General features: G+C 45.7%; 4 protein-coding genes across 9 annotated transcripts; 1 reads left to right on the top strand and 3 right to left on the bottom strand.

Annotated features, from left to right (window-relative positions):
• Positions 1–19,620: 19,620 nt before the first annotated feature.
• Positions 19,621–39,891, bottom strand: ISG20L2 (interferon stimulated exonuclease gene 20 like 2). 2 transcript variants are annotated; one of them, XM_077258201.1, is made up of 4 exons: positions 39,753–39,891; positions 22,487–23,275; positions 20,909–21,109; positions 19,621–19,817 (listed from the first exon to the last, which is right to left on the bottom strand). In XM_077258201.1, the coding sequence occupies exons 2-4, from the start codon at positions 23,165–23,167 to the stop codon at positions 19,704–19,706; spliced, it is 996 nt and encodes a 331-aa protein (XP_077114316.1). In that variant the 5' UTR covers positions 23,168–23,275; positions 39,753–39,891; the 3' UTR covers positions 19,621–19,703. The 2 variants fall into 2 exon arrangements, with proteins under 2 accessions (XP_077114316.1, XP_077114308.1); XM_077258193.1 differs by lacking the exon at positions 39,753–39,891 and adding an exon at positions 31,420–31,509.
• A 5,793-nt stretch (positions 39,892–45,684) lies between these two features.
• METTL25B (methyltransferase like 25B) lies at positions 45,685–123,821 on the top strand. Of its 4 annotated transcripts, none has more exons than XM_077258140.1 (10): positions 77,452–77,574; positions 77,643–77,728; positions 84,273–84,384; positions 94,067–94,188; positions 94,558–94,771; positions 94,880–94,942; positions 95,567–95,710; positions 110,490–111,148; positions 111,227–111,411; positions 123,243–123,509. In XM_077258140.1, the coding sequence occupies exons 1-10, from the start codon at positions 77,554–77,556 to the stop codon at positions 123,377–123,379; spliced, it is 1,743 nt and encodes a 580-aa protein (XP_077114255.1). In that variant the 5' UTR covers positions 77,452–77,553; the 3' UTR covers positions 123,380–123,509. The 4 variants fall into 4 exon arrangements, with proteins under 4 accessions (XP_077114272.1, XP_077114255.1, XP_077114264.1 ...); XM_077258149.1 differs by adding an exon at positions 123,528–123,821 and having other exon boundaries at positions 77,503–77,728; positions 123,243–123,317; XM_077258157.1 differs by lacking the exons at positions 77,452–77,574; positions 77,643–77,728 and adding an exon at positions 45,685–45,927.
• On the bottom strand, positions 123,401–154,530 carry LOC143769528 (high affinity immunoglobulin gamma Fc receptor I-like). Of its 2 annotated transcripts, XM_077258180.1 has the most exons (10): positions 154,290–154,530; positions 147,058–147,078; positions 146,580–146,837; positions 139,855–140,115; positions 138,372–138,668; positions 137,560–137,601; positions 132,811–132,945; positions 131,923–131,997; positions 129,494–129,579; positions 123,401–124,247 (listed from the first exon to the last, which is right to left on the bottom strand). In XM_077258180.1, exons 1-9 carry the CDS (start codon positions 154,330–154,332, stop codon positions 129,512–129,514), a joined length of 1,200 nt encoding a protein of 399 aa, XP_077114295.1. In that variant the 5' UTR covers positions 154,333–154,530; the 3' UTR covers positions 123,401–124,247; positions 129,494–129,511. The 2 variants fall into 2 exon arrangements, with proteins under 2 accessions (XP_077114295.1, XP_077114286.1); XM_077258171.1 differs by lacking the exon at positions 137,560–137,601 and having other exon boundaries at positions 154,290–154,450.
• A 36,614-nt stretch (positions 154,531–191,144) lies between these two features.
• Positions 191,145–233,254, bottom strand: LOC143807269 (fibrinogen-like protein 1). The gene is made up of 7 exons (XM_077288666.1): positions 233,205–233,254; positions 204,002–204,080; positions 203,662–203,683; positions 203,310–203,401; positions 202,576–202,696; positions 191,655–191,840; positions 191,145–191,547 (listed from the first exon to the last, which is right to left on the bottom strand). Exons 2-7 carry the CDS (start codon positions 204,068–204,070, stop codon positions 191,246–191,248), a joined length of 792 nt encoding a protein of 263 aa, XP_077144781.1. The 5' UTR covers positions 204,071–204,080; positions 233,205–233,254; the 3' UTR covers positions 191,145–191,245.
• Positions 233,255–239,582: the final 6,328 nt, after the last annotated feature.

Below are 239,582 nucleotides of genomic sequence, written 5' to 3'. Positions count from 1 at the left end.
AAGAATGCAAAAAAAAAAAAAAAAGTTTAAAAAAATATAAAGTTCAAATCACCTACCTTTAGCTCCATTCAAAATAGAATAAAAGGAAAAAATCAAACATACACATATTAGGTACTGCCGCGTCTTAGATATTAGAATTATTTGCAGAAATTAAAATATATCCAGCGTGTTGAATAAAATTTAGACGTCTTTTTTGAAGAATTAAAAAGTCGCACCAGTGTACATGGGCAGACAAAAAATATGCCAATCTAGCATATGCGTTTCGGAAATTAATCCTTATTCATTGCATACTATTTTAACATGGATTACTTTTTATGTCATATCCTGTGCAGTCATGTGGTGCAGAACCACCAATCACGTCATCAAGTTCTTACTTATACAAGTGAAACTTTAAAGTTACATATACCGTAATACATGGTACAAATTCATTATAACCAAATTAATCCATTGAAAATTATAATAACATTTAAACGATCCATATATTTTTCGCATAATAGTTAAAGGGAAGGTGCCATCAAAATTTTTTTTTTTCCGATTGAAAAAATGTAAAGAATTAATGTTTACATTTTCTTTAAAAATATTATAATTTGTTTATAATTTAGTAAAATATGAAAAATAATTTTAAAAGGTTTGGCATTTCCACTTTTAAACACTAGGGGGAGCAGCTAATGAAATTTGACAAAAACCTCGTGTACAACTAGCTCACATTACTGCACTGCAGTAATTATGGGCGGAGTCTGCTGACATGGCTGTGAACACAGTGAGAAGCCATTTTGTTGGTGACAGCAAAGTTATACTGACAAGTAGACAGTCACCGAGGATGGCAGGCAGCAAGGATTCTGGGACATATATGGTGGAGGGAGCAGGGGGACAGCAGCACAGAGTATTTCAGGAGAGCAGTGTGCTGGTGTATGGGGGCCCCCTGTTCGGTGCGCGGAGCAGCCAGGGATTGTACATAGAGCACTGTCTTTTATACACATGGATGGACCGACTGCTTGTCTGCTCCACAGAAATCCAGGAAACATTTCTGCAGATTGATGGCCTGTTCTGATCCAGACTTTGCATGCAAAGACCCCATTCCCCTCCTCAGCTCCTGTCCTGGCGATGTGTGAAAGCGAGGCGAAAGGCGCAGTCGGGGTGACGCTGGGTGGGAAATGTAGCCATATAGTAACGATATAAATGAGGCCCCCCTCTTCAGCTGCCTGACCAACCCTCCCCTGACTGCACCTAACTGGAGGTCATGGTGCCCCCTCTATTACCCCAGACCCGTGTGCAGCTGCTCAGCCAGAACCACCCTAGATTGGATCCCCTTTCTGAAGATAATACCGCCATAGTGTTCTCATATAATATTGCCATACAGATCACAGAATAGGATTAGATACACGGCTCCGCACACAGTATCCCACAGGAAAAGATTAGATACACGGCTCAGCACAGTAACACACAGGATAGGATTAGATACACGGCTCAGCACAGTAACACACATGGGAGGAGATACCCTGCTCAGAGTCAGCATCACACAGGATAGGATTAGATTGCCTCTCCCCCTCCCCCACTGATACTTCACTGCTCCACTTCTGAGTCCTTTCTCCCTCCCGTCCTTGGTATCCTATAACCGCAGGGCTCCTGCGATTATACTGGGAAACTGGAGCTCACAGATACACTGTGAGCTCCAGAAAGATGGCGCCGATCTCCTGCCTCTGCTGTGGTGTGGACAGCTCAGGGGGCGTGGCCAGATCACAGCAGGGAGCAGCTCAATGTAAAGTATAGGGTCGGATGCCGACCGCAGATGTCTATGCCCAGGGCTGCCGTATTTGCAGAGTGTAAGTGTCGTGCAGCTACACTTCCACTCCTGTAAAGCAAAATGGCGGCGCCCAGTGGCTGAAAAAATAATTAATAATAAAAAAAGTTAAAGTTAAAAAATGTAAATTTGTATTAAAAATAATTGTTTATATAAACAACTATATGGTGGCCCGATTCTAACGTATCGGGTATTCTAGAATATGCATGTCCACGTAGTATATTGCACAGCCCACATAGTATATTCCCCAGCCACGTAGCATATTGGCCAGTCATGTAGTATATTGCCCAGCCACTTAGTGTATTGCCCAGTGAAGTATTATATTGCCCAGTGACGTAGTATATTGCCCAGTGACGTAGTATATTGCCCAGCGACTTAGTATATTGCCCAGTGACGTATACAGCACAGAGCCACGTAGTATATTGCACAGCGACGTAGTATACAGCACAGAGCCACGTAGTATATTGCCCAGTTACGTAGTATATTGCCCAGTGACGTAGTATATTGCCCAGTGACGTAGTATACAGCACAGAGCCACGTAGTATATTGCACAGCGTCGTAGTATACAGCACAGAGCCACGTAGTATATTGCCCAGCCACGTAGTATATTGGCCAGTCACGTAGTATATTGCCCAGCCACGTATGTCACAGGTTAAAAAATAAACATATACTCACCTTCCAGGGCCCCTTGTTGTCCTGTCGCCTCCTTCTCGCGCAGGCCCTGTGATGACGTAGCGGTCACATGACCGTGTCGCGGTCACATGACCGTGTCGCGATCACATGACCGTGATGTCACGGCAGGTCCTTCTCGCGTAGGCACGCAGGACCTGTGATGATGTCGCGGTCACATGACCGTGACATCATGGCAGGTCCTTCTCGCAGACCATCCTTGCCACCGGAACCTGCCGCTTGCATGGAGCGGTCACCGGAGCGTCGCAAGGAGCGGGAAAGGTCCTTCTCGCGTAGGCACGCAGGACCTGTGATGATGTCGCGGTCACATGACCGTGACATCATGGCAGGTCCTTCTCGCAGACCATCCTTGCCACCGGAACCTGCCGCCTGCATGGAGCGGTCACCGGAGCGTCGCAAGGAGCGGGAGTATATAATGATTTTTAATTTTTTTTATTATTTTTAACATTAGATGTTTTTACTATTGACGCTGCATAAACAGCATCAATAGTAAAAACTTGGTCACAAAGGGTTAATAGTGGCGGTAACGGAGTGAGTTACCCGCGGCATAACGCGGTCCGTTACCGTATGGAGCGGGCGCCGGGCACTGACTGCAGGGGAGTAGGGAGGGACTAATCGGACTGTGGCCGTTGCTGATTGGTCGCGGCAGCCATGACAGGCAGCTGGCGAGACCAATCAGCAACTTGGATTCCATGACAGACAGAGGCCGCGACCAATGAATATCCGTGACAGAAAGAAAGACAGAAGGACAGAAAGGCGGAAGTGACCCTTAGACAATTATATAGTAGATCATTTTTAATACAAAAAATAAAATGTGGCATCTTCCCTTTAATCTTTTACTTCTTTCTCAATTCAATATCTTGGAGTTTAATTCATGCTGTAGGGATGAATAGAAATCTCTTAGCCAAACATCATATCAGGTGGAAGGAGAAAAAAAAAAAGAAAAAATGTATTTAAATAACCTGATATTGGAGGGGGATTCCATCTTAGCAGCAGAATTTGTCAGTTATTTGAATAATAATGACATGAATTTAAGATTTACTTCAGATCTACAATCGAATGTGGTAAAAAGTTGTGACATTTCTTTAAATAACAACCAAGACACAATTATTACGGTTTCTCCTTACAGGTGATTAAAAATATACCTGTAGGAGAAATGATAAATATGAAGGGAAATACATCTATGAAGCAGGATTGCAACACAGAATGAAAGCAAATGAAGGAGAGATTGGAAGACAGACAATATCCTAAATGGATGCACGCACGGGCATCTAACCTTGTAGAAAATATTCTCAGATATGACATTTTGGAAGATAAAAATAATAAAAGTGGAGGTAGGAATAAGGACAATAAATCAAGTGAATGTAATATTAATTTTACTGCAACATACAGTCCCCTATTCCAGCAAATTAAGAAAATTATTGATAAACATTTATCTATTTTATAACAAGAAGAGAAACTGAAACTATTCTATCCAATCAGATTCTCAGGTAGGAGGGCGCCCACTTTGGGGAATATTTTATCCCCTAGCTTATACATTAATGATGCTGAATTAAAATCTGAAAGGTTCCATTCAATAGGGTTCTATAAATGTGGTTATAACATCTGTACCTGCTGCAAACACACTGAGAACACCACGGCATTTACTTCAACGGCAACAGGTAAAACTTATCCAATAAAAATGTTTATTAATTGTAGTAGCACATACTGTATGTTATGTATTTGATTACTTGCAAAATGTGTCAGTTACAACATGTAGGATGAATGACCAACACATTGAAAACCCGCATCAGGTGCAGTGAACAGATTAAGGCCTGTCCCACACGTCCAGATAATTCCGGTACCGGAAACAATCGGTACCGGAATTATCCGTGTCCGTGTGCCCCTACGTTTCTGGTGTACATCAGTGTGGCACACGTACGCCGCCCGTGTGCCCACTGGGTACCACACGCACCGTGCTGGGTACCACACGTACCAGCATCTGGTGCTGAATCCACGATTCATATCTTCCCTGCAGCAGCGTTTGCTGCATAGAAGATATGAATAATAGTGTTTAAAAGAAAGATCTATCTGTCCCCTGCCCTCCCACCCCCTGTGCACCCCCCCGCTGTTCTGAAAATACTCACCCGCCTCCCTCGCAGTGTCCTGTCCTGGCCGCACCTTCTACTGTATGCGGTCACGTGGGGCCACCGATTAGTCATGAATATGCGGCTCCACCTCCCATAGGGGTGGAGCCGCATATTCATTACTGTAAATGAGCGGCCCCACGTGACCGCATACAGTAGAAGGTGCGGCCAGGACAGGACACTGCGAGGGAGGCGGGTGAGTATTTTCAGAACAGCGGGGGGGCGCACAGGGGGTGGGAGGGCGGGGGACAGATAGATCTTTCTTTTAAACACTATTATTCATATCTTCTATGCAGCAAACGCTGCTGCAGGGAAGATATGAATGGCGGCTTCAGCACCATGTAGGGGGGACAGCGCTTACTGGAGCTCTGTCTCCTGCACGGCACAGGGACTGCACACGGAGAACGTACGTGTGCGGTACGTGTTTTACACAGACCCATTGACTTTAATGGGTCCGTGTAATACGTGCGCTCCCACGAACACTGACATGTCTCCGTGTTTGGCACACGGAGACACGGTCCGCAAAAAATCAATGACATCTGCAGAGATGCATTGATTTTAATGTGTCTACGTGTGTCAGTGTCTCCGGTACGTGAGAAAACTGACACCTCACGTACCGGAATCACTGACGTGTGAAACCGGCCTAACTAATACATGCTCAACTGCCTCTAGACATTTCAGTCAAAGACACAATGGAGACACTACATCCTACATTGTCACAGGTATAGGAAAAAAAAAAAAAATCAAGAAACCTTTAAGAAGAGATTTACATACTAGAATCCCGCAAAGTATAAATAAACATGATTTCATAATCATTATTAATATTGCAAACTAAAATTGTGATAATTATTTGTATGAACAATTTCTATGCAATGTTTTTTAAATATTTTTTTTTCTTCCTTCCACCTGATATGATGTTTGGTTAATTGATTTGATCCCTACAGCATGAATTACTCCAAGATATTGAATTGAGAAAAGGATGAACTGTTATCCGAAAAATATATGGATCGTCTAAATACTATTATACTTTTCAATGGATTAATTTGGTTATAATGAATTTGTACCATGTACTAAATGTATCTTCAAAGTTTCACTTGTATAAGTAAGAACTTGATGACGTGATTGGTAGTTCTGTACCACCTGACTGCACAGGATATGATATAAAAAGCTATTCCGTGTTAAAATAGTATGCAATGAATAAGGATTAAATTCCGAAACGCGTATGCTAGATTTGCACATTTTCTCTGCCCATGTACACTGGTGCGACTTTTTAATTCTTCAATAAAGACGTCTGAATATTATTCAACACGCTGGATATATTTCTATTTCTACAAATGGTTTCCTAACTGCAGGTTTCCTTGCATGGAATCCATTGAGAAGGTGAGCTGATATTTTTCTCTCTTTTTAGCATAAAAAGAATCCGATCGGTAAACGGCGTAGCGCAAAAAAGGGCGCAATTTTTTTTTTAACAAACTTCGTATTTTTTCTTCACCACTTAAATAAAAAAAGAACCTAGACATGTTTGGTGTCTATGAACTCATAATGACCTGGATAATCACATTGGCAGGTCAGTTTTAGCATTTAGTGAACATAAATTAAAAAAAAAATAAAAAAGTGATATCTCTGGGAAGAAGGGGAGCGACAAACAAACGAAAAAACCCCCCAAAAAACGAAAAAGGGCTCCGTCGTGAAGGGGTTAATGAGATGACTTTTGGGTTTTCATTGGCTGTAAGCCATAATCATCAACATTAACAGTAATGAACACTTGAAATAGATCACTCTGTTTGTAATTAGGGTTGAGCGAAACGGATCGGACAAATTCAAAAATCGCCGACCTTCGGCAAAGTCGGGTTTCATGAAACCCGATCCGATCCTAGTGTGGGATCGGCCAAGCGGTCGGCGATCTTCGCGCCACAGTCGCGTTTCATATGACGCTTTCACCGCTATTTTTCAGCCAATGAAGGAGGATGCAGAGTGTGGGCAGCGTGATGATATAGGTCTCGGTCCCCACCATCTTAGAGAAGGGCATGACAGTGATTGGCTTGCTTTCTGCGGCGTCACAGGGGGTATAAAGGGGCGTGCACGCCGACCGCCATCTTACTGCTGCTGATCTTAGCATAGGGAGAGGTTGCTGCAGATTCATCAGAATAAGGCCGGCGTCACACTAGGCATAAGACAATACGGTCCGTTTTTTACGGCCGTAATACGCAGAAAAGTCCCCAAAATAGTGATCCGTATGTCATCCGTAGGCAGGGTGTGGCAGCGTATTTTGCGCATGGCATCCTCCGTATGTAATCCGTATGGCATCCCTACTGCGATATTTTCTCGCAGGCTTGCAAAACCGACATCTAATGGATTTATGTGCTCAAATGTTCGTTAAAACATATATACAGTATGTATATACACTCACCGGCCACTTTATTAGGTACACCATGCTAGTAACGGGTTGGACCCCCTTTTGCCTTCAGAACTGCCTCAATTCTTCGAGGCATAGATTCAACAAGGTGCTGGAAGCATTCCTCAGAGATTTTGGTCCATATTGACATGATGGCATCACACAGTTGCCGCAGATTTGTCGGCTGCACATCCCAAAGATGCTCCATACAAGGCAGGATGGATCCATGCTTTCATGTTGTTTACGCCAAATTCTGACCCTACCATCCGAATGTCGCAGCAGAAATCGAGACTCATCAGACCAAGCAACGTTTTTCCAATCTTCTACTGTCCAATTTCGATGAGCTTGTACAAATTGTAGCCTCAGTTTCCTGTTCTTAGCTGAAAGGAGTGGTACCCGGTGTGGTCTTCTGCTGCTGTAGCCCATCTGCCTCAAAGTTCGACGCACTGTGCGTTCAGAGATGCTCTTAGGCCTACCTTGGTTGTAACGGGTGGCGATTTGAGTCACTGTTGCCTTTCTATCAGCTCGAACCAGTCTGCCCATTCTCCTCTGACGTCTGGCATCAACAAGGCATTTCCGCCCACAGAACTGCCGCTCACTGGATTTTTTTTCTTTTTCGGACCATTCTCTGTAAACCCTAGAGATGGTTGTGCGTGAAAATCCCAGTAGATCAGCAGTTTCTGAAATACTCAGACCAGCCCTTCTGGCACCAACAACCATGCCACGTTCAAAGGCACTCAAATCACCTTTCTTCCCCATACTGATGCTCGGTTTGAACTGCAGGAGATTGTCTTGACCATGTCTACATGCCTAAATGCACTGAGTTGCCGCCATGTGATTGGCTGATTAGAAATTAAGTGTTAACAAGAAGTTGGACAGGTGTACCTAATAAAGTGGCCGGTGAGTGTATATATATATATGTCATTGAGACACACATATTATATATATATATATATATATACTAGCTGTACTACCCGGCTTCGCCCGGGTTAATGACTGCTGTTAGCAAAATAGAATGTGTTAACAAAAATTTATTCTGCACACAAAAACCACAAAACAAATAGATAGAAATGTAATTATTAAAAGGCAAAAACTAAGCTAATAGAAGAATTTCACAACATATATTAGCTTTGTTATACTGAGAATGTCTTTGTTGCCTATATTAACCAATCAGAGCTCAGGTTAATTAACTGTAGCAAAATAGAAGCTGAGCTGTGATTGGTTGCTATTGGCAGCCTGATAAATCCCCAGCCAACAGGAAGCCCTCCCCCCTGGCAGTATATATTAGCTCACACATACACATAATAGACAGGCCATGTGACTGACAGCTGCCGTATTTCCTATATGGTACATTTGTTGCTCTTGTAGTTTGTCTGCTTATTAATCAGATTTTTATTTTTGAAGGACAATACCAGACTTGTGTGTGTTTTAGGGTGAGTTTCATGTGTCAAGTTGTGTGTGTTGAGTTGCGTGTGGCGACATGCATGTAGCGACTTTTGTGAGATGAGTTTTGTGTGGTGACATGCGTGTAGCAACATTTTGTGTGTCGAGTTGCATGTGACAGGTTAGTGTAGCAAGTTGTGTGCAGCAAGATTTGTGCATGGCGAGTTTTGCGCGTGGCGAGTTTTATGTGTGGTGCGTTTTGAGTATGTGCAAGTTTTATGTGAGGCAACTTTTGCATGTGGTGCAACTTTTGTACATGTGGCAATTTTTCTGTGTGTGCAAGTTTTGCATGAGGTGAGTTTTCCATGAGGTGAGTTTTGCACGTGTGGCGAGTTTTGCGTGAGCCTAGTTTTGCATATGGCGAGTTTTGCATGTAGCGAGTTTTGCGCGTTGCGAGTTTTGAGTGGTGACTTTTGTGTTTCGACTTTTATGTGGCGAGGTTGGTGTGTGTGTGGTGAAATGTGTGCTGAGGGTGGTATATGTGTTCAAGCACGTGGTAGTGTGTGGCGCATTTTGTGTTTGTGTTCACATCCCAGTGTGTGGTGAGTATCCCATGTCGGGGCCCCACCTTAGCAACTGTACGGTATATACTCTTTGGCACCATCGCTCTCATTCTTTAAGTCCTCATTGTTCACATCTGGCAGCTGTCAATTTTCCTCCAACACTTTTCCCTTCACTTTTTCCCCATTATGTAGATAGGGGCAAAATTGTTTGGTGAATTGGAATGCGCGGGGTTAAAATTTCACCTCACAACATAGCCTATGACGCTCTCGGGGTCCAGACGTGTGACTGTGCAAAATTTTGTGGCTGTAGCTGCGACGGTGCAGATGCCAATCCCGGACATACACACATACATACATACACACATTCAGCTTTATATATTAGATATACCTGTATGTAATCTCCTGTATATAGTATATACCTGTGTGTCATCTCACCTATATATAGTATATATCTGTGTGTCATCTCCTTCTGTATATAGTATATACCTGTATGTCATCTCCTCCTATACATAGCATATACCTGTATGTCATCTCCTCCTGTATATACTATATACCTGTAGGTAATCTGCTCCTGTATATAGTATATACCTGTGTGTCATCTCCTCCTGTATATAGTATATACCTGTATGTCATCTCCTCCTGTATGTAGTATGTACCTGTATGTCATCTCCTCCTCTATATAGTATATACCTGTGTGTCATCTCTCCTGTATATAGTATATATCTGTGTGTCATCTCCTCCTGTATATAGCATATACCTGTGTGTCATCTCCCCTGTAAATAGTATATACCTGTGTGTCATCTCCTCCTGTATATAGTATATAACTGTATGTCATCTCCTCCTGTATTAGCCCTCGTTCACACGTTATTTGGTCAGTATTTTTACCTCAGTATTTGTAAGCTAAAATGGCAGCCTGATAAATCCCCAGCCAACAGTAAGCCCTCCCCCTGGCAGTATATATTAGCTCACACATACACATAATAGACTGGTCATGTGACTGACAGCTGCCGGATTCCTATATGGTACATTTGTTGCTCTTGTAGTTTGTCTGCTTATTAATCAGATTTTTATTTTTGAAGGATAATACCAGACTTGTGTGTGTTTTAGGGCGAGTTTCGTGTGTCAAGTTGTGTGTGTTGAGTTGCGTGTGGCGACATGCATGTAGGGACTTTTGTGAGATGAGTTTTGTGTGGCGACATGTGTGTAGCAACTTTTTGTGTGTCGAGTTGCATGTGACAGGTTAGTGTAGCAAGTTGTGTGCAGCAAGTTTTGCGCATGGCGAGTTTTGCGCGTGGCGAGTTTTATGTGTGGTGCCTTTTGAGTATGTGCAAGTTTTGTGTGAGGCAACTTTTGCATGTGTTGCAACTTTTGTGTATGTGGCAATTTTTCTGCGTGTGGCAATTTTTCTGCGTGTGCAAGTTTTGCGTGTGGCGAGTTTTCCATGAGGTGAGTTTTGCACGTGTGGCGAATTTTGCATGTGGAGATTTTTGCGCGTGGCGAGTTTTGAGCGGCGACTTTTGTGTTTCTACTTTTATGTGGTGAGGTTGGTGTATGTGTGGTGAAATGTGCGCTGAGGGTGGTATATGTGTTCGAGCACGTGGTAGTGTGTGGCGCATTTTGTGTGTGTGTTCATATCCCCGTGGTGGTGTGGTGATTATCCCATGTCGGGGCCCCACCTTAGCAACTGTACAGTATATACTCTTTGGCGCCATCACTCTCATTCTTTAAGTCCCCCTTGTTCACATCTGGCAGCTGTTAATTTGCCTCCAACACTTTTCCTTTCATATTTTCCCCATTATGTAGATAGGGGCAAAAATGTTTGGTGAATTGGAAAGCGCGGGGTTAAAATTTCACCTCACAACATAGCCTATGACGCTCTCGGGGTCCAGACGTGTGACTGTGCAAATTTTTGTGCCTGTAGCTGCGACGCCTCCAACACTTTTCCTTTCACTTTTTCCCCATTATGTAGATAGGGGCAAAATTGTTTGGTGAATTGGAAAGCGCGGGGTTAAAATTTCACCTCACAACATAGCCTATGACGCTCTCGGGGTCCAGACGTGTGACTGTGCAAAATTTTGTGGCTGTAGCTGCGACGGTTCAGATGCCAATCCCGGACATACATACATACATACATACATACACACACACACACATTCAGCTTTATATATTAGATATATATATATATATATATATATATATATATATATATATATATATATATATATATATATATATATATATATATATATATATACACATACTGTATTTATATTTAACTCAGCGCGAAATATGTGAAAAGCCGGTAATTCAATTGCCGGCTTTTCATTTCTCCTTCCCAAACCCGACATGATATGAGACATGGTTTACATACAGTAAACCATCTCATATCCCTTTTTTTTTGCATATTCCACACTACTAGTGTTAGTAGTGTGTATGTGCAAAATTTGGGCGCTGTAGCTTGTAAAATAAAGGGTTAAATGGCAGAAAAAATTGGCGTGGGCTCCCGCGCAATTTTCTCCGCCAGAGTGGTAAAGCCAGTGACTGAGGGCAAATATTAATAGCCTAGAGAGGGTCCATGGTTATTGGCCCCCCCTGGCTACAAACATCTGCCCCCAGCCACCCCAGAAAGGCACATCTGGAAGATGCGCCTATTCTGGCACTTGGCCACTCTCTTCCCACTCCCGTGTAGCGGTGGGATATGGGGTAATGAAGGGTTAATGTCACCTTGCTATTGTAAGGTGACATTAAGCCTGGTTAATAATGGAGAGGCGTCAATTATGACACCTATCCATTATTAATCCAATAGTACGAAATGGTTAATAAAACACACACATTATTTCAAAGTATTTTAATGAAATAAAGACACAGGTTGTTGTAATATTTTATTATACTGGTAATCCACCTGAAGACCCTCGTTCTGTAACAAAGGAAAAATAAAAAAACAACAATATCTCATACCTTCCGTCGCTCAGGTCAAGTCCCACGAAGTAAATCCATCTGAAAGGGTTAAATCATTTTACAGCCAGGAGCTTTGCTAAAGCAGTGCTCGTGCCTGTAAAAACCCTGGGGAAAGAATGGAATGGACCAGTATAATAAAATATTACAACACCCTGTGTCTTTATTTCACTAAAATACTTTGAAATAATGTGTGTGTTTTATTAACCATTTCGTACTATTGGATTAATAATGGATAGGTGTCATAATTGACGCCTCTCCATTATTAATCTGGCTTAATGTCACCTTACAATAGCAAGGTGACATTAACCCTTCATTACCCCATATCCCACCGCTACACGGGAGTGGGAAGAGAGTGGCCAAGTGCCAGAATAGGCGCATCTTCCAGATGTGCCTTTTCTGGGGTGGCTGGGGGCAGATGTTTGTAGCCAGGGGGGGCCAATAACCATGGACCCTCTCTAGGCTATTAATATCTGCCCTCAGTCACTGGCTTTACCACTCTGGCAGAGAAAATTGCGCGGGAGCCCACGACAATTTTTTCCGCCATTTAACCCTTTATTTTACAAGCTACAGCGCCCAAATTTTGCACATACAAACTACTAACATTAGTAGTGTGCAATATGCAAAAAAAAAAAGGGATATGAGATGGTTTACTGTATGTAAACCATGTCTCATATCCTGTCGGGTTTGTGAAGGAGAAAAGAAAAGCCGGCAATTGAATTACCGGCTTTTCTATAGAACACCGGTGCGTATTTCTCGCAAGTCACACTGCTGGTCCGTGTGTAATCCGTATTTTTCTCGCCCCCATAGACTTTCATTGGCAATTTTTTTGCGCAATACGCTGACAAACGCAGCATGCTGCGATTTTCTACGGCCGTAGAAGACCGTATAATACGGATCCGTAAAATACGGCTGATAGGAGCTGGGACATAGAGAATCATTGGGCCGCGTGTTATTCGTACGTATTTTACGGATGTATTTTCTGTGCTCATACGTCCATCCGTAAAACTCGGTAGTGTGACGCCGGCCTAAGGGATATAGTTAGGGAGGTAAGATTAACCCCCAAACCGCTTGTGCTGTAGCGATTTCCACTGTAAACCACCTTTTTTTTGCAGGGACAGTGGAGGCTATATTTTTGTGCATCAGCTCTGTAGCTTATTAGACTGCCTTATAAGGCTCCCTGATAGCTGCATTGCTGTTTGCACGCTGCTGTGCAAACCAACTGCTTTTTTTAAAAGCAAAAATCCTGTTGCTTTCTGCACAGTTATCTTGTTTATTTGTCCACAGTGCACTTTTGTGTGCAGCAGTCCTTTTTATTGCTGCCATACTTGTCCTGAGATCATTGTAGGGAGATTGAAATTGCACTACAGTCCTTGTATTTTTTCATATATCTTCCAGCCACTTACATTGTGTTGTTTTATACACTGGGCCTGAGTTTTGGTTCAGTCTCCCCCCCAAAAAAAGGGAGAATCAAATTCTCACAAAGAGGATATACTTCAGTCCTGTTAGTTTGTCGTATATCAGCCAGCCACTTTCTGCCACTTACATTGTGTTGTTTTATACACTGGGCCTGAGTTTTGGGTCAGTCTCCCCAACAAAAAAGGGAGATTCAAATTCTCAACAAGTTTATATACACCTTCTACCTTGTTTTACAGTACCATATAACGGTTGTTATTTTGGTTAGATTTTCCAAAAATGAGGAAGTCTGGTGGGAGAGCCCGTGGGCGGTCGTTGCCAGCTGGTACTGATGGTGGTGCATCTGGTGGTAGTGGCAAAAGCACAATAGCACCTAAGGCTGGAGGTGTTGAGCCAGCGTCATCGTCAGGCTACACAAAGACTCGAAGGCTCCCTTATCTGGGAGTAGGAAAACAGCTTTTAAAGCCGGAGCAGCAGGAAAAAGTTTTGGGTTTCCTTGCTGACTCAGCCTCTAGCTTTCGCCTCCTCTTCAGAAAGTTCCAAATATAAAAGCAGCGAGTCGTCAGTGGATGCTCCCGGTCAGGAACAAGACGTTTCCTTGTGTCCTTCACCCAAACCAAAAGTGAAGGATGCGTCAGGCGACACTACAGGTTACTCCATGGAGCTCTTTACACATACCGTGCCTGGGTTAGAAAGGGAAATTGTTAACTGCCCATTACAAGATGAATCGGACATGGAGTGCACTGATGCACAGCCACAGCTAGATTATTATGCTGTTCCATTGACTCAGATCACTACATTGCCCTCGCAGTGTACTGAGCCAGAATCTGACCCTGATGTCCCAAACGCTATAGCACCTTACACGGTGACACAGAGGAAGGTGCACATGACATTGAAGAGGAGGTGATAGATGACCCAGTTGGTGACCCAGATTGGCAGCCAATGGGGAAGAGGGTGCCGCTGCCAGTAGCTCAGAAGTGGAGGAGGATGATCCGCAGCAGCCATCTACATCGCAACAGCTGTCATCTGGCAGGCCCGTATCAGGCCAAAAAGTGTGTCAAAAACAAAAACAGTTTTAGGACAGCGTGGCCATCCGGTGAAAGTAGCACAGCATGCAATGCCTGAAAAGGTATTCGATAGTAGGAAGAGTGCAGTGTGGCAATTTTTTTAACCAAGATCCGAATGATCAGTCAAAAGTTATCTGTAAGAAATGCTCAAAGACCTTTAGCAGAGGGAAGAATCTTCAAAATTTAAATACAACATGCATGCGTAGACATTTAACCAGTATGCACTTGCAAGCCTGGACTAACTACCAAACGTCACGTACCGTTGGTGCACCTGCTCAGAATGAAGGTAGTCAGCAACGCTACATTGCTTCCCTCACTGTAAGCCCACCGGTTAGTACACCACCAGCAGCAAATGTGGAGGTATCGTCGCAAGGCCAAAGCAGTCAGGGAATCACAAGGTTATTGGTAGGAAAGACTGTATGTAGGCCAACATCAAGAATACCATCACCAACCCTCTCTCAATCCGCCATGTCCACCACCACCGCTAGTTCCACCACATGCAGCTCTCCAGTCCAGCTCACCCTACAAGAGACTCTCATTAGGAAAAAAAAGTACTCATCCTCTCATCCGCATACACAGGGTTTGAACGCCCACATTGCTATACTAATCTCGTTAGAGATGATGCCCTATCGGTTGGTTGAAAGCGAAGCTTTCAAAGACCTGATGGTCTACGCAGTACCACGCTATGACCTACCCAGTCGGCACTTCTTTGCGAGAAAAGCCATCCCAGCCCTCCACCAGCATGTCAAAGACCGCATTGTCCATGCACTGAGGCAATCAGTCAGTGGAAAGGTGCACCTCACAACAGATGCATGGACCAGGGCCAGGGACGTTACGTGTCAATCATGGCGCACTGGGTTAATGTGGTGGATGCAGGGTCCACAGGGGACAGCCATAGTGGGACAGTTCTGCCTAGCCCATGGTCTAGGAAACAGTTGGCTGTAGGCGTTCGCCACCCCTCCTCCTCCTCCAGAAGTGAAAGCTCGTCCACAGAGCGCAGTCGCACGACCACTCCATCCGCAGCTGCCAGTGTTGCACACGAGGTGTCCCATTATCGAACAGCTAGTGGTAAGCGTTAGCAGGCTGCCTTACAAATGAAGTGTTTGGGCGACAACAGACACACTGCGGAAGTACTGGCTGAGTACTTGCAGCCAGAAACTCTGTCATGGCTGGGCAGTGTACATCTTGAGGCAGGCAAGGTAGTCAGTGATAACGGAAGGAATTTTATGGCTGCCATAGCCCTTTCAGAACTGAAACACATACCTTGCCTGGCTCACACCTTGAACCTGGTGGTGCAGTGCTTCCTGAAAAATTATCCAGGGTTACCAGCCCTGCTCCTGAAGGTGCGAAGACTTTGCTCGCACATCCGCCGGTCGCCTGTACACTCCAGCCATATGCTGAGCCATCAGCGATCGCTGAATCTTCCCCAGCACCGCCTAATAATCGAAGTTGCAACAAGGTGTAACTCCACACTGCACATGGTTCAGAGGCTGTGCGAACAGAGGCGTGCTGTAACTTATTTGTGGGAGGATACACATACACAGGCAGGCACTTGGATGGCAGACATGGAGTTGTCTGGTGTGCGGTGGCCGAAGCTACAAGACCTCTTAAGTCCTTCAGTGTTTTGAGGAATGCACACGGCTGGTAAGTGCAGATGACGCCAAATTAAGCATGAGCATCCCACTAATGTGTCAGCTGATGCAAAGTTTGACGCACATTAAGGAGCAGGCGTCTGCAGCCGAGGAGGAGGGAAGCCTTGATGAAAGTCAGCCATTGTCTGCTCAGGGAACTGTCCTGGACGAGGTGGCGGACGAAGAGGAGGAGGAGGATGATGATGGGGATGAATATTTATGGGAGGATGCTTCTCAGGGGGCAATAGAAACTGGTGGCGTTGCAAGGTCAGGTACTGGGTTTTTGCGGGACACAAGTGATGTTGATTTGCAAGAAAGTCCTCCTCAACCCAGCACAAGCAGTGAATTGACACCTGGAACATTGGCCCACATGGCTGAGTATGCCTTGCGTATCCTAAAAAGGGACCACCGCATTATGAAAATGATGCCCGATGACGATTACTGGTTGGCCTGCCTCCTGGATCCACACTATAAAGGGAAATTACAAAATATCATGCCACATGAGAACGTTGAGCAAATATTGGCTACCAAACAAGCAACTCTTGTAGACCGTTTGGTTCAGGCATTCCCAGCACACAGCGGTGGTGATGATTCTCACACGAGCTGTAGGGGGCAACATGGCAGAGGTGTTAGAGGTGCACAAATCCGAAGTGGCGTTGGACAGAGGGGTTTTCTGACCAGGTTGTGGAGTGATTTCACAATGACCGCTGACACGACAGGTACTGCTGCATCGATTAAAAGTAACAGGAGACAGCATTTCTCCAGTATGGTTACAAACTACTTTTCCTCCCTTATCGATGTTCTCCCTCACAGGTCATTCCCCTTTGATTACTGGGCATCTAAAATAGACACCTTGCCTGAATTGGCAGAATATGCATTACAGGAGCTCGTTTGCCCTGCTGCTAATCTGCTACCAGAAAGAGTCTTCAGTGCTGCTGGTTCAATACTGACCGAAAAAAGGACACGCCTGGCTACCCGAAATGTTGATGATTTAACCATAATTAAAATGAACCAATCATGGATTTCAAATTATTTGGCCCCACCTTCCCCTGCTGACACGTAGCTTGCCTGAAAAATGTCTTGCTTTTGGCCTCCTCTTATTGGAGCAGTCAGTTCCTCCATTTGCAGCTGCTGAATGTTCACCATAGGCCATTTTTATAACTCCCTAAATGGGCTGACTCCCCCCACAGGGCCGTGGTCACCACCTGGCGCAAGCACCCGTGCGAGTGCCGTTTGCCTGGACAGGTGGGTGTGCCCACTCTTGGGCGACGGCACTGGCACAGGGTCCCTCATAGTACAATGAAGTGTCTCTGACGGTGGTGGTGCACAACCAACGTCAGACACACCGTCGTAATATGAGGGGCCCTGTGCCAGTACCGCCGCCCACGAGAGAGTGCTCCCCCCCAGCTCAAACAGTGCTCTACCACTTGCAATACTTACCTCTCCCTGCTTCACCACTGTGTAGTCTGTGCTGTTAAATCCTTCAATGGCACTACCAATACAAATTTGTTGAAATGATATATGATAGTTAAAATATACAGGGGCCCTGGCCTCCATTTAGACCAGTTAATACTTTGCGCCTACTACCACTGTCTGCTACTCAGCAGAGGAGCCCACCCCTGTACCTAGCTATGCCACCTGTTTATTTATGAACAATTTTTTGGCAGACATTTAGCCCATTTTATTATTTGGGCCTACTAACTGTGTCTGCCACTCATTACAGTTGTCCTCCACTGAACAAAGCAATGCTGCCTGTTTAGTCCCGTTACCAATTTTGAACTGCATTTAGCCCAATTTATTATTTGAGCCTATATCTGTTTCCTCCTCATCCTGCCCATTGCCCAGCCGCTGCTAGAGGAGTCTGCTGGTACATTGACAAAGACCACTACATTCCCCTTGCACTCTACACAGCCAGAATCTGACCCTGCTGAAAGTCAGGTTCCCCTTCCCGCATACTATACCACCTTACACGGGGACAAAGGAAGGTGCAGATGAAAGTGCAGGTTCCTTCATCAGGTGGGGGGGGGGGCATACTCGTTGGCGACGTCACTGGCACAGGGCCCCTCATAGTATGCAAAAGTGTCTCTGCCGTTGGGAGGCGCCACCCGCCGTCAAACACACCACCGTACTATGAGGGGCACTGTGCCAGTGCCAATGCCAACGAGTGGGCCCCCCCTGCTTGCTCAGGATCACAGCACTTGCAAAGTTGAAATACTTACCTCTCCCTGCTCCACAGCCGTGACGTATTCCGCGTTTCCTGGGCCCACGAAAATCTTGAGCCAGCCCTACCCCCCCACAACTTTAGCCAAATGACCCCCAATTTTCAATGCCTAACTATTATTATAAAGTAAATTAAGATTGACAAGCTTCAGTAATAAGAATTGATGTTTTTGGCATTAAAATGGGCACTGTAGGTGTTTTCCTGTCCTCCACTCACTGCCGACTTTGATTCCCCATTGACTTGCATTGGGTTTCGTGTTTCAGTTGGCACCCCGACTTTATGCAATAATCGGCCGATTTCACCCGACCCAACTTTTGACAAAGTCGGGTTTCGCGAAACCCGACTCGATAAAAAAAAAAGGAAAAGTCGCTCATCTCTATTTGTAATGACTCTATATATGAGTTTCACTTTTTGTACTGAAGAACTGAAATAAATTAACTTTGATGATATTCTAATTTTGTGAGAAGCACCTGTATCAGTTTCCACATTTTAGGACAGTGGCTTCTCAAGAATAACTTTTCGCTCCATTCACTATAATTCTTCCGATTCTACTGCACTGTCAAATCCTGCATTGTAGACACCTGAAAACACAAATATGTCTTCCTACTGAAAGCTCGGTAACGTCATCATCAAAGCTACGAGAAGTTTCCAGTTGTAACCTAATGTCATTCACTGACAGCAAACAGCCAATAAAATCAGAGAAGGGCGTTTCTATCAACTCATTTTACCTCCCAATCCACTATTTATAGTAAACAAGGCATTCACCGATGACCCTTGCTGTCCCCTCCAGGAGGCGGCCGCCCGTGACCCTCTCTGTCCTTTCCGGGTGGCGGCGGCCCTTCGACCCTCTCCGCTTCCTCCTGGAGGTGGCAGCCCATCAACCCTTGTTACCCCCTCCGAGAGGGGGCTGCACGCGAACCTCTCCATCCCCTCTGGAAGGAGGCCATCCACAAACTTACATTCCATATGGAAACCCCCTTTAAAGGTGCAGCCAAATATCCATAATCACTTATAGGGTTATCCCTATAAATGTGGGTTGATTTACAGTGACACAGGTATGATTGCTGGGGGTCTGGCCGGTGTGACCCCCTACCCATCACAACGAAGGGTTTCTGGGTGAAAGACGCAATAGTGAATGTACATGACTGCCACTAGTCAGTCTATGGGAGCGGTGTTCCCACTTCTACGTTCAGAGTTGCTGGGTCCCTTTTATTCCCTCGTAGTCTATCAGATCTCTGTCATTATTACATGGAGATTTTATTAGGGAGCGGTTTTTCATGCAATTACCCTATAGGAAGAGATGAGATCAGAGCTCAGTAGTTGGTGACTTTTTGTTCGCCCCCTGCATACATATCAGACACAAGACACAGTGTAGGAGGGAGGCGACACTCCTATTTTATTCCCTTGACGTCATATAAAATTTTTTAGCTATGATAAAACCGTGAAGATGAGAGATCATTGTTGTGCTGCGCCTGCCGCCAGCTCCCGCTCGTACTCCGCCTCCACTGCCCGGTACAGTTCCATCGTAGTCTTGGCGTCTTCTACAGAGGAATGGCCGCCTTTTCCCATCTGCAAGACAAAATATAGGGTGAATGTATACATCGTACATTTTTCTTAACATACGCAGCTCTTTATACCTCGTGTGGAGGGTTAGTCTCAAGAGGCGATCTGGGTCTGCTTAACATAGAAAAAAAAGACCTAAAAATTACTATTTATTAGATATGCGTTAAAAGGATGGATAACATTCGATAATAGACATACATACACAGAAAAAACATCTTAAAAATAGATATAGATGGGAGCAGGGAATTGCTACCCACACCCTAAACTGTTGCCTATCCTGTTTCTTACCTACCAGCGGAGTCTGGCACCCTAAGGGGATACGATAGTGGCGCCTCCGCACACTATAGGGTTCTGACTTCATTGATTATACCCCTACCATCATTATCCGTTGCATTCTATATTTTGACTGGTCCCATACAGATTCTCTTTTTTGATTATCTGTCATTCCCTTGGACACATTATTACCAAATCATTAGGGTGTCTATCTAGGGAACGGGTTGTTTTTGTTTATTACTTGCCTAAGTCTGCACACATTTATATGTCCCTCTCTATAATTAGGGTCATCTAGGGCTAATAAGGACAGCCACCGAGGAGCGGGGGCGCCACTATCATATCCCCTTAGGGTGCCAACCTCCGCTGGTAGGTAAGAAACAGGATAGGCAACAGTTTAGGGTGTGGGTAGCAATTCCCTGCTCCCATCTATATCTATTTTTAAGATATTTTTTCTGTGTATGTATGACTGTTATCGGATGTTAACCATCCTTTTAAGGCATACTTAATAAAGTCACTTTTAGGTATTTTTTTCTCTATGTTAAGTAAACTTCATTAGAGACCGTACATTCAAAAACATTTTTCACTAGCGATCTGAGTCTGCTAAGCTTTGGCCATCACGTCTGGCTCTGATCACTGCCGTTTAACCATTTAAATATTGTCATGGCTCCCATTAGCCTCATGCAAAGTGATGAAGGAGGACTAATGGGTTGTTATGACCACATGGCTGCCATTGGGTGCTTCACAGGAAATGTCATGTTAACCGTACACTGGAAAACTGAAACATCAGGACAAAACGGACTCGGAGAGAGGTGTGGGGGCCGTACCTGGATGTCTTTATGAAGAATCTGTTTGGCGAGACGCTTCAGGGATGCAGTTTCCTTCTCTGGGAAGCCAGCTTTACGGTTCAACAGGGGGATCTTCGACGTGTCTCGAGTCATCTCCTTAGGATGGAAGTAGCTCAGGGCCTTGTAGTCATTTTGTATGGCGTGGCCAATTACTATCTTACCGTGGAGAAGTTTCAGGACCTGTGGGATTTAGAAAGAAGTTAAATAAGTGGTGTGCTCCCTCAATGAATGCTGCATGTTGCAACATGTCTATTTATGCTGTGGGCTCCCTCTAAGGCCTCTTTCACACTTGCGTCGTTTGGCATCCGTCGCAATGCATCGTTTTGGAGAAAAAACACATCCTGCAAAGTTGCCCGCAGGATGCGTTTTTTCTCCATAGACTTGTATTACCGACGCATCGCGACGTATGACACATTTTCCATACGTCGTGCACTGGATGCGCCGGTATTTGGCAGGCCGTCGTAGCGAAAAAACTTTCAAGGGAACGTTTTTTCGTACGTCGGGTCCTGCATTTTGAACTGCGCAGGCGCGACCGGAACTGCACCCCCTCCTCCCTGGGACTTCACAATGGGCAGCGGACGCGTTGAAACACTGCGTCCGCTGCCCACGTTGTGCAAAAAAATCACCACTGTCCGTCGGAATGTTGAGCCGACGCTTTGTAACGGCCCCGTACCAACGGAACTGTGAAAGAAGCCTAAGTGGTGCCTGCAAGATGCAACAATGTTTATACTGTGTGCTTCCTCTAGGGATACCTGCAGGTCACTACATCTATAGCGTGGGCTCCCTCTAGTGATACCTGCAGGTCACTACATCTATAGCGTGGGCTCCCTCTAGTGATACCTGCAGGTCAGTACATCTATAGCGTGGGCTCCCTCTAGTGATTCCTGCAGGTCACTACATCTATACTGTGTGCTCCCTCTAGTGATACCTGCAGGTCACTACATCTATAGCGTGGGCTCAATCTAGTAATAACTGCAGACAACTATCTCTATACTGCGAGCTCCCTCTAGAGGTACCTTCAGGTCACTACCTCTATACCGTGTGCTCCCTCTAGTGGTACCTGTAGGGCACAACATGTCTAAAGTATCTTATTCCAAGAGCCATAACTATTACTTTTTCTTGGAGGGAAAAACAATGCCCCAACCCAAAAAAAAGAAAAGATTTTGCCATTTTTATATTCCCCATAAGTATTAAGTATTTTAATAAACTAATAGTTCATACAATTACATTCGAGGCCACACCAAGTATGTGGTAGCTAGGACTGAGCTGCAGTACCAGACATCGCCACACTTGGATGACTGGTGCTGTGCTGAACAGTGGAGTGCTTAGAAATCAGACAGCACCAATCAAGCACTGATGAACCATTACACCATCAATCTCTAAAAGGCGGCCATTCAGACTATGCAGGAATTGGTTAAATAAGTTGATACACGTGGGTTTTGGGGCTTAGAGGGGAGTAGGCAGATAGCTGACATGGCTGGTGGCGGCGTAAAACAAAGACTGGGCATGTTGAAATCCAGCATGCTCCATTCCTCTTTTCCCTGAAAGCAATCTTACCTCTTTTTGTGCTACGCTGAAGGGGGTAGCGTTGGATAAATGTTCCCTCCGGATCCCACTCCATTTGGTCCTGAAGTCAGTGACTGGGCAGACGGGCCTTATGTACTTGTCATACACCACGTCCCCATGGTAATTCACGATGCTGCACCGTGCCAGGGCGCTGTTTCGGCCCCTAAACCCCGTACCCACCATTTCACAGTCAATAGCAAGCAGCTTGTGGCTGGGCACTGACATGGCAGCAGAGAGGCCGCTCTCATACTCGCTAAGCAGCAGGTTGCGCTGCGGTATGAGGGGCTTGGCGGGTTCTTTGACGCCGTTCATTGTGGGGGCATTGCAGTCTTTGGAGGGGGTGGCAGGATGATTAGCGGCACAGTTTATACTGATGCTTAACGTCCCCGGTTGGTGTGGTGCGCCTGCAGTCACAGTCCGGGATGACCCATCCAGTACCCCCTGATGTTTCCCCGGCCCATGACTCTCCGCCTGCCCGTTGTGTCGGCCACACTCCCACGCATTTTTCGGCTGCCCCGGTCTCTTATTCGGCAGCTGTTTTTGCTTGAGGAATCCACGTTTCTCCAGATACTTCCGCTTTTTCAAAAATTCCTTGTGCTTTCGATTTCCTTGGCCGCTCTGTGCCCTCGAGAGGCCGGAGGACATGTCTATGTTTATGAATGGGTCGGCCATGATGGCTCCTTCACCGGCGCGAGCTGAGAACTAAATAATATGTATCGTCCCTGCTTCATCCGATGGTAAATGGCATCCCAGAGTTGGCTGGCGAGAAAGCGACATCACCTACAACACACAGACGCATGGTTACACAGTGCTCTTACTGTAAAGAATCCTTTCCATTCCTCTGTGAGGAAAACTGGGTGATAGAGGACACAAATTTGTAATAATAAAAAAAAATTATACAACCCCTGGCAAAAATTACCGTACCTAATCACCAACCTTGGAGGATGTTCATTCAGTTGTTTATTTTATTTTATATAAAAAAAAAAAAAAAAAAAAAAAAAAAGCAGATCACAGACATGGCACAAAACTACAGTAATTTCAAATGGCAACTTTCTGGCTATAAGAAACACTAAAAGAAATCCAAGAACAAAAAATGTTGTAGTCAGTATTTGTTCCTTTTTTAGAACAAGCAGAGGGGAAAAATTATGGAATCATGAAAAACAAACAAAAAAACACTCCAACACATCACTAGTATTTTGTTGCACCACCTCTGGCTTTTATTACAGCTTGCAGTCTCTGAGGCAAGGACTTAATGAGTGTCCACTAGTCTTCATCAATCTGGCTCCAACTTTCTCTGATTGCTGTTGCCAGATCAGCTTTGCAGGTTGGAGCCTTGTCAAGGACCACTTTCTTCAACTTCCACCAAAGACTTTCAATCAGATTGAGATCCGGACTATTTGCAGGCCATGACATTGACCATATGTGTCTTTTTTCAAGGAATGTTTTCACAGTTTTTGCTCTATGGCAGGATGCATTATCATCATGAAAAATTATTTCATCATCACCAAACATCAGATAAGAAAAGTGTCCAAAATATCAACATAAACTTGTGCATTTATTGAAGATGTAATGACAGCCATCTCCCCCAGTGCCTTTACCTGACATGCAGCCCCATATCATCAATGAATGTGGGAATTTGCAAGTTCTCTTTAGGTAGTCATCTTTATAAATCTCATTGGAACAGCACCAAACAAAAGTTCCAGCATCATCACCTTGCCAAATGCAGATTCGCGATTAATCGCTGAATATGACTTTCATCCAGTCATCCACAGTCCATGATTGCTTTGCCTTAGCCCATTGTAACCTTGTTGTTTTCTGTTTAGCTGTTATTGATGGATTTCTTTTAGCTTTTCTGTATGTAAATCCCATTTCCTTAAGGCGATTTCGTACTTTTTGATCACAGACATCGACTCCAGTTCCCACCCATTCGTTCATTTGTTTTGTTGTGCATTTCCAGTTTTGGAGACATATGGTTTTAAGTTTCTGGTCTTGACGCTTTGATGTCTTACTTGGTCTACCAGTATGTTTGCCTTTAACAACCTTCCCATGTTGTTTGTATTTGGTCCAGATTTTAGACATAGCTGACTATGAACAACCAACATCTTTTGCAACATTGCATGTTGATTTTGGGTATGTGCACACATTGCAGATTTGCCTGCGGATTTTTCCACATCTCTTGGCAGAAAAAGAAGGTGCGTTTTTTATGCACATTTGAAAGCTTAATAAAGATCTATTATTGAACAAAAAAAAAAAAAAAAAAGATTTGTGATGTAATTTCTTGTGCAACCTCCTCTTTTACATTTGTCCAACCCACACTCAATTACACACAGATAGATAATAGATAGATATAAATATAGATAGATGATAGACAGAAGGAATGAGATGGATAGATAGATCGATCTATACATAGATATTATCTATCTATAGATCTATCTACCGATCTCATTCCTTCTATCTGGCTCATATCTATCTCATTCCTTCTATATATCCATCTCATTCCTTCTATCTATCTCATTCCATCTATCCATCTAATTCCTTCTATCTATCGATAGATAGAAGGAATGAGATAGATATATCTATGGATAGATTTACCTATGTATCTATAGATATATCTATCCACATATCTAACTATCCATATATCTATCTACATCTATCCATAGATATATAACAGCAAGGCCGATGTTTATTAATGAATAATATTTTTAATTAAAAAAAAAAAAAAAGGGGGGGGGAAACTGCGTGGGCCCCCGCGCAATTTTTTGCGCCAGAGGGGGAAAGCCGACGGCCTTATATTTGTAGCCTGGGAATGGGGTAATACCCATGGCCCCTTTCCAGGCCAAGAATATCAGCCCGCAGCTGCCTGAATAGCCTTTACTGGCTATTTTAGGCCCCCTGAAAACATGACGTGGGGTCCCCCTATATTTTATAGCCAGAAAGGCTAAGCAGACAGCTGCAGGCTGATATTCATAGCCGAGAGAGGGGCCATGGATATTTGCCCACCCCCCGTTAAAAAAACCAGCACCCAGCCGCCCCAGAAATGGGGGTAATAAGGGGTTAATGTCACCTTTGTATTGTAAGGTGACATTAAGCCCGGTTAGTAATGGAGAGGCATCAATAAGACACCTATCCATTACTAATCCTATAGTAGTGAAAGAGTTAAAAACACACACACACACAAACACGAGTAAAGTATTTTAATATTCTTACTTTCACCATGCTTACAACAGCGGCAAATTCCTGCAACGCCCTCGATCGCCTGCAAAAAATAAAAAATAATAAACCAACCGTATACTCCCTGATTCGCAGTAATCCAATTAACAAAGTGTTCCACGACGATCTCCCCTATAGAACAGTGACATCGGGTGATGTCACCGGTCTATAGGGCCTCCAGTGACACACTGACAGGAGACAATGGCTCCTGCAGTGCATCACTGAAGAGGTTACCTTAGTTCATTGCTCTCACTTGAACTATACTCACAGCGGCTCAAAGATACAGTGCGGAAGGATACCTTCCGTCATTGTATCGCCGGAGCCCCTGGAGAGCGGTCGCAGCAGCTGATGTGGTAGCGCTCCACGGGAGATCGTCGTGGGACACTCGTATTAACTGGATTACTGCGGATCAGGGAGCATACGATTGGTTCATTATTTTAATATTTTACAGGTGATTGACGGCTTCGGCATCAAGGTGATTGGCGAGTATGTACTGCATGTTGTATGTACTGCATGTTGTATGTACTGCATGTTGTATGTACTGCATGTTGTATGTACTGCATCACGGTGGCGCGGTGGTTAGCACTGCGGCCTTGCAGCGCTGGAGTCCTGGGTTCAAATCCCACCAAGGACAACATCTGCAAAGAGTTTTAATGTTCTCCCCGTGTTTGCATGGTTTTCCTCCGGGTACTCCTGTTTCCTCCCACATTCCAAAGACATAATGATAGGTAATTTAAATTGTGAGCCCCATCGGGGACAGCGATGATAATGTGTAAAGCGCTGCGGAATATGTTAGCGCTATATAAAAATAAAGATTATTATGTACTGCATGTTGTGCCTGTACTGTATATGTGTGAATGTGGGCTTTTTTTTTTTTTTTTTACATTCAACACAATAGCTGGATGATGGAACTACTACTGTCCCATAATTGGCTAATGTGTCAATCACTGTAGCAGGCATAGCCGAATGGGACTTCGTAGTCCCATCGGACAATGTCTGCACACGCACCGCAGACCCCCGGACAACACCCACACGCAGCCCGACGGACAGCCCGCAGACCCTCGGACACCCATGGATAGTCCACAGACCCTCAGACAGCCCCGGCAGACCCCCGGACACACATAGCTCCACCCACACACTTCCCTCCTCCCGATCTGCAGCATTTCATCCGCAGCTAAACCGCAGATCTTTTTTACATCTGCGGTTTTGCTGCGGATGTGCCTGACTCACTGCAAGTCAATGAGTGCAGAAACGCTGCAGATCCGTACAAAGAATAGACATGCGGTAAAAACACAGCTGCGTTTCCGCACCTTTTTTTTTCCAGCAGCATGTGCACGGCGGATTTGGTTTTCCATAGGTTTACATGCTACTGTAAAACGCATGGAAAACTGCTGATCTGCAGCGTCAAAAACGCTGCGGATCCGCGGGAAAATCCGCAACGTGTGCACATAGCCTTAAGGTACCTTCACACTGAACGATATCGCTAGCGATCCGTGACGTTGCAGCGTCCTGGCTAGCGATATCGTTGTGTGTGACAGGCATCAGCGATCAGGATCCTGCTGTGATATCGCTGGTCGTTGCTGAAAGTTCAGAACTTTATTTGGTCGTCAGATCGCCGTGTTTGACAGCAAAAGCAACGATGCCAGCGATGTTTTACACTGGTAACCAGGGTAAATATCGGGTTACTAAGCGCAGGGCCGCGCTTAGTAACCCGATGTTTACCCTGGTTACCAGTGTAAAATGTAAAAAAAACCAAACACTACATACTCACCTTCGCATCCCCTGCCGTCCGCTTCCCGCACTGACTGAGCGCCGGCCGTAAAGTGAAAGCACAGCACAGCGGTGAAGTCACCGCTCTGCTGTTAGGGCCGGCGCTCAGTCAGTGCAGGGAAGCGGACGGCAGGGGACGTGAATGTGAGTATGTACTGTTTGTTTTTTTTACATTTTACACTGGTAACCAGGGTAAACATCGGGTTACTAAGCGCGGCCCTGCGCTTAGCAACCCGATGTTTACCCTGGTTACCCGGGGTCCTCGGCATTGTTGGTCGCTGGAGAGCTGTCTGTGTGACAGCTCTCCAGCGACCAAACAGCGACGCTGCAGCGATCGGCATCGTTGTCTGTATCGCTGCAGCGTCGCTTAATGTGAAGGTACCTTTACCTTCTTTTAAGAGTTTGATAATCGTCTCCTTTGTTTCAATTGACATCTTTTGTGTTGGAGTCATGATTCATGTCAGTCCACTTGGTGCAACAGCTCTCCAAGGTGTGATCACTCCTTTTTCCTTTTTAAGGTATGTGTCCACGTTCAGTATTACATCCGGATTAGCTGCAGATTGAACGCTGTGTACAACCGCAGCGTCCAATCCGCAGCGGCCAGATGTTACAGCATAGGGGAGGGGATTTTATGAATTCCCATCTCCACTATGCGTGCAAGCACGCACCTGGCGGCCCTGCATTAATGGACATGTGTCGCGTCTTTTTAGAACGCAGCATGTCTGTTTACCTTGTGGCGACGCTCCGTCACCGCAAGATAAATAACACAGTCCTATGCATACAGAAGGGGGCGGCGCGAGTTTCCGCTCCGTCCACAGCGCCGTCATTATGGACCGTGGACACGCACCCTTAGAGGCAGAGTAACGAGCAGACCTAATTTGATGCAGGTGTTAGTTTTGGGAATTGAAATTTAGAGGGCGATTCCAGAATTCTTTCCCACATAATTGAGCGAGTCCATAATTTTTCCCCTCTGCTTGTTCTAAAAAAGGAACAAATACTGACTACATCATTCTTTCATTTTTTGTTCTTGATTTCTTTTAGTGTTTCTTAAAGCCAGAAAGTTGCCATTTGAAATTACTTTAGTTTTGTGCCATGTCTGTGATCTGCTTTTTTTCCAAAAAAAATAAAACAACTGAATGAACATCCTCCAAGGCTGGTGATTCCATAATTTTTGCCAGGGATTGTAGTTGCCATTTTTTAAAAATGCGACTGTTTTTTAATTTAGAAAAAAGGCAATTCTAACATTTTAATTGCCTTTCTTTACGCCGTCTAACACAGGGGCTAATAAAGTTTACATTTACATAAACTGTACATTTACAGATGCGGCAATACTGAATACGATTACTGTTTTATACATTTTATAAGGTTTTAATATTTTATAGTTCTCAAAATATATATTTTTCTGCCACATGTGGACCTGTCACGAGACGTGCCATTATGTCGAGAAGCTGCGCGGTGAAGGGTTACTATGGCAACAAACACAGGCAATTTCGTTCATCTATCAGCCTTACTTAACGCATTAAACCGTTTTGTAAGGGCTTTTTTTTTTTAATTAAAAAAACACATCTACTATATAATTGTCTAAGGGCACTTCCGTCTTTCTGTCCTTCTGTAACGGTTATTCGTTCGCTGATTGGTCTCGGCAGCTGCCTGTCATGGCTGCCGCGACCAATCAGCGACACGCACAGTCCGGAAAAAAATAGCCGCTCCTTACTCCCCGCACTCACTACCCGGCGCCCGCATACACCCCTCCGCTCACACAGGGTTAATGGCAGCGGTAACGGACCGCGTTAAGCCGCGGGTAACACACTCCGTTGCCGCCGCTATTAACCCTGTGTGACCAAGATTTACTATTGACGCAGCCTATGCAGCGTCAACAGTAAAAGGATCTAATGTTAAAAAAAAAAATAAATCATTATATACTCACCTTCCGCTACCTTTCTCGCTCCTCGCCACCCTCCGGTAACCGCTCTGTGCAAGCCGCAGATTCCGGTACCACTTAGTGCATGGCAGAAGGACCTGCCATGACGTCACGGTAATGTGACCGCGGCGTCAGCACACCCAGGGACCGCAAGCTGCAGCCTGTACCGCGCACAAGCGACAGAACTACAAGTATGGTGAGTATGTTAGAACTACAAGGGGACTTCGGATCGGAAGGTGAGTATGTTTATTTTTTTATTTTTTAACCTCTCACTTACGTGACTGGGCAATATACTACGTCACTGGGCCACGTCACTGGGCAATATACTACGTAACTGGGCAATATACTACGTAACTGGGCAATATACTACGTCGCTGGGCAATATACTACGTCGCTGGGCAATATACTACGTCGCTGGGCAATATACTACGTCGCTGGGCAATATACTACGTCGCTGGGCAATATACTATGTGACTGGGCAATATACTATGTGGCTGGGCAATATACTATGTGGCTGGGCACTATACTATGTGGCTGGGCACTATACTACGTCGCTGGGCAATATACTACGTCACTGGGCAATACACTACGTCACTGGGCAATATACTACATCACTGGGCAATATACTACATCACTGGGCAATATACTACGTCACTGGGCAATATACTACGTCACTGGGCAATATACTACGTCAATGGGCAATATACTACGTCACTGGGCAATATACTACATCACTGGGCAATATACTACATCACTGGGCAATATACTACGTCACTGGGCAATATACTACATCACTGGGCAATATACTACATCACTGGGCAATATACTACGTCACTGGGCAATATACTACGTCACTGGGCAATATACTACATCACTGGGCAATATACTACATCACTGGGCAATATACTACGTCACTGGGCAATATACTACGTCACTGGGCAATATACTACGTCACTGGGCAATATACTACGTCACTGGGCAATATACTACGTCACTGGGCAATATACTACGTCGCTGGGCAATACACTACGTCACTGGGCAATATACTACGTCGCTGGGCAATATACTACGTCGCTGGGCAATATACTACGTCGCTGGGCAATATACTACGTCGCTGGGCAATATACTACGTCGCTGGGCAATATACTACGTCGCTGGGCAATATACTACGTCGCTGGGCAATATACTACGTCGCTGGGCAATATACTACGTCGCTGGGCAATACACTACGTCGCTGGGCAATATACTACATCGCTGGGCAATATACTATGTCACTGGGCAATATACTACGTCAATGGGCAATATACTACGTCACTGGGCAATATACTACATCACTGGGCAATATACTACGTCACTGGGCAATATACTACGTCGCTGGGCAATATACTACGTCGCTGGGCAATATACTACGTCGCTGGGCAATATACTACGTCGCTGGGCAATATACTACGTGGCTGGGCTATATACTACGTCGCTGGGCTATATACTACGTGGCTGGGCAATATACTACGTGGCTGGGCAATATACTACGTGGCTGGGCAATATACTACGTGGCTGGGCTATATACTACGTCGCTGGGCAATATACTACGTGGCTGGCCAATATACTACATGAGCATACATATACTAGAATACCCGATGCGTTAGAATCGGGCCACCATCTAGTCTACTATATAATTGTCTAAGGGCACTTCCGTCTTTCTGTCCTTCTGTAACGGTTATTCGTTCGCTGATTGGTCTCGGCAGCTGCCTGTCATGGCTGCCGCGACCAATCAGCGACACGCACAGTCCGGAAAAAAATAGCCGCTCCTTACTCCCCGCACTCACTACCCGGCGCCCGCATACACCCCTCCGCTCACACAGGGTTAATGGCAGCGGTAACGGACCGCGTTAAGCCGCGGATAACACACTCCGTTACTGCCGCTATTAACCCTGTGTGACCAAGATTTACTATTGACGCAGCCTATACAGTAAAAGGATCTAATGTTAAAAAAAAAAAAAAAAAAAAATCATTATATACTCACCTTCCGCTGCCTTTCTCGCTCCTCGCCACCCTCCGGTAACCGCTCTGTGCAAGCCGCAGATTCCGGTACCACTTAGCGCATGGCAGAAGGACCTGCCATGACGTCACGGTAATGTGACCGCGGCGTCAGCACACCCAGGGACCGCAAGCTGCAGCCTGTACCGCGCACAAGCGACAGAACTACAAGTATGGTGAGTATGTTAGAACTACAAGGGGACTTCGGATCGGAAGGTGAGTATGTTTATTTTTTTATTTTTTAACCTCTCACTTACGTGACTGGGCAATATACTACGTCACTGGGCCACGTCACTGGGCAATATACTACGTAACTGGGCAATATACTACGTCGCTGGGCAATATACTACGTCGCTGGGCAATATACTACGTCGCTGGGCAATATACTACATGACTGGGCAATATACTACGTCGCTGGGCAATATACTACGTCGCTGGGCAATATACTACGTCGCTGGGCAATATACTACGTCGCTGGGCAATATACTACGTCGCTGGGCAATATACTACGTCGCTGGGCAATATACTACGTGGCTGGGCAATATACTACGTGGCTGGGCAATATACTATGTGGCTAGGCACTATACTATGTGGCTAGGCACTATACTATGTGGCTAGGCACTATACTACGTCAATGGGCAATATACTACGTCACTGAGCAATACACTACGTCGCTGGGCAATATACTACGTGGCTGGGCAATATACTACGTGGCTCGGCAATATACTACGTCACTGGGCAATATACTACGTCACTGGGCAATATACTACGTCACTGGGCAATATACTACGTCACTGGGCAATATACTACGTCACTGGGCAATATACTACGTCACTGGGCAATATACTACGTCACTGGGCAATATACTACGTCACTGGGCAATATACTACGTGGCTGGGCAATATACTACGTCACTGGGCAATATACTACATGGCTCGGCAATATACTACGTCGCTGGGCAATATACTACGTCAATGGGCAATATACTACGTCACTGGGCAATATACTACGTCACTGGGCAATATACTACGTCGCTGGGCAATATACTACGTCGCTGGGCAATATACTACGTCGCTGGGCAATATACTACGTCACTGGGCAATATACTACGTCACTGGGCAATATACTACATGGCTGGGCAATATACTACGTCACTGGGCAATATACTACGTCACTGGGCAATATACTACTTGGCTGGGCAATATACTACTTGGCTGGGCAATATACTACGTCACTGGGCAATATACTACGTCACTGGGCAATATACTACGTCACTGGGCAATATACTACGTCACTGGGCAATATACTACGTCACTGGGCAATATACTACGTCACTGGGCAATATACTACGTCACTGGGCAATATACTACGTCACTGGGCAATATACTACGTCACTGGGCAATATACTACGTGGCTGGGCAATATACTACGTCACTGGGCAATATACTACATGGCTCGGCAATATACTACGTCGCTGGGCAATATACTACGTCAATGGGCAATATACTACGTCAATGGGCAATATACTACGTCACTGGGCAATATACTACGTCACTGGGCAATATACTACGTCACTGGGCAATATACTACGTCACTGGGCAATATACTACGTCGCTGGGCAATATACTACATGGCTGGGCAATATACTACGTCACTGGGCAATATACTACATGGCTGGGCAATATACTACGTCACTGGGCAATATACTACGTCACTGGGCAATATACTACTTGGCTGGGCAATATACTACTTGGCTGGGCAATATACTACGTCGCTGGGCAATATACTACGTCACTGGGCAATATACTACGTCACTGGGCAATATACTACGTCACTGGGCAATATACTACGTCACTGGGCAATATACTACGTCACTGGGCAATATACTACGTCACTGGGCAATATACTACGTCACTGGGCAATATACTACGTCACTGGGCAATATACTACGTCACTGGGCAATATACTACATGGCTGGGCAATATACTACATCGCTGGGCAATATACTACGTCGCTGGGCAATATACTACGTCGCTGGGCAATATACTACGTCGCTGGGCAATATACTACGTCACTGGGCAATATACTACGTCACTGGGCAATATACTACGTCACTGGGCAATATACTACATGGCTGGGCAATATACTACGTCACTGGGCAATATACTACGTCACTGGGCAATATACTACTTGGCTGGGCAATATACTACTTGGCTGGGCAATATACTACGTCACTGGGCAATATACTACGTCACTGGGCAATATACTACGTCACTGGGCAATATACTACGTCACTGGGCAATATACTACGTCACTGGGCAATATACTACGTCACTGGGCAATATACTACGTCACTGGGCAATATACTACGTCACTGGGCAATATACTACGTCACTGGGCAATATACTACGTCACTGGGCAATATACTACGTGGCTGGGCAATATACTACGTCACTGGGCAATATACTACATGGCTCGGCAATATACTACGTCGCTGGGCAATATACTACGTCAATGGGCAATATACTACGTCAATGGGCAATATACTACGTCACTGGGCAATATACTACGTCACTGGGCAATATACTACGTCACTGGGCAATATACTACGTCACTGGGCAATATACTACGTCGCTGGGCAATATACTACATGGCTGGGCAATATACTACGTCACTGGGCAATATACTACATGGCTGGGCAATATACTACGTCACTGGGCAATATACTACGTCACTGGGCAATATACTACTTGGCTGGGCAATATACTACTTGGCTGGGCAATATACTACGTCGCTGGGCAATATACTACGTCACTGGGCAATATACTACGTCACTGGGCAATATACTACGTCACTGGGCAATATACTACGTCACTGGGCAATATACTACGTCACTGGGCAATATACTACGTCACTGGGCAATATACTACGTCACTGGGCAATATACTACATGGCTGGGCAATATACTACATCGCTGGGCAATATACTACGTCACTGGGCAATATACTACTTGGCTGGGCAATATACTACTTGGCTGGGCAATATACTACGTCGCTGGGCAATATACTACGTCGCTGGGCAATATACTACGTCGCTGGGCAATATACTACGTCGCTGGGCAATATACTACGTCGCTGGGCAATATACTACGTCGCTGGGCAATATACTACGTCGCTGGGCAATATACTACGTCGCTGGGCAATATACTACGTCGCTGGGCAATATACTACGTCGCTGGGCAATATACTACGTCGCTGGGCAATATACTACGTCGCTGGGCAATATACTACGTCGCTGGGCAATATACTACGTCGCTGGGCAATATACCACTTGGCTGGGCAATATACCACTTGGCTGGGCAATATACCACTTGGCTGGGCAATATACTACGTGGCTGGGCAATATACTACGTGGCTGGGCAATATACTACGTGGCTGGGCAATATACTACGTGGCTGGGCAATATACTACGTCGCTGGGCAATATACTACGTCGCTGGGCAATATACTACATGACTGGGCAATATACTACGTCGCTGGGCAATATACTACGTCGCTGGGCAATATACTACGTCGCTGGGCAATATACTACGTCGCTGGGCAATATACTACGTCGCTGGGCAATATACTACGTCGCTGGGCAATATACTACGTGGCTGGGCAATATACTACGTGGCTGGGCAATATACTACATCGCTGGGCAATATACTACGTCACTGGGCAATATACTACTTGGCTGGGCAATATACTACTTGGCTGGGCAATATACTACGTCGCTGGGCAATATACTACGTCGCTGGGCAATATACTACGTCGCTGGGCAATATACTACGTCGCTGGGCAATATACTACGTCGCTGGGCAATATACTACGTCGCTGGGCAATATACTACGTCGCTGGGCAATATACTACGTCGCTGGGCAATATACTACGTCGCTGGGCAATATACTACGTCGCTGGGCAATATACTACGTCGCTGGGCAATATACCACTTGGCTGGGCAATATACCACTTGGCTGGGCAATATACCACTTGGCTGGGCAATATACCACTTGGCTGGGCAATATACTACGTGGCTGGGCAATATACTACGTGGCTGGGCAATATACCACGTGGCTGGGCAATATACTACGTGGCTGGGCAATATACTACGTCGCTGGGCAATATACTACGTCGCTGGGCAATATACTACATGACTGGGCAATATACTACGTCGCTGGGCAATATACTACGTCGCTGGGCAATATACTACGTCGCTGGGCAATATACTACGTCGCTGGGCAATATACTACGTCGCTGGGCAATATACTACGTGGCTGGGCAATATACTACGTGGCTGGGCAATATACTATGTGGCTGGGCAATATACTATGTGGCTAGGCACTATACTATGTGGCTAGGCACTATACTACGTCAATGGGCAATATACTACGTCACTGAGCAATACACTACGTCGCTGGGCAATATACTACGTGGCTGGGCAATATACTACGTGGCTCGGCAATATACTACGTCACTGGGCAATATACTACGTCACTGGGCAATATACTACGTCACTGGGCAATATACTACGTCACTGGGCAATATACTACGTCACTGGGCAATATACTACGTCACTGGGCAATATACTACGTCACTGGGCAATATACTACGTCACTGGGCAATATACTACGTCACTGGGCAATATACTACGTCACTGGGCAATATACTACGTCACTGGGCAATATACTACGTCACTGGGCAATATACTACGTCACTGGGCAATATACTACGTCGCTGGGCAATATACTACGTGGCTGGGCAATATACTACGTCACTGGGCAATATACTACATGGCTCGGCAATATACTACGTCGCTGGGCAATATACTACGTCAATGGGCAATATACTACGTCAATGGGCAATATACTACGTCACTGGGCAATATACTACGTCACTGGGCAATATACTACGTCGCTGGGCAATATACTACGTCGCTGGGCAATATACTACGTCGCTGGGCAATATACTACGTCGCTGGGCAATATACTACGTCACTGGGCAATATACTACGTCACTGGGCAATATACTACATGGCTGGGCAATATACTACGTCACTGGGCAATATACTACGTCACTGGGCAATATACTACTTGGCTGGGCAATATACTACTTGGCTGGGCAATATACTACGTCACTGGGCAATATACTACGTCACTGGGCAATATACTACGTCACTGGGCAATATACTACGTCACTGGGCAATATACTACGTCACTGGGCAATATACTACGTCACTGGGCAATATACTACGTCACTGGGCAATATACTACGTCACTGGGCAATATACTACGTCACTGGGCAATATACTACGTGGCTGGGCAATATACTACGTCACTGGGCAATATACTACATGGCTCGGCAATATACTACGTCGCTGGGCAATATACTACGTCAATGGGCAATATACTACGTCAATGGGCAATATACTACGTCACTGGGCAATATACTACGTCACTGGGCAATATACTACGTCACTGGGCAATATACTACGTCACTGGGCAATATACTACGTCGCTGGGCAATATACTACATGGCTGGGCAATATACTACGTCACTGGGCAATATACTACATGGCTGGGCAATATACTACGTCACTGGGCAATATACTACGTCACTGGGCAATATACTACTTGGCTGGGCAATATACTACTTGGCTGGGCAATATACTACGTCGCTGGGCAATATACTACGTCACTGGGCAATATACTACGTCACTGGGCAATATACTACGTCACTGGGCAATATACTACGTCACTGGGCAATATACTACGTCACTGGGCAATATACTACGTCACTGGGCAATATACTACATGGCTGGGCAATATACTACATCGCTGGGCAATATACTACGTCACTGGGCAATATACTACTTGGCTGGGCAATATACTACTTGGCTGGGCAATATACTACTTGGCTGGGCAATATACTACGTCGCTGGGCAATATACTACGTCGCTGGGCAATATACTACGTCGCTGGGCAATATACTACGTCGCTGGGCAATATACTACGTCGCTGGGCAATATACTACGTCGCTGGGCAATATACTACGTCGCTGGGCAATATACTACGTCGCTGGGCAATATACTACGTGGCTGGGCAATATACCACTTGGCTGGGCAATATACCACTTGGCTGGGCAATATACCACTTGGCTGGGCAATATACCACTTGGCTGGGCAATATACTACGTGGCTGGGCAATATACTACGTGGCTGGGCAATATACTACGTGGCTGGGCAATATACTACGTCGCTGGGCAATATACTACGTCGCTGGGCAATATACTACGTCGCTGGGCAATATACTACGTGGCTGGGCAATATACTACGTGGCTGGGCAATATACTACGTGGCTGGGCAATATACTACGTGGCTGGGCAATATACTACGTGGCTGGGCAATATACTACGTGGCTGGGCAATATACTACGTGGCTGGGCAATATACTACGTGGCTGGGCAATATACTACGTGGCTGGGCTATATACTACGTCGCTGGGCAATATACTACGTCGCTGGGCAATATACTACGTCGCTGGGCAATATACTGCGTGGCTGGGCAATATACTACGTGGCTGGGCAATATACTACGTGGCTGGGCAATATACTACGTCGCTGGGCAATATACTACGTCGCTGGGCAATATACTACGTCGCTGGGCAATATACTACGTCGCTGGGCAATATACTGCGTGGCTGGGCAATATACTGCGTGGCTGGGCAATATACTGCGTGGCTGGGCAATATACTACGTCGCTGGGCTATATACTACGTGGCTGGGCTATATACTACGTCGCTGGGCAATATACTACGTCGCTGGGCTATATACTACGTGGCTGGGCAATATACTACGTGGCTGGGCAATATACTACGTGGCTGGGCTATATACTACGTGGCTGGGCTATATACTACGTCGCTGGGCAATATACTACGTCGCTGGGCAATATACTACGTCGCTGGGCAATATACTGCGTGGCTGGGCAATATACTGCGTGGCTGGGCAATATACTACGTCGCTGGGCAATATACTACGTCGCTGGGCTATATACTACGTGGCTGGGCTATATACTACGTCGCTGGGCAATATACTACGTCGCTGGGCTATATACTACGTGGCTGGGCAATATACTACGTGGCTGGGCAATATACTACGTCGCTGGGCTATATACTACGTGGCTGGGCTATATACTACGTCGCTGGGCAATATACTACGTCGCTGGGCTATATACTACGTGGCTGGGCAATATACTACGTGGCTGGGCTATATACTACGTGGCTGGGCTATATACTACGTCGCTGGGCAATATACTACGTCGCTGGGCAATATACTACGTCGCTGGGCAATATACTGCGTGGCTGCCCAATATACTACGTCGCTGGGCTATATACTACGTGGCTGGGCAATATACTACGTGGCTGGGCTATATACTACGTGGCTGGGCTATATACTACGTCGCTGGGCAATATACTACGTCGCTGGGCAATATACTACGTCGCTGGGCAATATACTGCGTGGCTGGGCAATATACTGCGTGACTGGGCAATATACTACGTCGCTGGGCAATATACTACGTCGCTGGGCTATATACTACGTGGCTGGGCTATATACTACGTCGCTGGGCAATATACTACGTCGCTGGGCTATATACTACGTGGCTGGGCAATATACTACGTTGCTGTGCAATATACTACGTGGCTGGGCAATATACTACGTCGCTGGGCTATATACTACGTGGCTGGGCTATATACTACGTGGCTGGGCAATATACTACGTCGCTGGGCTATATACTACGTGGCTGGGCAATATACTACGTGGCTGGGCAATATACTACGTGGCTGGGCAATATACTACGTGGCTGGGCAATATACTACGTGAGCATACATTTCCTAGAATACCCGATGCTTTAGAATCGGGCCACCATCTAGTCTACTATATAATTGTCTAAGGGCACTTCCGTCTGTCTGTCCTTCTGTCGCGGTTATTCGTTCGCTGATTGGTCTCGGCAGCTGCCTGTCATGGCTGCCGCGACCAATCAGCGACGCGCACAGTCCGGAAAAAAATGGCCGCTCCTTACTCCCCGCACTCACTACCCGGCGCCCGCATACACCCCTCCGCTCACACAGGGTTAATGGCAGCGGTAACGGACCGCGTTAAGCCGCGGGTAACACACTCCGTTACCGCCGCTATTAACCCTGTGTGACCAAGATTTACTATTGACGCAGCCTATAAAAGGATCGAATGTTAAAATAAAAAAAAAAAAAAAAATCATTATATACTCACCTTCCGCTGCCTTTCTCGCTCCTCGCCACCCTCCGGTAACCGCTCTGTGCAAGCCGCAGATTCCGGTACCACTTAGCGCATGGTAAATGCTAGAGCGTACGGGCTCCTTCCAGGTGTGACGTCATTTCCGGGGGCGTGTCATATCGGGAGGGGGCGTGTTCTGAGGTCACATCATGGGCGTATTCTCTATTTACCAAGGCGGCACGCAGAGGAAAGCAGCGCAGCAGCATGCTAGCTTGTGGACGCCATGGAGGTCAGTGGTTTCAGGGTGAAAAATGCTACTTGCCGATCACTATTGGGGGGAGGCCCTGTGGTGGTCGACCTGCTTGTCTGTGTGGGGGACCCCTGCGGTGGGATTTTTGGGGGTGCTGCTGCTGCCGGCTATTGTGGGGACCCCTGCGGTGGGATTTTGGGGGCTCCGCTGCTGCTGGCTATTGTGGGGGACCCCTGCGGTGGGATTTTGGGGGGCTCCGCTGCTGCCGGCTATTGTGGGGACCCCTGCGGTGGGATTTTGGGGGCTCCGCTGCTGCTGGCTATATTGTAAGGGACTCCTGCGGTGGGATTTTGGGGGGCTCCGCTGGTGCTGGCTATATTGTGGGGGACCCCTGCGGTGGGATTTTGGGGGCTCCGCTGCTGCTGGCTATATTGTGGGGGACCCCTGCGGTGGGATTTTGGGGGGCTCCGCTGCTGCTGGCTATTGTGGGGGACCCCTGCGGTGGGATTTTGGGGGGCTCCGCTGCTGCTGGCTATTGTGGGGGACCCCTGTGGTGGGATTTGGGGGGCACCGCTGCTGCTGGCTATTGTGGGGGACCCCTGTGGTGGGATTTGGGGGGCACCGCTGCTGCTGGCTATTGTGGGGGACCCCTGTGGTGGGATTTTGGGGGCTCCGCTGCTGCTGGCTATTGTGGGGAACCCTGTGGTGGGATTTTGGGGGGCTCTGCTACTGCTGGCTATTGTGGGGGACCCCTGTGGTGGGATTTTGGGGGGCTCTGCTGCTGCTGGCTATTGTGGGGGACCCCTGCGGTGGGATTTGGGGGGGCACCGCTGCTGCTGGCTATTGTGGGGGACCCCTGTGGTGGGATTTTGGGGGCTCCGCTGCTGCTGGCTATTGTGGGGAACCCTGTGGTGGGATTTTGGGGGGCTCTGCTACTGCTGGCTATTGTGGGGGACCCCTGTGGTGGGATTTTGGGGGGCTCTGCTGCTGCTGGCTATTGTGGGGGACCCCTGCGGTGGGATTTGGGGGGGCACCGCTGCTGCTGGCTATTGTGGGGGACCCCTGTGGTGGGATTTTGGGGGTTCCGCTGCTGCTGGCTATATTGTGGGGGACCCCTGCGGTGGGATTTTGGGGGGCTCCGCTGCTGCTGGCTATTGTGGGGGACCCCTGCGGTGGGATTTTGGGGGGCTCTGCTGCTGCCGGCTATTGTGGGGGACCCCTGCGGTGGGATTTTGGGGGGCTCCGCTGCTGCCGGCTATTGTGGGGGACCCCTGCGGTGGGATTTTGGGGGGCTCCGCTGCTGCCGGCTATTGTGGGGGACCCCTGCGGTGGGATTTTGGGGGGCTCTGCTGCTGCCGGCTATTGTGGGGGACCCCTGCGGTGGGATTTTGGGGGGCTCCGCTGCTGCTGGCCATTGTGGGGGACCCCTGCGGTGGGATTTTGGGGGGCTCTGCTGCTGCTGGCTATTGTGGGGGACCCCTGCGGTGGGATTTTGGGGGGCCCCGCTGCTGCCGGCTATTGTGGGGGACCCCTGCGGTGGGATTTTGGGGGGCTCCGCTGCTGCCGGCTATTGTGGGGGTCCCCTGCGGTGGGATTTTGGGGGGCTCCGCTGCTGCTGGCTATTGTGGGGGTCCCCTGCGGTGGGATTTTGGGGGGCTCCGCTGCTGCTGGCTATTGTGGGGGACCCCTGCTGTGGGATTTTGGGGGGCTCCGCTGCTGCTGGCTATTGTGGGGGACCCCTGCTGTGGGATTTTGGGGGGCTCCCCTGCTGCTGGCTATTGTGGGGTACCCCTGCGGTGGGATTTTGGGGGGCTCCCCTGCTGCTGGCTATTGTGGGGTACCCCTGCGGTGGGATTTTGGGGGGCTCCCCTGCTGCTGGCTATTGTGGGGTACCCCTGCGGTGGGATTTTGGGGGGCTCCCATGCTGCTGGCTATTGTGGGGTACCCCTGCGGTGTGATTTTGGGGGGCTGTTGTGGGGGACCCCTGCGGTGGGATTTTGGGGGGCTGTTGTGGGGGACCCCTGCGGTGGGATTTTGGGGGGTGCTGCTGGCTATTGTGGGGGACCCCTGCGGTGGGTTTTTGGGGGGTGCTGCTGGCTATTGTGGGGGACCCCTGTGGTGGGATTTTGGGGGGCTCTGCTGCTGGCTATTGTGGGGGACCCCTGCGGTGGGATTTTGGGGGGCTCCCCTGCTGCTGGCTATTGTGGGGTACCCCTGCGGTGGGATGTTGGGGGGGCTCCGCTGCTGCTGGCTATTGTGGGGGACCGCTGCGGTGGGATTTTGGGGGGCTCCGCTGCTGCTGGCTATTTTGGTGGGCTCTGCTGCTGCTGGCTATTGTGGGGTACCCCAACGGTGGGATTTGGGGGGGCTCCGCTGCTGCTGGCTATTGTGGGGGACCCCTGCGGTGGGATTTTGGGGGGCTCCGCTGCTGCTGGCTATTGTGGGTGACCCCTGCGGTGGGATTTTGGGGGGCTCTGCTGCTGCTGGCTATTGTGGGTGACCCCTGCGGTGGGATTTGGGGGGGCTCCGCTGCTGCTGGCTGTTGTGGGGGACCCCCTGTGGTGGCATTTTTTGGGGGACTGCTGCTGCCGGCTATTGTGGGGGACCCCTGCGGTGGGATTTTGGGGGGCTCCGCTGCTGCCGGCTATTGTGGGGGACCCCTGCGGTGGGATTTTGGGGGGCTCTGCTGCTGCTGGCTATTGTGGGGGACCCCTGCGGTGGGATTTTGGGGGGCTCTGCTGCTGCTGGCTATTGTGGGGGACCCCTGCGGTGGGATTTTGGGGGCTCTGCTGCTGCTGTCTATTGTGGGGGACCCCTGCGGTGGGATTTTGGGGGCTCTGCTGCTGCTGGCTATTGTGGGGTACCCCTGCGGTGGGATTTTGGGGGGCTCCCCTGCTGCTGGCTATTGTGGGGTACCCCTGCGGTGGGATTTTGGGGGGCTCCCCTGTTGCTGGCTATTGTGGGGTACCCCTGCGGCAGGATTTTGGGGGGCTCCGCTGCTGGCTATTGTGGGGTACCCCTGCGGTGGGATTTTGGGGGGCTGTTGTGGGGGACCCCTGCGGTGGGATTTTGGGGGGTGCTGCTGGCTATTGTGGGGGACCCCTGCGGTGGGATTTTGGGGGGTGCTGCTGGCTATTGTGGGGGACCCCTGCGGTGGGATTTTGGGGGGCTCTGCTGGCTATTGTGGGGGACCCCTGCGGTGGGATTTTGGGGGCTCCCCTGCTGCTGGCTATTGTGGGGTACCCCTGCTTGTGGGATGTTGGGGGGCTCCGCTGCTGCTGGCTATTGTGGGGGACCGCTGCGGTGGGATTTTGGGGGGCTCCGCTGCTTCTGGCTATTTTGGTGGGCTCTGCTGCTGCTGGCTATTGTGGGGTACCCCAACGGTGGGATTTGGGGGGGGCTCCGCTGCTGCTGGCTATTGTGGGGGACCCCTGCGGTGGGATTTTGGGGGGCTCCGCTGCTGCTGGCTATTGTGGGTGACCCCTGCGGTGGGATTTTGGGGGGCTCTGCTGCTGCTGGCTATTGTGGGGGACCCCTGTGGTGTGATTTTGGGGACCTGCTGCTGGCTGTTGTGGGGGACCCCTGTGGTGGGATTTTTGGGGGGACTGCTGCAGCTGGCTGTTCCCTGTGGTGGGATTTGGGGGGGCACCTGATGCTGGCTATTGTGGGGGACCGCTGTGGTGGGATTTTGGGGGGGCACCTGCTGCTGGCTTTTGTGGGAGACCCCTGCTGTGGGATTTTGGGGGGCTCCGCTGCTGCTGGCTATTGTGGGAGACCCTTGTGGTGTGATTTGGGGGACTTGCTGCTGGCTGTTGTGGGGGACCCCTGTGGTGGGATTTGGGGGGGCACCTGATACTGGCTATTGTGGGGGACCGCTGTGGTGGGATTTTGAGGGGACCTGCTGCTGCTGGCTATTGTGGGATTTTGTGGGGGGGGGGGGACTGCTGCTGGCTATTTGGGTGACCCCTATGGTGGGACCCCTGTGGTGTGATTTGGGGGTGACCTGCGTGCGGGGGACCCCTTTTAGTGAGGGTGACCTGCTTATGGTTGGGTTTGGGGAGGCGACCTGCTTGTTGCGGGACCCCTTTTAGTGGGGGCGACCTGCTTGTGGAGGGGTGACCTGCTGATGGCTATTGATGGGCCCCTGTGGTGGGGTTTGGGGGTGACCTGCTGGCTATTGGGGGGGGGGGGACCCCTGTGGTGGGGCTTGGAGGTGACGTGCTGCTTACGGGGTGGACCCCTTTTAGTGGGGGCGACCTGCTGCTGGCTATTGGGGAGACCCTGGTGGTGGGGTTTGAGGGCAACATGCTTGTGGTCGGGTTTTTGGAGGGCGTGACCTGCTGTCTATTGGGGGACCCTTGTGTTGGATGTGGGGGGAGACCTGCTGCAAGCTATTGGGGGACCCCTGTGGTGGGATGTGGGGGTGACCTGCTTGTGGTGGGATGTGGGGAGGCGACCTGCATGTGAGGGGTGACCTACTGCAGGCTATTGGGGGGACCCCTGTGGTGAGATTTGAGGGCGACCTGCTTGTGGGGTGCGACCTGCTTGTCGTGGAATGTGGGGAGGCGACTTGCTTGTCGTGGAATGTGGGGAGGCGACCTGCTTGTCGTGGAATGTGGGGAGGCGACCTGCTTGTCGTGGAATGTGGGGAGGCGACCTGCTTGTCGTGGAATGTGGGGAGGCGACCTGCTGCTGGCTATTGGGGGGGATCCTGTGGTGGGATTTGGGGGCGACCTGCTGCTTACGGATGGAACCCTTTTATTGGGGGGTGACCTGCTGCTTACTGGGGGATCCCTTTTATTGGGGGGCGACCTGCTTATGGGTTGGGGGGGGGGCTGAAGAGGGTTTAAGCTGGGTGGGGGGTCGACATCGAAGGGGGTTTATGCTGGGTGGGGGGGTTGGATTTCCGATGGGGGTTGGACGTCCGATGGGGGTTTGTGGGGGTTGGACGTCCGAAGGGGGTGTGTGCTGGGTGGGGGGGGTCCACGTCCGATGGGGGTTTGTGCTGGGTGGGGGGGTCCACGTCTGATGGGGGTTTGTGCTGGGTTGGGGGTCTGCATCTGGGGGTTTGTGCTGGGTGGGGGGTTCCGCGTCCGGTGGGGGTTGAACTTCCGATGGGGGTTTGGACATCCGATGAAGGTTTAAGCTGGGGTGGCGTTCGATTGGGGGGGGGGGTGTCTGATGGGATTTATGGTTGGGGCAGGGGGCGTCATTTGGACTTACGCTTGAGGGGAGGGAATGTCTGGTGGGCTTTGGATTTATCCTGTGGGGTCCGCTGGTTAATGTGAGGTGGAGGTTTCTGACTGGGGGAGCGAGGTTATGCTGTGTGGCCCACTGGTTAATGTGAGGTGGAGGTTTCTGATTGGGGGAGCGAGGTTATGCTGTCTGGCCATCTGGTTGATGTGGGGGGGGGGGGCTAATGCTTCATTGGGGTACACAAAAAAAACATGAGTGTATGCTGCTTATGCTATGCAAAAAAAAAAATTTAGGTATTTCCCTGTAGAGTAGGCTACACCACCAACTGGCACGAAGCTAATCCTTTTTAGCTTAATGTCTGTAGGAGGCAGACATGGGTCTGGTCCACCCAGCCCAGTTTCTGACTTAGGTTTTTTTTTTTTTTTTTATTAACGATTTTCCTTTTTCTTTTTAAATTTTGTTTTTCAGATACGGCTTTTGAGGGCGACAGTGGAATTGTCACTCTAATCTCCCACCTTAAATTGTCACTACCGTATCATCTGTGGTCTACGAGGCAAGGCCCTACCACATCAAGAGTGTTTGTTGTTCCCCAGAGGACAGACCATGCTACGAATCCCCCTACCCTCTCACCCCACCAGAGCCAGATAGAGTAGGGAGGGAAGACAAATCCGTTATGTGCCAGCCGCCGAAAGGTCTGCGTCCAGGTTATTCCATGCCCATCTTCATCATCGGTCTGCGAAGAGTGATGTGTGATCTTCAGGACAGGTATATCCTACCAGGCAGTGAGGGGGCTACTTAAAAAAAAAAAAAAAATGGAAAGGACAGGACAAATATGTCCTAGTTTGCCCCTGAGCAATATGGACATCTCCTGGGGAAACCTTCCTATTCATGCAGCCTCCATGTTTTCCAGAGGCTCCTGTGACCCTGCTCTTAAAATATCCAGGCTTCGGTCTAGGCCTTCTCTGGTGGCCGGTCCACACCGCCAGTGCCCTGAACAATCATGCACGCCAACTTTCTAGTGCGTCCTACTCTGCGCCTATCAGTTTAAGAGTACTTCGCTTCTGCAACAGAGGACTAAAGTCTGCCTCCCAAGAGTTCTGCTGTTCAATTTTGGTTGTTTTGGAAATGTTCTGTCCTAAAAACCGACGGGACAACTCTCCGACCCGCCAGGAAAAGACGAGACCTTCCTTTAGGCCAGCCCCCTCCTGGCATCCATGAACCCACCAGCACTGGTCTGCTAGGCCTGGATCTATCAGACTCTCTTCGACATGATGGGGCGTTCCCACCTTGGATGTTTCTCAGGGTCGGCTGCCGTGTCCTTCACTATTCAAGGCCGGTATTATGATCTCTGGTCTGGGACACCGAAACATCAGACACCGGAGGCAGGCCTGGGGTGGCAGAGCCACATACCAAACCGACAGTCCTGTCCGCAGGCACCAACACCATAGTACAGTTTTACAATGCATAAAATGAAACAAGCAAAGGCAGAAAGTTATTCAATGCAAAAAAATGCAGTTTTATAAAATTAGAAATGTTTCTATATCTAATGTTAAAATGATATTTATCCAGTATTTCTATAAGTAAAAGTCTGAGATTTCTGTGGGAAATGGTCATTTGTTCCTCTTAAACCAGTTCTGAATGTAAATAAAACATTGCTCTGATGAAGTCTCCACATTGTATTTTCGCCTTTCATTTCATGCGTAGGGCAGGCCAAGCCCATGATGTATCTGTGTAACACATGGAAGGTGCTATAATAACAGCCTTAGGCTGGTTTCACACCAGCGTTCGGCAGGGCTGCGGACGGCAGCCTTCTTCCTCCGTTAAGGCTACTTTCACACTAACGTCGCTTGCTGTACGTCTCAATGCGTCGTTTTGGAGAAAAAACGCATCCTGCAAAGTTGCATGCATGATGCGTTTTTTCTCCATAGACTTTCATTAGCGACGCATTGGGACGGATTGCCACACGTTGCATCCGTCGTGCGACGGATGCGTCGTGTTTTGGCGGACCGTCGGCACAAAAAAAGTTCCATGTAACTCTTATTTGTGCGTCGAGTCCGCCATTTTCGACCGCGCATGCGCGGGCAAAACTCTGCCGCGTTCTCCCCGGACCTCACAATGGGCCACGGATGTGTTGTAAAACTGCCTCCGCTGCCCACGTTGTTCTACATAAAACACACTGTCCGTCGGGCCGACGGCCCGTACTGACGGACTAGTGTGAAAGTAGCTTAAGCCCCGCTCACTGCCACAACTCTTCATTCAGTTCCGCCTACGTCTGCATGCGTCCTGCATACCCTATCTTTAATATTGGGTACGCAGGCCAAGCGGATGCCTCTGCATGCGTTGTTTTAATGCTGCGCCGACCGCAATAAAATGCAACATGTTGCGTTCGACGCAGTTCAGCGCATCTTCAAAATGAGGCATGCCTGCGTACCCAATGTTAAAGATAGGGGACGCATGCAGACTTAGGCGGAGCTGAAGGAAGAGGTACAGCAATGGGCGGGGCTGAACGGAGGAAGAAGGCTGCCGAACTCTGGTGTGAAACCTGCATGAGACAGGTAAACCACTTTTGAAACAATGTTCACTTGTACAAGCTCTTAGCCCCTTTGTGGCAGGGCCAATTTCTTAAAATCTGACCAGTGTCACTTTATATAGTAATAATTCTGGAATGCTTCAACATCCCATTGATCTTGAGATTAATTTTTTTTTTTTCGTGACATATTAGACTTTATGATAATGGTAAACTTCGGTTGATATGTTTTGCTTTATTTTGTAAAAAATCAGAAATTTTACAAATTTAAAAAAATATAAATTTTGAATGATTTTCCCTTTAAGGCCGGAGTCACACTAGAAAGGAATATGGACGAGTGCTATGCGAGAAAAAAAATCGCATAGCACTCAGACCAATGTTAATCTCCCATCACTTTTTTTTTTCACGGCCGTATTATATGTGCGAGTGAAATTGCAGTATGCTGTGATTTGCACCGTATATCAGCCGAGACTCGCTAATGAAAGTCTATTTGTGCAAGAAAAACTCGCACCACACGGGCCATCAGTGTGACTTGCGAGAAATACGCAACGGTGTCCTTTGAAAGGCCGACAATTCAGGTGCAGTGTACAGTAAAATCACACTGACAGGTTACAATAGAATAGATATATACACATAGTATAGGTGTATATAAAATCTAAAGAGATACACTACAGACCAAAAGTTTGGACACACCTCATTTAAAGATTTTTCTGTATTTTAATGACTATGAAAATTGTACATTCACACTGAAGGCATCAAAACTATGAATTAACACATGTGGAATTATATACTTAACAAAAAAGTGTGAAACAACTGAAATTATGTCTTATATTCTAGGTTCTTCAAAGTAGCCACCTTTTGCTTTGATGACTGCTTTCGACACTCTTGGCATTCTCTTGATGAGCTGCAAGAGGTAGTCACCGGAAATGGTTTTCACTTCACAGGTGTGCCCTGTCAGGTTTAATAAATGGGATTTCTTGCCTTATAAATGGGGTTGGGATCATCAGTTGTGTTGTGCAGAAGTCTGGTGGATACACAGCTGATAGTCCTACTGAATAGACTGTTAGAATTTGTATTATGGCAAGAAAAAAAGCAGCTAAGTAAATAAAAACGAGTGGCCATCATTACTTTAAGAAATGAAGGTCAGTCGGTCCGAACATTTGGGAAAACTTTGAAAGTGTCCCCAAGTGCAGTGGCAAACACCACCAAGCGCTACAAAGAAACTGGCTCACATGAGGACCGCCCCAGGAAAGGAAGACTAAGAGTCACCTCTGCTTCTGAGGATAAGTTTATCCGAGTCACCAGCCTCAGAAATCGCAGGTTAACAGCAGCTCAGATTAGAGACCAGGTCAATGCCACACAGAGTTCTAGGAGCAGACACATCTCTACAACAACTGTTAGGGCTTGTTTCCATTTGCGAGAAACACATCTGTATCTCGCATGTGGAAACCAAGCTGTGGCGCCGGCACTTTGGAGCGGAGCGTGCAGCTCCATGTGTTCCTATGCGGCCGCACGCTCCGCTCTGGAGTGCCGGCGCCACAGCTTGGTTTCCACATGCGAGATACGGACGTGTTTCTCGCAAATAGAAACAAGCCCTTAAGAGGAGACTTTGTGCAGCAGGCCTTCATGGTAAAATAGCTGCTAGGAAACCACTGCTAAGGACAGGCAACAAGCAGAAGAGACTTGTTTGGGCTAAAGAACACAAGGAATGGACATTAGACCAGTGCAAATCTGTGCTTTGGTCTGATGAGTCCAAATTTGAGATCTTTGGTTCCAACCACCGCGTCTTTGTACACAGAAAAGGTGAACGGATGGACTCTACATGCCTGGTTTCCACCGTGAAGCATGGAGGAGGAGGTGTGATGGTGTGGGGGTGCTTTGCTGGTGACACTGTTGGGGATTTATTCAAAATTGAAGGCATACTGAACCAGCATGGCTACCACAGCATCTTGTAGCGACATGCTATACCATCCGGTTTGCTTTTAGTTGGACCATCATTTATTTTTCAACAGGACAATGACCCCAAACACACCTCCAGGCTGTGTAAGGGCTATTTGACCAAGAAGGAGAGTGATGGGGTGCTACGCCAGATGACCTAGCCTCCACAGTCACCAGACCTGAACCCAATCGAGATGGTTTGGGGTGAGCTGGACCACAGAGTGAAGGCAAAAAGGGCCAACAAGTGCTAAGCATCTCTGGGAACTCCTTCAAGATTGTTGGAAGACCATTCCCGGTGACTACCTCTTGAAGCTCATCAAGAGAATGCCAAGAGTGTGCAAAGCAGTAATCAAAGCAAAAGGTGGCTACTTTGAAAAACCTAGAATACATATTTTCAGTTGTCTTACACTTTTATTAAGTATATAATTCCACATAGTTTTGATGCCTTCAGTGTGAATGTACAATTTTCATAGTCATGAAAATACAGAAAGATCTTTAAATGAGGTGTGTCTAAACATTTGGTCTGTACTGTCTGTGTGTGTGTATATATATATATATATATATATATATATATTTTTGTCGGCTTCTGTCAAATCATTGCAGATGCTGACAGGATAGGAGACAAGGTTTACATACAGTAAACCATTGCAGAACAGTTAGACTTATATAGGTCAGTGACTAATACGGTTAGTAGTGTGTGTGTGTAAAATTTGGGGCCTGTATGTATTTAATAAAAATGTTTTCACTGGAAAAACTGGCGTGGGCTCCCGCACAATTTTCTGTGCCACAGAGGGAAAGCCAGTGACTGAGGACAGATATTATAGCCTAGAGAGGGACCATGGTTATTGCCACCCCAGAAAAGGTGCATCTGTAAGATGCGCCAATTCTGGCACTCAGCCTCTGTCTTCTCACTGCCCTGTAGCGGTGGCATATGGGGTAATAATGGGTTAATGTCACCTTTGTATTGTAAGGTGACATTAGGCCAGCTTAGTAATTGAGAGATGTCTGATAGATGCCTCTCCATTACTAACCTGTGGGCTTGATGTTACTTGACAATAAAAAGGTGAAATCAACCGCACAATTATGAACCCCTCTGCTACAGGGCAAGTAGGAAGAGCGAGGCTAAGTGCCAGAATTGGCACATCTATAAGATGCGCCATTTCTGGGACGGCTGAGAGATGATGGTTTTTAGCCTGTGGGGCTGCCAATATCCATGGCCTCTTCACAGGCTATAAATATCAGCCTACAGCTGTCTGCCTAGCCTTTGCTGGTTGGATTTTATAGAGGGACCCCATGTCAATATTTTATGTCCCCCTGTAAAATAGCCAGTAAAGGCTAATCAAACAGCTGTGAGCTGATATTAATAGCCTGGGAACCTTTATGGTTATTGGCTCCTTTCCAGAATAGTAACATCAGCTGTCAGAGTTCTCATGGCTGGTTATGAAAATTATGCGGGAGCCCATGCAGGTTTTATTTTTATTTTTTGAAAAATAAACATATTGCATTTCACGCAGGTTTCTTAGTTGTTTTTTTTACAGCATATGTAGGTTAATTATGTTAATGCTCCTACATGGGTGTGTGTGTCTTTAGTTATTATTAATGAGGGTATCTCGTGAAGAGTTTGAATAAGGAAAATGCATCAAATTCCTTTATTTTTATTTTTTTTTTAATATATCTTTAGCGCTCACGATTTATAGAAACGCATCAAATCCGCATAAAAAAGTACAGAATTTCCACTGCGTTTTCTGCTAAGAGACACACTAACCATGCAGACATTTCCTCAAGCAAATCTGCAATGTGCGCACATAGCCTTAACCATTTAGGTACTTAAGTCACTTGACAGCAGCATTTAAGGGGTTTAAACAGCCAAAGTCAGTGCCAACACTGATTGTGGCTGATGCAGCATTTTGTCAGCTATATTGTACAGCCAACAGCTGCAGGGTTGCCACCTGTCTGGGGATGCTGTTCTCTTACATCTTAGATTAGTAAAAAGGTGTATTGGTCATTAAGGAGTTAAAAGGAATCTGTGACCAGGTGTTCCCCGTTAAAAAAAAATAAAATAATTGAAATGGTGTGCATGCAGCCTGTAAGTACACATTCACACTGGCCTCTTGTCACGATTCACACCGTGACCGTCACCCCTACATCACGGATTGGGGTGACTTTAGGCCAACAGACGGCTATCACATGTGCAGGGGGGCTTATCCTAGTTATCCCTCCACTGCTACAATGTGATGAAAAACACACACAAGGCTATTGACCTCTTAGTTTACAGCAGGGGATTATTTTATTTATCACACTGCTCTTCAATATACCACGAACTGCACGGATTTATGTATATCCCGCTTTACAGTTCCGCTTGAACTTGCAGCTCTCTGGCGCCCCCCTTACCCTCAGGTCAGGTTAGGTACTGCACCTAGGGTAATTAGTCGCCAGAAAAGCTGCCTGCTTTGTACTGGCTATTGGGCAAGCTGCAGCGAGGCGATATAACTACTCCCACTCAGGCAGGAACAATAATTCAACGCCGCCGTCGCTACAACGACTCCCAAAGGCACAGAACAAAGGTATGCTGCCACCAGCTTCGATTAAACGGGTCCGAAGCTAACCCAAAACAGTAGCGTAATGCCCTTCAGAAGACTTAGGGTACGTTTTAGAACACGAGAATGTATTTAGATATGTTACTCCGTAAAAAATTAAGGCAGTGTTTACAAAAAGGCATATAAAGATGTTACAATATGAGACCATTGAAAATATGTACAAGGTAATTATAAAAATAACAGGGGTTAAATGAGACATTAACACTTACATGTGTTCAGGACATTGAAGGCAACCAGGCTAGTGGGCGGAGTTCCCATATGTCCAAGTTCATCAGGGCTAGCAGTCAGGGCTCCTCAGGTAAAACCAACTGCTGGGGGCCTGCCACAGACTTATAGACTGCAGCCCGTGACATCACCAAAAGGGCTGGCTTTCCCAGTCCGTCCTCTCCCTTCAAACTTACCAAATTTAACTCTAATTCTTATAAGTCTCGTATTTTCGTTCCCAAACATGTCAGAATCATAACACACACAGCATTCTTCTTATTTTACAATTGGCTTTCTAATGATACTAAATTCGGGTGCGTTGTGACGCCCGGTTCCGGAGAAATCTGTACTCTGTCCCTGTTTGAACTAGAGGCCCATGCTTACAGTGTTTGACAGATCCGCCGATGGACGTTAGCAATATGTACTTATTATTTTCCTAGCCTAAATTGTTGGCCCAATATCTTACAATATTGAAACAAAGGACTTCATGGATTTTGGGAAATTCTATACCAGTTCTAGCTGATTCTAGATGGGAGGAGGGATGAGTAAGTTGCCCAGAGCCTGGAATTTACAGCTAGCAATAAAACCTTTTCTACACGTCCACATCTCAGCAAACACAAACACAGAGAGAAGGGGGGGGGGGGGTTTAGCCCGCAGCATGGGTCTGACAGGCAAAGCTACAAAATCATATTACATGTCATACAATATCGTGACACCTCTGAACAGAAAAAAAAAAACAGACTGAAACATGATTGAATACCCTGCAGTAAATAAATAGCATAGTGCATGGAAATAATATAGGGTATTTAGTTAACACTTTTTTTATATAAAAAAAAAAGCCAAAGCCATCCCACCACTTCACGGTGACCATAATTTGGACAGTCCTAAGTCTAAAATTAAAAACACTATTTTGTCATGTGACATGCATATGGATAAGGGATGAGAAGGATTGGGCCCACCTACTGGACACAGCAATGGAAAACCACATCAATATACACTGCTCAAAAAACTAAAGGGAACACTTAAACAACAGAATATAACTCCAAGTACATTAAATGTCTGTGAAATCAAACTGTCCACTTAGGAAGCAACATTGTTTGACAAACAATTTCACATGCTTTTGTGCAAATGGAAAATATAACAGATGGAAATGATTGGCAATTATCAAGACACTCAATAAAGGAGTGGTTCTGCAGGTGGGGACCACAGACCACATCTCGGTACCAATGCTTTTTGGCTGATGTTTTGGTCACTTTTGAATGCTAGTTGTGCTTTCACATTCGTGGTAGCATGAGACGGACTCTACAACCCACACAAGTGGCTCAGGTAGTGCAGCTCATCAAGGATGGCACATCAATGCGAGCTGTGGCAAGAAGGTTTGCTGTGTCTGTCAGCGTAGTGTCCAGATGCTGGAGGCGCTACCAGGAGACAGGCCAGTACACCAGGAGACGTGGAGGGGGCCGTAGGAAGGCAACAACCCAGCAGCAGGACTGCTACCTCAGCCTTTGTGCAAGGAGGAACAGGAAGAGTACTGCCAGAGCCCTGCAAAATGACCTCCAGCAGGCCACAAATGTGCATGTGTCTACACAAACGGTTAGAAACAGACTCCATGAGGATGGTCTGAGTGCCCGACGACCACAGATGGGAGTTGTGCTCACAGCCCAACACCGTGCAGGACGCTTCACATTTGCCACAGAGCACCAGGATTGGCAAATTCACTACCGGCGCCCTGTGCTCTTCACAGATGAAAGCAGGTTCACACTGAGCACATGTGACAGACGTGACAGAGTCTGGAGACACCATGGAGAGAGATCTGCCTGCAACATCCTTCAGCATGACCGGTTTGGCAGTGGGTCAGTAATGGTGTGGGGTGGCATTTCTTTGGAGGGCCGCACAGCCCTCCATGTGCTCGCCAGAGGTAGCCTGACAGCCATTAAGTACCGAGATGAGATCCTCAGACCCCTTGTGAGACCACATGCATTGGGCCCTGGGTTCCTTCTGATGCATGACAACGCCAGACCTCATGTGCCTGGAGTGTGTCAGCAGTTCCTGCAAGATGAAGGCATTGATGCTAAGGACTGGCCTTCCCGTCCACTAGCCCTTAATCCTATGGAGCACATCTTTGACATCATGTCTTGCTCCATCCACCAATGTCACGTTGCACCACAGACTGGCCAGGAGTTGGCGGATGCTTTATTCCAGGTCTGAGAGGACATCCCTCAGGATAACATCCACCGCCTCATTAGGAGAATGCCCAGGCATTGTAGGGAGATCATGCACGCACGCGGAGGCCACACACATTACTGAGCATCATTTCCTTGTCTTGAGACATTTCCGCTGAAGTTGGATCAGCCTATAACTTCATTTTCCACTTAGATTTTGAGCATCATTCCAACTCAAGACCTCCGTGCTATATTAGTTGTGATTTACGTTGTTCTTTAATAGCTTTTATTGTTCTCAACACATTCCACTATGTAATGAATATTTACAACTGGAATATTTCATTCAGTGATATCTAGGATGTGGGATTTTAGTGTTCCCTTTATATTTTTGAGCAGTGTATATTAAGGTTTTTAATATTAGTTAGGACTGTCCCAATTAGGTTCACCATGAAGTGGTGGGATTGCTTTTGCAATTTTTTTTAATCAAAAAAACGTGTTAACTAAGTACCCTATATTTTCTTGCACTATAGCCGTTTACGTACTACAGGTTATTCAATCATCGTTTCTGTCCCCCCCCCCATATAAAGTACAACCACCACATCTATATGCACGTATATACAGCATTCTAGAATGCTGTGTATATATAGTAGGCCAACTGCCTGTATACCCTTATATACAGCATTTTATAAAGCACAACCACTATCTGTATGCCCTTAAGATAGTGGAATATTAGACTTGCCTAGCCCCATCCAATGGGCTTCGCTAGTCTTAATCCGGTGCCTTCTCTTCTATCACCATCCTTCTTTCTTTGAGTCGATGAGGCGTCCTATGTCATCCACACGGTGTCTTCCATCGCGCTCCTTTGCAAGTGCACTTCTTTCTGCCCTTTGCAGTACTTTGCTTTGTGCTCGGCAGAGAAATGTTCCTGCACAGAAGCGTGAGGAGGGAGGTTGTGTGGATGATGTAGAACACATCATCCACGGGAAGGACTGCACCGGATGAAGACCAGCGCCAAACATAACACCGAACCGCCCCGTAGGTGAGTATAAGAAGTTATTTACATTATGCACATTGGCTTAGGGACATACCATATATACTCGAGTAGAAGCCGACCCGAGTATAAGCTGACCCCCCTTATTTTGTCACAAACAACTGGGAAAACTTATTGACTCGAGTATAAGCCTAGGGTGGAAAATGCAGTAGCTACCGGTAAATGTCAAAAATAAAAATAGATACCAATAAAAGTAAAATTAATTGAGACAGCAGTAGGTTAAGTGTTTTTGAATATCCATATTGAATCAGGAGCCCCATATAATGCTCCATACAGTTCATGATGGCCCCATAAGATGCTCCATATTAAAATATGCCCCATATAATGCTGCACAAATGTTAATGGCCCCATGAGATGCTCCATAGAAACTTTTGCCCCGTACAATGCTGCATAAAGGTTGATGGCCCCATAAGATGCTCCATACAGTAGATTATGCCCCATGAGATGCTCCACTGATTATGTCCCATGACATGCTCCACACATTATGCCCCATAAGATGCTCCACACATTATGCCCCATACGATGCTCCACACATTATTCCCCAGCTGTTGCTGCGATTAAAATAAAAAAATCACATACTCACCTCTCTTTGCTCAGGCCCCCAGCACTTGCAATAGTCACCTTCCACATTCCACCGCTGCGCGCTGCTCTGTCTTCCATCCTCTGCACTCACTGTTCAGGCAGAGGGCAGCGTGCACACTATGTCATTGCGCCCTCTGACCTGAACAGCCATAGCCAGAGGACGGAAGACAGAGCGGCGCCCTGCGGTGGAACGGGGAGAGGTGAGTATCGCGCAATGCTCAACTCCCCCCGTCATACTCACCTGCTCCCGGCGCGGTCCCTGGCAGCTTCTCACTGTCAGATGGTCTCCGGGAGCCAGCAGCGTCTTCCTATGTTCAGCGGTCATGTTCCGCTCATTAAAGTAATGAATATGCGTCCATATTCATTACTTTAATGAGAAGAACAACGTAACCGCTGAACACAGGAAGAGCTGCCCAGAGACCATCGGACATGCAGGGACCGCGCCAGGAGCAGGTGAGTATGTGACAGCCGCCACTCCCCCGCCGCCGACAATGACTCGAGCATAAGCAGAGAGGGTCACTTTCTGCCCAAAAAAGTGAGCTGAAAATTTCAGCTTATACTCGAGTATATACGGCACAGCACTCCAGAAGGGTGTGTATAAGGGCATATAGGTGCTGGTGGTACTATATATGGGGAAAACCTGGTGACAGGTTCCCTTTAAGAAACCTATGGAACTAGGTTAAAATTAGCATTTTTTTGGATGGTGAAAAACTTGTACTTTAAATATTGATGGTGGCTGAACTGCAGGTGGTCTGTGTCGCTTCATAAGTTTAAGGCCGGGGTCACACTAGCGTAGAATACGGACGAGCGCTATGTGAGAAAGCATCGCATGGCACTCGGACCAGTGTTAATCTATGGGGCAGATCACATCTGTCATACATTCTGATATTATCAGTAATATATACCTGACAGGGGCCCATGCATTCTGATATCATCACTAATATATACCTCACAGGGGCCCATACATTCTGATATCATCACTAATATATACCTGATAGGAGCCCGTACAGTCTGTATCTACAATAATATATACCTGACAGGAGTCCGTACAGTCTGTATCCACAATAATATATACCTGACAGGAGCCCATACAGTCTGTATCTACAATAATATATACCTGACAGGAGCCTGTACAGTCTGTATCTACAATTATATATACCTGACAGGAGCTCATACAGTCTGTATCTACAATAATATATACCTGACAGGAGCCCATACAGTCTGTATCTACAATAATATATACCTGACAGGAGCCCGTACATTCTGATATCATCAGTAATATATACCTGACAGGGGCCCATACATTCTGATATCATCACTAATATATACCTGACAGGAGCCCGTACAGTCTACAGTATATCTACAGTAATATATACCTAACAGGAGCCCGTACATTCTGTATCTACAATTATGTATACCTGACAGGAGTCCGTACAGTCTATATCCACAATAATATATACCTGACAGGAGCTCATACAGTCTGTATCTACAATAATATATACCTGACAGGAGGCCGTACATTCTGATATCATCTCTAATATATACCTGACAGGGGCCCATACATTCTGATATCATCACTAATATATACCTGACAGGAGCCCGTACAGTCTACAGTATATCTACAGTAATATATACCCGACAGGAGCCCGTACAGTCTGTATCTACAATTATATATACCTGACAGGAGTCCGTACAGTCTGTATCTACAATAATATATACCTGACAGGAGCTCATACAGTCTGTATCTACAATAATATATACCTGACAGGAGTCCATACAGTCTGTATCCACAATAATATATATCTGACAGGAGTCTGTACAGTCTATATCTACAATAATATATACCTGATAGGAGCCCGTACAGTCTGTATCTACAATTATATATACCTGACAGGAGCCCATACAGTCTATATCTACAATAATATATGCCTGACAGGAGCCCGTACAGTCTGTATCTACAATTATATATACCTGACAGGAGTCCGTACAGTCTATATCTACAATTATATATACCTGACAGGAGTCCGTACAGTCTGTATCCACAATAATATATACCTGACAGGAGCCCGTACAGTCTGTATCTACAATAATATATACCTGACAGGAGCCCGTACAGTCTGTATCCACAATAATATATACCTGACAGGAGCTCATACAGTCGGTATCTACAATAATATATACCTGACAGGAGCCCGTACAGTCTGTATCTACAATTATACATACCTGACAGGAGTCCGTACAGTCTGTATCCACAATAATATATACCTGACAGGAGTCTGAACAGTCTATATCTACAATTATATATACCTGACAGGAGCCCGTACAGTCTGTATCTACAATAATATATACCTGACAGGAGCCTGTACAGTCTATATCTACAATAATATATACCTGACAGGAGGCCATATATTCTGCTGTCTTTAATAATATATACCTGACAGGAGCCCGTACAGTCTATATCTACAATAATATATACCTGACAGGAGCCCGTACAGTCTGTATCTACAATTATATATACCTGACAGGAGTCCGTACAGTCTGTATCTACAATAATATATACCTGACAGGAGTCCGTACAGTCTGTATCTACAATTATATATACCTGACAGGGGCCCGTACAGTCTGTATCTACAATTATATATACCTGACAGGAGCCTGTACAGTCTATATGTACAATAATATATACCTGACAGGAGCCCGTACAGTCTGTATCTACAATAATATATACCTGACAGCAGTCCGTACAGTCTGTATCTACAATAATATATACCTGACAGGAATCTGCACAGTGTATCTACAATAATATATGCCTGACAGGAGCCCGTACAGTCTGTATCTACAATAATATATACCTGACAGGAGTCCGTACAGTCTGTATCTACAATAATATATATCTGACAGGAGCCCGTACAGTCTGTATCTACAATTATATATACCTGACAGGAGTCCGTACAGTCTGTATCTACAATTATATATACCTGACAGGAGCCCATACAGTCTATATGTACAATAATATATACCAGACAGGAGCCCGCACAGTCTGTATCCACAATAATATATACCTGACTGGAGCCCATACAGTCTATATCTACAATAATATATGCCTGACAGGAGCCCGTACAGTCTGTATCTACAATAATATATACCTGACAGGAGCCCGTACAGTCTGTATCTACAATTATATATACCTGACAGGAGCCTGTACAGTCTGTATCTACAATAATATATACCTGACAGGAGCCCATAGAGTCTGTATCTACAATAATATATACCTGACAGGAGCCTGTACAGTCTGTATCTACAATAATATACAGTGGGGCAAAAAAGTATTTAGTCATTCAGCAATAGTGCAAGTTCCACCACTTAAAAAGATGAGAGGCGTCTGTAATTTACATCATAGGTAGACCTCAACTATGGGAGACAAACTGAGAAAAAAAAATCCAGAAAATCACATTGTCTCTTTTTTTATCATTTTATTTGCATATTATGGTGGAAAATAAGTATTTGGTCAGAAACAAACAATCAAGATTTCTGGCTCTCACAGACCTGTAACTTCTTCTTTAAGAGTCTCCTCTTTCCTCCACTCATTACCTGTAGTAATGGCACCTATTTAAACTTGTTATCAGTATAAAAAGACACCGGTGCACACCCTCAAACAGTCTGACTCCAAACTCCACTATGGTGAAGACCAAAGAGCTGTCAAAGGACACCAGAAACAAAATTGTAGCCCTGCACCAGGCTGGGAAGACTGAATCTGCAATAGCCAACCAGCTTGGAGTGAAGAAATCAACAGTGGGAGCAATAATTAGAAAATGGAAGACATTCAAGACCACTGATAATCTCCCTCGATCTGGGGCTCCACGCAAAATCCCACCCCGTGGGGTCAGAATGATCACAAGAACGGTGAGCAAAAATCCCAGAACCACGTGGGGGGACCTAGTGAATGAACTGCAGAGAGCTGGGACCAATGTAACAAGGCCTACCATAAGTAACACACTACACCACCATGGACTCAGATCCTGCAGTGCCAGACGTGTCCCACTGCTTAAGCCAGTACATGTCCGGGCCCGTCTGAAGTTTGCTAGAGAGCATTTGGATGATCCAGAGGAGTTTTGGGAGAATGTCCTATGGTCTGATGAAACCAAACTGGAACTGTTTGGTAGAAACACAACTTGTCGTGTTTGGAGGAAAAAGAATACTGAGTTGCATCCATCAAACACCATACCTACTGTAAAGCATGGTGGTGGAAACATCATGCTTTGGGGCTGTTTCTCTGCAAAGGGGCCAGGATGACTGATCCGGGTACATGAAAGAATGAATGGGGCCATGTATCGTGAGATTTTGAGTGCAAACCTCCTTCCATCAGCAAGGGCATTGAAGATGAAACGTGGCTGGGTCTTTCAACATGACAATGATCCAAAGCACACCGCCAGGGCAACGAAGGAGTGGCTTCGTAAGAAGCATTTCAAGGTCCTGGAGTGGCCTAGCCAGTCTCCAGATCTCAACCCTATAGAAAACCTTTTGAGGGAGTTGAAAGTCCGTGTTGCCAAGCGAAAAGCCAAAAACATCACTGCTCTAGAGGAGATCTGCATGGAGGAATGGGCCAACATACCAACAACAGTGTGTGGCAACCTTGTGAAGACTTACAGAAAACGTTTGACCTCTGTCATTGCCAACAAAGGATATATTACAAAGTATTGAGATGAAATTTTGTTTCTGACCAAATACTTATTTTCCACCATAATATGCAAATAAAATGATAAAAAAACAGACAATGTGATTTTCTGGATTTTTTTTTCTCAGTTTGTCTCCCATAGTTGAGGTCTACCTATGATGTAAATTACAGACGCCTCTCATCTTTTTAAGTGGTGGAACTTGCACTATTGCTGAATGACTAAATACTTTTTTGCCCCACTGTATACCTGACAGGAGCCCATACAGTCTGTATCCACAATAATATATACCTGACAGGAGCCTGTACAGTCAGTATCTACAATAATATATACCTGACAGGAGCCTGTACAGTCTGTATCTACAATAATATATACCTGACAGGAGCCTGTACAGTCAGTATCTACAATAATATATACCTGACAGGAGTCCGTACAGTCTGTATCTACAATAATATATACCTGACAGGAGCCCGTACAGTCTATATCTACACTAATATATGGGAGAAAAAAGGAAAGGAAAAAATCCAGAGCGATAACTTTTATGTCTTTGTATAAAATTGCTTTATTAAAGTGCAAGTATCCAGAGACACTGGTGACAACATAGTCACCCAAACAAACAATTAAAAATTAAAAACAAGTGACGGATGGAGACACCTAGAGAGGGCAGCCACTGACCCAAAACAAATAAATGTAAAGTAACGCCATATATATTTACGGGTTAATTATTACCAACAGGGTTTAAAAAGCAAATAGCTCAAGAGCCCATCTACAAAATACCCACAGCCATGAAGGGTTATCACAGCATCATATATCAACTAGTATAGCATAATATAAGTACATAGCGAGGTCTTAATAGGGCAAAAAGATAGTGGAGAAATACATCACCCTGGAAGTCCTGTGTCAAGTAGCTGCCGAGTCCCGGTGTCCGCCCCGACGCGCGTTTCGGAACCCTTCGTCAGGGGGCGCATAATCACCGGTGAATCATGTGCTGTATAAGAAGGCCAGACGCCGGAAATGAACATCGGCCGTAACCCGGAAGTATCTGTGCGTCTCCTAGTGACCGCTAATGCGGCTAAGGGAAATGCCATCTCCAGGTCATGTGTGCCGGCACACGTGGGGCCCCACGTGATCCGCCCACACCAGACACTAGATCGGCACTCACCAGCCGCACAGCAGACAGGCGCATGCGCAACACGGAGTAATATGAAGTGCAAGGATACCCAGGAGGTGGGAGCAAGGGATGTGGAGAGAATGAACAAAGGTAAAACAAAGGAGGGAAGGAACAATAGCGCAGCCATAGATGAATCAAATAGCGATGCAGCTATAAATATCTATCAGAGTATGAACATTAAATATATGCATATATATATAGAACAGTCAAAAGTTATTAAATATAGAGATAACACCGAAATATTATTAATATGCATATAACAGAAATGGGCCACATTAATATTCTCCTCAATGCAAGGCATATGTCCATAATAAAACAAAATGTGACCATACATATATAGAAAGAGATAATAATCCATAAAGTGGCTTCACAGCCTGAATGTCATACAAGAAATGTGCGCTAGATGATAATAGTGGGACAATTTTCAACTTCTCTTCATATATTTTCTCATTTTTCTCCTTTTCTTCCTCTTAAAGTTCTATTTCCTGTATCTTCCACCTCCATGGGTAACCTCCTTCAAACAATGTGCAGCGCAAATGAGTGGACCATCATGGGAACAGACATGAAACTGGCCTAGATACACAAAAACTAAAAGCAAAGGTAAAAAGGTTAAAAACATGTGGGTAAGAGTATGTTGTCAGCAAAAGTACCCAACAGCCTAACGATCACAAAAATGGGGCAAAGCTCAAGCTCTCATTGAGACCGAGGTGGTGGAGCGTCCGCAAGGTCCAGATCCACTTCGTCTCTAGGCGTGCAAGCCTTGTTGTCAACTGGCCACCCCTAATACCAATATCCAAACTGTCAATACCTCTGAATCTAATTAGTTTACCATCACATCCATGATGTTCCCTAAAATGACTGGGGAGAGTGGTTAATTTAGTAATATCCATTTCGGGGTCAGCAGCCGCCTCAATTCCACGTACGTGCTCACGTATGCGAATTTTAAAATTACGTGATGTGAGGCCTATATATATTAGGCCACACGGACATGTGGCATAATATATGACCCAGCGCGTCATACAATTTATCATCTTTTTAATATTAAATATTTGTTCCCCACTAGAGTCAGTAAAGACCTGGGTCCGATCCACGTTGGGGCATGCCACGCAGTGGCCACAGGGTGAGGAACCCAAGCGAGGGGAGATATTATCAAGGAAAGTAGCCCTGGGTATCCCTTCATAATGACTTCTAGTGAGGTGGTCTTTGAGGTTCCTGGCACGCCTAAAAGAGATAAGAGGACGATCCGGTAAAATTTTTGAGATGGTTTTATCCACCTTAAGGATTGGCCAAGATTTAGAAAGGGCTTCACGAATTTTGTGCGCCTGAGAATTAAAGGTGGTTATAAACCGTATTTGTCTATCAGGCTGTCTAGACCGGCTGGAATTCTGGTCATAGATTAGGGATTCACGAGGGGCAGATTTTGCCCTATTATAGGCCTTCTTGACAGCCCGTCTACTATAGCCCCTACCTAAGAATCTCTTCTGAAGATCTTTAGCCTGTTGCTCGAAGTCTGCTTCGGTGGAGCAGATCCTCCGTAACCGGAGGAACTGTCCCACCGGTATCGCTCTAACAACATGCGAAGGGTGACACGATGTCGCATGTAATAAGGAATTCGTGGATGTCGGCTTCCGGAACAGGTCGGTTTGTATAAAACCGAGCTGGTCCTTCTTAAGCGTGACATCCAGGAATTCCACGGATTGACTACTCCAATGATATGTGAGATGGATATTTGATTCGTTGATATTCAACTCGTCCATAAACGTGACCAGATCTTGGGAGGATCCCTGCCAGATCATGAGTATGTCGTCAATGTAGCGGGCCCAAAGGAGGGCCCGGTCCATTGACGACCCCCGATCTGACAGGAAGAGGTCCCTTTCCCACAGCCCAAGGAACAGATTTGCATAGGAGGGCGCAAAGGCCGCCCCCATGGATGTTCCTTGGAGCTGTAGGAAAAAGGACCCCTTAAAAACAAAAAAATTGTGAGTTAAAGCAAATTCAAGTAATTCTAACAGAAATTGTGCAAAATCAGAGGAGGAGCCGGATAGATCGAGGAAAAAACGTACAGCATTCAAGCCGTCGCTGTGTTTGATATTTGTATATAAAGATTCGACATCAGCCGTCACTAGAATAGTATCATTATCCAAATGGACTGAGTCGACTTTCTTGAGGAGATCCCCAGTGTCCCTCAAAAAAGAAGGTAAATTAAAAACCAATGGTTGAAGATGGAAATCTATCCACTGGTTTACTTTCTCAAGAAAGTTCCCATTACCAGAGATAATAGGTCTGCCAGGTGGCACCCTGGCATCCTTATGCACCTTGGGAAGGAGATAGAAAGTAGGGACGGTAGGTTCAGTGACACGAAGTGCCTGGGATAGTTCTTTTGTAATAGTACCTCCAGTGACAGCGACATCCAAGATACCATCCAGTTGTGCACTGAAGGCCGACAAGGGATTGAAGGTAAGTTTTTTATAACATACGTTGTTATGTAGTTGTCTAAAGGCCTCCTTCTCATACATGACCTTGGGCCAAATGACCACATTACCTCCCTTGTCGGCCGGTTTCAGAACAACATCTGGAATGCCTTTAAGGTAGCGCAGTCGCGTCCTCTCGTCCCTACTTAGATTGTCCCTCCCAAGGTGCTGTGGTATCTTTAAAAGGTCCTGGGTTACCACCTGGACAAACATATCAATGGGAGTGCATGTAGAAAAAGGGGGGAACCTTCTTGAGCGTGGTCTAATTGCGGGTGGGATCTTACCTCCCTCCGCGACATTTTCACTGGAGAGCTCCTCAAGAATCCTCAATGTATCTTGCTCCTCCTCTGTGGGAAAAAGTTGGTGGAGGTTATCATCAAAAAAGTGACGTTTAAATAAAACAGAACGAGCAAACAGGTGAAGGTCTTTAATTACTGAGAAGGTGTCCATACCCACCACCGGGGAAAAGGAAAAACCCCTACTCAAAAGGGAAAGGTCAGATGAAGAAAGAACATGATTGCTGAGGTTGATCACCTTGTTATCTCTCCCTGGTAGATCAGGAGAACGGGGAGTCCGTCTTTTATATGGGTGGTAGCCTCGTGCCCTATTACCAGTGGTGCCAGATCTTGTAGTAATCGAATATACAGAGGTATCTGACTGTTCACTCAAAGATGAAATAGAAGTCACTGACCTTTGCCTATAATAGGGCAAAATCTGCCCCTCGTGAATCCCTAATCTATGACCAGAATTCCAGCCGGTCTAGACAGCCTGATAGACAAATACGGTTTATAACCACCTTTAATTCTCAGGCGCACAAAATTCGTGAAGCCCTTTCTAAATCTTGGCCAATCCTTAAGGTGGATAAAACCATCTCAAAAATTTTACCGGATCGTCCTCTTATCTCTTTTAGGCGTGCCAGGAACCTCAAAGACCACCTCACTAGAAGTCATTATGAAGGGATACCCAGGGCTACTTTCCTTGATAATATCTCCCCTCGCTTGGGTTCCTCACCCTGTGGCCACTGCGTGGCATGCCCCAACGTGGATCGGACCCAGGTCTTTACTGACTCTAGTGGGGAACAAATATTTAATATTAAAAAGATGATAAATTGTATGACGCGCTGGGTCATATATTATGCCACATGTCCGTGTGGCCTAATATATATAGGCCTCACATCACGTAATTTTAAAATTCGCATACGTGAGCACGTACGTGGAATTGAGGCGGCTGCTGACCCCGAAATGGATATTACTAAATTAACCACTCTCCCCAGGCATTTTAGGGAACATCATGGATGTGATGGTAAACTAATTAGATTCAGAGGTATTGACAGTTTGGATATTGGTATTAGGGGTGGCCAGTTGACAACAAGGCTTGCACGCCTAGAGACGAAGTGGATCTGGACCTTGCGGACGCTCCACCCCCTCGGTCTCAATGAGAGCTTGAGCTTTGCCCCATTTTTGTGATCGTTAGGCTGTTGGGTACTTTTGCTGACAACATACTCTTACCCACATGTTTTTAACCTTTTTACCTTTGCTTTTAGTTTTTGTGTATCTAGGCCAGTTTCATGTCTGTTCCCATGATGGTCCACTCATTTGCGCTGCACATTGTTTGAAGGAGGTTACCCATGGAGGTGGAAGATACAGGAAATAGAACTTTAAGAGGAAGAAAAGGAGAAAAATGAGAAAATATATGAAGAGAAGTTGAAAATTGTCCCACTATTATCATCTAGCGCACATTTCTTGTATGACATTCAGGCTGTGAAGCCACTTTATGGATTATTATCTCTTTCTATATATGTATGGTCACATTTTGTTTTATTATGGACATATGCCTTGCATTGAGGAGAATATTAATGTGGCCCATTTCTGTTATATGCATATTAATAATATTTCGGTGTTATCTCTATATTTAATAACTTTTGACTGTTCTATATATATATGCATATATTTAATGTTCATACTCTGATAGATATTTATAGCTGCATCGCTATTTGATTCATCTATGGCTGCGCTATTGTTCCTTCCCTCCTTTGTTTTACCTTTGTTCATTCTCTCCACATCCCTTGCTCCCACCTCCTGGGTATCCTTGCACTTCATATTACTCCGTGTTGCGCATGCGCCTGTCTGCTGTGCGGCTGGTGAGTGCCGATCTAGTGTCTGGTGTGGGCGGATCACGTGGGGCCCCACGTGTGCCGGCACACATGACCTGGAGATGGCATTTCCCTTAGCCGCATTAGCGGTCACTAGGAGACGCACAGATACTTCCGGGTTACGGCCGATGTTCATTTCCGGCGTCTGGCCTTCTTATACAGCACATGATTCACCGGTGATTATGCGCCCCCTGACGAAGGGTTCCGAAACGCGCGTCGGGGCGGACACCGGGACTCGGCAGCTACTTGACACAGGACTTCCAGGGTGATGTATTTCTCCACTATCTTTTTGCCCTATTAAGACCTCGCTATGTACTTATATTATGCTATACTAGTTGATATATGATGCTGTGATAACCCTTCATGGCTGTGGGTATTTTGTAGATGGGCTCTTGAGCTATTTGCTTTTTAAACCCTGTTGGTAATAATTAACCCGTAAATATATATGGCGTTACTTTACATTTATTTGTTTTGGGTCAGTGGCTGCCCTCTCTAGGTGTCTCCATCCGTCACTTGTTTTTAATTTTTAATTGTTTGTTTGGGTGACTATGTTGTCACCAGTGTCTCTGGATACTTGCACTTTAATAAAGCAATTTTATACAAAGACATAAAAGTTATCGCTCTGGATTTTTTCCTTTCCTTTTTTCTCCCATGTTGTTTATGATAACTGTCTTGAATCCAATACTAAGGCGGAAAATAGTGCTTTCTGGGAAGTACTACTTATGAGTATACGACAGGAATGATATCTTCCCAGATACGATATTATATGTATATTCTGCCGTTGGCTACCCCTTTCTTTCTACACTAATATATACCTGACAGGAGCCCATACAGTCTGTATCTACAATAATATATACCTGACTGGAGCCCGTACAGTCTATATCTACAATTATATATACCTGACAGGAGTCTGTACAGTCTGTATCTACAATAATATATACCTGACAGGAGCCCGTACAGTCTGCAATCTGCATCTACAATAATATATACCTGACAGGAGCCTGTACAGTCTATATCTACAATAATATATACCTGACAGGAGGCCATATATTCTGCTGTCTTTAATAATTTATACCTGACAGGAGCCCGTACAGTCTGTATCTACAATTATATATACCTGACAGGAGTCCGTACAGTCTGTATCCACAATAATATATACCTGACAGGAGCCCATACAGTCTTTATCTACAATAATATATACCTGACAGGAGCCCGTACAGTCTGTATCTACAATTATATATACCTGACAGGAGTCCGTACAGTCTGTATCCACAATAATATATACCTGACAGGAGCCCATGCAGTCTTTATCTACAATAATATATACCTGACAGGAGCCCGTACAGTCTGTATCTACAATAATATATACCTGACAGGAGCCCGTACAGTCTGTATCTACAATAATATATACCTGACAGGAGCCCGTACAGACTGTATCTACAATAATATATACCTGACAGGAATCTGTACAGTCTGTATCTACAATAATATATACCTGACAGGAGTCCGTACAGTCTGTATCTACAATTATATATACCTGACAGGAGCCCGTACAGTCTGTATCTACAATAATATATACCTGACAGGAGCCCGTACAGTCTATATCTACAATAATATATACCTGACAGGAGCCCGTACAGTCTATATCTACAATAATATATACCTGACAGGAGCCTGTACAGTCTATATCTACAATAATATATACCTGACAGGAGCCTGTACAGTCTATATCTACAATAATATATACCTGACAGGAGGCCATATATTCTGCTGTCTTTAATAATTTATACCTGACAGGAGCCCGTACAGTCTGTATCTACAATTATATATACCTGACAGGAGTCCGTACAGTCTGTATCCACAATAATATATACCTGACAGGAGCCCATACAGTCTTTATCTACAATAATATATACCTGACAGGAGCCCGTACAGTCTGTATCTACAATTATATATACCTGACAGGAGTCCGTACAGTCTGTATCCACAATAATATATACCTGACAGGAGCCCATGCAGTCTTTATCTACAATAATATATACCTGACAGGAGCCCGTACAGTCTGTATCTACAATAATATATACCTGACAGGAGCCCGTACAGTCTGTATCTACAATAATATATACCTGACAGGAGCCCGTACAGTCTGTATCTACAATAATATATACCTGACAGGAATCTGTACAGTCTGTATCTACAATAATATATACCTGACAGGAGTCCGTACAGTCTGTATCTACAATTATATATACCTGACAGGAGCCCGTACAGTCTGTATCTACAATAATATATACCTGACAGGAGCCCGTACAGTCTATATCTACAATAATATATACCTGACAGGAGCCCGTACAGTCTATATCTACAATAATATATACCTGACAGGAGCCTGTACAGTCTGTATCTACAATAATATATACCTGACAGGAATCTGTACAGTCTGTATCTACAATAATATATACCTGACAGGAGTCCGTACAGTCTGTATCTACAATTATATATACCTGACAGGAGCCCGTACAGTCTGTATCTACAATAATATATGCCTGACAGGAGCCCGTACAGTCTGTATCTACAATAATATATACCTGACAGGAGCCCGTACAGTCTGTATCTACAATAATATATGCCTGACAGGAGCCCGTACAGTCTATATCTACAATAATATATACCTGACAGGAGCCCGTACAGTCTATATCTACAATAATATATACCTGACAGGAGCCTGTACAGTCTGTATCTACAATAATATATACCTGACAGGAGCCCGTACAGTCTGTATCTACAATAATATATACCTGACAGGAGCCCGTACAGTCTATATCTACAATAATATATACCTGACAGGAGCCCGTACAGTCTGTATCTACAATAATATATACCTGACAGGAGCCCGTACAGTCTGTATCTACAATAATATATAACTGACAGGAGCCTGTACAGTCTGTATCTACAATAATATATACCTGACAGGAGTCCGTACAGTCTGTATCTACAATAATATATACCTGACAGGAGCCCGTACAGTCTATATCTACACTAATATATACCTGACAGGAGCCCATACAGTCTGTATCTACAATAATATATACCTGACTGGAGCCCGTACAGTCTGTATCTACAATTATATATACCTGACAGGAGTCTGTACAGTCTGTATCTACAATAATATATACCTGACAGGAGCCCGTACAGTCTGCATCTACAATAATATATACCTGACAGGAGCCTGTACCGTCTGTATCTACAATAATATATACCTGACAGGAGCCTGTACAGTCTGTATCTACAATAATATATACCTGACAGGAGCCCGTACAGTCTGTATCTACAATAATATATACCTGACAGGAACCCGTACAGTCTGTATCTACAATAATATATACCTGACAGGAGCCTGTACAGTCTGTATCTACAATAATATATACCTGACAGGAGCCCGTACAGTCTGTATCTACAATAATATATACCTGACAGGAGCCCGTACAGTCTGTATCTACAATAATATATACCTGACAGGAGCCTGTACAGTCTGTATCTACAATAATATATACCTGACAGGAGCCTGTACAGTCTATATCTACAATAATATACACCTGACTGGAGCCTATACATTCTATATCTACAATAATACATACCTGACAGGAGCCTGTACCGTCTGTATCTACAATAATATATACTTGACAGGAGCCCGTACAGTCTAGTGTCTTCACCAGTGAGCTGGCTAGACTGTATGGGCTGCAGTCAGGACCTGGCAGGAGCCCATATATTCTGCTGGCTTTAATAATTTATACCTTGAAGGAGCACATAAATTCTAGTGTCATGTATAGGCAGCAATCAGGGCCAGGCAGCAACCTATAAAGTCTGCTATCTTCAAGAATATATACCTAGAAGGAGCCCATACAGTCTAGCGTCTTCAGTAGTGAGCAGGCTACACTGTATGGGCTGCAGTCAGGACCTGGAAGGAGCCCATACAGTCTAGGCTCAACCCTTAGCGCATGGCAGAAGGACCTGCCATGACGTCACGGTCATGTGACCGCGGCGTCATCACATGCCCTGTGCGCCTGCGCGAACAGGACCTGCCATGACGTCACGGTCATGTGACCGCAGCGTCAGCACACCCAGGGACCGCAAGCTGCAGCCTGTACCGCGCACAAGCGACAGAACTACAAGTATGGTGAGTATGTTAGAACTACAAGGGGGCTTCGGATCGGAAGGTGAGTATGTTGCCTATTTTTTTATTTTTTAACCTCTCACTTACGTGGTTGGGCAATATACTGCGTCACTGGGCCACGTCACTGGGCAATATACTACGTCACTGGGCAATATACTACGTAACTGGGCAATGTACTACGTCGCTGGGCAATATACTACGTGGCTCTGGACAATATACTACGTCGCTGGGCAATATACTACTTGGCTGGGCAATATACTACGTAACTGGGCAATATACTACGTGGCTCTGGACAATATACTACGTCGCTGGGCAATATACTACATGGCTGGGCAATATACTACGTAACTGGGCAATATACTACGTGGCTCTGGACAATATACTACGTCGCTGGGCAATATACTACTTGGCTGGGCAATATACTACGTCACTGGGCAATATACTACGTGGCTCTGGACAATATACTACGTCACTGGGCAATATACTACGTAACTGGGCAATATACTACGTCGCTGGGCAATATACTACTTGGCTGGGCAATATACTACGTCACTGGGCAATATACTACGTGGCTCTGGACAATATACTAAGTTACTGGGCAATATACTACGTAACTGGGCAATATACTACGTCGCTGGGCAATATACTACTTGGCTGGGCAATATACTACGTCACTGGGCAATATACTACGTGGCTCTGAACAATATACTACGTTACTGGGCAATATACTACGTAACTGGGCAATATACTACGTTGCTGGGCAATATACTACGTGGCTCTGAACAATATACTACGTTACTGGGCAATATACTACGTAACTGGGCAATATACTACGTCACTGGGCAATATACTACGTGGCTGGGCAAATATACTATGTTACTCAGCAATATACTACGTGACTGGGCAATATACTACGTCGCTAGGCAATATACTACGTGGCTGGGCAATATACTACGTCGCTGGGCAATATACTATGTGGCTGGGCACTATACTATGTGGCTGGGCACTATACTATGTGGCTGGGCACTATACTATGTGGCTGGGCACTATACTACGTCACTGGGCAATATACTACGTCACTGGGCAATATACTACGTCACTGGGCAATATACCGTACTACGTAACTAGGCAATATACTACGTCTCTGGGCAATATACTACGTGGCTCTGGACAATATACTACGTGGCTGGGCAAATATACTATGTTACTCAGCAATATACTACGTGGCTGGCCAATATACTACGTGGCTGGCCAATATACTACGTGGCTGGCCAATATACTACGTGGCTGGGCAATATACTACGTGGCTGGGCAATATACTACGTGGCTGGGCAATATACTACGTGGCTGGGCAATATACTACGTGGCTGGGCAATATACTACGTGGCTGGGCAATATACTACGTGGCTGGGCAATATACTACGTGGCTGGGCAATATACTACATGAGCATACATATACTAGAATACCTGATGCGTTAGAATCGGGCCACCATCTCGTGCTGCAATATTATTCCTACCATTACCTGTTGAGGTAAAAGCTGTCCTCCATTAATGTACACCATAATGGAAGCTCCTTTAAAGGGAACTTGTCACCCCCAAATTCGAAGTTGAGCTAAGCCCACCGGCATCAGGGGCTTATCTACAGCATTCTGGAATGCTGTAGATAAGCCCCGATGTATCCTGAAAGATGAGAAAAAGACGTTAGATTATACTCACCCAGGGGCGGTCCCGCTGCGGTCCGGTCTAATGGGCGTCGCGGTCCGGTTCGGGTCCTCCCATCTTCATAGGATGATGTCCTCTTCTGGTCTTCACGCTGCGGCTCCGACACAGGCGTGCTTTGTCTGACCTGTTGAGGGCAGAGCACAGTACTGCAGTGCGCAGGTGCTAGGACTCTGACCTTTCCCGGCGCCTGCGCACTGCAGTACTTTGCTCTGCCCTCAGCAGGACAGATAAAGTACGCCTGCACCGGAGCGTGAACACCAGAAGAGGATGTCATCTGATGAAGATGGGAGGCCCCGGAACGGACCGCGACGCCCATCGGACCGGGACCGCCCCTGAGTGAGTATAATTTAACCTCTTTCTCATCTTTCAGGTAACATCGGGGGCTTAACCACAGCGTTACAGAATGCTGTAGATAAGCCCCTGATGGCGGTGTCCTTAGCTCACTTTCGATTTTGGGGGTGACAGGTTCCCTTTAACAACAAAAAATAATCATCACAATAATAACATACAATGCAGCGAGGTGCCCTGATGGGAAAACACTTAAAAACAGCAACAAAAATTATAAAACTGGCACATAAATGGGCACCGAAGGGCGTTAATGAAAGGGTTAAATCACTTTGGGCCACTGATATCACACTGCAGACATATAGAACAGGGCGCCCCATATCAAAACCAGGTCTCTTCAGCCTGGCCCAAGTGGGTTCTGGGCATCAGAACTGGCATCAAAGTGGGCAAGCAGCTGTTTTTCACAGATTTGAATAAGTAACTGACTTTTTAAGGGGATAAATTACTTTGGGCCACTGATCTCACACTTAGAATACACAGATAGTGAAGCCCTGCATCAATCCCAGGTCCCTATAGCCTGGCCCAAATGGGTTTTGGGCATCAAAGTGGGCAAACAGATTTTCACAGATTTGAATATTCTTAGTGTGAGATCAGTGGTCCAAAGTCATTTAACCCCTTGAAAACATCAGTTACTTAATCAAATCTGTGAAAATGGGCTGTTTGCCCACTTTGATGCCAATTCTGGTGCCCAGAGCCCATTTGTGCCAGGCTGGAGAGACCTGGTTTTGATGTGGGGCTCCCTGTTCTATATTTCTGCACTGTGGTATCAGTGGCCCAAAGGCATTTAACCCTTTCATTAACGCCCTTCTGTGCCCACTTTGATACCCATTTTTGTGGCAGTTTTAGGCCATGTTCACACTTTGCGGTGTCCCTCTGCGGGTTCTCCCGCAGCGAAATTGATAAATCTGCAGGGCAAAACCGCTGCGGTTATCCCTGCAGATTTATCGCGGTTTGTTCCGCGGTTTCCGCTGCGGGATTACTCCTATACTATTGATGCTGCATATGCAGCAATCTGCAGCATCAATAGTAATGTTAAAAATAATAAAAAATGGTTTATACTCACCCTCTGATGTCCGGATCTCCTCGGCGCTGCACGCGGCGCTCCGGTTCCAAAGATGCTGTGCCGAGAAGGACCTTCGTGACGTCACGGTCATGTGACCCGGGCGTCTTCACGGTCATGTGACCGCGACGTCACCGCAGGTCCTGCTTGCACAGCAATCAGACCGGACGGCCGCGTGCAGCGCTGAGAGGTGAGTATAACGTGATTTTTTATTTTTATTCTTTTTTTTACCCCAAATATGGTTCCCAGGGCCTGGAGGAGAGTCTCCTCTCCTCCACCCCGGGTACCACCCGCACATTAACCGCTTACTTCCCGCAATGTGGGCACAGCCCCATGCGGGAAGTAAGCGGTTCAATGCATTCCTATGGGTGCAGAATCGCAGCGATTCTGCACAAAGAAGTGACATGCTGCGGGTTGTAAACCGCTGCGTTTCTGCGCGGTTTTTCCCGCTGCATGTGCACAGCGGTTTGCGGTTTCCATAGGGTTTACATGTAAATGGAAACGCTATGGAAACTGCTGCGGACCCGCAGCATCAAAATCGCCGCGGTTCCGCAGTAAAAACCGCAAAGTGTGAACATGGCCTTATAGTTTTTGTAGCTGTTTTTAAGTGTATTCACATCAAGGCTCCTCGCTGCATTGTATGTTATTATTGTGATGCTTTTTATTTGTTGCTAAACCTATAAAAGAAAAAGAAAATAAAAAATTGCCGAATAAGAAACTGACGAACAAGAAACCAACTTCAGCCTCGTGATAAATGTACTAATAATATAAAGTTTTACACAAATATGTGCAATACGGAGCGATATCCCCCATACAATAATCACTTCCGGCTCGCCACCACCGTGGAGGCCACACGTGAGGCCACGGCGTCTCCCACACTAGGAGCCGAATATTACCTCAGAAATTCGGCCGCGCTGCGGGGAGAGGCCGGGGACGCGCAGGCCATTACCCGTTTAGCTGCACGGACTGTTAATGAGTGAACAATACATGGAAGCGGAGCGGGAGCTCACCAGGCACACGGGACGTGAAGGCCTTCCGGGTGTAACGTCACGTCCCACTATCACATGAAGAGCCGGCCTCACATGGAGAGGAGTGTAAGTGCGGGGAGGGAGAGGCGCCATCTGCATAGTGACGAGCAGGCGCCATCTGCTGCCGCCTGGTATTACGCCACGGGTGTATCATATGCACTAATATTCGGTGTATCATATGTGTCTGGCGTATCACACTTGTACCCCTTAATGTATGGCTTTGAAGGTCAAAAATTGCTGTCGAACCACAATAGCGTCTGGTTCAGAGCGCCATTACCACACAACATCTTTTTAGGGGACCCCTTTAATAAATTAAGGCCATAGACATTTACGGGCATCATGGCTGTGCGACTGAAATCGACAACAAAACGAATTACTGCCATATTATCAGGTATCGGGCAATAGTAGCCCCATATTATCCGTTATCGTGGGTTGTTAGCCCCATATTATCAGGTATCGGCTGTTATTAGCCACATATTATCAGTTATCGGGTGCTATTAGCCCATATTATTAAGTATCGTGGGTTATTAGCCCCATATTATCAGGTATTGTGGGTTGTTAGCTCCATGTTATCAGGTATCGGCTGTTATTAGCCCATATTATCAGGTATTGGGTGTTGTTTATTTAGTTTTTCACTTCCGTTTTTGTACCTTATAAAAGCCATAACCTTTTATTTTCCTACTAGATGGTGGCCCGATTCTAACGCATCGGGTATTCTAGTATATGTATGCTCATGTAGTATATTGCCCAGCCACGTAGTATATTGCCCAGCCACGTAGTACATTGCCCAGACACGTAGTATATTGCCCAGACACGTAGTATATTGGCCAGCCACGTAGTATATTGCCCAGCCACGTAGTATATTGCCCAGCCACGTAGTATATTGCCTAGCGACGTAGTATATTGCCCAGTCACGTAGTATATTGCTGAGTAACATAGTATATTTGCCCAGCCATGTAATATATTGCCCAGTGACGTAGTATATTGTCCAGAGCCACGTAGTATATTGCCCAGCGACGTAGTATATTGCCCAGTAACGTAGTATATTGTCCAGCCACGTAGTATATTGCCTAGCGACGTAGTATATTGCCCAGCCACGTAGTATATTGCCCAGCCACGTAGTATACTGCCTAGCGACGTAGTATATTGCCCAGTCACGTAGTATATTGCTGAGTAACATAGTATATTTGCCCAGCCACGTAGTATATTGCCCAGTGACGTAGTATATTGTCCAGAGCCACGTAGTATATTGCCCAGCGACGTAGTATATTGCCCAGCCATGTAGTATATTGCCCAGTTACGTAGTATATTGCCCAGTAACGTAGTATATTGTCCAGAGCCACGTAGTATATTGCCCAGTTACGTAGTATATTGCCCAGTGACGTAGTATATTGCCCAGCGACGTAGTATATTGCCCAGCGACGTAGTATATTGCCCAGCCATGTAGTATATTGCCCAGTGACGTAGTATATTGCCCAGCCACGTAGTATATTGCCCAGCCACGTAGTATATTGCCCAGCCACGTAGTATATTGCCCAGCCAAGTAGTATATTGCCCATTGACGTAGTATATTGCCCAGCCACATAGTATATTGCCCAGCCACATAGTATATTGCCCAGCCACGTAGTATATTGCCCAGCCACGTAGTATATTGCCCAGCCACGTAGTATATTGCCCAGTCACGTAGTATATTGCCCAGCCACGTAGTATATTGCCCAGCCACGTAGTATATTGCCCAGCCAAGTAGTATATTGCCCATTGACGTAGTATATTGCCCAGCCACATAGTATAGTGCCCAGCCACATAGTATAGTGCCCAGCCACATAGTATATTGCCCAGCCACGTAGTATATTGCCCAGCCACGTAGTATATTGCCCAGCCACGTAGTATATTGCCCAGCCACGTAGTATATTGCCCAGCCACGTAGTATATTGCCCAGCCAAGTAGTATATTGCCCAGCCAAGTAGTATATTGCCCAGCCAAGTAGTATATTGCCCAGCCACGTAGTATATTGCCCAGTCACGTAGTATATTGCCCAGTCACGTAGTATATTGCCCAGCCACGTAGTATATTGCCCAGCCACGTAGTATATTGCCCAGCCAAGTAGTATATTGCCCAGCCAAGTAGTATATTGCCCAGTGACGTAGTATATTGCCCAGTTACGTAGTATATTGCCCAGTTACGTAGTATATTGCCCAGCGACGTAGTATATTGCCCAGCCAAGTAGTATATTGCCCAGCGACGTAGTATATTGCCCAGTTACGTAGTATATTGCCCAGTCATGTAGTATATTGCCCAGTTACGTAGTATATTGCCCAGTTACGTAGTATATTGCCCAGTGACGTGGCCCAGTGACGTAGTATATTGCCCAGCCACGTAAGTGAGAGGTTAAAAAATAAAAAAATAAACATACTCACCTTCCGATCCGAAGTCCCCTTGTAGTTCTAACATACTCACCATACTTGTAGTTCTGTCGCTTGTGCGCGGTACAGGCTGCAGCTTGCGGTCCCTGGGTGAGCTGACGCCGCGGTCACATGACCGTGACGTCATGGCAGGTCCTGTTGGCGCAGGCGCACAGGGCCTGTGATGACGCCGCGGTCACATGACCGTGACGTCATGGCAGGTCCTTCTGCCCAAGTGGTACCGGAATCTGCGGCTTGCACAGAGCGGTCACCGGAGGGTGGCGAGGAGCGAGAAAGGCAGCGGAAGGTGAGTATATAATGATTTTTTTTTTTTTTTAACATTAGATCCGTTTACTGTTGACGCTGCATAGGCTGCGTCAATAGTAAATCTTGGTCACACAGGGTTAATAGCGGCGGCAACGGAGTGTGTTACCCGCGGCTTAACGCGGTCCGTTACCGCTGCCATTAACCCTGTGTGAGCGGAGGGGTGTATGCGGGCGCCGGGTAGTGAGTGCGGGGAGTAAGGAGCGGCCATTTTTTTCCGGACTGTGCGCGTCGCTGATTGGTCGCGGCAGCCATGACAGGCAGCTGCCGAGACCAATCAGCGAACGAATAACCGCGACAGAAGGACAGACAGACGGAAGTGCCCTTAGACAATTATATAGTAGATTTTCTGGTCTCCTGTAATGATTACCGCAGTCTGTAGTGAGAATGGCTGCCACCGATGAAGCTCAGCCTATGGCCGGCGTCACACTGGCGAGTTTTACGGACGTAAGAGCGCAGAAACTACGTCCGTAAAACTCGCATTACATACGGCACAATTATTCTCAATGGGGCTGCTCCTATCAGCCGTATATTACGGTTCAGTATTATACGGCTTTCTACGGCCGTACAAAATCGCAGCATGCTGCGTTTGTCAGCGTATTGCGAAAATAATACGCCAATGAAAGTCTATGGGGGCGAGAAAAATACGGATTCCACACGGACCAGCAGTGTGACTTGCGAGAAATACGCAGCGGTGTTAGTGAAAAGTCGGTAATTCAATTGCCGGCTTTTTCCTTCTCCTTCACAAACCCGACAGGATATGAGACGTGGTTTACATACAGTAAACCATCTCATATCCCCATTTTTTTTGCATATTCCACACTACTAATGTTAGTAATGTGTGTATGCAAAATTTGGGCGCTGTAGCTGCTAAAATAAAGGGTTAAATGGCGGAAAAAATTGGCGTGGGCTCCCGCGCAATTTTCTCCGCCAGAGTGGTAAAGCCAGTGACTGAGGGCAGATATTAATAGCCAGGAGAGGGTCCATGGTTATTGGCCCCCCCGTGGCTAAAAACATCTGCCCCCAGCCACCCCAGAAAAGGCACATCTGGAAGATGCGCCTATTCTGGCACTTGGCCACTCTCTTCCCACTCCCTGTAGCGGTGGGATATGGGGTAATGAAGGGTTAATGCCACCTTGCTATTGTAAGGTAACATTAAGCCAGATTAATAATGGAGAGGCGTCAATTATGACACCTATCCATTATTAATCCAATTGTAGGAAAGGGTTAAAAAACACACACACACACACACACATGATTAAAAAGGATTTTAATGAAATAAACACAGCGGTTGTTCTAATAATTTATTGTTCTCTCAATCCATCAGGAACACCCTCGCTTGGAAAAATAATAAACGCACAAGATACATACCTTCTGGTGAACCGTCTCGTCCCACGAGGTAATCCATCTGAAGGGGTTAACTAATATTACAGGCAGGAGCCCTGCAAATGCAGCTGTGCTCGTGCTTGTATTCCCCCGGCGAATGAATGAAATGTAGGTCATTAACCTACATTTCCTTCAGTCGCGGTGATGCGCCCCCTGGTGGATGTCCTCATATGACCTGGAGCGTGGGAAAAAGTTCCCAGGCTGCAGTTCATGAGAACATCCACCAGAGGGCGCCTCACCGCGACTCAATGTAAGTACAGATCCAGCTTTCCTTTCAGCACCCGGGGATTACAGGCACGAGCGAGTGGTTTATCGCAGCTCTGCCTGTAATATTAGTTAACCCCTTCAGATGGATTACTTCGTGGGACGTGATCTGACATCAGAAGGTATGTATATTGTGCGTTAATTATTCTGCCAAGTGAGGGCCTGCAAATGGATTGCGAGAACAATAAATTATTACAACAACCGCTGTGTTTATTTCATTAAAATCCTTTTTAATCATGTGTGTGTGTGTTTTTTAACCCTTTCCTACAATTGGATTAATAATGGATAGGTGTCATAATTGACACCTCTCCATTATTAATCTGGCTTAATGTCACCTTACAATAGCAAGGTGGCATTAACCCTTCATTACCCCATATCCCACCGCTACAGGGAGTGGGAAGAGAGTGGCCAAGTGCCAGAATAGGCGCATCTTCCAGATGTGCCTTTTCTGGGGTGGCTGGGGGCAGATGTTTTTAGCCACGGGGGGGCCAATAACCATGGACCCTCTCCTGGCTATTAATATCTGCCCTCAGTCACTGGCTTTACCATTCTGGCGGAGAAAATTGCGCGGGAGCCCACGCCAATTTTTTCCGCGATTTAACCCTTTATTTTAGCAGCTACAGCGCTGAAATTTTGCACTTACACACTACTAACATTAGTAGTGTGGAATATGCAAAAAAAAGGGGATATGAGATGGTTTACTGTATGTAAACCATGTCTCATATCCTGTCGGGTTTGTGCAGGAGAAATGAAAAGCCGGCAATTGAATTACCGGCTGTTCACAGATATCGCGCTGAATGAAATATAAATACAGAATATATATATATATATGTGTCTCAATGACATATATATATATATATATATATATATATATATATATATATATATATATACTGTATATATGTTTTAATGAACATTTGAGCACATAAATCCATTAGATGTCGGTTTTGCAAGCCTGCGCGAAAATCTCGCAGTACAGATGCCATACGGATTACATACGGAGGATGCCATGCGCAAAATACGCTGACACACCCTGACTACGGATCACTATTTTGGGAACATTTCACCGTATTTCGGCCCTATTACGGACGTATAATACGTGGCGTATTGTCTTACGCCGAGTGTGACGCCGGCCTATCACTGAGCTACTCAGGCGTACCAATATGGCGGCTTCTGCTCCATGGTAACCAATCGAAGCCCTGCCGTCATGTCGTAGGATGGGCATCTGAGCGTCTTTTGTCGGCAGAGTCACTATCACAGGATAGGATTAGATACACGGCTCAGCAGACAGTATCACACAGGATAGGATTAGATACACAGCTCAGCAGACAGTATCACACAGGATAGGATTAGGTACATGGCTCAGCAGACAGTATCACAGGATAGGATTAGACACACGGCTCAGCAGACAGTATCAGACAGGATAGGATTAGATACACGGCTCAGCAGACAGTATCACACAGGATAGGATTAGGTACATGGCTCAGCAGACAGTATCACAGGATAGGATTAGACACACGGCTCAGCAGTTAGTATCACACAGGATAGGATTAGATACACTGCTCAGCAGACAGTATCACACAGGATAGGATTAGATACAAGGCTCAGCAGTTAGTATCACACAGGATAGGATTAGATACACTGCTCAGCATACAGTATCACACAGGATAGGATTAGATACACTGCTCAGCAGACAGTATCACACAGGATAGGATTAGATACATGGTTCAGCAGACAGTATCACACAGGATAGGATTAGATACACGGCTCAGCAGATGGTATCACACAGGATAGGATTAGATACACGGCTCAGCAGACAGTATCACACAGGATAGGATTAGATACAAGGCTCAGCAGACAGTATCACACAGGATAGGATTAGATACATGGCTCAGCAGATGGTATCACACAGGATAGGATTAGATACACGGCTCAGCAGACAGTATCACACAGGATAGGATTAGATACACGGCTCAGCAGATGGTATCACACAGGATAGGATTAGATACACGGCTCAGCAGACAGTATCACACAGGATAGGATTAGATACATGGCTCAGTAGACAGTATCACACAGGGTAGGATTAGACACACGGCTCAGCAGTCAGTATCTCACAGGATAGGATTAGATACATGGCTCAGCAGACTGTATCACACAGGATAGGATTAGATACACGGCTCAGCAGACAGTATCTCACAGGATAGGATTAGATACAAGGCCCAGCAGACAGTATCACACAGGATAGGATTAGATACAAGGCTCAGCAGACAGTATCACACAGGATAGGATTAGATACATGGCTCAGCAGACTGTATCACACAGGATAGGATTAGATACATGGCTCAGCAGACTGTATCACACCGGATAGGATTAGATACACAGCTCAGCAGACTGTATAACCCAGGATAGGATTAGATACATGGCTCAGCAGACAGTATCACAGGATAGTATTAGATACAAGGCTTAGCAGTCAGTATCACAAGGGATAGGATTAGATACATGGCCCAGCAGACAGTATCACACAGGATAGGATTAGATACACGGCTCAGCAGTCAGTATCACACAGGAGAGGATTAGATACATGGCCCAGCAGACAGTATCACACAGGATAGGATTAGATACACGGCTCAGCAGTCAGTATCACACAGGATAGGATTAGATACACGGCTCAGTAGACAGTATCACACAGGATAGGATTAGATACACGGCTCAGTAGACAGTATCACACAGGATAGGATTAGATACACGGCTCAGCAGTCAGTATCACACAGGATAGGATTAGATACACGGCTCAGTAGACAGTATCACACAGGATAGGATTAGATACATGGCTCAGCAGACAGTATCACACAGGATAGGATTAGATACATGGCTCAGCAGACTGTATCACACCGGATAGGATTAGATACACAGCTCAGCAGACTGTATAACCCAGGATAGGATTAGATACATGGCTCAGCAGACAGTATCACAGGATAGTATTAGATACAAGGCTTAGCAGTCAGTATCACAAGGGATAGGATTAGATACATGGCCCAGCAGACAGTATCACACAGGATAGGATTAGATACACGGCTCAGCAGTCAGTATCACACAGGAGAGGATTAGATACATGGCCCAGCAGACAGTATCACACAGGATAGGATTAGATACACGGCTCAGCAGTCAGTATCACACAGGATAGGATTAGATACACGGCTCAGTAGACAGTATCACACAGGATAGGATTAGATACACGGCTCAGTAGACAGTATCACACAGGATAGGATTAGATACACGGCTCAGCAGACAGTATCACACAGGATAGGATTAGATACACGGCTCAGTAGACAGTATCACACAGGATAGGATTAGATACACGGCTCAGCAGTCAGTATCACACAGGATAGGATTAGATACACGGCTCAGCAGACAGTATCACACAGGATAGGATTAGATACACGGCTCAGCAGTCAGTATCACACAGGATAGGATTAGATACACGGCTCAGCAGATGGTATCACACAGGATAGGATTAGATACACGGCTCAGCAGACAGTATCACACAGGATAGGATTAGATACATGGCTCAGTAGACAGTATCACACAGGGTAGGATTAGACACACGGCTCAGCAGTCAGTATCTCACAGGATAGGATTAGATACATGGCTCAGCAGACTGTATCACACAGGATAGGATTAGATACACGGCTCAGCAGACAGTATCTCACAGGATAGGATTAGATACAAGGCCCAGCAGACAGTATCACACAGGATAGGATTAGATACAAAGCTCAGCAGTCAGTATCACACAGGATAGGATTAGATACAAGGCTCAGCAGACAGTATCACACAGGATAGGATTAGATACATGGCTCAGCAGACTGTATCACACAGGATAGGATTAGATACATGGCTCAGCAGACTGTATCACACCGGATAGGATTAGATACACAGCTCAGCAGACTGTATAACCCAGGATAGGATTAGATACATGACTCAGCAGACAGTATCACAGGATAGTATTAGATACAAGGCTTAGCAGTCAGTATCACAAGGGATAGGATTAGATACATGGCCCAGCAGACAGTATCACACAGGATAGGATTAGATACACGGCTCAGCAGACAGTATCACACAGGATAGGATTAGATACACGGCTCAGCAGACTGTATAACCCAGGATAGGATTAGATACATGACTCAGCAGACAGTATCACAGGATAGTATTAGATACAAGGCTTAGCAGTCAGTATCACACAGGATAGGATTAGATACACGGCTCAGTAGACAGTATCACACAGGATAGGATTAGATACACGGCTCAGCAGACAGTATCACACAGGATAGGATTAGATACACGGCTCAGTAGACAGTATCACACAGGATAGGATTAGGCTAGGGTCACATTGCGTTATGTGACCGCGTTTAATGAACTACGTTACACCGCGGCATAACGTGGTGTTAACGTAGTCCGTTAACGCCGCCATAGCCTGTAATGGTGAACGCGTTGCTAGCGCCCGCCCACATTGGGCGTGTGCTAGCGATGTGCCGTCATTTGAGTGACGGACCTCCGACGCTGCTTGCAGCGTCCGCGGCGCGCCCGATTTCCGTTCCTCGCTAGTGCAGATCGGGGATCTGCACTAGCGGGGACGCCGAACGCGGACCCTAGAGAAGCATTGCGTTAGCGCAATCCGCTAGTGCTATGTGCTTAACGGATTGCCCTAACGCAATGTGACCCTAGCCTTAGATACACGGCTCAGCAGACTGTATCACACAGGATAGAATTAGATACACAGCTCAGCAGACAGTATCACACAGGATAGGGTCAGATACATGGTTGAGCTGCAGATGATGGGCATTGTAGTCCTTTCTGATGGTGGTTCTGCTCTTTTCCAGAGTGTTTGACATCGGGGCACATATGGGGTCTCTGGAGCAGAACAAGCTGCTGGCAGTGAACATCTCTCGGGTCCTGTCTGTGTACGGACACATCACAGATTCATACATCATTGTGAGTACCCCGAGAAAGTATAATACCTGGGCAGTATTCCTGAGAGAGGTCCGCTCAACCGCCGATCAGTGACTGGTAGCAGTGTTGGAGCTGGTAGCCGAGTCCCGGGGCAGGGTAACATCTTATAGCTTAGTCTAAAGTGGAGCTGGTCTGAGGCTGATAAGAAATGCATTTGAATAAGTTTTATAGTAATCTTTCTTTAGCACATTGTGATAAATAGTTTACGTCACCATCGTCTTAGATTTGCTTTTTTGTTTTTTAGGCCAAAATCTCACAAATTAACATGGCTAAGATCAAAGTGTTAAATATAAAAAGAGAAAATTAACTAAAAAAATGTACATTTATCATTTTAAATTATTTAAGAAATAAAAACAAAGCATCTAAAAGGATGCGATGATACAGTGTACCAGGAAAAAAAATAAAATGCACAGATATGTTGCAAACAAATTAGGATAAACATTTTTAAGTTTTATGTGTGATTTTGCGAACTGCTGAATAGAAACATATACTGTATTTTTCAGCTTATAGGATGCACCTAAGGTCTTAGAGCAGAAAATCGGAGAGACACATTTCCTAATACCGTAATTAATGCTTCCTCGGCGGTAGAATATTAGGTTACAGGTCTAGTGTTAGTGTTGTGGGAATGCTACTCACCTGGGTACGTTGTGAGGTAACACAGGAACCGTTTCCATTTAAAGGGCCACTGTCACCCCCTCCAGCCGTTATAAACTAAAAGAGCCACCTTGTGAGCTCTGGCTGTCTGACGTCACAGCCAGGCTTGCAGACTGCGCCTGTGCGGCCAGTGCGGCCACCCACCTTGTGAATCCCAGCCCCGCAGTGTGTTATGCATTATGCAAAGTGCAGGGCTGGGATTCACAAGCAGGGCGGCCGCACAGGCTGTGACGTCAGACGGCCAGAGCTCCCTGCGCCTGCACCAGACAGTACTACACAGCGCAGGCGCCGGATTTCATGCGAAAACAGCGCGATGGGGCCGGCGCCCCTGAAGATTTGAGTGACGGCAGTGTGGCGTTTCAAGCAGGGGGGTGAGGACCTGCCTCCCTGGCGAAAGACAGGTATTTTGGAGAAGTTATAAAAAGCTTTATTTTGGGAATACATGCACCAAAAACTAAAAGAGCCACCTTGTTAGAATGCAGCATTACTGCTGCACAAGGTGGCTCTTTTAGTTTATAACGGCTGGAGGGGGTGACAGTGGCCCTTTAACACCTTAATGACAGCCAATACGTATTTTAACTGACCTGAGATATAAGAGAATAGCCTCCCCATACAGGTGACTATACAGCAGCTGTCGGCTGTACACTATAGCTGACAACTTGCTGCATCAGCCACGATCAGTGTTTGCCCCGTCGAAATCTGTTTAACCCCTTAGATGCTGCTGTCAATAGTGACTACATAATATAAATGGTTAACAGAGTGTGGGGGCTTCCTCTTTATCCCAATTGGTGCCCTGAGATCATGATTTTGTGGTCCTGATGTTTGCCATGGCAATTCACGTCCAAATAGCGCCTTTATAGTCTGACGGCTGTAGTAACCTGTTCAGAAGTTAGAGGAATTTAGATGGTAAAAATACACTTTTTCATTTCTGTCATACCACTTTGCATTAATTCCTGAAAAGCACCTGAAGGGTTAATAAACTACCTGACAGCAGTTTTCAATAAGTTAGGGGGTGCTGATTTTAAAATGGTGTAACTTTTGGGGATACCCAATATATGGGACGACTAAAGGCACTTTAAACATGGATAGGTCCCTAAAAAAAATTAATTTTGTAAATTTCCTTGAAAAAATAAAAAATTGCTGCTACATTTTTAAACCTCCTAGAGTGCTAACAAAATAAAATAACATTTTACAAATGGTGCTGATGTAAAGCAGACATGTGGGAAATATTATTTATTAATGTTTTGCTGTGGTATGACTACCTGGATTAAAGGGATAATCATTCAAAGTTTAAAAATTGCTAATTTTTTTTTACATTTTTCTTAAATTTCTGATATTTTTTATAAATAAACAGAAAACATCGACCTAAATTTACCATTATCATAAAGTGCAATGTGTCACGAAAAAACAGTCTAAGGCCGGCCTCACACTAGCGAGTTTTACGGACGTATGAGCGCATAAACTACGTCCGTAAAATTCGCATTACACACGGCCCAATGATTCTCTATGGCCCAGCTCCTATCTGCCGTATAATACGCATCCGTAATATACGGTCTTGTACGGCCGTAGAAAATCTCAGCATGCTGCGTTTGTCACCGTATTGCGCAAAAAAACCGCCAATGAAAGTCTATGGGGGCGAGAAAAATACGGATTCCACACGGACCAGCAGTGTGACTTGCGAGAAATACGCAGCGGTGTTAGTGAAAAGCCGGTAATTCAATTGCCGGCTTTTCATTTCTCCTTCACAAACCCGACAGGATATGAGACATGATTACATACAGTAAACCATCTCATATCCCCCTTTTTTTTGCATATTCCACACTACTAATGTTAGTAGTGTGCATGTGCAAAATTTGGGCGCTGTAGCTGCTAAAATAAAGGGTTAAATGGCGGAAAAAATTGGCGTGGGCTCCCGCGCAATTTTCTCCGCCAGAGTGGTAAAGCCAGTGACTGAGGGCAGATATTAATAGCCAGGAGAGGGTCCGTGGTTATTGGCCCCCCCCTGGCTACAAACATCTGCCCCCAGCCACCCCAGAAAAGGCACATCTGGAAGATGCGCCTATTCTGGCACTTGGCCACTCTCTTCCCACTCCCGTGTAGCGGTGGAGTATGGGGTAATGAAGCGTTAATGTCACCTTGCTATTGTAAGGTGACATTAAGCCAGATTAATAATGGAGAGGTGTCAATTGACACCTATCCATTATTAATCCAATTGACGGAAAGGGTTAAAAAACACACACACACATTATTAAAAACTAGACTGTGGCCCGATTCTAACGCATCGGGTATTCTAGAATATGCATGTCCCCGTAGTATATGGACAATGATGATTCCAGAATTCGCGGCAGACTGTGCCCGTCGCTGATTGGTCGAGGCAACCTTTATGACATCATCGTCGCCATGGCAACCATTATGACATCTACGTCGATACTGTGCCCGTCGCCTGGCGGCCTCGACCAATCAGAGATGCGGGATTTCCATTATGACATCATCGTCGCCATGCTGTGCCCGTCGCTGATTGGTCGAGGCCTGGCGGCCTCGACCAATCAGAGATGCGGGATTTCCAGGACAGACAGACAGACAGACGGAAAAACCCTTAGACAATTATATATCTAGATTATTTTAATGAAATAAACACACAGGTTGTTTAAGTATTTTATTGCTCTCTCAATCCAGCTGAAGACCCTCGCTTGGCAAAATAATAAACCCACAATATACATACCTTCTGCCGAACTGTCAGGTCCCACGAAGTAAATCCATCTGAAGGGGTTAAATCATTTTACAGGCAGGAGCTGCGCTAAAGCACTCGCTCGTGCCTGTAATCCCCGGGTGCTGAAAGGAAAGCTGGGTGATCTGTACTTACATTGAGTTGCGGTGAGGCGCCCTCTGGTGGATGAACTCATGAACTGGAGCCTTGGAAAAGTTCCCACGCTCGAGTTCATATGAGTTCATCCACCAGAGGGCGCCTCACCGCAACTCAATGTAAGTACAGATCACCCAGCTTTCCTTTCAGCACCCGGGGATTACAGGCACGAGCGAGTGCTTTAGCGCAGCTCCTGCCTGTAAAATGATTTGACCCCTTCAGATGGATTTACTTCGTGGGACCTGACAGTTCAGCAGAAGGTATGTATATTGTGGGTTTATTATTTTGCCAAGCAAGGGTCTTCAGCTGGATTGAGAGAGCAATAAAATACTTAAACAACCTGTGTGTTTATTTCATTAAAATAATTTTTAATAATGTGTGTGTGTGTTTTTAACCCTTTCTGACAATTGGATTAATAATGGATAGGTGTCATAATTGACGACTCTCCATTATTAATCTGGCTTAATGTCACCTTACAATAGCAAGGTGACATTAACCCTTTATTACCTCATATCCCACCACTACACGGGAGTGGGAAGAGAGTGGCCAAGTGCCAGGATAGGCGCATCTTCAAGATGTGCCTTTTCTGGGGTGGCTGGGGGCAGATGTTTGTAGCCACGGGGGGGCCAATAACCATGGACCCTCTCCTGGCTATTAATATCTGCCCTCAGTCACTGGCTTTACCACTCTGGCGGAGAAAATTGCGCGGGAGCCCACGCCAATTTTTTCCGCCATTTAACCCTTTATTTTAGCAGCTACAGCGCCCAAATTTTGCACATACACACTACTAACATTAGTAGTGTGGAGTATGCAAAAAAAAGGGGATATGAGATGGTTTACTGTATGTAAACCATGTCTCATATCATGTCGGGTTTGTGCAGGAGAAATGAAAAGCCGGCAATTGAATTACCGGCTGTTCACAGATATCGCGCTGAATGAAATCTAAATACAGAATATATATATATGTGTCTCAATGACATATATATATATATATATATATATATATATATATATATATATATATATATATATATATATATATATATATATATATATACTGTATATATGTTTTCCCGAACATTTGAGCACATAAATCCATTAGATGTCGGTTTTGCAAGCCTGCGCAAAAATATCGCAGTATGGATGCCATACGGATTACATATGGAGGATGCCATGCGCAAAATACGCTGACACACCCTGCCTATGGAGGACATACGGATCACTATTTTGGGGACTTTTCTGTGTATTACGGCCGTAATAAACGGACCATATTTATATACGCTGAGTGTGAGGCCGGCCTAAGGGTATGTGTCCACGTTCAGGAAACGCTGAGTTTTTGACGCAGCGTTGAGCAGCATGCATAAAAAACGCAGCTTCCAGATGTTACAGCATAGTGGAGGGTATTTCATGAAATCCTGTCTCCACTATGCAGTAAAAGACGCATGCGGCACACCCGAGAAAACTCACATGCGGCGCGTCTTTTAAGAACGCAGCATGTCCTTACATTGCAGAAAAACTCAAGGACAACGCAGGTGACCTGCCAGTGACCTCAGGTGCAGATTTGGTCAGGATTTTACCTGCATAAAATCTTGACCAAATCCTGAAGCAATCCTGAACATGGACACATACCCTAAAAATCACTGGGATTTGTTGACGTATTCCAGAGTTATTACAATATAAAGTGACACTGGTCAGATTTCAAAAATTTGGCTCTGTCACTAAGGGGTTAAATGTCCATGCTGGTTTATTGGTGCTTCATAAACCAGCCAGAAGCAAAGGAAAATAAACTGCCTTTCAGTGCAGGCAAAAAAAAGTCAATAGTTCCTACAAAGTCACTTGAGAGACAGTCCTGGCTGAATGGTATCGAGTATATGGGCTCAGTCTGGAGTCATCACACAGGAGGTCTCCTCCCAGTGAACCACACCCAGGGGTGGGGTATGTGTTAGCCAGACTCTCCCATCTCTCAGGCTGCCCGTAAAATCTGGCCCAGATGCACCAAACAAGCCTCTTAGTGCTAGGTGCATTAGAGCAATCAATACCCCAAGTTTACAACACAGATGAAAAAGTGATACATACCTCCCATCAACTGTGTGTCCAACAGCCACCTTACATACCTCCCCTTTCTGCCTAAAGCCGTGGGGCACCTTCTACTACTAGATTGCGGATTCTCGAGAGAGCATCGGCATTACCATGCAGCTTCCTGGCTCTATTTTCCACATGGAAGCTGAAATTCTGCAAGGCTAGAAGCCAGCTGGTAATTGGAGCATTTTTCCCCTTTTTCTCCCCCATCCACCTGAGTGGGGCATGGTTTGATACTAATTTAAATTTTCACTCTAAAAGATAATATTCTAATGTGTCCACCACCTACTTTATGGCCAAGCATTCCTTTTCTTTGATGGAATAATTCTTCTCACATGCCTACAGCTTCCTACTCAGGTAGAGCAGGCGGTGCTCCTGCCCATGTTACTCCTGAAAAAGGACTGCTCCTAAACCGAATTCTGAGGCATCTGTCTGGAGTACAAATTCGTTCTTAAAGTCGGGGTCAACCAGAGACTCTTTCAGTTCTTGAAAGGCTGTCTCCGCCTCTGCAGTCCATTTGGCTATAGGTGATTTCATCCTTTTAAGGAGGTTAGTCAGGGGTGCGGCCATCATAGCCAAGTTTGGGATGAATCTTCTGCAGTATCCCATGATTCCCAGAAAGGTTCTAACTTGCTTCTTTGAGAGTGGTCTCTGCGAGTTTTGGATTGTGTCCACTTTATAGTGAATCATGCCTTCAAGAGAGCATCAAACATCGCCTGGACCTGTCCCAGATGATTTTTCCAATCTGGGCTGAAGATTACGATATTGTCCAGGTATGCTGGAGCGTAATTCTTATGGGGTGAGAGGATCCGGTCCATGGCCCTCGGGAAGGTGACCTGGGCTTCCTGAAGACCAAATGGCATCGGGACATATTGCAAGTATCTGTCGAGCGTAGAAAATGCCGTCTTCTTGGCTTCTTGTGATTTGGAGATTTGCCAATAACCCTTTGTTAAATCCAAGGTAATTTATACGTTTCCGGTAAAGTCTCTCAGTTAGCTCATCGACACGCGGCATCAGATATGCGTCGATCTTGGAGACGTCATTCAGCTTCCTATAATCGATACAGACCTCCATTTGCCATCTGGTTTTGGAACCAGTACAATCAGGCTAGACCACCCACTATTGGATTCATCAATGACTCCGAGATTCAACATACTCCATACTTCCTTAAAGATCAGCTCTTGCTGGGCCTCAGCATTTTGATAGGGCTTCAGGTTCACCCACACACGGGTTTTTGTCAGAACCTTGTGTTCTATGACCTTTGTACATTCAGGCAATTCCGAGAACAGTATATTTAACACTTCGAACCAAATAATGGGTCAAATACCGAAGAGATCCTTATAAAAAATATAACTTTATTTGTTGTTAGTTAAAACATGATAATTGAAATGCAGAGATGTCACAATAGGGGACTCTTAGTGGTGGCACTCAGAGTAATTAGAAATAAAGTCCGTATAATCACTAATAAATTATCATAATTTCAATATGCCATAAGAAGCACCAACAAAAGTGAATAAATCAGGTAATACGTATTTAAATAATGTACTCACAACATCACCACACCATCATTATTACGGTACAACACGTTAAATTATAAAAAAAAGTCCTAAGATCGCAGTTGTATTATATGTACATTCAGGTGCTGCCCCCATATATTACTGTCTATCACTTGTGTGGACAAATCAATAGGAACTGCAACACCTAACAATGTGTGGCATTAGTATTGACACCTGGGAAGGATTTGGAAGAATACATGAAAATAAAGTGCAAAGTGCTTTGTTAAATTTACCTGGTAATAATCAGTCTCTGAAGGCTCCACTGCCCGTGGTCACCTCAGCGTCCCCTCACCCCGACGCACGTTTCACTGCCAGCTTCTTCCTGGGGCGTGTCGTAGTGAGGGGCTGCCGGGATCTTTACCGCCACTCTAGCCTATCTGCAACGCGGTCCCCAGCATGACGTATGCGGCGCATGGCGATGCCGCCCCTCTCGCTTCAATAGTCTTCTTGTCAGCGCTCCTGACACGCAAGCATGGAGCGCAAACCTGTCTGTGCGTGAGCGCCGCAGGAAGAACCCGAGTAGGGGAGTGCTGCACATGCGCACCGTCCGTGCTGCAGGAGAACGTGGAATGACCTGTGATTAGTTTAACACTATGTGTCCGGAGGAAAAACCACGATCTTGGCTGTATATAAGTAATGTCAGATATTATAATGGATACAGTGTATCTGGGGAAATTTGGACCAATGGATACCATGTTGTTTGGGACTAATATGGATGTATTTATTGCAATTGATTAAACCATATATGGGATTAGAATTAGCAAATTAGAGACCTTTAAAATGTAACATTTATTAGTGAATTAAAATATACAGACACAACAACCATAAAAGTCAATATCCCTGAACAAGATTCTTAAACAGTCGGAGCTACTTCCGTGCCACTAACCGTCTCTGCGAGTAGATCAGACTTTTGCTGGTGACGGTGCTGCTGTTGCTGGATCTGTTGCATAAGCAGCTTATTCGTCTCATGTTGCACCTGCTATTGTTTTTGGTGCTGCTGCAGCTGGGCTTGCACCAGGTGTTTAACCAGGTCTTCCATGCTGCCTGATGTTGCTTGCTGGCTTATAGTCTTCTTCACCCAGGACATGCAATACCTCAGTAGCAGTCACATGTTCCCTGGGAATGCTGCCCGCCCTTCTAACTCCAAGTGTGGGAATGCTACTCACTTGTGTGCGTGGTGAGGTAACACAGGAACCGTTTCCATTTTAAAGTCCATGCTGGTTTATTGTTGCTTTATAAACCAGCCAAAAGCAAAGGAAAATTAATGGTCTTTCAGTGCAGGCAAAACAAAGTAAACCGTTCTTAACAAAATCACTTGAGGGACGGTCCTGGTCACGCAGCCTGGAGAGCATCCAGTATACACACACACAGACTACGAGTCAAACAAACTGACTCCATTTTACCCTCTGAACTACCTCCAGGGATGGGGTCTGTATCAGGCAGACCCACCTATCTGTCAGGCCTGCCTGAAAAATTTGGCCCAGATGCACCAAACAAGTCTCCTAGAACTATGTGCACTAGAGTAATAATCCAGGTTTACATTACAGAGGACAACCACCTATCACATCTGTATACATAGCTCCCATCAACAATGTGTCCGGTAGCCACCTTACAATACACATGCAACGCTTTACACCGCATGCATTCTGTATACTCTTTGTAGCACACAGATACACAGTACAAGCGCACAGATACACTGTACATGCACATTCATCCCAGCTATATACACACACAAGTGACTCTGTTACATGCACACACTCACATGGATCTGCTATATAGCTATAGCACTGCTACATACATGGCTATTCTACACACACAGATTTGTTACATATGCACACAGCTCCGCTACGTACACACGTGTGACCCTGGTCATACATACACACAGCTCTGCTAGTTGCACAGCATTGCTACACACACACATGGCTCTGCTATATAAATTACTATGCTACACACTACTACATACATGCACACATGTGACTCTGTTACATGCGTACACATGTTCGCGCAGTTCAACTACACACACACACGTGAATATCCTACATACAAACACAGCTGTGCTACACACGCGTCTCTGCTGCACACCCAAATACGACTTTCCTACATACACACAATTGCCTATGCTACACACACACGTGGCTCTGCTACATCATAAAACGTGCTCTATAAATGACCATAGGCTGAAGTTCCTTCCAGTCATGTGACTGATAACCAGACAGGTGTGTCAGCTGCTCGGGTCGTGTAACCTCCATGCAGGTCCTGGTGTTTTTCTCCTGCTCGATCAGTATAGGGCAGGAGAAGTGAGCCGTGATCATGAAGGACCACATGTCAGAAGGAAGCTGCCTCCAGAATATTCCATACAGAGTTTAGCAAGATTTTTTTTCTTGCTAGAAAGTGCTTTTTATTGTCCAAACAATTATTGTATTTTTGTGTGATTTACACTGGACAAAAAAAAGTACCGCAATAATAAATGTGGTGAGATAGGAGTATACCAAGAATCTTTTTTTTTTTTCAGGAATTTTTCACTGACAACCTGTGGGACACACTGCCTGAGTCTTGGAGGATAGCTTTGTCAGACCTGACTGCTCCGGAGCTGGCCCATCTACTCCTATCAAACAGTAACACAAGGAATGCGAGGTAGATGAATGCAAGTCACCTGGTCAGCAAGCAAACAGACATTGTGCTGATTGTTGTGCCTCATACCCGCCGGACACATACAATTCGCTGTATGGAGCCGTCTCAGGAGCTGAGCCCGCGCCATACACCCACTGCACCTGACAATGATGGAATGGGCGTTAGACCCCAGTGGCATTTATATGTCTTCCAGATGTCATCCATCACTGCTGACGGCCCCAAGCACACCATCACAGGATGCCGATTGTGTGGCATTTCAGCTGGACACATTACAGGAGTCGGTCTATGCCACATCATTCCTCTCTGAGCACTGCACATACATAGGATTATGCTGAGCAGTGCTGAGAGTCAGCTTGTTTGTTTCCTGTCCAGTTACAGGTCAGTATGGCCGCTCAGCCTCTTGGCTTTGAAGGTCACAGCTCAGACCTTGTCCTACCAGCGAACGCCACGTCCTGATGTGGGCAGCGCAGACATGAAGAGACCGGCCGAGTTCCAGTCAAACCACTGCCAGAGCTCCTTACTGCATCCACTCTTTCGGAAACACGTGAAGCCCAAGAAGCAGCATGAAATCCAACGTTTGGGGAAGGTACGAGGCAATTTAGTGGAAGGCCCCTACTCGCATGCACACGCGTCATTTTATAAAGCCTCTCGGGGGCACTGTCTGCTCAGCTTGTCATTTCTTATAATCCCACAGCTTGTAAAGAAGCTGAGTGACGTGACAGGGTGCAATCATGTAGTGGACATCGGCAGTGGCCAGGTAAGGATTTTAGTGATAGCTGACTGACGGACGTACATGATCCCACTAGATGGCTACATCGCATCCCTTTAAAGGGGTTGTTCTCATCTTCATAAATGGGTATTGTTGCATTGTGCTTGTAAAGAAGAGCACATGTTCAAATGCCTGCTTGTTTAAATTTTCATCCATTCTTTAGATATTAAGACTTTTGTTTTGTTTACAGCTCGTTGCCTCGGGGACTGACCACCGCTGCTAGACAGCAGAACATGCGCACGTATTACACAATCTTTTCTATTGAGAAAAGCCTACAAATATTGTTGTGGAGATGGAGTGATCTGTTACCCTCCTATTCCCGGGCAGCTTCAATGCAGTGCTTAGAATTTAGACAGCAGCAGTGGTCAGTCTCCTAGGCAACAAGTTGTAAACAAAAGAAAAGTGTTGATTTCTCAAGAACGGCTGCAAATTTTAATAGGCAATAAAATGCAAAAGTGATTTTTTTTTTATAAGCTCTGTCCAACATTATCTATTTATACAATGCCCTTAACCCCTATAATGTTGCTGTAGGTGTAGCTGACAATATTCATCTATGAAAATGACTGCTGGATGCTTGCTGATCACCTCTCCACCACTACATTGTCTTTCTAGGGTCACCTGTCAAGGGTCTTATCCTTCGGTCATGGGCTTGGCGTGACAGCACTAGAAGCCGACCACAACCTCGTTTCTATGGCCATCAAATTTGACCGAGATCTCATCTACATGCTGAAGAAGGAGCGAGTGAGGCCGACAAAGGTGACTTTATTTCGGCAAAACGATAGATTAATTTAGACAACACTGAAGCATTTATCACCCACCCATAGGATGGATGATAAGACCTAGTCCAGTGAATCGGGGCCAATGGAGGCAGTGGTCCAGAGAGACCAATTGTTCTAAAAAAAAGTATATGCTAAGCAGATTCCTGGAAAATTAATAAGTTTATAGGACAGAACACTTTCTGTAATGACCCTTTTCACATTGTAATTCCTTCATGTGGCCACTATATGTCCTCAGTGTTGCTCTCAATCATTTTAGTCTCCTTCTGTCCCTATTAATCAGGGTGACATCTAGTGGCCGAATCCTGTAGCTTGTCTATAGAACTAAAATCTAAAGGAGCCAAATCAAGGACATCTAGTGGCCACATGTAGGAATTATAAAGTGAAAAACAATAATAATAATATTCTTTATTTATATAGCGCCAACATATTCCGCAACACTTTACAGTTTAACAGTTTCAAACACAACAGTTATAAGTAACATCGTTAACAATACAATATTTAAAGCAAAATAAGACGACCCTGCTCGTGAGGGCTTACAGTCTACAATGAGGTGGGGAGATACAAAGTACAGGTGTGTATTTACAATGATGTATTTACAATGATGGTCCAGCCATCTTCAGGGGGTGGGGGATAGATGGAAGTAGTGAATGGGCTACACACACAAACATAAAATGACTTTGATTAGGGAACGTGATAGGCCGCTCTGAACAAATGTGTTTTGAGGGAGCGCCTAAAACTGCAAGGTGTGGATGGTCCTAATATCTTGGGGTAGAGCATTCCAGAGGATTGGCGCAGCACGGGAGAAGTCTTGGAGTCGGGAGTGGGAGGTACGGATTAGTGCAGAGGTTAGTCGAAAGTCATTTGCAGAGCGCAGTGGTCGGCTAGGCCGATAGACAGAAGTGAGGGAGGAGATGTATGGGGGTGCCGCACTGTGGAGAGCTTTGTGGGTGAGAACAAGAACTTTGAATTGTATCCTGTAATGAATGGGCCGCCAGTGTAATGACTGGCGAAGAGCGGACGCGTTTGACTAATGATTAGCTAGATGGACGACCCTGGCTGCTGCATTACGGATAGACTGGAGAGGGGAAAGTTGAGTGAGGGGAAGGCCAATTAATAGAGCATTGCAGTAGTCCTGGCGGGAGTGGATCAAGGCGACAGTGAGGGTTTTTGTTGTTTCCATGGTGAGAAAAGGGAGGATTCTAGAGATGTTCTTTAGGTGTAAGCGGCATGAGTGGGCAAGAGATTGTATATGGGATGTGAAGGAGAGATCGGAGTCAAACATAACACTCAGAGAGAGCGCGCCTGCTACCGGGGTGTTATTATGGTGCCACCCACGGAGAGGGAAATGTCAGATTTAGGGAGGTTAGTAGAAGGCGGGAGCAGAAGAAGTTCAGTTTTGGAGAGGTTGAGTTTCAGATAGAGAGCGGACATGATGTTGGAGACTGCGGACAGACAGTCAGTGGTGTTCTGTAGTACAGCAGGGGTAAGGTCAGGGGATGACGTGTATAGTTGTGTGTCATCAGCATAAAGATGGTACTGAAAGCCAAATCTGCTGATGGTCTGTCCAATTGGGGCCGTGTAGAGGGAGAAGAGAAGGGGGCCCAGGACTGAGCCCTGAGGTACCCCAACAGTGAGAGGAGGAGGAGATGAAGTGGAGCCGGAGAACAGAACACTGAAGGAGCGTTCAGAAAGGTAGGAGGAGAACCAGGAGAGAGCAGTGTCCTTAATGCCTAGTGACTGGAGCCTAGAGAGTAGGAGAGGGTGGTCAACAGTGTCGAAAGCTGCAGAAAGATCGAGGAGAATGAGCAGAGAGTGGTCACCGTTACATTTTGCTGTCAGAAGGTCATTGGTCACCTTGATGAGTGCAGTTTCTGTCAAATGTAGGGGGCGGAAACCGGACTGTGAAGGGTCTAGGAGGGAATGAGTGGAGAGGTAACGGGTAAGGCAGGAGTAGATCAGGCGCTCCAAGAGTTTAGAGATGAAGGGGAGATTGGAGACCGGTCTGTAATTATTTGTGCAGGATGGATCGAGAGAGGGTTTATTTAATAATGGAGTAATGATAGTGTTTGAAGGAGGAGGGGAAAATGCCAGAGGAGAGGGAGAGATTAAAAATTGTAGTTAGGTGACTTGTGACGACTGGAGAGAGAGACTGGAGGAGATGTGAGAGAATGGGGTCAGTAGTGCATGTAAGTCGGATGAGAAGAAGAGAGGATCTTGGAGACTTCTGTGATGGGATCGAATGTGGAGAGTGAGCCAGGGGAGATGCAGGGAGGGATGGGAGTCACTGAACTTGGTGGCTGGGAGCGGATTTCCTGACAGATATTATCAATTTTCTCTATAAAGTGGGAGGCCAGGTCATCAGCACAAATGTCTGTGATAGGGGCTTGTGCTTTTGGCCTAAGGAGGGAGGGAAAGGTGTCACAGAGTTTCTTGGGATTGTTGGATAGTGAGGAGATCAGGGTGGTGTACTAGGACTGTTTGGCAAGGTGAAGGGCAGAGTTATAGGTTCTTAACATAAATTTGAAGTGTATAAAGTCTTCTGGTGTGCGAGTTTTCCTCCATAAGCGTTCAGCACACCTATAGCATTGCCGGAGAAGCCGAGTTTGCGATGTGAGCCAGGGCTGTTTTACTCTGCTTGGAGGTTCTGAGGGTGAGGGGAGCTACTTGGTCCAGGGTGCTTCTAAGAGTGTAATTGAAGTGATGTACAGCCAGGTCAGGACAAGAAAAAGAGGAGATTGGGGACAATGATAAGTGTAGGGAGTCTGAAAGTGTATGAGTGTTACTGGCTTATAGATTTCTAAATTTGTGGTAGATAGGAATGTGCTGGGGTGGGCGAGGATTTGTAGCGTGAAGGAGAGAATGTTGTGGTCAGAGAGGGGAAGCGGTGAGTTGTCTAGGTAGGAGATTGAACAGACCCGGACAAAGACCAGGTCAAGGGTGTTACCGTCTTTGTGTGTTTCAGAGGTTGAGAGCTGTGAGAGGCCTAGAGAATTAGTTAGGGATAGAAGATGGGATGCAGGTGTGGAAGTGAGGCTGTTAATGGGGATGTTGAAGTCTCCCAGTATCAGGGTTGGTAGTTCTGAGGACATAAAGTGCGGCAGACAGGCAGAGAAATGGTCAAGGAATTGGGTATATGACCGCTACTCTGAGGGAGAGGGGATGGAAGAGCCTGATAGTGTGGACCTCAAAAGAAGGGAATGAGAGTGATGGAGCTGGAGGGATAACCTGTAACGTGCATTGTGGGGACAGGAGTATGCAGACTCCACCACCAGGTCTGAAAAGTAGAAAACAGCAAGGCACTCAATAAAAATGACTTGTGGATGGTGCTCAAGTAGGGTATCCAACCCGTAATCTAAGCAAAAGTAAACTTGGCACTCAAATTGATGAAAAATGAGGAAATTGCATTTATTTTGCATCCAGACAAAAAACAGAAGAAATAACTGAACGTTTTCGGTCTCACATTGGACCTTCATCAGAGTATCTTGCTGGTTCAGAAGGATAGGACAGTGTGCTTCAGATAAGCTGGAAGGATGATAAGAGGAAAAACAGGATTTTTGGTTGCTTACCGTAAAATCTGTTTCTCGGAGCCTTCATTGGGGGACACAGGAACCATGGGTGTATGCTGCTGCCACTAGGAGGCTGACACTATGCAAATAAAAAAGTTAGCTCCTCCTCTGCAGTGTACACCCCACCGACAGGAAGTAGGATATTCAGTTAGTGAGAAAGCAGTAGGAGAAGCAACGTGTAAAGAGAGAGCATAATAATAATAATCTTTATTCATATAGCGCCAACAAACTCTGCAGCGCTCTACAGATTAACAGTTTCAAACACTCAAAGAGTGTTCAAAGAACTCAAAGGTTAGCGGTATAACACAATAAACAGAACTGTTCAACTTGGGAGGGTGCTGTGTCCCCCAATGAAGGCTCCGAGAAACAGATTTTACGATAAGCAACCAAAAATCCTGTTTCTTTATCGCTTCATTGGGGGACACAGGACAACCATGGGTGTGTGCTGCTGCTGCTGCTAGGAGGCTGACACTATGCAAAAAAGGAAAAGGACAATAGCCCCTCCCCGGCAGTATACACCCACCGACAGGCACTGAGCACCTCAGTTTGTGCTTAGTGTCTGTAGGAGGCTGACCTGGATCTCCCAGATCCGCAGCTAATCATTTTTTGCTTTCGCAGGTTTGTTGTGTTTTACTAATTATTTATTTTGTCTTTCAGATTCCACTTCTAGGGAATCAGGGTGTTAATTCACTCTGCCTTCCCATTATTAGCGGCTGAGTGAGCAGTGTGGTGTCACCCACATTGCAACGCTCAGGCCTGCTGGCAGGACATTTCTCCCCTGTGCCTTCATTGGTGCCTCAGGGTGAGTTTGGTGGCCGGTCCTTGCCGAATTTCCTCCTCACCCCTCTCCTCGGACAGGGCTGAGAGGGAGACGGTAGTCACCAGCGGTGACCTCCCCCCCTTTTTTCCCTATGGGGGTTGATGCCGTCTCCTGGAAGAGGGTTTTTCTCTCCAGCGTCCCTGCCTTCCCTTGGGCCCCTGGACGACCCTCATACAGCGCTGAAGATCAAGGTAATGAAGATATATCGGGGGGAAGGGGATTGTTGTTTGTATTACACGCTCGCTCCCTTCCCTCCCCTGGTCCTGTCAGCACTGCCCTGCCGTCTATTCCATGCGTTGTCCATTCAGCGCCGCGGCTCCCCTTTTTTACTTTCACTTTACTTCAGTTCGGGCCGGTCGGCCACGTCTTCTAATCGCCCGCGCTTTCTTGGCGCCCAGTGATATTTTAAACAGCTCACACGCCCCCTTCTGCCGCTGGACCTATCAGGGGTTTCCTCTCTTCCCGGTCATTTGCTGTGCACTTAACCACTCCCCCTCCTTCCCCACGAGGCTTCTATTCCTCCTCCATCTTGGATTCTGCTTCCTATCCGGACGCTACTCCACACGGGGGGCACAGATACCGGCTCAGTTGAAGCTCTTTCCTTCCTGTACGGTAGGCTTTCATCCGTACCCTAGCAACCCTCCCCTGTAGTATATCATACTCCGAAGGCAGCGCTGCAGTAGTTTAGACTTACACAGGCAGAGCTTTCCAACCCTTTTTTTCTTACTATAAGCTCACAGCCTACATATGTCCAACTCTATTGGGGCTTCTGTTTCCAAACCCACCATCATTCATTACGCTTGCTCACGCTGCAAGAAAAAGTGGTCAGCAGGTCAGTCGTCACCCTTCTGCCAATCCTGCAGTCCACCTACCATGTCTGCTCCGCAGGAAGCTTCCGAATCTCGGGATGAGTGCACTCCCCCTCCCCCAGAGTGGGCAGTTGCTATGTCTCAGTCAGTCTCTGACTTGACTAAAGTATCCCAATCTCTGGTCCAGGTGCTTGAACGACTTCCGCATCTAGCTACAGCCACCAGTGCTCCGACCGTCTCTCATGGCGAGTCGCATGCACCTGTTATCGACCCTCAGAAGAACGCTCCGGCCGGCCGTTCTAGAAAGAGGTCCCTGTCTGGCTCCTCTTCCAGCTCTCCGGGTCCCTCAGCAGTTCCCAAGCTGCTCACCTCTTCCCAATTCCCCTCTTCGGAGGAGGACCTTGGGTCAGACATAGATTCCCAGTCTGGGTCTGACTCTGACTCAGACCAGACGCCTGGCATACAGGCTATTGTGGGTAGTCTCATCTTGGCTATCTCCCAAACTCTTAAGCTTAAACAGGACGAGGTTCCTTCACAGGATCCTTCTGTCTCCTTCAAACGGGTCAAGCGTCCTTCTCGCTCCTTTCCCAATCACGAGGAATTTGAGTCTACCCTGTCTAAGCACTGGGAACATCCTGAGAAGCGCTTCCCAGGTAGAAAACACCTGGACTTATTATACCCATTTAGTGCTGACCTCCTTGCCAAATGGGCAGAATCTCCAAAGGTGGACCCGCCGGTTTCCCGTCTTTCATCCAAGATGGTCCTATCCTTACCTGACTGTGCGTCGCTTAAGGACGCTACGGACAGACAGATTGAGACTCTAGCCAAATCAGATTTCAAGGCATCAGGAGCTTCCTTCTGCCCCAGTTTTGCCTCCACCTGGGTGGCTCCTGTTACGATAGATTTCCAACGGGTCACCCCCACCTGGAATGACTTCCAGGGTGGGAGGCAGACTTCTTTCCTTCCGGGACGCCTGGCTCTCTGTAGTCAGCGATGCCTGGGTCAGAGAGGTAGTTACCTCCGGTTACAAGATCGAATTTTCTTCCCTTCCGGAAAATCGTTTCTTCCTCTCTCGGCCACCAAGGCAACCGTCTCAACTGCCCGGGTTCCTTCAGGCCGTCTCTTCCCTGGTCACAGCTGGCATAGTCGTTCCTGTCCCTTTAAACGAGCGTTTTTCGGGGTTCTACTCGAACCTCTTTGTAGTCCCTAAGAAGGACGGTTCCCTTCACCCAATTCTGGATCTCAAGTTTTTGAACCGCCATAATCGACTCCGCCACTTCAGGATGGAGTCCTTGCGGTCTGTGATTGCCGCCATGGAGCCCGGGGAGTTCCTGTGTTCGGTGGACATTCAGGATGCTTACCTTCATGTTCCTATCTGCGTACGGCACCTGAGGTACCTTCGGTTTGCTATCCAGGAAGAGCACTACCAATTCACGGCTCTCCCGTTCGGCCTGGCGTTGGCTCCCAGGGTCTTCACCAAGATCATGGCGGCGGTCATGGCCATTCTTCGTTCCAGGGGGATACTCATCATCCCCTACCTGGACGATCTTTTGATCAGGGGTTCTTCTCATCGAGACTGTGTGCGAAGCCTCCAGATCTCTCTGGACACTCTGACTCGCCTCGGGTGGATCATCAATCGGGACAAGTCCTATCTGATTCCCTGCCAGCCTCTGTCATTCCTGGGCATGGAATTCGACACGAACTTGGCTCGGGTCTTCCTCCAACTGGACAAGTTCTGCGGTCTCCACAAGGCAGCCTGATCTCTCAAACACCCAGCTCCTCGCTCGCTTCAGTTCTGCATGGCAGTCCTGGGAAAGATGGTTGCCTCCATGGAGGCCGTTCCCTTTGCCCAATTCCACACACGTCCCCTCCAACTGTTTCTTCTCTCCACTTGGAACAGATCCACGACCTCACTGGACCGCCCCGTTCGCCTGCCTCGGCAGGTTCGGCAGTCACTGACCTGGTGGACCCTCTCTTCATCGCTCCTCAGAGGGAGGTGGCAGGTCATCACCACAGATGCCAGCCTGCTCGGTTGGGGAGCGGTCTTCCGACATCTCACAGCGCAGGGTCGCTGGACCCACCAGGAGGCTGTTCTTCCTATCAACTTACTGGAGATCAGAGCAATCTTCCTTGCCCTACTCCACTGGCAATCACTCCTGGCCGGTCGTCCCGTCCGCATCCAGTCAGACAACGCCATGGCGGTGGCGTACTTGAACCACCATGGCGGGATGCGTAGCAGTCAGGTAATGGCAGAGGCAGCAAGGATACTTAATTGGGCGGAACGTCACGTTCCGGTCATTTCAGCTGTCCACATTCCGGGCGTCGAAAATTGGACAGCCGACTTCCTCTGCCACCAGGCGAGTGGTCTCTCCATTCCTCAGTATTCGACCAGATTTGTCTTCATTGGGGCACCCCAGACGTCATGGCATCTCGGATGAACCACAAGGTTCCTCAGTTTGTCGCCATATCCCGGGTCCCTCTGGCCATGTGCCACGACGCTCTGATAGTCCCATGGTCGCAGTTTCAGTTTCCTTACCTGTTTCCCCCACTTCCCTTGATCCCAAGGGTAGTAAAAAAGATAAAGTTAGAGGGGATTCCGGTCATACTCATAGCTCCAGACTGGCCAAGGCTCCCCTGGTACGCGGAGCTGGTCAACATACTCGCGGATACCCCTTGGAGACTCCCAGACCGCTCAGATCTTCTCTCACAGGGCCCACTCTTCCACCAGAGTTCTCAGTCCCTGCATTTAACGGCATGGCTGTTAAAGCCGCGGTTCTGAGGGAGTCTGGTTTTTCTCATCAGGTTATACAGACCATGATCAGAGCCAGGAAGCCGGCTTCTTCTCGCATTTACCACAGGTACTGGAAGGCTTTCTTCCGGTGGTGCGAGACACACAACGTCTTTCCAATGACTTTTTCCCTTCCGGACTTTCTGGGCTTCCTGCAGTCGGGTCTCGACTTGGGTTTGTCCCTCAGTACCCTAAAGGGTCAAGTTTCTGCCTTGTCCATTCTTTTCCAAAGGGACTTGGATTCCGTCTCTCAAGTGAAGACTTTTCTGCAGGGAGTTGCTCTACTTGCTCCTCCTTTTCGGCCTCCGCTGGAACCTTGGGACCTCAATTTGGTTCTCAGTGCCCTTCAGACCGTTCCTTTTGAACCACTTCAGGACGTCTCTTTTTCCTTTCTTTCCTGGAAGATGGCCTTCCTCATTGCCATCACTTCAATTAGAAGAGGTTCCGAGCTGGCAGCATTATCCTGCCGCTCCCCCTTCCTGATTCTTCATCAGGACAAGGTTGTTCTAAGACCTGTCCCCGAATTTCTTCCCAAGGTGGTTTCCTTCTCCTGTTCACCCCTCGGAGAAGTCTCTTCACAAGCTTGACGTTGTCAGGGCTGTTCGGATCTATCTTTCTAGAACTGCCCATTTTCGCAAATCCGACTCTCTGTTTCTCATTGCTGAGGGTCGCCGGAAAGGCCTTCAAGCGTCCAAATCCACTATTTCTCGCTGGATTCGTTCTGCTATAACGAAATCCTACCGTGCTCGTGAGACACAGCCCCCTCCTGGGGTACGGGCCCACTCCACCAGAGCTGTTGATGCTTCCTGGGCTGTTCGTTACCAGGCCTCCGCTTTGCAGGTTTGCAAGGCCGCCACCTGGCCGGCTTTACATACATTCACAAGGTTCTACAGGGTTCATACCCAGACCTCTTCAGATGCAGGTTTTGGTAGGAAGGTACTGCAGGCGGCGGTCGCACACTGGCCCTTTTCTCGCTTCCTTTCTACCCACCCTTTTCCGGGACTGCTTTTGAACGTCCCACGGTTATCTGTGTCCCCCAATGAAGCGATAAAGAGGGATTTTTGGTACTCACCGTAAAATCTCTTTCTTGGAGCCTTCATTGGGGGACATAGCACCCTCCCTGGTTATTTGTTCTTTGTACCGTGTTTGGGCCTACAAGTCCTGATTGAGTTGGTACTCGTGTGTTCTCAGTTATGGTTGTTTCTCCTACTGCCTTTTTCACCAACTGAGGTGCTCAGTGCCTGTCGGTGGGTGTATACTGCCGGGGAGGGGCTATTGTCCTTTTCCTTTTTTGCATAGTGTCAGCCTCCTAGCAGCAGCAGCATACACCCATGGTTATCTGTGTCCCCCAATGAAGGCTCCAAAAAAGAGATTTTACGGTGAGTACCAAAAATCCCTCTTTTCTCTATCGCCTCATTGGGGGACACAGGAACCATGGGACGTCCCAAAGCAGTCCCTGGGGCGGGAACAGCAGTCAACTCCAATCAGGGTCAGAGGAACTGACCACCGTCGCCTGCAAGGTCTTCCTACCTAAGCCGGCATACGCCTAAGCTAGGCATGGAAGTTTTGCAAAAATGTGGAGGACCGATCATCGGTCTGTAGAGGTGCAAGGCAGAGGCCCTATATGTGCACCGCCGGGAGGCGCCCACTGCCCGGGTAGAGTGCGCCTTAAACCTGGAAGGAGGAGCTCTGCTCTGACCCGGAAATCTAGACATTGCTGACTGGATTTTGCGGGCATACGCTGATTTGGAGGCTGGAGGGCCTCTCTACGCCGAGCCTGTATACTGAAAGGGGGGAGAGGCGGCCTTAGCTGGATAGATGCACCTTGGCCTGACCCGGTAGCGTGATGAGTGAACACTACGAAGGATGAGTCCAAGCAGGACAAAAGGAAAGGAATCAAGAATGATGGACAGAGCCATGGAGAACCTCGGCAAGGTAAGGGCAGAGCACTGAACCTGTGATTCACAGAATGTACAAAACTGCTGACGCAGACTCTGGAAGTGGTTGAGAGCCTGAAAAGAAGGTATAAAACGAAAAAGGACTCGCCCCTCGCAAAAATGCAGGAATGTCCGATGTCTTGAAGAAAAGGAGGACCTGGATAAAGGCTTTCATAACATAAAGGAAAGCACATGCGGTCCCAGGAGAACAACGAGGTTTAGTTTGAGGAAGAAGAGAACTCATCCCTCCGATGACCTCCTTAATAATTGGTTCAAGTTGGAGCCAAACTGACGGAAAACCTCGGAAGGCAAGCTGGAGAGGGGACTTTCTAGAGGATAAGTCCTGCCACGCCTTAAGCAAAATGGACCTTCGGATTGGCACGACATTGCTGGATGTCCAAGCAGCACCTGCAGCGGCATCCGCGGGGTCGGATTCCATGTACTTCCCTGCAAGAGTAAATTGGTCCGCAAGGACAGCGATTTCCTCTGATCGGACTCCATGAAGGGTGCCCTGATGGAGCAGCTTAGCCCATGCATCTATAAACTTTGCTGCCCAGGTTGAGACAAAGGCAGGGCACAATGTAACGGCGGACACTTCAATGGTTGACTTTGCCATGGACTATTAATCCGCCGTTGGTATCCAAGAGGGATGCTCTCTCTGGGAGAGGAGGACTGTATCGGTGGAAAATCTGGAAACCGGAGGGTCCAGAGACGGAGAAGAGGTCCAGTTCGCAGTAAGGGCAGGAGAGAGGAAATATAGGAAACCGAGACGTTTCCCTCTTTGGAACGGCTGGGTTAAGGATTCCAAAAGAAAACCCAGAAAAGACCATTAAATTGAAATGACAAGAAGGGACTTGAGAGTAGGGTACTGGGGACCTGCTAGAGAGCAAACGCTGAGGACATACTGAAGGGGCCTCGGGTGAAACCCTGGATCTCAACCCAGCAATGTAGACTCTGCTACATCAACAAAACGGCTCAGAAAGGGAGAACCGCTTGAAGAGACCATCTCTTGCCCATCTATGTAGATAGAACGGAGACAACCAGACGACTCCGCGGACTCAGATCCATCAGGAAGCTAAACTTAAGCGTACAGGGATGAAGACGGTTAACAGGGACTATGGAAAATGTTGACAAGATGGGCAATGATAGGCACAATCGGATATGAGCAGTCAAAGGATCTCCTTTGAAAATGGAAAACCTAGAGTATGTCAATTCCATGGAAAGTTGGCCCTAGGAAGGGGTACATAGGCCCCAGAAAAGACTTGTCTGCCAAAGGGAAGATCCTTACCCATGACGACATGAGTGACCCTATCCATCCCGGACCCTCTGGAACAGGGAGAGGATTGTAGTGTGTGGATCTACTTACCTAAGTATAAGACACCACACAAACGAGGATAACAGTGAAAAGGATACGAATCCTGCTGAAGGAAGGAACATATTATCACCAAAACTTCATAATTGGATCCAGGCATAGAGCATAGGCATAGAGCAGCCTTCTACACTGGACGATGCTTGCACAGAGTAGGATCCAATTCTATTCCGAGGTGGAAGAACCTGTTCCTGCCACGGTCGGAAATAAAAGTCCAGAGATGCTCGAGGTTTAATCCAGTGTCTGTAAGAAAAAAAGAGGTAAGTACTAACACATAAATAGGAAGCTCTATATTGAGGTAGTTCAAGGACCTCTAGAATAGTGCGGTGAACATCATGAGTCAAGGTATTATATGGGCTCTGACTCCATAAGAGACAGCCAGAACGTATAATACTGTAATCATATATGATAGGAGTAACGCACTGGATAGTGCAGATAGACCTATAGTTAGTGGTAGGCCCGAATAACCAGACGGAGAGGAAAGGCCCCCAGAGTGCAACACGCAACTAAGGCGTGTCCGACCTAACTGAAAGTGGACTGGCCACTTATGCTGCCACTGAGGTCCACCCTGTGGCACTGAGATCCACCCTGTGGTACGTGGTAGATCTTCTGTATAGCTGTTAATAGACCACAGACGTTATTGACCATGAAACACACGGTAAAAATTGCTCCTCTGACTCACCTGAAAGCGGATTGTAACCGCTGCGGCAGCCAGCCAGAAGTGATGAATACCGGGCACCTCTCTCTGAGTGATGACTAGAGAGCCTAGGCAGATGCTGCAAAGGACCCTTACGAGCGTGATAGAGGGAGTTTCTGACTCACCTGACTCTGGGGCAAAAGATCAGGACCCATGTAGCTATCGGTCTCTGGCACATCTAAACCACTGGAAAGACGGCAGGTATTGAATAAATGTGTCTGGAAGATGACCTCTAAAACCTGGATAGCGGACAGAGTACTGCTGCAATCGTACGGTAGGAATAGGAGAGTGCGTCTGACTTACCTGAATACAGTACAGAACGCCAGTACCACTGCAGTGGTCAGTCCAAGACATGTCTGATCCGCTGAAGATACAACAGTGTCAAATACCGTACTGTACCTGGAAGGTGGTGCGTGCGAAAACCTGGATGGCGGATAGAGTACTGCTGCGATCGGCTCTCAGTATCCTGCGACTATGGCAGACAGAGTACAGCTGCGATCGGCTCTTGATATCCTGTGACTAATCAGCATGGAGAGAACCCTGGAGAAGGGTATAGGAGAGAGTTGATTCTGTGTTGCGGTCTAGGTCATGATACCTGACGGCATTAGGCAGAATAACAGCTTCCGTGTAGTAAGCCGCAGCACGGAGTCTGTCTTGAAGTATGTCCTTCCGTGCTCGTTCTCCTGAGGGTAGGACAGTAGGCTTGTCAACAGGGAGACTAAACTCTACTCTCTGTTGTGCACCTGAGTTCAAACCTTTGCGCCTGCGATATGTGGTCAGATTCTTTATCCACTGAGCCACAGGAAATACGGACTCTTAACTAGCTGGAAGTTAGGTCCGAACACTGCAGTCATGAGGTGGATAGGAGCAGCTCCCCTCTCTGCTTAGAGCAGTGTAATGGTTGCATCCAAAGGAGGCTGCAGGGAGATGGAGAGTGCCTGAGAGCAGGAGATAGGGAAACGTTTGATATGCCAGGGCTCTAGCATCACTGTGTGTGGAGAAATAGCCAAGGCTCGCACTGCTGAAAATCAAGGCACAGGTCTGCAATAGCAGAAATCACAACAGCAGTGTGACAAAACGGAAAACTCCGAGGAGAAATGTGCAACTGAAAGCTTCTGCAAAGTGAACGCCATATGGCAGGTTTTATAATGGTCCATCTCCCTGTGGAAGGTGAGGGGCAGACAGTGGCACAGATGACGGCAGCTGCTGGAAACTGCACTGCTCTAGAGCACTTATTACGCCAGTGACTGCACGGCTCTAGAGTACTACTATGCCGGTGACTGTACGGCTCTAGAGTGCTACTACGCAAGTGATTGCGCGGCTCCAGAGAACTATTTCGTATTACTCCGGTGACTGCATGGGTCTAGAGTACTACTATACATTACGCCAGTGACTGCACGGGTCTAGAGTACTGATACACCTTTGACTGCACCGCTATGGGGGCGCAGGTATGAAAGAAATAAAGGGAAAAAAACAGGACCTATCTTTTTCTTATCTTCTCATCTTCTTTCTTCTTCCTGACTTCACCGGACCCTGGGAGGAAAGAAAAGTACCTCCCCGTCCAGCATGGATCAGACGTCCGAAATCCTGCGATGTGGGACGTTCTCGTCTTCTCAGACCGACAGGCTCTGGTGGGCGAGTGGGTGGGAGACGGAGGCAGGCCCGGGTTCGAATCACCTCAACACGCTTCTGTGTTGGGGGCTGGGGTCCTGCCGACTAGACGTATGAGGATACGGGGTGGCAGTACACGCCATACTTATAGTCTCTTTGTGGAAGTACAGGTGTGACTGTTCACCCTGTATCCCTCCGTGGTACCTGAAAACCTCTAACGTACCTCTAATGAAAGACCCGTGTCCACCTCCTACTGACACTAAGCTAAACTGAATATCCTACTTCCTGTCGGTGGGGTGTACACTGCAGAGGAGGAGCTAACTTTTTTATTTGCATAGTGTCAGCCTCCTAGTGGCAGCAGCATACACCCATGGTTCCTGTGTCCCCCAATGAGGCGATAGACAAATGCCCGAATGCTATTTAAGGAGGCAAAATTGAATGTGGCTAAATTAAATGTAGCGCTTCCATAAACGGCGACTGCCGTCGCTGTGGTAGAGTACTGGATGCTGCGTGGGGAATCCGATTTCAGTTCAGCATGTCCTTTATGGGTAATCACTATCGTTGTGACCAAGTGCTGGTTGCTGTATATGTAGATCAGATTATGTGCAACGCATCCACGTGGGGCGACTATGGTCGCTGCTTCAAAGTGCTGTGTTTGTGGTGGTGCTGGACAGAAGGACGCTTGTCTGAACTGAATTCTGATTCCCCACGCAGCATCCAGTACTCTACCACAGCGACGGCAGTCGCCATTTATGGACGCGCTACATTTAATTTAGCCACATTCAATTTTGCCTTCTTAAATAGCATTCAGGCATTTTTCTCTAATCATCCTTCTAGCTTATTTGAAGCACACTGTCCTATCCTTCTGAACCAGCAAGGTACTCTGATGAAGGTCCAATGTGAGGCCGAAAACGTTTAGTTATTTCTTCTGTTTTTTTGTCTGGATGCAAAATAAATGCAATTTCCTCATATTTCATCAATTTGAGTGCCAAGTTTATTTTTGCTTCCACCACCAGGCCTGTTTGTGGAAAAAGCCCCATACCTCATAATAGTATGACCCCTGCTGGCTTTTATATCGCCATCCCTGCCGATGAATATTGCTTGCAACTTTATTGCCACATTCTTTTCATTTGTACCTTGTTTTTCTCTCTACTTTAAGATTGCTGCTTACGATGTTACCAGAATCAAGTCATCCAGACCTCCGCTTCACATCTCAGCCTGTGTAGACCCTCAAGCCTCCTGGGAAGAGTTTATGCAGCAGTTAATGGATCACAAAGAGACTGGATTCAACACGAGTCTGACATTTCCTTGTACACAAGAACCAGTTGTATCTTCCTGTCCAAGTGTAAGCTCTTTAGACCAGCGCCATTTTACTCAGAAGGACAACTTTATATTAACCGGACTCCATGCCTGCGGAGACCTCAGCGTCGCCATGTTACGCCACTTCACCAGGTGCCCCCACATCGTTGGCATCACCTCTGTTGCTTGCTGCTATATGAAATTAACAACCAGTGAAGTGCCGTGGCCTCCCGGGGTGCTGGCTCCATGTCAGTTTCCTGACTCGACCCTAAAACAGTATGGCTACCCCATAAGTTCCTGGGTCTCTGAACTCCCCGGCCACAAACTTTCTTACAAGTCAAGAGAGGTGGCTTGCCATGCCATCGAAGACTACATAGAGCGCCTTAAAGAGGAGAGCGACATGTTACGGATTCATTGTTACAGGGCAGTGCTGGAGATGGTGATCCGAGGCATAGATCCCACCATGAAACGTGCTGGGGTTCAGACCATCAAGAATGCTCACAAGCTGCTTTTCATAGAGTACGTAGAGAGGCATTCTCCGGTGCCGCTCACTAACGCATGTGGAGATGATGGATTCTGTGTTCATTTCTTTTGCAGGTATGCTAAGCAGGGACTGCGGCGTGTTGGCTTGGATCCTTGTACCCCCCTCAGTCACACATTAGTAGAAGCAATGTTGTCCCAGCACCAGAAAGTGGTGTCGTTCTTCAGCCTGGCCCTGCTGCTGGCCCCACTAGTGGAAACCCTGATTCTGCTGGACCGGATGATCTTCCTACAAGAGCAGGGTGAGTGGCGGCTGCTTTCTCATATGAGGTTTTACTGCGATATCAGCATTTGTGGCCTGGTCACGGCCTTACGTTGCTGCTGCTTAAGAACCCAGAATACTCCAATGGTCAATATATTTTTAAGGTATTTTTGTAAAAGGGCAGGGAATTAGCATTATGTAAAGTCTCGCTAGGATCTGCCATCACTTTATGATCAGTGAGGACACAACCACTATAGAAAATGAATAACGGAGCACTGATGACGTCCTGCAATCCCTTCGCTGATGTTTCCTTGCACAGCGACACTTATGCCACTCATATGTGTCCGGGTATCATGGGAGGTAAGTAATCGGGCCATAGACCTCTGTGCTACAGTATTGCTGCATTTTAGGACAAAAGGGGCACTTGAACATGCGATCTCTTGATCGCTTCTGCAATAGAAACATTCAGGTGATTGGTAGTTCAAGCGCACCTATTGTCCCAAAATGTAAATAGCAAAGTAATAATATAATAATAAAACAAAAAAATAAATATCGGTACACATATACTTTTAGAAATGGCAAAATAAAAATAGATATTTGTACACCGCAAATTACAAAGCATAAATATTTATGAATAGCAAAAGAAAAATATATGTAATTATCAAAATAAAAAATTCAAACACACTGACATTTACATATTATAGGATTTCTACACACTCAGCTATGGTTGAGGAATCGGTTTAATCAAAATGTCCAGGCTGGTTTATTATTATTATTAGACTGCATAAACCGCTCAGCATAAGCAAAACAAAAAGACAGCCTTGTCCACCATGGAGTGAAAAGCAGAAAATAAATAGTCCATATAGTAGTGCGGGTTCGTTTGCTCAGAATAGTGTCCTTTAGCGAACACACTGGAGATGTACACATCTCGAGACGCAGAATCTGAATGAGATACCTGGTGTCCATTTTATTTTCCATACCATGCCCCTGGGTTGGGTATATGTGAGCAGTCATTCCCACCCATCTCAATGACTGCTTGTAAACCCAGCCCTGTTTCGCCCTGTTAACTCTCTCTGCACTACATGTGCTGGAGCCTGGTTTCCTGGGCTTACAGCACCGAAGCTATCAACCTCGATGATACATATCTTCCCTCAAGGACCTGGCCTTCAGCCATCTTACAATGTATGTATATATGTAGATGTATATTTATGTACAAAATATATATATAGATTTATGTGAAAAAATAAGATATACCGTACATTGTAGGGATTATTATTATATATTATTATAGCGCCATTTATTCCATGGCTCTTAACATGTGAGGAGGGGTGTACATAATAAAAACAAGTGCAATAATCTTAAACAATACAAGTCACAACTGGTCCAGGAGGAGAGAGGACCCTGCCCACGAGGGCTCACAATCTACAAGGGATGGGTGAGGATACAGTAGGTGAGGGTAGAGCTGGTTGTGCAGTGGTTTGGTCGATCGGTTGTTACTGCAGGTTGTAGGCTTGCCGGAAGAGGTGGGTCTTCAGGTTCTTTTTGAAGGTTTCGATGGTAGGTGAGTGTCTGATATGTTGTGGTAGAGAGTTCCAGAGTAGGGGTGATGCTCGAGAGAAATCTTGTATGCAATTGTGGGAAGAGGAGATAAGAGGGGAGTAGAGAAGGAGATCTTGTGAGGATCGGAGGTTGCGTACTGGGAGACAAGGTCACAGATGTATGGAGGAGACAGGTTGTGGATGGCTTTGTATGTCATGGTTAGGCTTTTGTACTGGAGTCTCTGGGTAATGGGGAGCCAGTGAAGGGATTGACAGAGGGGAGAGGCTGGGGAATAGTGGGGGGACAGGTGGATTAGTTGGGCAGCAGAGCTTAGAATAGATTGGAGGGGTGCGAGTGTGATCGAGGGGAGGCCACAGAGCAGGAGGTTACAGTAGTCGAGGCGGGAGATGATGAGGGCATGGACTAGGGTTTACGCAGACTCTTGGTTTAGGAATGTACGGATCCGTGAAATATTTTTGAGTTGAAGGCAGCAAGAAGTGGAAAGGGCTTGGATATGTGGTTTGAAGGAGAGATCAGTGTCAAGGGTAACCCCGAGACAGCGAGCTTGTGGGACTGAGGAGAGTGGGAAGCCGTTTACTGTAATGGATAGGTTCGTTGGGGGGGTCGCATGAGATGGAGAAAGACGACAAATTCTGTTTTGTCCATGTTAAGTTTTACAAATCTAGCGGAATAGAAGGATGAAATAGCGGATAGACATTGAGGGATTCTGGTTAGTAGGGTGGTGATATCTGGTCCAGAGATGTAGATCTGTGTGTCGTCAGCATAGAGATGATACTGGAAACTGTGAGATTCTATGAGCTGTTCCATGCCAACAGTGTAAATGGAGAAGAGTAGGGGCCCTAGAACTGAACCTTGCGGGACTCCGACAGATAGGGGGCGAGGTGAGGAGGTGGTGTGTGAGTTGGAGACGCTGAATGTCCAGTCAGTTAGGTATGACGAGATCCAAGATAGGGCCAAGTCTGTGATGCCAAGGGATGAGAGGGTCCACAGCAACAGGGAATGGTCCACTGTGTCAAAGGCAGAGGATAGATCCAGGAGGAGGAGGATAGAGTAGTGTCGCTTGCTCTTGGTGGTTAATAGGTCATTGGGGACCTTAGTTAGGGCAGTTTCAGTGGAGTGGTGTGACCCAAAGCCTGATAGTAAGCGGTCGAAGAGGGAGCAGGAAGATAGATTGGAGGACAGTTCAAGATGCATGTGTTGTTCCAGTAGTTTTAAGGCATAGGGGAGAAGTGATATAGGGCGATAGCTAGATACAGAGGATGGGTCAAGAGAGGGTTTTTTGAGGATAGGTGTGATTGAGGCATGTTTAAAGCTTGAGGGGAAAACACCAGTTGTTAGTGATAGGTTGAATAAATGGGTTAGGGTTTTGTTGAAGACTGTGGCGAGGTTTGGGATGAAGTGGGAAGGGATCGGGTCAAGTGCACAGGTGGTGAGATGCGATCTTGAGAGTAGAGTGGAGAGTCGATCTTCTGTAATGGTGGAGAAGTTGGTTTTGGAGGTGGAGGGCTGGGTAGTTGGGAGGAAGGGCTCTGGGGGTTGTCGACTAAAACTGTCTCTGATGTTCTCAATCTTCTTGAAAAATTAGGCAAAGTCTTCAGCTGAGATGAGTGGGGAGGGAGGGGGTGCTGGGGGACGGAGAAGAGAATTGAAGGTGTTGAATAACTGTTTAGGGTTGTGAGACAGGGAGGATATGAGAGATGAGAAGTAGGTTTGTTTAGCTGTGGCGAGTGTGGTCTTGAAAGTAGTGAGGGACTGTTTGAATGTGATGAACTGCTCATTGGAGTGGGATCTTTTCCATCTCCTCTCAACAGAAAATACACCAAAAAGAGGCAGAGATGCTTACCTGTCTAAATAGGCCTCAATACAAATGCACAAGCAGGGTGCAGTGGACCCAAACAAAATAGCAAATGCACAGGTGCAATACCTAATGAAACAGCCAGCCTTCAATCAGGGTTTGGCCGTGTGGTACACCAATGCACTGAGATACATACTCTGTATGTGGCGTGTTCACACAGGGAATGCAGAGCATCTGGTTCTCAGCCTCTTAATGACGCCCTATGGCGGGCTGCCCAGTGCTAAAATGCATCCTGTGTGAACAGAGGCCACAGTGTACAGAACCATTTGGGCCCAACTGCACCCTGCAAAAAATATACGTGCAAAAATCTCCATCTCCGCTCAACAGCCCTGGAAGCCCTCCTCAGTTCTTTGGTCAGGCTGGTGTGCCAGGGCTGTCTGTTGATTTTGCGAGCTTTGGTATGTGTGAGAGGGGCAAGAGATTCCAAAGCTACAGCTATTGTGGTGTTATATAGAGCTGCAGCATCATCCGCATTGTGTAGGGAACTTTTGTCTGTGAGAGGGAGGAGGGATTCAGAGAGTGAGTGTAGATCAAGATGTTTAAGATTTCTGTGAGGGTCTGCAAGATTGTGGGGTGGGAATTGTAGACAAGGAGTGGAGAGGGAAGAGAATATGAGAAGATTGTGGTCAAAAAGAGGAAGAGGTGAGTTAGAGAGGTTAGATAGGGAGCAGAGGCAGGTGAAGATGAGGTCCAGTGTGTGACCATCTTGTGAGTGGCTGCAGAAAACCATTGAGTGAGGCCGAAGGAGGCAGTGAGAGATAGAAGTTTAGTGGCAGCTGAGAGGGAAGTGTCAATTAGGATGTTGAAGTTGCCCATGATGATAGTGGGGATGTCCGCAGAAAGGAAATGAAGAAGCCAGGTGGTGAAGTGGTCAAAGAAGGTGGTGGCTGGCCCTGGGGGCTGGTAAATGACAGCCAGTTGGAGGGGGATTAGATGTGCACATAGTGCACCTCAAAGGAAGGGAGGGTAACAGGGTGGCAGTGGGATGTGGGTGAAGGATTCATTCTCTCTGGTAGGCAATAGGCTTTAGTTAGCATTCACACAGATAATGCAATTTTGGTCCAAACACATGCAGTTTTTATTGATTTCCACAGGTTGCACAGCACCAGGACAAACTCATAACCATAAATCACAGCCTTGTCCAGGTACTGAGTAAACAGAACAGACCCTGGCTACTCATACACGGCTGAGCTAGCTCCAGCTCGGTCACGCAAAACTGCTATTGTCCATAGTAACCAATGATACTTGGCCTGTGCTGACTCTTCTCAGAGAAGACTGCGTTATATGAACGCCTAGCCTGGTTATATGCAGGCCAGCCTGGTGCACTAATCAGCCGGCAAAGATAGGATTTAACCCTAGCCTCCCTAACATTGCTATATACCCTCCCCCTCTGCCCAAAGCTAATTCCCTTAACCTTCTGGCTATTACAGAAACCTGGATCCAGGACTCAGACACCACCGCCGCCGCCGCTCTCTCGTTTGGTGGGCTGAAATTTTCACATACCACCAGACCTGAGAACAGACAGGGTGGAGGTGTTGGTTTGCTCCTCTCATCACAATGTGCTTTCCAGGTCATCCCCCCGGTTCCCTCACTCACATTTCCTTCCTTTGAAGTCCACGCCGTTAGACTCTTTAAGCCCTTCTCCTTGCGAGTGGCGGTTATTTATCGCCCTCCAGGCTCCTCCCGCCAGTTTCTAGACCACTTTGCCACCTGGCTTACTCACTTTCTATCCTGTGACATCCCCGCCTTCATCATGGGAGACTTTAACATCCCCATCAATGATCCCCTCTCCCAATCTGCCGCTCAACTTCTTTCTCTAACTTCTTCATTCGGCCTCTCACAGTTTACTAATTCTCCTACGCATGAGGATGGGAATACTCTGGACCTGGTCTTCTCCCGTCCCAGCTTGCTGCACGACTTTACGAACTCCCCTCTCCCACTCTCAGACCACAACCTTCTTTCCTTCTCTGTCAAGAATTGTCTCCTCACCCGGGACACCCCCACTTACCACACTTATCGGAATACACGTACCATTAATACCCAGCAGCTTATGGACAATCTCCACACATCTCTAGCCCCCATCTCCTCCCTCTCCTGTCCAGACTTAGCATTGTCACACTTCAATAATACACTGAAGAATGCCCTAGATGAAGCAGCACCTTCTACACGCAGAAAGACACGACACAGACAACGGCAGCCCTGGCACACTATGCAAACACGCTGCCTGCAGCGTTGCTCAAGGTGTGCAGAGCGGCAGTGGAGAAAATCTCTCTTAGCAGAAGACTTCATCCACTATAAGTTTATGCTCAAAACCTACAACTCTGCCGTTTATCTGGCCAAACAATCCTACTTCACCACCCTCATCACCTCACTATTCAACAACCCAAAACGACTTTTTGAAACCTTAAACTCCCTCCTGAAACCTAAAGTGCAGGCCCCCATCACCAACCTCAGCGGTGAGGATCTGGCCACTTATTTCTTAGAAAAAATCAATCTCATCCATCAGGATATCTCAGCGCAATCTCCTCAGTGCCTGGATCCCCTTCCCTGCCGCACCTCAAGCTCACTAGACATCTTCGAGCTTGTTTAAGAAGAAGTCGTCTCCAAGCTCCTCGCTTCTGCTCGGCCTACAACCTGCAACAGTGACCCCATTCCTTCACCTCACCTCTCCTACAGTCTCTCTCACCAGTGGTCACCACTCACCTGACTAAAATATTTAACCTCTCTCTTTCTTCAGGTGTCTTTCCCTCCTCATTTAAACATGCCATCATAACCCCTTTACTTAAAAAGCCATCCCTGGACCAGAACTGCACTGCTAACTACAGACCTGTCTCTAACCTTTCCTTCATCTCTAAACTCCTGGAACGCTTGGTCCACTCCCGTCTAATCCGCTATCTCTCGGATAACTCTCTTCTCGACCCTTTACAATCTGGTTTCCGCTCTTTACACTACACTGAAACTGCCCTCACTAAAGTCTCTAATGATCTAATAACAGCTAAATCCAAAGGTCATTGCTCTCTGCTGATTCTCCTGGATCTATCTGCCTCATTCGACACTGTGGATCACCAACTCCTTCTCACTATGCTCCGCTCCATAGGCCACAAGGACACAGCCCTCTCCTGGTTCTCCTCCTACCTATCTGACCGCTCCTTCACTGTATCTTTTGCCGGCTCCTCTTCCTCTCCTCGTCCCCTTACTATCGGGGTTCCGCAAGGCTCAGTCCTAGGCCCCCTCCTCTTCTCTCTTTACACGGCCCCTATTGGACAAACTATCAGCAGATTTGGGTTCCAGTATCATCTCTATGCTGATGACACCCAATTATACACTTCTTCCCCTGTCATCACCCCTACCCTAATTCAAAATACCAAGGATTGTCTGTCTGCTGTCTCTAACATCATGTCCTCCCTCTACCTGAAACTAAATCTCTCCAAAACGGAACTTGTGTTTTTCCCTTCTACTAACCTCACTCTACCCAACATCGAAATTACCCTGGAGGGTTCAACCATAACTCCCAAGCAGCATGCCCGCTGTCTTGGGGTCATATTCGACTCCGAACTTTCCTTTACTCCCTACATCCGATCACTCACTCGCTCTTGTCACCTGCATCTTAAAAACATCTCCAGAATCCGACCTTTTCTCACCGTTGAAACTGCTAAGACTCTTACTGTCGCTCTTATTCATTCTCGTCTGGACTACTGCAATTCTCTTCTAATCGGTCTCCCTCTTACCAAACTTTCTCCTCTCCAATCCATCTTGAATGCTGCAGCCAGAGTCATATTTCTGTCCAGCCGCTTCACCGATGCCTCCATCTTGTGCCAGTCATTACACTGGCTACCCATTCGCTACAGGGTCCAGTATAAACTCATCTCTCTCACCCACAAAGCTCTCCACAGTTCTGCACCGCCTTATATCTCCTCTCTCATCTCTGTCTATCGCCCTACACGTGCCCTCCGTTCTACAAACGACCTAAGACTAGCATCCCCCATAATCCGAACCTCACACCTCCGTCTCCAAGACTTCTCTCGTGCTGCGCCAGCTCTCTGGAATGCACTTCCCCAGACGATCAGACTGATACCTAGCCCCGACCTATTCAAGCGAGCTTTAAAAACCCATCTATTCAAACAAGCCTACCACACCAACTACTCAGTAAACTAACTTTGCCCTGTTCCCTCCTTCCAAATATTACCCTGAATCTGCACCCTACTATTCATCTGTCTCCACACCCTCCATGCACACGATAACTGCACTTGATACTTGACTATTGCACTTAAACACACAGGCTGATGACCGGATCATGCAGCTTTGTATGAAAATCCCTATGTATTATAATTGCCAGACCTGAAATAACAATCACTTTTCACCTATTGTGTCCCCCCATTTCCTTGTAGATTGTAAGCTTGCGAGCAGGGACCTCACTCCTAATGTCACTGTTTAAATTGTCTTAACCTGTATTGAATTTATTGTTTGTACATGTCCCCGCTTAATTGTAAAGTGCTGCGGAATATGTTGGCGCTATATAAATAAAAATTATTATTATTATTATTAAGGCTGGGCACCACCTGGCAACCCACTGTGCCTTCAGGGGACCACTTTACCATAACTGACTGTGTTAAGTGGCATCGTCAGTTCTGTATTGCCTCCTCTGAGACTGCCTCTTGGTGGCCCCAGGAATTCTACAGGGCTTTGAATTGACTTGAATGCGAGGCACATGTTTGATGACATCAGTGTGACGTTGTAACCCCCAAGAACCTGTCCCTATTTTTCGGTCCCAATTTCTGCTAGTATTGTCTTTTGGAAGGTGACACATTTCCTGCCACTTAGAAATCAGAAACATTGGCTTTTAACTGGGCTAACAACAAGCAAGGGGTCTCTAGCGGGTCCATACCCTAGCATGGTTTTAATAGGTTGCCATAATATATGGGAGTGGTGAAACCACTATGCCGTGGTCCAAGGAGAGCCTGGAAGGGCGTAACTAGGTGAACACCTTACTTTTCACTAGGGCCCCTGATTGTGTGGTTAGGCTTGGCTCCAGATGGAAACTAGATGTTACTCCAGGACAGACCATAGACGCATGGAAGCTGCCCCCAAGGGACAGGTAACTGGAACGGCCTGGAAGGAGAGGACAGCTGATGCAGTCAGGCACTGGCCGGAGCTGACTGGGTACAGCTGATGCACACTTTAGCCCGGCAAGTGCTGATGGGACCGGCTGATGTACAGACTGGCACGGAAGGTGTAGGCGTGTCTGTCCGATGTCCAGACTAGCATGGCAGACGGGTCAGTCTGATGTACAGACTGGCACGGCAGGTGCAGGCGGGTCCGGTTGATATACAGACTGGCATGGCAGGTGCATCCGGCTGATGTACAGACTGGCACGGCAGGTGCAGGCGGGTCCGGTTGATATACAGACTGGCATGGCAGGTGCATCCGGCTGATGTACAGACTGGCACGGCAGGTGCAGGCGGGTCCGGTTGATATACAGACTGGCATGGCAGGTGCATCCGGCTGATGTACAGACTGACACGGCAGGTGCAGGCGGGTCCGGTTGATATACAGACTGGCATGGCAGGTGCATCCGGCTGATGTACAGACTGGCATGGCAGGTGCAGGCGGGTCCGGTTGATATACAGACTGGCATAGCAGGTGCATCAAGGTCTGTCTGATGTACAGACTCACAAAAATAACAAACCTTTATATAATGTTACCAATCAAAAAATAGTGTCATGGCTCTCTAAGTTCACACAGGGCGTGTTTGCTGTGTTTTTTCGCTGCATATTTTTATGCTAATTTTCAGCTGCTTTTTACAATACCAGCAAAGCCTATGAGATTTCAGAAATCTTATGCACACATTGGTTTTTTGTGTGATCAGTATTTTGTGCTTTGCTGTGTTTTTTGGACATAGAGCATGTCACTTCTTTCAGCGTTTTTGCTGCGTTTTTTCACCCAATTACTTGAATGGGTGTTAATATGGCTACTTTGTAAGCAGTAAAGCAAAAAAATAAAAGTATATAAATTTGGTATCACAACAACCGCACTCATGCATAGTAGTTACTATGTTGATTTTGCCACAAAAACAATAACAGAATTGCATTTTGTTGTGTTTTTTCATTCTTTTGAACCATTTCACTCCCTTGGATTTTTTTTCTAGTACATTTTATGATAAAATGAACTGTGTCAATCTCTCATCTAGCAAAAATCTAGCCCTCGTATGGTTTCTTGATGGGGAATAGAAAAGTTATGGAGGGGAGGAAAAAGCGCAAATGTAAAATGGATCCATCTTTTAATGGTGCTGCAGTTTCCCCGCACATTATTTGGCCAGGTCTCCACTGTGCTGGAAAAGTCTGTAAAGGGGGTGCAGTCCACAGTCTGGGCTACAGCCCAATATTCTAAGGGTATGTGCACACGATCAGGAATAGCTCAGGATTTCCTCAGGATTTTACGCCGGTGAAATCTACAACAATTCTGCATCTGAGGTTACTGGCAGGTCACCTGTGTTTTTGATGCGTTTTTTTCCCGCATAAGTTTTTGATGCATTTTTTCATTGCATGCGCTTTTTTGTCACTTGAAATAAAGCTAATTGAAAGTTGGCTTTTGGAAAGGTAAAAATAGTGATTTGCTGTTTGCAGATATATTGTGGTTATGTTTCGAAGGTCAGTAAACCTTGTGGGTTGTACGCTGCATACATCTGCAGCGTCCAACCCACAGCATCCAGCTGTTACAGCATAGTGGATGGGATTTCAAGAAAACCCATGACCACTATGCGTGCACCGATGCCCGCGGCTCACCCGCAGAGACGGACATGTGGTGCATCTTTCCAGACCGCATGTAAGTTTATGTAGCAGAGATGCTCAGTCTCCGCTGCGTAAATTGCCTATTCATTAGATGCGGTAAAACCACATTATCTTCCTAGTCACATGCGTAGTAAGTGTGGGAATGCAGCTTACTATGCATGTGTACTAATTTACATAATGGTGAATCTTGTGACACAGCCAGAAGTACACAACACAAGAAGTGGAGGAAAGCACAGAGAGAGGTCCCCTCCTTTTTAAATAAATAAACAATAATAAAAAAAAAATGGCATGGAGTCCCATATAAATGTTAACCAGCCATAGTGAAGCAGACTACTGGAGGTGGTATTTCAGGCTGGTAGGGATCCAATATCCATGAACTTTACCGGCCTGATAATACCAGGCCGCAACAGTCTGCTTACCTTCGTTGTTAGGAAAAATAGTGGGATCCCCTCCAAAAAAAATAGCGTGGGGTCAGCCTATTTTTGTTAACCAGCCAAAGGAAAAGCAGACAGCTGCGGCCTGGTAATCTCAGGCTGGCAAGGCCCATGGATTTTGGCCCTCACCATCCTAAAAATAGTAGCCCGAAGCCACCCCTCAATTGGCGCATCCAAAGATGCGCCGATTGTGGCACTTTACCCGGCTCTTCCCACTTGCGCTGTAGCGGTGGCAAGTGGTGTAATATTTGTGGGGTTGATGTCACCTTTGTATTGTCTGCTGACTTCAAGCCCACGGCTTAGTAATGGAGATACGTCTTTAAGACACCTATCCATTACTAATCCTATAGTTACATGGTAAATAAAGACACAGCCAGAATAAAGTCTTTTAATTGAAATAATGACACAGACTCCTTTAATAGATGTTAATTAAACCATACTTACTGCATCGCTTATTCCACCGACGCCCTTGTCTCCTGGAAGAGAAATAAAATAAAAAAGCAACAATATCCTTACCTGTCCGCTGAGACGATAATCCATAATGTCCCACGACAAGCCCAGCTTTGCTACATCTGGATGCCTTTGGCTGAACGGTGGCTTTCTGCCACCACTCAGCCTGACATCCAGACACAGCGGAGCTTGAAGGTGGATCACCAGAGATGTTCCCGGCAGTCACGTGCACTCGCGGTCAACTGATCGTGAGAACTTGGCTGGTGACCGGAGATAACCCTGTCCCCGGCGGTCACGTGCAAGGCAGTTCTCGCGGTCAGCTGATCGATCGTGGGAACTGCAATGTACGTGAACTTCCGGCTCAAACAAGGTACGCTATTATGTAAATTAGTACACATGCATAGTAAGCTGCGTTCCCGCTCTTAATACACATGTCACTAAGAAGGTAATGTAGTGTTACCGCATCTAATGATAGCGAATGGGTAATTTACGCTGCAGAGACGGAGCATCTCCAGTACATAAATAGACATTCTGCGTTCTGGAAAGATGCGCTGCTTGTTCGTCTGTGAACACATCCACTATGCTCTAGCATCTGGCGGCTGTGGGTTTGATACTGCGGATGTTCACAGTGTCCAGCTTGCAGCGTTTACTGACTGTGGGAACATACCCTTATAATCGGTGGATATTGATGTCTTAAAATCAGTATGACTTCAATATCCAATGATCGTGATGTAGAGATCGCTATATCAATCATATAACGTTACATTTTCCTCTTTCCTTGCAGGATTTCAATGTGATCTCGTCCCTCTATTTAAACCCGAGTTCTCCCCGAGGAATCTGGTCCTTGTTGCTACCAAAGGTGTCAACCCCCCGTCTGATGTCATGGAGGGGATCACATGCCGTCACTGGAGGGTGGGATAGAAGATGCAGAGAGCGTATAGCTCACTTACTAAGTTTTCAGGGTTTTATTTATAGAAAGAAAATATTTTAGTTTGAATTTTTTTTTTACATTTTTGACCCCACACAAATTTCATGGATTCAATTCACAATTTCTTCCTTTTAACACCAGGGTCCTAGAAGAGTCAATATTTGGTGAGGAGCTTACTCAGAGGTCCTTCGTTTTAATCCTTACCCTACGTGGCATCTCTGGTGACTGGCAGGGTCTCCTCTATCCTGTGAATGATGGATGCTTAGGGAGACTCCCAAAGGCTGGAGAAAACACGTATCTTGTCGTCACTTTACAAGATTGGAATTCTCCGACTGTGGTCGGCATCTGCATTAGGGACAGGGGCTCTCACATCACTCTGGGGGTCCGAAATAAATGAAGGTGACTTTTTCTGACATAAAAGTACCTTTTGGCTAACCTGTGTTTGATGTACATCTGTTGACTAACGAGCTGTAGGTACAGGGGGTGCTGCTCTGACCTCTCCTTGAGTGAGACCATATTGTTTAGGCCTGCTACTGTTGACTGTAGAAACGCTGGGGCACCCCCGGTACAGGAAGTATTGAGACCAAGCGTCCAAAACTAATTTGCCCTTTGGAAGAGATTGGGATTCATTTGGTGGGATCTCAATGGCCCTTGAAATCGAATTGCTAGACAATGTGGACCATTTATATATAATTTTGTGGACATCTCATTTTTCTTTTGTTTTTCACTGTGAAGATTTTGTTTGTCACCATCTTTAGATTAACGGATAAATTCAGAGTGCTGGGTTTATGGCTTCATTACATGGCATCAGGCGACGTACAAAGGAGCAGGAGCAGATATTTCCAAAGGAGGAGCTGCTGTCTTTTCCAGGCATCATGGTTGTTGAAATCGTTCAAGTAGAAGGAAGGAGAAAGAAAAGAAGACGTTGGTTGTTACTTACAGCAAATCTGCAGCTATTTATTACACCATTTGTAAAACACCCGACATTTTAAGTCACAAAGGTACTCTTAAAGCTAACCTTTGCTTAAAGGGGTGTCCATATAGAACATTTATCAATGACCAAGAGACTGAAGTCTGAAGTGGGACCACCACTGCTATAGACGGAGTATGGAATGGTGATCACACATGACAAGCACTGCTCCACTGAGACCACCTCTTAGCACCTGAACCTCCGCTGATCATATATTTATCATCTATCTTGTATATAGGTGATACTTAGATTTTATCTTGCAAGACAACTAATATTTTAAGTGACAAGCTTTTACATTTCCATTGCCTAGTGTGTGGTTTTGTGTGACTTTAGCTCTGTGCTTTTCCCTGCAGCTTCCCTCCTTTTTCCATCTACTTTTTGCTTCAGTTAGCATGTCAGTAGTCACAACCCAACATGGTCTCTTTGGGATGATATCACATGGGAGCAAACCTGTCTGGTGTGAGAGAGAAGGAGACGGGCCTCTACTGTGGCCGGTTCTTGTGATTTCAGAGTCTTGTTTGGAAAGCTTCATCCACGTGCAGCAAAACAAAAATTCAACAGATAAAAGCGGATTTTTCTCTATGGAAGTCACTGTTTACAGAGGTGAGATCTGCTGTGTGTCTGCTGCAAAATCCACATATATAACATATAAAACATGCCTTTTTTGGGTGTGGAATCACATCCAATCAACAGCAGAAATCTTTTGCCACATGTGACCTTATCTTTAAGTATCACGTCATGACATTTCTTTCTCCTGAATGTTCCCCCCATCACCTGTGACTGATATTGAAATTTGGAAGGAACCACGCAACTTAACCACAAAGTGGGGACCACTTAATGTTACAGAGAGGGCCGGACGCTGAGGAGTAGATAGCAAAAGTCACCATCGCTCTGCTGACTCCATAACTGCAGAGTCCAGACCTCCCCTGGTATAACATCAGCACAAACCTTGTGCCCTTCATGGCCAATCAGCTGCATGCCGCCGTATATCACCAAGCACAATGCCGAGCATTGGCTGTTGGAGTGGTGTAAATCCACCACCAGTGGACTCTGAAGGAAACGTGTTCTGTGCAGTGATGGATCGCACTTTTATAGAGGAGTCTGGGTTTGGTGATGCCAGGGGAACGTTACCCGCCTGACTGCACTCTGCCCGCTATATAGTTTGGTGGAGGAGGATAATTTCTATGGGCTTGTATCAGGGCTCGGCCTCTTAGTCCCAGTGAAGGGAAATCTTAATTATTCTGCACAAGACATTGTGGATAATTGTAGATTCCAATTTTGTGAGAACAGTTTGGGGAAGGCCCTTTTGTGTTCTCCAAGGTTCATTAAGACGCGGTTGGGGGAGTTTGGTCGAAGAACATGATCGACTGCATGAAATCCAGACCTCAACCTCATCCAACACCTAGAATGGAGATTGTGGGCCCGACGTCTCCCCAACATCAGGGTCTGACCTCACTAATGCTCTTCTGGATGCAAGGGCATAAGTCCCCAAAGAGGGCTCCAAATGTTCTAGAAATCCTTCTCATGAAAGCGAATGCCATTATATCTACAGAGGAGCCGACTTCATATTAATGTTTATGCATGTAGAATGTGAGGTTAGAAAACCTCCTGTACGAGGAATGTGGAGGGAGAACATACTTTTGTTCATGTGATGGGTGCTCTAAACTCTGCACTTGCCTCAGTTGGAGACGGTTTTTACTATCCGTGTGGTTTTCTTTTGGCCGTCTGTGTGTACAGTCTTTGTGATAGCTGTGTGTACATGTGTGTGATACATGTTCCGCCCATGTGACCCAAACCAGTATAGAATGCAGAACAGAAATGACAGATTTTTAGGTATTAAAGATGTGAAATCTGTCTGTCTATCTATCTATCTATCTATCTATCTATCTGTCTGTCTGTCTGTCTGTCTATCATCCATCTATCATCTATAGATTTATCTATTATCTATAGATCTATCTATCTAACTATACTTCTATCATCTACCTTATCTATATTATCTATCTATAGATCTATCTATAATCTATCTATCTATCATCTATCTATCTATTATCTATCTTTTATCTATCATCTATCTAGCATCCATCCATCTATCTAGTATATCTATTATCTATCCATCTATCATCTATCTGTTATCTATCTATCTATATCATCTATCTATCTATATCATCTATCTATTATCTATCCATCTATCTATTATCTATCTATTATTTATCTATTATCTATCTATATATCATCTATCATCCATCCATCTATTATCATCTGTCTATCTATCATCTATCTATGTATCTATTATCTACCTATGTATAGATTTATTTATCTTATCTATCTACCGCATATCTTCACATCTCTTCAGCGCATAAAAATCTGTAATTTCTATTCTTCATTGTATTCCGATATGTGGCACACGAATGTCACACTTACGTAATCCGTATGCAATATGTATTATCATCTGTGCTGCCGGAAAAAAAGGACATGGCTATGTGTGGGTCACATGGACAAACGGTTTGTGTTAAAACATGGACATGAGTGCAGACTCATAGATTAAAATGTTTGTGCATGTGTACTTGTCTTCAGTACAGTACAGACCAAAAGTTTGGACACACCTTCTCATGTAAAGATTTTTCTGTATTTTCATGACTATGAAAATTGTACATTCACACTGAAGGCATCAAAACTATGAATTAACACATGTGGAATTATATATTAACAAAAAAGTGTGAAACAACTGAAAATATGTCTTATATTCTAGGTTCTTCAAAGTAGCCACCTTTTTCTTTGATGACTGCTTTGCACCCTCTTGGCATTCTCTTGATGAGCTTCAAGAAGTAGTCACCGTGAATTGCCGTCCAACAATCTTGAAGGAGTTCCCAGAGATGCTTAGCACTTGTTGGCCCTTTTGCCTTCACTCTGCGGTCCAGCTCACCCCAAACCATCTCGATTTGGTTCAGGTCTGGTGACTGTAGAGGCCAGGTCATCTGCTGTAGCACCCCATCACTCTCCTTCTTGATCAAGTAGCCCTTACACAGCCTGGAGGTGGGTTTGGGGTCATTGTCCTGTTGAAAAATAAATGATGGTCCAACTAAACACAAACCGGATGGAATAGCATGCCGCTGCAAGATGCTGTGGTAGCCATGTGGTTCAGTATGCCTTCAATTTTGAATAAATCCCCAACAGTGTCACCAGCAAATCACCCCCACACCATCATACCTCCTCCTCCATGCTTCACGGTGGTAACCAGGCATGTAGAGTCCATCCGTTCACCTTTTCTGCGTCGCACAAAGACACAGTGGTTGGAACCAAAGATCTCAAATTTGGACTCATCAGACCAAAGCACAGATTTCCACTTGTCTAATGTCCATTCCTTGTGTTCTTTAGCCCAAACAAGTCTCTTCTGCTTGTTGCCTGTCCTTATCAGTGGTTTCTTAGCAGCTATTTTACCATGAAGGCCTGCTGCACAAAGTCTCCTCTTAACAGTTGTTGTAGAGATGTGTCTGCTGCTAGAACTCTGTGTAGCATTGACCTGGTCTCTAATCTGAGCTGCTGTTAACCTGCGATTTCTGAGGCTGGTGACTCGGATAAACATCCTCAGAAGCGGAGGTGACTCTTGGTCTTCCTTTCCTGGGGCGGTCCTCATGTGAGCCAGTTTCTTTGTAGCGCTTGATGGTTTTTGCCACTGCACTTGGGGACACTTTCAAAGTTTTCCCAATTTTTCGGACTGACTGACCTTCATTTCTTAAAGGAATGATGGCCACTCGTTTTTCTTTACTTAGCTGCTTTTTTCTTGCCATAATACAAATTCTAACAGTCTATTCAGTAGGGCTATCAGCTGTGTATCCACCAGACTCCTGCACAACACAGCTGATGGTCCCAACCCCATTTATAAGGCAAGAAATCCCACTTATTAAACCTGACAGGGCACACCTGTGAAGAGAAAACCATTCCCGGTGACTACCTCTTGAAGCTCATTAAGAGAATGCCAAGAGTGTGCAAAGCAGTCATCAAAAGCAAAAGGTGGCTACTTCGAAGAACCTAGAATATAAGACATAATTTCAGTTGTTTCACACTTTTTTGTTATGTATATAATTTCACATGTGTGAGTGTTCATAGTCATGAAAATACAGAAAAATCTTTAAATGAGAAGGTGTGTCCAAACTTTTGGTCTGTACTGTATATGTGAAAACGGACATGACACGTACTGGAAACATGGACCTGTGAAAAGGCCTAAAGGTGTAAAAATATGACTTTGAAGATAAAAAATGGTTCGATGTTTGAGGTTTTCATTTCTTGGTCTTTCATTTTGTTACTTGTTTGGGTTTTGTGTGCTGTAAATAAAGCATAGCATTTCTTCTCTGACTCCTAGAGAGCTGTCGATACCGGTCAGTGAAGAACACTGCAGCTTCGGGGTTGAGTATGTGGGAGGGAATTTGGACTAAGCTCTATGTGATTTTTGCTCTTTTTCCAAGATAGCTTTCACTTATGCCGGAAAGATGTTTGTGTGACACATACAGACATACTTGTTTGCCACTGCTTAACCTGGGAAGTCTGCAGATAATGATGTAGATGGTAATCTGTATCCACACCTGATAAAAAGTTGGGCCCTCATGTGAGCCAGTTTCTTTGTAGCGCTTGATGGTAGAGGTCCAAATTTTCCCTTACAAATTGTCTACAGTCTTCTGGTCTATAGAGAATAGTGATTAAAACACTAGGCTGCCTCGTTAATGCACTACCTGGGTCATAGAGTACACAGCACTGCTAGGCCATCTGAGTGCTACTGTTTATGGGAGAGCCAATCTTGAGATGACAGTCGTTCAGTAAGTGAATGGTGGTCTTTAGTATCAAAGAGGTAGAATGGCTGGTTGGTGCATATCCGCACCACCATCTAATTTATGACAAGCTATCCCGTTCACATGGGTCAATGTAACTACAGAACGAATTCAAAGCCCCCTGGAATCTATGCCAGGGAGAATTGCTGCAATACTACTAGTTGTGTCTCCCATAAAGTGGTCATTCAGGGTGTATTGCTGTCACTATAGACCGAAGTTAGGCTGAGTTCTCTAAAAACATCCTTCATCCTCGACTCCTATGTAGAAATCTTAAAGGATTAAGAGACAGCTGACAAAGACGTTGAACACCTTACCGAAAAGACGTTAAATGATCACACGATGACGTGATTTTCTTTCACCAAGTCGTTCACTTCTGCTTTATGAGGATTCTGTGAAAAGTCTGTGGAACACATACAACAATCATTCTGTCGTCTTTCTGCAAGCAACATGATTCTAAGGCATGTTCATGCACACAGTGACGCAAGCCAAAATGCCGCAGCGTCTTCAAAACCCGTTTAATGAACTGTCGTATGTACCATTTCATTTTTGGACAATTCAACCTGGAACAGTTTGCTTTAGGAAAAAGAACTGTTCTTTCCTAATTCTTCCTGGGCCAGCACTCCAGGTGTCTTATTTTCAGGTGTGCTGACATCACTTCTACAGCACTGAGATCAGCGGCTCTGAGCGACTCGTGCCTATGGCTATGTGCACACGTTGCGGATTGGCTGCTGCAGATACGCAGCAGTTTTCCATTAGTTTACACTACCATGTAAACCTATGGAAAACAAAATCCACAGTGCACATGCTGCGGAAAAAAATGCAGAAACGCTGCGTTGTGTTTTCCGCAGCATGTCAATTCTTTGTGCGGATTCCGCAGCGGTTTACACTTGTTCCTCAATAGGAATCTGCAGGTGGAATCCGCAGTGCGTTTTGCCTGCAGATTTTGCAAAAACGGTGCTGAAAAATCCGCAATGTGGGCACATAGCCTAAAACTTACAGTAGATTGAGCTTCTGAGCTCATGAAATGGTTAAAGCGCTGTCCATGTGACATCAGCACTGCAGACAATAACATGCACTGTTGTGGAGGCTCAATGCTCTTTGCTGGACCCGGGGAGGATGACTATAAAATAATTTGTTTATTATATAAATCAAACTGCGCTGGGACACTGGGTTTTTCCGAAACTAGGGGCATGATTTGTGTGTCAAGCTGCATACAGACATAACAGTTAAGGTCAGGTAAAGCTACTTTCACATTTCCGTTTATTTGGATCCGTCATAATGAGTCGTTTTGGTAAAAAAACGCATCCTGCAAATTTGCCCGCAGGATGCGTTTTTTCCCATAGACTTGTATTGCTGACGGATCGCGACGTATGGCCACACGTCACGTCCGTCGTGCACTGGATGCGTTGGGTTTTGGCGGCCCGTCGTCTCAGAAAAACGTTCAAGGGAACGTTTTTCTGTACGTCACGTCCAGTGTTTCACACTGTGCATGCCTGGCAGGAAATATCGCTCTCACGATCTTTCCTGCCCGTCAACGCAGATGGAAATGTGAAAAAAAACACTTCCCTCAGTACGTCCCGCCGACGCTTCGTGACAGCCCCGTACCGACGGAAGTGTGAAAGAAGCCTAAGGCCTCTTTCACACCTCCGTCTTTTTCCTCTCGTCGAAATCCGTCGAGTTTTGAAACAATAGGATATTGCAAATTTTTCTGCAGGATCCTTTTTTTCCCATAGACTTGTATTAGCGACGGATTGTGACGGATGGCCATCCGTTTCATCTGTCGTGCACTGAATCCGTTAGAAAATAGCGGTCCGTCGTGTGGAGAAAACTTTCAGAGGAACTTTTTTTTTCTGCACGACGGAAAATCACTCAGCGACAGGTCCTGCTGTCCGTCATTGGCTATAACGGAAGCCTATGGACGCAGGATCCGTCGCGGACACTGGAATCCAGCAACATATCCCTTTCGTTTATTCTGAGCATGCCCGGAACCATTTTCCAAGTCAGGGAATCTCTCACTCTCCCGACGGAAGTGTGAAAGAGGCCTAAGTCATTCAACAGCAGCAGGTGCAACACATTCCTTAAGTGAAAAAAAAATGTTCCTGCACATAGAGTGCTGGCAGAATGCTGATGAAGAGGAGCTACCCTGGATGGCAATTTACAGAACATGATAATCTGAACAGTGTTTGGATGTATTGTAAAGGTATGTGTATCACATTTTGGTGATTTTTCTACAGGGTTTTATATGAAAGGATGGATATACTTTAGATAGATCCACTCACACAGGTTATGCATTTTGGAAATTGCAGTTACAGAAATGTTTGATATTCTGTAATATTTTTCCCCTACCCTCTGTCTTTTTCTCTATTGGTAATAGGCCAAACCGCCAATACAATGGCTGGGTATTTTTCACACATCTCACCTCTTGGGAACATAGGCAGAGCTATTAGTCTGACGATGCATAGACACAAATGGGACATAACCATATGAAGGCTTTCCATTGCTTTATCTGCCTTGGCCATAATGTTGTGTTTACGTGGAATACTGTGAGTAATGTCTGAATGGTGCGATGAGGAGTGGTAAGAAGGTGTGCACAGCATTTGCTCGGGTGGGTCTATTCACACAGGTACGGCTGTCATTTTACCTTCTGCAGACAGGTGGTTTATTTGCTCAAAAAGATGCAGGGTTACATAGGAAATAGAGACATTTCAACACAACTTGAATGAGTCTTCATCTTTGCACTTACTTTGCCATCTGGTGGTGTTTGCGTCCAGATCCGTATAAATATTCTCAGTTTCATCATCCGGCTCTACAGGTTCAGCTATTGGGCATAGGAAAATATATATAAAAAAATCCAAGAACAGGGAGAGCCTGAGAGAGCATTTTATCAAGAAAAACATTAAGGGTATGCTCACACAATGTAATTGTGCAGTGTTTTTTTTTGCGACTGTTTTTCAAAATCGTGGTAAAAATGCATCATCATTCCCAGATTTTCAAGAATCGTGGAATGACCGCATGTGAACATACCCTTTTAGTTTTTGTATACCTGAGTAAACTTGTAAATCTTTCACTTTGCTGTGACATAGGAACTGTCATGACAAGAAATTGGCAAAAATTGCATGCAGTAAACTACAGTAAAATGATATTAATGGGGTCTGACAACTGAACACCCCACCAAGCAGCTGGATAGGGAACACCTGGCAGCAGCCACTAACCATTGTATGGATCTGCATTGTTTAGCCCTGAATACTGTGCACATTTGGCCTCTTGCACATCAGACATGGATATCAGACCACCATTGATCTATCCTATGGTCCACTCATCAATATGTGAGACCCGGTCCACCCTTTTAACAGTCAGAGGCGAAAAGGTCTCTGCCTCTGATGGTTACGCCATGATAATATGGCAGATCCTTTCTCCTTTGACATCTGCTGTTTAGGTTGAGTCAAGGCATCTTCTTTAAACCCGTTAGGTGGTGGATTTCTCCAGCCTAAATCGAGTTTAATCTTCATCTCTCTTTGGGCTCTTAAATGTTAATGCAGTAGCTCTAAATCTGCAGTTTTATTTTATATCCCTAATAGGTTATGAAAACAGTACTTTTCTTCCCTTTTCGGAATCTTTAATGATCAGTTACCTTTTGATGACGGGTGGTTATTACCAGGCAATGGCAACTGGTTTCTTCTGTACAGGAAAATCAGGGCAGTGACGAAGAGGAATAGGACTAAGACCAATGAAGTCACCGCAACTGCTGTGATAACATGACTTGTCCCTTTAACAAAACAGAAATAAAATAGCCTTTAGAATCCTTAACTAACTGACAAATATCTCCATCACTTTTATTACAACTACCCAGGAATTATTACAGTGACTTGCAAAAGTATTCACCCCCTTCGCATTTTTTGTGTTTTGCTACCTAACAACCCAGGGTTTTTTTTTTTTTGAGGGTTTGCATCAATTCATGTCAAGAACATGCCTACAACTGTGAACATATGGTTTTCTTTTTATTGTGAAGCAAACAACAAGTAGAACAAGACAAATGAAAGCTTAATTGTGCATAACTATTCACCCCTTTAAAGTAATTACTTTGTAGAGCCTCCTTTTGCGCCAGTTAGTGCTGAAAGTCACTTTGGATAAGAATCTATGAGCGTGCCACTGGGGTTTTTACCCATTCCTTAAGATAAAACTGCTCTAGCTCCTTCAAGTTATTTCCCCTTCACACGTCTGTTTTGTATGTCCGTATGCCATCCAAAATGCGTGCTGCACACTGATGACACACGGATGACATCATGAGAATGAGAGAAGAGCGAGGCTAAGCGCCAGATTTGCCACATCCTATTCATGGGCCACTGAGGGCTGTTGTTATTAACCTGGAAGGGGGGCCAATATCCTTGGCTCCTTAATATCACAGCTGTCTGTTTAGTCTTTGCTGGTTAGAATTTATAAGGGGACTCTACATTGTCTTTTTTGGGGGGTCCCTCGTAAACTAACCGATAAAGGCTAAGGAAACAGCTGTAACCTGTAATTAATAGCCTGGGAACATTTAGGGCTAGTAGCCTTTTTGCCATTAATATCAGCCCCCAGCGGTCAGCTTTCCCTCTGCTGGTTTTGAAAAAAACACGGGAGCTCACACATTTATTTTTTTTTATTAAATAAAAAAGCACTGATTGTATAGCGCACTGGCATACTTCTATCTATGTATCATCTATCATGCTTCTCATCACTTTCTGTATCTTTGAACATATTTAATACCTAATACTCTTTATTCTATTTTGCATTTCATTCCATATGTGTCACATTGACAGTACACAGACACGAATACGGACAGCACACGGATATGATGCACAGAGAGCAAACAGATGCACGGATGACACACGGACCTTGGATGTTTCCTCTGGTGAACAGTAATCTTCAAATCTTACCACAGATTCTCAGTTGGATTAAGGTCTAGACTTTGACTAGGCCACTCCAAAACATTTACACGTTTCCCACACGAGTGTTACTTTAGTTGTATGCTTTGGCTCATTGTCTTGTTGGAAGGTGAACCTCTGTCCCAGTCTCAAATTGCTGACAGACTGAAAGGTTTTCCTCGAGAATATACTTGTTTTTTGCAGCATTCATCTTCCCCTTGGCTATGACAATTTTCCCTGTCACTGGCACCGAAAAACACCCTGACAGCATGATGCTACCACCACCATATTTCACTGTGCGGATAGTGTTCTTGGGGTGATGAGCTGTGTTGGTTTGGCACCAGACATAGCGCTTACCTTGGTGGCCAAAAAGTTCAATTTTGGTCTCATCAGACCACAGCACCTTCCTCCATATATTTGGGGAGTCTCCCATATGTCTTTTGGCAAAGTAAAAATGAGCCGCCCATTTTTTGTGTGTAAGTAAAAGCATTTTTCTGCTCACATAAAGGCCACCTTTATGGAGTGTACGGCTTATTGTGCTTGTATGGACAGATATTCCAGTCTCTCCTTGGGAAATCTGCAGCTCCTTCAGGGTTACCTTTGGTCTCTGTGCTACCTCTCTGATTAATGTCCTTGCTCAAGCTGAGTTTTGTGGTACCATGTTCTTTCCATTTGATGGTAATGGATTTGATGGTGCTCTGGGGATCATCAGTGAGGGGGATATTTTTTTTTATAACCCAGCCCTGACTTGTACTTCTCATCTACTTTGTCCCTGACTTGTTTGGAGATCTCCTTGGTCTTCATGGTGGTCTGTGCAGATTTCTTTGGTCTTCATGGTGTTTGGAGATCTTGGTCTTCATGGTGGTGTTTGGAGATTTCCTTGGTCTTCGTGGTGTTGTGTGGAGATCTCCTTGGTCTTCATGGTGTTTGGTTAGTGGTGCCTCTTGTTAATGGTGTTGCAGCCTCTGTGGCCTTTCAGAAAAGGTAAAGTGTATATACTGACATAAGACACTTACGGTAGATTGCACACAGGTGGACATCATGTCACTAAGCATGAGACCTATGAAGGGAATTGCTTGCTCCAGAAATCTTTAAGGGCTTCATAGCAAAATGGTTGAATACATATGCACATGCTAATTTTTAGTTATTTGATCATATAAATGTAATGCATGCCTTTATTTTTCTCACTTCACTAAGGCTACTTTCACACTAGCGTTAACTGCATTCCGTCACAATGCGTCGTTTTGCCGAAAAAACGAATCCTGCAAAAGTGTTTGCAGGATGCGTTTTTTCGCCATTGATTAACATTAAGCGACGCATTGTGACGGATTGCCACACGTCGCACCCGTCGTGCGACGGATGCGTCGTGCAGTGGCGGACCGTCGGGAGCAAAAAACGCTACATGTAACGTTTTTTGCTCCCGACGGTCCGTTTTTTCCGACCGCGCATGCGCGGCCGGAACTCCGCCCCCACCTCCCCGCACTTCCCCGCACCTCACAATGGGGCAGCGGATGCGCTGGAAAAATGCATCCGCTGCCCCCGTTGTGCGGCGGAGACAACGCTAGCGTCGGGAACCTCGGCCCGACGCACAGCGACGGGCCGAGCCCGACGCTAGTGTGAAAGTAGCTTAGACTATTTAGTGCTGATGCATCACGCAGAAATTAGATTACAAAAATATTTAAACACAGGTTGCGATGTAACAAAATAGGTAAAAAGCCAAGGGGGTAAATACTTTCGCAAGCCACTATATATTTAACTATACAAACAGGAGAAAGCAAACCTATGTCAGAAACATACCTTTGCAAAATTCCTGGTTCAATAATCGGATTGAGAAAGCTTATCTCCTGGAAGTAGAATGAGTTACTAATGTAGCCGGTACAAAACTGCATGGTATTGTTCTCCATGTACCCTTCCATGTTTGATGTAGCACCTAATTTCTAGTGCAGTATTAGCAATATATCTTAAGTTGACTCTGCTGATAATTTTGGTGCCTCTTAATGGGAGCAGTCATCTAATAACTGATTTCACATCTTCAGTATGAATGCCATTGAACACAATCATATCTAGGTGTCTGATCTTTACAGCGACTTCTTCACCTTGGAACTTTCTATTCTGACATACTAAATGTTTATAATATTAGGTTTATTTAAGAAATGTTCATACTGCAGCTTGTAGTATTATTCAGATGCTCCTGTCCTACAATCTCCCACAAAGCTCAAACTTACAGACACCGGCCCAGAAGGGGATAAGCAATAAGTTATCTCTATTTATAAGAAACCGATGAAACATGTAAGCAATTTATATTGGATGCATACTGTTTTTTTAACATAACCTAATAAACCATAGTGGGTTTAACGTTTATGCACACAAAGTTTATTTGGTGAACGACCAAAAATATAATGAATTTTCTATAAAAATTACTTTCTTTTTGGGGCTATGTGCACACAAAGTTTTTCAAGGAGTTTTTTTGGAGCAGAAACTGAGTGGAAAAATCCAAAAACCCCTCCAACTCCCAAACTCCTCAAATACATTGAGTTTCTGCTCAGAAAACTCCGCAAAAGGCTCCATATACACATAACCACAGATAGTTTTTTGAGTTTTGCTTCCTGTAGCCATCATTAGTAGGTTTTTCAAGGTTTTTTTTTTTCTTCTTTTATTGAAGAAGTGCTTAATGCCTTTTAGGCTATGTTGGTTATGTTCACAGAGGGTTTTTTTAAGGATTTTTGAAGCAGAGACTGAGTAGTAACTTTCTTAATTCTCATACAAAATCTCGTAACTCCTAAAAAAAACTGAGTTTTTAGTCAGTGGCTATGAGCACACATAATTCTTTTATGAGGTTTTGGAGCAATGAGCATAAACTGAGAGGAAACTCTAAATCCTTTCCAAAACTACAAAATTTGAACACTTGGGAGTTCCTGCTCAGTTTCTACTCTGAAAATCTCCAAAAAGTCTCCACGTGCACATAGCCATTCTCTAGAAAATCATCAAAAAGACTCTGTGAGCACATAACCTTAGTTGGACAATGTCTAGTTTTGAGTGTTTTCCACCAGGAGACACTACACAGGAGTGACAAGAACTTTCTTTTCTCCTCACATGAGGTGTTTTTCTAAATCAGAATAGGAAGAAAAATGCTCTAAAAACTGAATTTTTGATCAGCAAGTTGTTTTGCAACTTTTTGGAGTAGACCCACTATAAAAATCTGTGTGCGCATTTGTGCTGGACAGGACACAATTACTTTGTAGTTGCCCTTCTTTCTGCTGTTTGCTCTCAATCGTTGCAGTGAGTAACATTTATCAGGCCCTGTAAGCCCAGAGCCAACAGGGAGCCCCACAATTAGGAATGTACTTTTGGATATGATTGAAGACTTTAATATTTAACCTTATATAATTTCTGATCAGTATATACAAATTAATATTCAAAAGAAGAGCTGGTGGAGGATTCAGGTGAAAATTCTTGCTTTTAGCTAAATAAATCACCTGGTTTTGAAGTCACTTCTGTCTCCGACTGATTAAACAGCTCTACAAGAGAAGAAGAATAACAGTAGGAATTTACCAAATTTTTTTCAAAGTCATATGGTAAAGGTGTAAACCAGCTAAAAGGATCTGAGAAGATCACCTCTAAGCCTGAGCTCAGTCAAGTGAACTGATTTGAATTGAATTTGTGTCAAAGTTCTTGAATATTCACTGCACCCGGAAAATTCAAATAATTTGCGATTAGCCCAAAAAATGCTCTCCACCATTTTGCAGATCAAGCATTGAAGGCTCACATGACCCCAGGCCTCCCTATAATGCTTTGTAGCTATCGCATGACACGGTATAGCACAGCCAATCAGGACGGAGTATCAGCCTGCATAAAAGCTGAAACTGGGAATGCAGCAGCCGTTTCGTGTTCAATTAGGATAGTAAGAAGTTGTCACAGCTTGTGACAGCACAGCAGTGAAAACTGCTACCATCTGTTTATCCTTATTGTATATGTTGAGGTCACTTTGACATTACTAAGGCTGTATTTGTGTTAAAGGACCGCAGCGATCAAGAAGTTATCCCTTCGGCTATGAAAAAGGATAACTTCCAAACTTGGGACTATTCCTTTAAAGTTAGTGCTTTCAGAGAAAACAAAATGATACTCATTGCGATTGTTCCCTTCCAAAAATTACTCTCCAAAAGCTAATGGAAATCCAGCACTTTTAAATGCATATCTATGTATGACCGAAGTTTATGGCTAGATGAAAAGTAAAGTTCCCGAGCACTGTGTAATGCCATAATTAACAATCTCTGATGGTCCCACTCACCACGCTCTCCGATCCTGTTCACTTGCATAGTCAGGGTTGTGCTCGCCTTCTTTATTCTGTGATTAGACGTCTGGACTTCGCATTTATAATCCCCAGAATCGCTCAGTTTTGCGGACAGAATTTCATATTTATTGGTCGAGCTGAATTCCCGAATATTCTGTCCCTCTCGGTAAAAGGCAAACTGTAGCTCTGTGGTCTGCCTGTGGGGACTAAGCCTTGTGTGACACGTGAGGGTCACCTGGTCACCTTCTTTCACTAACTGTGGGCTCAGACTTATTGTTGGAAGTGAGAAGAGTTCTAGAAAGTAAAATCAACACCAAGAAATATGGACACTCATATGTAAGCCGTAGAGACTAGTTTACACAATACGTTCTAGGCTATGCTGTACATAGTATGTAATGGATTTAAGCAGATGCATTTACTTCATGTTGTGATTCCCAATTTATTTATTGGCAAAAGTTGAAGGGAATGCTAAGTTTTGGTTTTTTTTTTTTTACAGATGCAAAAAAAAATTGATTGTTCAAAAGGTATGTGCAGTGTTTTTTTTCTCTAAAGTGATTTTTGATTGGCAAGCGGATATTCCCTGGATTTACTCAAAAGATGTTGGATGCCCTGTTAGCTTTGTCCAATGACTAATAAAGTAGTAATACGATATACAAAAAAATGTATAAGTGGTTTTTAAACAACTTAACACTCCGGAGATTTTTATCCATCATGAGCATTTTTTATTTAGTGCCCTGTGATGAATATCTCCATCATGGCGATCCCTTGGGTACCAGTTCTGTACCCTTCTGATCAGCTGCAGGAGCTCGACTGATATACATAGCTTCTGGTTAAGGCACTGATACCTGCAGATGTCATGGTGAATAGTCGGGTTGGTGCAAGTCGATTCGCACAACCCATGGCAGTAATCTCTCTTCTTAGAACAGGAACCATGAGATCCGTTTCTTAAATAGGGTCATCTGCAGCTCTTCTTTTGATTAGCTGGCCTGGCATGACGGGAATGGGACATTTCATAAGGCCAGCTATTCAAAAGATGGCATGCCATTAGTTAAGAAGCAGGTCTCACGGCTCCTATCCTGTTGTCAAAGATTACTCTTTTGACCGACACGTGCATCGATACGTACCAGCTCTAATCTATAGTGAATAGTTGAGGTTGAGGGAATGTGTGCCCTCTGTTAGACTTTCTAAAAGAGCTAATGAAAGTTAATAACTTGCTTGTGCTCCAAAATAAAATCAATCTGCAATTAAAAAGCAATCATACAGCTATATGAATGGAAAAGTAGAAGATTTAGGACATGCTGTAGGAAGGCCTGTTAATTAGCACTAGTCTTAAAGATTGATTGTGGTGCTGCCTAGTTAGCATCAATGTCTGCTACTCTTTATGAGATATGCTGTAAAAGCCTGATGGGTGGAGATGATATTTTTGTATCAATTGTAAGCTTTTGTCTTAACTCCGATATAGAAATGAAACATAATTTACCTTGAACTGAAACAGAGGTTTCATCTGAATGCTGATAATATAATAGATGATGGTTGACCTGCTTTGTACATTTGTATTTGCAACTCAATGTCATGTTAACGTTGTCGATGTGTAATTCATCCTCAGAACCCCAGTCTTTTATAACTGCATTATTCTTGAAAAATATAGCCTGCTTTGCTGGATGGCCAGGGTAATGGTGGCATCGAAGGATGATGTCGTCTCCTTCGTAAACGTTAGGAGGCGTCTGTAAGATGACATAGCCTAAGAAGAAAGATAATGCGTTTTTAGTAAAAATCCATTTCACTATAAGATTGGAACATTCCTAAAAACTGTTTTGGAAAACCTCTTTCCATATCAACTACAGTGCCACTTTGAGTTAATAGATTGGAACAAGTGTGTCTCTTAAGGCTCCCATACACTTTAGATTAGAGAGTTAAGTCGATATAGTCTGTGCATAGGCTGCCCCAACTCTAGCCATACAGATAATGTCATGGGAGATAAAGATCCGGCACGCCTGATCTCTGACTGCAGTCAAGAGAGATATTTAGCTCTCGTAGAGAACACCGGAGCACCCGGCAGAGAGAGCACTCCTGTGTAGGGGAGAGTTGGGCAAGATAGCTGCCAGCCGATCGATTGTCCAACGCCTATAGAAAGCATATGGTGGAGCTTTACTCTTAAAAACCATGGTGGGCTGTTGAAGTAGGAGGAGGCCAAAAAAAAATTTGCTCTCGTACCAATATCGGCTCTGGATTAATGTATATCACAAATTCTACTCATATTTAAGAGATACTGTTAGCTGTGATCATCAAACGTCAAATATATAAGATAGTTTAATCTTTTACACATCTTATAAGTCTGCTAATTTTAAGGGCCCAGCCCTGATGACGGTGCATGAAGATTTACAAATGGCACAAAATTTAGTAAAAGCTTCCCTTATGATACTAAACTCATCTACTGTGTTTTCAAAGTTCCTATCTTTCTAAGGAAGTCGCTCAGACTGACCTGATCGTACAAACTACGGTAAGCGCAGAGCCTTGTAGGCGATAAGGCCACTGTAAAGATCACACCTAAGTGTTCTAATCACTGCCTCTGTTATGCATAAGATGAAGTTTTATCAAATACTAGCTGTACTACCCGGCTTCGCCCGGGTTAATGACTGCTGTTAGCAAAATAGAATGTGTTAACAAAAATTTATTCTGCACGCAAAAACCACAAAACAAATAGATAGAAATGTAATTATTAAAAGGCAAAAACTAAGCTAATAGAAGCATTTCACAACATATATTAGCTTTGTTATACTGAGAATGTCTTTGTTGCCTATATTAACCAATCAGAGCTCAGGTTAATTAACTGTAGCAAAATAGAAGCTGAGCTGTGATTGGTTGCTATTGGCAGCCTGATAAATCCCCAGCCAACAGGAAGCCCTCCCCCCTGGCAGTATATATTAGCTCACACATACACATAATAGACAGGTCATGTGACTGACAGCTGCCGTATTTCCTATATGGTACATTTGTTGCTCTTGTAGATTGTCAGCTTATTAAATCAGATTTTTATTTTTGAAGGACAATACCAGACTTGTGTGTGTTTTAGGGCGAGTTTCATGTGTCAAGTTGTGTGTGTTGAGTTGCGTGTGGCGACATGCATGTAGCGACTTTTGTGAGATGAGTTTTGTGTGGCGACATGCGTGTAGCAACATTTTGTGTGTCGAGTTGCATGTGACAGGTTAGTGTAGCAAGTAGTGTTGAGCATTCCGATACCGCAAGTATCGGGTATCGGCCGATACTTGCGGGTATCGGAATTCCGATACCGAGATCCGATACTTTTGTGGTATCGGGTATCGGTATCGAAACAACATTAATGTAAAAATGTGTAAAAGAGAGAATTAAAATAAAAAATATTGCTATACTCACCTCTCCGACGCAGCCTGCACCTTACCGAGGGAAGCGGCAGCGTTCTTTGTTTAAAATTCGCGCGTTTACTTCCTTACATGAAGTCCCGGCTTGTGATTGGTCGCGTGCCGCCCATGTGGCGGCGACGCAACCAATCACAGCAAGCCGTGACGTAATTTCAGGTCATTCTGTATTTTAAAATTACGTTCCGGCTTTGTGATTGGCTGCGTCGCGGTCACATGGGCAACGCAACCAATCACAAGCCGGGACGTCACGGGAGGCTGGACACGCGCGCATTTTAAAATGCGCGCGTGTCCAGCCTCCCGGCTTGTGATTGGTTGACCGCGAGGCAACCAATCACAAGCCGGGACGTCACGGGAGGCTGGACACGCGCGCATTTTAAAATGCGCGCGTGTCCAGCCTCCCGTGACGTCCCGGCTTGTGATTGGTTGCGTCGCCCATGTGACCGCGACGCAGCCAATCACAAAGCCGGAACGTAATTTTAAAATACTGAACGACCTGAAATTACGTCACGGCTTGCTGTGATTGGTTGCGTCGCCGCCACATGGGCGGCACGCGACCAATCACAAGCCGGGACTTCACGTAAGGAAGTAAACACGCGAATTTTAAACAAAGAACGCTGCCGCTTCCCTCGGTAAGGTGCAGGCTGCGTCGGAGAGGTGAGTATAGCAATATTTTTTATTTTAATTCTCTCTTTTACATATTAATATGGATCCCAGGGCCTGAAGGAGAGTTTCCTCTCCTTCAGACCCTGGGAACCATCAGGAATACCGTCCGATACTTGAGTCCCATTGACTTGTATTGGTATCGGGTATCGGATTGGATCCGATACTTTGCCGGTATCGGCCGATACTTTCCGATACCGATACTTTCAAGTATCGGACGGTATCGCTCAACACTAGTAGCAAGTTGTGTGCAGCAAGATTTGTGCATGGCGAGTTTTGCACGTGGCGAGTTTTATGTGTGGTGCGTTTTGAGTATGTGCAAGTTTTGTGTGAGGCAACTTTAGCATGTGTTGCAACTTTTGTACATGTGGCAATTTTTCTGTGTGTGCAAGTTTTGCACGTGTGGCGAGTTTTGCGTGAGCCTAGTTTTGCATATGGCGAGTTTTGCATGTAGCGAGTTTTGCGCGTGGCGAGTTTTGAGTGGTGACTTTTGTGTTTCGACTTTTATGTGGCGAGGTTGGTGTGTGTGTGGTGAAATGTGTGCTGAGGGTCGTATATGTGTTCAAGCACGTGGTAGTGTGTGGCGCATTTTGTGTTTGTGTTCATATCCCCGTGTGTGGTGAGTATTCCATGTCGGGGCCCCACCTTAGCAACTGTACAGTATATACTCTTTGGCGCCATCGCTCTCATTCTTTAAGTCCCCATTGTTCACATCTGGCAGCTGTCAATTTTTCTCCAACACTTTTCCCTTCACTTTTTCCCCATTATGTAGATAGGGGCAAAATTGTTTGGTGAATTGGAACGCGCGGGGTTAAAATTTCACCTCACAACATAGCCTATGACGCTCTCGGGGTCCAGACGTGTGACTGTGCAAAATTTTGTGGCTGTAGCTGCGACGGTGCAGATGCCAATCCCGGACATACACACATACATACATACACACATTCAGCTTTATATATTAGATATACCTGTATGTAATCTCCTGTATATAGTATATACCTGTGTGTCATCTCACCTATATATAGTATATATCTGTGTGTCATCTCCTCCTGTATATAGTATATACCTGTATGTCATCTCCTCCTATACATAGCATATACCTGTATGTCATCTCCTCCTGTATATACTATATACCTGTAGGTAATCTGCTCCTGTATATAGTATATACCTGTGTGTCATCTCCTCCTGTATATAGTATATACCTGTATGTCATCTCCTCCTGTATGTAGTATGTACCTGTATGTCATCTCCTCCTCTATATAGTATATACCTGTGTGTCATCTCTCCTGTATATAGTATATATCTGTGTGTCATCTCCTCCTGTATATAGTATATACCTGTGTGTCATCTCCCCTGTAAATAGTATATACCTGTGTGTCATCTCCCCCTGTATATAGTATATATCTGTATGTCATCTCCTCCTGTATTAGCCCTCGTTCACACGTTATTTGGTCAGTATTTTTACCACAGTATTTGTAAGCTAAATTGGCAGCCTGATAAATCCCCAGCCAACAGTAAGCCCACCCCCTGGCAGTATATATTAGCTCACACATACACATAATAGACAGGTCATGTGACTGACAGCTGCCGGATTCCTATATGGTACATTTGTTGCTCTTGTAGTTTGTCTGCTTATTAATCAGATTTTTATTTTTGAAGGATAATACCAGACTTGTGTGTGTTTTAGGGCGAGTTTCGTGTGTCAAGTTGTGTGTGTTGAGTTGCGCGTGGCGACATGCATGTAGCGACTTTTGTGAGATGAGTTTTGTGTGGCGACATGCGTGTAGCAACTTTTTGTGTGTCGAGTTGCATGTGACAGGTTAGTGTAGCAAGTTGTGTGCAGCAAGTTTTGCGCATGGCAAGTTTTGCGCGTGGCGAGTTTTATGTGTGGTGCCTTTTGAGTATGTGCAAGTTTTGTGTGAGGCAACTTTTGCATGTGTTGCAACTTTTGTGCATGTGGCAATTTTTCTGCGTGTGCAAGTTTTGCGTGTGGCGAGTTTTCCATGAGGTGAGTTTTGCACGTGTGGCGAGTTTTGCGCGTGGCGAGTTTTGAGCGGCGACTTTTGTGTTTCGACTTTTATGTGGCGAGGTTGGTGTATGTGTGGTGAAAAGTGTGCTGAAGGTGATATATGTGTTCGAGCACGTGGTAGTGTGTGGCGCATTTTGTGTGTGTGTTCATATCCCCGTGGTGGTGTGGTGATTATCCCATGTCGGGGCCCCACCTTAGCAACTGTACAGTATATACTCTTTGGCGCCATCGCTCTCATTCTTTAAGTCCCCCTTGTTCACATCTGGCAGCTGTTAATTTGCCTCCGACACTTTTCCTTTCATTTTTTCCCCAATATGTAGATAGGGGCAACATTGTTTGGTGAATTGGAACGCGCGGGGTTAAAATTTCGCCTCACAACATAGCCTATGACGCTCTCGGGGTCCAGACGTGTGACTGTGCAAAATTTTGTGGCTGTAGCTGCGACGGTTCAGATGCCAATCCCGGACATACACACACACACATACATACATACATACATACACACATACACACATTCAGCTTTATATATTAGATGTTATTTAGGGTACTCAGTGCACCCTGGGTGTAGCCAAGAGCTCCTGTACACTGGTTTTCCATATCCCCACCTCCTTCACTGATGAATTTGCCTGGCGCAAGCCTTGACTGCATAGAAACTTTTGGCAAGGCAATGATGTCAATCACCAGTGAGGGAGACAGGGCGTGAAAAACAAATAAATGGAACAGTGAACTGTGCTTCTTGGCCATATCAATATCAACCTAATTGGCATATATGATTAAAGGGAACCTGTCACCAGATTTTTCCTATATAAGCTAAATTCACAACCTTTAAAGGGGTAGTCCAGGACTTTTACATTGATGGCCTATTCCACACACCGAACCCCCGCTGATTAGATGTTTCTGGTGTCGGCAGAGGATGGAATTGCTCAGTTACATAGCTATATAGCACAGTTCTGTCGACTGCATAGTGGCTGTGCTGGGTACTCCACATCCGCCACCTATTCAAAGCAATAGGTGGTGGATGTGGAGTACCCAGCTGTGGCCACTATTATGTTGGCCGGTAACAGCTGATCAGTGGGGGGGCTTTGTGTCATACCCCCACGGATCAGACATTGATGACCTATCCCAAGGATAGTTCATTAATGTTAAAATTTTGGACAAGGCCTTTAAGTTATCTTAAACAGCACCCCTCCAACTTGTTTGCAAGAGCATAGCTCCCCCACAAATCTAAGAAAATAACCCTTTATAATCCTCCCACACCGTTGTGAATCATTCCGGTCAAATAGGTGTTGCTAGTCTGTGTTGTGCACCATCTCCTGTCTCGATTTACATAGCTGATGTCATCCATACAGCAAGTTGCTCCAGAGCAAATTTTGTGTTTTTTTTTTTTTAAGTCTGCAGGCGCGAGTTTTGAACAGACCATAGATGACTTAGAAGATGTCAACCATGTCAGTCAAGGCAGGAGGGTTGACGATTGTGTGGATAAGGGAGGCGCAGAGAACAGACCAGAGACACCCATCGGACTGAACCGCACCAATTAGCATATAGCACAGGGACAAAGGCATTTTCCCAGATAGGTGGGGAAGTTGAGATCCTATAAATAAATTATCAATCGAGTGAAGAAAAATGGATCCAGCTCCAGAAATCCCATTAAACAAATGTTTATTGAAAATTCTTAAAATCCATTATAACAGCATAGTAGCCACTAACCCTGTAGGGGGAGTTTATACTGGCAGACGCGTTTCAGACCCCGAGGTCTTTAGTCATTGCATTAAAGCAATGACTAAAGACCTTGGGGTCTGAAACGCATCTGCAAGTGTGAACTCTCCCCTTTAGTGTTAGTGGGCGGCTACTATGATTATAATGGATTTTAAGAATTTTCAATAAACATTTGTTTAATGGGATTTCTGGAGCTGGATCCATTTTTCTTCACTCGATTGATATTCCTGCTGCACTGCTGACCTGTCTGTGCCTCGGACCCCTGGCATCAGCTGTGTTAGCTGACTTTTTCCCTTTTTCTTCCTATAAACAGATTGGTATATAAATTATTTTATATAGTTGATTTTACATGTAAGTTTTTGTTGTTTATATAATGCAATATACTGTTTTAGTGATAATGACCATTGTGGACTTCCAGTTTTGTAGAGTCACTTCGATCAGTAGTACTCGTCTGGCATTGGTAATTTCCACCGTCTGATGTTAGTGCAGATGATATTGTAAATGTTTTCTCAGAGTGTATCCAGTAATCGTTTTTAAACCAGTAATATGTGACATTTCCTTGTTCAGTAGAGTTCACATTGCAGGTCATCTGTAGGGACTCTCCTGTGAAGATCTTATTCAAGTTTGGGTTAAAAGTCACCACAGGGCTGACTACTGTTCCTGTAAAACAAGAAATGGACATGGCCATGTTATTAACATACAACTAAATGAAATCCTATAATACTACCCCTATAGATAGTCTGAAGGACCTCCTAACGCAGAACTTTTTTAAGTTAGGATTTTTTCCTAACCGTTAGTTTTCTTTTATCACTTCGGTTTGTATTGGGAACATTTAGAAAATTATCCTTCATTAGTATAGACAATAAAAAAATGTACTTACCTGCATTTTCCACGATTAATGCTGAAAAAAAAAGAAGTGCATTATAATACTGCCCCTATGTATAAGAATATAACTACTATAATACTGTCCCTATGTACAAGAATATAGCTACTATAATACTGCCCCTATGTACAAGAATATAACTACTATAATACTGTCCCTATGTACAAGAATATAGCTACTATAATACTGCCCCTATGTACAGGAATATAACTACTATAATACTGCTCCTATGTACAAGAATATAACTACTATAATACTGTCCCCTATGTTCAAGAATATAACTACTATAATACTGCCCCCTATGTACAAGAATATAACTACTATAATACTGCCCCTTATGAACAAGAATATAACAACTCTAATACTGCCACTATTACAAGAATATAACTACTATAATACTGCCACTATGTACAAGAATATAACTACTATGATACTGCTCCTATGTACAAGAATATAACTACTATAATACTGTCCCTATGTACAAGAATATAACTACTATAATACTGCCCCTATGTACAAGAATATAACTACTATAATACTGTCCCCTATGTTCAAGAATATAACTACTATAATACTGCCCCCTATGTACAAGAATATAACTACTATAATACTGCCCCCTATGTACAAGAATATAACTACTATAATACTGCACCTATGTACAAGAATATAACTACTATAATACTGCCCCTATGTACAAGAATATAACTACTATAATACTGTCCCCTATGTGCAAGAATATAACTACTATAATACTGCCCCTATGCACAAGAATATAACTACTATAATACTGCTCCTATGTACAAGAATATAACTACTATAATACTGCCCCTTATGAACAAGAATATAACAACTCTAATACTGCCACTATTACAAGAATATAACTACTATAATACTGCTCCTATGTACAAGAATATAACTACTATAATACTGCTCCTATGTACAAGAATATCTATATAATTGTCTAAGGTCCACTTCCGTCCGTCTGTCTGTCTGTCGCGGAAATCCCGCGTCGCTGATTGGTCGCGCCCAGCCGGCCGCGACCAATCAGCGACAGGCACAGTCCGGCCGCAAATTGGCTCCTCCCTACTCTCCTCCAGTCAGTGCCCCCTCTGTTATGATCCCAGTGGTAGAGGATCTCTGATATTCCGGCAAGATAGCAAAAACCTAAATACTGCTCTAGGGAGGTGGAAACTGGGCTAACCGCATACCTGATCCTAACACACACAACTAAAAGCAGCCGGTGAACGTGCCTACGTTGGTTCTAGACGTCTCGAGCCAGCCGGAGAACTGACTACCCCTAGAGGGAAAATAAGACCTCACTTGCCTCCAGAGAAATTGAACCCCAAAGAGATAGAAAGCCCCCAACAGATAATAACGGTGAGGCAAGAGGAAAACACAAACGTAGAGATGAACTAGATTCAGCAAAGTGAGGCCCACTAGTCTAGATAGGCAGAAAATAGATAGTGGACTATGCGGTCAGCAGAAAACCCTACAAAAACATCCACGCTGAATATTCAAGAACCCCCACACCGACTGACGGTGCGGGGGGAGAATATCAGCCCCCTAGAGCTTCCAGCGAGCCAGAAAATCAAATATAAGTAAGCTGGACAAAAATACAGGAAAATGCAAATGATCAAAAGTACAAAACGGACTTAGCTTTTCTTGCATGAGACAGACTGAAAGGAATCCGGAGGAGACCATATAGGTCTGGATACAACGATGCCAGGCAAGAGACTGAGTCCAGAAGAGACTTAAATAGGGAACACCCGCTGCTTAACGATACAGCTGGAGCTCAGGCCTGCAACAAGACATGCCTAACACAATACCGTTAGTGACCACCAGAGGGAGCCCAGAAACACAGTTCACAACACCCCTCCACATTCCCCTACAGTCAGTGCCCCATACATACTCCCCTCCAGTCAGCGCCCACATAGCGTTTCAGAAGTCCGTTAAATGGACTGCGTTACACCACGGCATAACACGGTGTAACGCAGTCCGTTAACGGTGCAATTAACCCTGTGTGACCAACGTTTTACTATTGATGCTGCCTATGCAGCATCAATATTAAAAACATATAATGTTAAAAATAATAATAATAAAAAAAATCATTATATTCTCACCTTCCGTCGTCCGCGCCAGCCTTTCCCGCTCCTCGCAATGCTCCGGTCCCAAGAATGCATTGCGGTAATGACCGGAGATGACGTAGCGGTCTCGCGAGACCGCTACATCATCACGTGTTATTGTTGCAAGGCATTACTGGGAAGGGAGCGTCGCGACGAGCATCGCTGAAGACCTGGGCTGGATCCGGGGGCTGCCGGAAGGTGAGTATATAACTATATTTTATTTTAATTCTTTTTTTACTGGGATATGGAGCCCACATTGCTATGCACTACGTGGGCTGTGTTATATACTACGTGGGCTGTGTTATATACTGCGTGGGCTGTGTTATATACTACGTGGGCTGTTTTATATACTGCGTGGCCTGTGTTATATACTGCTTGGGCTGTGCTTTATCCTACGTGGGCGTGCTATATCCTACGTTGCTGTATTATATATTACATGGCTGTGTTATATAGTACGTGGCCTGTGTTATATACTGCGTGGGCTGTGCTATATACTATGTGGGCTGTGGTATATACTATGTGGGCTGTGGTATATACTGCGTGAGCTGTGTTATATACTACGTGGGCTGTGTAATATACTGTGTGGGCTGTGTAATATACTGCGTGGGCTGTGCTATATACTACGTGGCTGTGCTATATACTACGTGGGCTGTGTTATATACTGCGTGGCTTGTGCTATATACTATGTGGCTCTGCAGTATACTACGTAGCTGTGCAATATACTACGTGCGCTGTGCTATATACTACGTGGGCTGTGTTATATACTACGTGGTCTGTGCTATATACTACGTGGGCTGTGTAATATACTGTGTGGGCTGTGTAATATACTGCGTGGGCTGTGCTATATTCTACATCGGCTGTGCTATATACTACGTGGCTGTGCTATATACTACGTGGCCGGCCGCGAACAATCAGCGACAGGCGCAGTCTGGCCTTCGCTAATTGGTCGCGGCCGGCCTGCCGAATCCTGTCTATTCATTGCATTAATCTGAAATCTTCATAAATAAACTACTTACATATTCTAAAATACCCGATGCGTTAGAATCGGGCCACCATCTAGTAACTATTATAATTCTGCTCCTATGTACAAGAATATAACTACTATAATACTGCCCCTATGTACAAGAATATAACTACTATAATGCTGCCCCTATGTACAAGAATATAACTATTATAATGCTGCCCCTATGTTCAAGAATATAACTGCTACAATACTGCTCCCTATTTACAAGAATGTAACTGCTATAATACTGCTCCTATGTACAAGAATATAACTACTGTAGTACTGCTCCCTATGTACAAGAATATAGCTGCTATAATACTGCCCCCTATGTACAAGAATATAACTACTATAATACTGCCCTTATGTACAAGAATATAAGTACTATAATACTGATCCTATGTACAATAATATAACTACTATAATACTGCTCCTATGTACAAGAATATAACTACATTAATACTGCTCCTATGTCCAAGAATATAACTACTAAAATACAGCTAATATGTACAAGAATATAACTACTATAAAACTGCTCCATTGTACAGTAGTATATCTACTATCATGCTGCTCTCATATATAAGAATATAACTACTATTATACTGCCCCGGTGTACAAGAATATAACAATTATAGTACTGCCCCGGTGTACAAGAATATAACGATTATAGTACTGCCCCTATGTACAAGAATATAACTACCGTAAGGCTGCCCTATGTAAAAGAATATAACTATTATAATGCTGCTCCTAGGTGCAAGAATATAACTACTATAATATTGCCCCCTATGTACAAGAATATAACTACTATAATACTGCTCCCTATGTACAAAAATATACCGTAACTACTATAATACTGCTCCTATGTACAAGAATATAATGATTATAGTACTGCCCCCTATGTACAAGAATATAAGCACTGTAATACTGCCCCATATGTACAAGAATATAGCCACTATAATACTGCTCCCTATGTACAAGAATATAACTACTATAATACTGCCCATATGTACAAGAATATAGCTACTGTAATACTGCCCTCTACGTACCCAAATATAACTACTAAAAAACTGCTCCTATGTACAAGAATATAACTACTATAGTACTGCTCCCTATGTACAAGAATAGAACTACTATAATACTGTCCCCTATGTACAAGAATATAACTACTATAATACTGCTCCTATGTACAGAAATATAACTACTATAATACTGCCCCTGTGTACAAGAATATAACAATTATAGTACTGCCCCTATGTAGAAGAATATAGCCACTATAATACTGCTCCCTATGTACAAGAATATAACTACTATAATACTGCCCGTATGTTCAAGAATATAGCTACTATAATATTGCCCTCTAAGTACCCAAATATAACTACTAAAATACTGCTCCTATGTACAAGAATATAACTACTATATTTCTGCTCCCTATGTACAAGAATATAACTACTACTAGATGGTGGCCCGATTCTAACGCATCGGGTATTCTAGAATATGCATGTCCACGTAGTATATTGCACAGCCCACATAGTATATTGCACAGCCACGTAGTATATTGCCCAGCCACGTAGTATATTGCCCAGTCATGTAGCATATTGCCCAGTCACGTAGTATACAGCACAGAGCCATGTAGTATATTGCCCAGTCACGTAGTATATTGCCCAGTCACGTAGTATAACGCATACTAATAACAGTACAAAAAATAGCAGTAAGTATAACACAAAATAACATAAGAGTAATACTAACAGCACTGATAGAGTAAATAAGACGAATGCTACTAATGTGTCCTGAGGTCGCAGCATGTCCGCCGTGCACACCGTGCAGCCTGGAGATGCCGCCACGGGTGGAGCATTCCCGGACACGTGCTCCACACCGGGTGTCCCGGGATAACACGGCCGCGCTTCCCCGTGCTGGATCAGAGGAGCGCCCCCTGCCGGCGGCTGGCGGTGATGCTGGCAGTGGAGGCTTCAGTTCAGTACATGTAGTGCTCTTACCGTTACCGGAGCGTGTATTCGTCCGCAGAAGATGGCGGGACTGTCCCTGGTGCTACAGCCGCACAGGGATGCGGGGAGCCAGCTCGGATACACCATATTTCCTAGCTCGGAGTGCGAATCTGAAGCGGAGATGTCTCTGAGCCTGGCCCGGACCAAAACACGCTCGTACGGGAGCACGGCTAGCGTGACAGCGCCCTGGGCCGAGAGGTACATAGAGCACCCGGCCAGCCCCGGGGACACCTTGCAGGGCATCGCTCTCAAGTACGGGGTGACGGTAAGCAGGGGACGGGCCTGGGAGGCTGAGGGCGGTGTGCCAGGCTGGTGCGAGTGTGGAGCCCACCACCTGAGCTGTGTGCGGGCAGGAGACTGGCACTACCGGGGTCTGCGGGGGGAGACCGTGGCACACAGGACATGCAGTGCCAGGCCCAGCGCACACTGCAGGGTGTGTGTATAACCGGTGGGGAGTATGCGGGCGCCGGGCACTGACTGCAGGGGAGTAGGAAGGGACTAATCTGACTGTGGCCGTCGCTGATTGGTCGCGGCAGCCATGACAGGCAGCTGACGAGACCAATCAGCGACTTGGATTCCTTGACAGACAGAGGCTGCGACCAATGAATATCCGTGACAGAAAGAAAGAAGGACAGACAGAAAGACGGAAGTGACCCTTAGACAATTATACAGTAGATAATACTGTCCCCTATGTACAAGAATATAACTACTATAATACTGTCCCTATGTACAAGAATATAACTACTATAAAACTGCTCCTATGTACAAGAATATAACTACTATAATACTGTCCCTATGTACAAGAATATAACTACTATAATACTGCCCCCTATGTGCAAGAATATAACTACTATAATACTGCCCCTATGTACAAGAATATAACTACTATAATACTGTCCCTATGTACAAGAATATAACTACTATAATACTGCCCCTATGTACAAGAATATAACTACTATAATACTGTCCCCTATGTTCAAGAATATAACTACTATAATACTGCCCCCTATGTACAAGAATATAACTACTATAATACTGTCCCCTATGTGCAAGAATATAACTATAATAATACTGCCCCTATGTACAAGAATATAACTACTATAATACTGCCCCTATGTACAAGAATATAACTACTATAATACTGCCCCTATGTACAAGAATATAACTACTATTATACTGCCCCCTATGTACAAGAATATAACTACTATAATACTGTCCCCTATGTGCAAGAATATAACTATAATAATACTGCCCCTATGTACAAGAATATAACTACTATAATACTGCCCCTATGTACAAGAATATAACTACTATAATACTGCTCCATGTACAAGAATATAACTACTATTATACTGCTCCCTATATACAAGAATATAACTACTATAATACTGCCCCTATGTACAAGAATATAACTACTATAATACTGTCCCTATGTACAAGACTATAACTACTATAATACTGCCCCTATGTACAAGAATATAACTACTATTATACTGCTCCCTATGTACAAGAATATAACTACTATAATACTGCTCCTATGTACAAGAATATAACTACTATAATACTGTCCCCTATGTTCAAGAATATAACTACTATAATACTGCTCCTATGTACAAGAATATAACTACTATAATACTGCTCCTATGTACAAGAATATAACTACTATAATACTGTCCCCTATGTTCAAGAATATAACTACTATAATACTTCTGCTATGTACAAGAGTATAACTACTATAATACTACTTCTACCTCACATGAAAGATTATATTTCTTGCTGTGAGACCTGGAGCTTATGTTAACGGAGTAATAATGGAGTGAGAGGTAATCTGCTTCAGTAACTGTTTCAGGAGTTGGTACAAAAAAATTACCGTACTCTTTGTTTAGTAGGTAGAGGAATGGCTTGTATTCCCCCACTTGTTAAAATGCAGTTTAGGGGATTGCCTAACTTTTGTTTACTGCTCAGTCTGCCCCAGACAGTCCATGTTCTCGTAGACTGACACATCATGAAAAACACTAATCCTTTAATAATCATTTGCAATATTTGTGATTATGTTGTAGCAGAGAAGTTAAATGGTTCATAAAGTTGAAAAATTATACTTACATACAATAATGAGCAGTGATATCACAAACATGGTGACTGCCATAGGCTTGTGTGACGCAGCTTGTCTGAAAGAACGAGTTGGAATTTTGCTGTATCCTTCTTTTTTTTTTTTATCTTCTTTACGGAAAGGAGGGGTGTTTGCAGAGATGGAGCACAGGGGTTTGTGAATTCCACCAGAGCAATTTGACCTTGAAGCTTTAGCAGTTCCAAGGTCCAAAGTATGTATTTTGATGAAGCACAATCCTCCTCATTGACTGCATGCTTTGAGCAGATGTCCCATCTGGCAAAAAAGGGTCAAGTGTGGAATGCTGCTTATTAAAAGTTTTTCCGAAAATTTCCATGACTCTGATTCGTTGGTATTTTGGACTAAGTCAAAATGTTTTGATCCTTCAAAGTGAAACTAACTAATGTAAAAAAAAAAAAAAAATCCCTGAGTCCTTTTTTTATGCTGTTCTGAAGATCTGAGTGTCGCAACTCTGTTGTCAGGTGTCCCAGGACCAGGGCTCCTTCCCTGTCCCTAGCGCTAGGGGCACCTTAGCTCGTCCTGTTCCCTTGATTATTTCTGATGATGAAGACGCCGGGGCCATGTACCTTTCCTGTTATGACCCCAATGGCAGAGGGTCTCAGAAATAATTACTAAGTCTGCAAACACAAAAAACCAGCTCATAGGGCAGTGGTAACTGAGCTGACCATATATCTAATCCTAGCACCACAAATAGCAGCAGCCGGGGAACGTGCCTACGTTGGTTCTAGACGTCTCGCGCCAGCCGGAGAACTAACTAACCCTAGAAGGGAAAAGAAAGACCTTTCTTGCCTCCAGAGAAAAGACCCCAAAAGTTGGATACAAGCCCCCAACAAATAATAACGGTGAGGTAAGAGGAAAAGACAAACGTAAGAATGAGCTAGGTATTTAGCAAAGAGAGGCCCACTAGCTAATAGCAGAATATAGTAAGATTACTTATATGGTCAGCAAAAACCCTATCAAAATATCCATGCTGGATATTCAAGAACCCCCGAACCGTCTAACGGCCCGGGGGGAGAACACCAGTCCCCCTAGAGCTTCCAGCAAAGTCAGGAATCACATTTAGTACAAGCTGGACAAAAATAAGAGCAAAGCAAATAACCAAAAAACAAAGAAGCAGGACTTAGCTTAATTTTGCACGAACCAGGACAGCAGACAGGAGCAAACAGAAAGGATCTGATTACAACGATGCCAGGCACTGGACTAAGGATCCAGGAAGTTTATATAGCAACACCCCTGGACTAACGACCCAGGTGGGTGCCAAACTGAGGAAAGACAATCCCAGAGTCATATCACTAGTAACCACAAGAGGGAGCCAAAAAGTCTAATTCACAACAGTACCCCCCCTTAAGGAGGGGTCACCGAACCCTCACCAAGACCACCAGGGCGATCAGGATGAGCAGCGTGAAAGGCACGAACTAAATCGGCCGCATGCACATCAGAAGCAACCACCCAGGAATTATCCTCCTGACCATAGCCCTTCCACTTGACCAGATACTGAAGCCTCCGTCTGGAGAGACGAGAATCCAAGATCTTCTCCACCACGTACTCCAACTCGCCCTCAACCAACACCGGAGCAGGAGGCTCAACAGAAGGAACCACAGGTACAACGTACCGCCGCAACAAAGACCTATGGAACACGTTGTGAATGGCAAACGACACCGGAAGATCCAAGCGAAAGGACACAGGATTAAGGATTTCCAATATCTTGTAAGGACCGATGAAGCGAGGCTTAAATTTAGGAGAGGAGACCTTCATAGGAACAAATCGAGAAGACAGCCATACCAAATCCCCAACACGAAGTCGGGGACCCACACCGCGGCGGCGGTTGGCAAAACGCTGAGCCTTCTCCTGTGACAACTTTAAGTTGTCCACCACATGATTCCAGATCTGCTGCAACCTATCCACCACAGAATCTACCCCAGGACAGTCAGAAGGCTCCACATGTCCCGAGGAAAAATGAGGATGAAACCAGAGTTGCAGAAAAATGGCGAAACCAAAGTAGCGGAACTAGCCCGATTATTAAGGGCAAACTCAGCCAACGGCAAGAAGGTCACCCAATCATCCTGATCTGCTGAAACAAAACACCTCAAATAAGCCTCCAGAGTCTGATTAGTTCGCTCCGTTTGTCCATTAGTCTGAGGATGAAAGGCAGACGAAAATGACAAATCAATGCCCATCTTAGCACAAAAGGATCGCCAGAACCTGGAAACAAACTGGGATCCTCTGTCAGACACAATATTCTCAGGAATGCCGTGTAAACGAACCACATTCTGAAAGAACACAGGAACCAAATCGGAAGAGGAAGGCAGCTTAGGCAAAGGCACCAAATGGACCATTTTAGAAAAGCGATCACATACCACCCAGATGACAGACATGCCCTGAGACACCGGGAGATCTGAAATGAAATCCATGGAAATGTGTGTCCAAGGCCTCTTCGGGACAGGCAAGGGCAAGAGCATCCCGCTGGCACGAGAACAGCAAGGCTTAGCTCGAGCACAAGTCCCACAGGACTGCACAAATGACCGCACATCCCGTGACAAGGAAGGCCACCAAAAGGACCTAGCCACCAGATCTCTGGTGCCAAAAATTCCCGGATGCCCTGCCAACACCGAGGAATGAACCTCAGAAATGACTCTGCTGGTCCACTTATCAGGAACAAACAGTCTGTCAGGTGGACAAGAGTCAGGTCTACCAGCCTGAAATCTCTGCAACACACGTCGCAAATCAGGAGAAATGGCCAACAAGATAACTCCCTCTTTAAGAATACCAACTGGTTCTGCGACTCCAGGAGAGTCAGGCACAAAGCTCCTTGAAAGAGCATCAGCCTTCACATTCTTTGAACCTGGTAAATACGAGACCACAAAGTCAAAACGGGAGAAAAACAATGACCAGCGGGCCTGTCTAGGATTCAGGCGTTTAGCAGACTCGAGATACATCAAATTTTTGTGATCAGTCAAGACCACCACACGATGCTTAGCACCCTCGAGCCAATGACGCCACTCCTCAAATGCCCACTTCATGGCCAGCAACTCCCGATTGCCAACATCATAATTCCGCTCAGCAGGCGAAAACTTCCTAGAGAAGAAAGCACATGGTCTCATTACCGAGCAACCAGGGCCTCTCTGCGACAAAACGGCCCCTGCCCCAATCTCAGAAGCATCCACTTCGACCTGAAAGGGAAGTGAGACATCAGGCTGGCACAAAACAGGCGCCGAAGTAAACCGGCGCTTCAACTCTTGGAACGCCTCCACGGCTGCAGGAGCCCAGTTAGCAACATCAGAACCTTTCTTGGTCATATTCGTCAAAGGTTTAACAACGCTAGAAAAATTAGCGATAAAACGACGGTAGAAGTTAGCAAAACCCAAGAACTTCTGAAGACTCTTAACTGACGTGGGTTGAGTCCAATCATGAATAGCTTGGACCTTGACTGGGTCCATCTCCACAGCAGAAGGGGAAAAAATAAACCCCAAAAAGGAACCTTCTGTACTCCAAAGAGACACTTTGAGCCCTTAACAAACAAAGCATTCTCACGCAAAACCTGAAACACCATCCTGACCTGCTCCACATGTGAGTCCCAATCTTCAGAGAAAACCAGAATATCATCCAGATAAACAATCATAAATTTATCCAGATACTTCCGGAAAATATCATGCATAAAGGACTGAAACACTGAGGGAGCATTAGAGAGCCCAAAAGGCATCACCAAGTACTCAAAATGACCTTCGGGCGTATTAAATGCTGTCTTCCATTCATCTCCTTGCTTAATGCGCACAAGGTTGTACGCACCACGAAGATCTATCTTGGTGAACCACTTGGCACCTTTAATCCGGGCAAACAAGTCCGACAACAGAGGCAAAGGATACTGAAATTTAACAGTGATTTTATTCAGAAGCCAATAGTCAATACAAGGTCTCAAAGATCCGTCCTTCTTGGCCACAAAAAAGAATCCCGCACCAAGAGGGGAAGAGGATGGACGGATATGCCCCTTCTCCAGAGACTCCTTGATATACGAACGCATTGCGGCATGCTCAGGTACAGACAGATTAAATAGTCTTCCCTTAGGAAATTTACTACCTGGAATCAAATCTATGGCGCAGTCACAGTCCCTATGAGGAGGCAGAGCACTGGACCTGGACTCGCTGAATACATCCTGATAATCAGACAAATACTCAGGAACTTCCGAAGGAGTAGAGGAAGCAATAGACACCGGCGGGGAATCAGCATGAATTCCCTGACAGCCCCAACTTGACACAGACATTGCCTTCCAATCCAAGACTGGATTGTGGGTCTGTAACCATGGCAGACCCAAAACGACCAAATCATGCATTTTATGCAGAACAAGAAAACGAATCACCTCCCGATGTTCAGGAGTCATGCACATGGTTACCTGCGTCCAAAACTGCGGTTTATTTTCCGCCAATGGCGTAGCATCAATACCTCTAAGAGGAATAGGATTTACCAACGGTTCAAGAACAAAACCACAGCGCTTGGCAAATGACAGATCCATAAGACTCAGGGCAGCACCTGAATCCACAAACGCCATAACAGGGTAAGAAGACAATGAGCAAATTAAAGTCACAGACAAAATAAATTTAGGTTGCAAATTACCAATGGCGACAGGACTAACAACCCTTGTTAGGCGTTTAGAGCATGCTGATATAACATGTGTAGAATCACCACAGTAAAAACACAACCCATTCTGACGTCTATGATTTTTCCGCTCATTTCTAGTCTGAATTCTATCACATTGCATTAAATCAGGTGTTTGTTCAGACAACACCACCAGAGGATTAGCGGTTTTGCGCTCCCGCAAACGCCGGTCAATTTGAATAGCCAGCGCCATGGAATCATTCAGACTTGTAGGAATGGGGAAACCCACCATCACATTCTTAATGGCTTCAGAAAGGCCATTTCTGAAATTTGCGGCCAGAGCACACTCATTCCACTGAGTAAGCACGGACCATTTCCGAAATTTTTGGCAATACACTTCAGCTTCATCCTGGCCCTGAGAAATAGCCAGCAAGGCTTTTTCTGCCTGAACTTCAAGATTGGGTTCCTCGTAAAGCAATCCGAGCGCCAGAAAAAACGCATCAATATTTGCCAATGCCGGATCTCCTGGCGCTAGCGAGAAAGCCCAATCCTGAGGGTCGCCCCGTAAAAAAGAGATAACAATTTTAACTTGCTGAGCTGAATCTCCAGATGAACGGGGTCTCAGAGATAGAAACAATTTACAATTATTCCTGAAATTCCTAAACTTAAATCGGTCTCCAGAAAACAGTTCAGGAATAGGTATTTTAGGTTCAGACATTGGACTACTGCTAACAAAATCTTGTATGCCCTGCACACGAGCAGCAAGCTGGTCTACACTTGTAATCAAGGTCTGGACATTCATGTCTGCAGCAAGCACAAGCCACGCAGAGGTAAAGGGGAGGAAGAGAGGAAAAAAAAAAAAAAAAAAACTCAGAATTTCCTTTCTTATTATCCCACTTCTGCAATGCATTAAACATTCAATGTTGGCCTGGCATACTGTTATGACCCCAATGGCAGAGGGTCTCAGAAATAATTACTAAGTCTGCAAACACAAAAAACCAGCTCATAGGGCAGTGGTAACTGAGCTGACCATATATCTAATCCTAGCACCACAAATAGCAGCAGCCGGGGAACGTGCCTACGTTGGTTCTAGACGTCTCGCGCCAGCCGGAGAACTTACTAACCCTAGAAGGGAAAAGAAAGACCTTTCTTGCCTCCAGAGAAAAGACCCCAAAAGTTGGATACAAGCCCCCAACAAATAATAACGGTGAGGTAAGAGGAAAAGACAAACGTAAGAATGAGCTAGGTATTTAGCAAAGAGAGGCCCACTAGCTAATAGCAGAATATAGTAAGATTACTTATATGGTCAGCAAAAACCCTATCAAAATATCCACGCTGGATATTCAAGAACCCCCGAACCGTCTAACGGCCCGGGGGGAGAACACCAGCCCCCCTAGAGCTTCCAGCAAAGTCAGGAATCACATTTAGTACAAGCTGGACAAAAATAAGAGCAAAGCAAATAACCAAAAAACAAAGAAGCAGGACTTAGCTTAATTTTGCACGAACCAGGACAGCAGACAGGAGCAAACAGAAAGGATCTGATTACAACGATGCCAGGCACTGGACTAAGGATCCAGGAAGTTTATATAGCAACACCCCTGGACTAACGACCCAGGTGGGTGCCAAACTGAGGAAAGACAATCCCAGAGTCATATCACTAGTAACCACAAGAGGGAGCCAAAAAGTCTAATTCACAACACTTTCCTTAGCTCTTGAATCTGCCCTCACTCTGTACCCTTCCTCCACCCAGGGAAGAGTATACAGTAATACACCAACCAGACTAACAATACAAACATTGGTAAAGGAAAATACCAACCATACAAATATACCCACAAAAACAACAGAGGTAAACTCGGGGGAGTGGAGGATGGGGTAAACCAAAATAGAAGGAGGGGAACTAGCACACTCCCAAAACATGGCAACAGTCTCAGATAAATCCACCAAACACCTTCTCAAACAACAGCCACAAACCACCATCTCCTAACCATGCAGCATAATCTAGCTCTGGCAATGAGCGCTAGCTTGGCCCCTGATTATATAACTGTAAACTGCTGAGAGCCTTAGGATATGTGCACACGTATTCTTGAGGTCTGCGGAATTTTCCACAGCGGATTTGAGAAATCCGCAGGTAAAAGGCGCTGCGTTTTACCTGCGGATTTACCGTGTATTTTATGCGGATTTTGTGCAGATTCCACCTGCGGTTTTACACCTGCTCCTCTATAGTAATCCGCAGGTGTAAACAGCTGCAGAATCCGTACAAAGAATTGACATGCTGCGGAATGTAAACCGCAGCGTTTCCGCATGTTTTTTTCCGCATGTTTTTTTCCGCAGCATGGGCACAGCGGTTTCTGTTTTCCATAGGTTTACATGGTACTGTAAACTCATGGAAAACTGCTGCGGACCCGCAGCTGCAAATCCGCTGTGGATCCACAGCAAAATCCGCAACGTGTGCACATAGCCTTAATGCAGGAAAGCTTCCAAGAGCTCTCAACTGAGCAGATTAACCCCTGAAGTGCTAAATGAAACCTGCACCATTTAATATGAAGGTGAATGCTTTTAAACAGTGCAGCAGTGCGAGAAATCAGACGCTGCAGCCTTCTGGCTCCTCTCTGTTGCGGTAAACACATGACAATGAGGTTGAGGGTTATAATAATCACCTAGGCAGGTAAACGATGCAACTATTTTTTATTCCTTAGGTCCACGATCTTACTACAACTCTGGGTAGATGGCCAAAATACTTTGTCCCCAGTCCATAAGATGCCAACCCAGGATCAGTAGTTCCACAGCCCTCAAACCAGGTGATACTCTCTGTCTCCCAACTTTTGGTTGGCCCTCAGCTTATGTATCTCCTTCCAGTATAGTTTGTAGTTACAGTCCACTCTCCTCCAGATGACAGATTCCACTACCATAGCACATATATCTTGCTCCAACCAACAGCAACAGTCCTTGGGATAGTTCCTTAAATCCAGACGACCAATAACATGACCATAGCACATGTATCCAGCTCCTGCCAGCAACCAATCTCCATAGCCCATCCAAACATGGGCACCAGAACCTCAGCAACAGATCCTCGCTCCTTGTCGTCACTACACCAATTCACTCACTAGACATGGCTTACTGTTCTCACTCTCCTGGGATCAGCCTCCTCGATGGGCAGATGTTTTCACACCCTCCATCTTTAAACATTTTCTGAAGATTGTTCCAGAAACCCAGTCGCCAGCCTGTCTGCAGCCCAAGGCAGAGAGGAGCAACGACACATGCTCCCAGCAGGTACAGGACAGAAATACTAATGTAGGCTTTAGGTATACATGAGATCCAGCCCACATGTCTTCCTTTGCTTACTGTCAATGACTGGAAACATTGATTTGTGAGGCTAAACACTTTCCTGGAGAGATTTGAACATTTTAAACTGATGAGCAAGCAAATCTCTAATAAACACAACATAAACACAAGATCGACGTACCGGTGCTCTGTGCTAGAAAAAGTCCATGGCCAGCTTCTCACACTCCTCCCCCACTTTCTCAGCATGGTGAGTGGAGGGCTCCAGTTGATGAGATTAACTATCTGCCTTCACTTATTGGGACAGTCCATGGGCATTTCTTTCAGCACAGGCATGGATGTAAGGTTTCACCATGAGAACAAAACTTTGTATCATCCAGTTTCCTCAAAACATATTACACGTTTTCCTTGAGAATAAACTCCAGAATCCCCATTCCATCCTTATGTACATCAGCATAGTGTTACGCCCAATGATGGCGCAAGTGAATATGTGGGCCCACTGTAGGCAGACTGGTAGGTCTGTGTGTCAGACCTACCTTGGAAGGGACTTAGATAAGCGGCTACCAGGTGTTCACTGGAGCTCCTGATGGTGGAGACTGGCACTACTCATAGGCAGATCCCGGTACTGCAGCCCCTAACCCAGGGATCAGGTTCGCTGACATTGGACCGGGGGGTCCTTGTTCAGGCAATGGCCACACTGGGAACAAGGGACTTCGGGAACAGGACTGACCACTCTGGGACCAGAGGACTTGGGAAAAGACTGGCCACATCGGAACCAGGGGGAGCAAATTCAGGCACTGACTGCACACAGACGATGGGAGAAGGTTCAGACACTGGCCACACATGAACCCAGGGGACAATATTCAAGTATAGACCGCACTGGGACCAGGGGATCAGGTTCATGCATTGGCCGTACACGGGCCAGGGGAGCTGGTTCAGAACACTGGCTTCACCGGGACCAGGAATTTTGGTTCAATACACTGGCTACACCAGGAAAAGGGGTTCTTGCAACTCACAAATAGGAGAAACTACACACTAATGAACATTGTTGCTTTGACGACTCCCTTAAGAGGAGGGAGTCTTTAATACAGGATGACTCCCAGCCGTTGATTTTAGCACCGCGATGTAGCATCGGCACAGAGCAAACTTTGGAGGTTGCTGTCAGTCACCGTGTAGCCCTAGTGTTAATTAATTTGGTGCATCTTCCTCCAGTGCTCCCTTTTATTAAGTTTGATGTACAAAGTGACAGGATTTATCTATTGGGCCCATGTGTTATGGACCTTGATGTCCAAGAAATTTATCTTACGTAATTTCTGCATTTCAAGAGCGATTTATTTCTTTATATTTTCTCTTCATGAAAAGGACTTTTTTCCTGGATGTTTCTGACAATCCAATGTGTATGGGGTTATTTAGGTTGATGGCTGCTGAACGGAATCCTTCACCCCTTGAGATTGAGTTGCATGGAGACCAGGGACTGACAGAGGGATCCCCCTCCTTCTGTCAAACAGCTTAGATGCTGTAGTATGTCATCCTTTTTCTGAAACATCACCATAAAAGTGAGGCACATCAGAAGAAATCCTGTCTATGGCAGTTGTATATTTACATTTTTTCTAAAACTTTAAACTGTGCTCAGATCTGTCCTTGGTCTATCAGTATGGGACTGATTCATGAAGACTGGCATTGTTTACACTAGTCTTATTACAGTCATGGAATTTTTGAAGTCATTCAGAGGTACATGCCACGTAATGAATTAAGTGTTTCTCGTTGAAATAATTTTTATTATAACTTTGAAATTTAATATTAGCATGTGGAAATAATCATATAGTCAGCTCGCAAGGAAATAGGGGTAAGGAGAGGGAGGGAGGTAGGGGGGATGGGTTTGGGGAAAGGTAACCTGTGATCATACTTATTCAAATAATTTTATTATATCTTTGAAATTTAATATTAGCATGTGGAGTCAGCTCACAAGGGAATAGGGGAAGGAGAGGGAGGGAGGTAGGGGAGGGTGAGTTTGGGGAAAGGTAAGAACAACATTGTGGACACGCTGTCCATTTTAAACAAAATTTGATAATGATTAACAATTGTTTAACAGATTAACATATAGTAACATATAATAGCATATAATAATAGCATATAGCATATAATAAATCGTAATATCCTCACAGGTATGTAGAAGCCATCATCTTTCCTTTTAATGCGATAGGTTGGAGTTTACCTCAACCCATTTCTTCCATTTCCTATCATGTTTCGTATAGTAATTATTTGCTATTGCGAAGTTTTCTTCGTATGTCTTGTGTAAGTTAATTTGGTCTATAATTTCAGTAAAGGCCGGTAAAATCGGATTCTTCCAATGGAAAGCTATGATTTGTTTGACCACAAGGCAGATATGGATGATAAGAGATCTCACATTTGTGTCTATTTTTTCCCAGTTCAGGGACAACAAGGCCATTGCAGGGGTAACTATAATATTACCTGTTAATAATTTGTTAATTAATTTTATGGCTTGCCTCCATAAGGGTTTTACCCGGGGGCATGACCAAAACACATGTAGCAAACTTCCACGCTCTCCACATTCTCTCTAGCATAATGGAGATCCTCCTGATGGCAGATGAGAAAGGCGAGCCGGAGTATAGTACCATCTTGTTATTATTTTATAGTAGGCCTCTTTCAGTGTCATGCAGATGTTTGATGCATAAGTAAAGTGGATTGCATTTTCCCACTGTTCTAGAGTGAACGTTACATTCAGATCCCCTTCCCATTTTATCATATGAGCTAACTTATTAAATTGTGTGTCATTGTTAAACCACCGATATATTTGCTTGTTACTCCAAAATAAATTGTGTGTGGGGTTTTTTAGTAAATTAATAATTGCTTCAGATATTTTTGGTTTGTTTGTAATGAATTTTTGAGTTTGGTCCTTTAGTACCATGTAAGGGAAAAAGGCTGAGGAGGGTATTTTAAATTTTTGTTTAATAGAGCTGAAGGTGAGAAATTTAACCCCATCATGGATATCATTTAATTTTTGAATCCCATTGTCTCTCCATATGGGGGAGGGGTTAATATTTTGGGTAAGCATGACAATCTCTATAGGGGTATTTTGGAGGAGGACTTTCCTGTTGGAGCCTCTCTTTCGTTTGGACAATTTATTCCAGGCATATATAATGGGAGAAAAGATAGGGTGATGGGCGTAGGCCTTATAAGGTCTGTTGAGAATATGGTCAAAAACCAATTCTTTGGGAGATTTCCTATGTTTAAGTTCAATTTCAAGGTCAAGCCAATTCGGAGGATCTTCTTTCATGAACCAATACTGGCTTTGTTTTATTAAATTCGATAGATATAAAGCTGTAATGTTTGGTAAGCCTATGCCCCCAAATTCCTTGCATTTATATAGAATGTTTGTGGAAATGCGGGCCCTTTTTTTATTCCAAATAAACGTATTTATTGTTGATTGGAAGCTAGTCAGGTAGGAAGTGTTGATTTTTAGGGGAAGTGTTCTCAGTATATAAGAGATTTTTGGGACGATAAAAATTTTAGTTGCCAATACTCTGCCCCACCATGAGAGGTCTTTAGTACCGAGGAAACCCAGGTCTTTGTTTATATTTTCCAAGAGTTTGTTCAAGTTTTTCTTCATTAATGTGTCTAAGTTTTTTGAAATGATTGTACCTAGATAGTCTAGGTCTCCTTCCGACCAACTGAATGAAACAATATCTTTTATTTTCTTTGTTTCTAATTCCGTCAAGTAAAATGGCAATATTTTGGATTTATTTTCGTTTATCTTAAAAAAGGTAATAGTTGAAAAAAATTGAATGGTTTTTTGTAGCTCCGAAACTGATTCATAGGGGTCCGTCAGGGTAAACATCATGTCGTCGGCAAAGAGCCCTATCTTATAATGGCGTGTTCGCGTTTGTAGACCTTTTATGGAATTATTTTGCTTAAGTGATTGCGCCAGTGGTTCCATTGATAAAATAAAAAGCGGCGGAGATAAAGGGCACCCTTGTCGTGTACCATTTGAAATGTTAACTGGTGTAGAGGAGTAATTGTTTGCATAAATTTTGGCTGTTGGTTTTGAATAGAGTGCCATTACGCTGTTGATATATTTTTCATTAAACCCAAATTTTTGAAGTACTGATGTTAAATAAAGCCAATTTAATCGGTCAAAAGCCTTTTCGGCGTCTAGAGTAATAATTACAGATGGCACTTTAGAGGAATGAATCAATTTAATTGAGTTGATAAGTCTTCTAGTACCATCTGGCGCTTGACGACCTGTTATAAAACCCATTTGGTCCCCATGAACCAATAACGGCAAATAGGATTTGAGCCTATTTGCAATTAGCTTGGAGTAAATTTTCAGATCTGTATTGATTAAGGAAATTGGCCTGTAATTATTAACAAGGGTTAAGTCCGAATTGTGTTTGGGAATTAAAATAATTGTCGATTCTAACATTTCTGCTGGGAATTTACCTGAGGAACTAGCTATATTAAAAAGGTTTTGTAGATGTGGGGAGAGTAATTTGGTGAAGGTTTTATAATATTCGTTTCCGAAACCATCTGGGCCTGGCGATTTAAAGTCCTTGAGTTGAAGAATGGTTCTTTCTATTTCTTCTAGGGAAAAAGGGGAGGTTAGGTTTTCTAAATCACCAAGGGTCAATTTTGGAAGGCTAATTGAGGTCAAGAATTTTTCAATGTCAGAAATATTGGGAAGTGGGGTGGAGGGTTGGGAATGTAAATTATACAATTTGCTGTAATAATCTGCGAAGGAGTTGGCTATGTCTTGGGGATGAGATACCGTTGTACCATTTTTTGTTTGTATTTTGGTGATCCTGTTTACTTGTCTTATCTTTTTCATTCTATTAGTCGTGTATCGCGTTGGCTTATTAATTGAGGAATACTGCTTCATTTTGGAAATTTTGACCATGGTGTGGTATGATGAAAAAATGATTTTCTTGAGCTCCTGCCTGAGTTTTAGTAGCTCTGTTTTAATTTGAGTAGATGGGGGGTTTGAATTTAGTTGTTCGCTTTCCTTATCTTTTATTTTATTTTGAATATCCTCAATCTGGATCCTAAACATTCTTTTCTTTTTTGCAGAGATTTGGATCATGATGCCCCTTATGACCGCTTTATGGGCGCACCAATGGGTGAATGAGGTTGTTTCGGTAGGTGAGTTTTCTGTGAAATAATTTGTTAGTGATTTTTCGATTATTGATCTATGATCAGGGTGGTGTAATAGGTTAGCGTCACATTTCCATAGTGGATTTTTATTAATCGTATGGCCAATTTGAATTTCCGCTGAAACTGGGGAGTGGTCCGAGAAGGTTTTCCTTTCTATAGTAATTCTATGGATCTTGGGGAGTGTAAAGATATCTGATAGGAATAAGTCAATTCGTGACGCTGATTGATGAGGGTCAGAGAAATGGGAGAATTCAATTGAAGTGGTGTTTAGGCACCGAAAGATGTCAAATAATTCATTTTGATGTATCCAATTGTCTAAAGTGTGTGGTCTGTATCTATTTGGGTTGGAGGAATCCATATTTGCATTCGGAACCATATTAAAGTCTCCCAACCAAATCATGGCACCTCTCTTGACTGATATGACTTTTTTATTTACTTTGTTTAGGAAAGCTATTTGACCCATGTTGGGGGCGTAGATATTAACGATTGTGCAAATCTGGTTATTCAGAGAACAAACAAGAATATGAAATCTCCCTTTAGCATCTTTGATCTCATCTAGAAATTCAAATTAGATAGTTCCTTTGATGATGGTGACCACGCCAGCTTTCTTTTTTGTGTTGTTGGACTTGTAGATATGTGGGAAGTTTTTATGCGAAAATTTTGGGTTGTCTGTGTGTTTAAATTTGGATTCCTGTATACAAATTATATCGGCATGGCTTTTAATTAGTTCTCTCCAAAGGGTGTGTCTTTTGTGTGGACTATTTAAACCTCTTACGTTGTAAGATAATAATTTTAAACTCATTGTGTATAAGCAAACCTGTGAGGATTAACAAACCTATATACTTTAAATAAAAGTAAGAACAATAAACAGTAAACTGAAATGTCCACTTGAAGTGGTCCACTGCGGTGAACCTGACTTCACCTGTTGGGGGGAAAAGTTCGTGTTACTAGCTCCCAAGCAACACCTTCTTGGTTGTTGAACTTATACCCATGTAACATTAACAAGAACGACCAAAGATAGGTATTAGCTTCTTATCGGGATAGTTTCCCATTTAAGTAAACAATAAACTTGATCAAAAACTCTTCATGTTTTACCATCAGAGTCAAGGCGATCCTTATGTCGTGGTTGAAGAGGAATACTGATGGAGTGCAAGAAGTTCTCTGCCTTCTTCTGGAGAATTAAGAACGATAAAGTTGCCTTTGTAGTTGACTATTAACTTGAGTGGGAATCCCCACTTATAGGAGATTTCATTGTCCCTGAGAGGTATGGTAATGCTTTGAAAAGTTTTCCTCCCTTCAATCGTTTCTTTGGAGAGGTCAGCATATATTTTTAGTTTTTCAAATGGCTCAGGGAAATGTTTATTTTATCTAAAGTAATTTTGGATTCTTTCTTTTGTTTTGAAGAAGTGCACTCTCATGAGTGTGTCTCTGGGTAGGTCTTTAGCGATGGTGGGCGGTTTTCGCAGCCTATGTATTCTGTCAATTTCTAGCTCTTGCTCCGTTAGGGAGGGAATCATTTTCCTGAATAATTTTTTGGTAAATTCCTCCAGTTTGTTTGGGCCTATGGTCTCGGGGATGCCCCTAATTTTAATATTGTTTCTGCGATTTCGATCTTCTAAATCCGCTACCTTGAGCTTCAGCTTGTGCAACTCTTTTGTTATGTCTTTGTTTATTTTAGAGGTTAGATCTGGCCTCTCTTCTATTTTTTTAATTCTGTCCTCAAACCTGTCCATCCTTTTGCTGAGGAGGGACAATGAGTCTTCTAGTAATTTATTTTATCAAATTTTTCATTCATACTATTTTCGAATTTGTCCATTTTCCCTGTCAATTTAGATATAAGAATCCCCACAGAATTCAGGTCAAATCCCTGGGTATCGTCTATGTTTGGGTTACTTATTTTTTGCTTGGATTTAGCTGGGCTCAAGTTAGGAGAGGTTTCTGAGACCTCGTCAGATGAGTCATGTGGAGTAGTGTATTTTTCGGCTATAACCTCTGGAATTTTCCTCTTTAAAGAGGTAGATGAATCCATCTCTATAATAGTAGTGGGGGAGGATTGTTTTACTTCATTGCGGTTAGAGCGTTTTTTGTGGTCTGATTCTTCCTCATCTTTTAGTGGGGACCTGGACCTATTGGGACTTGTTTTAGTTTTCAAGTCTTTTGATGTATTTCGCCCTACCCCTTTAAATTTTGGGGCTTTTTGAGAATTTGATGAGGCCATGTTTGAGAATTGGGGTTTGGCCGAGGATTTACTCATAATTATCCCCGATCCGTGCTCTAGAGTTCAGATAGTAGTAACTAAGACAGGCACAGAATAGGGTAGGAGGGTTGCCCACACTCTAAATCTCCCAGCAAAGTTGGAGTTATATAGACTGATTTATATGTTGTCGTGGAAGAATTTTAGGGAGGATTAGTCAGAATTGTCTACTGGTAACTCTGAAGTAAGAGACAAAGGGTTGCTTATTACAATAACCCTAAGAATATAATTAGGAGAGAGAAGGTACTATATAGGCAGGCAGTAGTTATGACTATGCAGAGATACAGAGGGGTGTGTAAACTAATACTATTCACCTGGGGTTGATCCTGCCAGAGAAATTAGGTTATAGCTCTTTTGCATTAAAAGCCCTTCAGGCTCCTAACTAGTCGTCAGCAGGATTAGTTGTGTTGTAGTCTCTTCTTCTTGCTAGTGGATCTGGCAGGATCTTCAGAGCCAACGGCGTTCTGGACCGTCGGTCTCCGTTAATCTCTCTACCCCCTGTGATGCAGCATCCAGCATAAGCTGGAACTCACCACCTCCAGAAATGGTGCTGAAGCAGTCCGGCCGGCTGTCTGAGTCCTCAGCTTGTGTTGCCGCGTTGTCGTCTTCCGGTGCAGGGACTTTCCCAGCCAGGAGCTGGAACTTACTGCCGAGTAGATTTGCAGCTGATCGGGTCCAGCTTGTGTTGTCCGGCGCAGCTTTAACAGGAGCCGGTCGTGCGTGTCGCCTGGTCTGCCGCTGACCACAAATAAAATGGCGTCGTCTTCTGTTTTCTCCTATGATGTGAAGTCCAGGGGAGTGTCGGAGGTGGCGTGAAGCGCTGTCCGTCACTTCACCGGATCCTCCCTGAATCCTTAATTGTTCTTTTCTGCCTCCGCCTTTCAGTCCGGGGAGGCTTGGTGCTGTATAGAGATGGGCAGGGCGGTAAATACTCCTATTGTGTCAGATGACGATTTTCTAAGATGGCGCCCGGAGAGCTGGTACTTCTCTAATTAGCCGGGCCGGTGTCGGGGTGAAGGTAATAAACACTGTGACCCGTTAATTCCAGGGGTTCCTCTGTTGTCAGGTGGGTTGTCACAGTACTGGGTGGACAAGCTGAGGAATCACAGTCAATTTAACAGGGAGAAAACCGGCAGGAAAAATGGCTGAGGATTCCTGTCACAAAGATTGACAGTCCTCAAAATGCTGACAGGAATTTCTCTCAGAAGAGACAATTAAGTCACAAATTTAGGCTCTCTGTTATCCTAGAGAGATACTGGGAACATATCCTCAATTATTTTTACCAAAGGATGCTGTTTTTCCACGGTTTGAGATGATTTCAGACGATGTCACTCAGGAGCTTAGGCACCGCACACCTTACACCATTGCTGCCTAGGCCACGCCCCCCGAATTAAGTGTTTCTCTCAGTGGCATGTGCCTCACCAAAAATGCTACATTTTGGTGTAATTTTTAATTAACTCAGCAGGTGGCTGCTGCATTCCTTTCCACCCACTTTAGCCGAGTTGGCTGGGGTTGGTGTGAAAACCCCAAAGTAGCAAAAACTTTGCAGCTTTTCAAAGTGTTTTACACTAGAACACTGGTGTAGACACTGAACTGAATCATGTTGTTCTTTATTTTTACTAGTCCAGCCCTTTGTAGCAGCTATGGAGTTAACATTTTGACATTCACCCAGGCGGTATATACCCCCTCTTTTTCTTCACACTTGTGTCTCCATCCTGTCTGTGGCGTCAACACAAAACTGAAAGTTTTGTAATTCAAACTAATTTGAGCGATAACTGCGAAGTGGAGTAAAAGGGAATAACCTAAGGTCACAATTCCATTTTTCTGATTAAAGCATGTGTCCCCCCTTTGCAGCCATGACAGCTCCCACTCTTCTGGGAAGGTTTTCTACTACATTTTGGAGATGTCTGTGGGAAATTTTTCCCATTGATTCAGAAGAGAATTCGTGAGGTCAGAAACTGGTGGTAAAAGAGAGGCACAGGCTCACAATGGCCATAGGTGTTGGATGGGGTTGAGGCTTGGACTTTGTGCAACTGTTCATGTTCTTCCACCCCAAACTCCTCCAACCATGTCTTTATGGACCTTGTGTACTGGGCACTGCCGTAAAGATCAAAAATAGCCCTCCCCAAACTGTTCCCACAAAATTGGAAGCTTGTCCACTGCACAGAACATGTTTCCTCCAGAATCCTGTGGTAGCAGCTTTTCACCACTCCACTTAATGCTCGGAATTGTGCTCGGTGATGTCTGGCTGCATGCAGCTGCTCGCCCATGAAGCTCCCAGTAGGAATGCAGTGCTTGTGCTGATGTTGATACCAGATGAAATCTGGACTCTGCAGTTATGGGGTCAGTAAAGTGTTGGTGACTTTCGTACCATCAGCACCTCTAAAACATTACATGGTCTCCACTTCATGGCTGAGTTGCTGCATGTGATAGATATAATTGCAATTCTATAAGTAATCTCGTAGTGATAGTGAATACTGAAGCAAGGCTAGCACTTGAGGAAATGCTACTAACTTGGGTGCGTGGAGAGTTAACACACGAACCGTTTCCATTTAAATGTTCATGCTGGTTTATTGGTGCTTCATAAACTGAAAAGCAAAGGAAAATAAGCGGCTTTTCAGTGTAGGCAAAGCAAAGTAAGTTGTTCCAACAAAGTCATTTTAGAGTCATTCCTGGTCACACAGGCTGGAGGTGGAGGGGGGCCCCTGCAGGGCAGCTAATAATGAGGGCAATCTGGCTTGTTTTCCAGCCCCGAGGCTCCTCGGGGCCCCTGGCCAGATTGCCCTCATGTGCGGCAGGCAGGGAGAGATCCCTGCAGCTCTGCTGTCTACAAGAGAAAATGGCAGCAGAGCTGCAGCGATCCGTCCTGCTTCCTGCCCGTGCTTCCTGTCTCGCACAACAGTCAGCAGTGTGGCTGGATGACATCATAATTCAGTGCGCGGCTGTGCCAGAGAGCGGAAACTGCCAGCAATGGTGATGCTGCGGCTGTGGGAGAGCATGCGGAGAGGTGAGAGGTGCTGTGTGTTTGGAGATGAGTGGTGGTGGTGTGTGTGCATATTTCTGCGGGGGAATGTGCAGAGAGGTGAATAGTGCTGTGTGTTCCTGTGTGTGTGTGTAGGTGGAGGAGAGGGCAATGATGGGGGTGATGGGGAAGAAAGCAATGATGGAGATGGTGGAAAGGACAATGATGGGGGTGGTGGAAAGAGCTATATTGAGGGTGGTGGGGGAGGAGGAAATGATGGAGGTGGGGGAATGGGCAATGGTGGTGGTGGGGGAGAAAATGATGGTGTGGAAAGGGCAATAATGGGTGTGGTGGGGAGGAAGAAATGATGGAGGCGGTGGAATGAGCAATGATGGGGTGGTGGGGGAAAAGGCAATGATGGTGGTGGTGGAAAGGACAATGATGGTCGTGGTGGAAAGGGCAATCGTGGGGTGGTGGGGGGAGAAGGCAATGATGGTGGCAGTGGAAAGGACAATGATGGGGTGGTGGGGGAGAAGGCAATGATGAAGGTGATGGAAAGGACAATGATGGGGAGAAAGCAATGATGGAGATGGTGGGGGAGAAAGCAATGATGGAGGTGGTGGAATGGGCAATGAAGGGGGTGCTGGGGGAAAAGGCAATGATGGTGGTGGTGGAAAGGGCAATGATGGGGTGGCGGGGAAAAGGCAATAATGGTGGTAGTGGAAAGGACAATGATGGGAGTGGTGGGGGAGGAGGAAATGATGGAGATGGTGGGAAGGGCAATGATATAGGTGGTGAAGAGGGCAATGATGGGGTGGGGGAGAGGACAATAATGGGATGCAGGGGGGAGGAGGACAATGAGGGGTGTGGGGATTGGCATGGGAGGAAGGGGGATTTATAATGGATTTAGGAACGGGGCGGTGGAGGAAGATGTTATTATCGCTTATTATGTCTAACACAGTCCCTTAATATATAGTGTACTCACTTATTATGTGTAGCACAGTCCCTTAGTATATAGTGTACTTGCTTATTATGTATAGTGCCATCCCTCAGTATATCAGCAATCTCTGCTTGTTGTCATCTGCTGCCTATCATCCTGCAGCAGTTCCTTTAATGGTACAATCTCTGCTTGCTGTCATCTGCTGCCTATGATCCTGCAACAATTCCTTTAATAGTACAATCTCTGCTTGTTGTTCATCTGCTGCCTATCATCCTGCAACAATTCCTTTAATGGTACAATCTTTACTTGCTGTCATCTGCTGCCTATCATCCTGCAACAATTCCTTTAATGTGCCTGCTGAATGTTTTCTAAATTCATTTGTGGCATTGTATTCAATACTTTCTGCTGTATATCCATGCTGTGGTCACAGGAGATATTTTCTGGTGCAAGGTGTTACAGCATATGGTTGTAGGTAGCTAGGCCCAGTGCCTTTGATCATGTAACCTCCCCTGGTGTGTTGGCCAATTGCTAATTTATCCCAAATAAGGTCCCACAATCCCTCTCACCTGATCATCTACTTAGTCCTATAAATTTAGTAGCATTCTAGGGGGCACGCGTTTCCCGGCAGCAAAGTATTTTGAAGTTCAGTTATTTCAATGGCAGTTAGTCACGGCAGGAGTCAGGTCTCCACACTATGTATCTGTCTCTTTTGGGTATGTCTGCTGAATAAGCACTTCTTATTCCTTTGATCTAGCTTTTGTATTAACCCATCTTACTCCTTCACCATTTGCCCTTACAGTGTTTGCTCCACTAATCCTTTCTATCCTTCACTATCCAGAAACCCCAGCACCCTCTAACCAAATAATCATCTCCTCTTTCCTCTTACTTACCCACCTGTCCTCCTCTGCTGAGCTGCTCCTCAACCTCAAATGTGTTCTAATAAAACATAGAACAAGCCGTCCACTCTCCTTCTCCCACCCGCTCTCCTTTTCTCTGCTTCTCCTCACTGCTGGTGACTTATCTCCCAACCCTGGATGCCCACAGCTCATACCTCCCATTACTACCCCCTCCAACCGCTCCCTATCTAATATGAACTACCGCAGTCTTTCCAACTTAAAATCCATGCCCCTGTCGCCCACACCCCTACTCCCTCTCTCTGGAGCACTCTGGAATGCCCGCTCAATCTGCAATAAGCTTCATGTGATTCATGACCTTTTTCTCTCTCTCACAAGCTTGCCTTCCTCGGCCTCACAAACATGGCTAACACCCTCTGACTTCTCCTCCCCTGCTGCACTATGTTATGGCGGCCTCCACTTCACCCACACCCCTCGCCCCAGCAACAGACATGGTGGAGGAGTGGGTCTTCTCCTTTCTTCAAACTGTACCTTTAACCCAATCCCACCTCTACCCTCCGTTATCCTCCCCTCTTTTGAAGTCCACTCTGTCCGCATCTACTCTCCCTCCAACCTCCAAGTGGCCATCATAAACCGACCTCCAGGTCCGACCACTGCCTTTATTGACCAATTCTCCACCAGGCTTCTTCACTTTCTCTCTGCTGACATTCCCACCATCATCAACTCCAAACTTCTGTCCCTTACTTCATCTTTTGGACTTACTCAGTGGTCCTCCGCAGCCACCCACACAGACGGGCATACACTAGACCTGGTCTTCTCCCTTCTCAGCTCTCGATCTAACTTCACCAACCTCCCCTCTCCCTCTATCCGACCACCATCTGCTCACTTTCTCATCCCTGTCCTCCTCACGGGTCACCCATGTCCAGCAACATGCGCACCCCCGCAGAAACCTTGCACACCTAGACGCCCATACTCTTTCTGACTTTATCCTACCACTGGCATCCATATCCTCACTCCACGACACAGACAGTGCCACTGCTTTCTACAATGCCACTCTCACATCAAAAACAGATCAAAGGGATCAAAATCAATCAATTTGAGATCAATATTATATCGTCCTCAGAAAAAAATAGTGTAATAGTATAGATCAATCTGAGGACATCAAAAAGTCAATTGCCAATAGTATTTTTATTCTAGGAAAAAAAAAAAATATATATATATATATATATATATATATATATATATATATATATATATATATATATATATATATATATATATATATATATATATATATCCGACCAGACATACAGTAAACCAACGTTTCGGCCAAAGTTGGCCTTCATCAAGGTGATAATCTGTATGGTGGTACAGGGAGTGGAACTGGTAAAATGGGATACGCAGGGTCCAGGATGCAGCCGCAATTGCCGCAAAAACACACCATTTCCTAATTGCGGCTGCATCCTGGACCCCGCGTATCCCACTTTACCAGTTCCACTCCCTGTACCACCATACAGATTATCGCCTTGATAAAGGCCAACTTTGGCCGAAACGTTGGTTTACTGTATGTCTGGTCGGATTTATATATTTTTTTCCTACAATAAAAATACTCTCACATCAGCTATTGACATGGTTGCCCCTCTCGTTCATGGCAGAGTGCGACGTATCAATAAACAACCCTGGCACAATAACACCACTAAAAAGCTCTGGCAAGTTTCCAGGGTTTATGGAAAATGTTTAAAATGGCGGCGCAAAGTGTCACCGCTGTTCTAGATTCCTGCAGCAATGCCGACAAACCTCCACAATAAGTTTGTAAAAAGTGTAAAGAAACAGAATATATATATATATATATATATATACACAAGGTATATATAGGTATGCGCTGGAAAAACTAGCGGAACCAGAAAGACAAAGTTTAAAATATCCTTATAAAAACAAAGTGACCCTTTACAGAAATGCCTAACAGTTGAGATCTAATGTCCAAAATCCCGCGGATATACTCGCGGTGTGTTCACTGCTGGAAAGTTTATGGAGGCACTTAGAAGATTTTCTTACCTCCGTTGCTTTTCTGAGAAGTCTGGGACGTAAGACCTGTTCCAAAGGCTTTCCGGTGAATAGAACAAGTGTAGACTGGTGGCTGCCCCGGCCGGCGGCAAGCCACCATAAAATACCTCCGAGTGAAGACGGGATCCTGCAGAGCCGACGCCGCATGTGCTAGCGGCGGTGAGTACAAACGGTGCGCAGGACCTGAGTGACGTAGTGTGTCACGTGACCGTAAGCCCCGGAGAGTGAGTACGGAGTGCAGCTAGGATCACACAACCAACGCGTTTCGGAGACGCCTGTCTCTTTCCAGGGTTGCAGAGCGACATTGGAAGAAAACACATTCGCAAGACGACTTCACTGCATTTAAACAGGCAACACTAGATTTTAAATCTGCTCTCACCTCTGCTAAACAGACCTACTTCACAACCCTCGTATCTTCCCTATCCTACAACCCCAAACAGTTATTCAAAACCCTTAACTCCCTCCTCTGCCCCCTCTATGCTGAGGACTTTGCCACACACTTTAAAAATAAGATCGACCAAACAAGGCAAGTCTTCATTGTTCAACCACCACAACCCCTTTGTACACCAGACCAATGCCCAAACCCCATTACCTCCCTATCCAACATCATTGAAGGGGGGCTTAACTGTCTCCTCTCCAAATCGCACCTCACCACCTGTGCGCTCGACCCCATCCCATCCTGCTTTCTAGGGACCTCAACCAGAACCAGTTTTTCCCTCAATTGCAGACTCTCTATTTCCAGGGACTGCTGCTGGTCGGGGGAGTTCCTTAAAGTTGTTAACAGGAAGGAGTCTGGAGGGATACTCCAAAACTCCAACCTCAGCCCAGATGATAGTACACTGAGGACCCAGGGGATGGATGTTATATGAAGCCACTGTGGCATATTTTTATTATCTACTGCCCACCGGAAGATCAGGGCTAGCAATAGTTACGCCTATGCTTAGAGGACGAGTGTTATGATCCGGTGACCTTGGAGCCACATGAAACTTTCTCTGGAGTCGGTGGAACCTGTACTGACCGCAAATCCTGAACTAACACCGCAACTAGAAGTAGCCGTGGGGTGTGCCTAACAAACCCTGGACACCTCGACACAGCCGGAGGACTAAGTACCCCTATAGATGAAAATAGGAATGCTATCTTGCCTCAGAGCAGACCCCTAAAGGATAGGCAGCCCCCCACGAATATTGACTGTGAGTAGGAGAAGAATAGACACACGCAGGTAGAAAACAGAATTTAGCAAAAGAGGCCACTCTAGCTAGATAGGAAAGGATAGGACAGATTACTAGGCGGTCAGTATTAAAACCCTTCCAAAAATATCCACAGCAGATAATACAAAAAGTTCCACAATCTAACTAAAGACATGGAATGTAAATCTGCCACTCCAGAGAATCCAGCAAGACTGAGAAAATACTGACACAATCTAAGCTGGACAAAAAAACCACAAAGAATAGCACTGAATTGTGAAACACACAGCATGTGTGTCACAGGAAAAAAAAAACCAGACACTTATCTTTGCTGATTTGGCAGACTGGCAGGAGGAACCAGGAAGAGGTCAAACACCTCCCAACAACAATTGACAACTGGCAAGGACTAATGAATCCTGCACACCTAAATACCCCAGTCAGAACTGCAATCAGCAGATACACCTGACCAGGACTGCAGCTCAGGGGCAACTGCATTACCACCTACAACCACCGGAGGGAGCCCAAAAGCAGAATTCACAACAGACGAGGCTGTGCCGAAGTAGACACCTTTCCACTTTGGTTCACAGTCTCCGTCTCTATACCTCTTCTGGAATGATGACCGCTTCCTAAAGGTTTTCCTAAAAGTAGGGGTGAACAGTTTAGTTAACCCTTTCTTCCCGTTACATGCCTTCATGAGGATTTCATCAAGCACGGGGCCAAAGAAGTACTCACCCCGACATGGCACAATTTCGCATGAGCATGGGCATCCCCCTTCCAGTTTTTTTAGCCAGAGTGCTCGGCGGGCAGCATTCGACAAGACACAAGATCTGGCGGGCGACTAACCATAAAGAATCAACTGACGCAGCTGCCAGGTAACCCACCCCTCCACGGATTTGTGAGGAGTCCAGCAACCTGTCTATGTATCCCAGTCCATATCTGATCCTCCAGCTGGTCCAGCCAGACTAACATGGATCTGGCAGTACAGGTACTTGCAATTGCTGGTTTAAACGCCCCAGCCGACGACTCCTATACTCTCTACAGGAGCATGTCTGCTTTCCTATCAGATGGATCCTTCAGATGACCTCCGTCCTCTAAGGGTAGCACTGAACTCTTAGATGAGGAAGCCACGGCTACATCAACTTTGAAGACTATGTACTTGAGGAGTGGGTTAAAATCCCCAAAACGGGTATCTGCGTTTTGAGGCGGATGGCAGGAATCCCCTGTTATTCTGCCTATCCCATTCTTTTTCACAAGGTCTTTCACCAAGTTATTCACTGGAAGAACTTACGACTCCTCTGACACAAGCCTGCAAACATTAGGTCTTGAGCGGACCTGGGTTACTTACAGTCCACGACTCCCATGGTGGCTCCCACTGACCTAAGCAAGGTGTCCATATTTTTAACTGGGAAGCAAGGCCTTCCATCCTCGTCCAAAGATGATGAAGACTAGGGGGATTCTGAGAACTCAAACTGCTGTTTCCCTATTGATGGACTAGATTCGGAGCTAGACTCGACAATTTTAGCCTTCCTTTTACAGTTCCTCCCCCAAAGGGAGCTCCTAATATCTTCCCTGATCCATGACATCAGATCCGATGCACATACAGGGACCTCTTTTTCCAGGGTCTGGCATACACACGACTGACATGGCCTCTTAGCATAACTATCAGTCAGGGGGTACTGTGCACAAGGCACACTGCCTGTGCTTAGTTTTTGCCAACTGTTTAACCTGGGAGCAGAGCACAAAAGGGGGGAGATTCAGCTATCAGGTGACCATATATGCACTCTCCATTGAAGGTGTGTCTGGGCAGGGTACCGGTTCCAGTGTGCGATGTAGGGGCCCTAGATGGCAGACACCCCCATCAACTTCAGCTCTCAGTGGTCCCGCTCCCTCTGGAGCAACCGCTGCTGCTGCTCTTACCCTTTTTGCGCTGGTCCGGTGACACCACCTGTGGTAAGTGCTCCTCCACATCCACAGAAAACATCTTTGCAGCACATTCTCTGCTGCCCGGTACCGGTATAAGAAGGCCTGGCCCCACCTTCTGTGACGCGCCTCCCCGGTCCCTCCCGGAGGTTCAATCCATCACTTCCGGGTCACAGGCACTTCATTCCTCCACATGCCACCAGAAACAATGTGCGGTGCCAGCCGGCTCTTTTGGATGGACGCACGGAGCCTCACCCTGCCTGCACAACCTCACCCGGACCCTGGGTTCGTGACATCCAGCCCAGATGTGGAGGGGTCTGTGTGCAGAGCACCTGACGCTGATTCTGGTGCCCCAGGCTCTGCTGCTCTCTACAGATGCTGCACAGAGGCTGCTGGACCTGGGTAAGCTTCTCTGCAGGTTCCCACCAGGACAGGAACCCAACTGAGAAGGCAAGGGGAACACCCCCCTTTTTAATCAGATGGGCGGATTCCTCTGAAATATGCTTATTTCATATATTTATTTAATCAGGACGCTTTACCAGATGCGATACTCTAAAGATAATGTCATGATGTTTCTCAAAAAAAAAATGTAGTGGTTTATTGGATTGTCCACCAAAAAGCATCATTGCAGCAAAACATAAAATAGATGAAATAGTTACAAAGAGTGTTCATATCAAAGTCTGTTCCCCATCTTTCCTGAGATTCTGAATGGTAATTCTGTCATGGAGCATGGTAGAAGCCACCGAGAAACATGGCCAACTCACATACCAGCTGTTCATTCCATCTGTGTGGAGTCTGAAGTCAGAGAGTGAAGGAGAAGCCCCAAGTGACAGCCCCTCCCTCCCATGAGCCGTGGAGAGAAAAAAAACTGATTACTTACTGGTAATACTCTTTTATAGAGCCACGACAGCACCCACTGAGAGAGGGGATCCGCTCCTAGGAACAGGAAACCCTATGGAGAGATAAAAGGGGCGGGGTCCCCCTCGCTCCCACAGTTGGGTTACAGAGAATGAGAGGAACTGCCCACCAGTTTTAGTAGGCAATCCAATATTTTTATTTAAACTTACTTAAGTATGACTAACTAATTGAACCATTGACCCTTATCAGTGCTCTATGCATAGCCACCATTAGGGAGAGAAGTGAGTGGTTGCTGTCGTGGCTCTATATAAGAGTATTACCGGTAAGTAATCCACTTTTTTCTCCTCGCCACAACAGCACCCACTGAGAAACTTTCAGAGATAATCACTTGGGGGGGGGGGGGGATGACCGTTTTAAGAACGGATCTACCGAAAGTTAAGTCAGTAGAGGAAGACAGGTCCAATCTATAGTGACTGTAAAAGGTAGAGGAAGACCATGTTGCGGCCTTACATATTAGTTCAATTGGGACATCCGCTCTTTCAGCCCAGGATGATGCTAATCGCCCGGGCGGAGTGTGCTTTTACGACCTCAGGCGGATTCTCCCTTTTGATGAATAAGCCAGGCATATTGCATCCCGAATCCATAGGGATAATGTACTTTTCGTGACTCCAGATCCTTTCTTATGGCCCTGGAAGGAAACAAAGAGCCCTGCTCTTCCTCCAGGGTCTAGTTCTGTCTCAGTAAGCTATTGTAGCCCTTCTCACGTCTAGTGTATGGTATTTTTCTTCTTCCTGATTTGCGAGGTTATTATAGAAGGAAGGAAGATTTCTTGAGACCTATGGAATTTAGTGCCTACTTTAGGCAAGTAAGAAGGGTCTGTTTTTAGGACAATTCTATCCTGAAATATTGGCAGAAAAGGAGGATCGATCGCTAATGCCTGAATGTCACCTACTCTTCTTGCTGACACTAGGACAACCAGAAGAACTGTCTTAAGGGAGGCGTATTTTATGTGGGCTGAGTGCAGTGGCTCGAATTGGTCCCCTGTTAAGGCTTCGAGGACTAGGTTGAGATCCCATGGTGGTATCTGGGGAATCTGGACTGGTTCTGACCTTTGACATGCTGAAATGAATCTGAATCGGGCTATCCACCTGTCTCCTGCAATATTGTGACTATATAAGGCCCCTAGAGCAGATACTTGTACTTTCAAAGTATTGACTGAAGCCTAATTCACGCCCTTTTTGTAGAAACTCTTAAGATAGCGGGAATGGGGATTTCTTTGGACAGACCTGCTGAGTAGAAACTAAGAAATTTCCTCCATACCCTTACATATATTGTTGTTGTGATCGTTTTCCTGCTCAGTAGAAGGGTATCAATTAATTTTTCTGAAAAGCCTCTTAGTCTTAGTAACTGCCTTTCAAATTCCAGGCTGTCAACCGTAGGCCCTTCACATGAGGGTGGTAGAAGGGCCCCTGGGACAGGAGATCCTGATCCTTCGGGAGAATCCACGGATCCAAGATTGACATGGCTCTGAACCAGGAGAACCATGGCCTCTTGGGCCAAAATGGTGCTATGAGAATCACATTTGCTCTGTCCTCCCTTATCTTCCCATGACTGCCGGAAGGATTATCATTGGAGGAAATGCATATGCTTGCCGGTATGTCCACTTAAGAGATGATCTGGCTCTAGCCACCAGGTAAGAGACTCAATTACTTCTACTGGTAGGGATAGAAGACTTCCTAAATAACCCTGTAGTATGGTATACTGTAGCCGTCTAGTATGGAACTGAGCCTATGGGACACCCGGAATGCACGATATAAAAGGAACCAAGAAGGGACATGCCTTACCTGGGGGAAAATTGTAGGGTTATTGACTACTGATTGTACTTTATTCATTATTGTCAGTTGTTTAGATTCTGAAAGGAAACACTTCTGACTAGAGTGACTGGAGTCACTCCTGACTGGAGTCTAGGAGAAGACCTACAAAATAAAGGAGTAACATCCCTACCCCTTTGATGAACGGGACTTCTGCTAAAACCCGTTTGGATAAAAGACTTCTTATTTCCTGCTCCAAAAACCTTTGTTGAGATTGGGATTTTAGAGAAGTCAACAGGAAGGAGTCCAGAGGGACCCAGGCAAATTTTAATTTTAAGCCTGAAGTTACGAGGCTAGTTGCCCATGAATTGGATGTTATTCCTCTCCATTGTTGGCAGAGAAAGGATAACCTACCACCCACTGGTAAATCTGTTCTAACGTGGTTTGTCTTCCATTCTAAATGGACGTTTTCTGAAAAATGCACCTTTTTGTTTGGTCTCTTTATTGGCCCAGCGATCCTGGTTCCTAAAATCCTTTCTTTTATTAAATACGGGTTTCCGGAATGCTCTCCAATAAGACGGAAAATAATTATTAGAGAATCCCTTTTTCTTCACCCGCTTTGGTGAGAATTTTGTCTAGTTTTGTACCAAATAGGTAGTCACCCTGGCATGGTAGGCTACAGAGTTTGGATTTAGTCTGGATAAAAGTTTGGAAAGGAGATGCTCAAAGTGCTCGGCGTGCTGCGTTGGTCAGGCCTGCTGATTTAGCTGCTAAACGAATAGAGTCAGCAGAGGAATCCGCCAGGAAGGCTGTAGCGCCTCTAATCAAAGGTATGGAAGAGATTAATTTATCTCTGGAGAGACCGCCTTTTAAACCTTCCTCCAGATCATTTAACTAGACTAACATGGATCTTGCCGTACATGTAGCTGATATTGCCGGTTTAAATGCCCTAGTACAGGTTTCCCATGATCTCTTTAAAAGAGAGTCAGCTTTACAATCCAGCGGGTCTTGTAAGGAACCCAAATCCTCTACTGGTAACAAGGATTTTCTGGATGTGGACGCTACCGCAGCATCTACTTTTGGGACTTTTGTCCATGAAGACAGATCCTCATTATTAAAGGGGTAGTGCCTCTTTGATGATGAAGGCAACCCTGTTTTTCCCGACTAAATTTTTAATTGCTGTAATCACTGGAAAGGTTGGTCTTTTTTTCCTCAGATAAACCTGCGAACATGATGTCCTGTGGGGTTTTGGGGTCTTTGGTATCTGTAATACCCATGGTGTCTCGGACAGACTTAACGAGATTATCAATGCTTTCCGTTGGGAAACGTGTCTTGTTCCCCATCTGAGGAAAGGAATTCCTGGGAAATATCTGTATCCCTATCCTCATTCATGGTATGGTCGGATTTTGGCGAATCATATCTTTTCCTGGTTTTTATTTCTGTAATACTATCAGAACCTTTCAAGGCTCGTAACTCCTCTCTGATTAGTCTGATATCCCCTGATCTTATCGAGGATTCTTCATGTAGGGTGGTCTCAATACATGTATGACACATCCTCTTTGTATAGCTATCCGGGAGGGGCTGGGAGCATAAAGCACATTGTTTGTGCTTAGATTTTTCAGTTTTTTTTGCCTAGGGTGTATAGAAGAAAGAGGGGAAAACAATCAGCTTAATAGGGTGGGAAACACACTCACCCCAGTGAAGCTCTCTGTTAAGGTACCGGTTGAAGAGGAGGAGACAGAGGCACAGGCTGTGATTTGGACCGATCAGATCTCTTTTCCTTAGTGCTCCTTGTGGAAGATCTACTCTGCTTGGAGCGTCCGCTGCTGCTTGTACGGCTGCATGCTGTTACCACTGTGTCTTCTAAGGAAGGCACCGCTGAGTCCTTGGGAGATGCCTTTTTTGACACCGGAGAATCACCGCCAGTGTCTTTTATAATGGAGGCCGCCATTTCTTCTGTGCCCCCGGAAGTACTAGTCACTTCCGGATCACGGCCATGCTGTGCGGTCAGGCGCCGTCTCTCCTCCAATCCACCCCAGAAGCTTTCGCATCACTTCCGGGGGAAAGGTTCACAGGGCTCCATGACCGCGCGTGTGCCCACCGAACACGGCGTGGCGGCACGCTTTCTCTCTATATGGTGTTAACTTTTACTCTGAGCTAAATATACAGGAATAGCATATGTAATGTCAGCGAAACCTTCCACGAGGCTCAGTACAGAATTGAGTGTAATAAGTTAATAATCAATATTTAACAATCCCCTCTCAGTGGCTGCTGTCATGGTGATAGGAAAACACGGGTATTACATACCTGGTAATGTGTTTTTTCATGAGACATGACGGCACCACGAGAGAGGGGATCCGCCCATCAAGGACAGGAAACCTTCAAGATAAAAGGGGCGGCTCCTCTCTCCACATCAGTTGTTTACAGATTATGAGAGGAACTCCGCTGGTTAGTGTACACATAAATAATACATCCTATACGGTTCTATTCACCGATACCCCAGGGAGTGTATAATACGAATAATGCTAATAATGCACCCAACTAATGACGTGATCAAAAGGGTGGGAATATAAGGGTGCCGTCATGTCATGAAAAAACACATTACCAGGTATGTAATACCCGTGTTTTTCCATCATACATGACGGCACCACGAGAGAGTTACAGAGATTTGTATTCTCTTCTAGGGAGGGATCACTGCTTGTAACACTCTTCTCCCAAATGTGAGATCAGAGGTAGCAGATAGGTCTAGCCTATAATGTTTAAAAAATGTAGACGGAGAGGACCAAGTGGCCGCTTAAAGATTTGGTCGATGGTAGAATCTGCTCTCTCCGCCCACGACGTCGCCATGGCCCTCGTGGAGTGGGCTTTCAGACCCTGTGGAACAACCCTGCCTGCACTACTATACGCTAGAATAATGGCCTCTCTCACCCATCTAGCTATAGTCTGTTTTGAGGCTTTAAGGCCCTTCCTTGACCCCTGGAACGAAACAAATAAAGCAGTCTGTTTCCTCCAGGATTTTGTACTCTCTAAATACTGCAGGATACATCTCCTGACATCTAGGCAATGGAGTCTCTCCTCTTTCTTGTTACTAGGATTGGGACAGAAAGAGGGTAGGGTTATGTCCTGAGCCCTATGGAATCTCGATACCACTTTGGGGAGATATGCCGGATCTAATTTTAATACGACCCTATCGTCCATGATTTGTGTGTAAGGGGGGTCAGCTGACAACGTGTGTAAATCCCCCACCCTATGGGCCGATGTAAGGGCCACTAACAAAGCTGTCTTTAATGTCAGTACTTTATCAGATGCTGTATTTAAAGGCTCAAAGGGGCTTTCTGTTAAAGCTGTCAATACTAAATTTAGATCCCATGGTGGAGGAGTAGGGGATGGAACAGAGTCAGCTCTACTACAGGCTCGGAAAAACCTCACCACCCACCTATTGCTTGCCAGGTCACAGTTGAATAGGGCTGCTAAGGCTGAAATGTGTACTTTGAGGGTACTAACAGCTAACCCCAGATCTAAGCCCTTTTGCAGGAACTCCAGTATTGCCACTATCGGGACCTCCCCTTCCCGTATTGGCCCTGAGCTGGAGAGGAATTTCTTCCATATTCTCCCATAGATCTTGGTCGTTACTGGTTTTCTGCTGCTGAGCAAGGTGGATATTAACCCAGCTGAGAACCCTTCTTTCTCTAGTAATGACCGCTCAAATGCCAGGCTGTCAAATGAAGCCCGGAGTTCTGCGGGTGGTTGAAGGGACCCTGCGTTAGAAGGTCCTGGTCTTCCGGGAGAACCCACGGGTCTGTCACTGACATCACTCTCAGCCAGTAAAACCATGGTCTTTTCGGCCAGAAGGGAGCTATGACAATTACCCTGGCCTTGTCCTCCCTGATCTTCAGAACTGCTGGAACTAGACATATTGGTGGGAAGCCATACAGGAGTCCTGACGTCCATTCTATGCTGAAGGCATCTACTGCCAACGGCCTGTCTGCTGGGTTCAGGGAGCAGAATTTTTGAACTTTTCTGTTGGCTTTTGAGGCAAAGAGGTCTACCCTGGGTTTCCCCCACATGTGCACTATCCGTTGAAAAACTGACTTTTTTAGGGACCATTCTCCTTGCCTCAAGTGGTTCCTGCTTAAAAAGTCTGCCTTTATGTTGTCCACACCTCGGATATGCAGGGCCGATAATGAAAGGAAGTGCCTTTCAGCTAGAGACATGAGTCTTGTGGTTATGTGCATCAGTGCCCGAGAGCGGGTGCCTCCCTGGTGGTTCACGTATGCGACCGCTGTTCGGTTGTCCGATAGGACTCTCACATGATGCCCTGCCAAGTGTGGAAGTAACCTCTCTAACACCTTTTCTATTGCTAGGAGCTCCCACTCGTTTGAGGATGGATCTTTCTCCTCTTGAGCCCAGGGGTCTTGGACCCATAGTGTGTCTGAGTGAGCTCCCCACCCCCATGGACTGGCGTCTGTTGTGATAACTTTGGAGGCTGTATATGTCCAGGGAACTCCTCTCGGGGATGACTATCTGTAACCACCATCTGAGAGATTGGAGCACAGTGAGTGGGAGAGTGAGCTTCTGCTCTAGCTGCCCCTGAAGTTCCAGGTCGTTCTGCAGCACACACCATTGCAGTTCTCTTGCATGGAACTGGGCCCATTTTACTGCCGGTATGCAGGAGGTTAGGGACCCTAACACCGACATGGCTCTTTTTAAAGTCATTTCCGTTTTTTTTAAAGTGGCCATAATCATCTGTTTGATTTTTTCCTCTTTTTCTTCTGGGAGGCGACACTCCTGTGCCACGGAGTCTACCGTTATCCCCAGGAAATTCTGGACCATTGCTGGCTCTAGCTTGGACTTCTTGAGATTTAGTTGCCATCCCAGTGTCTGAAGAGTGTCCATCACTATCCTGACCTGCTCCTGACAGTGAGAAAAGTTCTTCCCCCACTATCAGGAAGTCGTCCAAGTAGGGTATTATCAGAGTGTCTTTTTCTCTGAGATGAGCTGTGACCTCTGCTATCAGCTTTGTGAATACCCGTGGGGCTGTTGCTATCCCAAAGGGCAGAGCCCTGTATTGAAAGTGAAGCAACTGGGACCCCATCTGGACTGCCATTCTGAGAAACCAACGATCTTGTTGTCTGATTGGGACGTGATAATAAGCGTCCTTGAGGTCGAGGACGGATATGTAACACTGGGGATAGAGAAGTTTCACCGCTGATTTTATGGTCTCCATCTTGAACGATGGTATTACAAAAAATTTGTTGAGGCCTTTTAAATTTATTATTGTCCTCCAAGAGTTGTCTGTTTTTTTATGAGAAAAAGAGGGGAATAAAATCCTTCCCTCCTTTCCTCTATAGGAACTTCTTCCAAGACGTGCTTGTCTAGGAGTGATGTTACTTCCCCCTCCAGACTGTTTTGTTTTTCTTGGGAGGACTGTACCGGGGTCTGCATATATCTTCTTGGAGGCCAGTGGTGGAATTTTAGCTTTAGGCCTGATCCTACGATCTGCCGGATCCATATGCTGGATGAGATCCTTTCCCAGGCTGGAAGGAAGTGAGAGAGCCTCCCTCCCACCTGAGAAGGACCGTCACTGGGAGGGTTTTTTGGTGTCTCTGGGGGACTTGCCAAAATAGAAGCCCTTTCCTCCCCTGGGTCGCTTGTCCACGTTGCTCCTGTCTCGGTCTCTGTACTGCTGCCTTCGGAATTTTTGGCCTCTCCGAAAGGAGCGACGAACTGCTGTTTTGGAAAGTTCTTCTTTTTATCCCCGGCTTTCTCCAATACCTCGTCTAATGCCGGTCCGAAAAGGAAGTTCCCCTCACAAAGCAAAGAGCAGAGCTTCATTTTTGCCTGAGTATCTCCTGGCCAGCATTTAAGCCATACGGCACGACGTCCTGTGTTGGCTAACGCTGCTGATTTTGCTGCCAGCCTAGCCGAGTCCGCTGATGCTTCAGCTAGAAACACAGCCGCTGCTCTCATGGTTGGTATTGATTCTAGAATAGCTTCCCTGGGAACTTTTTGCTCTACCTGTTCCTCCAAGTTGTCTATCCAGACTTTTAAGGATCTGGCTACACAAGTGGCCGCGATAGCTGGCCTTAATGCACCTGCCGAGGCTTCCCATGCCATCTTTAGGGAACTATCCACCTTCCTGTCCAGAGGCTCTTTTAGAGAACCTAGGTCCTCGAATGGCAGGGAGGATTTCCTGGCAACTTTTGAGACTGCCACATCAATCTTTGGGGCTTTATCCCAAGATGAGGACGCCTCTTCCTCAAACTGATACCTTCTCTTTAGGGAGGTGGTTATCTGGGACTTTTTCTCCGGTTTTTGCCATTCCCTTTTAATCAGTTCTTGTATCTGTTCATTAACAGGGAATGACCTCAGTTTTTTCTTTTGTAGGCCACTGAACATAAGTTCTTGGGCTGTCTTTTTGGCCTTCTCATCTACCAGCCCCATGGTAGAGCGAACAGCTTTAATAAGCTTATCCGTAGCCTCTGCTGGAAAGATGTCTTCCTCCTCTGAGCTACTATCAGAGCAGCAGGCCGTATCGGAATCCAGCTCTGACCCCGAGGAATCTCTTTGGGATCCTACTGAAGGGCTGGATCTGTCCCTAGATCTGGCATCTGTGTCAGCTGTCTGTAATGCATTTACGGACCTAGAGACTTCGGACTGAATCAGGGACCTTAGGCTGTCCGTAAAGGAGGGTGTTTCCTCCGCCACAGTCTGGTTGATACACTCCTGACACAGTCTTTTACCCCAAGATGTCTTTAAAGGCTTTTTACATAAGGGACACTCCTTATTTTTAGTTTTTCCCTTATACTTTTTGGGGACCTCCTAAACTCCACCCCGCAATGTATATAAGAAAAGAGGGGAGAGACGGAGATAAGAGAAGAGAAAAGAACAGACATTAGCGTGCTGGACTTTCTCGCAGTTCATTCACCACTCGGACGCTTTCAAAGTACGGGTACCGGATCCGGAGGTTGATTGGTTTGCTCCGTGTCTCCCAATGAGACTAGGGACCCCTCCTTGGTATGCCGATCCATCCTTATGCTGTCCGAGCGGCTTCTGCTGCTGCCATGGCGGATCTGGCTCTTTTCGCTTGAGCGAGACCGCCTCTCCTGCACCTCTTGCTGTGGCATCAAATGCTCTGGTGAAAAACTCTCCATTATACACACCACCACGCCACAAGAGTAGTCACCTTCAACCTGACCTGGTTTAGTGACACAGGGCAGCGCAACTGGCTTGTTTAAATACTCACTTTTTTTATTTTTTTTATGGATCACCTGGTTGATCGTGCCTTTACTGGTCACTTCAGTGATCAGGTGTATAATCGCACCTGTCCTGAATGATTACCTGGCTGATCATGCCTGCACCACTTCCGGTGCTCCTATATGCAATCAATCACCTGGTTGATCCTGCCGTCGCTAGCGCAAAGCCTGCGCTGTAAAAACCTGCCAGAGCGCGCACCGGCAACCACATCCGGTGCGAGCTTATTAGATCCACGATATATACCTGGTTGATCCTGCCGTCAGGCCCTGAGTGCGCACCCGGACCTTACTTCCGGTGCGCGCTCCTTAATCAACTATACCACCTGGTTGATCCTGCCATCTGAATCCAAGGACTGCCTGCGCGCACACCCAGACTTACTTCCGGTGCACGCTGCCGAATTGTGCTCCAGGCGCGCATCACTTCCGGTGTGCACCGCCTTTTTCGGTCCCCCTGTCCCTTAGCCCCTGAGAAAAGTTCCGAGTGCTGCGGCCGGGTATCGTGCGCATGCGCGTACCCACCATTTCTGGCACCCGACGCCGGCTGAAAAGGGGATCACAGCGCCGGGAATTCCAGACCACGGCTCCAGGAGGCAGCACCCGCACTCACCTCCAACGCCAGATGTCCCCTTAATGCTCCGGACACCGCTCCATGCTTGCCGCACTCACCTCCATTTAACATCAGGTACTGCCAGGGAGGAGGAAGGGGGAAGACCTGCTCTCCACGCTCGACAGGGAGGGACCACTATACCTCCGAGGAGCTTACCTGGCCCGGGCACCATTGTGCCTCACGGGCTGCATGGCCACCTTTGGTCAACAGGGGGGGCACCAAAAGGTGACCCCCATGGACGGCAGGATTTTTTAACTCGACAGGGGGGAGAGCGCACCTGCGGCCCCCATGGAGAATCTTCACCGGGGCGTTCGCCTCGCGGGCTGTGGCCATGATTCGCTCAGGGGGGGCATGGTATACATCGACCCCCGAGGCGACTACGGGTACCTGGCGACAGGTGCAGCAGACCAGCGCCTGCCCAAATCCACCTGACCCAGGCCGCGGCATCCTCTTCTGTCTTCATCAGACGTCTTCCATCTTGAGGGTTCCCCGTCAAGGACAGGAAACCAACTGATGTGGAGAGAGGAGCCGCCCCTTTTATCTTGAAGGTTTCCTGTCCTTGATGGGTGGATCTCCTCTCTCGTGGTGCCGTCATGTATGATGGAAAAAGATCAGCCATCAACGGAAATGACGAGCAGATCATGCACACGAAAAAAAGCAGGATCTCTGAATGATTTTAAATTTATGAGGCCTTTTTGATTGCTGAGATGACGTAATAAACTTCGTACTTTAAAAGTAATTTTATTTCTTCATACTTTGTACCTAAAGAAGGAACCAGACCAGTCCCAAAATGCATTGTTTTTGCATGCAATAAAATGAACTTTATGATTTTTATTATTGATGCTCATACAGAACCTGCTCAATCCACTTGTCAGTGTAGACACTTATCAACCTGGTCAACTACAACTAATGAATTTTCAATTTTGCTACCTAGAACCTATTGTTTGCAGCCCCCTTTTATTGGTAACTGTTAAAGGGGGGTTGGTAGGTTTGTGTATGGCCAGCGAATATATTCCCGAAGTTCAAAACAAAAACTAAACCAATTATCACTCAGTCAGACATACTATAATTACTATAACACATACTATTACTATAATTTATTTTATATTGATTTAAAGACAGATTTACAGTATAAAAAGAAATTAATGCCACAAATCATTCCAAACAGTACAATAGAATTTCTCTAATTGTGAATCAGAAACATTTTACTAGTTTTCAAGGACTCTGCAAACTTCCATGATGGCCACGACACAGAAGTGCTCCGGTATCGATGTCTTGGTGCCGCGTGCCAAACGCCATTCAGATTTGCCGATCCACAGGCGTTAAACCACCAGCCTGCTTCGTACTGGTCACTGCAGCTCTTATACTTGACATCACTAGCACCACATACTGGGTGACACTTGTCGTGGTAATTATCCCAAGTACTGAAATAGCTACCATGCTGGTTGCTTCCGGCAATGTTTGGAGATCCAAGAAAACCATCTCCTACAATGGAAGATATAGAAAATATTCTGGGTCTTTCTTCGACAATTTTTTACTGTATAACATTTAGTTTTGACTTTTTTTCAGAAATTGATTTTGAATCCACTCACCAGCTGTACCCGAATAATTTGCTGCAGACAATTTATAGAATTTGTTAGACTTTCCAATACTAAAGGATCTGTATTCTGCATAGGCTTCATTCCCATCAAAATCCCCCAGGCTGATGAGCAGTTTGGAGGGTCTTTGTGTCTGGTGGGTCAGGGTATAAATGTGCTCGAGTCCAAGCCAATGCTCACCTTTATAAAGAAAAAATAAATTATAGAACGGGGGTAGACATCTGTCCAGAGGGACCCACATCAAAAAGAGAAATTTTTACACCAACAGTATAACCAAGAAAGATAAAGTTTAGACAAAGATGGATTTGTCCACAAAACACTTGTGTTTAACCCCTTAATCCCATATGACGTACTATCCCGTCGAGGTGACCTGGGACTTAATTCCCAGTGACGGGATAGTATGTCATAGTCGATCGGTTGTCCTCACGGGGGGAGCGCGGCCGATCGCCGCCGGGTGTCAGCTGATTATTACAGCTGACATCCGGCACTATATGCCAGGAGCAGTCACGGAAAGCTCCCAGCACATTAAACCCCAGAACACTGCAATCAGACATGATCACAGCATTCCCGGCGGCATAGGGAAGCATCGCGCAGGGAGGGGGCTCCCTGCATGCTTCCCTGAGACCTTCGGAGCAACGCAATGTGATCGTGTTGCTCCGAGGGTCTCCTACCTCCTCCTCCCTGCAGGCCCCGGATCCAAAATTGCCTTCAGGCTCCTTCCGGGTCCTGCAGGGAGGTGGCTTGCAAGCGCCTGCTCAGAGCAGGCGCCAGCAAGCCTCCCTGCAGTGCCTGTCAGATCGTTGATCTGACACAGTGCACTGCAGTGTCAGATCAGCAATCTGATAATATATAGTGATGTCCCCCCATGAGGCAATCTTATAAAGTAAAAAAAAAAAATTCCTAAGGAAAGAAAAAAAAAATATTGTTCGAATAAATACATTTATCTAAATAATAATAATAAAAAAAACAATAAAAGTACACCTATTTAGTATCACGTCCGTAACGACCCGACCTATAAAACTGTCCCACTAGTTAACCCCTTCAGTGAACACCGTAACAAAAAAAAAAACGAGGCAAAAAAACACAAAAACAAAGCTTTATTATCATTACCGCCAAACAAAAAGTGGAATAACACACGATCAAAAAGACAGATATAAATAACCATGGTACCGCTGAAAACATCATCTTGTCCCGCAAAAAAGAGCTGCCACACAGCATCATCAGCAAAAAAATAAAAAAGTTATAGTCATCAGAATAAAGCGATGCAAAAATAATTAAATTTTTCTATAAAATAATTTTTAGCGTATAAAAGCGCCAAAACATAAAAAATGATATAAATGAGGTCGCTGTAATCGTACTGACCCGAAGAATAAAACTGCTTTATCAATTTTACCAAACGTGGAATGGTATAAACGTCTCCCCAAAAGAAATTCATGAATTGCTGGCTTTAGGTCATTCTGCCTCAAGAAAATCTGAATAAAAAGCGATTAAAAAAAGTCACATGCCCGAAAATGTTACCAATAAAAATGTCAACTCGTCCCGAAAAAAACAAGACCTCACATGACTGTGGACCAAAATATGGAAAAATTAGAGCTCTCAAAAATGTGGAGACGCAAAAACTGTTTTTTTGCAATAAAAAGCGTCTTTCAGTGTGTGACAGCTGCCAATCATAAAAATCCTCTAAAAAACCTGCTATAAAAGTAAATCAAACCCCCCTTAATCACCCCCTTAGTTAGGGAAAAATAATAAAATTAAAAAAATTTATTCATTTCCATTTTTGGGTTGGGGCTAAAGTTAGGGTTTGGATTACATTTACGGTTGGGATTAGGGTTGGGATTAGGGTTAGGGGTGTGGTTAGGGTTTGTTAGAATTGGGGGGTTTCCACTGTTTATGCACATCTGGGGCTCTCCAAATGTGACATGGCGTTCGATCTCAATTCCAGCCAATTCTGCGTTGAAAAAGTAAAACAGTGCTCCTTCCCTTCCGAGCTCTCCCGTGCGACAACTTTTGGGGTCCAATTTCTCCTGTTACCCTTGGGAAAATACAAAACTGGGGGATAAAAAATAATTTTTGTGGAAAAAAAAAAGATTTTTTATTTTCATGGCTCTGCGTTATAAACTGCAGTGAAACACTTGTGGGTTCAAAGCTCTCACACCACATCTTGATAAGTTCCTTGGGGGGTCTAGCTTCCAATATGGGGTCACTTGTGGGGGGTTTCTACTGTTTAGGCTACTATCACACTCCCGTCTTTTTGAAGACGTTGCAATGCGTCGTTCTGTGCAAAAAACGCACCCTGCAAAGTTGCCCGCAGGATGCGTTTTTTGCACATAGACTTGTATTACCGACGCATCACGACGTATGGACACACGTTCCATACATCATGTACTGGATGCGTCGGTAATTGGCGGACCGTTGTCACAAAAAAGTTCAATGTAACGTGACGGGTCCGCCATGCGCGGCCGAAACTCTGCCCCTCCTCCCCGGACTGCAGAATGGGCAGCGGATGCGTCCATCCGCTGCCCATGTCGTGCAGAGAATTCACAACATCCGTCGGTACGTCAGCCCAACGCATTGCGACGGGCCCATACCGACGGAAATGTGAAAGAGGCCTAAGGTACATCAGGGGCTCTGCAAATGCAACGTGACGCCTGCAGACCAATCCATCTACGTCTGCATTCCAAACGGCGCTCCTTCCCTTCCGAGCTCTGCTATGCACCCAAATGGTGGTTCCCCCCACATATCGGATATCAGCGTACTCCGGACAAATTGGACAACAACTTTTGGGGTCCAATTTCTCCTGTTACCCTTGGGAAAATACAAAACTGGGGGCTAAATAGATTTTTTGTGCAAAAACAAAAATAATTTTTATTTTGACGGCTCTGCGTTATAAACTGTAGTGAAACACTTGGAGGTTCAAAGTTCTCACAACACATCTAGATAAGTTCCTTAGGGGGTCTTCTTTCCAAAATGGTATCACTTGTGGGGGGATTCAATGTTTAGGCACATCAGGGGCTCTTTAAACGAGATATGGCGTCACATCTCAATTCCAGTCAATTTTGCATTGGAAAGTCAAATGATGCTCCTTCCCTTCTGAGCTCTGCCATGCGCCCAAACAGTGGTTTACCCCCACATCTGAGTATGCTGATACCCCATGAGAAATTGAACCCCAAATGTTGTTGTGCAATTTGTCCTGTTACCCTTGGGAAGATAAAACAAATTGGAGCTGAAGTAAATTTTTTGTGAAAAAGTTAAATGTTCATTTTTTTTTTAAAACATTCCAAAAATTCATGTGAAACACCTGAAGGGTTAATAAACTTCTTGAATATGATTTTGAGCACCTTGAGGGGTGCGGTTTTTAGAATGGTGTCACACTTGGGTATTTTCTATCATATAGACTCCTCAAAGGTGACTTCATATGTGATGTGGTTCCCTAAAAAAAAAAAAATGGTGTAAAAATGAGAAATTGCTGGTCAACTTTTAACCCTTATAACTCCCTAAGAAAAAAAAATGTTGGTTCCAAAATTGTGCTGACGTAAAGTAGACATGTAGGAAATGTTACTTATTAAGTATTTTGTGTGATATATGTCTGATTTAAGGGCATAAAAATTCAAAGTTGGAAAATTGCAAAATTTTCAAAATTTTCGCCAAATTTTCCTTTTTTTCACAAATAAATGCAGGTAATATCAAAGAAATTTTACCACTGTCATGAAGTACAATATGTCACGAGAAACAGCATGAGAATCATCAGGATCCGTTGAAGCGTTCCAGAGTTATAACCTCATAAAGGGATAGTAGTCAGAATTGTGAAAATTGGCCTGGTCATTAACGTGCAAACCACCCTTGGGGGATAAGGGGATAATGGACGATAACAGCTGATAAGGTAGTTGTATAAAATTTCCCAAAGGAAATACGTAAAGCTGCTTACTGGTAGCGGTGTTTTTTCAGGAGCCCATGACAGCACAACGAGAGAGGGGATCCGCCCTTCAGGGACAGGAAACCTCAGACATAAAAGGGTGGCACCTCACTCCCCCGTCAATTGGTTTACAGAGTACGAAAGGACCTTCTAGGTTAGTAGCACATAAACCATTTTAAAACATGGTACAATTCACCCAGTGAATAAACTTAGGAATTAACTAAAGGAAGTGTCGACCCCAATAAGCAAAGCAGGTAGGGAATATAAGGGTGCTGTCATGGGCTCCTGAAAAAACACCGCTACCAGTAAGTAGCTTACGTATTTATTCAGTCTCCATGATAGCACAATGAGAGACTTTCAGAGAAGTGAAAAGTGACTAGGGAGGGACCACTGCCTCCAGCACCCTTCTCCCAAACGTGAGGTCGGAGGAGCCACCTAGATCTAATTTATAGTGTCTAAGAAAGGTAGATGGAGAAGACCATGTGGCCACCTTACAAATGTCTTCAATCGACACCTCTGCTCTCTCTGCCCAGGATGTGGCTACCGCACGAGTGGAGTGAGCCTTTATACCTTCTGGAATTTCCACGCCACCTGCGGTATAAGCGAGAGATATCGCCTCCCTGATCCATCTGGCTAGTGTATTTTTTGATACCCTAAGCCCTCTCCTAACTCCCTGGTAGGATATAAATAAGGAGTTATCTTTTTTCCAGGTGTCTGTAACTGAAAAATATTTGAGAAGACACCTTCGTACATCCAAACAATGAAATCTATGCTCCTTATCATTAGAGGGATTAGAACAAAACGAAGGTAGGACCACCTCTTGTGATCTATGAAATTTTGAAGCAACTTCTGGAAGATAAAGGGGGTCAGGTTTCATAACAACTCTATCTTCCCTAAACTGCATATATGGAGGTTGCCTAGACAATGCTTGCAGATCACTAACTCTTCTTGCGGACGTGAGGGCAACTAAGAGGGCCGTCTTAACCGACAGGATTTTAATTGGGACAGTATCAATAGGCTCGAACGGGGCTTGTGTTAGAGCTGAGAGCACAAGATTTAGGTCCCATGGAACTATATTCTGTTTAATAACCGGTCTGGATCTGGTCACCGCCTTGAAGAACCTAGATATCCAGTGATTACTGGCTAAGTTAGAATTATATAGCGCCCCCAGAGCTGACACCTGAACTCTGAGGGTGTTGGTGGCTAAGCCCATCTCTAGGCTCCTTTGTAAAAATTGTAAAATTTGAGTGATACAAGGCTTTTGATCAATCTGCTCTCCTGAACTCGATAGGAACTTTCTCCAAACCCTGACATAAATGTTTGTCGTGGAGGTTTTTCTACTCTTAAGAAGTGTATTTATAAGATTTTGAGAAAATCCTTTCCCCTTTAGTAGTGACCTCTCAAATTCCACGCTGTTAGATGTAAGTTGGCTACTCGTGGATGCAGGATTGGACCCTGGGAGAGGAGGTCTGGTATTTCTGGGAGGATCCATGGCTGGGAAATGGACATGTTCCTCAGCCATGGGAACCACGACCTTCTGGGCCAGAACGGGGCTATTAGGATCACTCGGGCCCTGTCTTCCCGTATTTTCCTCAGAACTATAGGAATTAGGTTTAGAGGGGGAAAGGCATAGGCGAGACTGAAGTTCCAGGAGATTAGGAGAGCGTCAACTGCATACGGGTTGTCCCTTGGATTTAGGGAACAGAATTGATGTATTTTTCAGTTTCCTCGACTGGCAAAGAGATCTATTTCTGGACATCCCCACAAATGCACGATCTGATTGAAGACACCGGTTTTAGAGACCAGTCCCCTTGTTTGAGTTCGTTGCGGCTTAAATAATCGGCCATATATGAAGAGCCGTAAGGGAAAGTAGGTGATTTTCGGCCATCTAAAAAATATGATTCGCAACGTCCATTAACGAACCAGACCGCGTACCTCCTTGATGGTTAATATAGGCAACGGTCACCTGGTTGTCAGAGAATAGTCTGACATGTCTACCTTGTAGGTGTATAAGGAACCCATTTAACGCGCGTTCTACTGCTAACAATTCTTTTAGATTGGAGGATGAGTTTCGTTCAGACTGGGACCACAGACCCTGGATCCAATTACTCTCCCAGTGTGCCCCCCAACCCATGGGGCTAGCATCAGTTGTTATCACTCGTGTTATCTGATTTGTCCAGGGTACCCCTCTATGAAGATTTGGTATGTGCGTCCACCAAATTAGTGAATTAGTGGTCTCAACAGAAAGTGAAAATTTACTATCGAGATTAGCCCCCAGTCGACGAAAATTATATAGAACATCCCACTGCAGAGATCTGGAGTGAAACTGTGCCCAGAGCACCGCCGGAATACAAGAAGTAAGAGAACCCAAAAGTGACATCGCTCCTCTTAAGGAGACTACGGGATTACTAATCGTTCTGGTGGCCAGCCGATGAATACTGTCCACTTGAGTCCGGCAGGCGACATTCCTGCTGACCCGAATCTATGATAAGACCTAAAAACTCCTGTGATTTTAAGGGCTGCAGACGCGACTTCTTGAGATGAATAACCCATCCTAAGTTATGTAATGCTGCTATCACCTTCCCCAACTGGTCTTTACAATGTGACTCTGAACGTTCCACAATCAATAAATCATCTAGGTAGGGAATTATTAGTATGTTTTCTTTGTGAATGTGTGCCATAACCTCTACCATGATCTTAGTGAAAACACTGGGTGCAACTGCAACACCAAAAGGGAGTGCCTGATATTGAAAGTGCTCTACCGTGCCGGCAAGTGAAACCGCCACCCTGAGAAAACGCTGATGATTTACATGTATTGGGGCATGATAATAGGCGTCTTTCAGATCTAAGACAACCATGAAGCAATTGTGAAAGAGAAGTTTTATTGCCGTTTTCACAGATTCCATTTTAAAGGATGGGATCAGCAAGAATTCATTCAGGCCTTTTAGATTGATGATGGTACGATATGACCCATCAGGTTTTTTTTATCAGGAATAAAGGGGAATAAAACCCCTTACCTCGATCTTCCGTGGGTACTCTAATCAGAACCCTCTTTTGTTGGAGATCCTGGACTTCTGACTCCAGTGCCAATTGTTCTGCAGGAGAAGAACGGATGGGAGTTAATTTAAATTTGTCCTGAGGGATATGATGGAACCCTCTTTAATGATACTGAGAATCCACGAACTATTGGTGATCTTTAACCAGGCCGGGTAGAAGGCTAAAAGCCTTCCGCCCACCTGGACCGCCAGTCATTGAGGTTTTTTAGAGTCCCGAGAGGAGTTTAACATATATCCTCTACCTCTTCTTCTGTTGGAGTTATATCTGGTCGATTCTCTATTTGAATCTCTGTCAGATCTTCGGCGATAAGACCATCCTCTGTTGTAATCTCGCCTATAAAAGGGTTTTCTCAAAAGAGGGAACCGTTTTTTACTGTCACCCGCCTTTTCTAGTAGCTCATCTAGCACCGGTCCAAACAAATGAACCCCTTCACAGGGGATGCCACATAACTTTGATCTGGCCTGTAAGTCTCCTGGCCAACATTTTATCCAAAGTGCTCTACGGGCTGCGTTGGATAAGGCTGAGGACCTTGCAGCCAGCCTAACAGAATCTGCTGACGCATCCGAAAGGTTACATCTTGAATTATGGACATAGAAGATAGGATTTCATTTCTAGGAACCTTATCATTGAGTTGGTCTTCCAGGTGGCCCAGCCACACCATCAATGACCGGGCTGTGCAAGTGGCCGCAATTGCTGGCCTCAGGGATCCCGCTGATGTCTCCCAAGCTCCTTTAAGGAACACATCAGCTTTCCTATCAAGCGGGTCCTTTAGGTTTCCTAAATCCTCAAATGGGAGAGAAGTTTTTTTGCACGCTTTGGCCACTGCTGCATCCAATTTCGGGACCTTGTCCCAAGAGGATGAAGCCTCCTCCTCGAAAGGATACCTCCTTTTGAATGCTGGTGGAAGTGACCCCTTCCTTTCGGGTTTCTTCCATTCTTTTGTAATCAGCGACTTAATTTTATCTACCACAGGAAAAACCCTTCGGGATTTGCGATCTATGCCCTTGAACATTATGTCCTGGATGGAACATTCTGACTGGGTTTCTTCAATCCCCATAGTGTTGTTGACGGCCTTGACTAGGTGATTAATCCTATCTAGTGACAGACAGGCTCGGCTAGATTCTATGTCCTCTGAAGATGAAGATGATGGAAGAGAATCCGAGCTCACACCACCTGTCTCTGAATCCACATCTGAGGCTGAGGATGAAATTTCCTTTTTTTGGAAACTGTCTTGTGAGACCTGGACCTCATGGAATCTCTGACCTCCTGTTTAACCATGTCCCTAGGAGTAGACGTAAGGTCAGGGGCCTCCTCCTCAATTAAACGCTGTATGCAGGATCTGCACAGCTTCTTTTTATGTCCATCCGGAAGTGGCTCCGTACACATGGCACACTCCCTATGCTTGGACTTGGAAGCACATTTTCTCCCCTAATAAGTAGAGAGGGAATACAAGGAGGGACAGCAATCAGAAAGCGTACTTTCACGTAGCTCACTTACCCATCCCTGCAGCGAATGGTACCGTGATCGGGGGGTCCTTCTTAGCCGGAGGTTCCTTACGGCCTGAGGACTTGGTTGATTTCTGAGCTGCTTTAGCTCCACCAGCGCGACTACTGCCACTAGATCGCCGCTGGGAGCTCACTTGAGGCTCTTCCAACTCCTGCTGCTGCTGTCTGACCAGCTGCGGTGCTCCTTCTGGCGAATCCATCACGGGAAAGGATCAGGAGCACCTCACAGCCGACATGTGCTACCTTAAATATACCCCCATGGTACCACCCCCGGATGGGGGACAGCAGGATCTCCAGGTGGTGCGATCAGTACCAGGCGCTGACAGGGCAAGCTTCCCAGGGTCGCGCCCCCGCCCCCTGCCGAGATTCAGCACGGCCCGGACAACAGTGCGCCGCCATTGACCAGGATGGCGCTACTGCGCATGCCCCGCCGCGTCATCAGGTCGGCCCACCAGCCGCAACATCCGGAAACGTCACTTCCGGTCGCGACCGCGGCATTGCAGGCCGACATGTGCAGGAAGACGCCAGCACCACCCGGAGCAATCAGCGCGCCCGCACCAGGCAGCGCACAGACCCCCGGAGGCCCCAGCAGACACGACCCCGCAAAGCGCAGCCCTGTATACTTACCAGGTACGTGCGCGGTCCACATTAGAAGTCAGCCCACGTCACCAGAGGCCGCTTCTCACTGCTATCACCGACACAGACAGTACCCCTGCTGTGTGGTGCTTCCACAATCTGACAAGGTCGAGGTAGGGGACCCCCGCTACCTGCGTCGGCCTGTCAGAAGTGCGATATCTTCTTTAATCTTCAACCCTCTTCTTAGGGTCTGCCTGAAGAGGTTCCCCTGTCAGGGACAGGAAACCAACTGACGGGGGAGTGAGGTGCCGCCCTTTTATGTCTGAGGTTTCCTGTCCCTGAAGGGCGGATCCCCTCTCTCGTTGTGCTGTCATGGCGACTGAATAAAAATTGCTTCTTGAACTTTGTGAATTTTACAGGGTGTTAAAAAAAATTGAAGTAAGAAAAAACAAAGTCCAGCTCACCATATCGACATTCCCGGAGGCTCGGAGCACGGAACCGCTGTGTCAGGGCGTAGGCAAACATAAAAGGAAAAGAATCCAGCTCAACGATGCAGTGAAAGATCCGTAGCTTTATTTCACTTCAAAATAGCGTGTGAGGACAAAACATCAGCACATTAAAACCAAGATCAACGCGTTTCCGGTGACTGAGCACCCTTAATCATGATCAATGATCATGATTAAGGGTGCTCAGTCACCGGAAACGCGTTGATCTTGGTTTTAATGTGCTGATGTTTTGTCCTCACACGCTATTTTGAAGTGAAATAAAGCTACGGATCTTTCACTGCATCGTTGAGCTGGATTCTTTTCCTTTTATGTTAAAAAAAATTACAACATATTTTTAGCATAAAGCATTAGAAGTCTGTTAATAAAGATAAGTTTAAAATCATAAAAACCATTGGTCCGGACTCATTGCTCAAAAAAAAAAAAAAAAAAGTTGTATAAGCTTTGAGAAGCCTAAAAATTATGTTGCAACTCAGAGTTGCTTCAAAATTTTGCAGCTTTTGGTGTTTTCAGGCCAATTTCTCCCAGCTCTACTAAAATGTACAAAGATGGTGTGGGACTAGGGAGCAGCAGAGGAGTAACCACAACGCTAAGGCTACGGTCACACTATCAGTATGTGGTCAGTATTTCACATCAGTATTTGTAAACCAAAACCAGGAGTGGAACAGAGGGGAAAGCTATAATAGAAAAACGTCACCAAGTCTGTATTTTTGACCAATTCCTGGTTTTTGCTTACAAATACTGATGTAAAATACTGATCAAATACTGATAGTGTGACCGTAGCCCAATTCATGACAAGCTGTAATGTTCCCTATGCCAGGAATTCCAGTGCCTAACTGGAGTAAAATGTCTAGTGCAGTGCACACCTCTTCATTAATCAGGAGCATCTAATTCCATTACACCCCCTCATTAAGATCAGTGAGAAAATCACCGGTCTTGATTGGGGTTGTTGTGCTCCCTGAAAAGTTGTAGTTTATGTCTTAAATATTTTTTTGCCTTTTGAAGAAGATATACAGAAATATTTTAGGATTTTTCATTGAATTGCATTCTATACTAACTAAAACAAAAAAATTGGGCTCATGTTTCCGATTTAATTTGTGGCATGATTCAATGTTCTAAATTGCCACGTATATACTGCCTATGTATACTTACAGGTGAGGTGTGTACAATTTTTTTTAGTTTTTAACACCTCCGTTTTATACTCTGAGGTCTAGAGAGACTTTACGGCATAATAAAAAGTTATTTGATTCATGTTAAAAAATTAAATACAAATTTATTGGCCAAAGTCACGCAAATCTGGTGAATAGAGTTCCAAAATAATCACGGTCATGATCTTTCCATTACGACTTCGTCCAATTTACCTTGAAGACTTCCAAATCCATTTTGATATTCTGTCCATGTTGCAAAAAAGTCTAAATCATCTTCTCCATTGTGCTTTTGTATAAGAGTCCAGCCGCCATTTCCAGACATTTCGCAATATACCTTGAAAGCATGAATATATATTTTTTGTAAATCCTAAAATTAACAATTTAAAATTATATGATCTTAACCCCTTTCTGCCATCGGATGGAATAGTACGTCTGATGGCAGAACCCATGCTTTGAAGTGGGCTCCGCCGGTGAGCCCGCATCAAAACCGGGACATGTCATCAGTTTTGAACAGATGACATGTGCCCGCAATAGGCGCGGGCAAAATCGTGATCCGTCTGCGCCTATTAACTTGTTAAATGCCACTGTGAAACTGACAGCGGCATTTAACAAGTGCTTCTGGCCAACTGTCCGGAAATGCACTCACCACTGGCCCCCGTCATGTGATAGGGGGTCATTGGTAACATAGCGAAAAGAAATGGCATAGCGAGAGGATAAAAAAAAAAAAACCACACGCCAGAATTACTTCTTTTGGTCGCTGAAACATTGCATTAAAATGGAGATGCTATGGTTAACGGCATGTAGAAAGAAGGTCACAGTGGTCTCGTCTAGAGGTCACAAAATACAGAGCAAGGTCCTGTAAGTATCCTCTAAGACTGATACTTCAAGGGGTTGGCCTCTAATATTTTTTACCTAAATAACAGCCAGGATTACATTTACTATCTTACCTGAAAGGAACATTGAGCGTTTCTCGGTTTTATCATGTATATTCCACTAGTAGCAAAATTATTTCTTTCCCATATATGTGAGCAGTCATATCCTATCAAAAGTAAGAAATAAAAGTCAATATATTCAACCAATTATCCACATATCAAGACAATCATTGATGTCAATTATAATTTATAAATGAAAAATGTTCAATATTTTAAGTGTCTACAATTGAAAAATACACTTCAGAATTTGTAGATTTTAACTGATATGTAAAATATATTCTACATATCAATAAGAAACACATTTTATTTTTAAAATTAAAGTACTTGAGAAAAAAATTCCAAAATGTGTAAATGAAGAGCATCTTACCTTGTACAACCTTGGATTGAGTCTGAAATTACAATAAAAATGAAAAATTTGATTAGTAAACAATTTTAGAACCCCCAGTATGTAACAATCCTATTATGGAAGACCAATTTGTTCGCTTTGCAGCCTTTTTCCATCTACATTTATTTTTCTATGCTTTATTTTTTCTGTTCTATGTATAAGCATTTTACGTACTATGATTACCTATTTGGAATATTCAAAGTATTTTTTATCCTGAAAATGTTGGCAAAGTTATATCAATGTTTATAATGCAATTCACTTAATCTTTAAAGTATTCTAAAAATTGTTTTCAATGTCTTATTTTTTTTTTTAAAGTACTTGCCTGTGATGCACTTTGGTGACAATAAAGGTTTACGAATAAGAGACTCATGAATAGTTTAATGGCTTCCATGTTTCGATTTCTACAAATATAAGAATAATATTAATAAACCATTTTTTAAATAAATTAAACCTTTGTATTATCATTTCAATTATCTGGGATATCATTACAATATTATTAACTTAATATAAAATAATTATTTTGGAATATGTAGAAATAAAAGATTTTTCACTTAATTAATTAACCCTTTAAAATCAAAATGCCAGCATTATGGCAGATAGCCCTCACACAGCATATCCCAAAGATATAAAACTTTACAGCTATCGGAAAATGGCTGTTTTCTTTACAAATTTTAGAATTTTTTTTCACCACTTAAATAAAACCAAAAATATACATGTTTGGTATCTGCAAAATCGTACTTATCTACAGAATCATAGCCAGGTTATTTGTATTGTAAAATGAATGCTGTAAATAAATAAAAAAAAATCAAATAAACTATTGTGTAATTGACTTTTTTTGTTATTTTGCCGAGCTTGGGAATTTTTTTTCACACTTTCCAGTCCATCATATCATAAAATACATAGTGTTATTCAAAAGTACAACTTGTCCCACAAAACAAGCCTTGATATGGCTATAAAGATGGAAAAATAAAAAGGTTATTGCTCTTGGAATTAAAAAGGTGGAAAAAAGGAGAGCACAAAAATGGAAAAAAAAAAAATCGCCCTGTCGGGAAGAGGTTAACATTAATTAAGTTTAAAATGTATTTTTAGTCTAATTTAAAATGATCAAAGTAAAAAATTATATTGCCTAATGTAGAGTAAATTTAAATTAGACTTTTTTTTTCAAAAGTAAATAATTAACCCCTTCATGACCCAGCCTATTTTGGCTTTTAATGACCTTGCCGTTTTTTGCAATTCTGACCAGTGTCCCTTTATGAGGTAATAACTCAGGAACGCTTCAACGGATCCTAGCGATTCTGAGATTGTTTTTTCGTAACATATTGGGCTTCATGTTAGTGGTAAATTTAGGTCGATAATTTCTGAGTTTATTTGTGAAAAAAATGGAAATTTGGCAAAAATTTTGAAAATTTTGCAATTTTCACATTTTGAATTTTTATTCTGTTAAACCAGAGAGTTATGTGACACAAAATAGTTAATAAATAACATATCCCACATGTCTACTTTACATCTGCACAATTTTGGAAACAATTTTTTTTTTTGCTAGGAAGTTATAAGGGTTAAAATTTGACCAGTGATTTCTCATTTTTACAACAAAATTTACAAAATCATTTTTTTTAGGGACCACCTCACATTTGAAGTCAGTTCTATATGGCTGAAAATACCCACAAGTGACACCATTCTAAAAACTGCACCCCTCAAGGTGCTCAAAACCACATTCAAGAAGTTTATTAACCCTTCAGGTGTTTCACAGCAGCAGAAGCAACATGGAAGTAAAAAATGAACATTTAACTTTTTAGTCACAAAAATGATCTTTTAGCGAAAATTTTTTTATTTTCCCAAGGGTAAAAGGAGAAACTGGACCACGAACGTTGTTGTCCAATTTATCCTGAGTACGCTGATACCTCATATGTGGGGGTAAACCACTGTTTGGGCGCACGGCAGGGCTCGGAAGGGAAGGAGCGCCATGTGACTTTTTCAATGAAAAATTGGCTCCAATCTTTAGCGGACACCATGTCGCATTTGGAGAGCCCCCGTGTGCCTAAACATTGGAGCTCCCCCACAAGTGACCCCATTTTGGAAACTAGACCCCCCAAGGAACTTATCTAGAAGCATAGTGAGCACTTTAAACCCCCAGGTGCTTCACAAATTGATCCGTAAAAATGAAACAGTACTTTTTTTTTTTTCACAAAAAAATTACTTTAGCCTCAATTTTTTCATTTTCACATCGGCAACAGGATAAAATGGATCCTAAAATTTGTTGGACAATTTCTCCTGAATACACCGATACCTCACATGTGGGAGGAAACCACTGTTTGGGCACATGGTAAGGCTCGGAAGGGAAGGAGCGCCATTTGACTTTTTGAATGAAAAATTATCTCCATCGCTAGCAGACACCATGTCACGTTTGGAGAGCCCCTGTGTGCCTAAACATTGGAGCGCTCCCACAAGTCACCCCATTTTGGAAACTAGACCCCCCAAGGAACTTATCTAGAAGCATAGTGAGCACTTTAAACTCTCAGGTGCTTCACAAATTGATCCGTAAAAATTAAAAAGTACTTTTTTTTCACACAAAATTTCTTTTAGCCTCAATTTTTTCATTTTCACATGGGCAACAGGATAAAATGGATCCTAAAATTTGTTGGGCAATTTCTCCTGAGTACGTTGATACCTCATATGTGGGGGTAAACCACTGTTTGGGTGCACGGCAAGGCTCGGAAGGGAAGGCACGCCATTTGGCTTTTTGAATGGAAAATTAGCTCCAATCATTAGCGGACACCATGTCGCGTTTGGAGAGCCCCTGTGTGCCTAAACATTGGAGCTCCCGCACAAGTGACCCCATTTTGGAAACTAGACCTCCCAAGGAACTAATCTAGATGTGTGGTGAGCACTTTGAACCCCCAAGTGCTTCGCAGAAGTTTATAACGCAGAGCCGTGAAAATAAAAAAATAATTTTTCTTTTCTCAAAAATGATTTTTTAGCCCACAATTTTTTATTTTCCCAAGGGTAACAGGAGAAATTGGACCCCAAAAGTTGTTTTCCAGTTTCTCCTGAGTACGCTGATACCCCATATGTGGGTGTAAACCACTGTTTTAGCACACGTCGGGGTTCGGAAGGGAAGTAGTGACGTTTTGAAATGCAGACTTTGATGGAATGCTCTGCGGGCGTCAGGTTGCGTTTGCAGAGCCCCTGATGTGCCTAAACAGTAGGAACTCCCCACAAGTGACTCCATTTTGGAAACTAGACCCCCAAGGGAACTTATCTAGATGTGTGGTGAGCACTTTGAACCCCCAAGTGCTTCACAGAAGTTAATAACGCAGAGCCGTGAAAATAATAAATGTGTTTCCTTTCCTCAAAAATATTTTTTTAGCCCACAATTTTTTATTTTCCCAAGGGTAACAGGAGAAATTGGACCCCAAAAGTTGTTGTCCAGTTTCTCCTGAGTACGCTGATACCCCATATGTGGGGGTAAACCACTGTTTGGGCACATGCCGGGGCTCGGAAGGGAAGTAGTGACATTTGAAATGCAGACTTTGACGGAATGGTCTGCGGGCGTCACGTTGCATTTGCAGAGCCCCTGATGTGCCTAAACAGTAGAAACACCCCACAAGTGACACCATTTTGGAAACTAGACCCCCGAAGGAACTTATCTAGATGTGTGATGAGCACGTTCAACCCCCAAGTGCTTCACAGAAGTTTACAACGCAGAGCCGTGAAAATAAAAAATAATTGTTCTTTCCTCAAAAATTATGTCTTGGCAAGTAATTTTTTATTTTTGCAAGGGTAACAGGAGAAATTGGACCCCAACAGTTGTTGCCCAGTTTGTCCTGAGTACGCTGGTACCCCAAATGTGGGGGTAAACCACTGTTTGGGCGCACGTCGGGGCTTTGAAGGGAGGGAGCACCATTTGACTTTTTGAATGCAAGATTGGCTGGAATCAATGGTGGCGCCATGTTGCGTTTGGAGACCCCTGATGTGCCTAAACAGTGGAAACCCCTTAATTCTAACTTCAACACTAACCCCAACACACCCCTAATCCCAACTGTAGCCATAACCCTAATCCCAACCCTAACCCCAACACACCCCTAACCACAACCCTAACCCCAACACACCCGTAACCCTAATTCCAACCCTAATCCTAACCCTAATCCCAACCCTAACCCTAATCCCAACCCTAACCACAACTGTAACCCCAACACACCCCTAACCCTATCCGTAACCCTAACCACAAGCCTAATCTTAACCCTATTTCCAACCCCAGCCCTAATTCCAACCCTAACCCTAAGGGTATGTGCCCACGTTGCGGATTCGTGTGAGATTTTTCCGCACGATTTTTGAAAAATCTGCAGGTAAAAGGTAAAGTTTTACCTGCGGATTTACAGCAGATTTCCAGTGTTTTTTTGTGCGGATTTCACCTGCGGATTCCTATTGAGGAACAGGTGTAAAACGCTGCGGAATCCACACAAAGAATTGACATGCTGCGGAAAATACAACGCAGCGTTTCTGCACGGAATTTTCCGCACCATGGGCACAGCGGATTTGGTTTTCAATAGGTGTACATGGTACTGTAAACCTGATGGAAAACTGCTACGAATTCGCAGCGGCCAATCCGCTGCGGATCCGCGGCCAATCCGCTGCGGATCCGCGGCCAAATCCGCACATGCCATAACCCTAACCCTACCCCTAACCCTAACCCTACCTGTAACCCTAACCCTAGTTCTAACCCTAACCCTAGTGGAAAAAGAAAAAAAAAATATTTTCTTTATTTTATTATTGTCCCTACCTATGGGGGTGATAAAGGGGGGGGGGGTTTATTTATTATTTTTTTTATTTTGATCGCTGTGATAGAACCTACCACAGCGATCAAAATGTACTTGTAATGAATCTGCAGGCTGATTCGGCGGGCGCACTGAGCATGCGCCCGCCATTTTGGAAGATGGCGGCGCCCAGCGAGGAGACGGACCGACACCGGGAGCCTCGGTAAGTATAAGGGGGGGAGATCGGGGCACGGGGGGGGGCGTCGGGGCACGGGGGGGGGGGGCGTCGTAGCACCGGGGGGTGACATAGGAGCTGGGGGGGAGCGGGCAGGAGGATGGGGGAGCGGAGCACAGGACGGAGGGGACCGGACCCCATAACGGAGGACTGGGGGGGCAATCGGTGGGGTGGGGTGGGGGGGGGTCACTTCAGGTTTTCCAGCCATGGCCGATGATATTGCAGCATCGGCCATGGCTGGATTGTAATATTTCACCAGTTTTTTAGGTGAAATATTACAAATCGCTCTGATTGGCAGTTTCACTTTCAACAGCCAATCAGAGCGATCGTAGCCACGGGGGGGTGAAGCCACCCCCCCTGGGCTGAAGTACCACTCCCCCTGTCCCTGCAGATCGGGTGAAATTGGAGTTAACCCTTTCACCCGCTCTGCAGGGACGCGATCATTCCATGACGCCACATAGGCGTCATGGGTCGGATTGGCACAGATTTTCATGACGCCTACGTGGCGTCATGGGTCGGGAAGGGGTTAAAATCAATACATTTATCAATGTCTATGGATTATATTAGAAAACGCAGTTTTCCTGCAGAACCTACTGAATGAATCCAGTGTCCAGATCACCTACGATTGAGCAGAGTACAATATACTTCTGTCATCCCCTTTTATAGCCCCGAGTATAGGGTGGAGTGGAGAAAAACCCACAGCAAATTATAATAATGGTTTTTATCAGTCTTTCTTTTCAGACAATTAGGTTGTTAGCATATTAGATTGATCCTTAGTTGTCTAGACATCTAGTCTTAAATCTTTTACTTCAATATGGTTCATGTTCATTTTTTTAATTTTTTTTATTCTTTTTATATTATATTTAAAATGATTTACTAAAAATTTGTGGAATTTTATAAATTAAAGTTTACATTGTTCCATAAATAGAGGAAATAATTGTGGAGGAGAGAGAAGGAGCTCACTTGCCTCTTTATACCGCCCCGACGCCTTTCAGCTCCCGAATCCTCCCCTCAGTTCTTCTCCGATGAGGACAAAATAAACAGCAATGCTCATCACTAGTGTTGAGCGATACCTTCCGATATCGGAAAGTATCGGTATCGGAAAGTATCGGCCGATACCGTCAAAGTATCGGATCTAATCCGATACCGATCCCCGATCCCAATGCAAGTCAATGGGACGAAAATATCGGAATTAAAATAAACCCTTTCTTTCCTTGTAGGTTAATTCTACATGAAGGAAAACAACTAAGAATAATGTAGGATGTATTGGGGGAGGTGGCGGAGACATTAAAGGCACAGAGGTTTAGCCCAAACAAATAGAATAGCAGGTTTTTTTGGGTTTTTTTATGACGTTCGGCGTTAGAAAGATTTTGACTATGTTTTTTTTTTTTTTTCAGATATTGATGTTTCACTACTTCCACGACCTTCACCTTCTTTTTTACTTCTCCCACTTTCTTCTTCATTATCCTCATCATCAGCTTCTTTGACATCAACTATCTTCACCTTATTCATCTTCTTCTTCTTCCTATATATTTTTTTTTTTACATTGTTCATATTCTTTTTATTTAACTATTATCTTTTTCACATTCAACTTCTTCATCATATTCTTATTTGTGACAGGCATTCCCGTAGTTGTTATCTATAAAAGTTTGAAGATTACACCTTCCGTTCTGCCTGTCACAAAATAGTTACATTTGTCCGCGTTCAGTTTGGACTGCAGCATCAGGCTTTATCCAGGGGCACCACGAGGAGGAACGGACTCACCCCCATACACTGCTTAGGCTACTTTCACACTAGCGTCGGGAACAACCCGTCGCTGCGCGTCGGGCCGACGTTCCCGACGCTAGTGTGGTCTCCGCCGCACAACGGGGGCAGCGGATGCATATTTCCCACGCATCCGCTGCCCCATTGTGATGTGCGGGGAAGTGCGGGGAGGTGGGGGCGGAGTTCCGACTGCGCATGCGCGGTCGGAAAAAGCGGACCGTCGGGAGCAAAAAACGTTACATGTAACGTTTTTTTCTCCCGACGGACCGCTACCATACGCCCAAACGCCGCCAAACGCATTCACCGTTTGGAAATGCGTCGCAAATGCGTCGCAAATGCGTCGCTAATGTTACTCTATGACGAAACAACGTATCCAGCAAAAACTTTTGCTGGATGCGGCGTTTCGCAAAAACGACGCATTTGCGACGTATTGCAGTTAACGCTAGTGTGAAACTAGCCTTAGTCTTCTTCTGCTTATAATTTAGATAATATCTTTTGCTCTGATATTTAGTCTTATGCTTAATGTTCTTCTGCTCTTTGTTCTGCAGCCTCTTGTTCTTCTGCTTCTCGGTCTCCCATGTCGTCGTCGTCTCCAGGGTCGTCGTCTCCAGGGTCGTTGTCTCCAGGGTCGTCGTCATCGGGGTGGTCTTCAGGGTCATCGTCTCCAGGGTCGTCGTCTCTGGTGTCGTCGTCATCTTAGGGGTGGTCTTCCGGGTCGTCGTCTTTAGGGTCTTGAACTTGGAAATGTAGCAGAAGGTACAAGAAGGCTGAGAAAATGCCGAGAAACAGCTGATGGAACTGGAACTCGGATGGCTACCCGAAGGTCCAAGAGCCAATGGAACTACCGAGGACCAGCTGATGTTACTGGAACACGGTTACTAAGCAGGAGGTACCCGTGCCTGAAAGCACTACCAAGGACCACCTGACGTTGGTGGAACTCGGATACCCAGAGGGAGGCACCTAAGCCAAAGGCTCTGCCCGGAACCAGCTGACGGTACTGGAACCAGGATGGGGAGCAGAAGGTACAAGAGCAAAAGACACTGCCGAGAACCAGCTGACGGTACTGGAACCCGGATGGGTAGCCGAAGGTCCAAGAGCCAATGGAACTACCGAGGACCAGCTGACGTTACTGGAACCCGGTTACTAAGCAGGAGGTACCCGTGCTGAAAGCACTACCAAGGACCACCTGACGTTGGTGGAACTCGGATACCCAGAAGGAGGCACCTAAGCCAAAGGCTCTGCCCGGAACCAGCTGACGGTGCTGGAACCAGGATGGGGACCTATTCAAGCTTGTCTTCCTAGAGCCCCAACTAGCAGTGTTGGAGCAAAGGGTCAGCAGGAGGAGGAGAGGGAGCAGAGTGTAGGCCGAAGCCTGCACTGGCGGCAGCTTTGGGTCTGTTGTGCCTGCGTGGCTGTTGCAGGACACGATGCCGGCTACACAGCAGGGGAACAGCTGGCGGTGCTGAACCCCACTGACACATTGGCTGGTGTTTTTCTCTGTGCAGCTAGCAGTACCGGGCCCCAAATGGCGGTGTTAGAGCCCAGGCTCTGCAGGGGGAGCAGAGTGTAGGCCGAAGCCTAATTGAACCAATTTTAAAGGTAACCTTTAACCCCCCCTCAGGGGTTACAAAGTAGAAGAGCCACAGCTTATGCAGCAGTAGTGCTGCACAAGTCAAAGGTTGCTCTTTTAATTTTTCTCCTTGCACACGCTGAATGAAACACGTATAACATTTAGCCCTTTATACAGTCAAACTGTGTTGGAGGCGCGAGTTCCCTTCGTAATGAGACGCAGCACAGATGTCAAGAATCCCACCTTGGTGCTGGGCGCAGCCTCCTGAGCGTTGTTATTTGCTGTACAGGAGTCTGCGCTGTCGTTTTATCCCTTGGCCTTGCGCTGTTAGCGCTGCCCATCTTCTGGCATCATTTAATGTCGGCCGGTGCGGTTCGCGATGACCATGAATCCCAGCCCCGCAGTGTCTTAACATTGTTAAAACACTGCGGGGCTGGGATTCATGGCCTGGCGCAGCACATATGTTCGCCTCTCACACTCGGGTCCTTACACCCGCTTCAGACTGTGCGGCGTCAGCTCATCCCTTATCGCATGCCACGGCCATGAAGCCGCACAGTCTGAAGAAGGCGGAAGGAGATGAGGGACAGGCGAACTGATGCACTGCTCATGCCCATCAATCACACCCTCGCAGTCCCAATAAATAAGACACCGAGGGGCGTTGTGTGGGTCAGGGCGGCCGCAGAGGCGCAGGCAGCCAAACAATGATGCCAGAAGACGGGCAGCGCTACCAAGGGGGTTGCAGCGTGTCATTACAAAGGAAAGTCACACCTCCGGGACGGTTAAATGGTCACACAGATGACACATTTTAGACGTGTTTTCAGTTCCACATGTGCGAGGAGAATACGTTTATGAGCCACCTTGCACACATGCAGCATTACTGCTGTACAAGGTGGCTGTAAAACATACAAACGCCTGGGGGAGGGGGGACAGGTTCCCTTCAATTTCAGTTCTTGTGTCTGCGTGGCATTTGCAGGACACGTTGCCGGCTACACAGCAGGGGAACAGCTGGCGGTGCTGAACCCCACTGACACATTGGCTGGTGTTTTTCTCTGTGCAGCTAGCAGTACCGGGCCTCAACTGGCGGTGTTAGAGCCCAAGGTCAGCAGGAGAAGGAGAGGGAGCAGAGTGTAGGCCGAAGCCTGCACTGGCGGCAGCTTTGGGTCTGTTGTGTCTGCGTGGCAGTTGCAGGACACGTTGCCGGCTGCACAGCAGGGGAACAGCTGGCGGTGCTGAACCCCACTGACACATTGGCTGGTGTTTTTCTCTGTGCAGCTAGCAGTCCCGGGCCCCAACTGGCGGTGTTAGAGCCCAGGCTCTGCAGGGGGAGCAGAGTGTAGGCCAAAGCCTAATTGAACCAATTTCAAAGGTAACCTTTAACCCCCCCTCAGGTGTTACAAAGTAGAAGAGCCACAGCTTATGCAGCAGTAGTGCTGCACAAGTCAAAGGTTGCTCTTTTAATTTTTCTCCTTGCACACGCTGAATGAAACACGTATAACATTTAGCCCTTTATACAGTCAAACTGTGTTGGAGGCGCGAGTTCCCTTCGTAATGAGACGCAGCACAGATGTCAAGAATCCCACCTTGGTGCTGGGCGCAGCCTCCTGAGCGTTGTTATTTGCTGTACAGGAGTCTGCGCTGTCGTTTTATCCCTTGGCCTTGCGCTGTTAGCGCTGCCCATCTTCTGGCATCATTTAATGTCGGCCGGTGCGGTTCGCGATGACCATGAATCCCAGCCCCGCAGTGTCTTTACATAGTTAAAACACTGCGGGGCTGGGATTCATGGCCTGGCGCAGTACATATGTTGGCCTCTCACACTCGGGTCCTTGCACCCGCTTCAGACTGTGCGGCGTCAGCTGATCCCTTATTGCATGCCGCGGCCATGAAGCCGCACAGTCTGAGGAAGGCGGAAGGAGATGAGGGACAGGCGAACATATGCACTGCTCATGCCCATCAATCACACCCTCGCAGTCAAAATAAATAAGACACCGAGGGGCGTTGTGTCGGGCAGGGCTGCCGCAGAGGCGCAGCCAGCCAAACAATGATGTCAGAAGACGGGCAGTGCTACCAAGGGGGTTGCTGCGTGTCATTACAAAGGAAAGTCACACCTCGGGGACGTTTTAATGGTCACACAGAGGACACATTTTAGACGTGTTTTCAGTTCCACATGTGCGAGGAGAATACGTTTATGAGCCACCTTGCACACATGCAGCATTACCGCTGTACAAGGTGGCTGTAAAACATACAAACGCCTGGGGGAGGGGGGACAGGTTCCCTTCAATTTCAGTTCTTGTGTCTGCGTGGCATTTGCAGGACACGTTGCCGGCTACACAGCAGGGGAACAGCTGGCGGTGCTGAACCCCACTGACACATTGGCTGGTGTTTTTCTCTGTGCAGCTAGCAGTACCGGGCCTCAACTGGCGGTGTTAGAGCCCAAGGTCAGCAGGAGAAGGAGAGGGAGCAGAGTGTAGGCCGAAGCCTGCACTGGCGGCAGCTTTGGGTCTGTTGTGTCTGCGTGGCAGTTGCAGGACACGTTGCCGGCTGCACAGCAGGGGAACAGCTGGCGGTGCTGAACCCCACTGACACATTGGCTGGTGTTTTTCTCTGTGCAGCTAGCAGTCCCGGGCCCCAACTGGCGGTGTTAGAGCCCAGGCTCTGCAGGGGGAGCAGAGTGTAGGCCAAAGCCTAATTGAACCAATTTCAAAGGTAACCTTTAACCCCCCCTCAGGTGTTACAAAGTAGAAGAGCCACAGCTTATGCAGCAGTAGTGCTGCACAAGTCAAAGGTTGCTCTTTTAATTTTTCTCCTTGCACACGCTGAATGAAACACGTATAACATTTAGCCCTTTATACAGTCAAACTGTGTTGGAGGCGCGAGTTCCCTTCGTAATGAGACGCAGCACAGATGTCAAGAATCCCACCTTGGTGCTGGGCGCAGCCTCCTGAGCGTTGTTATTTGCTGTACAGGAGTCTGCGCTGTCGTTTTATCCCTTGGCCTTGCGCTGTTAGCGCTGCCCATCTTCTGGCATCATTTAATGTCGGCCGGTGCGGTTCGCGATGACCATGAATCCCAGCCCCGCAGTGTCTTTACATAGTTAAAACACTGCGGGGCTGGGATTCATGGCCTGGCGCAGTACATATGTTGGCCTCTCACACTCGGGTCCTTGCACCCGCTTCAGACTGTGCGGCGTCAGCTGATCCCTTATTGCATGCCGCGGCCATGAAGCCGCACAGTCTGAGGAAGGCGGAAGGAGATGAGGGACAGGCGAACATATGCACTGCTCATGCCCATCAATCACACCCTCGCAGTCAAAATAAATAAGACACCGAGGGGCGTTGTGTCGGGCAGGGCTGCCGCAGAGGCGCAGCCAGCCAAACAATGATGTCAGAAGACGGGCAGTGCTACCAAGGGGGTTGCTGCGTGTCATTACAAAGGAAAGTCACACCTCGGGGACGTTTTAATGGTCACACAGAGGACACATTTTAGACGTGTTTTCAGTTCCACATGTGCGAGGAGAATACGTTTATGAGCCACCTTGCACACATGCAGCATTACCGCTGTACAAGGTGGCTGTAAAACATACAAACGCCTGGGGGAGGGGGGACAGGTTCCCTTCAATTTCAGTTCTTGTGTCTGCGTGGCTTTTGCAGGACACGTTGCCGGCTACACAGCAGGGGAACAGCTGGCGGTGCTGAACCCCACTGACACATTGGCTGGTGTTTTGCTCTGTGCAGCTAGCAGTACCGGGCCCCAACTGGCGGTGTTAGAGCCCAGGGTCAGCAGGAGGAGGAGAGGGAGCAGAGTGTAGGCCGAAGCCTGCACTGGCGGCAGCTTTGGGTCTGTTGTGTCTGCGTGGCTGTTGCAGGACACGTTGCCGGCTACACAGCAGGGGAACAGCTGGCGGTGCTGAACCCCACTGACACATTGGCGAGGTGTTTGGCTCTGTGCAGCCAGCACTTCCGGACAGCAACTAGCGGTGTTGGAGCCCGGGCTCTGCAGGCGGAGCAGAGTGTAGGCCGAAGCCTAATTGAACCGATTGTAAAAGTAACCTTTAACCCCCCCTCAGGGGTGAAAAACTACAAGAGCCACAGCTTGGCCAGCAGTAATGCTGCACAAGTCAAAGGTTGCTCTTTTACTTTTGCTCCTTGCACACGCTGAAAGGAACACGTATAACATTTAGGCCCTTACACAGTCAAACTGTTTTTGAGGCGTGAGTTCCCTTCGTAATGAGACGCAGCACAGCTGGCAAAAATGCCACCTTGGTGCTTTGCGCGGCCTCCTGAGCTTCGTTATTTGTTGCACAGGAGTCTGCGCTGTCGTGTTATCCCTTGGCCTTGCGCTGTTAGCGCTGCCCGTCCTCTGACATCATTTGATGTCGGCCGGTGCGGTTCGCGATGCCCATGAATCCCAGCCCCGCAGTGTCTTGACATAGTTAAAACACTGCGGGGCTGGGATTCATGGCCTGGCGCAGTACATATGTTCGCCTCTCGCTTGGGTTCTTACACCTGCTTCAGACTATGCGGCGTCAGCTGATCCCTTATCGCATGCCACGGCCATGAAGCCGCACAGTCCGAAGAAGGCGGAAGGAGATGAGGGACAGGCGAAGAAATGCACCGTTCATGCCCATCAATCACACCCTCGCAGTCAAAATAAATAAGACACCGAGGGGCGTTGTGTGGGGCAAAGCGGCCGCAGAGGCGCACCCATCCAAACAATGATGCCAGAAGACGGGCAGCGTTACCAAGGAGCTTCTTGCGTGTCAATACAAAGGAAAATCACACCTGAGGGACGTTTTAATGGTCTCAGAGGACTCATTTTAGACGTGTTCCGTTCCCCATGGGCAAGGAGAATAATTTTTTGAGCCACCTTGCACACATGCAGCATTATTGCTGTACAAGGTGGCTGTAAAACATAGAAACACCTGGGGGAGGGGGGACAGGTTCCCTTCAATTTCAGTTCTTGTGTCTGCGTGGCGGTCGCAGGACACGTTGCCGGCTACAGAGCAGGGGAACAGCTGGCGGTGCTGAACCTCACTGACACATTGGCTGGTGTTTTTCTCTGTGCAGCTAGCACATCTGGGCCCCAACTGGCGGTGTTAGAGCCCAGGGTCAGCAGGAGGAGCAGGGGGAGCGGAGTGTAGGCCGAAGCCTGAACTGGAGCAAGTTGAAAGGAAACCTTTAACCCCCCCCCCCAGGCGTTTGTAGCTGAAAGAGCCATCGTGTACAGCACTAATGCTGGAAAAGGTAAACTTAGCGCTTTTAATTATGGTCCTTGCACATGCTGAACCTAACACTTACGAAATGTGTCCCCTCACAGCGTTAAACCGTCCGGTAGGTGAAACTTTCCTTTGTCATGTGACGCAGCACAGCCGTCATTTTTACCCCCTTGGCGCCGTGCGCCGCCTCCTCAGCGTTGTTTGAATCTGTCCCGGAGCCTGTGCTGTTAGGTTAGCCCTTGGCCATGCACACATTTTGCGCTGCCCGTCTTCTGACATCATTTGGTGTCAGGCTGGCTGCGCCTGTGCGGGTGCGCTGGCCGAGATCCCGCCTCGCAGTGTCGTCTAATGTAATCCCACCGCGGGCCTGGGATCCGTGGCCATGCGCAGTGCATATCCTCGCCTCTCACTCCCCTCCCTACGGCTTCTTCAGACTGTGCGGTGTCACGGCCGTGGCATGCTATTAGGGATCAGCTGACACCGCACAGTCTGAAGAAGCCATAGGGAGGGGAGTGAGAGGCGAGGATATGCACTGCGCATGGCAACGGATCCCAGGCCCGCGGTGGGATTACATTAGACGACACTGCGAGGCGGGATCTCGGCCAGCGCACCCGCACAGGCGCAGCCAGCCTCACACCAAATGATGTGAGAAGACGGGCAGCGCAAAATGTGTGCATGGCCAAGGGCTAACCTAACAGCGCAGGCTCCGGGACAGATTCAAACAACGCTGAGGAGGCGGCGCAAGGCGCCAAGGGGGAAAAAATGATGGCTGTGCTGCGTCACATGACAAAGGAAAGTTCCAACTACCGGACGGTTTAACGGTGTGTGGGGACACATTTCATAAGTGTTAGGTTCAGCATGTGCAAGGAGCACCACGAAAAGAGGCACTTTTTCCCTTTGCATCATTACTGCTGCACAAGGTGGCTCCTTCAGTAACAAACGCCTGGGGGGGGGGGGGGGGGGAGACAGGTTCCCTTAAATTTAACTTGCTGTGCCTGCGTGGCGGTCGCAGTACACGTTGCCGTATACACAGCAGGGGAACAGCTGGCGGTGCTGAACCCCACTAACACATTGGCGAGGTGTTTGGCTCTGTGCGTACAGCACTTCTGGACGGCAACTAGCAGTGTTGGAGCCCAGGGACAGGAGGAGGAGGAGGAGGTGGAGGAGATAGGAGGGATTGCCACACACACAGCTGGGGAACAGCTGACGTTACTGAACCCCAATAACAGAGGAGGGACTGTGCGTACAGCACTTCTGGATGGCAACTAGCGGTGTTGGAGCCCAGGGACAGGTGGAGGAGGAGGAGGTGGAGGAGATAGGAGGGATTGCCACACACACAGCAGGGGAACAGCTGACGTTACTGAACCCCAATAACAGAGGAGGGACTGTGCGTACAGCACTTCTGGACGGCAACTAGTGGTGTTGGAGCCCAGGGACAGGTGGAGGAAAAGGAGGTGGAGGAGATAGGACGGATGGCCACACACACAGCTGGGGAACAGCTGACGTTACTGAACCCCAATAACAGAGGAGGGACTGTTGGGACTGTGCGTACAGCACTTCTGGACGGCAACTAGCGGTGTTGGAGCCCAGGGACAGGAGGAGGAGGAGGAGGTGGAGGAGATAGGAGGGATTGCCACACACACAGCTGGGGAACAGCTGACGATACTGAACCCCAATAACAGAGGAGGGACTGTTGGGACTGTGCGTACAGCACTTCTGGACGGCAACTAGCGGTGTTGGAGCCCAGGGACAGGAGGAGGAGGAGGAGGTGGAGGAGATAGGAGGGATTGCCACACACACAGCTGGGGAACAGCTGACGTTACTGAACCCCAATAACAGAGGGACTGTGCGTACAGCACTTCTGGACGGCAACTAGCGGTGTTGGAGCCCAGGGACAGGAGGAGGAGGAGGAGGTGGAGGAGATAGGAGGGATTGCCACACACACAGCTGGGGAACAGCTGACGTTACTGAACCCCAATAACAGAGGAGCGACTGTTGGGACTGTGCGGACAGCACTTCTGGACGGCAACTAGCGGTGTTGGAGCCCAGGGACAGCAGGAAAAGCAGAGGAACACAATGTAGGCCGAAGCCTGATTGGAGAAAGTCGAAAGGGAACCTTTAGCCCCCCCCCAAGGCATTTGTAGCTGAAAGAGCCAGCTTGTGCAGCACAAAAGATGCAAAAGGAAAAGGTGGCTCTTTTCATTATGCTCCTTGCAAACACAGAACTAAACACTTATAAAATGTGTCCCCTGAAACCGTGAGACCGTCCCGGAGGTGGGACTTTCCTTCGTAATATGACGCAGCACAGCCGTCATTCTTACCCCCCCGGCGCCGTGCCCCGGCTTCTCAGCGTTGTTTGATTCCGTCCCGGAGCCTGCGCTGTTATGTTATCCCTTGGCCAGGCACACTTAGCGCTGCCCATCTTCTGACATCATTTGGTGTCAGGCTGGCTGCGCCTGTGCGGACGCGCTGGCCGAGAGCCCGCCTCCCAGTGTCGTCTAATGTAATCCCACCGCGGGCCTGGGATCCATGGCCATGCGCAGTGCATATCCTCGCCTCTCACTCCCCTCCCTACGGCTTCTTAAGACTGTGCGGTGTCACGGCCGTGGCATGCTATTAGGGACCAGCTGACACCGCACAGTCTGAAGAAGCCGTAGGGAGATGAGTGAGAGGTGGAGGTTCAGATATGCACCTGGCAGACGTCATTCATAGTGGCCCACTCTGTGGTTGTGAAGTCTGTACGGCGCGGAGTGCGACTTCTTTGCGCCTGATGCAGCTGGTACTCCATTACAGCTTGCTGCTGCTCACACAACCGCTCCAACATATGTAACGTGGAATTCCACCTGGTAGGTAGGTCACATATGATGCGATGTTCCGGCAGGCGGTGTCGGCGCTGCAGAGCCGCAATGCGCGCTTTTGCCGTGCTGGAACGCCGCAAGTGAGCACACTCTAGGCGGACCTTGTGCAGCAGTGCATCAAGATCCGGATAGTCCCTCAAAAAACTCTGCACGACCAAATTGAGCACATGTGCCAGACATGGGATGTGAGTGGGGTTGCCGAGGCCCAGAGCTGCCACCAGATTTCGGCCATTATCACACACTACCATGCCTGGCTGGAGATTCGCTGGCACAAACCACACATCGCTCTCCTGCTTGATGGCATTCCAGAGCTCCTGCGCTGTGTGGCTTCGATTCCCCCAAAAAATTAATTTCAAGACGGCCTGTTGACGTTTGGCCACGGCTGTGCTCATGTCGGTCGTAACAGGTAAACGTTCATCACGGGTCCATGTGGAGGTGAACTGTGACGGCTCCTGCAGCGATGATTCTGAGGAACTGGTGTAAGAGGAGGAGTCAATGCGTACAGAATGGATTCCTGCAATCCTTGGAGTGGGCAGGACACGTCCTGCGCTACTCGCATGATCTGTACCCGGCTCAACGACATTAACCCAATGGGCAGTGAGGGAAAGGTATCGCCCCTGTCCATGTTGACTGGTCCACGCATCGGTGGTGAGGTGGACCTTGCTACTGACGGCGTTCAGTAGCACGTGTTTTATGTGTCCCTCCACATGCTTGTGCAGGGCAGGGACGGCTTGCCTGCTGAAGTAAAAGCGGCTGGGCACATTGTACTGTGGGACTGCCAATGACATCAAGTCACGGAAGCTGTCAGTCTCCACCAGCCTGAATGACAGCATTTCCAGTGACAGAAGTTTGGCAATGCCTGCAGTCAGAGCCTGTGCTCTTGGGTGGTTTGACGAGAAAGGCCGCCTTTTCTCCCATGCCTGTACTACCGATGGCTGTAGACTGGGCTGGGAGTGTGTGGATGACTGGGAAAGTGGTGCTGCGGGTGGAATTACAGCGGGTCTCTGGACAACAAGGCCAGAGGTTCTTCCACGGCGTTCCTGGGAGGAAGCCGAACCAGCTGCGTGTGAGCTGGAGGAAGAGGCAACACGAGCTGAAGGGGTGGTAGCTGCCGCTGTTGGTTGGCCTAGCTCTTCAGTGTGTTTTTCTAACTCCGCCGGGTGCCTGGTGCGCACATGTTTCCACATGTTGGAGGTATTGAGGTTGCTGACATTTTTCCCTCTTGACTTTGTGATGACACACCTTGCATTTGACATAGCAAATGTCATCTGCAACTGTGTCAAAAAAGGACCAGGCACTGCAAGTCTTGGGAGCGCCCTTTTTGGCTTTTGGAAGAGACATGCTCCTAACTGGTGCCATAGCGGAGGCTGCAGGATCCGCAGTCTTCCCCCTCCCTCTCCCTCTTTGGGTCGTACGGGGAATCTCTTCCTCAGAGCTGCTCCCACCACCTTCCTGTCCCTCACGCCAAGGTGGGTCAAGGACCTCATCAGCTACACTACCCTCTGCCCCCAACTGCTCCTCCTGGGTAGTCTCAGCAGCAGAGCACGCACCAGAAAGTGGCACCTGAGTGTCATCATCAGCGGATGCGGCCTGCGATGTGGTGACCGGAGCCACTGGCCCACCCGCCTCTTCAGAGGAAGAGAGAAAAAGCTGTTGGGCATCACTGCACCCTGCCTCTTCTTCCATTTCTCCAATGCTGCTTGGCTGGCCCCCTGTTTCCAAGCCAAGAGATTCAGAGAACAGAAGTAGAGACGGCTCCTGTCCTGGGCTCTGTCTGGGCAATTTGGCAGGTGGTGAAGAGACAGATGGCTGCTCTCCAGTGCTCTGTGTCTGAGAGGATGTGGCACGAATTGAAGTTGATGCATTAGCTGCCATCCATCCGACAACGGCTTCAATTTGTTCTTCACGCAGCAGCGGTGTACGGCGCTCTGTGACAAAGCTGCGCATGAATGACTGTTCCCTGCTGAAAGTGGGTGCTGATGAGTCACCGGTGCCCGCAGCAGGCACAGAATCCCCACGTCCCGTCCCTGCTCCGCGCCCACGTGCCTTACTCACTGCCTTCTTCATCTTGGTTGACTGATAAAGATAAGCAGAAAAGTACTAACGGCTTTGTGTGCTTATTCCTGAACAACTCCTAACAGGTATAAGAAACACTAATTTTCTAAAGTGTGGACTAGACTTTAATATGAGCTAATGTGGCCTACACAAATGTAAAGTGGTGTCACTGGTGTGTTTGGTGAACTTTATTATTTATTTATTTCTTGGGGGCTGAACTGACAACAGATAGAGCTGCAGTCACACGGAGACCGTGCAGACAGCCGTAAACGGCGCTGCAAGGACCAAAAACCCTCCTCTACGTTATCCTATGTAGTGTTTTTCCACAAGTTAGCTGGAGACAGGTGGAAAGACACTAATAGGAATTTTTTGAAAAAATGTGCAGCAGCCTGCACTACTTAAAATAAAAGGAAAATTGATTTTGCGGTATGACGCAGTGGAGAACCCTGAGCTGGAGACAACCAGGTTATGGCTGCTCACAGACTACAGGGCAAGCTGCAGTCACACGGAGACCGTGCAGACAGCCGTAAACGGCGCTGCAAGGCCCAAAAACCCTCCTCTACGTTATCCTATGTAGTGTTTTTCCAAAAATTAGCTGGAGACGGGTGGAAAGACACTAATAGGAATTTTTTGAAAAAATTAGCAGCAGACTACACTACTTGGAAAAAAAAAAAAAAAAAAAAAAAAAAGAACAGTATGAGGCAATGAACCACCCTCCCTGAACTGAATACAACCAGCTATGGATGGCCTATGTGGCTGCACTCAGACTAGAGAGTGGGCTGCACACACACACACACACACACACACACACACACACACACACACACACACACACACACACACACAGACCTTGCAGATCGCTGTGAAAACAGCGCTACAAGGCAAAAGCAAGGTGAATAGTAGGTGAACACAGCGGTTGCTAAATTAGCCTTTGAAAAGCACAAAGAAGCAAATCGCTATCTCTAAACTGGCCCTCAGTCAGCAAACAGCGTCCTGTCACTAACTGAATTCACAGCAGAGTGAGCGCAAAATGGCGCCAGCGACTTTTAAACTGCATCATGACATCATTTCAGCAGCCAATCACAGCCATGCCAGTAGTTTCATGCCCTCCATGCTGAACAGGATGTGCCCACACTTGGAATCATTCTCATTGGCTGAATTTGTGCAGTTTGAATCTGGGAACTTCCGATTCCGGTATCCGATACGCGGCAAGTATCGGAATCCCGGTATCGGAATTCCGATACCGCAAGTATCGGCCGATACCCGATACTTGCGGTATCGGAATGCTCAACACTACTCATCACTGAGGTTATTAGTGTATTTCACTTCCCATGTGAGCACATAAGCCTCTGCACCGAATGAACTAGAGACCTGCATGGAGTACCGGTGGAGACAACAAAGGAAGTCTGAAATGGACTATAATAGGTGTGCATAGTTAGTTGTTTTTAATCCTATTTTTTAAACCTTCTATCCTGTCCTCAATTAAGAGACTTAGGGTGGTCAGAGCCATATGAATTGGTCCGAGATTGGAACATTGCGAGACTGGATGGTGGTTCTCCCGACCAGAGAGTGAAAGTAGCATGGGAATACTTCAAGCAGCTACACCTGGGTCATGAGAGTTTTTGGCCAGGCAATTCACTGCGTTCCGATCTAGGTCCAAATTATATGGCAGTCTGACTTCGCCCTTAAAATATAAAACGCTTTCATCAATTGGGACACTTTAAAAATTTAAACTGAATTCTACTTAGGCCAAATCCAATCTGCTGGCCAATTCAAGTCAATTTGGCCAAACAAATTCTGGGAAATTCACTATTCACCCAAGAAATCACGTACAATTGTGAATATATTGAATATATTAAATAATATATATATAGCTGCACAGACATGTGGTCTGATTAAACTCTGCACAGTCATATGGAAAATGGAGTGCTGCCTTCTTTTTTGGATATATATATATATATATATATATATATATATATATATATATATATATATATATATATATATATATATATATATATATATATATATATATATACGCACACATACAGTACAGACCAAAAGTTTGGACACACCTTCTCATTTAAAGTTTTTTCTGTATTTTCATGACTATGAAAATTGTAAATTCACACTGAAGGCATCAAAACTATGAATTAACACATGTGGAATTATATACTTAACAAAAAAGTGTAAAACAGCGGAAATTATGTCTCATATTCTTGGTTCTTCAAAGCACTTGGGGACATTTTCAAAGTTTTCCCAATTTTTCAGACTGACTGACCTTCATTTCTTAAAGTAATGATGGCCACTTGTTTTTTTTTACTTAGAATTTGTATTATGACAAGAAAAAAGCAGCTAGTAGTATATTCAGTAGGGCTATCAGCTGTGTATCCACCAGACTCCTGCTCAACACAACTGATGGTCCCAACCCCATTTATAAGGCAAGAAATCCCACTTATTAAACCTGACAGGGCACACATGTGATGTGAAAACCATTCCCGGTGACTCCCTCTTGAAGATCATCAAGAGAATGCCAAGAGTGTGCAAAGCAGTCATCAAAGCAAAAGGTGGCTACTTTGAAGAACCTAGAATATAAGACATAATTTCAGTTGTTTCACACTTTTTTGTTATGTCTTATATTCCAGGTTCTTCAAAGTAGCTTTGCTGGTGACACTGTTGGGGATTTATTCAAAATTGAAGGCATACTGAACTAGCATGGCTACCACAGCATCTTCCAGCGGCATGCTGTTCCATCCGGTTTGCGTTTAGTTGGACCATTATTTATTTTTCAACAGGAGAATGACCCCAAACACCTCCAGGCTGTGTAAGGGCTATTTGACCAAGAAGGAGAGTGATGGGGTGCTACGCCATATGACCTGGCCTCCAGTGTCACCAGACCTGAACCCAATCGAGATGGCTTGGGGTGAACTGGACCGCAGAGTGAAGGCAAAAGAGCCAACAAGTGCTAATCATCTCTGGGAACTCCTTCAAGATTGTTGGAAGACCATCCCTGGTGACTACCTCTTGAAGCTCATCAAGAGAATGCCAAAAGTATGCAAAGCAGTCAAAGCAAAAGGTGGCTACTTTGAAGAACCTAGAATATAAGACATACTGTATATACTCGAGTGTAAGCCGAGATTTTCAGCCCAAATTTTTGGGCTGAAAGTGCCCCTCTCGTCTTATACTCGAGTCACGGTCGGCGGTGGGGTCGGCGGGTGAGGGGGAGAGAGCGTGTCGCATACTCACCTAGTCCCGGCGCTCCCCTTGCCTGTCCCATGGTCTTCGGTGCCGCAGCTCTTCCCCTGTTCAGTGGTCACGTGGGACCGCTCATTAAAGTTATGAATATGGACTCCACTCCCATAGGGGTGGAGCCGCATATTAATTTCTCTAATGAGTGGTAACGGTGACCGCTGACAGAGGAAGAGGCTGCGGCACCCAGACACCAGCTGTCCGGGATAAGGAGCCAGGGATGCCGGGAGCAGGTAAGTATGTCAGTCACCTGTCCGCATTCCACATGCTGGGCGCCGCTCCGTCTTCCCGTCCTCTTGCTCTGACTGTTCAGGTCAGAGGGCGCGATGACGTACTAGTGTGCACGCCGCCCTCTGCCTGGGCAGTCAGTGGGGAGAGACGCCGAGACGGGACGCTGAGGAGCTGCAAGCAAGAGAGGCGAGTATGTCGTTTTTTTTTTTTTATTGCAGCAGCAGCATTATATATGTGGAGCATCTATGGGGCAATAATGAACGGTGCAGAGCATTGTATATGGCACAGCTTTCTATGGGGCAATAATCAACGGTGCAGAGCATTGTATATGGCACAGCTTTCTATGGGGCAATAATCAATGGTGCAGAGCATTGTATATGGCACAGCTTTCTATGGAGCATCTATGGGGCCATAATGAACGGTGCAGAGCATTATATATGGCACAGCTTTATATGGAGCATCTATGGGGCCTGTTATGGACCTGGTGGTTAGGTGCACCTGGAATGACCTGATGGTTAAACTAGATGACAGGACAAGCTCTGGGAAGTGGGAACTCTGCTGACTGCAAACCCTAATCCTATAACACACAAACTAAAAATAGCTGTGGAGCATACCTCACTCTCCCTAGATGCCTCTTCACAGCCTAAGAGCTAACTACCCCTAAAGATAGGAAATAAAGCCTTACCTTGCCTCAGAGAAATTCCCCCAAAGGTAAAGGCAGCCCCCCACACATATTAACTGTGAGTTAAGAGGAAAGTCACAAACACAGGGATGAAACAGGTTTCAGCAAAGGAGGCCAAACTTACTAAATAGACTGAGGATAGAAAAGGGATCTATGCGGTCAGCACAAAAAACTACAAAAAGCCACGCAGAGTGTGCAAAAAGACCCCCGCACCGACTCACGGTGCGGAGGTGCCACTCTGCACCCCAGAGCTTCCAGCTAGCAAGGCAATATCATATAAGCAAGCTGGACTAGAACTTAGCAGGTACTAAGAAATATATTCAGTACAAAATGAACAACAAATGAACTAGCAGGGACTTAGCTTCTGCTGGAGTAGACCGGTCATCAGAAAGATCCAAGAGAGATCTGAACCAGTACTGATACATTGACGGCTGGCATGGAGTAACGATCTGAGTGGAGTTAAATAGAGAAGCCAGCCTAGCCGCAAACGAGGGCAGCTGAGGAAGCAACCTCAGAACCAGCAGTTCCACTCACAGCCACCAGAGGGAGTCTACGGACAGAACTCGCCGAAGTACCATTCATGACCACAGGAGGGAGTTCGAGAACGGAATTCACAACAGGGGCCATAATGAACGGTGCAGAGCATTATATATGGCACAGCATTCTATGGAGCATCTATGGGGCCATGGGGCCATAATGAACTGTGCAGAGCATTATATATGGGGTAGCTTTATGTAGAGTATCTAATCTATGGGGCCATACTGAACGGTGCAGAGCATTCTATATGGGGCACAGCTTTATGTGGAGCATCTATGGGGCCATAATGAACGGTGCAGAGCATTCTATATGGCACAGCTTTATATGGAGCATCTATGGGGCCATAATGAACGGTGCAGAGCATTATATGTGGTACAGCTTTATATGGAGCATCTATGGGGCCATAATGAACGGTATGGAGCATCTATTTTTAATTTTGAAATTCACCGGTAGCTGCTGCATTTTCCACCCTAGGCTTATACAAAAGTCAATAAGTTTTCCCAGTTTTTTGTGGCAAAATTAGGGGGGGTCGGCTTATACTCGGGTCGGCTTATACTCGAGTATATACGGTAACAAAAAAGTGTGAAACACTGAAATTAAGTATATAATTCCACATGTGTTAATTTATTAGAGATAGATTTTTATATAATGATGGCCCCAGTTCTCCATATTAAAAATAATGAAGTTTATACTTGCAGCATTCTGATTCCCGGCACTGCAGCTTACATTTTCTCTTCTGGTCCACAGAGCAGCATGAGGTAATGTCATCGTGCTGCCTGCGTGAGCACACTGAAGTCTCAGGAAGCTGCGGTCTGCAGTTTATGAGACAGACCAGGGATTCCACTAGGAATTTTGGGGCCCCGTACTTGCAAAGTTTTTTGGTTCCCTTGAGACTCCACCTAGGCTCCACACCAGCTCGGCCTCCACCGTCCCACTGCCTACTCTTGGAAAAAAACGGATTACTTACCGGTAATGCTCTTTTATAGAGCCCACGACAGCACCCACTGAGAGAAGGGATCCGCCCCTAGGAACAGGAAACCTACAAAGAGATAAAAGGGGCAGCCCCCCCTCACTCCTCAGTAGTATTACAGAGAATGGGAGGAACCACCTCCACCAGGTTTTAGTCAATAAGCTCCATAATAATTATATATACATATTTACAATTTCTTATTATTTACAGTTTACCATTATCTCCTCACCACCAAAGTACATGTTTTACTATAATAAGGGAGGGATGTGAGTGGGTGCTGTCGTGGGCTCTATAAAAGAGCATTACAGGTAAATAATCCGTTTTTTTCTCTTCGCCACGACAGCACCCACTGAGAGATTTACAGAGACAATCACCTGGGTGGGACCACCGTGTCAAGAACTGATACTCCAAAGGTTAAATCAGATGAAGATGACAGGTCTAGCCTATAGTGCCTATAAAAGGTAGAAGGCAAAGACTAGGTTGTGGCCTTACATATAAGATCTATTGGAACGTCCGCCTTTTCTGCCAAGGAAGCCGATATGGCTCTTGTAGCATGCACGCCCACATTTTCTGGTGGATCTCTTCCTTTGGCCTTATATGCCAGCATTATGGCATCTCTAATCCAGCGAGACAGCATATTTTTCGGGACCCTGGAGCCCTTCTTATTACCCTGAAAAGAGACAAAAGAGAGCCCTGCTCTGCCTCCAGGCCTTGGTTCTATCCAAGTAGGCCAAAACAGTCCTTTTTACATCCAGGGTATGTAGCTTCTTCCCTGGTGTCGAGTAGTCCTCATGAAAAGTAGGAAGGAAGATTTCTTGTGTCCTATGAAATTTAGTAGCTTCTTTGGGAAGATTGGATGAGTCTGTTTTTTAAGACTATTCTATCAGGTCATATTGATAAAAAAGGTGGATCAATTGATAAGGCTTGGAGGTCAATCACTCTCCTAGCAGACACCAAAGCTACTAACAATATAGTTTTTAACGAGACATTTTATTGAGGCTACCTGGAGAGGTTCGAATGGGCTTTCTGTTAATGCATCCAGAACCAAATTTAAATCCCATGATGGGATCTGAGGTATATGGACAGGGTTTGAACGTTGGCACGCAGATATGAAACGAGAAACCCATCTATTACCGTTCTGATGTTAATCAGACGTTAATGTTCTGACTATAAAGGGCCCCTAGAGCTGAAATTTGAACTTTTAAAGTATTTACTGACAGACCTAATTCACGTCCCTTTTGTAGAAACTCTAATGTGGGAAATATAGGCATCTCCATAGCTACATCTGCTGTATAAAACTCTAAGAATTTTCTCCAGACTTTAGTGTATATTTTAGTAGTGGATGGTTTTCTACTTTTTAAAAGGGTATTTACTAAACCCTCCAAAAATCCTCTAAATTTTAATAGTTGCCTCTCAAATTCCATACCATCAAGTTCACTCCCTTGACCTGAGGGTGAAAGAAGGGACCTTGTGAGAGTAGGTCTCTGGTCTCCGGAAGAATCCACGGATTGGAAATCGACATCGCTTTTAGCCATGAAAACCATGGCCTTTTGGGCCCAAAAGGAGCTATTAACAGTACTCTTGCCCCTTCTTCTCTTATCTTCCTGATGACTATAGGAAGAAGATTCCATGGAGGAAAGGCATAGGCCAGATTGAATGTCCATGGAAGCTGTAGGGTGTCGAATACGTCTGGATTGTCCTGCCTGCACAAAGAGGCAAATCTTTTGACCTGCCTGTTGCATCTTGTCGCAAACAAGTCTGAGGTATTCCCCAACCGGGTAGTTATCCTGAAGATTCGCTTGCTGAGCATCCATTCTCCCTGATGTAGGGTGTGACGGCTGAGAAAATCTGCCGGAAATTGTCTATACCTCTGATATGAACGGCCGATAGGGATAACAGATGTTTTTCGGCTAGATTCAAGATGCTTGTTTTAATGCTCATGAGGGTGTTTGACCGCATACCTCCTTGATGGTTTAGGTAACCTACTGAGGTGGTGTTGTCAGACTGAATCCTTGTATGGGAACCTTGTAGCTGCGGAAGAAAGTTAAGTATGGCATAATAAATTGCCCTTAATTCAGTCACATTAGAAGAGTCCCTAATCTCTGCTCTAGACCATCGACCCTGAACCACCTCATCCTTAAAATGTGCACCCCAGCCCCAAGGACTAGCATCTGTGGTAATTATGTTTGAGGGAACCACCACCCAAGGAACTCCAGCCAAGAGATTAACTGGGTTTAACCACCATTTAAGGCTGCTTTCACACTAGCGTCGGTACGGGGCCATCGCGCTGCGTCGGCCCGACGTACCAACTCATACTGTGAAGAAAATGCCCGACGTTGGCAGCGGAAGCAGTCTTAAGACGCTTCCGCTGCTTCATTGTAAGGTCCGGGGCGGAGGGGACGGAGTTTCGGCCGACGCACAAAAAAAGTTACATGTAACGTTTTTTGTGGCGGCGGTAAAATGTTAGTCTATGGGGAAAAAACGCATCCTGCAGACAACTTTGCAGGATGCGTTTTTTTCTCCTAAACGCATTGCGACGTGCAGCCAAAAACGCTAGTGTGAAAGTAGCCTAAGGGAGTGAACTATATCTAATGGCAGGAATAGTGTGCATTCTAAATGTCCCTGCAATCTGATATCTTCCTGTAAAACAAATTTTTGTTAAATCCTAGTGTGTAGCTGAGCCCACTGCACTGCGGGAATACAAGAGGTTAATAAGGACATGGGCTTCCTTAAGGACATACTACGTTTATCATCTTCCAAGCTTACTTTATTAATAATGGAGGTCTTTTTTGCATCAGGAAGCAGACATTTCTGGCTTACAGAATCCAGGAGAAGCCCGAGGAACATTTGGCGGGTCACATGCTGAAGTCTGGATTTTTCACAATTGATAATCCAGCCAAGTGATTGTAAAGAAGATACTATATCCTCTAGTCTGTTCACATTGAAGGTGGGGGGGGGGATTTTCCTACAATGAGGAGGTCATCTAGGTATGGAATAATTAGGGTCTCTTTAACCCGTAAAAAAGACATTACCTCCAATAATTTAGCAAAGATTCGGGGTGCCATATATAACCCAAGGGCATAGCTGTAAATGACAGTCCTGACCCCCCATTGTGACCACTACCCGAAGAAACTGTTGATGTGAATTGTGTATGGGCAGATGGTAATACGCATCCTTAAGATCTAAAACAGCCATATAACAACCGGGAAACAAAACCTTAATGACTGAACGTATAGACTCCATTTTAAAAGGTTTTAGATCTTAAAAAGGTATTTAAATTTCTTAGGTTAATTATGGTTCTGAATGAACCATCAGGCTTGGGAATTAGAAATAAGGGAGAGTAAAAGCCCTTCCCTCTTTGGGATGCCGGAACTTCTACTAACACCTGTTTAGATAAAAGACTCCTAATTTCTACCTCCAACGCTTCGGGTTGTACCTGGGATTTTAAGGAAGTCAATAGGAAGGAATCCGGAGGTTTCCGGATAAAGTCTAAGGTTAGGCCTGATGTCACAATGTCAATGGCCCAGAAATTAGCCATTATTTTTTCCCATTGGTGACCGAAATGCAGTAATCTACCCCCTACAGGCAGGGCAGAACTAGCGGAATCTATCTGCCGGGTTGAAGGGACGTCTGTTAAAGAGAGATTCCCCTTCTGCCTGAAATCTTTATTGTTCCAACGGTCTTTATAGTCTTTTCTCCTGCCAAATGCTGGCTTCCTGAATGCTTTTCTGTAAGAGGGAATGGATTAGGAAACCCTTTTTTCTCTCTCTCCTTCCTTAGTCAGGATATCATCTAAAACTGCGCCAAAAAGGTACTCACCCTAACAGGGCATCGCACAAAGCTTAGATCTGGATTGGGCATCACCCTTCCAGTTTTTTTTTTTAACCATAATGCTCTGCGAGCTGTATTGGTTTAACTGGCTGTTCTAGCTGCTAAACGCAGGGAGTCTATAGAAGCGTCTGACAAAAAGGCCGCAGCTCCTTTAAAGGAATAGCCGAGCGTAACTTGTCTCTGGATATTCCATTTTTTATATTTTGATCCAGCTGATCTAGCCAAACAAGCATGGACCTCCCTGTGCACGTGGCCGAGATTGCTAGTTTGAAAGCAGCTATACAAGATTCCCAGGATCTTTTTAGGAATGCATCCGATTTACAGTCCATTGCGTCAGATAAGGTTCCCGCATCCTCCACCGGCAAGGAGGAGCGACGTGAAGTAGAGGCCACAGCTGCATCCACCTTGGGTACTTTAGCCCAGGAGGCCAGAACCTCAAACGGGTAGCGTCTTTTTGATGCTATGGGCACAAAACCATCTTGCCCGTTTGTCCCACTTTTTTAACAAGATCCTTAATTGTCTTTATCACAGGAAAAACGCGAACCTTCCGCTGAGAAAGGCCTGCGAACATAGCTTCTTGTGGAGTTTGGGGCTCCTTAGAGACTCTGCTAGACCCATTGTGTCTCTCACAGACTTAACTACATTATTAATACCATCTGTTGAAAAACATACATATTCCTCCTCATCCAAGGATACAGACGCCTGTCATACATCCGAATTTATTTCCCCACTTTCAGAAGAGGACTCTGCTCTGGGTGAGGTCACTTTCCTGCTGGACTTCCTCTTAAATTAAGTACTTCAGTAGTTCAGCTAAGGACTGTAGTTCTTCATGGATCATTAAACGAATGTCCTCCATCTTGACTAAACCTTCCTCCTGTAAGGTACTATTTATACAAAACTGGCATAATCTCTTGAGATAGGGGTTCAGAACATAAAGCACATTGCTTATGTTTGGTTTTTCCAGTTTTTTTGGCCTATGAATATATAAAGCAAAAATAGGCGACCATCAGCTTAGCAAAATTTTCTCACAAACCTCACCCTGGCGAATAATCTGAAAAGATACCGGTTGTAGGGATGATGGCTTAGACTGGGGTGTAGACTGGGTTGATCTTCTCTCTTTCCCCGTTTTATCTGTGGAATCACTCTGTTTAGCGTGTCCACTGCCTTTCTTGTCACGCACTGGTAACATTAGCGCCTCCAGTGGACACGCGGTATTGTCACTAGGAGATGACATGTTAGAGCACACACATTCAGCTCTCTTAGCTTGTGCTTTATATCCAGGTCATGGAGGCAGGTCATCCACACACATACACACCTTTTTTTTTCCAGGGGAAGGAGTGTTACATGGACAAAAGAGCAAGGGCCCGACAAACATGGGGGCACTCAAGGCTGCGTTACCTCATCCACCATAGCAATCCCTGAAGTGTATCGAACTACTTCTGGGTGCTCGATCTACCGCGCATGCATGCGAATCCACGCTGCTTCTCAGCGTCGCCCCAGCAGCAGTTCTTACCAGACCCGCCAGACAACTGACTTCAGGTAAGCGCCTGCGGTTGGTGATACAGTGCACGCCTTACCTTCGGCCCTCTGAAGTAGCGCACTCCTGGAGATGTGACTCCGCAACCAGTGTCCCAGCAGGGAGACTGTTGCTAACATGTGGACAAGGTCATATGTCATGTTTCACAGAGGAGGGGGGAGCCAGCAGGAACATTCCCCCGACCCTGCCACAGGAGCCCCTGCCGCTCTACCAGAAACTGCATAGGCGGCAATCCAGGCGGGTATTCCTCTTCTTAATCTTCAGAGCGTAATCTCTGCAGGTTCCCCTCTAGGAACAGAAAACCAACTGAGGAGCGAGGGGGGCCACCCCTTTTATCCCTCTGTAGGTTTCCTGTTCCTAGGGGGATCCCCTCTCTCAGTGGGTGCTGTCGTGGCGAAGAGAAAAACTCAAATTTCACCACCATATCCTCACTGATCAGATATTAACAGTTCCCAAACACCAGATCACATTCATAACCTGCAGCTTTTGTTCTGGCCAAAAGAATTTTTAAGCCGTCTGACCCAACTCTACTGTAACCTATCAAATATAAATATATTTTTATGTATTTTTCTTTAAGGGAATGAGTGACATTTACATTTTTTTTTTTTTTAAACCACCATTAATACCACATACAGGGAACAAATACAGCCACACCATCGCCAGACCACATATTACCATCACATAGTGACTGAATACTACAATACTGATTATTAAAAAAGAAAAACAACACTAAGTGTCATTGTATACAGGAACTCTATTTACTGTCAGTGTACAGGTAATACAGTGATCAGTGACATTATACACAGGAGCTATGTACATAGTGTATAGTGCACAGGTAATACAGTGATCACTGATGACATACACAGGAGCTCTGTATATAGTGTCAGTGTACAGGTAATACAGTGATCACCACTGCCAGTGACATTATACACAGGAGCTCTGTATATAGTATACAGTGCATAGTGTCAGTGTACATGTAACACACCGACTCACCAGTGATGTCTAGCTGAAGTCCTTCATCTTTGCTTTTCTTTTTCATCCAGCACAGACTGCCTTCACTTCTTCCAGCTAAGACTCATCTCTGCATAAAATAACAGTTACCTACAGCACAGCTTCCAGAGCACATTCCACTTTTTCCCCTTTCTTCTACACAACACATCTGAATACAGAGGTGCACCCACAATCAATATATAATTGGTTATTATGCAACCTCAGATTGTAATCTTGCGGGCAGGGCCCTCATTCCTTTTGGTATCTGTTGATCTATGTGTTTACTGTTATGCTTAATGTCCATTGTCTGTACAAGTCCCCTCTAAAATGGAACGTGTTGCGGAATATTATTATTATTATTACACCATTCCAAATATAAATTATAATCCACAACTGTGCACCCACTAACTATAAATAGCCACTTTCCCCATTTAATATATAAATTAATTAGCACCTTTACTCTTTGCCCAATTGATTACCAATCGCTTCATCCTCAACGCCCCCCACTATGTACCTCCCGCTCTAAAGGCCCCGTCTCACATAGCGAGATCGCTAGCGAGATCGCTGCTGAGTCACAAGTTTTGTGACGCAACAGCGACCTCAGTAGCGATCTCGCTATGTGTGACACGTATCAGCGATCAGGCCCCTGCTGTGAGATCGCTGGTCGTGTCGGAATGGCCTGGACCGTTTTTTGGTCATTGAGGTCCCGCTGACATCGCTGAATCGGTGTGTGTGACACCGATCCAGCGATGTCTTCACTGGTAACCAGGGTAAACATCGGGTTACTAAGCGCAGGGCCGCGCTTAGTAACCCGATGTTTACCCTGGTTACCAGCGTAAATGTAAAAAAAACAAACAGTACATACTCACCATCTGATGTCCGTCAGGTCCCTTGCCGTCTGCTTCCTGCTCTGACCGACTGCCGCCGTACAGTGAGAGCACAGCACAGCAGTGACGTCACCGCTGCGCTCTGCTCTCACTGTACGGCGGCACTCAGTCAGAGCAGGAAGTAGACGGCAAGGGACCTGACGGACACCGAAAGGCGAGTATGTACTGTTTGTTTTTTCTGGTAACCAGGGTAAACATCGGGTTACTAAGCGCGGCCCTGCGCTTAGTAACCCGATGTTTACCCTGGTTACCCGGGTGCTGCAGGGGGACTTCGGCATCGTTGAAGACAGTTTCAACGATGCCAAAGTCGTTCCCCTGATCGTTGGTCGCTGGAGAGAGCTGTCTGTGTGACAGCTCCCCAGCGACCACACAGCGACTTACCAACGATCACGGCCAGGTCGTATCGCTGGTTGTGATCGTTGGTAAATCGCTATGTGAGATGGGGCCTTAACCCCGATTCATTATATTTACATGCCCCTCCTGCCCCAATTCATTGTCATGTCTCTCCCCCGCCCTCTATTCATCATCAACTGCTCTACCCCACATTCAATACATTATTTACTCCCCACCCTCAAAATTCATTATTTGTTCTCCCCTTAGATCATAGTTTGCTCTCCCCACCCCCCTTCAATTGATTATTTGCTCTACCCACCCCTGACCTTCAATTAAATTGCTGTTCCCTGTCCCTCAGGCTATGTGCACACTTTCAGGTTTTTTCGCGATAAAAACGCTATAAAACTCATTAAAAACGCATACATTATCCATCCTATCATTTAGAATGCATTCTGCATGTTTTGTGCACATGGTGCGTTTTTTTCCGCGAAAAAAAACGCATTGCGGTAAAAAAAGCAGCATGTTCATTAATTTTGCGGATTTTCCGCGTTTTTCCCGCAATTCTATGCATTTGGGAAAAATGCACAAAAACGCATCAAAAACGCGGTAAAAACGCATGCGGATTTCTGGCAGAAATGCCCGCTTTTGTTAGGAAAATTTCTGCCAGAAATCCTGACGTGTGCACATAGCCTCACACTGAATTCATAATTTGCAATCCCCCCACTTTAATTTGAAGTCCACTTACTTCATTGCAGTCCCCATCACTTCCTCTGCAGTGCCCCTTCATCATTTGCAGCCCCCTATCCCCCTTCCATTTCATCATGTGCAGTCCCCCTTACCCACATCCACTTCATGTGCAGTCCCTCTTAACCCAAAATTCATCATGTGCAGTCCCTCTTACCCCCAAGTTCATCGTGTGCAGTGTCCTTAACCCCCACTTCATCATGTCCCATCTCCTTTAACCCCAAAACTCCTTCATGTGCAACCCCACTCCCCCTTCATCATGTACAGCCCACTCCCCTCACTCCATCATGTGCATTCTCCTTACACCCCCCCACTTCATCACTTGCAGTTACCCACCATTGAATTCATTTTATAAAGAAAACAAAAAGGTTTTTCATACTTACTTCACCAGTCGCTCCCCTGCAGCACCTCTCTGCTTCCAGCATCAGGGACATGTCCGCGCGTGCGTGATGACATCATCGCGCATGCCCGACACCTGAACCAGAAGTACAGAGAACATGGAGTGAGCGGGAGCTGCACAGATGTCAAGGTAAGACGGCTGTGCACAGCTCCTGGCCCCGGTGCAGACGTGTGCGCTGATAGATTGATGCGGTTTTGTCTGCTGCCGGCCACGTCATAGTACAGCACACAAGGCAGCCTACAATTTGCTGTGCGGCTGTAGCCATCAGGCGGCCAGCCCTGAACATCTGCTGGGGGAGGTGAACATCTGCTGGGGGAAATTTTCCTCTCTGCCACCCAGCCCAGCCAGCCCCTGCAGGCAGTGTATATGGCAGACTTCATTGCATATAGCAAGAGGGTCCATTCCAGTTCTGTCTGCTGCTGCCTATTACAGATATTTATATACATAGTCCCAGGTATCAGGAATAATTTTTGGGGAATCTTAATCCTGATTATTTTCTTTAAAAGCAATCCATTGCACACCCTTTTTCTGCTCCATTTGCTTGTTGGCACTGCAGAATACAGCGAGATCCTTTCTGTATTAGGCCGGCCTCACACTGGGCGTAAGACAATACGCCACGTATTATACGTCCGTACTACGGCCGTAATACGGAGAAATGTTCCCAAAATATTGATCCGTAGTCAGGGTGTGTCAGCGTATTTTGCGCATGGCATCCTCCGTATGTAATCCGTATGGCATCCGTACTGCGAGATTTTCGCGCAGGCTTGCAAAACCGACATCTAATGGATTTATGTGCTCAAATGTTCGGGAAAACATATATGCAGTATATATAGATATATGTCATTGAGACACATATATATATATATATATTCTGTATTTAGATTTCATTCAGCGTGATATGTGTTAAAAGCCGGTAATTCAATTGCCGGCTTCTCATTTCTCCTGCATAAACCCGACAGTATATGAGACATGGTTTACATACAGTAAACCATCTCATATCCCCTTTTTTTTTGCATATTCCACACTACTAATGTTAGTAGTGTGTATGTGCAAAATTTCAGCGCTGTAGCTGCTGAAATAAAGGGTTAAATGGCGGAAAAAATTGGCGTGGGCTCCCGCGCAATTTTCTCCGCCAGAATGGTAAAGCCAGTGACCGAGGGCAGATATTAATAGCCAGGAGAGGGTCCATGGTTATTGCCCCCCCCCCCCCCGTGGCTAAAAACATCTGCCCCCAGCCACCCCAGAAAAGGCACATCTGGAAGATGCGCCTATTCTGGCACTTGGCCACTCTCTTCCCACTCCCTGTAGCGGTGGGATATGGGGTAATGAAGGGTTAATGCCACCTTGCTATTGGAAGGTGACATTAAGCCAGATTAATAATGGAGAGGCGTCAATTATGTCACCTATCCATTATTAATCCAATAGTACGAAAGGGTTAAAAAAAACACACACACATGATTTAAAAGTATTTTAATGAAATAAACACAGCGGTTGTTGTAATAATTTATTGTTCTCTCAATCCATCAGGAACACCCTCGCTTGGAAAAATAATAAACGCACAAGATACATACCTTCTGGTGAACCGTCTCGTCCCACGAAGTAATCCATCTGAAGGGGTTAACTAATATTACAGGCAGGAGCCCTGCTAAATGCAGCTGTGCTCCGTGCTTGTAATTCCCCAGCAAATGAATGAAATGTAGGTCATTGACCTACATTTCCTTCAGTCGCGGTGATGCGCCCCCTGGTGGATGTCCTCATATGACCTGGTGCTTGGGAAAAAGTTCCCAGGCTGCAGTTCATGAGAACATCCACCAGAGGGCGCCTCACCGCGACTGAAGGAAATGTAGGTCAATGACCTACATTTCATTCATTCGCTGGGGAATTACAAGCACAGCTGCATTTAGCAGGGCTCCTGCCTGTAATATTAGTTAACCCCTTCAGATGGATTACTTCGTGGGATGAGACGGTTCACCAGAAGGTATGTATCTTGTGCGTTTATTATTTTTCCAAGCGAGGGTGTTCCTGATGGATTGAGAGAACAATAAATTATTACAACAACCGCTGTGTTTATTTCATTAAAATACTTTTAAATCATGTGTGTGTGTGTGTTTTTTAACCCTTTCGTACTATTGGATTAATAATGGATAGGTGACATAATTGACGCCTCTCCATTATTAATCTGGCTTAATGTCACCTTCCAATAGCAAGGTGGCATTAACCCTTCATTACCCCATATCCCACCGCTACAGGGAGTGGGAAGAGAGTGGCCAAGTGCCAGAATAGGCGCATCTTCCAGATGTGCCTTTTCTGGGGTGGCTGGGGGCAGATGTTTTTAGCCACGGGGGAGCCAATAACCATGGACCCTCTCCTGGCTATTAATATCTGCCCTCGGTCACTGGCTTTACCATTCTGGCGGAGAAAATTGCGCGGGAGCCCACGCCAATTTTTTCCGCCATTTAACCCTTTATTTCAGCAGCTACAGCGCTGAAATTTTGCACATACACACTACTAACATTAGTAGTGTGGAATATGCAAAAAAAAAGGGGATATGAGATGGTTTACTGTATGTAAACCATGTCTCATATCCTGTCGGGTTTGTGCAGGAGAAATGAAAAGCCGGCAATTGAATTACCGACTTTTCACTAACACCGCTGCGTATTTCTCGCAAGTCACACTGCTGGTCAGTGTGGAATCCGTATTTTTCTCGCCCCCATAGACTTTCATTGGCGATTTTTTTGCGTAATACGGTGACAAACGCAGCATGCTGCGATTTTGTACGGCCGTAGAAAGCCGTATAATACTGAACCGTAATATACGGCTAATAGGAGCAGCCCCATTGAGAATAATTGTGCCGTTTATTTTGCGAGTTTTACGGACGTAGTTTATGCGCTCATACGTCCGTAAAACTCGCTAGTGTGAGGCCGGCCTTACAGTGTAAAAATCCAGCTATTTTAAACAAGGGTTCGGCAGTCACATGGATCACATCTTAGTGCATTGAAAATTCTGCCATTTGTGGCCCACTGTTAAATTTTTTTGTAGTGTCTTAGATAAGACACCAATTTAC

The sequence above is a fragment of the Ranitomeya variabilis genome, chromosome 1 (genome assembly GCF_051348905.1).
Source record: "Ranitomeya variabilis isolate aRanVar5 chromosome 1, aRanVar5.hap1, whole genome shotgun sequence".
In the NCBI taxonomy this organism is placed as follows: domain Eukaryota; kingdom Metazoa; phylum Chordata; class Amphibia; order Anura; family Dendrobatidae; genus Ranitomeya; species Ranitomeya variabilis.
The sequence above is the reverse complement of the archived record's forward strand: the minus strand, read 5'-3'. Positions and strand labels throughout refer to the sequence as shown.

Coding starts and splice junctions, on each gene's coding strand:
- ISG20L2 (XM_077258201.1), bottom strand. CDS start 23,167: ATGGCCGACCCATTCATAAACATAGACATGTCCTCCGGCCTCTCGAGG. Junction 21,110..22,486: donor TCAGCGTAGCACAAAAAGAG/GTAAGATTGCTT, acceptor TAAATCCCACAG/GTCCTGAAACTTCTCCACGG. Junction 19,818..20,908: donor TTCTTCATAAAGACATCCAG/GTACGGCCCCCA, acceptor TTTGTCTTGCAG/ATGGGAAAAGGCGGCCATTC.
- METTL25B (XM_077258140.1), top strand. CDS start 77,554: ATGACCGTGACGTCATGGCAG. Junction 94,772..94,879: donor AAATCCAACGTTTGGGGAAG/GTACGAGGCAAT, acceptor ATAATCCCACAG/CTTGTAAAGAAGCTGAGTGA. Junction 111,412..123,242: donor GATCTTCCTACAAGAGCAGG/GTGAGTGGCGGC, acceptor CTTTCCTTGCAG/GATTTCAATGTGATCTCGTC.
- LOC143769528 (XM_077258180.1), bottom strand. CDS start 154,332: ATGGCAGTCACCATGTTTGTGATATCACTGCTCATTATTGTAT. Junction 146,838..147,057: donor ATTAATCGTGGAAAATGCAG/GTAAGTACATTT, acceptor CTTGTTTTACAG/GAACAGTAGTCAGCCCTGTG. Junction 129,580..131,922: donor AAACACCACCAGATGGCAAA/GTAAGTGCAAAG, acceptor TGTGTTCCACAG/ACTTTTCACAGAATCCTCAT.
- LOC143807269 (XM_077288666.1), bottom strand. CDS start 204,070: ATGGAAGCCATTAAACTATTCATGAGTCTCTTATTCGTAAACCTTTAT. Junction 203,684..204,001: donor GTCACCAAAGTGCATCACAG/GCAAGTACTTTA, acceptor TTGTAATTTCAG/ACTCAATCCAAGGTTGTACA. Junction 191,548..191,654: donor AAATTATTCGGGTACAGCTG/GTGAGTGGATTC, acceptor CTTCCATTGTAG/GAGATGGTTTTCTTGGATCT.